The following is a 222500-nucleotide window of genomic DNA, read 5'->3' as shown; positions in this document are numbered from 1 at the left end:
TGATGATGATGATGATAATGATGTTGATGATGTCGTTGATGATGATGATGATGATGATGATGATGATGATGATGATGACGTTGATGCTGATGCTGTTGATGAAGATGTCGATGTTGATGATGATGATGATGATGTTGATGTTGTCGTTTTTGTTGATGATGTTGATGTTGTTGTTCATGATGGTGATGTCGATGATGTTGATGATGATGATTTTGTTGATGATGTTGATGATGATGTTGATGTTGATGATGATGATGATGATGATGATGATGATTTTAATGACGAAGACGACGACGATGATGATGATATTGATGACGATGTCGATGATGATGATGATGTTAATGATGATGTCGATGTTAATGATGATGATGATGATGTCGATGATTATGGTGATGATGATGTTGATGATGAGGTGGTTGATGATGATGTCGATGATGATGATGATGATTATGATGACGAAGAGGCTGATGTCGATTTTATACTTTTGTTGGCAAATCAGTGTGTATATCAGTGTAAAATGAACAAAACTAATCCACATTTGAGAACGTTTCTTAGTAAACTTAAACATAGATACAAAATAGAAGAATATATAGCACAAATAAATTTACGGTATTCTGATTTTCAGAACACATATATACCATATAAACGAATGTTCTTGGAGTAACTGCTTACTTCTAATCGGCTGCCTGACAAAGAATCTTTGTTGCTGATGTATATTTCTATGTGTGTGTATATGCATATGCATGTATATGTTAGCGGTGGTTGATATATAACTTTATTACACAGTCCTTACAAAGTGTTTGTGTATAGGAAGAAAAGGGAAAGAAAGGAAGGAAAAGGGCGATAAATCGAATGCGGTATTCGCAGTGAGAACGCTGCTGAAATCATATTATTCTGGTGTATCTTGGGCATTCAAAAAATCTTTAAGGGCAATTAAAAATTCTTTTTAAGTCCGCGGTAAAGGAGACGTTGCTATCGCCGCAATCACACTGCAACACTTAGCCGTTTTCTCTGGATCTAGATAGATGTACAAGTTTAGTTACACCCAGTTGACACGGTCCATTCAATTTCTCTTTTATGTTCATTCTAGTTTTATAGTTTTAAAATTGATATGAAAATTAAGTATTTTGTTAAACAAATAACATGTAGATCCAAGTACAAGTACTTTTAAACGTCGTATGAAATGAAAAGGACTTCATTTTGAGAAAAATCAAGACTGGAAATTTTTACGTTTCATCAATTCAAGGGTATTAACTCTCATAGTTTATTATTTTTAACTGTGAATTCCGACTGATTCTGTGGATATTTTTACGGCAGTTTGGGGCATAATCCAGTAAGTGACAAATCTTTCTCTGAATAAATACTTAACGGTCTCCTTCTCCAACTTTCTATCACACGTTGTCGTGTATTGTTGATTGAATATTGGACTGAACGGGCAGATCAACAACTTGAAACAAAATGGCGTCATTCGCGTTCGCGAAGAATATGAGCACGCGCTTTGAATATGTATAAATATGTGTACGCAATTGATTTTTGCCCATGACCTCCAGGGCTCAGCCACTAGATCAATAAAGTCCACTCGTCGTATTGATTTTAGTATTTACCGAAAATGACCACTTGGGCGAATGAACATAGTGAAAGCCCTGTACACTGATAGTAAAACACACAAGCTTTTTATGTATTGAGTATAATTTCAAAAGGTAATGTTTAAGATGAAAAAGGTCAGTTTAAAGCAAATTAAAACCCCCAGCATTAATTACAGATTAATTTCCCTTTTTTTATTATCTGCACCAAAGACATGCACCAGAAATATAAATTCCATGCTTAGCAAAAGAAGTTCCTGTTTGAACAAAAAAGGATAAAAATGACTGCTTTTGTTGTTGTGTCAGAATATCATATCAAAGTGCCAAGTTTAGAGAACAAAAAAATATAGATATAACAGTAAATTCAGTTTGCATATAATTTGGCTTCTTTTTTATTTTTATTTTTTTGTTGTGGCCATCCCAGAGGTGCAATATTGTTTTAAACAAGATGACTGGAAAGAACTGAATTTTTCCTATTTTTATGCCAAATTTGGTGTCAACTGACAAAGTATTTGCAGAGAAAATGGCAATGTTAAAGTTTACCACACACACACACACACACACACACACACACACACACACACACACACACACACACACACACACAGACCAATTCTGAGTTTAGCTCTCAGACTATTATCAAATTCATTACGGACCAAATATTGTTCTAATGTCAAGTGCATATGCTTTAGTAACCTGACAATTGAGCATATAATTTTTCACTGTAGATTGATGAAGCCTTTTGTACACGAAAGTGTGTCTTCACAAGTGACTGAGAATGTTGATGTTTTTGACTTTTTGCATTCATTATCAGTTGTTTCGCTTGTCAGTTTAACGACTTCTCTTTTACAAAGTCCTTTAAGTAATTTCCTGTAACCGTATTTAGAGTTGTTTTTCTGTTTTTTGTTTTTTCCAAATTTCACCCACATTTTTACCCTCATTTGCCCAGTTTCTCCCAACCCTCCATTCATCCACATCTCCCACCCCTTCTAACTGATAATACTCAGATGTATTCATAAATACTTTAACAAAATGTCTTCAATCACCGATATGTGTGACGGGACATTAAACAAAATTCCTCCACACACACAGACACAGACAACCGAACACCAGGTTAAAACATAGACTCACTTTGTTTACACAAGTGAGTCAAAAAGTGGCACCAGTATGTATATGTCGATCAACTCCAAGGATAACAAGGCTTTTTGTCAACTGCATATTGTGAACATTCATACATTTTTCATTCACCACTGCGATAAAATCATGCCAGAGTTTTTGGATTTCTGGACAGTTCCAAAACATGTGATCAATGCTGTCTTTTGCAGAGCGGCAAAAATTACAGTTGTCATTACCTAATAAACCCATTTGTTTCAAAATCGCATTTGCCCCTATACACCTATGGACAATTCTCATTTGAAACCTTTGCAAAGGTTCTTCATCTATAATCAACTGCATTGAAAACACTGGAGAAATGCTCATACCATCGTTAAGATGTAATTTCATTATAGATTATTGCTTTTTCTATTGACAGATCTGAGTGTAGATCAAAATCGTTTAGGATTATCAACTGAAGCTTCTAGTTCATCTAACCTGTTTTGATCAACCCCCCCCCCCTCCACCTCCCATTTTCAAACCATTCATTCACTTTTTTCTTCCTCTTCCCCACAGTTCTCAACATACAGGCTGCAGCACTACATAAAGCATTTGTAAATATTTCCACACACAAGTACTGACATTAATATCTAAGAAGTGTATTGCTCTATCTATGCATTGTTTAAATTCATTACAGTTGTCACGGACAAGGAGGGTTGTGCGTGCGTGTGTGTGAACGCTGCCACTTTTGGTTGACCCCTCTCCTTGTAGCTCTTCCGCGTGCTCCATGTAGCCAAGGAAGTGTATGGAATGCACGTGTTGCACTAGAAAACATGACGTGCATATTTCTAATTTGTGAGTTATAGAAAGTTTTCTCCTTTTGGAAAACCAGCACCATTAGTCAGTGGAGCAGGACACTCGGCCAGGTCAAGTGTAGGGTCCAATGGAGAGAGACGCTCAGCCGGTATTTTGGCCGGAGATCAGAAACCGTTGAGGTATTCATTCATTTATCTTGGTCGTTGCATTGATAAAATGATCTTACAGTTTGTAGTATTTGTTGTACAGCCGTCCGAAAATATACGTATCTGTGTTATTAGTCACTTCTGCTCTTCATGTGTTTGTTACCTGAAATTTTACGGTCTGACGTTACATGTTCTTAATCTCTCATTTTCGTCGTAGAGTTATTTCCTAGTCTGGAACGTTACCAGTTTGCTTGAAACTGACACGTGGTTTTTTGCTTGAGTGTTTATTCTCTAATTCGGTATTACTTTCACCGTATTAGTTTCAAATTACCTCATGTATTCTGTTTAATGTGCTAGAATTACTATTTCTCCCAGTTCTGAATGTGGAAACAGTGAAGTAAAGTCTAGCCTACATTTGTTTGTGAGATTATTTTCCGTGGATTTGTAAACTACTTCGGGAATTAATATTTCGTAGAAAGACTGGAAGACCATTCAGTTTGTTCAGATTGCTTTGCCAGTAAACCATATTTAAGGGGAGTGAATGAGTCACTGTCCATAATGTAACGTAGTGCTATTGTGATTCCCCTTCCGCCCCGAGATGGTGGGCGGCGGCGGAATCCTACCAAAATCGTGGATAATTCACTAGAACTTAGCCGCAGATTCTAGGTTTTTGTCTAGGGAACTCCATTCTTCCTGTGTGGAGACTCAACTTCATCCCCCGCTGTTTGAGTGGCCGTCTTCCGCCTGGGGAGCTCGAGCGTCGCTGGTGGACGTGTTTCCCCAAGCCAACACCAGAGTCCACCTTCCAGGACAACGAACTGCAAACTGTGTGGTGCCAGTTTCTATCCACCCCCCCCCCCCCCCAAGCTCAGTATTACTGGAAAAAAGACAAACTGTCACAGAAGAGGGTGACGAAGGGAAAATTGTGGGTGTTCCTCATGTGAAAGAGGAAAACGAACAGACTTTTTTCTTTGTGGTGTCTAATTAAGTATTGTATCGTGTCTGTGATTTTTTGTTAAAGTATTTGGAGTAAATGTTTTGTATCTGTTTATTCGAGGCTTTTGTTTGGATAAAGGTGAGAGAGCGTGAGAGAGTTGGCCATAACTTTAGTTTGAAAAGTTGCACGCGACAATTGGCGAGCCTGCCAGGATCCTTTCTTGGATAGTAGTATCTGAATTCATTTTTGTCACTGGCCACTCTCCTCGTTCACTACTCACCCCCATCTCCCAATCTTAATTACATTATCGTAATGAATTGACAGGTAGCTGTAGGTGTTTGGAGTGGACTTGGATCTGTAAGTTACCAGTTAGTTTACATTTGTACATTACTTCATTCTTTTGTGTATGATACTGGTCATTCATTGATTGCATGGAACTTCGTTCTGGCTGCAAGCTTAGCGTCATGGCAGAAAGTAGGCAGGATCGCATTTCACGGTGGCGCAGTTTCGCTGCCGAGTTAGAGGTTCCCAGGGAGCAAGTTGCTGAGTTTGTTGCTAGTCAAATGCTTAAGGAGGATGAGGCTGCAGAGAAAAGGGAGTTAGAGGAAAGAGCTCATCAGAGACAGCTGGAATGGGAAGAAGAGCAGCGGCGGAAACAGTTTGAATGGGAAGAAGAGCAGCGGCGGAAACAGTTTGAATGGGAAGAAGAGCAGCGGCGGAAACAGTTTGAATGGGAGGAGGAGCAACACCAACAACAGCGTGAAGAGCATTCCCTCCGGCTTGAGGTTCTGCAGAGGGAGAAGAAAGGGAAGAATTATGGCAACAGTATGGTTATGGATCAGGTAGAGGGAGAGTCTGACACTGACGACGACCGTGGATTTCGCCCCAGCCTTCCAAAGTTCGATGACAGTAAGGGTGACATTTCGTCTTGGTTGAAGAGGTTTGAGCGTGTCGCTACTCTGTACGGATGGAAGAAGAGCACCTGGGCGACTCGAGTTTCTACTCGTCTCACTGGTAAGGCCGAGGACGTCTACAACAACCTGAGCGACGCTGACGCGGGTGACTACAATAAGCTGAAGGAGCAACTTTTAGCTCGTTACCAATTGAATGCAGAGACGTATCGTCGTCGTTTCAGGAACTGTAAAAGAAAAGACAATGAAACTTTTGTGCAGTTTAGTGCCAGGTTGCAGGACAACTTAAAGCAGTGGCATGAGCAATCTAAGATTCCTGATCTGAAACAATTGATTCTCCTTGAGCAGTTCTTACAATCTTTGCAGGCTGACATGGCCGCCTACGTGATGGAGAAGCAGCCACAGTCTCTGGAAGAAGCTGTCGCATCAGCTGAAGTTTACTTCATGGCTCATAGGGGTGGGAGGAAGTTTCTTCAGCCGGTAGGTCTTAGTGGTAATGCTTCAGCGGGGCAGGATAAGTCCAAGGTGGGTGGAACTAAGAGCGAGTCTGGGAATTCCTCTGTTAAGACTTGTTTCATCTGTCAGTCACCTAAGCACTTGGCTAGAGACTGTCCCAGGAAAGGGAAATCGGCGGGCGCAGTACAGCATCAAGGGACAGAGGTCAGGCAAACAGTTCAGGTGCCTACTCTCTGCACGCCATGTAGAGAGCAGGAATACGATCCACACTGTCTGGTCGTGGTCGAAGGCAAAGCAGTACCAGGACTGCGTGATACAGGGTCTCATGTCTGTGTCGTGAAGAAGTCCCTCATATCTGATTGTCATCTTACCGGCAGGCAACTTGAGGTTTCAATGGCCGAGAAAGACATCAAGCGGCACTATCCTATTGCTGTGGTTAGGATAGAGAGTCCGTTTTTCACAGGTCAGGTTGAAGCTGTAGTTATGGAGACTCCAGTGGTTGATTTCATAGTTGGGAATCATGCTCGGTTGGAAGACCGAAAAGTTCTGCCAGTGTATGGTACACCCAAGGAAATCTCTGTAGTCACTCGTGCTCAGGCAGCAGAGAAGAAGCAACCTTCTACTTTGCGGGTGGCATCTCCAGGTCTCGAGACCGTGACGCCAGAGCAGTTGAAGGAACTACAGAAAGGTGATCCCGGATTGAAGTCTTTGCGGGAGGCAGCCGATCGTAGAGACGTTAGGGTTTCTGGTCGTACAGGCGAGGTGTCCTTCAGGTGGAGGAAGGGTATTCTGTACCGTGAGTACCGTCAGGCGAAGACTGAGTACAGTCAAGTTGTGGTCCCCGCACAGCTTAGACACGGAGTAATGAAACTGGCTCATGAACCACCTATGGGGGTTCATCAAGGAGGAAAGAAGACTCTGGACAGGATTTGGAAACAGTTTTTCTGGCCTGGCATGTGTGCAGACGTTCGCCGATTTGTTTCGTCCTGTGACCAATGCCAGAAAGTCTCTCCAAAACCTCAGAGAGTACCTCTAGGGAAGATGCCTCTGATCGACACTCCTTTTGAGCGGGTAGCAGTTGACCTTGTTGGGCCGATTACTCCTGCGTCAGGGTCAGGGAACCGCTATATCTTGGTGGTTGTGGATTACGCCACCCGGTACCCTGAGGCCGTTCCTCTTAAGACCGTTGAAGCTACCACGGTTGCTGAAGCACTGTGGGAGGTCTGGACTCGAGTTGGTGTGCCATCTGAGATTCTAACTGATCGCGGAACCCAGTTCATGAGCGATGTAATGAAGCAGATGGAGAGATTGTTGTCCATCCGTGGGTTGGCAACAACTCCTTACCATGCTCAAGGAAATGGGCTAGTAGAGCGGTACAACGGCGTTCTGAAGACTGCGTTGCGGAAGCTTACTCAGGAGAAACCAAAGCAATGGGATCGGTATATCCCTGCACTGCTCTTTGCTTACAGAGAAGCGACTCAGGAGAGTTTGGGGTTCTCACCATTTGAGCTCCTGTACGGAAGAACAGTACGAGGGCCTTTGTCTGTCTTGCGCCAGCTGTGGACAGATGAACATACTTCTGAAGAAGTTCGCACTACTGCAGAGTACGTAGTAGACTTGAGGAACCGTATCGAGGAAACCTGTGAGTTGGCACGCAGGAATTTGGCTGCAGCTTCTCGGAGACATGCTGAGGTTTTTAACAGGAAGTCTCAGAATCGTGTGTTCTCCCCTGGTGACAAGGTACTGCTGCTTTTGCCCCAGAGACATAACAAATTACAGCTGTGCTGGCAGGGTCCCTTTGAGGTATTGGAGAGGAAGGGAGAAGCTGACTATAAGATTCGCATGGGAGGACAGGACAAATTGTACCATGCGAATCTGTTGAAGAGGTATGTGGAAAGACAGGCGGACTCTGTTTCTTGTGAAGTTCCGATGGTGGCTGTTGCTGTCATAGAGGAGACTGAACCAACTTCTGTCGCTGACAGGGAGTTGCCTGTGCCCAGTCTGGTGGCTGAGGAAACAATAGCTGACTTGAACTTTGGACCAGGTCTGAATGACAAACAGAAAGAGGAAGTTTTGACAATTGCTCGTCGGCATGAGAAGGTCATCACGGATGTACCGTTGAAGACGAACTTGGCAGAGTTTGACATGACCGTAGACACAGCAAAGCCGGTGCGAGTAAAACAGTACCCTTTGCCCCACGCCAAAGTGGAGATCGTCAAGCAAGAGGTAGAGACCATGAAGACGCTTGGGGTGATAGAGCCTGCTGCATCTCCCTATAATGCGCCGGTAGTTCTGGTTCGCAAGAAAGACGGAAAGATCCGGTTCTGCGTTGACTATCGACGTTTGAATAACGTCACCGTCTTTGATGCGGAACCTCTACCTGACGTAGAGCATCTTTTCTCTTCTCTGGGTAAAGCCCGGTACTTCAGCAAGTGGGACCTCAGCAAAGGTTACTGGCAAATTCCGGTCAGAGAAGACATCCGGCCTATGACCGCTTTCACTACCCCCAGTGGACAGTTCCAGTTCACTGTGATGCCCTTCGGCTTGAAGAATGCAGCAGCAGTTTTCTCAAGGATGATGAGAGCTTTGCTAGATCCCATAGGCATGAAAGATGTACATAACTTCATGGACGACATCATGATTGCGTCCGAAACATGGGAAGAACATCTCTCTGCTATAGAGGCAGTTTTCCAGCGATTGGAGGAAGCAAATTTGTCAGTCCGTCCAAAGAAGTGCTACATTGGGTTCGAGGAACTGAGTTTTCTGGGACATGTCGTACGGCACGGTCAAATCCTGCCGGAAATGGACAAGGTGGAGAAAGTTATGAAAGCACCAGTTCCTGAGACTAAGACGCAAGTGCGAGCCTTCTTGGGCCTGGTAGGCTACTACCGTAAGTTTATCCCTAATTTCTCTGCCATAGCACTTCCCCTGACGGACCTCACCAGGAAAGGTGCTCCCAACAACGTCGTTTGGACTCCTGAGTGCGATCGGGCCTTCAAAACTTTGAAGGGTCGTCTGGTTTCTAGGCCAGTGTTGCAACTGCCAGATCTGTCCTGCCAGTTCGTCTTACGAACTGACGCCTCAGACCGTGGTCTGGGGGCGGTGCTCCTACAGGAGAAGGAAGGTGTACTACACCCTGTCGCGTTTGCCAGCAGGAAATTGTCTGGAACTGAAAGTCACTACTCTACGATTGAGAAGGAGTGCTTAGCAGTAGTGTGGGCTACAGACAAATTCCAGCAGTTTTTGTATGGTCAGCAGTTTGTGCTCGAGACTGATCATCAACCTCTGCGGTACTTGCAGACAGCAAAAGTTGCGAACCAAAGGCTGCTGAGGTGGAGTTTGCTCTTACAGTCTTACTCCTTCACAGTTCGAGTGATCCCTGGCAGACTGAATGTTGGTGCCGACTATTTGAGTCGGGCATCTGTGGAATAATTGTTTCCCCTTTGTAGCCGTGCAGACAGATGTCTGTGCTCAATCAGGGGGGTGTTGTCACGGACAAGGAGGGTTGTGCGTGCGTGTGTGTGAACGCTGCCACTTTTGGTTGACCCCTCTCCTTGTAGCTCTTCCGCGTGCTCCATGTAGCCAAGGAAGTGTATGGAATGCACGTGTTGCACTAGAAAACATGACGTGCATATTTCTAATTTGTGAGTTATAGAAAGTTTTCTCCTTTTGGAAAACCAGCACCATTAGTCAGTGGAGCAGGACACTCGGCCAGGTCAAGTGTAGGGTCCAATGGAGAGAGACGCTCAGCCGGTATTTTGGCCGGAGATCAGAAACCGTTGAGGTATTCATTCATTTATCTTGGTCGTTGCATTGATAAAATGATCTTACAGTTTGTAGTATTTGTTGTACAGCCGTCCGAAAATATACGTATCTGTGTTATTAGTCACTTCTGCTCTTCATGTGTTTGTTACCTGAAATTTTACGGTCTGACGTTACATGTTCTTAATCTCTCATTTTCGTCGTAGAGTTATTTCCTAGTCTGGAACGTTACCAGTTTGCTTGAAACTGACACGTGGTTTTTTGCTTGAGTGTTTATTCTCTAATTCGGTATTACTTTCACCGTATTAGTTTCAAATTACCTCATGTATTCTGTTTAATGTGCTAGAATTACTATTTCTCCCAGTTCTGAATGTGGAAACAGTGAAGTAAAGTCTAGCCTACATTTGTTTGTGAGATTATTTTCCGTGGATTTGTAAACTACTTCGGGAATTAATATTTCGTAGAAAGACTGGAAGACCATTCAGTTTGTTCAGATTGCTTTGCCAGTAAACCATATTTAAGGGGAGTGAATGAGTCACTGTCCATAATGTAACGTAGTGCTATTGTGATTCCCCTTCCGCCCCGAGATGGTGGGCGGCGGCGGAATCCTACCAAAATCGTGGATAATTCACTAGAACTTAGCCGCAGATTCTAGGTTTTTGTCTAGGGAACTCCATTCTTCCTGTGTGGAGACTCAACTTCATCCCCCGCTGTTTGAGTGGCCGTCTTCCGCCTGGGGAGCTCGAGCGTCGCTGGTGGACGTGTTTCCCCAAGCCAACACCAGAGTCCACCTTCCAGGACAACGAACTGCAAACTGTGTGGTGCCAGTTTCTATCCACCCCCCCCCCCCCCCCCCAAGCTCAGTATTACTGGAAAAAAGACAAACTGTCACAGAAGAGGGTGACGAAGGGAAAATTGTGGGTGTTCCTCATGTCAAAGAGGAAAACGAACATACTTTTTTCTTTGTGGTGTCTAATTAAGTATTGTATCGTGTCTGTGATTTTTTGTTAAAGTATTTGGAGTAAATGTTTTGTATCTGTTTATTCGAGGCTTTTGTTTGGATAAAGGTGAGAGAGCGTGAGAGAGTTGGCCATAACTTTAGTTTGAAAAGTTGCACGCGACAACAGTCAAGCTCATTTTTTGTAAACCTGTGCATTTTCTTCAGACCATACAATTCGTTCTTCTCCCTGAATCGGCAAAGATTCTTTTTTCTTCACATTACACATCATCCATTTCATCTCCACGGGTAAGTGCCATGAGAGCAATTCATCACCAATTTTCAGTCCGAAATTTAGAAACAATCCTTGTGTAATAATAAAGTAATCTACAACACTGCTACCACTTGGTGACACGAACGTGAACTTCCCTTTGAAACTGTCCATACATGTTCCATTCAAAATGCTAACTTCAAATAACCCCCACCCCCACCCCCCCCACAAATCCAATAAAGACTTGCCAAAACTATTGACCACTTAGTCTTTTGAGCAGAGCACTGGATTATCTTTTTCTATGACATCCTCATCATCAGCAATACCATTAACATCAACATAATTATCACTGTCATCATTATAATAATTATCATGATCATAATCACCATCAGCATAACCATCATCATTTTCACTGTCAACCTCATTACTATCCTCATGATCTACAGGAGAGAAGTCATTGTTTCAGGTTTGGGATGCTGATGACCTGTTTTTGCATTTAGGTCACACAAATGAAAACAACATCATTCTTATCAAATAATTCTAACAAAGTATCTTCCAGAATCAAATCCCATCTTTTAAAATTGAATGGTTATAAACAGGTCCTCCTTGTGATAATACATAACACGCCACCAACAGTATATCTTTCTTTACATTGAAAAAATTTTGTCAACATTTAATACTACTACATTGTCACACTGTACATTAATCTGTCCTTACAAAGTTACCAAAACCCTTTTTATTATTATTATTATTTATTTATTTATTTATTTATTTATTTTTTTTAAATGTCAAAAGCAAAACCCCACCAGAGTTTCAACCCTGATTAGACAGCTTCTTTGCTGGGGTATGAAATTTTTATGAAATCATGAAACACACCAATGAAATCAAATTTTCTGTGAACAAATGTTTTTGTGAGACAAACAAAATCAAAGCCACTAACATAATTAATACGAGCAACATCATTACGTTTTGCATACAAGTTTTCAATATTGTAATTCAAGAATGCAAGCTGTGTTGCCAGATGGTCTGGCCTGTCCTATTTGGAAGTGCTTTTCGATCTCAAAGACCTGTCACTGCCATTTCTTGTCAGGAAAAAAGGCATCCCCGACAGTCATTGTGTTCGCCCGACCGCGCTGACAGCGAGGCTCGGAATCCCCTCCTCTGACGTCACGGTGCACATCTGGGGAAGTCCTCCGACTGCCAGGTGAAAGGTCACGACTGCTGCTGCCGCCGCTTTGCCACGCGCTCGCTCCAGGAGTTCCGCCTCTGCCAGGTGACAGGTGACGATTGCTGCCGCTGCTCTGCACTCCCACCAGAGGAGTCCCGCCTCTGCCAGGTGACAGGTGACGACTGCAGCCGCTGCTCTGCACTCCCACCAGAGGAGTCCCGTCTCTGCCAGGTGACAGGTGACGACTGCTGCCGCTGCTCTGCCCAGACGTCATGGGAGTCCCGCTGCCGGCGGGGGGAAATGTCAAGCGCCTTGCTGACGTCACAGTGACGTAGCAGTGAATCCCCGCTGTCACTGCCACATGCCAGCTGCTGATCGTTTGACTTTCTGATCGAACCAGCACTTCGAGTCCTCAATGTATTGTCCTTTTCCGTCCTCACTTCTGTCCCCGACGATGTCTTCGGGTCTGGTCTTTGGGGGTCAGCCTGTTAATTTGCCCGTCACAAAGTACGCAGCTTTACCCTCTTGCTTTGCTGTTGAAACTATCGCTGCCTGTCTTTTTGTCAAATCAATGAGAGACAGACAGAGGGACAGAGAGAGACAAAGACAGAAAAAGAGAAATAGAAGAGAGTCAAACAAATGAACAGAGAAGAGAGAAAGAGAGAGAGACAGGGAGACAAAGAGAGGGAGAAAGGAGAGAAAGACATAAACACGGACACAGGGACAGACAGACACACAGAGAGAAAGAGAGGGAGAGAGCGAGAGAGAGAGAGAGAGAGTTCATGGCCGAACACAAGAGAAAAGCACATCTGTGTTTTGTTCTATATAGTTAATTTTTACCTGAAACATCAAATGACAAAATCATGATCAAACATAACTGTATACCTAAGTAAAAATGACATAGCGTATTTAATTGGAGAGAGAGAGAACTCAGAACTGTTACAATGTAAAACCACCGACCTGTATACATACGTTGTACATGTTGTACGAAACCAAACCTTGAGTTGGTACGAACAAAAAAGAAGAAGAAGAAAATGATAATGTAACCAAACTAAATAATAAGCTAAGGGTAATTTCGAAACATGTCTTTTATCTAAGACAGAGACCTTTCCGCTCTCCGTTGTAACGCATAAAAAAAATAAACATTGCTACATCTCTTGCCATTATGCTGTTGACATTTTGAAGCAAGTGGGCCAATATGGGAATCCTTAACTGAATTGTGCACATACTTCGATACGTATTTCTTTCTCAGAATATGAGAGAGAGAAGTCAAAGTCAAAGTCAAAAAATGTTTTAATTGTCAGGCCTCTGGCCCATAACAACAGGAGTCACAGCAAAATGTAGCATGCAACATGTGTTCATTTACATATCATTAAGGCATTTTTTCTTCAAAGTTAGTGCTTTATAGATATACATTGACAGTTTCCAGATTGTTTCAGAATTTTCGCTAGCTAAGATAGAAGAGAGTCTGGACAATGATGGGCTTCTGAAGTATTTAAGCGGTATTGATTCGTGTCTCAATTCCGTATATTTAGGACATACAAACAGAAAGTGTATTTCATTTCCAATCGTGTTGGAGCAAAAAAGACAGCAACTATCAGCATTATTCAAATTTGGCTTGTACTATAAATAACTATGTTTAATTGGAGACATACCCATTCTAAACTTAGCAAGGCAATTTCGAAAGTTAACATTCCTGAGCTGATATATATAAGCTTTAGGAGTTATAGGAGTTATATGCTAATCAATATGAGAGAGAGAGAGACAGAGAAAGAGAGAGACAGAGACACAGACAGAGACTCAGAGAAACAGAGAGAGACAGAAACAGAGAGAAATAGAGAGAGACATAGAGTTCATGTCTGAACACAGGAGAAAAGCACAGCTGTGTTTCGTGTTATATATAGTTAATCTTGACCTGAAATATCAAATGACGAAGTCATGACCAAGCATGATTATATACCTGAGTAAAAAATGACATGGCACATTTAATTAATTGGGGAGAGAGAGAGAGAGGGAGAGAGAGAGAGAGAGAGAGAGAGAGAGAGAGAGAGAGAGAGAGAACACTGAAATGTTTAATGTCATTAGCTGTAAAGCTCTAGTGACATAGTAGGTACAAATCAGAACAAAAATGGTGCAAAACAAATAAAATGGAACAGAAAGGAAAAACATAATCAAAGTAAACTAAACGACTAAGTGATGAGCGGCAATTTGGTACTTTGTCATTCGCTTAAAAAGTCCATGTGGCAGGCGGGTTCTGTGCCTTTTTTTCCCAGTCGTTCGTCTCCAAGGTTTGAACAGTACACAGGAAACAAAGTACATCTAATCCGTATAATAATTGTTTAAGCATGTGACATTGACGCACATCATATCAGTACGAACACATAACAAAGTACATATAAAACATATGATTATTTAAGCATGTAACACCGAAAAACGTCATATCAATACAAGCACATAAAAAAATACATTGTCGAAATTGACCATCCAAATGTAACCCTTCCTTTTCGTCTGTGCTTTTTTTCCCCCTCATAGAACCCATACTAAGTTTTTAATTGATTCATGAGTATTTGGACCGATAGTAGACGTTTTACGTATATTTACTGCTTCCGATACATATTTTGCTAGTGAGAGTATCATAATTATCTTCATTTTCTGTCATCATTATGCCGAACAAATCCTTTCTCTGCACTGGAGCTGTATTGAAAAGGGTACAGTTTTTTCGCAGTTCGAGATGGTTTTCATCTTCTGGGCTTTCGCCACACATTGGGCAGGGGATGTTGCTACGTCTGAATCGGACCATCTTCTGTTGGCATTCAATCCAAATACTCTCAATCTGAGCCTCGCAAAACAGATTCTATGCCACTTGTTTGTTACGATCTTGATATATTTCTCTGTTTGAAAAAATGATTTAAATAAATAGAACCATTTATACCTATCGTTGCTGTCTATTTCTCCGTGCCAGTTTTGTTTGTAACATGCTATAAGTCTATCTTTAAATTCAGATACAAAGCCGCTCTCGTGCCCTGTTCCTTGGCACATCCAGACCAGACCGAATCCATGTTTGGTTGGTGTTTTCTTGATGTGGAATATCCAGTTCTGTTTGTCCTTCTCCTCTTGCAGCAGCAGCATTTCGTAAACTTGCCTACATAATCGTGATGTTGGCAGTCTAGTAAGTTTGAGCCAATATTTCACGCATTTTACAATTGATTTAATATGCAGTGGGTACCTCCCAGTTTTGCCATACATTAAAGTGTTTGATGAGTGTAATGGGACACCAAGAAAGCGCTTCATTGCAAAAGTATGTACTCTTTCCATTCGAATATTTGTCATGACTTGACTTACTTTTGACTTATTCCTCTTGATTCCTTGGGGAACATAGGGCCGCAACAACACTCCTCCAACGCACCCGGCTCTGGCTGGTCTTCTTCAGTTCAGCCCACGTCATTCCGGCCGCCCTTGTCTCTGCCTCAATGCTTCTCCGCCAGGTCTGCTTCGGACGGCCAACTTTCCTTTTCCCCTGTGGGTTCCAATCAATATTTGTCATGAGTCCCCATATATCCGCTCCATAGTTCGAGACTGGTTCAATTTGTGTGTCAAAAAGTTTCCAGAAAAGCTGTGCATCAGTCGACCGTAGTCTCCTGAGTGATTTTATAATTTGGATAACACCTTTTTTTCCCTATTCTATTTCCTTCATCCCACGCACACGTCAAACTCAGTTGTGAATAACATTCCTAACTATTTATATGAATTGGTTACTTTTATTTCTCTATCTCTACTCTTTTTATTTCTACTCTTCTAAAATCCTTGCATGCACCACAGCCAAACATCTTTTCAAAGCTACGAACAATCTACTAGGTAAAATGAAAAACACTCCTCTCCCTACACCATTTTCTGTGCAGGAACTCCCTCAAACGTTTTGTGACTTCTTCACCGGCAAAATATGCATTCGTGAGAAGCTTGACTCTGTTGTGTCTCCTCCTTCACCCGTTCAAGAACGCGTGTACAGTGGTCCTGTTTCATATTGTTTCCAACCGGTTACTGAAGATTTTGTGAAGAAAGTGTGTATGAGCGCTTGTCTGAAAACCTGTGAGCTTGACCCTGTCCCGTCTTCTTTGTTGGTTGAATGTATTGATGATCTACTGCCACATATTACTCATGTCATCAATTCTTCCTTACTGTCTGGTTGTTTCCCTGGAAGCTTCAAATCTGCTGTTGTACGTCCACTCATCAAGAAACCATCTTTGGATCATAATTGTTTGAAAAATTATCGACCTGTCTCTAATCTGTTATTTTTTTAATCAAAACTGCTAGAAAGGATCATATTGTCTCAGCTCTTAGATCATCTGGAACAAAATGGTTTACTTAATTCCCACCAGTCAGCTTATAGCCGTGGTCATTGTTGCAAAACGGCCCTTCTTAGAATAGTGAATGATTTGCTTTCGGAATTTGATGAGGATAAGATATCCGTTCTCGCTCTCTTAGACTTGTCAGCAGCTTTTGACACTATCGACCACATAAAACTTCCTTTGGTATTCGTGACACTGCACTAGCATGGATCACGTCTTACCTGTCAGATCGTACACAGAAAGTGTGTGTAAGTGGTAGATACTCTAGAGTACTCTACTGCCAATTCATTGATGAAAAAAGAAAACAGCTGTGGGCTTAGCATACAGCCTTGTTTAACCCCTCGTGGACACTGAAAAAAGTCGGAACAAATACCTTTGTCACGAACACATACAAGTACAGAATCGTAGATGCTTTTAACGGCCATGTAAAACTTTCCATGTACCCCGCTTTTTCTTAGTGTACTCCACATGATGTTCACAGAATCAAATGCTATTTTGAATTCTACGAATGCTACGTATAGCTTAGTCTTGCGTAAAAGACGATTTTGGACTAGAGCGTATAAAGTGAATATATGGTCAACAGTACTATAACCTGTTCTAAAGCCCGCCTGTTCCTCTATGGTTTTTTTCTTCTATTTCTGCCCATTTTCTTAATCTGCGATTTAAAGTGTGTGTAGTATACACTCTACAAATTGCACTCGTCAAGGCTACTCCCCTGTACTTGTCCGGGTTGTTTGTGTCTCCCTTTTTGACTCACTTGTGTAAACAGAGTGAGTCTGTGTTTTAACTCGGTGTTCGGTTGTCTGTGTGTATGTATGTGTGTGTGTGTGTGGTAAACTTTAACACTGCCATTTTCGCTGCAAATACTTTGTCAGTTGACACCAGATTTGGCATAAAAATAGGAAAAATTCAGTTCTTTCCAGTCATCTTGTTCAAAACAATGTTGCCCCTCTGGGATGGCCACAATAAAATTTAAAAAAGAAGCCAAATTATATACAAACTGAATTTACTGTGTTATATATATATATATATATATATATTTATTCTCTAAACTTGGCACTTTGATATGATATTCTGACACAGCAACAAGAGCAGTTATTTTTATCATTTTTTGTTCAAACAGGGACTTCTTTTGCTAAGCATGGAAGTTATATTTATTTTGCATGTCTTTGGTGCAGATAGTAAAAAAGGGAGATTAATCTGTAATTAATGCTACGAGGGTTAATTTGTTTTAAACTGATCTTTCTCATCTTAAACATTACATTTTGAAATTATACTCAATACATAAAAAGCTTGTGTGTTTTACTCTGTGTACAAGGCTTTCACTATGTTCATTCGCCTAAGTGGTCTTTTTTTCGGAAAATACTAAAATCAATACTATACATGGACTTTATAGATCATTTGACTGAGCCCTGAAGGTCATGGGCAAAAATAAATTGCGTATACATATTTATACATATTCAAAGCGCGTACTCGCAACTTCAAAGGGCGACATTTTGTTTCAAGTAGTTGACCTGCCCATTCAGTCCAATGTTCAATCGACAATACACGATAACATGTGATGGAAATTTGGAGAAGGAGACCGTTAAATATTTATTCAGAGAAAGATTTGTGAACGCCTCATCACTTACTGGATTATGCCCCAAACTGCCATAAAAATATCAACAAAATCAGTCGGAATTCACAGTTAAAAATAAACCATGAGTTACCCTTGACGAAACGTAAAAATTTCGTCTTGACTTTTCTCAAAATGAAGTCCTTTTCACTTCATACAACATTTAGAAGTACTCGTACTTGGCTCTACATGTTATGAGTTTAACAAAATACTTAATTTTCATATCAACTTTTAAACTATAAAATTAGATGGTAAAATGGGGCGTCATTTACCCCGAGACTGATGTCAGTCATGCTTGTAGCAGACGATGCTTGTTACAGCGGCAGACTACCCCGGGCCTGCACTACGAAAACGACACCAGGCTAGACAACACCGTGTCACACGCCTTTGAAACACAGCCATCCTGAACAACAGATCCTGTCAACTTGATATCATCTTTATAATCAAGATCAGAACATGTGTGGGTTGAATCAATATTATTCATATCATACAATTTAATATAGATCTGAATACTATGACATGTCTTGTGAATTTGAACTTTGATATTGAATTTCTTCAAACTCGCTCACACACACACACACACACACACACACACACACACACATCACAGAGAGAGAGAGAGAGAGAGAGAAAAAAAGTCTTCATACATGTTTTGTTTATTTGTTTTTCCTTCCGCTTGTACCGGTGGGCTTCGTGGGGAGATACAGATGTCTGTCTGCAGCAAGGCGAGTGGCCTGGGCTCTGAGGGTGTCTGCCACTGAGTCCCTCCAGTGCCGTCTTGGTCTTCCTCTGGCTCTCCAGCCAGAGTATTTGGTGTTGCATGCCCGAAGAGCTGGTTGGTTCTGAGGCATACGTGTGAGGTGTCCAAACCACTTGATCCTCTGTTGTTCTATGTGTTGTAGTACTGGTTTTGTTCCTACCATGTCTCGTATCACCTCATTCCTGATCTTGTCTCTCCTAGTCTTGTTCACTGCTTTTCTCAAGCATTTCATTTCACAGGTGACCAGTTTTCTCTCGAGGGCCTTTGTTAAGGACCATGTCTGGCACTGGTATGTGAGCGTTGGTAGGTAAATGGAGTTGATGAGTTTCGCCTTGGTGCTCATGGGGATGCTGGGATGAATCAAGAGAGGGGCGAGTTGGTAGCTGACTGCGTTGGCTTTCTGGCATCTGGTCTCTATTTCTCTGTCTAATTTGCCGCTTTCAATGAAGATGCTGCCCAGGTACTTGAATTCGCTTGCTTGCTTCAACTGGGTTCCATTGATGCTGGTCCAATTTTTCTGGTCTCCTGCTGACGGTCATGACCTCGGTCTTACTGACGCTGATCTTCATGTTGTAGTTCCTGCAGTTTGTGTTGAGCTGGTCTGTGTGCTCTTGTAGCTGTGTCTTGTCGTTGTTCATCATTGCCTGGTCGTCGGCAAACATGAGTTCATTGAGTGCCTCAGGGTCTGGGTTGGCCTCCTTTGTAATCTGGTCCATGTAGATCACGAAGAGCAGAGGGGAGAGACTGCAGCCCTGCCTAACCCCCGATGTTACTGGAAACCAGTCAGATGTTCCACTGGCGGTGCGGACTGCGCTCCTGCTGAAGGCGTATATGGCTCGGATGTTGTCTAGTTGTGCCCCTTGACGTCGTACTGCTCGAGGACCTTCCACAGCTTGTCTCTGTTGACTCGATCGAAGGCTTTTTCCTGATCCACGAATACGAGATGGAGATCTTGGTCGTATTCCATCGCCTTCTCACACAGTTGTCGGAGTGCAAAGATCGCATCGGTGCACCCTCTTCATTTTCTGAAGCCGAACTGGGCGTCACTGAGGAGATGTTCTGTTTTCGCTCGAGTGTGCTGCTCCAGGATCTTTGCATACATTTTCCCTACGTGGCTGAGTAGTGATATGCTTCTGTAGGTGCTGCAGTCTTTCTTGCTGCCCTTCTTCTTCCATATTGGCACCACTATTGCATTTTGCCAGTCTTCTGGTACTTTTCTCTCCTCCCAAGCTTTCTGAAAGATGGTAGTGAGCCACTGTATTCCGGTTTCACCGCAGGCAAGGATGGTTTCAGTTGTAATGCTATTGTCTCCTGCTGCCTTGCCTTTTGGACTGGTCCTCACTGCTTTTCTCACTTCACTCTCCAGGATGGTAGGTTCCGAGTGGTCTGGGTGGCTGGGGGTGAACCGGGACTGTGTGTCTTTTGCCTGTACTCCTGGTGGGTTCAGTAGGTCTTTGAAATAGTCTTCCCATCTCTTCATTATCTTTTCTTCTTCATGCAAAGCTTCTCCGTTTGCATCATTGATGACAGTGGTTGGGTCGAAAGGTTCGTCTCTCACTCTCATCGCCTTTACACTCTTGTAGAACTCTCTTGGGGAGGTCTTGCACGTTTCACTTAGCTTTACCCCATACTGGGTCCATGCCTTTTCCTTTGCTGTTTTCACAACTTTCTTGCTGTGTCTTCTTGCAAGTCTGTACTTGATGTAGTCCTCTTCATCCTTTGACTTGACCCAGATCTTGTAAAGTCTCTTTTTTTCCTTGATGGCTTCCCTCACTTCTTCATTCCACCAAGCTGTTGCCTTTCTGTTTCTTCCTCCTGCCTTTTTGGTACCACAGACTTCTTTCATTGTGTCCAGGAGGGCTGTCTTGAAGGTGTCCCAAGCTTCCTCTACGTTTAGTGATGTGGAGTCATGAGAGTCCAATTTCTCACTAATAGTGCACCTGAACTGAGTCTGCACCTCTTCATCTTGGAGTTTGTGCATGTTAAGTCTTTCCGGCTGTTTCTTCTTGTAGGTAGACTTCCTTTTCTTCTGGGTGATCAATGTTGTGATGACTGGCCTGTGGTCTGTATCCAGGCCTGCGTTGGGGTTGGCTCTTGAGTCTGTGATTTCTCTCCGCATTCCAGATCTTGCTAACATGAAGTCGATTTGAGATGAGACGTTGATGTCATTCCATTTGTACCAGGTGTAGATCTGAGTGGCTCGATGTTGGAAGAATGTGTTGGTGACGATAAGGTCGTGCTCTGCACACAGTTCCAGTATATGGTTGCCGTTATAGTTGCATGGTGTTCTATGGTCACTGTGTGGACCAAGATGTTTTGTCCACGGTGTTCTTCTCTCGCCGACACTGCCATTGAAGTCTCCCATTACAAACAGGTCTTCTTTGTCTGGGATGCTGTTGATGACTTCCGAGAGTTTTTCGAAGAAAGAGTCTTTTTCCTCGTCCGAGCAGGAGTCATTACATGGTGCATACACTTGAATGTTGTTGATGATCTCGTTGCACTCTCTAATACCGATCTTGACGAGTCTCTCTGACATGAACTCCGTACTCACTAGGTCTTTTGCCTTGTCAGGGTGTACGATGAAACCCGCCCCATGTGAAGCTCTCTGCTCCTTGCCTACACCGCTCCAAATGAGAACAAAAGTTGGAGTCAATTTCCTTTCTTCCTGTTCCCTTCTTTCTGGTGTCTGAGATGCGCAGGATGGAGATCTTGGGCTTGGCCATGAACTCTACTATCTCAGGTTCTTTGTTCGTCAAGCCGCGAATGTTCCAAGTCCCAATCTTTTCATTGTTCCTTAATCGTTGTCCGTTTTCCTTGCCGGATCGTTTCCCGCTTTGATCAGTCCGTTTGTATCTCCTTTTATTGTCTCGAGCAATTTTTATCCACTGTCGGCCTGCTAAGCCAGTCACAGCTTCACCAGTGCCCCGTTGGCCAGCATTACCTGTCGTGCTCACATGTGTGTGTGTGTGTGTGTGTGTGTGTGTGTGTGTGTGTGTGTGTGTGTGTTCGTTCGTTTATTTATTTATATTCTGTTCATCTAAGATGGTGATATTAGACTGAAAATAAATGATATTATTATCATTATTTGGATTATTATAATTCCTATCATAATGATGATTGTTAGTATTAATTAGATATCGACATTTCTGTATATTCGAATGAAACGGGGGGCGATTGAGGTGGAGAGGAGGGGCGGGGGCAAGGGGAAGGGGACTAAGAAAGGAAGAGAGAGAGACACAGACAGACAGAGAGTGAGAGAGAGAGAGAGAGAGAACAGAATGTGGAAAAGATAGAGCACAAAATCTAAAATGGAGAGGATGAGTGTCAGTGTTTGGAGAAAGAAAAAACATAATATTGGAAGGGTGTGTGTGAGAGGCGGGACGGGGGAAGCGGGATTAGGAAAAAAAAAAAAAAAAAAAATCAGTAATCAAATATTGTCTGCACTACTTCTGAAGATTATAATTTGTCCCTTGCAAATGCATTAAATATTTTCACAATATTTTTTGTATGGGGCATTTAGCAATAACCTAAATGCCATGCTCTTAACAGACCTGTCAGTTCTTTCAGCATTTAATAAGGCAGAAGTGTTAACTTCTAAAAATAGAAAGGAATTTTGCATATTTCTTTCAACAATATTACACGTTTCCGATGATGATAAACGATGAGGAAGTTCAATTGCATTTAAAGCGTTTATAGCTCCAAGCTTTGCAAGATGATCTGCACGTTCATTAGAGAAAAGCCCACAGTGTGGGGGAATCCAGCACATTTCAATATTAGTTCCTCTCATTTGAATACAATGAATCAAAAATCTTATTTGAAAAATGATGTTATAATTAATGTTCGTACAACCTGATTTGATAGACTGCAGAACTGATTTTGAATCGACACAAAATAAAACATTGATCAAGTTTAGGGGCAGATCAATTAGACATGTTAATGCCATAAGGATGGCAATCAGTTCAGCTGTAAAAATTGAGAAGCCCTTTCCAATATGATATGACTTTTCAATTTTCAAAGCAGGAATTGCATATCCAGAACCAGCATACTGATTTTCTAGTACAGAACCGTCTGTATATATTGTTAAGTGGTGGGGGTATGTTTCAGACAAGTGTGATTTGACTCGTGAAGCTAGTATATTGGGATTTTCATCTTTCTTAATGTCACAATATTGAATGTCAAAAGCTGCTCCCGTTAATTCCCATAATGGAACTGGTGAAGTGCTCATAATTGGATCAACATTTTGTGGATCAACATTTGATTGATTAATAGTATCTGACACGTATGTAGAAATAGTTTCTATATATTATGTATTTGTGTACACATGTTTTGAGCACAAAATAGATTCAAATGTGGAATGAATTTACTGAATTTGAGGTGCATGAGAGAGAGAGAGAGAGAGAGAGAGAGAGAGAGAGAGAGAGAGAGAGAGAGACTGACACATTTTATTGTCCGTTTAGCATTAAAGTCCTCTATACAAGGTAGAATGACATTTGTTTTCATGAAATCAAAATACCATTCTAATGATATCACACACACACACACACACACACACACACACACACACACACGCACGCACGCACGCACGCACACACACGCACACACACCAATGTCGTCTATCGGATCATCTTGAAATTGGTAGTTGGTTAATGATCTTTTTTCTCGTATTCATTGCTTCTGCAATGAATTTTGCAACACTTTTATTACAACTTCGCTGTTGCTGGATAGCAGATTTACAATATTGTTATCGCTTGGGCTGTCTTTAAGTATGTTTATTGCATTACAGTTTTTACGTTTGTCTGCATAGGCAGTGCACTGAAATAAAAAAAATGCAAATCATTTCCTTGATCATTTCCACATGATGGACAAATCAAATCGTTTGAAGAATTTCCGCTTGAGTACCATCGCTCACAATTCTTCAGTCCGCTTACTGAGAGAGAGAGAGAGAGAGAGAGAGAGAGAGAGAGAGAGAGAGAGAGAGAGAGAGAGATTAAAAGAAAAAAACCCATTAAACATGAGGATACACTGATATTTATTAAATGAAAGAGTTGTTTGTTGTGTTCACATGTGTGTATCTGTGTGTGTGTGTGTGTGTGTGTGTGTGTGTGTGAAGTTCTGTAACAATAATATAGTATGACTGATAGCAGTTTCCATAACTGATTTCAGACTGCTGGGAAGCAGACCCTGGCCTGACTGATCCATTCCGGGGGGTTGAACCATGCATCTTGTGTATGGAATGTAACTTAACTTTATTTCTTATATGAAGTTGAATCCTTTTTCACTTAAACAAAAAGCAAATTTGAGTTTGAACAATCATTTGAAACAAATAGCCATGCACATTTTTAATATCTATATTTATTTTTAAAGCAATTTGAGTTTGAACAATCATTTGAAATACATAGGCATGCACATTGTTAATATCTGTATTTATTTTTTCACACTGTATTGCACTTTTTCTCAACAATTATAAGCTTATAATTATGTAATTAACAGTTTTTGTTTTTCATACATAGTAAAAAGCTCACTGTTCATTTACATCTTACGTATTTATATAAATACATGTATAAAATGTAACTGACCTATATTTATCATTTGAATTTTGATTTTCATGTGTGAGCATGTAATGCAGCTGCATACTCAAATAGTTGTATTTGTGACTTTGAAGTTTACACCAGACAAAGAGTGACTGTTTTAAAAAATGGTCTAGATTATGAAGTAATTTTTTTTTTTCTAATACGAATTGTAATCATAAAGCAGACAGGCACATTGTTAATACCCATATTGAGTTTTTTCACATTGTATTAATTGTTTTCTCTATGATTAAGCTTACAATGCATTACGTAATAGTTTAACAAAAAGTTCAGTTACATCTTATATATTTATACATGTATAAAATGTAACTTTATTACCTATCTTGTTTGTATCTGTATGTTGGTCAGACTTAGGTGCATTCCCTCATTCATTTAAACAAAAGCAAGTGTAAGTTTGAAATGATTTTTTTTCCTTTGTGACTTTAATTTTGAAAAAAAAGTGAAAAAAACAAACAAACAAACAAAGAAAACAAAATACAATGTGAAATCCAACACAACTTTGTGTGGTCTATATTTCTATCTTGGGAGGTGCACATGACTTTTGTTTTGCAATTGATTTTTTGTGTGTTTTGATTAAACTGTTGTAGTAAGTGCATGTCATAAGTGAGTCTTGAAGGCCTTGCCTCTCTTGTTATGTATAGGCACAATAATGGATTTTGCCCGTCTAACGGAAATGTTCCACTTTCAAATAAAAACCCACAATAAAAAGGAATTCAACGAACGAAGAAATGACTCGCAATCCAAAACAAAAGAAAATTTATTCTCACTGCGCGAAACAGCAAAAATCCACATGTATCATATTTCATGCCTAGACCGTTTGCTGCAGAGCGAGTTATAATCCGTATTTCTCTTGTACACGTTTCAAAATTATATACGGAGGAAGGTGGCAGAATGGTTAAGACGCTCAGCTGCCAATACAGAGAGTCCGTGAGGGTGTGGGTTCGAATCCCGCTCTCGCCCTTTCTCCCAAGTTTGACTGGAAAATCAAACTGAGCGTCTAGTCTTTCGGATGAGACGATAAACCGAGGTCCCGTGTGCAGCACGCACTTGGCGCACTGAAAAAGAACCCATGGCAACGAGAGTGTTGTCCTCTGGCGAAATTACGTAAAATGAAATCCCCTTTCATAGGTACACAAATATGTAAGCATGCACTCAAGGCCTGACTAAGCGCGTTGGGTTATGCTGCTGGTCAGGCATCTGCTCAACAGATGTGGTGTAGCGTGTATGGATTTGTCCGAACGCAGTGACGCCTCCTTGAGAAAGTGAAACTGAAACTCAAAATTATTTGAAAGTAAAATTTTCTTTTCTGTCGTTCTTTCTGGCTTTTTCTTTGAGTTGTGCATGGCACATCTTTATTACATCGAGACTGGGTTTTTTTGGTTGTCATCTTATTCGACAATGACGTTTTCAAAAACGACAACAAACAACAAACAACAAATACAAAAACACGCAACAGACATAAAAAATCTGTCTGAGTCAGTGCCAGTGGATGAACGTGAGAATTGTTGAGCGGGATTGGGGGGAAGGGGCTCTCGTGCGCTTTCTTTTTAAGAGGGGTGTTTCTTCTCCTGCTGCCTCTCTCACGGCCCGTTATCACGCCTTTCTTTATAAGAGGGGTGTTTCTTCTCCTGCTGCCTCTCTCACGGCCCGTTCTCACGCCTTTCTTTTTAAGAGGGGTGTTTCTTCCCCAGCTGCCTCTCTCACGGCCCGTTCTCACGCCTTTCTTTTTAAGAGGGGGTGTTTCTTCCCCAGCTGCCTCTCTCACGGCCCGTTCTCACGCCTTTCTTTTTAAGAGGGGTGTTTCTTCCCCAGCTGCCTCTCTCACGGCTCGTTCTCACGCCTTTCTTCGACTGTCTGTTTTCATTTGGATGGGCACTGTTTTTGCACTGTCTTTCACAAATGTGTTTGTGTATGCCTGGGTTTGTTAATGCTCTAGTGTGAGCTGTGTAATGTATATGCATCTCTCATTCACTCATTCTTCTTCCATTTTACGCGGCTCGTTTGTGTTCTTTTTTCTTTTTTTTCAAGGAAGATAGTTTTCATATAATGCCATTAAACATTCCCCAAATCAGCTTTACTCTGTAAGGCTTCTGATACCAAGCTTCTCAAAAATAAGCTGAAGGGGTGAAGATGATTTTGTTTTTGTTTTCTTTGTTTTGATTTTAAGCTGACACACATTTTCACCAATTAATGTAAGATGAATTATATACTGATAAAGTTGACTGAAAATACAGGGGTTACATATGACAATTGAAATATTTATGTTAGAAAATTTCATCTTTACGTTTGTTTCTGGGAATATTTTCTTCTCAACAAACTTCCTTTGAAGACAGTCAGACGCTCACGGAAGAAGTGCCCAATAAAATCAAGTGTCATGACAGTATGATCATTTGTTAGTTTCAGTTTCTTCTACTTTCATTGTATTCAACATGATGTCAGTGGGATAATATTATGTCATATTTTCCAATGTAATACTCCCAGCCTTGTTTCTTTAGCGTTGTCCTTTGTTCTGCACCAGGTTGGTTTGTCAATATCAAAGCCAAATGTTCTAAATTTTGTAGGCTGGGATGGTAATTGTTTGTGCATGCATGTAGGAGTTCCCTTAATTACTTTGGTTTCTGTTAAATAGGTTGGTTTCACAAGACCGCGTGTGTGCTTCTATTTTACCTGCATGGGTCCACTCGAGTTATCCAAAAAAGCAGCACACTGGAACAACATATTATAACAAATGATAAGCATGATATTAGCATCGACATAGAATTGTTGACGTTTGCTTACTTAATGTGTCAAGCAACACGATGAAAAAAGGACATCAGTAAACCATATGATTTCCATAAACACATGGGACCTCATATGTATCAACGCATTACCTCTAATTAGTGATATAATTAAGGCGTGATACAGTCAGAACAGTTCAGCTTAGTTCAGTTACTCAAGAAGGCGTCACAGCGTTCAGACAACCAGATATATGCTAAGCAGATGCTGAGCAGCAGCTACCCAACGCGCGTAGTCAGGCCTTGAGGGGGAAAAGAAGGATACATAATTAAATAAAAGGATAAGTCATCCAATCAATAAATGAAAATAGGTAAATACACACACACACACACACACACACACACACACACATATATATATATATATATATATATATATATATATATAAATGAATATACAAAATAAGAGAAAAATAGATAAGAAAATATTATATAGAAATATAATGAAAAATGCAACAAAAGAATAACAGTGACAATGGTAACAAATAAATAAGTAAATGACTGTAAATGAACACGCAGACACGCACGCACACACACACACACACACACACACACACACACACATTTCCCATCTCCCACATTTGCTCCCCCTACACACACACACTCACACACACACATATATATATATGACGCACCCATATTTCTATATTCCGTAGCTCCCACAATACCCACAACAGACATGGACACACCCCCAACCCCAACACACACTCACACACACACACACACACACTGATTCGGAACAGGAAAAACAAAACTGCACGCAGGAAAAACAAAAAATGGGTGGCGCTTTTAGCGTAGCGACGCGCTGTCCCTGAGGAGAGCAATCCGAATTTCATACAGAGAAATCAGTTGTGACAAAAAACAACAACAAAAAACAAAACGAATACGAGTACCAATACACACACACACACACACACACAGACACACACACACACAACACACACACACACACACACACACACACACACACACACGCGCGCGCGCGCGCGCGCGCGCACATAAACCTTTCATTTACGATTTTCATGACAAAGAAATATGATTCGGATTTGCACACGCGCGCGCGGGCGCGCGCGCGCACTAGTACACGCACAAAGCTTTCATGACGACATATTTTGTTAGGAGAAAAGCACTAATGTTTAAGATGAAAAAGATCAGTTTAAAGCAAACTGAGTCCCCTAGCATTAATTACAGAGTAATTTCCCTTTTTAACTTACTGCACCAAAACGTTTGCAAAATAAATAAAACTTCCATGCTTAGCAAAAGAAGTTCCTGTTTGAACAAAAAATGATAATAATGACTGCTCTTGTTGTTGGGTCAGAATATCAGATCAAAGTGCCAAGTTTAGAGAATACAAAAAATACAAATATAACAGTAAATGCAGTTTGCATATAATTAGGCTTCATTTTTAAAAATATTTTTTGTGCCCATCCCAGAGGTGCAATATTGTTTTAAACAAGATGACTGGAAAGAACTGAATTTTTCCTATTTTTATGCCTAATTTGGTGTCAACTGACAAAGATTTGCAGAGAAAATGTCAATGTTAAAGTTTACAACACACACACACACACACACACACACAACCGAACACCGGGTTAAAACATAGACTCACTTTGTTTACACAAGTGAGTCAATAAAGGACATATCATTCAACTTGTAATACAAATTCTCAACGATATACACGAGAAAACTCAACTCCCCAAGATGACCAGACCTGTCCAACCGCACACTGGTCCGTGAAGATCGTCTGGGGCGTGTGTCGTTGGCCTGAGTCTTGTTGACAGGTGGGGAACCCTGACTGGACCAGAACCGGTGTAATCCAGCACTGCTCTGTCCACCTCTCGCCACGCCCCCTCTATCGCCACGCTGAACTCGTGCACCACGTGCACCACGTTCACTGTCACTGCCCTGGCTGACACATCGAGGGGAAGTCCCGTCCGCTCTTCCGCATTCTTCTAGTTGACCTTTGCCTTCTGTACCGCTGGCGGCTGGCTGCTTGGGTGTCGTGCTGGTGTCAGCGGCTGGCACTCTGGAATCGCCGCTGGCTTCGTCGTCGGTGGTGGCTGCAACCTCGCCGTAAGTCCTGGGGTCGGGTCGTCTGGGTTCCACCGTCAACTTGCCTCTCTTGAAATAGGCCACATTGCCCTCCTTTCTGGCCTCAGCTACCACACTGGCCTGCTTCCTGGTAAGATCATTGGCCACAGTCACTCCCTTCTCTTTCAGTTTCTCTCTGTACTGGCGATTTGTGATCAAAGCCATTTTGTCCTTCCAACGATTAAACTTTACAATCATTGGTTTAGGTCTGCCATCCCACTCTGTGCGCTCGCGTGATGTCATCAGTGGTCCATTGTTTTGGTCCGTCCATGCTGTTGAGTGTGTCAGTCACCAATCTCGCGCACGGCATTTTCATGCTGTTCTGATTGTGACACACCGTACATTCTCAGATTGTCTCTGCGGGAAGTCTTCAAGTTTCTCACAAGTTTCTTGCAGTGTTTCAACTTCACGTTTCATTTTGTTTACACTCGTGGATAACTTCTGAAGTTCAGCTTCATTTCTGTCACATGAACTGAATAATGTGGCGACATCCTCTTTTGTTTCTTTCAGTGATGAGGTAAGTGCCTGAGTGTCTTTTTCTAGACTGTCACATTTTCTGTCTATTTCATCACATTTTGCTCTGACCAGTCCAACGTCCGTCTTGATATCACTTAAATCATTCCTCATTGACGATAGACCCGTTTCAATTGACAAGAATCTCTCACCTTGGATTCTGAGCGTCTCTAAGATCTGTGAAGCCACGTCCATGGTAAGCCCTGTACCAGATGTACACTTGGAAGGGAGACAGGTGGAAATGTTATTCCTGTTGCCTGCACTCGTACCCGTTGTCATAACTGGTTCGTTGTCTCCAATGTCTTTTTCGGATTCACATATCTTGCTGTCTGAAGAACCAGGATTTAATTCCACGTCACCACAACACAGGAGATGTGCGGCCACAAACACAAAAAGCAAAACTTCAGACGCTAGACGCTGCTCGGAAACTAAAGAGGTGGATTTTGTGCTCGGCTGAGCAGCCGTGTTCCAGTCTGTTCCGTAGGCCTACTGTCACAAGTCTCGTGCGCATTTTCAAAACAAGCGTAACGCGCTTGGCCATGAAGTTGTGGTAAGTGGCGAGAAACAGTCCACACCGAGCACGAAAGCACTCACTGTCTACAGGCATGGTTATCTACAATCACAAAAATTACATCACTGTGATCAGAACACTATCCTGCATTGCATCACATAGAAATCCACATGTGGAACGCCTTACTTAAGCAGTTAATTGAACTTGAGGGATAATTTTCCAGGAGCGTTAAAAAAATGCGTGCTGTCGACTTGATGAAACCAACTCAACTAAACTAAAGAACGAACGAACATACATACATCCATGTGTATGTGTCAGATCATCAACCAGTGATATATCTTATAACGGTTGTTCATTTCTGGGATTGTAAAATAACAGCCACAGTGAAATTTTGTACGGTTTTTGTTTCATTGTTTGGGCATCCGAACTACTGAGAGAGAGAGAGAGAGAGAGAGAGAGAGAGAGAAAATAGCTCCCCCTGTCCCACCCTCAACCCCCACTCCGGCCGACCCGCTGTCGTGAAAAATAAGGAAGAAGAAAAAGAAAGAAAAGGAACACACACACACACACACACACACACACACACACACACACACACACAAAGACTCTACACACACACACGCAAAATGTCAGTCACATCCGCTCGCTCGTGATAAGTATAAATAACACACACACCACGTGGCGGTTGCCAAACGCGCGGCGCGCGAAGGAGTGTTTTCATTGGCTGAACTGTGACGTGTGTTTGTGCAACCTACCAAATTGTGACCTGCACTCACGTGAAGTGGTTCAGATGGCTCAGATCATTTACATAGTCCAGGGTAAACCGGTTACACAAGAAAACAAGGAGTACTTCGTTGAGAACTTTAAAAAATGGCCGACAGCTTCAACTGCTAGGAAAAAAAACCCATGTCCTGTCACTGTTGTGTGGCAACCGTGTCGGTAAATCACACTGACGCATTGTGTTACAGGTAAACTGCGAGCGGCTTGGTTGGAGATAGGAGAGTCGTGACGAAACTTCGGCATTTCTATGTGAGAGACAAACACTGAGTATCATTGTGTTGAGACAATTTTGGCAGTGGGAAAGTTGTTGAAAAGCGGGGAGGATGTCCAGTCCTTCGGATTGTTCCATGGGGGCCCGGATAGTGTTTGCTGTGGTGGGGGTTGTGCTGGGGGTGTGTGTGGCTGGGGTGTTTGGAGGGGTCTATCATAACTTCAATGCAGCTGCATGGGGCTTCGTGTCTGGTGAGTAGGTTGTGTGTATGTGATGTGATGTGATGTGTATGTACGCGCGCGCGTGTGTGCATGTGTGTATGTGCCAGGAGTCTGTCATGAAGCGCCCGCGCGCGTGTTCAAGTTGTGTATGTCTGTTTTACTATAAGTGAGTGTGTATTCGGATAGGTAGCCTGTGGTAGAATATGTATACACTGGATGCAGACAGTCAGGTGGGTGGATACATCGGTACAAAGTAATACATTGTTGCCCAGTTAACACAAACGTGGCGGACAACCGGAGAACACGGGGAACTTTTTTTTATGTCTGTGAGAGCAAAGCTGGCAAAGCGAGCTGAATGGAAAAGGCTGGAAATAACAGTGCAACATGCACTGGCAGCCACACGGTGATGCTGGATATTGTCTGCAATGATTCAAACAAGCCCCGAAGTTTTTCATGCTGGTAATTCATTTTCTTTCTCATATTTGTTACGTCGTATATGTGTAACAATGAGATAATTTTGCGATGAGATAGAGGATGATTCAGCCACACTCGCGTCCAGCATGAAGACACGGCTTCAATATCTGCTGAAAGTCCAGATGTGACAGAGTGGTCCAACAAGGCTGGTGATGATTATCTGGACACTGCTACATCTCTCCTGGAAAAGCTGGAAAGTTCTACACCCAACAGCTCGGGTTGCAGCAAACGGTCCTGTCATTTCTAATGTTGTAAGTAAACTGGATAAATCCAAGGATTGGTTGTCTGCAAACGGAAATAGTGACTGGTTTCAGTTTCTTGAGATGATCAATATCTTTAACATGTCAAAGCCAAGAAAACCGGCAGTCCAGCCTACATCTCCAGTTGATGAGATGCGGTTATTATCAAGTTGTTGCAGTGTGCAAAATTAGCCACGTGCTACGTGATGCAAAAACCAGAATTGGACACTCATCCCAGTGTCAGCTGCAGTTTTGAAGCAGGCAACATTGTGCTCAGAAAGAGTGATCAGTTCTGGCCAAGACTGTTGAAAGATTTTGTTACTGAACAGGTCCTGATGAAAGCAATGAAGACCAATGGTAGGTGAAGTAGAGATAAGGACTTGAAAAAAAGGCAGCGGACAGTATGGCTGATGTCCACGTCTGCTCATGGTCAGGTCAATGCAGACATGCAGTCACTGACTGCTTTGTCATTCTCAATCAGTGACTAGAACGAGGAGTCCATGACTTCATCAGAGGCACAAACCTCCTCATGTCCTACTTGCTGGATAAGAACCACTCCAGCATTGACACCATTTTGCTGAACATAGCAAACGGAAGAACTGCAGCACCAGAAGTGAATGCTGATTCTGCCAATTGATCACAACTAGATTGATGAATGATACTAACTGTATGAAATCAAATTACGGTGAGTCGTTTGCAAGAAAAGTGCTTTCACATCAGTCGTTAACACGCATGCTTAACTCTGATCCAGACTGATGAAAGATAAAGCATGTAAACAGAAAGCAAGAGTAACTGTAGACAAGAAAAGGGAGGAGGGGGAGTGGGTATTTTGGAAAGAGCTGAGTTTTAAGGCCAGACGTGAAAGAGCTGAGTTTAAAAAAAAATGATGAAAGAGGAAGGTCCAGAGACGAAGAAAGAATGGCGACCTATCATTGAGTGCTTGCATGTGGGAACGTGAAAACAAATTAGGTCTTTAGCTGATCGCTTAGAGTGTTGAGATCAAGGCTGTCACAGAGATAGGAAGGGGCAGGTTTGTTTATGCGTATGTTTCTTTATGTTTATCAGAGTCCTGATCTTGTAGTATATTCTGTGTGAGACAGGGAGCCAGTCGACAGATCTGAGATGTGCTCAGACCTTTTCTTTCTGCGAGTCGAGCGTTAGAGTTTTGTAATGGATGAAGCAGGCAAACCAAATAAGAAAGTTGCAGTTTAGTTGTAGTTGTAGTTGCCAAAGCGAGATGGAATGAAAGAAGCGACGAGTTCAGATATTCCGTCGGTGGACTGGTATTTTCGAACAGAACTGATGTGCCATAAATGAGGGTAGCAAAATTGCCATCTGACTTTTTCTTCTTCGTTTTTTGCGTGGACACTTTGTGTTGTCAATAACACCACCAGAATTATTGATTCACCTGGGAAGAGGGATGAATGTCTTCACGAGTTTGAGTCATTTGTGATAAAAAAAAAAAAGAAAAAGAAAAAAAAAGTTTTATTCCTGTAAGATATGATTCAATTTTTCTTATTTTTAATTGTGATTTATTTTTTGTTATCCAGTTCTGAATGTCAGGAAGCAGTTGGACGTTTTTGCCAAGAGAGCAGATTTAATTTTCAGGGATGTCGGTTTTCTGAAGGAGAGTGTCATCTGCGTTACACTGATAATTGAGGTAGTGGTGGTTAGTATTTTTAAGGGGGCAATATATACTGTAAAAAAAGAACGGTGCCTAAAATATACCCCAGTGGGACTCCAACTTGAACAAGTTCAGAATTGCAGTTAACTGTTGCTGGTAGGAATCGATCGGTGAGATATGACTTTAACTTGCTGTGAGCGGTACTATTTAGATATTGTTGAAGCAAAGGTGGTTATTGGGCTGCTTCAGGGTGGCTTTTTCTAGAAGATAGGACAGGCTGGTCGATAGTTTTGAAAACGTTCGGGGCAAAGTTGAGTTTCTTCAGATGAGGTCAGAAGACTATAGTGTTGAAAGTGTATGGACAAGATCCAGGAAGAAGAGGTGGACTGATGATGGTGATTGTGGGTAACAGCCGTTGGACACACTGGGAACAGATAGAAGCTGTTATGGGATCAAGCTCACAGGATTTTATTGTCATTTCTTTCAGATTGGTAAAGACTGCTGTCTCAGAGAAAGGATTGAAGAAAACGAGAGGTGTGTTGTTGAAATGGGATCAGGAGTAGGTAGGAAATGCATTGGTTCAAGTTTATTGTAATGTTTTGACGTACAGGCAGAAGGGAGGGGAGTCGTTTTATTTTCAGTGATAAGACTTGACACAGTGGAATAAAGACGTTTGTAGATGTGGCCCTGAGTGGAGAAACTGATTGTCTTTGTTGACAGATTTTTTTTTTGGGGGGGGGGGAGGGGGGGAGGGGGGGCATGGGAGGGGGAAGATTTCATTGTAATCTCAGATTTTTGTTGCTGGCCACCGCCATTCCTACTGAAGACACTTGTGGTTTGCATTCCGGATGTCATGTGTGTACCATGTGGTGGAATGCAGCAGGGAGATAGTGGATGGTGAATGTTCAGCCAGCAGTTGACAGAGGACATTGTTGTAATGTGAAGAGGCGTCGGTGAGGGAGGACATTTGGGAAAGACGTTCAGCAGCTTGTGAAGAGAAGGTGTTGAGTGTTGATAGATTTCAGGTTACGACAGTGCAGGATCTCATGGCTCTGGCAGAAGACTACCACATTGATCGGAGGAAAGGTCGTCGGTTACCGCCACTGAATGCAGCCATGTCATTAGAATCACGGTTGGCGAGTCAGTCCAAAGTATGGCCGGATCTGTGTGCTGATTTCACGACGAGCTGAGAAAGAGAATGATTGGACAGAGAAAGGCAATGGCTTTTGGTATCAGGAATAGTCTGGTTGTCGAAATAAAAGTTGACATTTCCATCTACAATTGACTTGCCAGAGCGAAGGTTGTAGTAATCGAGTGACCAAGAGCATTGACATCGACTTCGAGCGCTTCAAAGGAATCGTGTGGAGAGTTGAGGTTGCTGGAGAAGGAAAGGAAGGTTCCAAGAAGTCTCTATAGATAATGGCGATGCCACTTCCACAAGACTTAGTTCTGAAGCCAGGATATGTCGATCTGCAGGACATGATGGGCACGGCTGCACTGGAGGCAACAATGAAGGATCAGGTGATCGCTCTCGCTGCAGAAAGCACTGTGAAGGTCCGCCAATAGCCTGTCAACGTCAACCCTTACCTCTTCATTGGTTACCAATTTCTGCCCGCATTTAGTATACAGTCACAACTCTTACCTTCAACTCCATTTCGTGTGCTGCCCCTCAGTATTTGAGATAAGTCATTCAAACCTACACACCCCAATAATTCAGATCATCTTCTGATTCACGGCGGCTACTTGCACCCCGTGTTAAAACCCAGTCCTTCGGTGATTTTTCCTTTTCTCATTCAGGTCCATCTGTCAGGAATAGTTTATCTCACGATCATCGCCTCTCTCTCTCATTTCAATCTTTTAAAACTGGTCTGAAAACGCATCTTTTTGAAAACGCCTATACGTTGAACTTCCATTCCTTTCCACTGACATTCAGTTATAACCCATGCAGACTTGAGTTGTTTTTTTTTACTCCTTGCGCGCGCGCGCGCGTATGTGTGTGTGTGTGTTTGTGTGTGTGTGTGTGTGTGTGTGTGTGTGTGTGTGTGTGTGTGTGTGTGTGTAAAAGTAATGTAATAGGCGCAGTCTTTGAATCTGTCTTATGCTCGTGTGCGTCAAATCATTATTTATTCTTTTTTCTATTGTAAGTTATCGCGCGCGCGTGTTTTGATGTTTATTGTTAAGCGCTTTGAACTCCCTTTCAGGGAGGAAAGCGCTCAGCAACTATCCATTATTGTTATTATTATTATCATCATTCTTATTATTCGAGCAGCTAGTGACTTGCACAGATCACACTGGAAATCTTGCCACCGGTGTTTCAATACGATGTGCCAACATCTTTTTTTCTTTTTGTTGTTGCTGCCCCATCATCTTCGCCGTTTCAGTGGCATAACTCTCACGCCGCTCATTCCGAGTCCCCCATACACGGCCACACCCGGGTTCGTGTTGCCGCAGTCCTAGTACCGGCAGACCACAGGGAACCATCGATGTTAGGTCGCCAAGAGGCCACACACCAGAGGAGACTATGCACTGCTGCTGAGTCACTTTGGTAGTGTTTGGTAGTGCCTGTTCTGATTTAATGTACTTAGGACACCATCTACTAAGCCCCATACTGATGACAGTAATTGCTTTGTCGCGGAGCCAGACTAAGCGAGCGTCTTTCCCAGATTGGAGACCGCCACCAGTTCCTCCAAATCAAATTCAAATTATGGTGCTTAGAGCCTCGCCGACCACTAAGGCCATCTCAAAGCTATCGCCACGTTTGCATCTACTTTTAAGTCAAGCGTAAAAAAAATACACGCACAATAAAAACCAGTCACCGCCTCAAGCTCTCCATTCAAAGTTTAAAAACCTCCCAGTTTAAAACCTTCAAATCTGATTAAAAATGTTCACTTCTTTCAAGAAGTCCATCAGCGTCCACGGAGGGACATAAAAAAAACAAGTTCCTCCAACGGCAGTTCACCATGAATCCGCCGACACCGAAGACTTTGACAAGTCACCCCAAGCGCGGAAGTAGAGGGGTATCGAAACTGAGGTCACCATGAGAGCAGGGCATGAAAGGCCACATAATTTGGGGCTTTTTTATTTGTCATAGGTTTCTTTGTGTGAAATTCGGGCTGCTCTCCTCAGGGAGAACGCGTCGCTACACTGACAGCGCCACACATTTTTTTGTATTTTTTTCCTGCCTGCAATTTTGTTTTGCTATCGAAGTGGATTTTTCTCCAGAATTTTGCCAGGGACAGCCCTTTTGTTACCGTGGGTTCTTTTACATGCACTAAATGCATGCTGCACACGGGACCTCGGTTTATCGTCTCATCCGAATGACTAGCGTCCAGACCATCACTCAAGGTCTAGTGGAGGGGGAGAAAATATCGGCGATTACCAGTGGGATTCGAACCAGTACGCTCATTTTCTCGCTTCCTAGGCGGACGCGCTACCTCTAGGCGAACACTCCACACATGATGATGAAGGAGGATGACGATGATGATGATGATGACGATGCTGCTATGGAGGTCCATTTTGGTTTGGGACTACGTGACTTCGTGACAAGGCTGTACTCAACGCTTCCTTTCATAATGATATCCCGGCGTCAACCAGGCCTGAGAGATATAGACACTTGCAGTATGATACAGACACCTGCAGTGTTGGTCAGGAAATTAGAGCAAAACACCCAAAGATGCATCCTTGAAGTGGATGATACTCGACTGTGTGGTCCCAGTCTTCCCATTTAAGCTCATAGCACACTCAATTCTGGATAGGAGTCGGCCGCGGGCCGAAAAACCCACCTCCACTGGGATTCGAACACGCGTCCTCCCAGCCGTCAGTCCGTGACGCTAACCACTTCGCCACGGCGGTTTGTATGTGCCAACATCTTTGTTCGATTCATCAGGATAGGTGCAAAAAAGTAATCTCATGCGGATAACATGCTTACAGTTGATCAGCAGGTTGCAGCCGCCTCACGCAGCAGTTACATTTGATATAAATGGTGGTTCTCTGTTCACTGGGATCACTGGCTGCATGGCTCCACCTGTGATCAACTGACCCCGCTATGTACGGAATTTGTCACCCGCAAATACAGGAAGGCCTTCATCATTTTTTGACGGTTATGACAGCAGTTCCAGCAACAAAGATACTGCATATCTACAATGAAATCTTCACGAGAAATAATTCCGATTCAAAGGAAACATATCAGTCCAACGTGCACAGCAGTCAACGCTTCCTCAACATGTTGAGCCCAGCACTGCACACTAATGTGTATTTGAAATGATCCATACCCAGGACAGCGCTGGTTGCCTCATTATCAAGGAGTCCCTGCAGGCTGCCAGACAAGAGACCGTTATAGGAGCGGACACAGAACCTGTTTTGATACCGTACCACATAAAAAAAGTTTTCCACTCTAAGATACGTAGAAGAATCTAGGCTAGAATTTTCCAGATGTCAAGAACAGACGGTTTAACAGGTACAAATCAGTTAAGTTTGCTTTTATGGCAGTTTGGTCCAAGTCACCGTTTCAATTATTTGAAACATTCTACAGCGAACTCCATAGCTCTTCTCTGCCTCTGAACACTGACATTAATTTTTGTTCGTTTGTCACCAGTTCCCATGCTCGTGATACCAAAAACTGGCAATGTTGAGATGTATAGGACATTTTGTACTGTGCATGAAATGAAACCGAAATTTGCAAATGAGCTTAGACACATACATTTTAAACTCACAATGGCAAGACTTAGATTATATATATATATATAAAAGAAATTGTTCAACATTACAGTCGCGGTAGGAAGATACTGAGGTAGAGTTTTTATTCTTGTCCTTTGTGTAGAAGTGGGGTTGAAGATGAGTTGTATTTCATGTTGTGTCTGCTTTTGGAACAGTATATTCCGGGAATATACTATAAATTTCAAAACAGTTCCGGCTGAGTCTGTTGATGGCATCTGATTAAGAAAACATGATAGAGAATTGGTCAGTTTTCTCACATAAAGCATTTAAGATACGATCAGTTGTGTTAATTCGTTTGATGAATGTTTCAGCATGCACACTCGTATGTAATGACAGTGTTGCACACTTCATCCCTTCATGAGGGGCAATGGCCGATATGAATAAATCATCCGAATCTCTCTCTCTCTCTCTCTCTCTCTCTCTCTCTCTCTCTCTCTTGTCAGATAATGTAAAGATAATTCGGTCACTTGCTAAATTTATCGCCCTTGCTTGGCACACTCGTAGCAAGAATTGCTCTAACTTGTAAAGGCATACACAACAAAAGAATTGCAGTTTCGAAAGTTAAGAAATAATCACACTAAAGTTTTAACTGTCATAGCGTTTAGGTTGGATGGTCGACTCAAAGAAGCCGACATTTGTATTGTTTTCTAATATGCACGGAGAAAGTGCAAATTAACTGAATATATATAGGTTTACTTTTCTTTTTTCATATTTTTCTTTTCGGTTGAGCACGCCGTGAGTTTGTCGAGCGTGGGTAAAGCCGTTTTCGACATAAGTGTTTTTTTTTATTATTGTGTTTCAACAGACCTTGTAATTTTCTTTGCAGGGTTGTTGCTGCGACTTCGATGCATATATTAATGCTGTTTTTGTTTTGTTTGTTTTTATGTTGTTAAACGATTATTCTGATGTGTCCCATGCCAATATGACTGTAATGTCAATGGCATAAAAACAATTTTCAGTTTCAGTTTCTCTCTCTCTATCTCTCTCCCCGCCTTCCCTCCCTCTCTCTCTCCCTCCCTCCCTCCCTCCCCACTTCCTCTCCTATCTCCGTCTCTCTTCCCTATCTACCCCTCTATCTCCTCTTCTCCCTCTCACTACATATCAATCTCTCTCTTAGTGGGTGACTGGTAACTGTCGTTGTTTCAAGCAGATCATTTGGATCTTAATCAATCTAATCAGCATGTCCTTGTGCTGAGGCAAGATCAAAGTTCAACAGCTAACTGTAAGCTGATACCGCAAACCTTTCATTTTTGATATTCGTAACTTTTTTCTGTATGTCCCCACTTCCCATTCTGTGTGTGTGTGTGTGTGTGTGTGTGTGTGTGTGTGTGTGTGTGTGTGTGTGTGTGTGACAGAGATAGATAGAGAGATGGAGAGAAAGAGAGAGAGAGAGAGAGGGTGAGAGAGAATGTTTGTGCGTAAATGTGTGTGCACACGTGCGTTTGTTTATGTTATATGTATGTGCGCATATAGGAATCAGACTCATAATAACTATCAACTCAGCAACAGAAATTTGGTGTGTTGAAGTTTGTGATACATACAGATTACAGGCATGACAGTGAAATTTGGCATACAACATATAGCACACACAAAGGTCATAGCAACTGTATGTATGTGAGCGCACGCTCGCGCACACTCTATTTTCTTTCCATTCCCAGTTACGTCACTTACACTGCACTTCTCAGTATCACCGTCCACATCCATCCACACCTTGGTTTGAGTAAGTAGTTGTTTTTTTCCGTCAGCGTATGTCTGTTTGCCGCCACGAGCCATCTTCCAGAGGAGAACCTGCAGTCCCCTCAAGTATGTCAGTATGATTGAGAACCTGCCAGATACCTACCTCACCCGTCTTATCTGCACACCGTCACAGATTTCAAAGTGTTAGATGTTGGGCTTGGATGTAATGGTCTGGGGGGCCAGTTAAAGGGTATTGACATCAGCAGTTCAGAATGAACAAAACCAACATTGACATTGCGGTGTTTGTTGCGACAAGGCAGCACAGCATGAACATCACTGTTGAGGTGGCGATCCACCATGGATACGGTCATAAGACTGTGCAGTGCGATTCAGTGCTCAGCACAGGTGTTTGGCACGTGTTTGCGGTCCACGTTCAGTCAGGTGTTTGACACGTGTTGGTGGTCCACATTTAGTTCGGGTGTTTGACATGTGCTGGTGGTCCACATTCAGTTCGGGTGTTTGACACGTGTTGGTGGTCCACATTCAGTTCGGGTGTTTGACACGTGTTGGTGGTCCACATTCAGTTCGGGTGTTTGACATGTGCTGGTGGTCCACATTCAGTTCGGGTGTTTGACACGTGTTGGTGGTCCACGTTCAGCACAGGTGTTTGACACGTGTTGGTGGTCCACATTCAGTTCAGGTGTTTGACACGTGTTGGTGGTCCACATTCAGTTCAGGTGTTTGACACGTGTTGGTGGTCCACATTCAGTTCAGGTGTTTGACACGTGTTGGTGGTCCACGTTCAGCACAGGTGTTTGACACGTGTTGGTGGTCCACATTCAGGTCAGGTGTTTGACACGTGTTGGTGGTCCACATTCAGTTCAGGTGTTTGACACGTGTTGGTGGTCCACGTTCAGTTCAGGTGTATGACAGGCGTTGGCGGTCCACGTTCAGTGCCTGTTGTAGGTGTTTGACAAGTGTTGGTGGTCCACGTTCAGCACAGGTGTTTGACACGAGTTGGTGGTCCACGTTCAGCACAGATGTTTGACACGTGTTGGTGGTCCACATTCAGTTCAGGTGTTTGACACGTGTTGATGGTCCACGTTCAGTTCAGGTGTTTGACAGGTGTTGGCGGTCTACGTGGAGGAAGAATTTTGTTTAATGTCCCGTCACACATATCGGTGATTGAAGACAATTTGTTAAAGTATTTATGAATACATCTGAGTATTATCGTTTAGAAGGGGTGGGAGATGTGGATAATGGAGGGTTGGGAGAAAATGGGCAAATGAGGGTAAAAATGTGAGTGAAATTTGGAAGAAAAAACAACAGCAACAACAACAAAACAACTCTAAATACAGTTACAGGAAATTACTTAACTTGAAGCACTTCGTAAAAGAGAAGTCGTTAAACTGACAAGCGAAACAACTGATAATGAATGCAAAAAGTCAAAAACATCAACGTTCTCAGTCACTTGTGAAGACACACTTTCGTATACAAAAGGCTTCATCAAACTACAGTGAAAAATTATATGCTCAATTGTCAGGTTACTAAAGCATATGCACTTGACAGTAGAACAATACTTGGTCCGTAATGAATTTGATAATAGTCTGAGAGCTAAACTCAGAATTGGTCTGCGAATCGGACCAAAGTCTGAGAGAGTCAGCTGACGAGGTTTTAGACTTGAATTCAAGCACCTATAAAAGTCCCTTTCTAGTTTATTGCTTATTTCCTTGTATGACAATGGGCAATATACTTCTATACTATCTATATGATTTTTTGCTCCCCTTTTTGCTGCCCTATCTGCTTGGTCATTATAACGGAATCCAGTGTGGGATGGTATCCAACAAAAATCAACATTTGTACCCTTCACAAATAGGGAGTGCAATAAATACCTAATTTCAAACAATAAATCTTCTCTTTGATTATTCTCAAAATGGAGCAAACTTTTTAAGACAGATTGAGAATCAACACAAAATAGGATATTACTTACTATGATTGGTATATCAACAAGATGATTTAAAGCCATAAGGATGGCCATCAATTCAGCTGTAAAAATTGAATGTCCCTTACCTAAATAATATGATTTTTCTGTTTTTAGGTCAGGAATGACAAAAGCAGATCCTGCACTGCTATCATCCAGGACCGAGCCATCAGTGTAAACTTTTAAATGATAATCAAAATTTTCTTCTAATTCAATTCTGACAGATGCTGCGGTCTACGTTCAGTACCTGTTGTATGTGTTTGACAGGTGTTGGTGGTCCACATTCAGTTCAGGTGTTTGACACGTGTTAGCAGTCCACAAACAGTACCTGTTGTAGGTGTTTGACAGGTGTTGGTAGTCCACGTTCAGTTCAGGTCTTTGACAGGTGTTTATGGTCCATGTTCAGTTCAGGTGTTTGACAGGTGTTTATGGTCCACATTCAGTTCAGGTGTTTGGCAGGTATTATGGTCCACGTTCAGTTCAGGTGTTTGACAGGTGTTTATAGACCACGTTCAGTTCAGGTGTTTGACAGGTGTTTATGGTCCATGTTCAGTCCAGGTGTTTATGGTCCACGTTCAGTTCAGGTGTTTGGCAAGTGTTTATGGTCCACGTTCAGTTCAGGTGTTTGGCAGGTGTTATGGTTCATATTCAGTTCAGGTGTTTGGCAGGTGTTTAAGGTCCACGTTCAGTACAGGTATTTGACAGGCGTTGGTGGTTCACGTTCAGTACAGCAGGTATTTGACCGGTGTTTATGGTCCATGGTCAGTTCATGAGTTTGACAGGTGTTTATGGTCCACGTTTAGAAAGCGCCAGACCGTCACTTCCTCTGTTCCCCAGTGCATAACACACGGTGGATTACGTGACCTGTGTCATGATACGCGCAGTTGGGTTGGCCTCTGTCGGATGACAATACAGAGCAGCTTGGATCCCTGTGACTCATCATACAGTGAGTCTCGGAAAGGAAGACTACACAACAGTTTTCGTCGTTGGAATACACTATGCCACCTAGCTGAGGATAGTGCCCAAAAGCGCCCCCCTCGGACCCTCTCTTAGTGTGAATGTGTTATATTTTATAATTAATTAAATAATTAATTAATTAATTAATCAATTAATTAATCATTTGCAGTAAATTTACGTTGTTGTAGAGTGCCTCATCCTACGTTCTGACGAACCTTAATTGAAATAGGTCCAGCAATTAGCAAGAAGATTAAACCTGTCCATAGACGTACACACACATACTCAAAATTATAGGCCTTGATCTCATTTGGAAAAACCAATTCCCATTCAGCGTACATAGACTGAAATACGTGGTATATCAAAAATTAGAAAATGAATATATCAAACACTGGAAAGATAAAAGAATAAAAGAGAAAAAACATTAAAGTTAAAATTTTACAATACGATTGTAGCAGAGTACAAAACTGAAACCTGTCTTTTAAATTATCAGATACAAAACACAGACAAGCTTTAACAAAACTCAGAATAAGCGCGCATGACCTAAAGATTGAGAAAGGTAGATATTTGAATATTCCACAAGAAGACAGATTGTGCAGCAAGTGTAACATACTGGAAGACAAAATCCATCTTCTTGATCAGTGTATTAAATATAAAACCTTAAGGGAACAATTTTTAAAAGATATTCAAAATCCGAATAACACAGGAAATATTCCCAGTTAGATGATGCTAACAGATGATGAATATATACAAACAAGATTAGGAAGATTTGTTTATGAATGCTGTTGCAATTTATTGCATTAATTGATTAATTAATGGTGTATTTTTTTCATTCATTCATTCATTTGCTATTGTACTTGTATCTTATAAACCTTAAGGTTTCATGACAATAAAATCTATTCTATTCTATTCCACACACACACACACACACACACACACACATGCGCGCGCAGGGATGGAGATGGGGGGCGTTTGCAGAACAAAATTTTGCGAACTTCTCTGTGTTGACTGGAAACATGTGTGAAAAAGTCTTTCAAGTCTGTACTTCCACAGCGAAGAAAAATGTTATGTCTGACATGAAAACTTCATGTTCAAAGGATTTCTCCTAATGACGTATATGGTGGTGTGAAATTGCGAATAATAGTTCTGTCAGCATCAGCACATTACGAGGTGGGTGGGGATGGGCGGGGAAAAACAACAGATGTATGCTGACTTGATTTGTGTCCTGCAGGTGTGGTGGCGGCCTTGACCCTGTATGTGCACGTGCAGTACGTGAAGGGGAAGTACAGGGCAGACCCCCGGGCACTGCGTGTATGGCTGTACTGTGGTTGTTGGTGGCAGCTGGTGGGGCTGGTCAGCCTGGTGGTCTACATCGTGCTGGCCATCAGGGATCGTCAGGGTCAGTCCGTGCACAGCACACACTTGTCGTGTGTCGTGTGTGTGTGAATCTGAATCAGATTCAGAATCAGAATCGTATTTATTTGTCATGAAAACCGTAACTGAAAGGTTTATAGACACAACAATAAGGGTAAAAGAAAAAGAAAAAAGAAAGAAAGAAAAAAAAGAAAGAAAAGAACTAAACTAAATGTAAGGTGTTCTAATCAAAACGTGACGTGTTCTTTGAAATATTCATATATGAATTTTGCTGGTCGGGGTTGCCAGCCCTGACATGGCCTTAGTGGTCGGCTTGGCTATAAACAGTATGATTTGAGTCGGGGTTGTACGAGGTCGTAATTATACCATTGTGTCTACCATATCAGTATCATCAAAATTTGTAAAATTCAGACTTTATATCTGTTAACAAAACTTCTCGTAAGTGTTCATATCTAATACTTTTGTCTAGAAAAATGATACTCATCTTCTAATACACTACAGGTTTTGAATTTTCTTGCATGTTTTTCTGTACCTGTGTATCTGCCTCTTTCTATTTGGAGATCATGTGCGCTTATGCAAAGTCTGCACATGGCAGTTCCATGCTCAGTTTTATCTTGAGTAGATCAGATATAGTTCAAGTCTGTATTCTTTAGAAACATTATTGTAGAATGTTAACTTAGATTTATTTTCGTTTTTCTGCTTTCTCCCAGAAATAATTATATGTACCGACTCTCAAGTTTCTTTAAGAGTGTAAACTTTAATCTGTCGACATTCAGTATACCCTGGTTCAGCCATATGTGATCAAATCCAAGCAAGAAACAGATTTAACAAAGTGAATCCACTTGTTATCTTCAGTGTTTTGCTTTTTAGTCATATTATAACAGTGTTTTACATACGAATTCTCTTGTGATTGTTAGATGTATCCAAAAGGAAATAATATGACAGACAATTTTCATGCTCGCAGGAAATCGTCCCAGTTCACCTAGTACCGGAAGATTTGGTGCTTTATTGTGTACACCCAGCAGTCGGTTTGCCCTGATGTGAAGATTTTCATGAGGAAATGTCAACCAGTTTTCTAAAAGCTCATCTAGTGAGAACGGAGTGTTTGTGTCTCTTTGTTTTACGGTATAGGGAAACCACAACTCGGCTCCGTATGACATGATAGGGGTTATCAAAGAGTCCAACAAGTTCAGCATTGTTTTTACGTTTATGTTTTTGCCTCGAATTGAGCTCCTTAGAAAGAAAATGGACCACTTTTGTGACTTGTTTAGTAAGATGATCTTGGGCAAATTCAAAACTTCCACTTTTGTGGAAGATTATTCCAAGATATTTCCATCGATCGATTGTGATTATGATATTTTCTCCAATCTTGAAAAAGTGCGGAAGCACAGGATCATGTTTGGAGAATATGACGACCTTTGTTTTGTCCCTGTTTACTTTTAATCCCCATTGATTGCAGGAGTCGTTTAGTCTGTTTAATTTTGTTTGTAATCCATCTTAGTTGCTGTCAGAATAACAATATCATCAGCGTAGAGTAAGCATGGTACTTGAGATGGGCTTGACTCGTCCATTTTTGGAGAGTCTGGATCTTCTTGAGAGTTAATGATATCATTAATAAAAAATATTGAAAAGTGTATGACTGAGTGTATTACCTTGTAGGACTCCTCTTTTAACAGGGATTTCTCGAGAAAACCCATGATTTGATGGGGTACAGATCGTAGCGTTATGGTAAATAGCATTTATGATATTAAAACAAGGTACTGTTATTCCAATTGTGTGTAATTTTAACAGTAATCCAGCATGCTACACAGTATCAAAGGCTTTTCGGAAGTCAATGAAGCAACTGTATAATCTTCCAGTGTGTGTGTGTGTGTGTGTGTGTGTGTGTGTGTGTGTGATGTAAATGCGCGTGCTTGTGTGTGATATCGGAATCAGAATCAATTCCAATAGTCAATTATGAAACTAACAAGCTCTGTAAGACAAACACGCACCCAAAAACGCGTGTGCGCTCGTGTGTGTGTGTGTGTGTGTGTGTGTGTGTGTTCGTACGTCTCAAATTGTCTGTTAATGAATCTCCAATTAAAAAAAAGGGGGTTGGGGGGTGGGTCACAGCTTTTGTCAATGCATGTCGACGGTTTTTATTTTTTTATTTTTAGTCCCTGTACTAGATGAGCGATGGTATCATATTGTCCAAGTGGTCCCATGGTCCCCTAAGAACAGAGTTCACTTCTTATATGTGACACCATAGAAACGTACCCTCACAGTGAAACATTTGTATTTGAGTGTTACTCCCCTCCCCCCCCCCCCCCTTCACCCCCACCCCGAATCCCCTCCTCTCGCCCCCTCCCCCATACACTTTCCCTCTTCACCCACGCCCCCTGTCTCTCTTCCCCCTCGCCCCCCCCCCCCACCCACCCCCACGCCCCCATCCCCTTCCACAACCCCTTTTCCCGTCAGATTATCTTGTGCTTTTACAGTTTATGGTGAGAGTGGTAAAGACAGATTGGATGGCGTATGTTTTTGTCGCACTAAATTTCTGTCGGAGAGCGCGTCACAAAAAAAATAAAAGAAAAGTACATCGTCACCGTTTTTGTTTTTTCTTTTCTTTTCTTTTCTGTCTGTTATGATATTATTTGAGTGGAATTTTCTGTCTGTTTTGATATTATCAGAGATTTTCTGCAGACGTTTGCCGAGAGTCAACTCTTTGTGTGCGTTGTGTCGTGCGCTGTGTTCTTTCAAGTGCGCTGAATACATGCAGCAGACGAAACATCAGTTTATTGTCTCATCCGAAAGGCTAATGCAACCGAGGCCACGAGTGAAGGTCTGGTAGTGAGAGAGGAGGAGGGAAGTGATCAAGGGGTGATGGCTCGTGTAGAAATCCCCAAGCCCAAGCTCAGTGTTGTCTCTATGCCTGAATTTTGTCTTCACTCTCTCCCTCTCTTTCTTTTCCCCCTTCCTTTTTCTTCCCTCCCCTTCCCCCCTCCTTGCTCACTCATCTTTCTTGCTAGAAAGACAAAAAATGCAGAAAAAAGCAAAACAAAACAATCTACTATGTCTGCTCGCTCCAACCAGTCATCCCTGGCCTATTTCAAAATCTGTTTGGAAGGAGGACCCTCCAACCCTCCCATTTTCTCTGAGGGAAGTCCACACTGAGCTCTTTCAAGTCGGGGGATGGGGTGGGATGGAAAGACAGGTGATCAGTCTCCCAGTCTGCACTGTTTAGGCCCGTCGCCCACGGGGCGTCAGCGCCGCCGCGCATCAGTTTTTGATGCCTCGCTACGTTGTCGCGCCGACGCCTGAAACTTGTAGCGAGGCGTGTCGCTCGCACACGCGCGACAAACCTCCCCAGGCATCACGCATCACGCTCCATATTTGGAAAGTCACGTGCTGTCAGTGTCGCCCTGACGATAATTTATTGTTGATACTGAAGAGGAAATTATGGTTGACTGTTGCCATGAAAATACCCCCCACTGTTTTTGATGATGATGTTGTTATTTTTTTTTTTTATTATTTTTTTTTTTTTACATTTGAAATGGGGCAACATTTAGATATAACATGTTTTTGTTGCTTTATACTGTTTGTTTCTTTATTTTCTTTTGACGTTTTTTCAAACACATCACCACGTTTCCTTGAATTTATTCATCGAACACCCTGTCCAGTTTATCTGTTTATTAGTTATTATTCAGTCACTTTTCCATGCATGATATTGATATTCATTGCAAAATCAATCATTTGATCAATCATTCAGTCACTCACCAGTCACTATATTAATTGTTACATCAATCAAATGATCTCTCATCTGTTAACTGTCTCAAACAATGTAATGAAATAAAATCTGTGTTGTTTAGCATGCCATTTTGCTTGTCTATTCATTCATGCAATTAGATAAACTGGATAAATTTATCATAATTCATACTTATATATTCATTTATATGTATTCGCTGATTTCATTTTATTCACTTCATGTATAAGTCATCAACATTTTATTTAAAAACATGAAACTGCATTTATTCATTATTTCATTTTATTCGTTTACTATTAAATTGTTGACCTGTTTTAATTTTATCACTATTTTGCTTCTTTGCCATCCAGTTTTTACTGACCCTTTCCTTAGTGAATATATTCTGCATTGTATTTGTTTATCTAATATTGTACTATTCATTATACAGGTCTATCTGTCCAACTGTCTGTCTGGCCTTAATAATTTGTTTAATGATTCATGCGTTTACTTCTTAATTTACTTGTACTTAATCATTCATTGCAAATATTTGACATGACAAGATGAACTATAACAATTTATACTCTTGACTGATTGTTCATTTATTTCATCTTTCTTTTTTAAACTCGTTTATTTATTTTAAGATTCTTTTCCTATCACACTAGAAATAACAAAAACATTACATGGTATGCAAAAGACACTTGGCTACAGTATTTTTCTGTCTTGGTGACTAGACACAGCCATAGTGTGCAGAATCACAAATAAACAAATCTAGTTTTAAACACACACACACACACACACACACACACACACACACACATATATATATATATATATATATATATATATAGATATATATATATATAGAGAGAGAGAGAGAGAGAGAGAGATAGAGAGAGAGACAGACAGACAGACAGACAGACAGACAGAGAGACACAGAGAGAGTTGGTGGACTGATCTTTTGACTGGAGAGTGTGAGAGAGAATATGTGTGAGTATATATATATATATATATATATATATATATATGTGTGTGTGTGTGTGTGTGTGTGTGTGTGTGTGTGTGTGTGTGTGTCCTCTATGTGTTGATGTTTACAATCAGATACAAAAAGTGTATATATACTATATATAAGAAAATGTAATAATTTATTTAAGAAGAATTTTACATTGGAACCAAACCTGGTTGTTGCATCTGTCATTTACATTAGTGTTTATGTGTGAGAATCCTGTACATGCAATTGTGACAATTCTTTTCTTCTCCATATCAGTTGCACAGCTTCATAAAATAAACTGTGCCTGTTATAACTGCAGATACAATCAGATTCCAACATTTTACAGTTCCAAACAAAATGGTTTGAAAAGAAAGGTTAGAAATTACAATTGCAATCAGACCATGAAGGATAAATCAATTATGTAAGCATGTATTTGTGTTGAACCAACAGTTCTCCTATAGGAAGTAACACAAATTACAATTGAAAACATCAAAACTCACTGATATTATACAATGGTGTGTAAGTTAGCAAACAGTGTTATTAAAACACTGATATACATAATTACAAGTCATTTGGCAAACTCTGTAAGAACAAACTGCTGGGAAATGTTTATTTCAGCTGAAGCTGAAATAAGACAGATAAGTATGATAGGTAGGGAAGTTAAAATGCTATCTGAAATCAGTTGCTTTCCAAACACCAATCATACTGTTAATATTTGTGATTTGGATGAGAAAATAGTCACACTTATCTTCAGTCTGCATTAATCCCATGACATTTGTATACAGTGAGCATGTGGATAAAGGAGAACATGAAGGAATGAATGAATGAATGTGTGTGTGTGTGTGTGTGTGTGTGTGTGTGTGTTCAGTAGTGTGTGTTCAGTAGTGTTTGTGTGAATGTTCAGTAGTGCTTTTGTGTGCGATGTGGTGTGTGTGTGTGTGGTATGTGTGTGTGTGTGTGTGTGTGTGTGTGTGTGTGTGTGTGTGTGTGTTCAGTAGTGTTTGTGTGAGTGTTCAGTAGTATTTTTGTGTGGTGTGGTGTGGTGTTGTGTGTGTGTGTGTGTGTGTGCTTGCACATAATGTGTGGGTGAAAATAAAGTAGAAATGTGTATTGCTCTAAAAGATATTTGGAAATCCAGTCATCCTTACAATTTCAGGTTGCTGCATCTTTCATTTACATTAGTGTTGATGTGTGAGAATCCTGTACATGCAATTGTGACAGTTCTTTTCTTCTCCACATCAGTGGCACAGCTTCATACTAATAAACTGTGCCTGATATAACTGCAGATGCATCAGATTCCAACATTTTTCAGTTCCAAACTATGATTTGAAAAGGAAGAAAAGAAATTACAACTGCATTCAGACCATAAAGGAGAAATCAATTATGTAAGCATATATTCGTGTTGAACTGACAGTTCTCCAATATGAAATAACACAGGTTACAACTAAACTGAAAACATCAAAACACACTGATACTAATCAACGGCGTTTAAGTTATCAAACAGTGTTATAAAAAAAACCACACTGATATACATAATGACAAGTCATTTGGCAAACACTGTAAGAACAAACTGCTGAACTGCTGGCTAATGTTTATTTCAGGTGAAGGTAGGGGGCTGAAGGTGAAATCAGGCAGGTAAGTCTTTGATTGCACTCAGACCTATGATGGATGATAAGCTATGTCAAAAGACAATCAAATTAGAACTATGACAAGAAGTGAAGTTAAAATGCTATCTGAAATCAGTTGTTTACCAAACACTAATCATACTGTCAATATTTGTTATTTGTATGAGAAAATAGTCACACTTAGCTACAGTCAGCATAAATCCCATAATATTTATAGTCTGTCCATTACATTTTATTTAGGTTGCTGCCAACATTTGTAAATAGTATATGTTAAGCTGAGTAAAACAAAGTGTGAGATATATACATGTGGTAAACTGACTGCAGGTTTGTGTGATTTTCAATTTATTTCCCACCAAGTGAAACAAATACTGAATGCAGCATTATTTATTATGTGGAGCTTTTCTCGATACAATTTACAAATGTTGGCAGGAACCTAAATAAAATGTTTGTAATACAAATATTATGGGATTTGTGCTGACTATAGCTAAGTGTGATGACTCTATTTTCTCAAACAAATAACAAATATTAACAGTATGATTAGTGTTTGGTAAGCAACAGATTTCAGATAGCATTTTAACTTCCCTTCCTGTCATAGTTCTGATTTGATTGTCTTTTGACATAGCTTATCATCCATCACAGGTCCATCATAGGTCTCAGTGCAATCAAAGACATATCTGCCTGATTTCACCTCCAGCCCCCTACCTTCACCTGAAATAAACAGCACACACACACACACACACACACACACACACAGAGTCATTCTTTCATTTTCTACTTCATCCACATGCTCACTGTATACAAATATCATGTGATTAATGCAGACTGAAGATAAGTGTGACTATTTTCTCATCCAAATCACAAATATTAACAGTATGATTGGTGTTTGGTAAGCAGCTGATTTCAGATAGCATTTTAACTTCCCTACCTATCATACTTATCTACCTTTTTTCAGCTTCAGCTGAAATAAACATTTCCCAGCAGTTTGTTCTTACAGAGTTTGCCAAATAACTTGTAATTATGTATATCAGTGTTTTAATAACACTGTTTGCTAACTTACACACCATTGTATAATATCAGTGTGTTTGGATGTTTTCAATTGTAACTTGTGTTACTTCCTATTGGAGAACTGTTGGTCCACCACAAATACATGCTTACATAATTGATTTCTCTTTCATGGTCTGATTGCAATTGTAATTTCTTATCTTTCTTTTCAAAGCATATAGTTTGGAACTGTAAAATGTTGGAATCTGATTGTATCTGCAGTTATAACAGGCACAGTTTATTTTATGAAGCTGTGCAACTGATGTGGAGAAGAAAAGAACTGTCACAGTTGCATGTACAGGATTCTCACACATCAACACTAATGTAAATGACAGATGCAACAACCAGGTTTGGTTCCAATGTAAAATTCTTCTTAAACAAATTATTACATTTTCTTATATATAGTATATGTACACTTTTTGTATCTGATTGTAAACATCAACACACACACACACACACACACACACACACACACACACACACACACACACATATATATATATATATATATATATGTATGTATGTATATAAATAGATAGATAAATAGATATACTCACACATATTCTCTCTCTCATTCACTCTCCAGTCAAAAGATCAGTCCACCAACTCTCTCTCTCTTTATAAGAAAATAAAGAAACAAACAGTATAAAACAACAAAAGTATGTTATATCTTTCTGTTGCCCCATTTCAAATGTAAAAAAAAACCCCAACAACAAAAAATAACATCACCAAAAACAACAACAAAATTCGGTTTTTGTTTTCTTCCTCGGAAAAAGTGGGGCGTATTTTCATTGCAAATGTCAGCCATAATTTCCTCTTCAGTATCAATAATAAATTATCGTCGGGGCGACACTGACAGCACGTGACTTTCCAAATATGGAGCGTGATGCGTGATGACTGGGGAGGTTTGTCGCGCATGTGCGAGCGACATGCCTCGCGACAGGTTTCAAGCGTCCGCGCGACAATGAAGCGAGGCATCAAAAACTGATGCGCGACCGACGCTGACGCCCCTGGGCGACGGGCCTAACAACAGTGGGACATCAACGACGCGCCCGATCCGCCATTTATGATTTTGCCGATAGAACTGGACTGACTGGCTGCGTCATTACCGTGTTATATTTTATTTTATTTTATTTATTATTCTTTTTTTTTTTTAATGGTATATCGAAGCTGGAAAGTCGTGTTGAAGACCGTGAAAAGTTTGAAACTCAGAACGACCCTTATTTTGATTGTAAAATAATGAAATGCAGATCGCTTTGTGTCGTGCTAGAGAGAGAATAGTTCACGTTTGACGGGCGCTGAATGGTTAAAGCGCTGGACTTTCAATCTGAGGGTCCCGGGTTCGATTCTCGGTGACGGCGCCTGGAGCGTACACGTAAAATATAACATGTCTGTCAGAGTGTGTAAGTGTGCGTTCGTGAAATCTGATTGAAAAACACAGGAAGTATCTGTATCAGTAGCTCAAGGAGGCGTCACTGCGTTCGGACAAATCCATATGCGCTACACACATCTGCTAAGCAGATGCCTGACCAGCAGCGTAACCCAACGCGCTCAGTCAGACCTTCAGACACACGGGGAAACGAATGATAAGCACCCAGTCGGCTCTTCCCAAGTAGAGCAAATGTTGTGCAACTGACCCCGTGTTTGAAAAGCGCTCAGTGCTTGGTCTCCGACCGAGGATGGGCGCTTTTTTTGAAGCCGTACCATCCATCATCATTCAAACGGTGCTCGACAAACACTCGTTTCTGACCATGAGCAGAACTATGTTTGGGATATTTATGTATGTGCTGGTAACGCCCCCCCTGAAGGCTTTTCCTCCTGTCATTACTTTAAATTCTTGTCAGTTGTGTGCGTGTATGTGCGTGAGAATGATTAATATGTATAGCGCTTTGATTTGTGTGTGTGCGTGTACGTGTGCGTGCGTGTGTGTGTGTGTGTGTGTGAAACAGATCGTTAGTGTATTATAAATAGCCTACTTTTGTTATTATTGCTATTATAAATAGCCTACTTTTGTTATTATTGCTACTGTTGTTGTTGTTAAGCTGTACCACCGTCAGTCAGACCGTGTGGAACGCCTTGCATTACAGGGCTGGTGATATACGGGGAAGGGTTCTACGTGGCTTCCGTGTGGAGCTTCATGACGCTCAAGTGGGGTTTCCAGCTCCTCTTCTTCTCCCGCACCTATTGGAGACGGATCGTCAATGACCTCCAGCTTTTGCCTCACCCGGAAAAAGCCTCCCCGGAGGAAAACTGCGGAAGTCAGGACGATTCAGGATGGGGGGTGTAGGGGAGCGGGGTTACGGTGTGTGACGGGCTCGACTAAAGCATCATCGTGGTGCGCGTGCGTATGTGTGTGTGTGTGCGCGCGCGCGCGCACGTGTGTGTGTGTGTGCCCGCGCGCGCACGCGCACGTTTCTGTGTGTGTGTGTGGGTGTGTGTGTATTCCTAGGCGCATTATTTTTCATTTGCATATTAGTGGTTTTGGACATGATTTGCCTAATTGGTATGTCCGCGATGATGATTTTGTTTCTAATAAGATCGTATTGTAAACTATCTTTTAAAATGATCATATAAATCGTATATACGCTGTTTTGCCAGAAACCACCCTTTAATCTGTTTAAAGTCTAATCCTTTCAGTATGTGTGAAATTGATTATGACACTGATTTACTTCAAGAGATTGTTTGGGTTGTAGGTATTTATTCTTCAGTCTTCTTTGTGTGTGTGTGTGTGTGTGTGTGTGTGTGTGTGTGTGTGTGTGTGTGTGTGTGTGAAAGAGAGAGAGAGAGAGAGAGAGAGAGAGAGAGAGAGAGAGAGAGAGAGGTTTGGTACTGGAATGGTTTATTCACAATCAGGCCACAGCATCGAGTAAAGTGGTATACGCAAACATGATACAACTCAATGAACTAGAACGTTTGACAGAAGACGGAACTATAACGTTGACAGGAGACAGAACTATAACGTTGACAGAAGACAGATTTATAACGTTGACAACAGACAGAACTATAACACTGACAGGACACAGAACTATAACGTTGACAGGAGACAGAACTATAACGTTGACAACAGAACTATAACGTTGACAACAGACAGAACTATAAGGTTTAACAGGAGACAGAACTATAACGTTGACAACAGAACTATAACGTTGACAGGAGTCAGAACTATAACGTTGTCAGCAAACAGAACTGTAACGTTTGACAGCAGACATGACTATAACGTTGACAGCAGACAGAACTATAACGTTGACAGGAGACAGAACTATAATGTTTGACAGGAGACAGAACTATAACGTTTACAGCAGAACTATAACGTTGACATGAGACAGCAGTATAACGTTGACAATAGACAGAAGTATAACGTTGACAGCAGATCTATAACGTTGACAACAGAACTATAACGTTGACAGCAGACATAACTATAACGTTGACAGGAGACCGAACTATAACGTTGACAGCAGACAGATTTATAACGTTGACAACAGACAGAACTATAACGTTGACAATAGACAGAGCTATAACGTTGACAGCAGACAGACAGAACTATACCGTCGACAGCAGACAGACAGAACTATAACACTGACAGCAGACATAACTATAACATTGACAACAGACGGAGCTATAACATTGACAGCAGACAGAACTATATCGTTGACAACAGACAGAACTATAACTTTGAGAACAGACAGAACTATAACGTTGACAACAGACCGAACTATAACTTTGACAATAGACAGAACTATGATATTGACAGTAGACAGAACTATAACGTTGACAACAGACAGAACTACAACATTGACAGGAGTCAGAACTATAGCGTTGATAGGAGACAGAACTGTAACGTTTGACAATAGACAGAGCCATAACGCTGACAGCAGACAGAACTATAATGTTGATAGGAGATAGAACTATAACGTTGACAAGGGACAGAACTATAATATTGACAGCAGAACTGTAACGTTGACAGGAGACAGAACTATAACGTTGACAATAGACTATAACGTTGACAGCAGACAGAACTATAACGTTGACAACAGACAGAACTATGATATTGGCAGCAGACAGAACTATAACGTTGACAGCAGACGGAAATATAACGTTGACAACAGATAGAACTATAACGTTGACAGGAGACGGAACTAGAACGTTTGACAGAAGACAGAACATTTACGTTGAAAACAGACAGAACTATAACGTTTCACAGGAAAAAGAACTATTGACAGTAGACAGAACTATAACATTGACAGCAAACAGAGCTATAACGTTGACAACAGACAGAACAATGACATTGACAGGAAACAGAACTATAACGTTGACAGGAGACAGAACTTTTATGTTTGACAGGAGACAGAACTATAACGTTGACAACAGAACTATAACGTTGACAACAGACAGAACTACAACGTTGTCAGCAGACAGAACTGTAACGTTTGACAGCAGACAGGACTATAACGTTGACAGCAGACAGAACTATAACGTTGTCAGCAGACAGAACTGTAACGTTTGACAGCAGACAGGACTATAACGTTGACAGCAGACAGAACTATAACGTTGACAGGAGACAGAACTATAATGTTTGCCAGGAGACAGAACTATAACGTTTACAGCAGAACTGTAACGTTGACAGGAGACAGAAGTATAACGTTGACAATAGACAGAACTATAACGTTGACAGCAGATCTATAACGTTGACAGCAGACATAACTATAAGGTTGACAACAGAACTATAGCGTTGACAGCAGACATAACTATAACGTTGACAGGAGACAGGACTATAATGTTGACAGCAGATAGATTTATAACGTTGACAACAGACAGAACTATACCGTTGACAGCAGACAGACAGAACTATAACAATGACAGCAGACATAACTATAACATTGACAACAGACAGAGCTATAACATTGACAGCAGACAGAACTATAACGCTGACAACATACCGAACTATAACTTTGACAATAGACAGAACTATGATATTGACAGTAGACAGAACTACAACATTGACAGGAGTCAGAACTATAACGTTGATAGGAAACAGAACTGTAACGTTTGACAATAGACAAAGCCATAACGCTGACAGCAGACAGAACTATAATGTTGATTGATAGGAGATAGAACTATAACGTTGACAAGGGACAGAACTATAATATTGACAGCAGAACTGTAACGTTGACAGGAGACAGAGCTATAACGTTGACAGCAGACAGAACTATAACGTTGACAACAGACAGAACTATGATATTGGCAGCAGACAGAACTATAACGTTGACAGCAGACGGAAATATAACGTTGACAACAGATAGAACTATAACGTTTGACAGAAGACAGAACTTTTACGTTGAAAACAGACAGAACTATAACGTTTCACAGGAAAAAGAACTATTGACAGTAGACAGAACTATAACATTGACAGCAAACAGAGCTATAACGTTGACAACAGACAGAACAATGACATTGACAGGAAACAGAACTATAACGTTGACAGGAGACAGAACTTTTATGTTTGACAGGAGACAGAACTATAACGTTGACAACAGAACTATAACGTTGACAACAGACAGAACTACAACGTTGTCAGCAGACAGAACTGTAACGTTTGACAGCAGACAGGACTATAACGTTGTCAACAGACAGAACTACAACGTTGTCAGCAGACAGAACTGTAACGTTTGACAGCAGACAGAACTATAACGTTGTCAGCAGACAGAACTGTAACGTTTGACAGCAGACAGGACTATAACGTTGACAGCAGACAGAACTATAACGTTGTCAGCAGACAGAACTGTAACGTTTGACAGCAGACAGGACTATAACGTTGACAGCAGACAGAACTATAACGTTGACAGGAGACAGAACTATAATGTTTGCCAGGAGACAGAACTATAACGTTTACAGCAGAATTGCAACGTTGACAGGAGACAGAAGTATAACGTTGACAATAGACAGAACTATAACGTTGACAGCAGATCTATAACGTTGACAGCAGACATAACTATAAGGTTGACAACAGAACTATAGCGTTGACAGCAGACATAACTATAACGTTGACAGGAGACAGGACTATAATGTTGACAGCAGATAGATTTATAACGTTGACAACAGACAGAACTATACCGTTGACAGCAGACAGACAGAACTATAACAATGACAGCAGACATAACTATAACATTGACAACAGACAGAGCTATAACATTGACAGCAGACAGAACTATAACGCTGACAACATACCGAACTATAACTTTGACAATAGACAGAACTATGATATTGACAGTAGACAGAACTATAACGTTGACAACAGACAGAACTACAACATTGACAGGAGTCAGAACTATAACGTTGATAGGAGACAGAACTGTAACGTTTGACAATAGACAAAGCCATAACGCTGACAGCAGACATAACTATAATGTTGATTGATAGGAGATAGAACTATAACGTTGACAAGGGACAGAACTATAATATTGACAGCATAACTGTAACGTTGAAAGTAGACAGAACTATAACGTTGACAGGAGACAGAACTATAACAATGACAATAGACAGAGCTATAACGTTGACAGCAGACAGACAGAACTATAACGTTGACAACAGACAAACTATGATATTGGCAGCAGACAGAACTATAACGTTGACAGCAGACGGAACTATAACGTTGACAACAGATATAACTATAACGTTCACAGCAGACAGAACTATAACGTTGACAGGAGACAGAACTATAACGTTGACAATAGACAGAACTATAACGTTGACAGCAGACAGAACTATAACGTTGACAGGAGACAGAACTATAACGTTGACAATAGACAGAACTATAACGTTGACAAGGGACGGAACTATAATATTGACAGAACTATAGCGTTGAAAGTAGACAGAACTATAACGTTGACAGGAGACAAAACTATAACGTTGACAATAGACAGATCAGAGCTATCACGTTGACAGCAGACAGGACTATAACGTTGACAGCAGACAGAACTATAGCATTTGACAGCAGACAGAACTATAACGTTGACAAGGGACAGAACTATAACGTTGATAGGAGACAGAACTATAACATTGACAAGAGACAGAACTATAATATTGATAGCAGAACTATAGCGTTGACAGTAGACAGAGCTGACATGAGTCAGAACTATAACGTTCAGAACAGACAAAACTATAACACTGACAGCAGACAGAACTATAACATGGACAACAGAACTATAACGTTGATAGGAGACAGAACTATAACGTTGACAGCAGACATAACTATAATATTGACAGCAGACATAACTATAACATTGAGAACAGAAGTATAAGGTTGATAGCAGACAGAACTATAACTTTGACAACAGAACTATAAGGTTGACAGCAGACATAACTATGAACAGAAAACAGAACCATTACGTTGACAACAAAACTATAACTTTGACAGCAGACAGACACAACTGTAACACTGACAGCAGACAGAGCGATAACGTTGACAACAGACAGAACTATAACGTTGACAGCAGACAGAACTATAACACTGACAGCAGACAGAGCGATAACGTTGACAACAGACAGAACTATAACGTTGACAGCAGACAGAACTATAACACTGACAGCAGACATAACTATAACATTGACAACAGACAGAGCTATAACGTTGACAACAGAGAGAACTATAACGCTGAAAACAGAAAGAGCTATAACGTTGATAGCAGACAGAGCTATAACGTTGATAGCAGACAGAATGATAACGTTGACTGTAGACAGAACTATAACAGTAGACAGAACTATAACGTTGACAACAGAACTATAACGTTGACGACAGAACTATAACATTGACAGCAGACAGAACTATAACTTTGACAACAGACAGAACTATAACGTTGACAACAGACAGAACTATAACGTTGACAACATAACTATAACTTTGAAATTAGAGCTTTGACAACAGAAATGTAACGTTGACAGGAGAACTATAACTTTGACAGCGGATAGAACTATAACATTGACAGTAGACAGAACTATAATGTTGACAACAGAACTATTACGTTGACAACAAAACTATACCTTTGACAGAAGGCAGAACTATACCTTTGACAACAGAACTATAACGTTGAGAACAGACATAGAACATTGACTGCAGACAGAACTATAACTTTGACAACAGAACTATAACTTTAAGAGCAGACAGAACTATAGCTTTTAGAACAGATATAACTATAACGTTGACAACAGACAGAACTATAACGTTGACAACAGAAGTATAACATTGACAACGGAGAGAGCTATAACGTTGACAACAGAACTATAACGCTGACAACAGACATAGCTATAACATTGACAACAAGCAGAACTATAACGTTGACAACAGACAGAATTATAACATTGACACCAAAACTATAACGTTGACGACAGGCAGAACTACAACATTGAAAACAGAGAAGTATAACATTGACAACAGATATAACTGTAACATTGACAACAGACATAACTGTAACGTTGACAACAGAGAGGTATAACGTTGACAACAGACAGAACTATAACGTTATAACGTTGACAACAGAGAGCTATAACGTTGACAACAGACAGAAATGATGATGATGATGGAGTCTCTCGTCCGTCCGACGGATGAGTAGGCAGGCAGGCTTATCTGTCGGTGTGTCCTCATATGGGAGAAGAGGCCGATTCTGGATGCGCAGCACTTCCCACAGGTGTTGCAAGGGAAAACATCTCCAGAAGTTGAGCCCTGCTTCCTTCGCTGACATACGTTTCTCCTTAATGGCCAGCGTTCTCTTGTTTTCAAACGTCTTCATGTCACTAGAGCACCCGGCAGCATCCTCCAGCGAAAGCGATCAAGCGCATCAGTTTCCCAGGAAGCGATGTCTATGTCACAGGCTTTGAGGTTTGTCTTCAAGGTGTCCTTGAAGCGCTTGCAGGGTCTTCCAAGTTCACGGTGGCCTTCCTTTAGCTGCCCATACAAAAGCATCTTCGGGATCCTGCTGTCTGTTATGTCTGTCATGCGGACACTGTGTCCTGTCCAGCTTAGCTGGCACTGGATCAGCAGGCTTTCGATGCTGGGCAGGCCGCTCCTCTCAAGAACCTGGAGGTTGGAGACCCTGTCTTGCCACTTTATGCCGAGGATCTTTCGTAGGCATCTCTGATGAAACTGCTCAAGTTGTTGAATGTGACGGCGATAATTCGTCCATGCATGTTTCACAGCAGTACAACAAGGTGGTCAGCACAACAGCTCTGTAGGTTTTCATCTTGGTGCTGAGCCTAATGCCTTTGTTGTTCCACAGCCTGTCGTTGAGTCTGCCAAAGGCGGAGCTGGCCTTGGCGATGCGCAGCGTCACTTCTGCATCAAGGGCTCCGTTGCTGCATGGGGTGTTGCCCAGGTAGCAAAACTTGTCGACTGACTTGATCTCTGTGTCATCGATCTTGATTGCAGGTAGGGGGGAGGCACTGGCGTTCTGTGAGCTAGCTGGTTGGTACATGGACTCGGTCTTGCTGAGGCTGATGGTGAGTCCAAAGCGCCTGCAGGAGGTTGAGAAACTGTCCATAATGAACTGCATGTCCTCATGGGTGTGTGCAGCAAGCGCGCAGTCATCAGCGAAGAGGAACTCTCTCAACAGTGCCTTAAACACCCTGAACTATAACGTTGACAACAGAACTATAACGTTTACAGCAGACAGATCACAACACACCAAGTCCTTTGGTCCCAGAGCCGCTCAACCTCAAGCCGTTCACTTTCACACATTTGTCACTTCTCCAACATCACTCTCACCATCTGCACGTGTAGCCCAAGCATCACACATCAGGCAATTTTGAGAGAAATCGTCGGATTGCGTGGTCGTTCCCTTCCCACGTGACGTGACGTTTTCTCTCACTGCGAATTCTTACAATGTGTGTGAAATTGTGGGAAGTCCCTTTTATTTTTATCAAAAATATTTCCTCTGTCAGCGGAGTTGGTTTCTTGTCTTTTACCAATGCAAATCTGAGAGAAAAATGAGAGAGAAAAAGGAAAGAGAAAAGGGGGCGACGACAACTACGATCAGGAAAATGACAGTGGCGTTTGCGAAGACATGAACAGTAATGACAATGAAACACAACTAGACCTTCAGGTGACTATAACCCCCATTAACCCGGCGGTGGGCGGGTGGGGAGATTTTTCATTATGATTTCCTGAAAGTTTGATCAATTTGCCATTCAAATTTACCTGTCTACCAAAAATGAATTACGGTATGAATATATCAGGGTATTGCTAAAAAAGGCACTTTTTTGTATTGTTGCGAAAGTGTGTGATCAACAAAAATGGTATGTTGTTATTTGTGATTAGTGAAGTGTCAAATCTGACTACGATTGGGTTTGCAGAGTTTCATTTTATATCACTCAGCCTTCTACTATCAAGAATGACCTGCTAAAATGTACCTGAGCGTCACAGACGTTCTGTTACTGACCCAAACTCCACAACTGCAAGTATCGCGTCACCGCAATTTACAACGTTTTATTTGGTAAACAATACGACATCATTAATGGTTTATGCGTCCATACACCCCACTTACATCAGCAGGGCGATTTTTCACAATATCTGTTTTCTAGTTTGGTCAGTTTTCTGTTTACAAGTACCTGTCCATAACTACCCGTGTCACATAACGTCAGTTGCGGTTTTAAGAATCCAGGCAATGGAAGAAAAAAACAACAACAACCAGTAACCAACTATTCCCTTCTTGGTAGTTCTTTGGCGAAAGATGTGGCCAATACAAATAACAGACTGTTTTGAGTTCATTTCAAAACTAACTAACTTCAAATTACAGAAAACATCACTGAGTTTGTTCATGTGCACTACCAAACTGTGCCGTCTTTCATTTCTTGCCACAAGAACCTCTTTCTTGTACCTTGCATATATCAATGGTATACTTTTGGGTTTTTTTTTTCTCCATTTGGCGGGACTTAAGAAGTCCTTTTTCCGTCCTCGGAGAGTTCCTTTGCACTTGGTGAGTCTTTGAGAAACTGTCCCAGATGAAGTATCCCCTGAGCTTCCAACACTGAGGTGGGCCATGGGCTCTGATGGCATGGTCATTGTGATTACCGGCTTCAAAGGCTTCAGTGGAGCCCCTAGTGCAGATGCCCAACTGAAAGATGATGTCTCTTAAGCCTGCTCTTCTCATGAGTTTTCCCAAAGAACCAAGAAAATAAGTGAAATGCACAAAGACATACTGCATTCTTCTGGGACTGTTCATTTTGCCAAATGGCCATCAGTGCTTTCTTTGCAACTGCAAGTCAAACGTGACAAAGGCACACTCCTGACCCAGTTGTCTTGTAGCGTTCAATAACACCTGCAGAACGCGTTGCACTGTTATACTGTCGATGACAGGATGAAGAACAGGTTGCACACAGTCAAGTGATGACTGTTCCTGCACATTGACCAGATCGTTCCAGTGAGAGACACCCGACCTGGCAATCTGTAATGGGGTGCTCTTGGAAGACGTGTTTCTGGTCAGAATCTGCATGAATCTGGACATAAATGAACCAACTGTAGTGAATTGAATGGAGACATGAGTGTCAACTAATTTGAGTATGGGCTCTACCTTATTGTTTGTGAAACATGGCTAAAGCTTTGGGGGCTAATACTGAAGGGTAGGTGGGTGTGTCGATGATCTCAGTGATCTCAGTGATCTCAGATGATCTCAGCCTTGGTCAGATCGACATAGGTGGCGTTCTGTTCCTGACACTTCTCCTGGAGCTGCCTGGCAGCAAACACCATGTCGATAGTCCCGCGTTCTTTCTGGAAGCCACACTGGCTCTCTGGTAGGAGACCTTGCTCAAGGTGCGCTATGAGACGGTTGAGTAACACTCTGGCCAGAGTCTTGCCTGCGACGGACAGCAGGGATATTCCTACGATGGTTGTCACAGGCCTGACGATTTCCTTTGCGCTTGTACAGGTGTATGATGGAAGCGTCTTTGAAGTCCTGTGGAACTGCCTCATGCTGCCAGATGAGCTGGAATAGCTGATGAAGCTTCTCAGTCAGCGCCATACCACCTTCTTTGTAGACCTCAGCTGGAATGGAGTCTGAGCCAGGGGCTTTGCCATTGGATAGCAGACGGATAGCTTTCTGGGTCTCCTCCAAAGTTGGAATGGCATCCAACGACTCACTGACTGGCACCTGGGGGAGTCGGTCGATGGCTTCATCATTGATGGTGGAAGGGCGGTTCAGTACGCTGTCAAAGTGTTCAGCCCATCTCTCAAGGATCCCGTCCTTGTCAGTGATCAGGGTAGAACCATCAGCACTGAGGAGTGGAGCAGATCCGGAGGTGGTGGGACCGTAGACTTCTTTCAGGCCGTTATAGAAGTTCTTCATGTCGTTCCTGTCTGCAAAGCCCTGGATCTCATCAGCTTTGTTGCTCAACCAGGAATCCTGCATCTGCCGCAGCTTCAGCTGGATGGTGCTGCGTGCGCTCTTCAGTATGTCTTTCTTTGACCTGTGACTTGGGATCTTCACTGTGGGCTCTGTAGGCTTGGCGTTTGTCTTCTAGCAGCTGCTTGATCTCAGTGCAGTTCTCATCAAACCAGTCTTTGTGCTTCCTGACAGAAGGTCCCAGGCACTCCATGGCAGTGTTGTACACCGTCTCATGCAGTGCGCCCCATGCTGCCTCCACATTCTGGTTGTCCAGCACGTTGGACTCAAGGCGTTCCTCCAGGGTGTCAGCAAAGCTCTGCTTGATGTTGCCTAGCTCCAGCTTGTTGACATTCAGGCGTTTGAGTGCTTTCATGCCCTGAGGCCGTCTCTTGGGCTGGATGCGAAGGTTGAGCTTGGAGACGATAAGGCGGTGGTCTGTCCAGCACTCGGCGCCGCACATGGCCCTCGTGACTCGTACGTCCTGCCTGTCCCTCTTCCTGACGATGACAAAGTCGATGAGATGCCAATGCCCAGAGCGAGGATGCATCCATGACGTCCTGTTACGGGTAGGGAGGCAGAAGATGGTGTTTGTGATAAGAAGGTCGTGCTCGGCACATGTCTGGAGAAGTAGTTGGCCATTGCTGTTACAGTTAACAACCCCATGCTTCCCAATCACGCCTTCCCAGGAGGTGCTGTCACAGCCAACTCTCGCGTTAAAGTCACCAAGAATGATGAGCTTGTCTGGGTTGGGAACAGTGGTGATGACAGCGTTCAGGTCCTCGTAAAACTTGTCCTTGATCTCATCTGGGTTGGTCATGGTGGGCACGTCGGCGCTGACAATGGTGGTAAACTTCTTCCCGTCGCATATAGGGAGTTTCATCGTCATCAGGCGATCGTTTACTCCTTTCGGGGGGCCAGCCAGCTTGCCAACGAGGGTTGTCTTCACTGCAAAGCCAACTCCAGCCTCACGTCTCTCCTCAGGTCCACGACCACTCCAAAAGAAGGTGTAGCCTGCGCCACGCTCACAGGGTTCGCCTTCTTCTGCCAGTCTGGTCTCACTTAAGGCAGCGATGTCGATGTTGTACCTGGCTAATTCACTCGCAATGAGTGCTGTGCGTTTCTGTGGTCTGGCTGAGTCGCCTCTGCCCAGAAGCGTACGCACGTTCCATGTGGCAATGGTCAATGGGGTGCTCCTTGTTTTCTTCTTTCTTTCCTTTGTGTGTCGACCGCTTGAGTAGGGTCACTTATGGGTCCTAGAGCTGGGTGCCGGTGGGGACCAACAGAGGACGAACCACTCCCGGAAGAGCGTGACAAGCCCCCCCCTCTAGAGGCACTACCCCTCCCGTGCACCCCCTTACTCCCATGTTTTACGTATAACACAAAGAAAATGAATCATGTTCATTATTCTGGTACAGTGGCATTGCAACCAGGTATACTCCAAACTTCATCTATATGGTTTTAAGAAGGAAAAACGACCTATATATATATATATATATATATATATATATATATATATATATGCACTCCCTGCATTTAAACCACAAATGAACCCCTGTAAGACTGACACAGTGTAATTTATTTCATATATATACACTGGGGATAGAAAAGAAAAAAAACACCCCGCCTGATTTACATTATGGCTCTTGCAGTCGGCTGGGACATAAACCATATAAATTAGACTGATTAAATGCAATACTACATATCATAACACGAATGTATTTTAATACAATGCCTAATTATGCCAACAGTTACCTCACGATGATAAAGAAACCCTTCAGCCAGTAATCAGGTTGCTGGCATTTGAGCATTTTCAGTACACAGGAAGTATTTGATCACGTGACAAGCTATTACGGCACAAATCCCATTTTGATTTATTCATGGAATAGCTCATTCTATTTTCTTTTTGTAGACATAAAAAAATTAACAGTGTGATGCCCCCAAAAGTTATTTATAGGGCCCAAAGAAGGAAAAATAGTCTATATTTATCCTCCCCCTGTATTTATACCGTAATTTAAACTTGACAGACAGGTAAATTATGATTTCTGACATAAAAACACACAAGAAAATCACTATGAAAAATCGCCCCCCGCCCCCCGTCCCCCTCCCCCCGCGGGCTAAGGGTTACCATTTGCTACCCGACAAACTAAACTTTTTATTGTATTCCACATAAGATGGATCACTGCAGTGCATCGACCTCAAATTAAAATCGGAATCAATAGCAAACAACGAAATCTAGGCAATGTGTATAACTCAAATAGAAATATAATATAATATGTATAATATAATATAATAAATATAATATGTCTTGAATCGAACCTTTCCTGGATGTTTGGAATAACATCGAAATGATTCAACTTTCTACATAAATGTGACAGCAAAAAAGATGTTTCACAATGCTTTACCCTCACATATGGCGCGTGAAAACTGGACCAAATACTTTTGATGTTTGTTGTGATGCAACCTTTTCGGTTACATTTATTTAGAATGTTCTTCATTTCATTCTTGCTCATTTGTTCATCTGTTTGTGCCAGCATCCTTTCGCATGCAAGATTGCACTGAAAATAGATTCTCAGTTTCATAGAAGGCACTTAGAAAATGAAAATATTTTAAAGCAGAGTGATAGAAGACCAAATCAACCAGGCAACTAAACACACCTAAGGAAATACGAGTACACACACACACACACACACACACACACGCACGCACGCACGCACGCACTCACGCACACACACACACACACGCAAACACACGCACACACACACACACACACACACACATATATATATATATATATATATACACATACATACATACACGCACACACACACAAATATATATATATATATATATATATATATATATATATATATATACATACAAATAACCCCCTCATATAAAATGGATTGTGACCCATGGCCAGACAGCTACATACCTAGATGTGTCACTCCAACTTAAAGACGGAAAAAGTACCACTGATGTTTCCAGCAAACACAACCATCCTACCTCCCACCTAATAGCTGCCACTCACCAGCAGTCTTTAAAGGTTTTGTTCAAGGTATAGGTACAAGACTGCGCATGATCTGTAGTGATGACAATGACTTGGAAAACAGGATTGAAGAATACTCCCAGTATCTCACCCTGTCTGGATAGCCATACATGATAGCTAAGGCTAGATTATTAGAAGGAGCAAATAAAAACAGAAACGACCTACTGGAAAAAAACAAGAAGAAGAAATGACAAAAAAAAAAAAAGAAAGAAAAAAAAAGCGTGGGTGACCAAGTATGACCCCAGAGTTTCATCAAAAGCTTCCATTATAAAAAAGCTTTTACACCTCCTACATTCAAACGAAGAAAATAGACGAATTTTCCCTGAAAGATACATCATCTCGGCTGAGCGTGAGGCCTAATTTGCCAGATATACAAAACCCACAGTACACAAACGGCATATTCCTTATGGACCAGCCAACAAACCAGGTTTTTACCTCTGTAACAGAAAATGTGATACTTGTCGCCACTCAGCTGAAACCCAAGTTTTAGTTTCTCCCTGGGACGGTAGGAAATGGAATATCAGACAACATATTACATGTGATATCCCGAATTAGTGTATGTGGTGATTTGTACAACTCGCAATAAGTGGTGTGTGGGTTCTACAAAGAACATTAAAGCGCGCTGGAGAAACCACAAATCGGATGTGAAACTGAAGAAAGCGAGAAAGTGTGGTGTTGCTGCCTATGTGTTTGACTGTGATCACCCTGAGTATCCAGAACTCTCTTTTCTGAAAATAACCCCAGTTGAGAGTGTGAACAGGGATGAGAGACTTCTCCATCGTGAAAACTACTGGATGTGCTATCTTGGAACTATTTTCAATGGACTTAATTCAAGAAAAGATCTACAAACTATGGGATTTGTGTGTGTGTTATGCGTTGCGTGTGTGTGTGCGTGTGTGTGTGTATGTGTGTGTGTGTGTGTTTGTGTGTGTTGTGTAGGTGTGTGTGTGTGAGTGTGTTTGTGTGTGTCTGAGTGTATGCATACAATTGCGTATGTGTGTGACCAATGTTGTGTGTTGTTAGAGTATACCTGACTCTATGTGAGGAGAGGTATAAGTGTTGGAAAGAAATAGCATGATGTTTTGGGTGGTTTCATCAGTTATTTTTAATATGCACTAGATTTTACACCCCAGAATAAAACATGTTTTATATTTGAAAAGTATCTAGAGTGTGATGCTTTTATCTGACAATTGTCTTTCTTGCCGAGAATAATTTGTATCCATGTGTATGCCGACGTTAGTTTTACCGCTGTTCTGCCGCCCATCTCTTCCCCCACTCCACTTCGCCACTCCCTCCCCCCACCTTACCTACTCCCCCACCTTTCCTCTCCCCCTCCCTCCCCTATCTGCCCCGTCTTCCCCTCCCCATTCACTTTAATATATTTCCCCATCCGCCCCAGCCTCCCTCCCACCACCACCCACCCCCTTTTCTCCTTTGCACCCCCTTACCCCCCACCCCGCCCCTCCGCCTTCCCCCCTCCAACTCCATAAAATTAGTAACTTTTTGGACATTATTGCAAAAACTGTGTTCGAAAGGGTGGTGGATCGATTCTATTCCAAAAGAGAAGGGAGCAGACAGGGGGATATAGGATCGACTAATGATGCACTCACTCACTCTCTCCTCACATCAATAGCAGAGCCACATGGAGTGGTTTTTATAATGTTTACAGTACAGCACACACACTAAGCAGTTCACCCTACTTAGCAAAAGCAACACACACTAAGGCAGCACACACTGCCTACTTCAAGTACTTCCTACAAGCAGCACACAGTAAAAAGTTCACCCTGCACCTAAAGCAGCACCTACAAGCAGCATCTACAAGCAGCACACCTGGACCACAAACACACAACCAAAAACCAGGTCAGATAAAATCTCAAGTATCTGGACATCACTGACATAAAAGGCCTATATCCTCTCAGCACCTTTCATCACATGTCCACCAGTATGCACTCCTCTCACACGTAGATCTATGTGAGGTAATACAAGCTTCATCAAGCTTACCTGCCACCAACAGTGACATACCATACTGTGTACAAAACATATCACTGACCAATACACCCCTGTGTTCAACACGTTACCCATCATTCAATTAAACTGTGTGTTACCATCACCAAATAAATCTCCTCTTTGCCTTCATAAAGTGTCCCACTGACACAAGTACATGTGTGGAAATCATTACTTCCAACATATCTCTGGTAAACAGCCACGTGCAACAACATAGCACTGACCCTTCAATGGGGGGTACCCGTTATGCCGCCGTCCCGCTATGCCGCCGTCGCGTTATGCCGCCGACCCGCTATGCCGCTATCCCGCTTTATTCCCTTTCGCTTTTCATCACATGCGCGTGAAAAGTGATATATGACAGTAGCAGTTTTCACAAATGACGTATATTATGATGTAAACACTGAATGACACTAAAACTCGTCATTTAGAGGCGGGCTCGTGCAAATGCAAACTAAATGATAAAAAATATGTATTCAGGACAAATGTAATACTTTCAATTTTCTACATTTTTAATGAGAAACAAAACCAATAACAAGCAAAAAGAAAAAAGTGTGCTAGAAACGAATTTCTCCACTAGTATCTATAGCCCCAAACAAGGAAATGGCGGAAAAAATCTTCCAATGTACTGCAAATGTAAAATGCCCTGGTACCGAAAGGGAATAAAATCATATTACCGCAGACCCATTGTCAAACAATCTCTCTCTCTCTCTCTCTCTCTCTCTCTCTCTCACACACACACACACACAGACACATACCCAATCACACTCAAAAAGAAATAAAAGATCATAACAACCAATGTTTGTCCCAAACAAACTTTTTTGTGACAAAAGACAATCCGTAAACGGGTCGGCACAACGGGTCGGCGGCACAACGATACGCTCCCCCCTCAGTGCTCTCGTAGTTTGCCAACTCATTAATCTCATTACAATGTTCCTTCCCATTTTGTCTGAACAAAGTAAACCACTGACGCATAGCACAACTCCTACACATGTTACCACAATTACCAACCAATCAAACATGTGTTCCACAACACTTGCTGGTACCCCCATGTGCACACACACATGAAAAACCCTCAACACACACTGACAATGTGTTAGCCTATAGATCTGTTCATTTCACATTTAACCGACACCACCTACAATATACAAAACAACAGTAATACATCAAAAATACAGAACAAGATATCTTTAACAAAACAGAAGAGGGGGGGGGGGGACTCAGAAGATATAGGCCAGTACTTCCCTCCACACATTAACCCCTTTTCTTTCCACCAGCCACAAGATCAACTTAAACTGGCTGTTCACTGACACAAAACATTGTTCCCAACAAAACCAAGTTATCAATATAGTATAAAACCATTACAAGTCATGTACTCACAGCCCAACAGGGATTTCCTTGCTCCTCACATCACTGATCAGTCAGTCAGCCTGTGTCAGTCAGTTTTTCTGGGAGACAGCTGAGAACTGGCTGTGCTGACTGGTTTTATCCCTTCCCACAACATACTGTGCATACTAATGCAAGCTACAACACTCACTCCCCCAACTAGTTGAACTGAAATAACCGATCTTTGCTTGTCCTAGTGACGCTATGTGAATGACTGACAGATTCACTGATTAATCCCAATTCATCCAATTCAACAGATTGATCTCATTTGCTACAATTCAGCCCACTTGTTTCTACACACATCTTGTGACAAGTTTACGTCACAAAGAGACTGGGGAGACAGGACAATACAACTCTGGGCATGTTAGCCGGCATGATCAAAGTTCATATTAGCATAAATTCTTCCTAGTTTACGTTCCGAAGTCCCGCCATCTACCTCAGCTGTATTTGTGAAAGGGGAGATGCTAGGCCAGGGAACTGAGATTAAAATTTGCGTTAGGTCAAAATGTCTGCAACAAAACCGTTCTTTTTATGATAAAATAGAACATTGGACAGATGAGAAGATCCCGACAGCACGCTACACAGAATCGACTACCACGTTCGTCAAACATGAACACTGCTACAAGTCAAAGATACAATTAAGGGCGTTATATGATAATTCTGTCTACTTTGACGTCAGGGAAGATGGTTGTGGCTGTCATGCAGTGGACCAACACTGGAGAAAAAACTGGTACAACAATGACAGGCCAAGAAGCAACTATTACATCTACTGATGAAGTGCTGACATTGTAGATCTTGCAGGCAATATTGTAAGAGTTAACGCGCATTAACTGCATTATATATATATATATATATATATTTTTTTTTTTTTTTTTTTTTTTTTTTTTTCCCCTCCCTCCGCTGCCCCATCATCTGCACCTTTTCAGTAGCATTACTCCCATGCCGCTCATTTAGATTCCCCCCATACACGACCACACCCGGGTTCGTCCTTCGCAGTTCCAGCGTCGGCAGTCCACAGGGAATCATCGATGTTAGGTCGCCAGGAGGCCACACACCAGAGGAGACCCTGCACTGCTGCTGAGTCACTTCGATGGTGTTCAGTGGTGCCTGTTCTGTTTTAACGTACTTAGGACACCACCTACTAAGCCCCCTACTAACGACAATAATGGCTTAGTCGCGGAGCCAGACTGAATGAGCGTCCCTCCCAGAGTGGAGACCGCCACCACGTCCTTCAAACAATAGACCCCCATGAATCTGCCGACACTGACGACATTGATAGGCCTCATCCCAAGCAAGGAAGTGGAGGAGTATCGAAACTGAGGTCACCATGAGAGCAGGGCATGAAAGGCCACAGACTTTGAGACTATTTTTGTTTATATTGGTGACGATGAAGGAGGAGGAGGATGACGATGATGATGACGATGTTGCTGTGGAGGTCCATTTTGGTTTGGGACTGCGTGACTAGGCTGTACTCTTCGCTTCCTGTCATAATGATATCCCGGCGTTAACCAGGCCCGAGAGATACAGACACTTGCAGTGTTGGTCAGGTAATTAGAGCAACACACCCAAAGACGCATCCTTGAAGTGGATGACACTCGACTGTGTGGTCCCAGTCTCCCCATTTAAGCCCACAGCACGCTCAACTCTGGGTAGGAGCCGGCCACAGGCCGAAAAACCCACCTCCGCTGGGATTCGAACCCGCGTCCTCCCAGCCGTCAGTCCGCGGCGCTAACCACTTTGCCACGGCGGCTGGTTTTTGGGTTATTTTCTTTCTCTTTTTCTTTTTTTCATTGTCTAATGCCAAAAACAACTTTAAAGATATTAGCATGGAACCTTAAGGGTTATAAAGAGACAACTGACGGACTTAAGATAAATAAATTAGTTGACCCCGATGTTTCACGGGATTTCAAAGAACATGACATACTTTTTTTTCAAGAAACGCACCTGAATAAAGAAAGTGCACATAATATATATCTTCCAGAATTCTCACCAGGAATTCACTATGTACGACAAAAACGGAGAAAAGCAGCAAGTTCATCTGGTGGTATATCGGTATATATCAAAGAAAATATCCGAAGATACGTCAAAATTCTACCATATAGCAACAGTGATCTAGTATGGTTAATGATACCTGGGACCAACAATAACAATGATATTTACATTGGATGTGTATATATCCCACCACAAACATCGTCATTTGGTCGGTACAACACCGCGAGCATATGGGACAAGACAGAGGACAGCGTGTAACAGTTAACACTAAAAGGAAATGTTATATTGTGTGGTGATTTTAATGCACGAACTGCGCAAGTTACTGATTACATTAAGATGGATTCTGATAACAATGTATATAATTTACCACATACTTATTCATTTGACACAGAACGTGATAGAAATTCCATGGACTCTTTGATACAAAGAACTGGCAGAAGATTGATATCAATGTGCATTGACAATGATCTGTGCATCCTTAATGGAAGAACACTGGGCGATCTTCATGGGCGTTTCACATGCTATAATCAGCATGGCAGCAGTGTTGTAGATTATTTTATTTGCTCTAAGGCAATTTGTCAGGAAATATTACACATGACTAGACTATGGAGACAAAAACAAAATATAGTAGATAAATCTCATGATAGAAGTTTACTTAAAAATACATTTAAACAAAACTATATTGATAAAAAATACATTTGGGATCAAAATTCATCAGCAGCATATGTCAAAGCTTTAGGTTTACCATGGATACAGGAACAAATACATAATATATATAACAAACTGAGCAGTCAAACTGTTAATCAATCTATCGTTAATGATATGAAGTGAATGACGTTGTTAATGAATTCACACAAATAATGACGTCAGCTGCAAATGTTAGTCTAAGAACAGAATGTAGATTTCATAAGCAAAAACGCCGAAGAAATAAAAAATGATTTGACAGAGACTGTTATCAACATAGGAGAGACATTAAATCAATTTTGAATGTGTTAAATAGGCAGCCATACAATTAGTTTTTACGTCAAAAATATTTTGCTAAACTCAAAATATACAACAGACTGGTAAAACAAAAGAAACATTCATATAAAAATCTCTTAGTGAAAGAATTAACTTTCTCCATACGAACGGCAAAAGAGGACGACGTTAACAGCGTTTCACCCGAATTACCATCATCAAAATATTGCAAGCGGAACGCTCTTGTACTGAAGAGGTGAATGTTGACAAAGAATACCACAGTTCTGACGACGGAAGCTAAAGGTTGGGTCATTCAGACACCCACTGGACATCCGAGGAGTCTGTGTAGAGGAGAAGAGAGGACTGGCCGTACTGAGTGAGTTAAACGAGGCGCTCAATAAAGATCCAAAGTCAGCATGGAAAACAATTAAAACTTTACAGACAATGGGAGAACAGAACGAATGTAAACATCAATTAAATGTTTCAAAATTGATTTACCATTTAGAAAATTTAATTGGAAAAGACGTGGAAATAAATGACGACCAAAAAACAAAAGTTCAAGATGAACTTGAAAACACTGAAATGTTAGATGATGGTAATACATTAAGTTTCAATAAAGAAATTACTGAAGAAGAAATACGAAAGGCATGCCTAAGTCAAAAAAACAAAAAATCGCCAGGAAGGGATGCAATAACAAATGAGATGATCAAAAGCAGTCTTCCGGTTCTGTTACCTGTCATGCAAAAAGCTATATAATATAATATATACAACAGGTATGTATCCAGACAATTGGAAAACTGGTATCAGTATCCCTTTATATAAAATCGGCAACCCAATGAACCCAAATAACTATCGGGGGATTACACTGACTAATACATTAGGTAAAGTATTCTGCATAATCCTGAATACAAGAATTAATGAATATCTGGAGACTAACGACGTTTTGATCAAAGAACAAGCCGGATTTCGAAAAATACTATAGAACCACTGATCAAATCTTTGTTTTAAAAAAGCTAGTAGATGAGATAATAAAAAGAAAAAACAGTCGACTATATTGTTGTTTTGTAGATTTTCAAAAAGCGTTCGACAGTGTTTGGCATGATGCAATGATGCTGAAGCTACACCAGATATGAATAAAAGGTAAACGTTTTAATATAAAAAAAAATATGTATACGAACGCTAAAATCTACACAAAATCAGATCATTTCAGCAGAGAATTTATTATTCGAAAAGGGGTACATCAGGGAAATACACTCAGCCCAACTCTATTCAATATTTTCATAAATGATATCACCACAGATATGACAGATATGAACTCCCCAACAATTCACGACACTTCATCTACTAGTATCCCATATCTTTTATATGCAGATGATTTAGTTATTTTATCATTATCTAAAGGCGGCTTGCAACAAAAGCTTAACATTTTACACTCTTAGTGCAGTCAATGGGGCTTACGTTTGAATAGAGAAAAGACAAAAGTAATCGTTTTTTCAAAAACTGTCCCTAAAATACCCCTACATTTTAAATGTGGAGAGGACATAATTGAAACAACAGAAGAATATAAATATTTAGGGGTTATATTTCATAGAAATGGCAACCGTCGAGCACAAGGTCATCTTAAAAATCAAGCAAATAAGGCTCTACATGTGCTACTCAGAACATTTCGTAATACAAATATGAATATAGATATCATGTGTCAGTTATATGATACTTTGATAACGCCTATTTCAACATATGGAGCAGAAGTTTGGTTTCCATATGGTGTTGCAAGAGATTTATCGTTTAATTTATTCGATTTATTCAGTAATTGTGTTTTCAACAAATTTCCACATGAAAGACTTCATGTCAAGTTTTGTAAGCAGTTACTTGGTGTACATAAAAGAGCAATGGTTCTCCCCGTTTTAGGAGAATTAGGAAGATTTCCTATTAGCCTAAAAATAATATGTCAAGTTATTGGCTATTGGATACACATATTAGAGCTTCCTCAAAATTCACTTGTATACACAACATATAACTGCATGTATCGTCGAACAAATGAAAATGTTCAGTGGCTACTTTTCATAAGAAATGTATTAACTAGCACTGGATTAGATCATGTTTGGAAAAATCAGTTCACTTTTAGTGTTAAAAGATTAAAGTATGCTGTATCCAAGAAGCTTGAAAATGAATATATAAAATTTTGGAAACAGAAACATGACAGTTCATCAAAATTAGCATTTTGCAAGAACGCTGTGACAAATTATAAAATTGAACCATATTTAAAGAATACAGCAAATACACAACACAGGAAAGCACTGACCATGTTACGAAAAAGCGCCCATGACTTGCAAATCGAACAGGGAAGATATAAAAATACACCGAAAGAACAAAGACTGTGTGATACTCGTAACAGTTTAGAAGATGAGATTCACCTTTTAGACAATTGTGTAAAGTACAATACTCACAGACACAGATTCCTAATCGATATATGTCGTCCAAATGCAAAGCCTAGTGAATTGATCCTTCTAACAGAAATACAGCCAAGGCTGGCGAAATTTGTTCATGAATGTTTCTCTTCTTAATATGCTCATGTTTATGTTTCATTGTGTCTTATAAACTTTAAGGTTTTATGACAATAAAAAGTATTCTATTCTATTCTATTCTCACTATGCTATCAACACTCATGCAGCATGCATGACATTGGCCGTCATGACGACCGTTCCTTCCGACGCTGGGTTTCTGTTGTTTTAATTTTCACAATACGGGCGAACAAATTCATCTGTTCTTTTGTTTCTTCGTTTGTTTTGACATTGTATCGTACCCTACAGCACTGCACTGCATTGCATTGTAATGTATTGCAGATAGAAAAAGAAGCTGTGCTTTTCCCAAGACTGGCTGCTGAGCAGAGGGCTGTCATCATATTGTGTGCTTTTACTGCTGTTGATATCAATTCATCAAATGCCTGCATTCATTTCTTTCAAGTCTGGCCTTATAACCCGACTCTTTCCGAAATAGCTGTCCCATCCCCCTCTCCTTTCCGTTCCCAATTCTCTACCCTTCAATCTTCATGTATCTATAAGTTTTTGTCTATTGTATCGTTGTTTCAGAGTTATGTGTGTGTGTGAAAATTGGATGTGAAAGTGCTTTGATTTGTCATCGCATCAGAATCGGTGTCAAATAAATACATTTCAATATATATATATATATATATATATATATATATATATATATATATATATACATATATATATATAAACCCAGCAAATATAGTAGCAGTTATAGTAGTATTGTAGCCAAGCGCTTAACTGGCTACGAATAACCTTAGTATTTAATTGGCTACAAATAACCTTTGTTCACTTCACAGATTTTTTTTTTTAATATCATAATTATTATTTATTTATTTATTTATGTAAGCTTATATATATATATATATATATTTTTTTTTTTTTTTTTTTTTTCTCAAGGACTGACTAAGCGCGTTGGGTTACGCTGCTGGTCAGGCATCTGCTTGGCAGATGTGGTGTAGCGTATATGGATTTGTCCGAACGCAGTGACGCCTCCTTGAGCTACTGAAACTGAAACTCACTTCACAGAGCAAGCCCAAAGCTGAGCTGTAGCAGACGCCATTTTTGTAGTCGCAGCGTACCTGCTGTCTTTCAATGACTCGGGCATAAAGCACGATGCCATTCCAAATTTGAATAACCCATGCCCATTCTAAACTGCTCCGAACATGTATTAATTTTAGTGTAGGTATCGTTTACTGTAATGTTATATTTGTTGTGCTTACACACACCCTTAAAGCAGTTAGAAGCGTGTTTGATTTCAGTTAATCGTTCGTCAGTCTAAAGATTTCAGCTGACGCTAAGCTTACGTCATTCTGTCCTTCTCGCCACACACTCGCTGTTCGACCAGTGTCACGGTACGCTGTTGGCTGAGCTGGAATCTGTGTTTCTGCACCACGGTATTTAATTAATATCTCTTTTGTCGGATCAGTAAACTACAAGTATTATATACTGGCAGAATCGTCGCGATTCCATCTTTAAGTCTATTCCACTTGTGTTTGCCTACGTTAAACTGATTTAACGCAGTTTGTAATTTTCAGCGACGAGCTCATTAAAACTGACCCTGCTCAGGTGACTTAAATTAAGATTATAAATTTATCTTAAATAACCAACACTTCAATTTATACTCATTATAAAGTAGGTGTTGAGCTCTTTCTTTTTCAACTCATCCGACGTAAATCGGTTCAGGAATCATTTAGAAATCTGTCACTGAACACCTTGTAAAAAACACAGTTGTCATCGGATTTGGCCTGATCAATGACGATCTGCTCGCAGCACACGTGACGGTCTTTTCAGTCCGCTTAACTTGCATAAATTGGTATAGTGAGTGATGAGTGGTCATTTTCATACTTGGTCAGAGCTGCTGTCTGTCTCTCTTGCTGCGTCGCAGTGTGAGTGTGTGTCATGTGTGTTCTTACAATGGCTAACACCTCGCTACGTATTGCTGCACTGTCTTCTCTTAGTTCTTCTCTTCTTTGTCTTCTTCTCCTAGTTGTCTTCTCCATTACTTTTTCTCTTCTTCTTAGCTTTTCTTATGTTCTCATAACTATTGTGTGCACGGAATTCTGGTCTATCCTTTCATCCTTCTAATCATCATTTAGTTAGTCCTTTTGTACCGTCCGTACCCTATTAGAACCACTCGGTACACGGCTACAGTATGTTATTGCATCCCACTGAAGTGAGTTCTACATTGACGTCTCATCATAGCAACAAGCCAAAATGCCACACACACACACGCGCGCACGCACGCACATGTGCACGCACAGACGCACACACACACACTAGCACAAACATATAAGCAGAAAGACACCCACACATACACACTCAACACACACACACACACAAGAAGGTTATTCTCTGCTGGAGAAAACTTGCCAGAACCATGTCAATAAACTGACATTGGAGTCTGGCCCTGTCAGAGAAAACGCCAGCTATACAACTCACGCAAACCTGATCATGTGTTTTCTTTGAAAACAAAAGGACATTACAGCAGCAGAAGGCAAAACATACTTCTAAAGTGACATGCATTTGTGGTTATGAAATTCCCCGCGTGTATATCAGTGAATGTGAACAGTTAAAAACATATTTACCTCTTTCATTTACAAGATCTGCAGTTCCATCTGGTTTCCTTGGGAACGTTTCATATGACTATCAACTTATGTTTGAAATAGTTCATAGTTTAATTAGGAGCCCTATTGGCTATGTGTTGTAATTTTACTGGTTGACTAGTTAGTTTCGAGGCATGGGTGGGGTGGGGAAGGTGATGGATTTTCGTCTAAAATCACAATTGTGGATAGACGTTAAACAAGAGAACGAACACACACACACACACACACACACACACACACACACACACACACACGCACGCACACACACACAGACACACACACAGACACACACACACATACACACACACACACGCACGCACGCACGCACGCACGCACACACACACACACACACACACACAGACACACACGCACGCACGCATGCACGCACATGTGCACGCACAGACGCACACACACACACTAGCACAGACATATAAGCAGACAGACAGCCACACATACACACTCAACACACACACACACACACACACACACACACACACACACACACACACACACACACAAGAAGGTTATTCTCTGCTGGAGAAATTGGAATTCGAAATAATAGTTATTGGAGGGGACGGAACCTAGTTTTGACCCACCATTAGATTACAGTAATTACAACATGTATGATAGTCCTAAAGTACAAAGAAAAGTTATAGAATTGACATGTGAACTAGAATTGGTAGATATATGGCGTGAAATAAATCCAGAAACACTGAGATTTACATGGCAAATATCAAATCAACTGTAGCAAGCCAGATATAACTTTTTCTTCTTTTTAAAAAAAATAATTCCTTATAAAACGTAAAAGATGCAGACATTTTGATTATTTATAGAAGCGATCACTCTTACATTTCAATAATTTTGAGTTAAGAAGAGATACTAAATCAAGGAATTTTTGGAAATTCAACTTATCACGTTTAGAAGATAAAGAATATATAAATACCATAAATGATACAATCATTAGAATACAAAAACAATACGCTGCACTGGTACACAACAAAATATGTAACGTTCCCACAGAAAATTCATAAAGGACTATAACGGACCAGTTATCCTTAGACATCCTGATAAAGGGAATAAGAAAAAAAATCAATGGAATATAGTTCTAGAGAGAAGAAAAAGGACACAAGAAGGAAAACAACTTGAAGAAGAAATTACACGATAGGAGAGTAAACGTTGCAAACCAGAGGACGATTTACAGCAAATACAAGGGAATAATGACAGTTTAATACACTTAAAAACAAGAGAGGCAAGGCCTTCAAGACTCACTTGTGATACACTTAAAAAAAAATCTAATTGTTAAAATGTGTTCTGTATTTGTTATTAAAAAGCTTCGCATTTAAAAAAAAAGAAAAAAAGTCCTAACCAGATTCGAACCCCGCGTGTTCGGGTGAGATGAAACTGCCTTATCCATTACACTATCGTGGCTCCTTAACTGACGTTCTAAAATTTAATATTTGAACATACTTTTTTAAAGGGCGATAAATCAATTGCGGTATTCGCAGTGAGAACGCTGTTTAAATCATATTATTCTGGTGTATCTTGGGCATTCAAAAAATCTTTAAGGGCAATAAAAATTCTTCTTAATGGCTATCGCCGCAATCACACTGCAACATTTAGCCGTTTTCACTAGATCTAGATAGATGTACAAGTTTAGTTACACCCGCCGGGAATGTAGTACAACACGGTTGATTCAATTTCTCTTTTATGTTCATTCTAGTTTTATAGTTTTAAAGTTGATATGAAAATTTAGTATTTTGTTAAACTAATAACATGTGGAGCCAAGTACAAGTACTTCTAAACGTTGTAAGAAGTGAAAAGGACTTCAATTTGAGAAAAGTGAAGACTGGAAATTTTTTCGTTTCATCGTGATCAGTTCAAGGGTATTAACTCGCATGGTTTACAGTTTTTAACTGTGAATTCTGACTGATTCTGTGGATATTTTTATGGCAGTTTGGGGCATAATCCAGTAAGTGATGAGGCGTTCACAAATGTTTCTCTGAATAAATATTTAACGGTCTCCTTCTCCAACTTTCCATCACATGTTATCGTGTATTGTCCATAGAATATAGGATTGAAGGGGCAAGTCAACAACTTGAAACAAAATGGCGTCTTTCGCGTTCGCGAAGAATATGAGCACGTGCTTTGAATGTGTATAAATATGTGTACGCAATTGATTTTTGCCCATGACCTTCAGGGCTCAGCCAGCAGATCTGTAAAGTCCACTTGTTGAATTGATTTTAGTATTTTCCGAACATAGTGAAAGCCCTGTACACTGAGAGCAAAACACACAAGCTTTTTATGTATTGAGTATAATTTCAAAATGTAATGTTTAAGATGAGAAAGATCAGTTTAAAGCAAATTAATTCCCCTAGCATTAATTACAGAGTAATTTCCCTTTTGTACTATCTGCACCAAAACGTTTGCAAAATAAATAAAACTTCCATGCTTAGCAAAAGAAGTTTGAACAAAAAATGATAATAATGACTGCTCTTGTTGTTGTGTCAGAATATCAGATCAAAGTGCCAAGTTTAGAGAACAAAAAAATATAAATATAACAGTAAATGCAGTTTGCATATAATTAGGCTTCATTTTTTGTGTGTGTGTGCCCATCCCAGAGGTGCAATATTGTTTTAAACAAGATGACTGGAAAGAACTGAATTTTTCCTATTTTTATGCCTAATTTGGTGTCAACTGACAAAGTAATTGCAGAGAAAATGGCAATATTAAAGTTTACCACACACACACACACACACACACACACACACAGACAACCGAACACCGGGTTAAAACGTAGACTCACTTTGTTTACACAAGTGAGTCAAAAAACTAAAATACAAGGAATATTGATAGGAAGTAAAGCTAGATGGGCAGCAGAAGGAGAAAGGTATCAAATTATTTTTGCAGCTTTGAAAGGATGCATTGTGTTTGCAAACAAATTGTCAAACTTGTATCTAAGAATGGTAGAAATTTAGATAAGATAGATGACAAGCTTCAAGAAACGAAAGATTATTTTAATAACTTAATGGGGAGCGAGAAGTGAAAAGCGAGAAAGTACGTTGATTTCTTTCTTTTGCGTTCGACAGCTACGCGAGTCAGGGTCGAAGTCCAAGGGATGCCACAAACTTGGACGTCCGTCTACCGTCCCCCAGAGCTTGGTGTTGAGGTCAGCACCTCCAGGCCAGGACTGCTGCCGCATCTTCTCATTCAGGGGGCAGTCTTGGAGAATATGGGATGGGGTCTGTTCAGCCTGGCTGCAATCACATATGGATGTGGCTGCCACTCCAATCCTCTTCAGGTGTGCTCGGAGGCCGCAGTGTCCTGTGCGAAGGCGATAGATGGTAGTCTGGTGTCTCCTCTCCAGTGTCCTGATGGGATCCTGGTGTGCCTGGTAGCCTCCGTTCAGAGTGACCCAGCCTCTTCGGAATTTGGTACGTTTATAATTTGCCTAAACTAACAGAAACAGAAGACAGAATTTGTAAGACATTTAAAAGAAAAGTGTTTACATTGTGACATAATTACTCTTAATGATGCACTGGTGCTTTTTGGACCTAATAAATTAAAGCCTGATGGATGTTTCTCATGATATATTTTATTGACAGCTTAACTCTATGAATACAAATGTAGAATCAACAAAGTAAAACCAACATTACAAATACTCTTTTAAGATCTCAAGTAGGTATATGAAGTGGACAAGTATGCTTTAAACTTAACTATGGTTCAATAGCTTTATGAAAAAAATGGAACTATATACAAAACTTGTTCAAAATTAAGCTATACAATGTTACCATGGAGTTATGCTCTCGAATATGTGTTGTTGTGGACTTATCAGTATTTAGAACATCATTGTGTCTGTAACATCATTTTTGTCTGTAAACTTTCGTTGGCAACAAAATGATGAAAATATGATCAGCCTGCCCTAAATTCGCCTTGCTCTTCAACAATTCGTTGTCCCCCCCTCCCCCTCCTCCCCCATCACCCTCTGGCTGGTGCCAGCGGTTACATCATTACCTGACAGCCAGCCAGCTTCGGGAAACAGGACTGAACAGACAATCCACTACCTCTTTTAATCATAGTGTTGAAAGGTTATCTAATAAGTTAAAATGATGTTGACTTTATTAGTTATAAAACATAGTGTGTTTGACGGAAACGTTTTTGACTGCCTGTTTGATTATAGTGGCATTTCCCTGTAGTTTGTGAATTTCAGTGTTCCATCAAAAAAAGTCATCCAGGGAAGAAACTTGGGCTGCTGACTAATAAAAGATATATCAGTTTAATAAAAGAAGTAACGAACGAAAATGCTGACACTGTTAAAGTGTATTTTATATAAACAAAGTTGTGTTGTTCCTTGCGTATTACATTCCCCCCGAAGGAAACCCAGTGAATAACAACAGTCACATCAAAGACGTCCTGGTCGTACTGGAAGAAAACCTGTCAGAGACAAATGGAGAAAGTTTATAAAAATTGAAAGTTGTAAAATAGGACTCTCTTTTGATAAAGGCGTCCAACGTTTCAGACTATAAGTCTGTCTCTGGGACTGTCTCGTTGGAAATGACGGTGAAGGTAAAAACAAATCTTTAGAAAAGTTATCAGTATCAATCAGTAAAGGAAGGTTAGGATGAACAGAGAAGTGAGCAGACATCAAGCGACGGACATAAAGAGTCACAGGAGGTGGGAGAAGAAGGTTCAGAATGAGAAGGAATGTCGGGTGGAGGGAAAATGGAGTGGGTTGGGAAAAAGGTGAAGTGGTTGGGGCGGAGGGGCAGGGAGGGAGGGGGTGATGTCGCGGGGGGTTAGAGGAGGGAGGAAAGGAAAGGGAGAGTGGTTAGAAAGGGGAGGGTGGGGCTGGTGATGGCACTGGTCACTCTCGTGGGTGGAATGTGCCGAGGCGGGCATTCCATGTGTTTTCTGTAGATTGGTTCTGCCACACGGATGTGATGCCAGCACGGGTGAGACTGGTGGGGGCTGTTGAAGTGCTGACCGATGGGAGTCCTTGTGGTTAAGCCTTACTAATTGCATATGTTCCATAAGGTGGTCTTTTAGGTGCGGCCAGTTTCGCCCCTAAATGATTTACCACACAGGGTGCAGGTCAGGATGTACTATATAGGTTGATCTTCAGTTGAGTGAAGACCTCACAGAAAACGTGCCCACTGGACCGGTATATGTTTTGGAAGATTTGATGAAAGGACATGTTTTACATTTGATGTTGTTACAGGGATGACAGCCTTGGGGTGTGAGGATATGAGTGCTGGGCAGGGATGATGGAACCAGTATGTTCCTAAGGTTCTGATCCTCCTTGAAGGCGATGAGGGATACCGAGTTAAGTGTCGTGATGTAGGAGGTGGAGTTCCTCGGGAGGACATTCAGTACAGCTAGTTGTGGGGGTGAGAGGGAAGGACTGCCATTGGACAGTCGTCAGTCTACTGTCGCCTTGTGAGTCAGGGTCTGTCTGCGAGGAACCGTGCAGGTGCGTTCCAGAGATTGTGTTAGGATAGAACTAGGGTATTGTCGGTTAGCAAAGAAGGAATACATCTTTTCACCATGGGTCTCAAAGCGTCTGTTGTCACCGCATATGCGCCTCCGTCTCAGGAGTTGTGAGTAAGGGATGCTGTTCTTGGTGGTCTGTGGATGGCTGGATGCGTAAAGCAGGTGTGAGTGCGAATCTGGTTTGCCCATATTTGTGCCCATGGAAACCCCTCGGGCCTGTTGGTAGTGCTGATCACCGAATGCAAAACAATTCAGCGTTAGCACTAACTCCAGTAGTTAAAGGATGGTTGGGATGTGTAGTTTATATTTGTTGTTTGGCCGGAAGTGTTTAAGGGCAGACAAACTGTCATTGTGGGGAAAGTTCGTATATAAAGATACAATATCCATAGTGAAGACATGTTTTTCATGATCTGCAAAGAACTCACCCAGAAGTTGCAGGAGTGGTTGGAGTCTTTGAGGAAGGTGGGGAGGGCTACCACAAGGTGTTAGAAAACAGAATGAATGAAGCCTGAGGTGAGGACTGTGGGGCACACACAGGCTGAGACAATGGGGCATTCTAGTGTGTTGGTCTTGTGCACTTTCCCACGTCCTATCTTCCTTCCCATTCTAACCCTTCTGTTCCCACTTCCTGTGACTCTTTGTGTCCATAGGCTGATATGTATTCACTTCTCTGTCCATCTTTGCCTTCCTTAACTGATCAATATTCATAACATTTTTTTAAGCTTTGCTTTTACCTCCACTGTCATTTCCAACTAACACAGTCCCTGGACAGACCTATGGTCTGAAACATTGGACGCCTCTTGTCATACGTTGGTCTTGTTTTACAGCCAACAGTCATTATAAACTTTCTCTGTTTGTAGTTTTTGTAGACTCCGCAGTCATCTTTCATTTTCATTTTATCGACGTACCTGTCAGAGACAATCTAGAAAGACGATACCTGCGTTGTCATGTGTGGGGACTTGAATGCCAGGACAGGCGATGGACAGACAGCAGCACCAATAATAATGATAACAGAAATCTATATAGCGCCTTCACACACACACACACACACACACACACACACACACACACACACACACACACACACACACACGTGCGGGCGCGCGCGCTGAGATTCTTTATTCCCTTGTTTTGCCAGGTGTTTTGTACCTTTTCAATATTGCCTGATTTATGGAATATTATTTCTACATTTAACTGTTCAGTTGTTTCTATGGCTTTGTTTCACATCTTAAAAAAATATATATATAAAAAGAGGAAGAACAAGAAGAAGAAAAGCTCGTGGTTCTGATTTCGAAAATATGACTACTTTTGTTTTGTCTGTATTGATTTGAATACCCCATTGTTTCCAATAAGTGTAACTGATTTAGTTTTAGCTGTAGGCCATGTTCAGTTTTTGAAAGTAGTACTAACATATAAAATACTATCAAATAATTTTGATATTATATGGGAGACAAAACTATTGGTGAATCGGCATCTGGGAAGCAATCAACAATATCATTTATAAATGTATTGAATAATATAGGGCTTGGTGTATTTCCTTGTAGAACCCCTCTTCGAACATATTTTGTAGGGAAATCCATTTTCATAACGGGTGCAGATTTGTGTGTGTGTGTGTGTGTGTGTGTGTGTGTGTGTGTGTGTGTGTGTGTGTGTGTGTGTGTGTGCGCGCGCGCGCGCGAGTGTATATATAGTAAAGATTGATCTATTTGTTTATTTATTTGTTTATAATCAAATTGAAGCACCTACCTCGGATACCTACTTTTGTAGCTGTGTGAACATAACTGCATGTTAAATCTTATCAAAAGTTTTTTTGGAAGTCTACGAAATTTGCATATAATCTGTCCTTTCGATTTTTATGGTACAGTGAACTAAATGGGTCCGTAGTTTTAAAACTTTTCTTTCTAAAAAAGGTTGCGTGCGTGCGTGCAGAAAACACTCTGTGTGTGTGTGTGTGTGTGTGTGTGTGTGTGTGTGTGTGTGCGTAGATACGTAGGTACGTACACACACACGTATGTATGTGCGCATGTTTGTTGAATACATAACCTGTTGGCTGTCTTCATCGTATGTGTGTATGTAGGCATGTGTGTGCACTGTTTGTTCATTCTGACAGGATAATAAATCGTCACTGAATAAAATGTCACTGAGCACACATCACACTGCATGGACAACTGTCATGATCACTGGGGTTTTCAATCAGTTTCTTTAGCCGAGACTGTAGTTTAAATTACAGAGCAGAAAAATACAGAATGATGCTATCCAAAAACAAGTAAATAAAATTGAAACAAATACAGCCAAAAAAACAGATGGGAGATAAATTCATATATCAATGATCGCTAATGACATTCTGAAATGTTTCGGTGCTGGTAATTGTCTCCCTTCTCCTTTTCCGTCCTCGTTGAGTTGTCTATTTATTTAGCTGTTTACTGTGCTGTCTGTTTATTTTATTTGGCTGTTTACAGAGTTGTCTGTTTATTTTGCGGTTTACTGTGCTTTTTTAGCTGTTTACAGAGTTGTCTCTTTATTTAGCTGTTCACTGTGCTGTCTGTTTATCTAGCTGTTCACTGTGCTGTCTGTTTATTTACCTGTTTACAGAGTTGTCTGTTTATCTAGCTGTTTACAGAGTTGTATGTTTATTTAGCTGTTTACTGTGCTGTCTGTTTATCTAGCTGTTTACTATGTTGTCTGTTTATTTAGCTGTTTGCTGTGCTGTCTGTTTATTTAGCTGTTTACAGAGTTGTCTGTTTATTTAGCTGTTTACTGTGCTTTTTTTAAAATTTTTATAGCTGTTTACAGAGTTGTCTCTGTATCTAGCTGTTCACTATCCTGTCCGTTTACTTAGCTGTTTACTGCGCTGTCTGTTTATCTAGCTGTTTTCTGTGCTGTCTGTTTATTTACCTGTTTACAGAGTTGTATGTTTATTTAACTGTTTACTGTGTTGTCTGATTATTTAGCTGTTTACAGAGTTGTCTGTGTATCTAGCTGTTTACTGTGCTTTTTTTTTTTTTTTTGCTGTTTACAGAGTTATCTGTTTATTTAGCCGTTTATTGTCTTATTTGTTTATTTAGCTGTTTACAGAGTTGTCTGATTATTGAGATGTTTACTGTGCTGTCTGTTTATCTAGCTGTTTACTGTGCTGTCTGTTTATCTAGCTGTTTATTGTGTTGTCTGTTTATTTACCTGTTTACAGAGTTGTATGTTTATCTAGTTGTTTACAGAGTTGTATGTTTATTTAGCTTTTTACTGTGCTGTCTGTTTATTTAGCTGTTTACAGAGTTGTCTGTTTATTTAGCTGTTTACTGTGCCTTTTAAAATTTTTTTTATAAAAAAGCTGTTTACAGAGTTGTCTCTTTATTTAGCTGTTTACTGTGCTGTCTGTTTATTTACCTGTTTACAGAGTTGTCTGTTTACTTAGCTGTTTATGTGCTGTCTGTTTAGCTGTTTACTGTGCTGTTTATTTACCTGTTTACAGAGTTATATGTTTATTTAGCAGTTTACAGAGATGTCTGTTTATCTAGCTGTTTACTGAGCTGTTTACAGAGTCGTATGTTTATTTAGCTGTTTGCTGTGCTGTCTGTTTATTTACCTGTTTACAGAGTTGTCTGTTTATTTACCTGTTTACTGTACTTTTTTTTTTTAAGCTGTTTACAGAGTTGTCTCTTTATTTAGCTGTTTAATGTGCTGTCTGTTTATTTACCTGTTTACAGGTTGTCTGTTTAGGTAGCTGTTTACTGTGCTGTCTGTTTATCTAGCTGTTTGCTGTGCTGTTAACTGTGCTGTCTAGTTATCTAGCTGTTTACTGTGTTGTCTGTTTATCTAGCCGTTTACTGTGCTGTATGTTTATTTACCTGTTTACAGAGTTGTAATTTTATTTAGCTGTTTACTGTGTTGTCTGTGTATTTAGCTGTTTACAGAGTTGTCTGTGTATCTAGCTGTTTACTATGCTTTTTTTTTATACAGCTGTTTACAGAGTTGTATGTATATTTAGCCGTTCATTGTCTTAATTGTTTATTTAGCTGTTTACAGAGTTGTCTGATTATTTAGCTGTTTACTGTGGTTTTTTGTTTTTTTTTGATAGCTGTTTACAGAGTTGTATGTTTATTTAGCTCTTTACTGCGCTGTTTATTTAGCTGTTTAGTGTGCTGTTTATTTAGCTGTTTATGGAGTTGTCTATTTATCTAGCTGTTTATTGTGTTGTTTATTTATCTGTTTACTGTGCTGTTTATTTACCTGTTTACAGAGTTTTATGTTTATTCAGTTGTTTACTGTGCTGTCTGTTCATTTAGCTGTTTACAGTTGTATGTTTATTTGGCTGTTTACTGTGTTATCTGTTTATTTAGCTGTTTACAGTATTGTTTGTCTGTCTGTTAATTCACTTTTTACTGTGCTGTTTTCTGTGTTGTCTATATGTTTATTTAGCTTTTTACTGTGTTGTCTGTTTGTTTAGCAGTTTACGGTGTTGTCTGTTTATTTTATTCACCTGTTTACTGTGTTGTCTGTTTATTTAACTGTTTACTGTGTTGTCTGTCTGTCTATTTTGCTGTTTGTTCTGTCACTGTTTATTTTTCAGTTTACAGTGTTTCTCTCTGCTCATACACACACACACACACACACACACACACACAGAGTATTTTCTGCTCGTCTTTCGTTGTTTGCTTCAGCTCTAAAAATTTTTTTTTACTCCAGTGGTAAACTATGTAAGTTCACACCAGATGTACTCTGTACTTGATATCAACAGTGACGAAAAATGGCTGCAAAACTCTAGTGCAGTCTGTCAGTACAATGATCAGAAGACTATGGCGGGTGACGTGAAGATATGGATTAACTGTCATTTTGTCCGTTATCACAAGGGATGAAATTATATAGGTGTACCTGTGATCATTCATTTTATTTGTATTTCTCTTTTTTGTCACAACAGATTTCTCTGTATGAAATTCGGGCTGCTCTCCCCAGGGAGAGTGCATCGCTACACTGAGAGCGCCACCCAATTTTTTTGTATTTTTTTGCCTGCGTGCAGTTTTATTTGTTTTTCCTAACGAAGTGAATTTGTTTCTACAGAATTTTGCCGGGGACAGCCCTTTTGTTGCCGTGGGTTCTTTTGTGTGCGCTTAGTGCACGGGACCTCGGTTTATCGTCTCATCCGAATGACTAGCGTCCAGACCACCACTCAAGGTCTAGTGGAGGGGGTGAAAATACCGGCGACTGAGCCGTGATTCGAACAAGTGCGCTCAGATTCTCTCACTTCCTAGGCGGACGCGTTACCTCTCGGCCACTACTCCATTCCATTCTTTTAGTAATATCTTTAAAAAGAAACTTCTGAAGAACATCATGACATAATTTATGAAAACAAATGGAGGACAGAGATTGAGAAAGGCCACCCAGACAGCAGAACCAAATGGGCCCCACATGGGTCCCACATGGTTAACCAGATGGGCCTCACTTGGGCTAACCATGTGGGCCCCACTAAGATTCGCAAGGAGGTTTCCAAGTGGGACCCACATGGGTTTCTCCTGGGATCCCAGTGGGCAATCCCATATCTGTGATGGGCAGCCCATCAAAATACCACCTCAGAAGGGCTTACCACATGAAAACCATATGGCGTCTGGTGGCATTTTGATGGGCTGTCCCATGTCCCATGTGGTATTTTAATGGGCTGTCCCATGTCCTAAGTGGTATTTTGATGGGCTGTCCCATGTTCCTGTGGTATTTTGATGGAATGTCCCATGTCCCCAGTGGTATTTTTGTGGGCTTTCCAATGTCCCTGTGGTATTTTGGTATTGATTATGATCACACACACACACATGCACGCACATGCATACACACACACACATTTTTGAAAAAACAACAACAGGAGTTTTATTTGAATAAGATTACATCATATGGTGGAAAACCATTTTCACAAATACAAGGTCATTGACATTTTTACAATTTCACTCCATGACATTTTACATAATTTATATCTGCTTCATCAGCAACATCAAATGTAGTTCAAACACCTCAAATGCCAAATCATAAAGCTAACCTTTAGGAAAACATCCCAATGTGGCATTCATAAGAAAAAGTATTTCTTTATAAACAGAAGTACAGTTAAGGCAGCCAAGAATACTCAGTTTTTTTAAAAGAAAATGCTCATCTTGAAATACATATTGCTATACAATACGGAAAATACTGTTCTCAAATGCAAAAAGGGCCTTTCAGTCTTAAAAGCAATGGCAACCAAAGGAATTGAACAACGCCACCTCTTCCTGCTATACCAATCACTCGTCCTCAGTGTGATCGACTACGGACTTGGGCTAACAACACCGTCTCAAAGCAACCTCCTAAAATTAGAAAGAGTCCAAAATGAAGCTATGAGGCTGATCCTTGGAACAACAAAAGACACGCCCACAGAAACCATGCGATACCTGCTTGACCTTCCTTCAGTGCAGGCCAGAAACAAGTTAGAACAGGTCAAGACCTACTTCAAAGCATTAGAAAACCCTCAAAACCCACTGCATGACGCAGTCAAAGAACCAAAAGGCAGCCGTCTAGGACGAGGAAGATCATGGATGGGGCAAGCAGAAGACACAATCCAGCTAGTATGCCGACTACAAGACCTGAAAGAAACAAAAGAATGGGAGAAAAACCCCGAAAACCTCAACCATCTATTCAACACAGTCATTTCACCCACTCTAGGAAGACATTGTTGGGAATGGCCAGAGGGCAAAACTGATGCGGAAGTGAAGCTGCTTATAGAAGAAAACAGTAAAGAAGAGGACATCATCATATACACAGATGGCTCAGTCACCAAAGACCAGTCTGGCTGGGGATTCACTGCGAAACAAAATGGAAAAACAATTTGGGAAGAGAATGCTGCCTACAAAGTCACAACCTCCAGCCTAACGATGGAAGTTGAAGCTGTGACACATGCCCTCCAGTGGCTATCGTCCATCCATACGCCCGGAAACCAACATGCCATGATTCTAACCGACTCAATGAACCTCATACAGAAAATTGAAAACGGAATGGGAAAGCCCAGAGTGGCATAAGGCAATGCGCAACTTTCAGATTAAAAAACTCACATGGTCATACTGCCCGGGACATGCAGGTGTTAAGGGAAATGAGAGAGCTGACAGACTTGCTGGTAACGCAACACCAACGAGCGGCCTACATCTAGGAAAATCGGAAATCCTCAGAAAAGTCAAAGAATACCAAAAAGAACAGGTACAAGGCCATCACACCATCGATCGCCTCAAAGAAATAGAAGCAGAGAGAGGGAGCGGCCGCAAGTCTAACATGAAAGGTAGAGCACGATGCTTTGCAAATCAAACAAATATCGGCATCATTTCCAAACCAACATTGCGCAAATTTCTTCAAAACGGAACAGAGTCTCTGTGGGCCTTTCCAAATACAATAGACCGAGCAACACACTAGACGCCACGTTCTTGGCATCAGAGATCTTTTCCCATCCCTCTTGCGGCCAGTCAGTGGCGGCTGTGTGTGTTTGTGTGTATGTGTGGGTCTGTGCTTTTGAGTGCGTTTGTGAATGCGCGAGAGTGAAAGTGTACACAAGTGTCAGGAGAGATATGTGTACGTGTGTGTGTGTGTGTGTGTGTGTGTGAGGGGAGGTGGGAGTGCGGGGGGAGGTGGGGTAGAGGATGAGGTATGTGAGTGTATGCATGCCTACACTGTGGGAGCAACAGGATATTGGAACGTATATATATATATATATATATATATATATATATATATATATGTATATATATATGTATATATATATATATATATATATATATCTTTGTATGTACGTGTGTGGGGTTGGGGGTGGGAGATATGGGCGTATGTGTGTGTGCTTGTACAAGTAAGTGTTCATCTCTGTGAGTGTGTGTTTGTGTGTGTGTGTGTGTGTGCCGTGGAAGCTGCGATACGTAGACTAGAAATGAGTGTGTGGAGGAGGGGGTAGAGGAGGTGCAAGGTAATGTGTGTGTGTGTGTTGGAGCTCATGTATGTTTATATGGATTTGACTGTGCTTTCATAGGTGCTTGTACAAGTAAGTGTTCATCTCTGTGAGTGTGTGTTTGTGTGTGTGTGTGTGTGTGTGTGCCGTGGAAGCTGCGATACTTAGACTAGAAATGAGTGTGTGGAGGAGGGGGGTAGAGGAGGTGCACGGTAATGCGTGTGTGTGTGTGTGTGTGTGTGTGTGTGTTGGAGCTCATGTACGTTTATATGTGTCTGACTGTGCTTTCATATATGTGAAACTGCATGTTTGGTGCATTTCTGTTATGCATGTGTGGGTGTATGTGTGAATGTGTGTCTTCATATTTTACATTTATTCGCTTATTTATCACCATTGTTGTCTTATTTATTTATTTATTTATGTTTTATTATTATCATTTTATTAGTATTACTAATATTATTACTACTACCTTTTTCTATATTATAATTATTATTTATTTATTTATGCAAGCTTATCTATTATTTATTCCCCCGTTTTTTTTTTGTTTTTTTGTGTTTTTTTTGTGTTTTTTTTGTTTTGTTTTTGTTTTTGTTTTTTTTCTCAAGGCCTGACTAAGCGCGTTGGGTTACGCTGCTGGTCAGGCATCTGCTTGGCAGATGTGGTGTAGCGTATATGGCTTTGTCCGAACGCAGTGACGCCTCCTTGAGCTACTGAAACTGAAACTGAAACTATACAACATCAGAGCACTGCACATTGTGAATCAAGCATTGTCATACAAAATTAACAAAAAAAATCAATAGGTCGCAAGCATTGATTGCAACTCTGTCACATGGGGGAAATGCTTGAGACAAAAAACAACAAAAAAAGCATGCATAAAGATATGGGTGACTACAAGAAAAGCAAACTTTCACTTTCTGAATAAAAGAAAAACAAACAAATCACCTGAAACATAACAGATGTCATAAATAAAAGTCACAATCAATCTTCTCAAAGACGCAACTGAACAGAAGGCTGAAAAGGAAAGCATCTTCCATACATGCAGCCTGTGAAGCAAGCAGCTATATATATTTTTTTTCATTTCTTTTCTTTTTTAAATTTCATCTCTGTCAACTGATAGTTGGGATGTGCCAGAGTGTGAAATTCATTCAATATGAAATAGTGTAAAAATTATTTTGGTGACATGGTATAAATAACATTTACATTTCCCAGTGCAGTTCTGCTCTAATGAGTTAATTAGGTGAAATATCAGTTGAACCAACAATTAAAAGGGTGCTCATTTTCACAGATGTCAAGTGGAAAATCAGTTGTGCTATATCTTGACTGTCTATTGGTCTTGTGAATTTTGTCACACTGCAACTGTCCTGGATTTCTCACTTAGTACATTACATCTTAACATTACATACATACATATCTACATATCTACCTGTCTGCCCAAGCTTCCCTGTACAGAGTTCTTTATATTGTTCATATATATATATATATATATATATATATATATATATATAGATATATATATATAAACATTATTCAAGTGATAACAATAAAGTCATTGAAGTGAAATGCATTTCTCTTTAACCTTGAAAGACTATATTGTAAACAACTGTTTCACTGCGGAAAAAAAAAGTGTGAAAAGCTTGTGAAATTAAGTTGATAAATATGGTGACATATTAAAATACACAAGATGAACACATGTTGAAGAAAATCTGATAATTTCTCTTCTGAGATAATAAAGTTGTTCTGATCATGATTCTGATATATATCAGAGAAAAAAAATCACAAAAAATAATGTACTAATTCATGTACAATGGTTCTAGTAACTCACATTCTTTTTCAATCATTACAGTTCTTACATGCATTCATGAGCATGAGACATTTGAGTGAACAAACAATACTGTGTACAAGATCTGTTTATTTCCCAAACTTTTGAAAATTGGCTCTTCACTTTTTTGGTTTCCTGGGTGTTGTTTCCTCACGAATTCATAAGTCTGTGTCCATTTCCATCTGTTCAGGTTCTGAAACAAAAAGAATAAAGGTCTAAATGAAATATAGGAACACACACACACACACACACACACACACACACACACACACACTCACACCTTCTGTCTTAATTTGGCCTTACATACATGCCAACACCAAATGCAGAACACATATACTAATTGACTGACACTCACTAAATGACTAACACCACTGCCCTATCTAACCCATCTTACTCAAACACACACACACACACACACACACACACACACAGAGACACACACACACTCACTCACACACATCTTTGCATTCACACACACACACATGCGCGCTCACACACATACGCTGTGACAAATTATAAAATTGAACCGTATTTAAAGAATACAGCAAATACACAACACAGGAAAGCACTGACCATGTTACGAATCAGCGCCCATGACTTACAAATCGAACAGGGAAGATATAAAAATACACCGAAAGAACAGAGACTGTGTGATACTTGTAACAGTTTAGAAGATGAGATTCACCTTTTAGACAATTGTGTAAAGTACAATACTTACAGACACAGATTCCTAATCGATATATGTCGTCCAAATGCAAAGCCTAGTGAATTGATCCTTCTAACAGAAATACAGCCAAGGCTGGCGAAATTTGTTCATGAATGTTTCTCTTCTTAATATGCTCATGTTTATGTTTCATTGTGTCTTATAAACTTTAAGGTTTTATGACAATAAAAAGTATTCTATTCTATTCTACACACCTTTTGTCTTAATTTTTTTTTTTTTTTTTTTTTTTTTATTATAGGAAATTTTCTATCTAAAATTACGTTTAAATAACACACTTACCGTGACCCAACTAGTGCAGACTCCGGCAGGGGTCTGACATTCCTGCCTGTGCAAACTACTATCCGCCTATGCGGAGAAAATGAAACTACGGCCGATAACCTCCCGGAAGTAGGTAACCTCCCCTTTGTCCCGCTGGCTAACGCCCTCTTTTGACGGCAATATGCCATCACCAGCGCAGCGAGCAGGGAGAACAGGAAGCGGGGAGGACGGGAGGGTCTTAAATTTGGGTCACGGTAAGTATGTTATTTAAACGCAATTTTAGATAGAAAATTTCCTTTTAATTACACATACTCAACCGCGATCCAACTAGTGCAGAATAGCGCGACAAGGTGGAGGGCTCGCCTGTTCTACCGTCTGTTTGCTGTGATGGCCTGTTGTGCAACTACCACAGAAGCGATGCCTCTTAAGCCATCATCCCGTAGTTGTGCGACGTCTCTCTGGTAGAAGTCGATGAGCCATCATCCCTAAAGCGACAGATGTCCCTCAAGTAGAATTCGATGAAGTGGAGTGTACTGTGCCACCTAAGGATATTGGTGCGGGCAAAGAAGACCGAAGTCCGCAGTCGTATTGTGGGGGAGGTCTGTGGACCACAGCTGTGCTGATAAACGTAGGGCAAAGAAAATCGGGTCGGTGGGTTGAATCCACACTTTACTGAGAGCCCTTTGAATCAAAGGAAGGGAAGGAAACATGTACCCTTATAGGGTTGTCTCATTTGAGCGTGGTTGAGCGTCAATGCAAGGAGATGTACATGTGGTTTGATCTGATGATTCCACATCGGATGTGGGCCGATAGTGGAAGTGATTTTTGGTTTTGAGGGAAACTGTGGCACAAGACAGAGGTAGGTTGCCATGTTGGGCTTGCCTTAGGCATGACAGCCAGATCTGTAGAGCTCCTCCATGCGAGCTGACAGGCAATGGGCGCTCCCCCCACCACTTTTTTTGTCATTGCCAAAAAATGACAGCACTGGTATGTTGCCTATGCACAGAATGGCAGGCATTTGGCAACAAAAGACGATGTCCCTGGTGCCTCTGGGACAGGGTTGTGTAATTGCCCAGGTAGGTATCATCACGAAGGGGCTTACGGAAGGCTTGGTGGCTTCTCTACCTGAGTGTGGCATGTTGGAGCCACCTGCAGATAGTTGTCGGTGGTCAATGGCTGGGTTGGATCAGGCTGTGGAAGTGCGTTTCATGCGCCCACATGTCACTCAGTCTCATTCTGTGGTGGAATACCAAATGGAAGAGGGTTTCCATGGGGAAAAGTTTTTGCTGAAGGTTCTGTAGTGAGAAAGGGGACCAGATCCATGACAGGCCTCTGGCTGTGTATGGTGCGCACTGAGTCTGGAATGGAGCTGGGCGGGGGCAGGGAGGTAAGTGGCTCAAGATGTGTTGTACTGGCTATTTACATCAAAGCACTGATCTGACATATGTTTCCAATATGGCCAACTGCAAAGTGAGAGCTGTATTATCAGTGGTTTCTGAATTGCAAAGGGAAATCATTTGCAGCTTAGCCTTTCATGAATGACTGTGTCTCTCAGACTGGAAGTCAAATTGTACTGGGACTTAGTGCTGTAGCCTTGGGCCTAACTAGCCATTGGGATCCCTCCTAAGGCCCTCTTGATCGAGGGACCAGGGATGCAACTTAGGCAAAACACTCTCTACTGGAAATTGTATAATCGAATTCCAGCCCAAATAGTTGGGACAGCAGTTGCCTCCTCTGCTGTTCCGATGGTGACTGTCGTACACGACTGATTATCATATATTGTTCCTAGGAGGGCACCAATCAGCATGGGTAAATCAGGAAACAGTTGCTGTGTGCTTGAGGGATGAAGGTGTCCACCATGCAGGTTATATTGCAATGTAAGGGAGCCGGAAAGAGTTGACGGGGTCTTGTGGTGCAACCATGTGTCTGAAAGGCATGGTGCTTGCTTCCGAAGTGACAACCAAGTCATCCTCTGACAGGCCCTTGACTGAAGGCTGGGGCTCCATGATGGGATAGCCTGCCTAGGCTAGAAAACCCCTGGAAGTGTCTCATTGGAAAGACAGAGCTTGAGAAGGAGTGGCCATCTGTAACCACAGCAGTGGTTGTGTGTTGAGGCTGAAGGGATCGGGCAGGAAAGACCAAGTGCAGAAAGTGCTTTCAAACGCCAACTGTTTGAGACGTTGATGCTGGATCTCTGTTCAAGCAAGGTGATGGGACGAACTAATGTGCTTGAATGCGGCATCTGCCGTGCTGGTATGAGTGGGCAGAAAGGTACACCCCTGTGGCTAATGGACGGTTCGTTGTGCTCTGTGAGACGCATCCGTCCTCGTCAATAAGCCTTTCTCCCAAATGTAGAGGAAAACAATTATGACCCAGGCCTTCTGCTACTAGAGAGGAGTGGAAGAGATGGGCTTAGGGTGATTGTCTTCTGCCCAGTGGGCAGTTCTGGGTCCGCAAAAATTCTGGGAATCAAAGATTGACACCCCTTCGTGGGAAGGCTGGCTAGGATGTAGGGCCCGTGTGGAGCTGTTGTCACAACCACAGTGGTGCAACAAAAGGTTGTTGTTGGCAAGGGGGGGAAGAAGGGATGCCTTACAAACTGGGGAGGAATGAAGGGCATGTGTCCGGAGTGGCACTTCTAAGTTGGACTGCCTCATCCCTCCTTGTGCCAAGTTAGGGCATCTCCAGCCCTATGGTTGATTGTTGTAGGCAAATGAGTTGGGTTGCCTTGTCCCTCCTTGCGCCAAGCGAGGGCATTCTTAGCCCTGTGGGTGGGAAGGGGGTGTGTGGGTCCCTAAGGACCAGCCACTACTAAAATGTGAAGGAGCATACATTCAGGTGTGAATGAGGCAGTTTTGTCTGTGAGTGCAGTCGTCCTCCGAAAGCGAGGTAGGGATGAATTTATGAAAATGAATACATACATGTGCAAAGGGAATATAAACTTCCATCAACTCAAGTATTGATGTCAGAAATATGCCAGTGACAAGGGATCGAAACACAAGAAATAAGCGGCTGTATAAGCATACGTGTAGCGTGTACAGATATAGCCAAGTAAATGGGTAAGTGTGCATAATCAGTAATGGAAAGGACTCTGTGTATGCACCTAAATATGAGACGTACATACACATATGAATAAAGTGCAAATACGTAGGTGCAGAGAGTTCAGAGCATTGTGGACAGAAGGCCGCAAATGCAAGTGCGCCTATATTGCTATGTAGGGAATCTCAATGAATAGATGTCAATGAATAGAGATAGAAATATAATTGTACATGTTAATAAGAAGGTTGTCTGAACCTATCCCATAAGCGCACACGCATGTGTATTCTGAGGGATAAGTATACATCTATAAGTGAAAAAATGTAGCAAGATATCTCATAGATATATATGTGTATATGTGTGTGTATATATATACGTATATACATACACACACACATATACATACACACACACACATATATATATATACATACATACATACAATGATACATACATCTATATATACATATATATAGCTATATATATATATATATTTCGTGATTGTTGATTGTGATAAAAATCAAAAGGACAGAAGGGGAAATATTGTGATTTATTTCCTGTTATTGTGTATCACAAGAAGAGAATGGTTATAGGACTGGTTGCCTGCAGAGGGCTGTGTGTGTGTGTGTGTGGGGGGGGGGATGAAGAACCCCAAAGTTCAGTCGCCAATAGCCTGAGAAACAGCAAGAAAGGTGTAGTTGCTGTGCAAAGATGTGTAAAGTCCATGAAAGGGCATGAGGACCCAATGAGAATTCGAGGAAACATCGTAGGTGGACAGCACGGGGGGCAGGAGTGACGTGCTGTGTCGGTTACAAATGCGGAGTTGTCTCCCTTGGCGCCGATATTCGGCGAAAAGGATGGTGTCTTTAGAGCACATATCCCCCGGTGTGACGTTTCCTCGATGTAGAGGGAGGAGCGTCATGCTGCATGCGAGAGTCCGTGGTTCTATGCCACCTTAACCGATAATAATAATGTCCCTTAGTGCCGTGGGCATCCCGAACCGAATCGGTCGCCATCGGACGCGAGACGGTGGGGACATGTGGCATGATGGCGCCATAACCAGACAAGATCGGCCCGAGCACTGCCGAAAGGCAGAATCGAGTTATCAAGAGGCACTCCGACGTGGAATTGCCGATATTAGTCTGGATAACAGTGGAGATATGCAGTGGGGCAGAAACAACTGTCACTGCCGAAGTTCAATGGGCTGTGCACGCATCTGCTCTGAGCGCAAGGGGTGCAGCAGGCGCTAGGTGTGGCACCAGTGCATAATTGCCGCAGCAAGTTCCCAATGGGTTGCTGGTTGTTTGGTTGAGCAGCTTGCTGAGACGCCATTAGTGGATGGGAAACAGCAGCAACCGGCGGTGTGGCAAATGGGGTAATCACCGCAAAGCTTGAAGGGACCGAGCACGCACCTGCACTGTTGGCGAGGAGCCGTGCCGGTAAGGGGAAGTAACTGCGGCGGTCACCGGCAAGGGTGCCGAAGCAGGAGTTGTCTCCCTTGGATCCGAAAATCGGACAAGAAGAGGGTGCACATGCATGGGCAAGCGTGTCCCCTAATGGTCCACCTTCCTCCCTACCCCTGGGGAGGGCATCCCTAAGCGCCTCGGTCGCCATAGGATCCGAGACGGAAGAGGCATGCCGCGTGGGAGGCGCGTGAGCCAATGTCACGGCCGCCACAACGGACGCATCGCACATAGGGCCCAGTCTAGCGTGTGGATCCGAAGCCAGTGTATGGTATTGTTTTCCAAAGGGGTTATGGCACATTCCCAGTATGTGTAATTAAAGGGGTTATGGCACATTCATTGTTGACATGGGAAAAGTGATAGAGATCGACTCGGGTGTCCTACCGACTGGCAGGGCCGAGAAACGCGGATCGCGTCGACTTCGTTCGCGAATTGAAAAGGAAAGCATCAATGGCACCACTGACCTGAGTATGGGGTAACGTACCCCTAGAAGTCGCCGGAGAGGGTGCAGGAGGTGGTGGAGGTCTGGAGTCGACCGGAGGAAGCGAAGGAAGTGGGGGAGGCGTCGGGTTGGCGTTGTTGAGAGGGCCAGAAATAGAGGGCCCAGAGTGTCCGCGAATCGATATCGATCGCGCCTTAATTTTAGCCCGATATCCCAATCGAACCATATAATTATGTGACCTGGTTCGAGACAAAATTTGACAAAAAACAAGAACGCCAGAGAATCGACAGACAGACAGAAAATACGAAAAAACTTAGCCGTATGGAGAGCACAGGACAGGAGTCATAATGACTGCCGGAAAAAGAGGGCGTTAGCCAGCGGGACAAAGGGGAGGTTACCTACTTCCGGGAGGTTATCGGCCGTAGTTTCATTTTCTCCGCATAGGCGGATAGTAGTTTGCACAGGCAGGAATGTCAGACCCCTGCCGGAGTCTGCACTAGTTGGGTCACGGTTAAGTATGTGCAATTAATTATTATTTTTGTGTGTGTGTGTGTGTTATTTTTTTACTTTATTTTATTTCATTTCATTTTATTTTTATTTATTTTATTTTATTTCATTTTATTTTTTTTATTTTTTTTTCTCAAGGCCTAACTAAGCACGTAGGGTTATACTGCTGGTCAGGCATCTGCTTGGCAGACGTGGTGTAGCGTATATGGATTTGACCGAACACAGTGACGCCTCCTTGAGCTACTGATACTGATACTTGTCTTAATTTGGCCTCATATTCACATCAATCCAAGACCAAATTCACAAACACAGACTAAGTGACTAACACACAAACATACAACCACAACTTATAACCATTCATTATATATATATATATATATATATATATATATATATATATATATATATATATATTACTGTCAGATTATCAATGTGTTATTTTCTTTGTACAGGTCGATTATTTTCACTTTTCAGTTGACAGTGTGATATAATTACAAGGTCATTTCTTTGTACTATGCTTTATTTCCACTGGCCCTGAGTATTTTCAGTAGAGTGATCTACTTAGCTAGCTAAAGCATGTAAAAGAATCCATAGCAAGAAAAAGTCCCCTATGGCAAATTTCTACCAGAAAAATCTCTCTCTCATAATTGACGCATCACTTACCACTGCTGCTGACTGGAGGAAACAGCAGAAGAGTTCTCCAATGGCAGGTTATCTGTGTCCTGCTCCTTCCCATTTTCATGGTCTGTCTTCTGGGTATCATTCTGATGACTGTGCAGCTGAAGGTTTTGTTTCCCGGGTGTTGTTTCCTCATGAATTGATAAGTCTGTGTCCATTTCCCTCTGTTCAGGTTCTGAAACACATAGAATAAAGGTTTAACTGAAATATAGCAAGCATAAAATGACATTTATTTATTCATTCATTATCACGTATTTTAGACTTGAACAGATAACACACTCTCACAAGCGTGTTCTTCACCACCACCCTATCTAATCCACCTTACACACACACACACACACGCACACACACACATACACACACACATACACACACACATACACACACACACATCTTTGCATTCAGACACACACATGCATGCACGCACACAAACATACACACCTTTTGTCTTAATTTGGCCTCATATCCGTGTCAATCCAAGACCAAATGCACAAACAGAGACTGACCAACACACAAACACAACTTAAAACCATTCAGTTCACACAAACACACACACAAACACACACAGATATATATATATATATATATATATATATATATATATATATATATATATATATATATATATATAAGCAATTAGGTTTCTGTTAGTATGTTGCACATGTGTGTGGACGTTAATAACTTGATTACTGGTGTCATTACTGTCGATTATCAGTGCATTAGTTTCTTTGTACTGGTCGATTATTTTAACTTTTCAGTTGACTGTGTGATATAATTACATGGTAATTTCTTTGACATAGTAATGCTTTCTTTACACTGGCCCTGAGTATTTTCAGTAGACTAATAGTGTAATACAATTACACTAACACCAATCACTTACCACTGCTGCTGACTGGAGGAAACAGCAGGAGAGTTCTCCACTGACATGTTCATATGTCTCCTGCTCCTTCCCATTTTCATGGTCTGATGTCTTCTCAGTTCTTGGTATCATTCTGATGACTGTGCATCTGAAGTTTAATGGAAACAGAAACATAAAGGCCAAAATTTTCTTCAGAGGTACAAAATGTGGAAAGACGTATTTCAGCTTTCCTTCATGTAAAATGATCCAAAGGCATGTCAGTTTACTGGATATTGGCTTTTTAGTTCCTCCTGTTATAACCTAATGTTACACCATCAACATTTATTAAATATAATTATATATGCATGCACAGTACAGTAGTATATTGCTTTGGCTGAATGCACATATATGTCCCCGAATCATAAACAAATCTTTCAAAAGTATCAGCAGCAGAATTTCCAGCGCCATGTAAACTAACTGTTCAGTTACATAAGATTCAAGACTCAAGACTGATTTATAGTTGAAACGCATGTACTGATTATCACTTTTCAAAATGTGCAAACATTATTTCATTAACTGAATAAAACAAAATGTCATTAATAAGTTAATGCTAAGTTACAAGTAAGTTAAGAAAGTAAGTACATTGAAATATAATCATACACAGGCAGACACTGAGACAGACAAACACAGACAGACAGACAAACACTGACAGACAGACACATTATTCTCATCCCATCTCATCAATGCCATCCACCCCACCCCTCGCACCCCCCAACGCCACTCTCAAAACCCTCTCTCCATTCTGACTGAGCCTCCTAAGTGTCACATGATATATACTTTTCTGTTCAATTCCTAAAGATTCAGGCATCACACTTATTCCCTGACAATTTTCCTCAAAAGCACATTCACTATATTTGGTCACACTCACAGACTTTGCATAAACGAAACTGGTACAGGTACAGTCATTAGAACGTAAACTTCCAGGCATTGGCTCTAATCAGTATTATTGCTTAAACTTCCAGGCATTGTCTCTAAATCAGTATTATTGCTTAATCATATTTAGTCGCTGTTCAAGTGTTTCCGAATGTTTGCCCTGCTGAAATGAGTGTGTGGAAGAGGGGGGTAGAGGAGGTGCAGGGTAATGTGTGTGGTGTGTGTTGGAGCTCATGTACGTTTATATGTATTCGACTGTGCTTTCATATCTGTGAAACTACATGTTCGGTGCATATCTGTTATGCATGTGTGGGTGTATATGTGAATGTGTGTCTTCATGTTTTACATGTTTGCTTTTTTCTTTTCTTTTTTTTTTTTTTTACATTATAGTTATTATTTATTATTTATTTATTTATTTGTGTAAGCTTATCTATCATTTATTCACCTTTTTTTTTTTTTTTTTTTTTTTCAAGGCCTGACTAGGCGCGTTGGGTTGCGCTGCTGGTCGGGCATCTGCTTGGCGGGTGTGGTGTGGCGTGTGTGGGTTTGTCCGGGCGCAGTGGCGCCTCCTTGAGCTACTGAAACTGAATTCTCCCGGCATAACCACTCAGCTTCACGACTTCAGTTTCCGTCAGGGTGGCGACACTGTGGTCGGGCGGATCTATGTGCTCTGCGCCGCATCTGCTAGGCGGATGCCTGACGGCAGCATGGCCAGGCGCGCTTGTCAGGCCTTGAGTGCATGCTTATATATTTGTGTACCTATCCTCTTGAGAATGATCTGAGAATTGTGTGGGTGTATGTAAGAATGTGTGTCTTCATGTTTTACATTAATTTGCTTATTTATCATCTTTGTTTTATTATCTATTTGTTTATCTATTTTTATTATTATTATTATTATTATTATTATTTTATTATCATTACTACTACCTTTTTTTTTGTATCATAATTTTTTTTTTCTCAAGGCCTGACTAAGCGCGTTGGGTTACGCTGCTGGTCAGGCATCTGCTTGGCAGATGTAGTGTAGCGTATATGGATTTGTCCGAACGCAGTGACGCCTCCTTGAGCTACTGAAACTGAAACTGAAACTGCCCTGCTGTATTTTTTCTCTTCTCCAGTCTTACATATTTTCTAATTCATTTTCATCCATTGCAAAAACAAACAAATGAACAAGAAATCTTACCTTTTACTCCCCTCAGCAACAAAGTGTCAACAAGATGACAGCTCCACTTCGAGCTCTCTTTGTTAACTGGCCGAAGACAACACGACACACACCAGCTGACCTAATTGTCACGGTTCAGTGCATGTTCAAACAGCCAACATTCCACAGGCTGGGAACACAAAAGTTGGACCCTTAGCGTAGAGATAATTATGGGTGTGGGGATGGGGGCACACTGCCGTGGCTGGCTTTACTTGGGCGAGGGAAGGGGTTGGAATTACATAATGACTGCGAGAGGTTGGATGGGGAGCTGGAGAATGGGGGAGGGGGGCCGGGGGGGGGGGGAGAGAGGCGGGCTGTGTGTGTGTGTGTGTGTGAGAGAGAGGGACAGAAAGGGGAAGGTTTGCTGTTCAGACACAGATTTGAACGGAATGGTGTTACAACAAAATGAGTGAGTGAGTGAGTGTGTGTGTGTGTGTAAGGGGGGGGCGGAGGGGGGGGGGGGGGGGGGGGGGGGGAGGAGAGTGAGAGAGACAAAGAGCACACCTAAGTAAGTGAGAGGCACAATTTACAAGCCTACGTACATGTAAGAAAAACAAGAATATTACTTTAATTATCATTTTGTGATTGAAATGGCGCATTCACATCCATGCACACACAACCCTGAAGTGTCTAATATCGAAAACAACGTTTAAATAAACCCCACAATATGAAAATGAAGAAACTCTAATCATCCAACATAAAACCACTGGTATCACTTGGGCTTCACTACACCAGGACAGATACAAAAATGGTCAAAATGTCTGCAACAAAACCGTTCTTTTCACGATAAAATAGAATAAATCATACTGATCACGCTGATATAAACTTGACCGCTGTAGGTGGGCGGGAACATGATTAGATTTTGATTTTTAATAATTATTTCTCGCACATTTGGCCATGAGAGAGCGCCTTACAAAGATCCGCAAGGCATGAGCAAGCGAGGGTTACGCAAGCGCGGTATAAGGTGTCGCCAGAGGAATGCGTTTAGCGCAGTACAGTACTTGTGGCTGACAGCTGCCGCGCTGATGCTGTCCTATACCTCCGTTAGTAGGTCACTGCGGCAGATGACAGATACCGTACAGAAAGTAAGAGAACTCTTTGGGGTCAAAAGAAAACAAAATTTTTAATTTCATCTATTACATACTAAATTGGTAGAAAACGCAAGTTTGCTTTTATGAATGTTTTACAGTTTCTTAACAGTCCTGACACTTCATAAAGAATGAAATCGGTATTATACCGACTGCAAAGGTGAATTTACGAAGGCAGCACGGGATGATTTAGTTCGCAGGAACAATTATGTTGACATTTTACGCAATGCACAACTTGGAAATACTTCATGCTCTGCTTATTAACGTGTAGTATATGAATATCTCAATACCTGTTAACTAGGTTTGTTTCAATGAACATTGTCGGAGCACTGTCCAGACAATTAATTCAGAAAGCATGGAAGGCAGATGATGGCAAAATCGACCAACATCATGTCTTGATGTAAAAAGAACGGTAGGAAATATATATTTTTCTTTGGAAATGAAGCGGTATTTGCAAATGTGGCTCACTAACCCTGCCGCAGTAGACACGTTGGTTTAGCATGGGAAAGAAAATGTATCTGGCTGGAGTATGAAGGTGGCAAAATGAAGTGCATCAGATAGTCATGAAGAGCAAAGACTGGCTGGAAAATGAAAATGGGTCAGTCTCCAGAACTTTGTTGGAAATGGGGGTCTCTCAGTCTGATTCAGTATAAACATGTGTTTAGAATGGTTATTCAAATGTTTCACATGTTATCAGGATTGCAATTCATTAGAGAAATGTCTGCAACAATTTTGTGAGAATATGGTTTGTTCTTGTGTCTTAAATGTGTTGAAAATTATTAAAAACATCCAAAATTTCGGCGCCATTTTGTGACATGGCAATGTGTCTAAACATGAAGTGGTCTGAAACAAATAAGTACAAACCTGATTAAAATCCAGTACATACAGACCTGATCTATATTCATTCGTTGTGATAATAAAACATTGATCATCAGTAAAAATGGTACATTAAGTTTGAAATATTACGCAAAAATACCCGCGTGACAGACGTAAACAACCCATTCCTCTTGACGTATTTTTATTTATTCAAAGGCAAGCACATTCATGATTACACTACACGTTCTTTACTTGCAACAGGTGGTCAACATATCTATCTTCTGCAGCACATACACTCATTTTCTGAAAAAAAAAGACTGTTCAACTATTTAAATGCGATCGACGTCGCATATTAATTTTCAGTTCCGCTTTTCTGTGTTACTTCAGTGCATGTGAACGACCCAATAAAAATATACATGTAAACAAATTTAGAACTGTTTCCACATAAATCATGCGGATTCATCGCGGGAAAGCGTAAATCGGTTTGACAAACACCCTTCAATCGTGTGTGTTTGAACACAGATTCAGAGAATGTGTTGTTTCCGACAGCGTGTGAGATGTACATATGTTACACGGAAATCTCCGATATGTTCATTCGCACCCCGTGGTTGCTATATTTAAAAAACAACAACAAAACTGTGTATGTTAATTTCGTCGTTGTTATGGTTTGTTTGTACTTTATCTCTGATCCGATTAAGTTTAGACACAATCACTGTTTTTGACACATGGCGAGATGCGGTAATATACGGATACTGGCGTAAGATTTCGAACCAAGTAAACGCATGTAGTTCAGTAAGACTGTTTTCAGTTGAAGACTTGTTGCATCAAAAGTTCCAAACAAGAAAGTTCAAAGCAGAAAATCACCCCCTTAAATTACCTTGATTTTGGTTTTTGCTGTCTGGTGAAGTTTTATCACGAAATGATGTAAACTAGTTTATCAGTTCACAAGACACACGAAGTGTGGAACGAAACACTGGGGAGAACTGATGTGAAAATGGAGTGCCTGCAGTGTTTCTGAAAAATAAAATCATCCAGGGTGGGGAGTTAGTTTAGGTATTTTGGGTTCCATGTTACATATGTCATAAGGTTTTAGGTAATCATTAATAAAATACATAATTTTGCACAGGCTTTGTTTGAATGCATTGCATTGGCTAAGGATCGCGTGATAGATTCCTTACTATCATTATAAATCCAGTAATTCAAACATCTGCGTCGGGAAAGTTAGTTTAGGTAACTTGGATTCAATGTTACACGTGTTACAAGAAAGTTTTACATAATCATTAATAAAATTTATGATCCATTGTTATCATTATGATTATTATTTATATCCCACGCTAAATCAACGTCTACTGCGCCAGGGTTCGTGAGTCACATTTGCAAATACCCCTTCATTTCCAAAGAAAAATATGTATTTCATACCGTACTTTTCACATCAAGACATGATGTTCAATTTTGCCATCATCTGCCCTCCATATTTTCCCAGTTTACTGTCTGGACATAGCGCCGATAATGTTCACTGAAATCGAAACAGGTTAACACATATTTAGATATTCATATTCTACACGTTAATAAGCGGAGCATGGAGTATATCCAAGTTGTGCATTGCGTAAAATATCAACAAAATTGTACTTACGAACTAAATGATCCCGTGTTGCCTTTGTAAATTCACCTTTGCAGTCGGTATAATACTGATTTCATTCTTTATGATATGTCATGAATGGTAGGAAACTAGAAAACAATCATAAAAGCGGATTTGCGTCTTCTACCACTTTAAAATACATGAAATTGAAAATGTTTGTTTCCTTTTGACCCGAAAGAGCTCTGTTCCTAGCTTATTGTTCAGATTCAGTTACCTGCTCACAGATCGGCATCAGTTTCAGTTTCAGTAGCTCAAGGAGGTGTCACTGCGTTCGGACAAATCCATATACGCTACACCACATCTGCCAAGCAGATGCCTGACCAGCAGCATAACCCAACGCGCTTAGTCAGGCCTTGAGGATAAAAAAGGTGAATAAATAATAGATAAACTTACACAAATAAATAAATAAATAAATAATAATTATAAAGTAAAAAAAAAAAAAAGAAAAAAAAGAAAAAGGTGAATAAATAATAGATAAGCTTACACAAATAGATAAATAATTAAATAAATAATAATTATTTTAAAAAAAGGTAGTAGTAATAATAATAATAATCAAATAATAACAATAATAAATAAATAAATAAATAAGATAACAATGATGATAAATAAGCAAATAGATGTAAAACATGAAGACACACATTCACATATACACCCACACATGCATAACAGATATGCACCAAACATGCAGTTTCACAGATATGAAAGCACAGTTAAATACATATAAACGTACATGAGCTCCAACACACACACACACATTACCCTGCACCTCCTCTACCCCCCTCCTCCACACACTCATTTCTAGTCTACGTATCGCAGCTTCCACGGCACACATACACACACACACACACACATACACACAGATGAACACTTACTTGTACAAGCACACACACATATGCCCATATCTCCCACCCCCAACCCCTCCACATATATACAAAGATATATATATATACGTTCCAATATCCTGTTGTTCCCACAGTGTAGGCATGCATACACTCACATACCTCATCCTCTACCCCACTTCCCCCCGTACCCCCACCTCCCCCTCACACACACACACACACACACACACACACACCACGCACGTGCACAGAACTCTACTGACACTTGTGTACACTTACACTCTTGCGCATGCACAAACGCACTCAAAAATACAGACCCACACATGCACACAAACACACACACGAACAGAGGCTGCCACTGATTGGCCGCAAGAGGGATGGGAAAAGATCTCTGATGCCAAGAACGTGGCGTCTAGTGTGTTGCTCAGTCTATTGTATTTGGAAAAGCCCACAGAGACTCTGTTCCGTTTTGAAGAAATTTGCGCAATGTTGGTTTGGAATGATCATCGCCGAAGAGCAGGCCGGCTTCAGAGCAGGGAGAAGCACAACAGAACAAATCTTCAACCTGCGCTTGCTGTGCGAGAAATATCTCCAGCACCAAAGAGACCTCTACCACGTCTTCATTGACTTCAAGAAGGCGTTCGACAGGGTATGGCACGCTGCCTTATGGGCCACCATGCACAAATTCAACATCAGTGAAGACATCATCCAAGCCATACAGAACCTATACGAAAGAGCAACCAGTGCAGTCCTCTTCAATGGTAACACGGGTAACTGGTTTAGAACCACGGTCGGAGTCAGACAGGGCTGTCTACTCTCTCCTACTCTCTTCAACCTCTTTCTTGAAAGGATCATGACTGACGCCCTGGATCATGTGGGAACTGTCAGCATTGGAGGCAGAGTCATCACCAACCTGTGCTTTGCCGATGACATTGATGGCCTGGCAGGAGAAGAGAAAGAACTCGAAGAACTCGTGCACAAACTTGACAAGACATCATCAGCCTACGGCATGGAGATCAGTGCCGAGAAGACCAAGGTTATGACCAACAACAGCCAAGGCGTAACGTCCAACTTGCACGTAAACGGTGAAAAACTGGAAGAAGTCTCCTCCTTCAAATACTTGGGTGCCATTGTGTCAGACGAGGGTTCGAAACCAGAGGTCCTGTCCAGAATCGCGCAGACTACTGCCGCACTGAGTCGATTGAAGACTATATGGAAGGACAAAAAGATCTCCCTCTCGTCCAAAATCAGACTAATGCGCTCCCTCATCTTCTCAATATTTCTATACGCTTGCGAATCCTGGACCCTCACTGCAGAACTCCAGAGAAGAATCCAGGCCCTGGAAATGAGATGCTTCCGCAAGATCCTGAACATTACATACAAAGACCACATCACAAATGAGGAAGTGAAAAGAAGAGTCCAAAACGCCATTGGCCCATTCAAAGACCTGCTAACCACAGTGAAGGAACGCAAGCTCCGCTGGTATGGACACGTCACACGATCAGACGGCCTAGCCAAGACCATCCTGCAGGGTACCGTACAAGGAAGGAGGAAGAGAGGCAGACAGAGAAAGCGGTGGGAGGACAACATCAAAGAGTGGACGGGCCTGCCATTTGCCACAACTCAAAGGGCCGCTGAGGACCGAGGCAGGTGGCGCGAGCTGACCAGGCAGTCATCCATGGTGCCCCAACGACCCACCCACGGGTCAAGGGATAGATGAGATGATGAGATGAGATGGTTTGGAAATGATGCCGATATTTGTTTGATTTGCAAAGCATCGTGCTCTGCCTTTCATGTTAGACTTATGGCCGCTCCCTCTCTCTGCTTTTATTTCTTTGAGGCGATCGATGGTGTGATGGCCTTGTACCTGTTCTTTTTGATATTCTTTGACTTTTCTGAGGATTTCCGATTTTCCTAGATGTAGGCCGCTCGTTGGTGTTGCGTTACCAGCAAGTCTGTCAGCTCTCTCATTTCCCTTAACACCTGCATGTCCCGGGCAGTATGACCATGTGAGTTTTTTAATCTGAAAGTTGCGCATTGCCTTATGCCACTCTGGGCTTCCCATTCCGTTTTCACTTTTCTGTATGAGTTTCATTGAGTCGGTTAGAGTCATGGCATGTTGGTTTCCGGGCGTATGGATGGACGATAGCCACTGGAGGGCATGTGTCACAGCTTCAACTTCCATCGTTAGGCTGGAGGTTGTGACTTTGTAGGCAGCATTCTCTTCCCTAACTGTTTTTCCATTTTGTTTCGCAGTGAATCCCCGAACCAGATTGGTCTTTGGTGACTGAGCCATCTGTGTATATGATGATGTCCTCTTCTTTACTGTTTTCTTCTATAAGCAGCTTCACTTCCGCATCAGTTTTGCCCTCTGGCCATTCCCAACAATGTCTTCCTAGAGTGGGTGAAATGGCTGTGTTGAATAGATGGTTGAGGTTTTCGGGGTTTTTCTCCCATTCTTTTGTTTCTTTCAGGTCTTGTAGTCGGCATACTAGCTGGATTGTGTCTTCTGCTTGCCCCATCCATGATCTTCCTTGTCCTAGGCGGCTGCCTTTTGGTTCTTTGACTGCATCATGCAGTTGGTTTTGAGGGTTTTCTAATGCTTTGAAGTAGGTCTTGACCTGTTCTAACTTGTTTCTGGCCTGCACTGAAGGAAGGTCAAGCAGGTATCGCATGGTTTCTGTGGGCGTGTCTTTTGTTGTTCCAAGGATCAGCCTCATAGCTTATTTTTGAACTCTTTCTAATTTTAGGAGGTTGCTTTGAGATGGTGTTGTTAGCCCAAGTCCGTAGTCGATCACATTGAGGACGAGTGATTGGTATAGCAGGAAGAGGTGGCGTTGTTCAATACCTTTGGTTGCCATTGCTTTTAAGATTGAAAGGCCCTTTTTGCATTTGAGAACAGTATTTTACGTATGTTTTCTGAAGGTCAGCATCCTGTCGAAGTGTATTCCTAGGTAGCGTAGGCATTCAGTTTTCTCGATCTGAATCCCATCGAGTGACACAGAAGGTGGTGATTTGCTCGCGGTTTTGTTGTTGAGGGTGCACAGCAACGTTTGGGCTTTTGCTGGATTGATGGAAGATCCTGTGTCTTTGCACCATTGAGCAATATTGTTTAGTTGTTTCTGGACGGCTTTAGTTCTTTCCTGAGCATCTTTCGAAGTTTTGAAGACCAGGCCATCATCCGCAAGAGTAAGCACCCGAGCTATTCCATTGTTGTTTAAGTCTGCAAGGCTCTTCGTGTAGACATTGTAGAGGACAGGAGAAAGCGGAGACCCTTGTGGCAGTCCCATGGATAGTTTAGAAGGTGCAGACATCCAATCTCCGAGGCGTAGGACGACGGTTCTTTCCTGAAGCGCTGCTGCTATCCATCTTGTCAGTGTCAAACTTACTCCATACCTTACTAAGCGCGTTGGGTTACGCTGCTGGTCAGGCATCTGCTTGGCAGATGTGGTGTAGCGTATATGGATTTGTCCGAACGCAGTGACGCCTCCTTGAGCTACTGAAACTGAAACTGAAACCATACCTTAGTAGCAGCTCCATGAGGTGCGCAAACTGGACTTTATTGTAGGCATTTTCAAGATCGATTGCTACTGCTAGTGTTTCTTCTTTTTTTTGAAATCCTTCATACACCTCATATGCAAAAGCAGCTGCGTTTTCCCATGTGGACTTGCCTGTTCTGTAACCACCTTGATTTGAAGGGAGAATGTGCTTGTGTTCAAGATCCCTTGCAAGTTTCCTGGCTATCATGCGTTCCATAAGCTTTCCGGCAATGTTTTGCATGGTTAGGATCCGGTAGCAGCTTACCTGATGATGGTCCTTTCCTGGTTTTGGTATGGGTTTTAAGAAGCTGTGTGTCCAGTCCTCCGGCACATGTCCATTGTGGAAAATGTTTTGATATAGATTGAAAAGGTTGCTTCTGTCTTCTTCCGATAGTTCCTTGATGTCCGAGTAGCGAACTTTGTCTGCGCCAGGAGCCGATTCTTTCTTGCATTTAGCTATTGCTTCGTTTAGATCATCTATTGTCAAGTCATCATCAGGTCCAGTCTGCATAAGGGTTTGGTTTAACTCCTCAACATATTTCTTTTTCTCATCTAAGTTTCTTTGATCGCTCTGTTGTATGAAACGTTTGAGCAGGGTGGATCCTTTTTCTTTGTTTGTCTTAAGCTTGGTTCCGTCAGTGTCTACCATGTCTGGGGTTGTTGTGCACGTTTTCCCTTCCATGCGACGATAAAATTGCCAGAACTCTGTCAATGTTGAGTCATAACTGAGTGCCTTGCAAAACTGTTTCCACTTGCAATTTTTGGCCTCTTGAGCAATGATTTCAAACTGTTTAGTTTTTTCTTTCATTTTTGTTTCAATATCTTTGTCTGGAGATGGTTTTGTTCTTTCTTTTTGCCAAAGTTTGACAGCCACATGTTTTTCTATCCAGGCTCTCTCTGTGTCGGTATTCCACCATGGGGGCTGAATAGTTTGCATCCTGTTCGGTGCCGTTCTTTTGTTTCTTCTGCGTCTTAATTTTTCGATGACGGTTGTCTCTTTGGTTTCATACTGAAATGGATCACGCGGTTTCATACAGGGTTTATCTGACAGTTTCTGTAGACAGAACACTACCGGGAGGTGGTCACTGCCTTGGTGTGGAAGCGTCTCTGCATTCATTTCTGCTCTGAATTTTGGAGATGTTAGGGCGATGTCGATCACACTGTCACTGTCCCCTTGTCTTGTTCCAAGGCGAGTTGGGGATGTGGTTGTTAATGGGCTAAGAAGAATTTCCCCTATCATTCCTTCAAGTGCGAGTCCTTGTGGGTTGGTGTTCCGCTGGTCCCATAGCTTCGATCTTGCATTGAGGTCTCCACAGATAATGACTGAGTCTCCAAGTTCGTTCTCTATTTCCTCTAAAAAGGCCCAATCCTCTTTTGTTGTGCAGGTTCCTGGGTGAACATAGGCATTGATGAGCACGATGCTTTTGTGAATTCCGTCAGGCTTTTCGAGACGCACCCCCACTAGTTCACATGAGTTGCTACACCATTTCTCTAGATTTATGGTGGAAACTTTGTTTTTTAGGTTTTTGTTCAGTATGATTGCTACTCTTCCTTCATTCCTTTGAAAGACTGTGAAATTCTCAAAATGTATTGGTCTGTCTGCACTTGTCCTAGTCTCTTGGAGACATAAAATGTCAAAATCATATGCCAATTTCTCAATTGTTGAGATTCTCATTCTCGCGCTGGAACAATTCCAGCTGCCGATTCTAAAGAATTTCTTTGACAGCCGCTCTGCTTTTGTCATTCTGCTACCTAAGCAGAGTCTTTTCCCACCTCTTTTGCCACGCCTGTTTTGGGGTTTTGGGGATGTGAATTTATGTCTCGTGCTATGCAGCTGATCCCCGAGGTGCACGCGAGACAGGGTTTTGTTAGTATAACAGCATCAGCGCGGCAGCAGTCAGTCACATGTACTGTACCGCGCTGAACGCTTTCCTCTGGCGACCCCTTTTACCGCGCTTGAGTAACCTTCGCCTATGCTTGCCTTGCGACTCTTTGTAAGGCGATCTCGCACAGGCAGAAGTTATAAAAATATTCGATTCTGGTCATTAAAAATCAAAATCTACCTATGTTCCCGCCCCCCTATAGTGGCCAACTTTATATCAGTGTGATCAGGATGATTTATTCTATTTTATCGTAAAAAGAACGGTTTTGTTGCAGACATTTTGACTTAACGCAAATTTTAATCTAAATTTCCTGGCCTATGGGCTTTACCAAGTAAGACAAGGGCCAGTGTGTTGCGTAAGTGGCCACCTATCTTTTGTCAAGTGTGGAACGGGTCAGACTCAGGTGGGTAGCCCACCCAGGAAGGGTTGCCTCTGTCCCCAAGTAACTTGGGCAAAACCAAGTGGGCCCCGGGTCGGATTCGGGTGGGCAGCCCAGCACGGAAGAGTTGCATTCCCTGTTCCCAAGTACCTTGGGCAAACCCATGTGGTTCCCAGCTTCTAGATGGGTTGATGCTGTCTGGGCAGAGAGCAGCTAATGTGAAATGAGATTCAGACGCTGACATTGTCATGAGAACACCAATTTACTCTGATAAAATAAAAACACGAAAACCCAATCAATCAATAAAATAAAATAATGTACGTTTGAACAAAAACAAATAACATTAAATAATAAAACCAATCAATAAATAAAATTAAATAAAAGAAACGTTTCACCAGTACATTTCTGTAGGCATACACTTTCACATTCTTTTACATGTGTGCATAGTTCGTTTCGGGATATTTCACATTAGACATCAGTTAGACATTTTGAATTTAAACACAATATCCAAGTTGTCATTGACAAATGCTGCGATACCTACACTAGCAGATAGTTGTCAACAAGCATGTTACTTGAATACTGTCAGGACTACCACAGCAGTTTACTGACCTCCTAGCTTGGCTGGGCAACTAGACTGAACACCTTTTCACTGACATATTATTTCCTTGTCAGTTTGTCAGCAGTGTCACTAGCAGTGGTTGTGCCAGCAGATTACAGTCCCGTGTGGAGAAGGAATGGCGAACAGCAGCAGCAGTGGAGAAAAGGTGAGCGTGTGGGGGGAGAAGTTGCTAAATTTCAGCTCAGCTGTCAGTTTCTTGCACTGCAATGTTTGTTACGTTCCGTCGTTTGTAGTATACCTGCCTACCTGCTCGTTTCAAAATAACCACCGTACACGTTACGAAAACGAAACAACATGATATTTCATGACTGTTGTGGTGAACATCATTCATGATGTTGGAAAACTGGCTTTTGCATAACAAGGGCAGTTGTGTCCCCTTGTGAGGTGTTCTTTATAAGAGTAATAGTTGGTTCTGTCCCCTTATGATGTGTTGTCTTTGAGAGTAATAATCTGAATCACTTGTATTACCTCGGTAGTCGTGTTCGTTCTTGGAATAATATTCTGCTCCGCTTGCCTCACCTTGAATTCTTCAAACCTTTCTTATCACGTCTTGCAAAGAAATGTTTCTTGTGCGTTAGTAATGACTACCTCTGACATTTTCCAAGACGAACAGGTTTCTTGAAGAGAACGGTGTTTTAACAGTCAAGTTCCGGAGCCTCTGACTTCTTGGTGTCGGTGGAGATATCCACAGTGCAACATGGAATGCCGAGAAGAAAGAACAATTGTACATCACATAATTTCTTACTCACTTGTGCAAGCAAAGTTCTGTGTAATAACCCAGTGTTCAGTTGTCTTTGTGTCCGTGGTGAACTTCTACTAATCATTTTCTGTGGAAATATTTTGTCTGTCAATACTACATTTGGAATAAACAGGAGGAGTTTGTATTATACTCCATGTTTGGTGATACATATACTTACCATGTCAAACTGATGCAAACTAGGCCTATTGGTTTGCTCTGCTTGGCCAAATTTCGCGCGGCTAACAGTGAAAAGACGCCCCTCTTTGCCTGGCCCGCTTTTAGCCAATCAAACGCCTCTAAAAGCTATAAGCGCTGAATCATTCCGTGGCCGTGAAAGAAAATGCCCCATGAGAACCACGGCGGAGACGCGGGGACGGACGGGCGGGCATTCGAGTTTGACATGGTAAGTATATGTATCACCAAACATGGAGTATAATACAAACTCCTCATTTTGGTATCATATACTGTACCATGTTAAACTGATGCAGAATTTAAAGCAAATGGAGGAGGGCAACGCCTACTGGTTCGTATGGGGAGCCCTTGTAGCCGAGACGGCAGTGTTAGCCGCGACAAAGGAAATCTCTTTGGAACCGTCAGCCCTGGTCATACGGAAATCCCGGAGATAGAAGTTGATGAAGAGATTCTCAGACCGCCAGAAGGCTGCCTCCAAGACATGCTGCAGTGGCACCGAGTGCTGGAAAGCAGCCGAAGTAGCTATGGCCCGCACTTCGTGTGTTCTGGGATTAAGACAACTGATATCCTTGTGTGCATGAAAGTAGGCTGTACGAATGACTTGGGAAACCCAGCGGGAAATGGTGCCTGCAGCAATGTCTTTCTTGTAATTCTCATTGAGGGAGATGAGAAGGCGCCTCTGAGAAGAACGCCTATGGCGAGACCTATCCCAATAGTATTTGAGACACCGAACGGGGCAGAGATGCCTATCCTCATCATCTTGGGTAAGAATATCAGACAAAGGTCTGACCCTGAGAGAGGGGGAAGGGACATCGGGGTCTTGGTTCTTAGCCAGAAGCACTGGAAGGAAACGAAGAGTGATGGAACCATCTCTGTGGAATGCTAGATCTTGTGGCATTCCACTAAGACCATGAATCTCGCTTCTACAACGGCCAGTGGCCAGCAACAGAAGGAAAGTGGTCTTGAGAGTGAGCAGGTCAAAAGGAATAGTCCCCAATGGCTCAAAGGGCTGTTTTCGAATGAAATCCAGCACCAGGAACAAGTCCCAGAGGGGTACTCTTCTGGGATTCCTAGCTTCCTTCAGAGAGGCGCCCCTAGCCACCTCTCTGAGCAGGAAATCAGCTTCAAAAGCGGGACCACCTAGCTGTTTGATAGTGGTACAGATGGCAGACCTGTACCCTCGCACAGAACTAGCAGACAGGTTGAGAACCGAGGAGCAGTGAGCCAGAAAGTTGGCCAGCTGCATGCTCGTAGGGTTAGTAGGGGGAATGTTCTGAGCTGCACACCAACGCAACCATTTCTTCCAGCGAAAGTCATACAAAGTCTCTGTTCCCTCCCTCCTGGCTTTGGAGACTATGGAGAGGAGGTCGGAGGAGGCACCCCCCTGGGTCAGCGCGGCCGACACAGAGGCTGACCGAGGGGTGGAAGACTTCAATGGTGATGCTGACAGTTCCGACCGCACAGCAGCCACGCGTGCAGGTGGAGCAGTTGAGGATTGGAGTGAGGAATGCCCGAACGAGGCTGCCTCAGCAGATGAGGTTTGGTTTCCAGTTCCAGGGGTGGAACATGTGTCAGGGACTGAAGGACCGGAAACCAGGGCTGGGCTGGCCATTTCGGCGTAATGAGGATCAGCTGCGGGCGTTCCAACCTGGCTTTGCGTATCACCTTGGACAGGATTGGAAAGGGAGGAAATGTGTAGGCAATCAGACTGCTCCAGTCTAGAGAGAGAGCATCCACTGCCCACGCTTCTGGGTCGGCGACCAGAGAGACATAAGCGGGAAGTCTCTTGTTGAACTTTGTGGCAAAAAGGTCCACCATCGGCCGGAACCACTGTTCCCACACCCCCTGCAGGGTGTCCTTGTCCAGGGTCCACTCTGTGTGTATGACACTCTTGGACCTGCTGAGAGCATCTGCCAAGATGTTGTCTTTTCCTGCTATGTGTCTCGCTGAAAGTGCAAAGCCCTTGCTGTGGCACCAACGGAGGACAGCCTCGGTCCGCAGAGAGAGGTCTGCCGAGTGCGCTCCCCCCCTTTGTTCACGTAACATGCGACCGTCGTATTGTCCGTGAACAAGCGGATGGTCTTGCCAGTGGCCTCCCCCATGAAGTGCAGGAGAGCCCTGCGAACTGCCTCCAGTTCCAGAACATTGATGTGGCATAGGCGCTCCTCCGGGGACCAAGTCCCTGCTGCATGGAGTGAGTCCATGTGGGCTCCCCCGCCCAGGGAGGAGGCGTCTGTGAATAGTGCCACCTGAAGATTAGGCGGGGCTATGGGCACCCCCTGTGTCAGAAGAGGGGTGGTTAACCACTCTGATGTCACCTCGAGGAACCACTCGCCCAGACATAGGGTATCCCATGGCTGAGTGCTCTGGGACCGGCGTAACCTCAGTGCCCTCTGGAGAGGGCGCTTGAGAACCCTGTCCAGGGGAATGAGAGGTGCCGTGGACTCCATCATGCCCAGGAGGGAAGAAAGTGTCCGCGCTGTTGTTTGGGAGGAATGGCGCAAGTGGTTGAGGAGGCCTGCCAGACGGTCCCACCGATCTGGCGTCGGAGAGACTATCATAGACTGCGTGTCGAAGCTCATCCCTAAGAAGTCGAAGGACTGACTCGGGGACAGATCGCATTTCTCCTGGTTCGTGATGAAGCCCAGTTGGGAGCAAAGGTCTAGAAGTCTGGCTGTATGACTCTGGCACAGGGCCTGTGACTGGGCCAGAATAAGCCAGTCGTCCAGGTACACACAGAGCCGAATGGACTCCGACCGGACGATGGACACCAATTCCCGCACCACCTTGGTAAACAGGAAAGGGGCAAGGGACAGACCAAATGGGAGGGCCGAGAACTGGAACACCTTGTCCCTCCACACGAACCTCAGGTACCGACGGGATGCCGGGTGGATGAGGATATGAAAGTAAGCATCTTTCAGATCGAAGGAGGTAGCCCAATCGCCCCGTTGCATGGTCTCCCGAATCTGTGCCTGTGTGTCCATCTTGAATTTGATTTTGGGGAGGAATCTGTTGAGGGGGGACAAGTCCAAAACTGGTCTCCACCCTCCTGAGACCTTTGGAATCACGAACAACCGGCCGTAAAAACCGGGGCCCGGGTCCGAGAGTTGAGATATCGCCCCTAAGACGCTCTCCTGCTCCATCGAGCTGGGCACATAAGGAGGAGGAGTGGATCTTAGAGGGGGGCGGTCCCCCACCCAAGGGAGCATGTACCCTGACTCCAGCACCGATACAATCCAGTCGTTGAGTCCCAGAGCACGCCACTGATGAGCATGCCGGGACAAGTTTCTGAATCGGGGCCCAGTCATTGGGGGTGCTGCCTTCTGGCCTTGGGCATGGCCGGTCGGCTTGGACGGACATGAGGTGGTTTGTTCCTCTGCCGCTGATTCTGCGCACGCCGCTTTGACTTAGGAGGCGTGGTATATGGAGGGGCCCTGGTGGCGGGTCTCTTCAATGGCATAGAACCCTGGCGCCCCTGGGAGGAGTGGGCTAAATATGAGGCCACCTCCCTGTTTGTCTCTGCCCTGTGGCTGACAAAATGCGGCGCATACTGGCCAAAGAGGGAGTGCTGCTGTGCTGGGATGGACTGCAGGGCAGCCCTCTCCTCTACTGGAATGTTAGAGAGGCGGAGAACGGCATCACGCCGCGCTAGCACAGTATTGAAGTGAAGGCTTGTAGCTGTGTCTGCAGCTGCCGTGAGACCAGACGCTACCCGACTGCCAAAAGTGTTTAACCTCGAGTCTGAGAAGAGGCCAGGCGGGACAGAGGAAGGAGACTCCGTGTCCTGATTAACCGGACGTTGTTCCCACAGCTCATTGGCCCTGTGGAGGAACGCGTCAAAGAAGGTATAAGCCGTGGAAACCTCGAGGAGGCAGCAGCGGGCCAGTTTGTCCCACTCTGCTAATGTTTTAAAGGAAAGAGTAGCTGAGGTGGGGAAGGTGGTGCGCTGTGAGACCAACATCCTGTCCTGTGCGGAGGGCTCTGCTTCCCTGTAGGCAGGGTGGTCCTGTGTGTACCAGGACCACACTCCTCCCTTGGAGGAATCTTTAAGGAACTTGCCTGGGGAAAAAGCGCCCGGGGCAGAGAGGGACTCCCTGCCTGGAGGAGGGACGGAAGCAGCACCCCTGACGGTGCGGGCTGGCTTATTAAGCCATTCTTGAGCCATTTCTGGCTTGTGGTTCTGGAGTTAGAGTCACATGGTCGAAGGAGGGTTAAGGGTGACAAAGTTGCCGGAGGGACTGATTCGGCATGCGTGACCCTATTGGGGAGGGTCAGTTCGAGCTCGGCAAAGTCCGAGTTTGGTTCAGGCTGGTCCCTAGGGAGGCGTGGGCTCAATCTGTCCCCCTGGGATGGGGGCGAAGAGTGCTCATCTGCTTGTTCGTCCTCATCCGAAGACAGGGGCTCCCCCTCTTGTTCACAGTCCATCCCCTGTTGGGTGCCATCCCAAGTGGATGTACCCACGGGGGCGTCCTGTGGGCTGTGGTCAGCCCAGCGGGATGAGCTGGGACGATCCCGAGCAGGGACCCTGGCCGCCGCTGTTATGTCCTTGACACCTGAAGAGGGTGGGGAGCGTGTGGACCGTAGGTCCAACCATGCTTGGGATGGTGGGTACCACACCTTCTCAGAGAGGGCGTCCCTGGACGCCAGAGGGACCCACGAGTGCTGAGAGGGGACAAACACCCACTCTTCTCCCTTTAGGACCGAAGGCTGGGTGGGTGGGAACGGTAGGCTCCCACTGGCTGAGCGGGGCCCCTCGGCCGCCGTCGGTCCTGAAAAGGAAGCCATTGTGACCGTGGAGGTCACCTTTGTGTTGACAGAGGACCAATTTGAGGCTGTAGTGGTAATATTGGTCGAGGAGCTCGACCTGCCCGACGAGAAGTCAATCCCTCTTGTCGGGGCTGTGTGTGTCACCCTGTAATCTGTGCTGGGTTGGGTCCGGTGGGGAGCGGACAAGGGGTTGGTCCGTGGTCCTCCCGGCAACCCATCATGCACCATAGGTGCGCCCCAGTACGGGTAGAATGGGAGATACCACGCGTGGGCACCAGCCATCCCGTGACCCCAACCCCATGGGTCACTGGCGCCTTGACCTCGCTGAAGGGAAAAACCTGGCCAAGTCGGAGGGAGGTCAGGTCCGACTATGGTGTCAGACACGCCGAAAGACGAGCGGTCTGACTGCCCGGAACCGCCTGACACGCGCGGGCCTCCCCCAGCAGGGGAGACCGGCCGGATAGCGGGAAGACCTGCAGAGCAGGTTGCCACGCGCCCCGAATCCCCTCCCGTGGGGAGACTGGGGTGGCTTGGCCCGGGGTGGGCAAAGTGGAGGTCCCACCCCTGGAACCAAATGTTTTTCTCCCCCAGAAGGAGGTGGGGGAGGGGGGTCGACCGAGAAGGGAGGAGGGGGAAACAGCACTGGGGCCCCTGAGGGCCGTCTCCGTGTGGGGACCCGGGAAACGGCGGGGGGCGGCCTCCCCTTGGGAGTTCGCACCCAGCGCGAGTCCCACCACCAAGAGGGGACGTGCTACTTCCCCCTCTACCTGCCTTGCGCTGGGACACCTCGGGAGGCGACGCTCGTATCCCTTTCACCCCGGTCCCCTTCATGACCGTTTTACTGGAATGAGCGTCCCCTCCGCGATCAGCGTCTGAAGACGCATCGCCGCGGTCCCTATCGGGAGGAATCATGAGCTCCGGGCCTGGGAGAGTCTCTTGCTGAGTATCCCTCCCAGCATCATGATCCCTGCCTTCGTAGGATGGCATACGAGGCATGGTACCGCGCGTAGGCACCCAGCGAAAATTCGATCCCCAACAGAGAAAGGAAAGACAGGATCGACTCAGAGGTAGAAAAATACGAACGAATCGAGGGGGCCGAGTCGAAACGAGTACACAGAATGTAAGAAAAATATACAGACAAGCCGCATACAACAAAATAAGGCCAAATGAACACGCTTAATAGCCAAAAAAAGCGTAAGACGAGACAGAGCGAAAACTTTCACCACTCACACCAATGATAAGTTGTATGTCTTCCAGATTCAGTCGTATTTTCTTATCATGAACGATGAGGTTCCGAATCCAGAAAATATATTGGGCTCTTTCCAGTTAGTTGCCTGAACGTTTGCTTGGGTTTAAAGACAGCGTGACATCGTTATTCTTTTTCGCAATTAAAAGAAAGGAAATACTATTTGTGAACAGAACACTTAGAATGACACTAACTAAATCATCGACGAGTTTACTGCAGACAAGTGTTCTAAAGTGGATACTGAATCAACTAGAATGACCCTAAAAAAACTCGAATCAACGGCATCCCCAAGGCAGAGCTTTCTCAGTTTCGGTAGGCCTTGCGTACGCCAGTCTGCGCAGATCTGGAAAAAAACGACATGTTGCAGTGTGCCTGAGACGATGGAAGCGTCTCCTTTACCGTGAAGTTTAAAAAAAAATCTGATATAACCGAGATTTCTAAACAAAACAAAACAAAACAAACAAAAAACAAAACCAAACAAAAAACAAACAAACAACACCATCCAACCAACCAAAATTTAAACGGTATCATCACCTTGGAACAGAGTTAGGAATATATTGCGCTAAAAACATAACATTGAATATTAATGTCGCATAACAGCCGTCAGATGCTCTTTGTTCTTGTGGTAAATCTTATTCACAGTAGCCTGCATGGTTTGCTACTGATCCAGCTCATTTTTTCCTCAGCTTCATAATACTTAATAAAGAACACATTTCTAAATGATTTTGGTCTATCTTTTTTTTCTTCTCGCGATTCTTTTATTGGATAAAGTGTGTGTCACAAGTGAGTCTTGAAGGCTTTGCCTCTCTTGTTCTTCAAGTGTTACAAATGTTCCTCAGTGGGATCGACACGAGGTACAGCTTTCACGGGTGGGCGAAGAACGCCTTTCAAACATTTTCCTCTGAGAATCAGCCATGTCCAGCGTCAAGGAAAGGTCAGCGTTTTGGACTGCTTGAAGGAAGTTGGAGGCAGACTGTATATAAGATGTCTGATGAATGTTCCATACACTTATTTCTCGGAGTATCCTTGAATTCTTTGGGTCAGTGGGTTTGTGGATTTGTGGGTCCAGCAAGGAAAGAAGGATGTGATGAGGAAAAGATCGTATTCATTTACAGTGAGAAAAGTCTTGGGGACAAGCTGGGCATGATGAGGTGGAGAAGAGAAACAAGCAATAAAAGGATAGTCATCACAGCTACGTGCAGCTCTTGGTGAATTGTAGATGGAATGAAAAGAAGTCAAAACTCGCTCCTGGTGGGTCAGAGGAAGGAGGGTGGTAGTGGGGGATGGGTGTGTGCAACAGATGTCACAGGGAGGAGTGGGGCCGAGGAAAAGAGCTGTAAAGAACGTTGGGAAGTTTCCTAACTCCTGATGCTGGGGTGAATCCGGCACACACCAGATTATACGTAACTGGCAAAGAAGGGTGGACAAGAATACTAGGACATGTCGTACTTCTTGAAATGTTCCTTGAGAGCAGAGTGGAACTCTTGGCTGGGGGCCTGACCCATAGACACTGGCCGCTTCTTGCTGCGCTGCTTAGTGCTGCGCCGTTTGAAGACGTTCTTCAGGCTCTGGAAGGGGCTGGAATCGGAAGGGGCGCCAGCGGCATTGGAGCACGTCAGCGGGTCGGGGTGTCCCGGGGGCACCAGGGTGGTGGGACTCGGGTTCATGGACACGCCGCTGACCCCAGCAGCCTCCATGCTGAGCGGGTCCTCGTGCAGACCAAGTTCCTCCCAGGGCAGGGAGCGGGGGCGTGGCGTCTGACTGCTGCCCTCCACGGCGCTCACCTCCGACCCCAAGGTTAAGGTCAGGGGCATGGAACTGGCTTTGGCCAGTTCTCCGTACTGTCTATCGTTGTGGGAAAGATGGGCAGTCTCTTCGTCGTCACTGTTCAAGCTGTCCTGACTGTGTGGGTTGGGAGCGGGGCAGGGGGAGTGGTCCCTCTTTGGGCGGCTGGGGGAATGGGTCCTGCCGGAGCGGAAGAGGGGGACAGAGAGCGAAAAGCCGTCCCGCTCCCTCTCTCTGTCACTGGGCACCTCGGGCAGCCCCAGAAGCCGAGAGGACTGCTCCACCAGACTCTGGCACTTCTCCTGGCGATCCTTCTGTCGGGACTTCTTCCCTTTCTCTCTTTTGGAACCCTCGCGACCTTTAGAACCTTCCTGAACTTTGGAGCTTCCTTGACCTTTTGCAGCCTCACTAGGCTTTTCTCCCTGGTCACCTTTAGAGTCGTTGTGAGCGTTGTCACTGTCATGGCGCTTCCTGTTTGTGGAGGAGGGCAGCAGGCCGCCGTCAGACAGGTATTCCTGGCTGTTGCAGTGACGGGCGTCCAGCAGGGTTTCCATGGAGCGGGGCCTGTGCAGCTCTTGGCTGCTCTTGTGTCGCTTCAGCGTGTCCTTAAGGGATGACCGGAAGTGAACCTTGTGGCGGGAGTCCTTGTCCTTGTGCCGCATCACCACCTGGGGCTCTCTCTCCTCCAGCCCCACTTCTCCATCCCCCATCTGGGCCAAGTCAGCGCGCAAGGAGTAGCCGGGCACCTGGGTCAGCAAGGCCATGAGCTTGTCGTTCTGGGCGCCCAGGTCTGTCAGTGCCGCCTTCTGCCGCTGGATGACGTCATCCTTGTCGTGCAGCAGCTGCAGGACTTGTCGCTGCTCTTGCCGGATACGTCCCTCCAGCAACAATAGCTGGGACAGTGTGTCGGCCAGACGTTGCTGGTTCTGGCGCTGCAAGTGGCGGTGACGTCGGCACGAGCGGGACAGGTGTGAGCGGAGGGCCAGGAGGGCGGTGTTGGAGCGGACCTTCTGGTCAAACAGGGCCTGCTGCAGACGGTGCACGCTGCTCGTCTGGCTCCGGACCTCCTCCCTCAAGAACTGCAGCTCTTCCTCCATCTGTGGGGCGACACACAGGTATACAGCATCCTCAGGTACACTTTTTGAAGACACAGAGGTATGCAACATCGTCAGGTCAGGAATAATTTATGAAGACACACAGGTATACAACATCGTCAGGTCAGGGATACTTTATGAAGACACACAGGTATACAGCATCCTCAGGGACACTTTATGAAGACACACAGGTATACAGCATCCTCAGGGACACTTTATGAAGACACACAGGTATACAGCATCCTCGGGGACAATTTATGAAGACACACAGGTAAACAGCATCCTCGGGGACACTTTATGAAGACACACAGGTATACAGCATCCTCATGGACACTTTATGAAGACACAAAGGTATACAACATCGTCAGGTCAGGGACACTTTATGAAGACACACAGATATACAACACCGTCAGGGACACTTTATGAAGATACACAGGTATACAACATCCTCAGAGACACTTTATGAAGACACACAGATATACAACACCGTCAGGGACACTTTATGAAGATACACAGGTATACAACATCGTCAGGGACACTTTATGAAGACACACAGGTATACAGGATAACCATGGCCACTTTATGAAGACATACAGTACAGGTATACTGAATCGTTAGGGACATTTTGTGGAGACAAACAGGTATATAGAATACTTATGGATACTTTATAAAGACTTATAATTATCCGGGATAATTATGGGTACTTTATGAAGACATACATGTATACAGGATAATTATGAACACTTTATGAAAACACATGTATACGGATTTATTGTCAACAGTTTGTTTATGTACCGTCCCTTCAAATGTTCCTTGTGACCCTGGTACGTCTGGTAGCAAATACATGTTGTACTGTATCCTGTTTTGTTGTGTCATCAGAATAATTACCACATTTATCGTGTCATCAGTCATCACCATCACATTTATCGTGTCATCAGTCATCACCATCAGGGTAATCATCACAATCAGTGTTATTATGACTACAGTCAAGAATGTTACTATGATTATCAGAGTCACCAAAGTCATCGTCAGTGTCGTTTTCCACAATGCTATGAACATAATTTTCATTCAAAACTGCGGGTCTGATGGCATCTTGGGACAGGGAAGACAAAGCTGCGGCACCTCTTCACCATCAGCTGATATCATCATCATCACCTGCAGCTATTGCAGTAGCAGAGGCAATGGTGGAAAAATAAGAACAGGAAACTGTAGCAGTAGTAGCAGTAGTAGTAGTAGTAGTAGTAGGAGGAGGAGGAGGAGGAGGAGGAGAAGCAGCAGCAGCAGCAGTAGTATTAGTAGTGGTGGTAAATCGTCGCCAGTCAGGGCATGATCAGATTCGGGTCCACATAAACCACATGTCCCCCAAAGCAGCAGAAACTCTATGTTTATCATCATATTCGTACTCACACTGAGACACAGACACAGACAGACACAGACACAGCCACAGACACACACTTACACGCGTTTGCGCTTGCGCGCGCGAAAGTGTGTAAGTTTGTGTGTGTTTGTGAGTTTATTTATCTCTCCATTTATTTACTTACTTATTGATTTTTTTCACGTGTATTGTCTCTCCTACATAAGATTTACCCATTTCTATCTATTTATATCGCTGATTTGCTTGCTTATATCTACTTATTTCGACCATCATCTGTTCTATTCGCATTTCAATAAAAACAATAGTGATAATGATAATGATGATGATGATATCAATGATGTTGACAACAACAGCAACAACAAGAGGCGACATCTACACGGCGCACGTGTAATTCCGCCAGAACGAAACCGAAAAAGCGGCCGGTGGGGAGTTTTGGAGGGAGGGGGAGGGCTACCAGAATTTACATGATATATAGTTCGTGTCTTTAGTCAAAATTATGATCGGCGGATCTCCCATATTGTCAAATATCTAGATCAAAGTTTCTTTTCATCACGCTTTTCGGGCTTCGAAAGATCGTAAGAAACAACAAAAAAAACCGAGTTTCGGTGATCTCGTATTTCAAAATTATTTTCTTTTGTACTGATAACTAGTCAGACAATCCACCACTGCGTAAGTTGATCCAACACATATTTTCATACTCACGGTCAAAATATGATTTTTTGCAGATGTGTTGAAACGTTGTGCTGTGTTTTGTGCCACGCACATGCTACACCGTATCCGCATTTCACTCTCCAGACAACTCATGGGTATACCCATGTTTCTGTCGAACAGTTCACTCTCCAAACTCCTGGGCATACCCATGTTTCTGCCGAACATTTCACACACACCCGTCTTGTCCACGACTTACCGTTTTCAGATCCCTCTTCACGACAGATCTAAGTGTCTGATGTATACAGAAGTGACGGATTATTACAAGCAAAATGACTGCAGTCAAACTGATTTTTCAGTATGTTTATTCTAATCATTTCAATACCCTATCAATTACCCGTATGCAGTAAACACGTCGATGGTGTAGTCAGTGTGTATTCTGTCCAAACTTTCTTTTTCTCAGAAACCGAATGTCATGCCGTCTTAAAACCCGAAAGTACTGTTCCTCCAATGAACTGGGAATGACCCAATAAAATCTTGTGGAACCAGAGACCATCGGAATAAACCGTTCACGATCCGGAAATGTGGTTCAATCCAGAATGCTTACAACCTTTGATTGGTATGAAGGGAAAAAAAAATTTCAATTCTCTATGCTTAGGCCAAATGTCGTACTGACAAAGTATTTGCAGAGAAAATGAATTTGTTGAAGTTGACAACACACACACACACACACACACACACACACACACACAACCAAAACATAAGGTTATTACATAGACTCACGTGGTATGTAAACACGCAAATGAGCCAGTAATAATTATGATGATGATAACAAGAAGGATCACCTGTAAAATGCAAGTAATGCTTACAATGATGATAGTAATAAACTACACATGTGAAATGCCAGTAATACTGTGATGATAATAATAAACAACATCTGTAAAATACCAGTAAGTACTATAATGATGATAATAAACTACACCTGTAAAATGCCAGTAATGACTTTAATGATGATAATAAACAACTACACCTGTAAAATGCCAGTAATAACTGTAATGATGATAATAAACTAGACCTGTAAAATACGAGTAATTACTATAATGATGATAATATCAAACTAAACATGTCAAATGCCAGTTACAATAATAATAATGATGTAAAATACTAGTAATTACTATGATGATGATGATGGTAACAATGAACAACACCTGTAAAATGTCAGTGATGACCAAGATGATGATAACAGTGAACAACACCTGTAAAATGTCAGTGATGACCAAGATGATGATAACAGTGAACAACACCTGTAAAATGCCAGTGATGACTAAGATGATGATAACAGTGAACAACACCTGTAAAATGTCAGTGATGACCAAGATGATGATAACAGTGAACAACACCTGTAAAATATCAGTGATGACCAAGATGATGATAACAGTGAACAACACCTGTAAAATATCAGTGATGACCAAGATGATGATAACAGTGAGCAACACCTGTAAAATATCAGTGATGACCAAGATGATGATAACAGTGAACAACACCTGTAAAATGTCAGTGATGACCAAGATGATGATAACAGTGAACAACACCTGTAAAATGCCAGTGATGACCAAGATGATGATAACAGTGAGCAACACCTGTAAAATGTCAGTGATGACCAAGATGATTATAACAGTGAACAACACCTGTAAAATGCCTGTGATGACCAAGATGATGATAACAATGAAGAACACCTGTAAAATGTCAGAACAAGGAGCAGAACACTACCCCAGGACATCTTCTTCGTTTGTGGGCTGCAACTCCCACGTTCACCCGAATGTACACGAGTGGGCTTTTACGTATATGACCGTTTTAACCCCGCCATGTAGGCAGCCATACCCCGTTTTGGGGATAATCCCCAGGACAAATTCAGCCATCTTGTTTCCAGTATTAAGTGCGATGATATTACAAGTGGAATGGAAAACTCCCTTGATGCAATATCGGAATATATTTAATGTACATTATAGATGAATCAATCAGTCACATCACAAATGAATAAATCAGTCAACCTATCACACTCAATCCATCAACAGATCATTGGTTAAACAAAGCTTGAAAATGAACAATCTCTCTGCCCACGTACGTTCGCGCATATTCAACGTAACCGATGGCACACACACACACACACACACACACACACACGCACACACACACACGCGCGCGCGCGCGATCCCACTACCACTACCATACCACACACACACACACACACACCACAACAGATGGCAGAGAAAAGATGGGGGGGGGGGGGGGGGGGGTAATTATCACAGAAACACTTTCAACCCTAACCCTCGTTGACGTCAGAGCTCAATCATACGTCATAATGCCGTCATCAGCCACTCCCAGTCCACGTCCACTTGAAGGGATCCCCGCGCCCTCCCTCTTCCCCAACATATCCCTCCAACCGCCATTGGCTATTTTCAGCTTTAGCCGCTGGGAGGCAATAGGATTGTCATCATATTGATTGGTTCCGAGAGACTTGGAAGATTGTCCAGTGCGAGTGTGGGGATGGGGGACATGGGGAGGAGTGGAGAGGAAGACAAGGCTGAGGAAATCTGGTTGGCTGGTTTGTCGACTTGAAGGGAGAGGGAGGTCTTTATTGCCACTGCACCGCTTCTGATTCACGAGTCTGTCCATGTATTGATTAGAGTGTGGAGAGAGAGAGAGAGAGAGAGAGAGAGGTGGGGGGGTTGGGGTGGGTGGGGGAGGAGGCAGAAAGGGGCAAGGTGTGACATTGGGATGGTGACATCAAGTAGCTGGTTGTAGGTTCGTTAGCTAGTTGGCTGGCTGGCCTCTTGAATAGACTTCTTCAGAGACAGTGCAGCTTCGGTGAGTTGAGACAGTCTGGTTGTTAGTGTGCTGATCTGACTTAGGGGCGAGGAGGAGGAGGGGGAGGGGGAGGTGCATGGGCAGTGTTGCGACGATCTGATCAGCGAGACATTTGATTGGTTACAGACTGGAGTGATCAGATGGTTTTCTTTCTTTCTTTTTCTTCTTTCTTTTACTGCCTTCAATAACTTACTTTGTACCATGCACACTTAACAGAACGCTCAGGTACCGGACAGTGTACAGCTACAACTGCAGCAACTGCAGCAGTAATAATGAAAAGAGTAGTAGCAGCAGCAGCAGCAGCAGCAGCAGCAGTAGTAGTAGTAGCAAAAAGAAAAGAAAAAAAGAAAAGAAAAAGAAAATTTGCAGTAGTTCCAGTGGTGGTAGCAGCGGTAGCCTAATGTTAAAACTACAGTGGAAAAAGTGGAAATGACATAAGCAGCAGCAGCAGCAATAATTGTGACACATATGTTTCCAGCACCTTCTTAAGGACGCACACAGAACAATAAACTGTGACGCACCATGACGCACACAAAACACTGCACTGTGACGCACCATGACGCACACAAAACACTGCACTGTGACGCACACAGAACAATGCACTGTGACGCACACAGAACACTGCACTGTGACGCACACTGCACTGTGACGCACACAGAACACTGCACTGTGACGCACCATGACGCACACAGAACACTGCACTGTGACGCACACTGCACTGTGACGCACACAGAACACTGCACTGTGACGCACCATGACGCACACAAAACACTGCACTGTGACGCACACAGAACAATGCACTGTGACGCACACAGAACACTGCACTGTGACGCACACTGCACTGTGACGCACACAGAACACTGCACTGTGACGCACCATGACGCACACAGAACACTGCACTGTGACGCACCATGACGCACACAGAACAATGCTATGTGACACACCATGACGCACACAGAATTGTGACGCACCATGACGAGCTCCAGAAGACACCACATCACACCGCGGACACCACATCAACACGGCCTTCAGCACATCCATGCCGGACAGGAAAAACTGTTCATCAAATATTCGCCATACTATCATCACACACACACACACACACACACACACACCGCACATACATACATACAAAGAAATACTTTAATATATAATCCATAAAACAAAAATGCAAACAGACATGGCACAGTGGTCGTGTCATCATGATGTCTATGCACAGTGAAAACATTGCAAGTCTGTTTACGTGAACACAAAATATTTCATTTTTCACTGTCAAGATTTGATCACATCATGAATATTCAGCACACCCATTTTACCTTTTGCCGATAGCATGCGCAGAAACACAACTCTTTCCAGCTACGTTATTTCTCTCCGGCACCCCGCTGTTTTACACCTGCATCGACGCTGTTTCAACGCTACATGCATTTGTCGCAACATGAGGCACACACTTATTTCACCAGTATATATATAGCTATGGGTATAACGCACTGGACAAAACACTAGCTGCGGTAAAGTCACCACTCCATTTCAAACACAGCTACACTGGTAAGAAACACAAAGACGCTAAGAATGAAACGACACGAGACGCAGTGTAGCGCACTGGAAGCCCATGACTAACTTAAACAGAGCTGACACACCTTCAGTATGACACACCAGTGGTTTCATCAAATGACCCCTGCCAAATGCACCAGACTGGCCAGAGCAAAACCCGCCCCTCTCTTCAAATGTTCGGAGGGACACACGAACTAAGTCTGTCCTGACATCAATAACGCCTGGACGAACAGTATCTGTATTTCAGTTGTGTATTTCTGGAGAAAGGACAGTACCGTACAATGAAATAGGACGTTATAATGTCATCTGTTACTCTTTTGCGGCATTGCCACTGTGTGGTTGTTGTTGTTTTTTTCCTTTACTCTGTCTGTGTGAATATGATATAATAGAATGAAACAGAATAAATATTACCTGCGTGTGTGTTGTATGTATGTGCTTGTGCAAGCGCGTGTGTGGGTGGTGCGTGCGTGCGTGTGTAAGAGAGAGAGAGAGAGAGAGAGAGAGAGAGAGAGTGTGTGTGTGTGTGTGTGAGTGTGTGTGTGTGAACTTCCCTATTAATACATGGAAAACACGTTTTTTGTTGTTGTTGTTACTGTTAACATTTTCTTTGTTATGAGTGCGTGCGTGCGTGCGCGCGCGCGCGCGCGCGCGTGTGTGAGTGTGTGTGTGTGAACTTCCCTATTAATACATGGAAAACACGTTTTTTGTTGTTGTTGTTACTGTTAACATTTTCTTTGTTAGTTAGGACGTCTTCCATGTCAGAAAATAAAAACGACTAATCTGTAGAATGTTAAAAAAGAAAAAAAGAAAAAAAAGAGAAAGGCTTTCCATAATTTCGGACGTTTTGCTTTTTATTTTTCGTTCCCATCAACTGCAGTAAGAACTCGATACCTCAACAGTGATGTACAGTTTAATATTTTCCCATTAAACAATGGACACGGTTTTTTTGATTTTTTGTTTTTGTTTTTGTTTTTTTCTTTTTTTTCAGATTCAGAATTTCCCATACTGGACAGAGGAAAGTTCTAATTCCCAATGGATGGGGCACAGGACAGGTTATATTCTCCGAAGGGGGTCTGGGCGTGTGGGGTGGTGGTGATGGAGGTAAGCTTATCCTAAACCGACTTGGCACAAAGACGATAAAGTGTATTGCCGTACAGGGCAGGTTTAAGTCAGTTCCCGGTGGGCGTGGAGCTGTGTGTGTACAGCACAAGGCGACACGTCTCCTGGCTGAACTGACACGTGGTCTGAGCGTTGACGGGGCTAGGGAGGGCTTCACTGAAGGTGACATTCTCTGCTCTGGGCTGGAGGAATTACTGACTATTTGGGGAAAATGACGACATACACCATGAGCTGGTTTGCTGGAGAATGCGTCTTCTGCACCTGAAGAACTCTAGTATCCCTCCCCCCTCCCCAACCCACTCTGTCTCTCTTAGAGTGCCAGGGATTTGGCCAGCAGACCTTCTTTCTCTGCGTACGAGTACGCGCTAATTTTGCCACATATCCAACAGTGATGGTGGTAGTAGCAGTGATTGTGGTGGTGGTATATGCGCGCACGCGCACGAAAAAAGACAGGCAAATCGATGGAACGACTAAAAAAAAAAAACAACAACAGAAAAAACACCTCACCCCACATGTCCCTCACCCTTCCCCCATATGTCCCTCACCCTTCCCCCACCCCGATATGTCCCTCACCCTTCTCCCACCCCGATATGTCCCTCACCCTTCCCCCTCCCCCACATGCCCCTACACCCTTTCCCCTCCCCCACATGTCCCTCACCCTTCCCCCATATGTCCCTCACCCTTCCCCCTCCCCCACATGCCCCTCACCCTTTCCCCTCCCCCACATATCCCTCACCCTTCCCCCACATGTCCCTCACCCTTCCCCCTCCCCCCACATGCCCCTCACCCCTCCCCCATATGTCCCTCACCCTTCCCCCTCCCCCACATGTCCCTCACCCCTCCCCCATATGTCCCTCACCCCTCCCCCATATGTCCCTCACCCTTCCCCCTCCCCCACATGTCCCTCACCCCTCCCCCATATGTCCCTCACCCCTCCCCCACATGTCCCTCACCCTTCCCCCACCCCGATATGTCCCTCACCCTTCCCCCACATGTCCCTCACCCTTCCCCCACCCCGATATGTCCCTCCCCCCTCCCCCATATGTTCCTCACCCTTCCCCCACCCCGATATGTCCCTCACCCTTCCCCCACATGTCCCTCACCCTTCCCCCACCTCCACATGTCCCTCACCCTTCCCCCACATATCCCTCACCCTTCCCCCACCCCCATATGTCCCTCACCCTTCCCCCACATGTCCCTCATCCTTCCCCCACCCCCATATGTCCCTCACCCTTCCCCACCCCCACATGTCCCTCACCCTTCCCCCACACCCACATGTCCCTCACCCTAGCCCCACACCCATATGTCCCTCACCCTTCCCACACCCCCATATGCCCCTCACCCTTCCCCCACATGTCCCTCACCCTTCCCCCACCTCCATATGTTCCTCACCCTTCCCACATCCCCATATGCCCCTCACCCTTCCCCCACATGTCCCTCATCCTTCCCCCACCTCCACATGTCCCTCACCCTTCCCCCACCCCCACATGTCCCTCCCCCCCCCCACCTCCACATGTGTCCCTCAGCCTTCCCCCACCTCCAAATGTCCCTCACCCTTCCCCCACCCCAACATGTCCTTCCCCGTCCCCCCACCTCCACATGTCCCTCACCCTTCCCCCTCATGCCCCTCACCCTTCCCCCTCATGCCCCTCACCCTTCCCCCACATGTCCCTCACCCTTCCCCCACCTCCATATGTCCCTCACCCTTCCGCACCCCCACTTATCCCTCACCCTTCCCCCACATGTCCCTCACCCTTCCACGGTCCACTGGTTGGCAAGAGCGGACAGACCGAGCAGCGTTCTGTCAGCCGTGTGGCTGTGTGCAGTCATGCGGCGCTACACCGTGCACCTCACTTCACCGTGCACCTCACTTCACCTCTGCTGGGAAGGGGGACAAGGGGAGGGGAGGGGGAGAGAGGTAGAAAGGTGATGTCAGGAGGGAGGGGACAATTTCAGTCTTGTGTGGAGTGGTGTGGTGTTGTGTGGTGTGGCGTGGCGTGGTGTGACGTGGTATGGTATGGTATGGTGTGGTGTGGTAAGGTGTGGTGTGGTAAGGTGTGGTGTGGCGTGGCGTGGCGTGGCGTGGTGTGGTGTCGTATGGTGTGGTGTGGTATGGTGTGATGTGGTATGGTGCGACGTGTCGTAGTGTGGTGTGGTATGGTGTGGTGTGGCGTGGTTTGGTATGGTGTGGAGTGCTGTGGTGTGGTATGGTGGGCGTGGCGTGGTATGGTGCGCCGTGGTGTGGTGTAGTGTGGTATGGTGTTGCAGGGCGTGGCGTAGTGTGCTGTGGTATGGTGTGGCGTGGCGTGGAATGGTATGGTGTGGTGTGGTGTGGAGTGGTATGGTGTGGTGTGATGTGGTGTAGTGTGGTATGGTGTGCCGTGGTGTGGTGTAGTGTGGTATGGTGTGGCGTGGCGTGGCATGGTGTACTGTCGTATGGTGTGGCGTGGCATGGTATGGTATGGTGTGGTGTGGTGTGCTATGGCGTGGTGTGGCGTGGCGTGATATGGTGTGGTGTGGTGTGCTGTGGTGTGGAGTGGAATGTTGTGGCGTGGCTCGGCGTGGCGTGGTGTGGTGTGGTGTGGTGTGGAGTGGTGTGGTTGTGTGGTGGTGTGGTGTGATGTGGTATGGTGTGGCGTGGGGTGCCGTGGTGTGGTGTGGTATGTAATGGTGTGGTGTGGTGTGGTGTGGTGTGGAGTGGTATGGTGTGGAGAGGTATGGCGCAGTGTGGAGCGGTGTGGTGTGGTATGGCGTGGTGTGGTGTGGTGTGTTCTGGAGTGGTGTGCTGTGGTATGGACTGGCGTGGCGTGGTGTGGTGTGGTGTGGCGTGGAGTGGTGTGGAGTGGCGTGGTGTGGTGTGGTATGGAGTGGTATGGCGTGGCGTAGTGTGGTGTAGTGTGGTATGGTGTGGTGTTGCATTTTATGGTGTGGTGTGGCGTGGTGTGGTGTGGTGTGTTCTGGGTGGTGTGCTGTGCTATGGAGTGGCATGGTGTGGTGTGGTATGGTGTGGTATGGCTTGCCGTGCTGTGCTGTGGTGTGGTATGGTGTGGCGTGGCGTGGTATGGTGTATTGTGGTGTGGAGTGGTGTGGTGTGAAATGTGGTGGTGTGGTGTGGTGTGGAATGGTGAGGTGTGGTGTGGTGTGGAATGGGTTGGTGTGGTGTCGTGTGGTGTGGTGTGGAGTGGTATGGTGTGGTGTGGTGTGGTGTGGTGTGGAATGGAATGGTGTGGTGTGGTGTGGAATGGAATTGTGTGGTGTGGTGTGGAGTGGTGTGGTGTGATGTGGTGTTGTTTGGTGTGGAATGGGATGGTGTGGTGTGGTGTGATGTGGTGTGGAATGGTGTGCTGTGGTGTGAAATGGAGTGGTGTGGTGTGGTGTGTAGTGGTGTGGTGTGGTGTGTAGTGGTGTGGTGTGGTGTGTAGTGGTGTGGTGTGGTATGGAGTGATGTAGTTTGTCTGGATGCCGTTGTCTTATTCTAATTTTCATTGATCGGGTTGCTTTGCAAACTTATAGCATTGTTGTACCACATTGCTTTGTGTTCCACGATATGGCACTGGCGGAGTCACAGTGGTTCAAAATTACGTTTTGAAATGAACGGAAATGTATGACGTTGAGTTTCTTTGTAAACGTGTCTTTTATGGTACTTATTGTGGTGATGTCTATTGTCACATGCTTTATAAGCAGTATGCACATATTTATATAATTCATGTGTGTACCAAAGTGAAGAAAAAGGAATGAACTACCTACCTACCTACCTACCTACCTATCTACCTACCTTTTTTTCTCTCTTTTTTTAACATTGAAAAAGACAAATTCTCTTTTTCATTATTTGTACATTCATTCGAAGCTTAGATGTAGTTTTACCTGTTTGGTTATTTGTTGTTGCTGTTGTTGTTGTTTTTTTGTTGTTGTTTTTTTGGAGGGGGTGGGGTGGGGTGGTGGGGGATTCATTATTCGTGATGCAAAACTTAACAGTAACATCACAATGCGTATATACAACAAAAAAGCAAATTTTCTACCTTTAGTGTCAAAATCACCAAATCCAATGTATAAACAGACTATTAATAAAGTAACCAGCGATCTCTCTCTCTCTCTCTCTCTCTCTCTCTCTCTCTCTCTCTCTCTCTCTCTTTCGTAACCCCTATCTGTCGCTGTCTCTCTCTTTCTCCTTTTCTCCAACAACCACCCGTCTCTCTCTCTGTCTGTCTCCGTCTCCCTCTCTCTTTTGTTGTTGAAAAAAGTCAGCACATCACAAGCTTTATGACCTACCTCCCTACCTACCTAAATGCATGTAAGTATAACTATGATGATGGAGTCTCCCGTCGGTCCAACGGATGAGTGGGCAGGCAGGCTTATCTGTCGGTGTGTGTCCTCATATGGGAGAAGAGGCCGATTCTGGATGCGCAGCACTTCCCACAGGTGCTGCAAGGGAAAACGTCTCCAGAAGTCGAGCCCTGCTTCCTTCGCTCACGCTTCTCCTTAATGGCCAGCGTTCTCTTGTTTTCAAACGTCTTTATGCCACTAGAGCACAGCATCCTCCAGCGAGAGCGGTCAAGGGCATCAGTTACCCAGGAAGCGATGTCTATGTCACAGGCTTTGAGGTTTGTCTTCAAGGTGTCCTTGAAGCGCTTGCAGGGTCTTCCAAGTTCACGGTGGCCTTCCTTCAGCTGGCCATGCAAAAGCATCTTCGGGATACTGCTGTCTGTCATGCGGACAACGTGTCCTGTCTAGCATAGCTGGCACTGGATCAGCAGGCTTTCGATTCTGGGCAGGCCGCTCCTCTCTAGGACCTGGAGGTTGAAGACCCTGTCTTGCCGCTTTTTGCCGAGGATCTTTCGTAGGCATCTCTGGTGAAACTGCTCAAGTTGTTGAATGGGACGGCGATACGTCGTCCATGTTTCACAGCAGTACAACAAGGTGATCAGCACAACAGCTCTGTAGGTTTTCATCTTGGTGATGATGCCTTTGTTGTTCCACAGCCTGTTGTTGAGTCTGTCAAAGGCCTGACTAAGCGCGTTGGGTTACGCTGCTGGTCAGATATCTGCTTGGCAGATGTGGTGTAGCGTGTATGGATTTGTCCGAACGCAGTGACGCCTCCTTGAGCTACTGATACTAATACTGCATCAAGGGCTCGTTGCTGCATAGGGTGCTGCCCAGGTAGCAAAACTTGTCGACTGACTTAATCTCTGTGTCATTGATCTTGATTGCAGGTTGGGGGGAGGCACTGGCGTTCTGTGAGCTAGCTGGTTGGTACATGGACTCGGTCTTGCTGAGACTGATGGTGAGTCCAAAGCGCCTGCAGGAGGTTGAGAACCTGTCCATAATGAACTGCATGTCCTCATGGGTGTGTGCAGCAAGCGCACAGTCATCAGCGAAGAGGTACTCTCTCAACAGTGCCTCAAACACCCTGGACCTAGTGTGGAGTCGCCGCAAGTTGAAAAGTTTGCGATCTGTGCGAAACTGAATGTAGATGCCCCGGTCACAGTCTTGGAAGGCGTCAATCAGCATGGCAGAGAAGAGAATGGAGAACAGTGTGGGTGCCAGGGCGCAGCCCTGCTTCACTCCACTTACCACAGGGAACGGATCCGACATGTTAGCATTTTCCTGTACTCTCGCCTGCATGCCATCGTAGAAAGACGCAATCAGCTGGATTAGGCTCTCTGGGCAGCCGAACTTTAGGAGGATCTTTCACAGACCATGGCGGTTCACTGTGTCGAAGGCCTTAGTCAGGTCTACAAAGACCATGTGGAGCTCCTTGTTCTGCTCACGGCACTTCTCTTGCATCTGGCGTACGGCAAACACCATGTCACATGTTCCCCTGCCTGAGCTGAAGCCACACTGTGCTTCAGGGATGACTGTGTTTCAGACATGGTCAACCAGTCTGCTCAGTATGATGCGGGCGAAGATCTTGCTGGTTATGCAGAGGAGAGAGATTCCACGGTGGTTTTAGCAGGATGTTTTGTCTCCCTTCCGTTTGTAAACGTGGACAATAGAAGCATCCTTGAAATCCTGGGGGACCTCCCCTCTCTCCCAGACAGACTGGAACAGGGCGGTCAGCTTGCCTGTCAGCACCTCGCCTCCATACTTGTAGATGTCAGCATGGATTCCATCTGCTCCTGGTGCTTTTCCAGACGTTGTCAGCTTCAGGGCCTTCTGGGTCTCGACCTTGGTGGGAGGGGAAGCTAGCGAGTCATTGACTGGTAGCTGTGGGAGGGCTGCAATTGCCTCGTCAGATACGGACGAGTCCCTGTTGAAGAAGGTGTTGAAGTGCTCTGCCCAGCAGGCAAGGATGTCTTTCTTGTCTGTCAGGAGGGTGGTCTGGTCCAAGGCTTGGACAGGGGTTGATCCTCTGACTCTCGGCCCATACACAGCTCGGAGACCATCATGGAAGGTCTTCATGTCGTGAGCATCAGCAGCGGACTGAAGCTCTTCGGACTTTCTCTCCCACCAGGTGTTCTTCATCTCATGCAGCCTCTTCTGTATGAGTTGATTGGTTTGCAAGAACTGGTTCTCCTTCCTCTGGCAGTCTTTATCGGAAATGTGATCCTGATGCCTTATATGCAGTGTGTTCAGGAGCTTGGATATTCCAGAGTCGTTCTCGTCAAACCAGTCTTTGTGGATCCTCTGTACAAAGCCGAGTGTGTCTGCTGCTGCTGTGTACACAGCATCTCTAAAGGTGCTCCATACCTCTTCTACATCAGTCGATGGAGGAATTTCTTGGAGAGCTATTTGGATTTGCTGCTGCAGCACGTCCTTGGTGATAGGGAGGCGGTGGATGTTCAGCTTCCTAGGGGGTTTCTGCCTGGCTGGTTGGAGCTTGCGTGCAAGTCTGATGTTCATCTTGCTGCGTACCAGGCGATGGTCCGACCAACAGACTGCTCCTCTCATGCAGCGTGTAATGGAAACATCACCTCTGTCCCTCTGCCAGACAATCAAATAGTCCAGCATGTGCCATTACTTGGAGCGGGGGTGCATCCATGTGTTCTTGTACTTGTCCGCTTGTTGGAAAACGGTGTTGGTGATGGTCAGTCCATGCTGCGTGCAGAGCGAGAGCAAAAGCAGTCCGTTGGAGTTGCACTTGCCAGTGCCGTGCTGTCCTAGGACTTTTGGTCATGAGGAAAAGTCCATGCCGACGCGGGCATTGAAATCCCCAAGGATGATCAGCCTGTCCTTTCTGTCTACCGCTGAAATGGTGCGGCTGAGCTCCTCGTAGAAAGCTTCTTTGATGTCATCAGGGTTGGTCATCGTCGGGGCATAGCAGCTGATGACTGTGGCGAAGCAATCCTTGGACATCTTCAGACGCAGGGTCATCAGCCTGTCGTTTATCCCAGTAGACGGCTGTCAAGCTGTTATGCAAGTTTGGTTCGTATGGCAAAGCCCACGCCTGAGGTTCTTGGGGTGCCATCTGGCTTCCCAATGCAGTAGAAGGTGTAGCCCCCTCCAACTTCCTCCAGCTGGGTTTCACCCGCAAACCTGGTTTCGCTTAGGGCTGCTATGTCCACCTGGTAGCGATCAAGCATTCTAGGAATGAGCGCTGCGCGTCTTTCTGGTCTGTCATCTCTGTCGAAGAGGATGCGAACATTCCAGGCACCCAGAGTCAGGGCATGACTCCTGGTTCTTTACTTCTGTTGTTTTCGACCGCTATTGTTGGATGTCCAAGTAGGTGCGTTTTCCTACTAGGTACTAGGTGAGGCAGGCTTTGTTTGGGGTTCCTTTTATCTCCCCTTCCTCATGTGGGGAGAGCAGTGCTGTCCCTAAAAAGGGTTGCTCTGACACTGTGGGAGGATACGGGCGCCGCATCTGCCCCAGTCTATGGTGGACGACCATTACCCCACAGCCGCCTGCGTGCAGAGTCGTGACTATGAACTGCCAGCAGCATCCTCTGCCTGTCCCCGTTATCACTTCTCCATCGCCGCAGGGCTTGGGAAAGCTGGGTGTTGAAGGGCTACCTCGTTGTTCCAACATTAGCCTGGTTGCCTGACCAGCACAGGCGACTTTTTTTTTTTAGTGAGGAGGAGTTGGAGCTCCGTCTCCTAAGGGGACTTCCAGCCAAGGATAAGAGCTCACCCTGCCCTTTTGTCATCCTCTTCCGCCTTTACAGCCGTTGGGAAAGGTTTCCTCCTCCGCCTGGTCCGCATGTGAAGTCTCCAACGAAGCATAACTAACTAACTAACTATACATACATACATACATACATGTGAACTTGTTCCTATCATTCTACATTTTATTGTATTAAAAAAAAAGAGTCCTTCACACACACTCACTGTTTATATATAATATCGAGAGAGAGAGAGAGAGAGAGAGAGAGAGAGATACGAGAATCACGACTCACATTACAAATGACCACACTAGCCAATTCACTGCTCAAACCCCAACAGCCAAGTCGGACTCGCGTCTTATCAGCGGAAAACAGCCCCGCTCAGTTCCAGGCGGACAGCCAGTTTGGGCAGTGTATCACAACAGACCCAGGACATGAGGCGAACGACCGGTTTCCGTTCTGCGGTGTTGACTTACGCTTAATTCCTGTAGTATTTCATGTGTGTAGCGCGGTAAGCAACGAATTTAACGGCCCTAATTGAATGTTGTCCTTATGTGGAAGAAGTACATCTGACTATGGCCCTCGTGACAAGGCCTCGCGAAGGCCGCAGCCTGACACAGGCGAACGAAAAGTCAAGACTACTGACTGAGTAAAACACTGACTAAATTGTGACCTCTTATTCAGTCAAACGCACATAAAAAAAGTGTTGTATTTAAACTCATCAAAATGATGTTAAACGACACACAGTCCATTGTGAATGTGAATGAAATATTAATATTGACTAACATGAAGGGCAGTCCACAATAAAATGTCAAAAACTGAGGCAGTCAATCATGTGATCAGTTAGTTTTCGTTCCAGCTGAGAACTCACAATCAGACTACGCCTAGTTCCACGCAGGAACAACACACGGGTTGTGACAGTCGAACCTTTCCTTGTGGTCAGTGAGCCAGAGAGGGAAAGGTGGGAGGGAAGGGAAGGGATGAGAGAGAGGCAGAGATGGGGAAGGGAGATAAAGGGGGAGTGAAGGAGAGAGATAATACGAATTTCATACGAATTAAGGCCTTTGCCCCTTCCATAGGGGTATTGCACAGACATCTTCAATCTTTTTTCTTCTTTTTTTTTTCCCCCAAGAAATGTTATCGCGATTTATATTACTTAAAACGCTTAATACAAATAAAGACCCAGATTTTGGACAGTGTGAGCATTTATTTTGATTTTGTAGATGACATCAGTAACTTGCCACCTACAATCAATTTGTCGTGCTTTTTTGTTGGTTTGTTTGTTTGTTTGTTTTTTAACATAAAAAAAATCAGTAACAGACCTTGATTGGAGAGAGAGAGAGAGAGGGGTGGGTGGGGGTGTGTGTGTGTGTGAAAAAACACGAAACGGCATCTCTATGTTTCTCTTTTTCTGTCTCTTTGTTCGACTCGCTGTCTCTCCGAGTCTGTGTAAAAAGGAGAGATAAAGGAAATACCAGAGACAAAGAGACGAAGAAAGCAGCGAACAATCACGTGCACGAAAGGGGAAAGCCATCCTTCTGTGCTCACGTTCAGAGCGCGCGCGCCTACTTGCTCCATGTGTGTGTGTGTGTGTGTGTGTGTGTGTGTACGACTCTCTGTGCAACTCTGTGCGTTTGCGTGCGTTCGTTCTTTTGTCTAACGTCTTTTCGTTGCTGCAGGTAGATGCGCACTGATTGTGTTTTCATGTTGTGCCCATTGACAGAATACAGCAACATTTCAGGTCATGTTTTCATGGTGTGCCCATTGACAGAATACAGCAACATTTCAGGTCATGTTTTCATGGTGTGCCCATTGACAGAATACAGCAACATTTCCAGCAAACATTTAATGTGCAGAAGCCACGTCGATAATCAGCTTTCTCAGTCTTCACACTGTAAACCTTTGCTGAACTATGTTCTGGACTTCTTTTGCACTTGCAGGCTCTAAGCTGTTCACGTTCAAGGCACTGTCAAAGTAACTGAAGGATTCAGAAAGGTCATCAGGAATGATATTTTCATCTTCCAGGATGTCTTTGCTCTTCATGACTATCCGATGCACTTCATTTTGAGACCTTCATACTCCAGCCAGCTGCATTCTCTCTCTCTCTCTCTCTCTCTCTCTCTCTCTCTCTCTCTCTCACACACACACACACACACACACACACACACACACACACACACACACACACACATCCCCTGGAAAATTGCCCACTCTGCAATGAATTTGCATATTTCCGGTATTGGGCAATTTCCGCTATTGAGCACCACACACACACACACACACACACACACACATACACACACACACACACACAAGTTTTAATTTTCAACAACACATTTGACATTTTGGGATGCTTCAGACTAGTCACAGTATCTGGTAGAGTATAGTTTAATATCAAATACTGTTCTGCATGTTTAAATAAGAATTGATCAGGAAACTTGCACAGCAAACTTACGCTAACAAACATAGACCTCACGGAGACACGGACAGACAGACAGAGAGATATGCATGCAGATAGCGAGATCATTACTGCAAACACGGGCAGAGAGGAAAACTGACAAGGAAACAGAGAGAGAGGAGGAGGGAGAGAGAATCAGACAAACAGAAAGAGAGACAGAAGCTGACAGAGAGAACACGGCACACAAACAAGACAAAAATCACTTCTCACACTGTCGGACTCTGTCATGGTGGCTGCAAGCAACGAACACCACCTATCACTTCACCATACCAAGGTCATGATGACCCGGAGAAGAAGAAGAAGAAGAAGAAGAAGAAAGAATGAAAAGAAAAGAAAAGAAAGGAGAACGCAAACCCTTCGTGACGACACAAGGTAGCCGCCTTCCTCACCCCATACCACCAATCCACCAGGTAGCTACACGCTGTGTTCACGCAGTGTTGTGCCAAATCACGGTGTAGCTACAGCAACACAAAGGCAATTGGAGATGATGTGTTTATCGTGTCAAGACTTAAAAACAAAACAAAAAAACAACAACACTGCACCACTGTTCGCCTCGAAGACGACACAAACCCACTCATTTTGCCAAAGCAGTGCTAAACATCAAGGCAGCTCGCCAATTTCCTTTTCCTACTGCCATCAAAACTTTTTTCTTGTTTTGCATGACACTCGAAATTCTTCACCTTGAATTCAGTTTTGTCAGGAAAAGTTTCTCCCTGTCGTGCGGTGTCCTATGAAGAAAAGCAAACCCCTTCCCTCCCAGTTTTTGACTCACCGGGCAAGAGCGTATGCTAAAAAGTCACCTTGAGATGTGTAAAGACAATGAAGGCGTGTTCATGTGCGCGCAAATCACTCTCCGCTCCACCCCCTCCTCCATACCCCCTCTTTCTTCAACACCCTCTCCTCCATACCACTTTCTTCCTCAACCCCTCCTCCATACCCCTTCTTTCTCCCCCACCCCCTCCTCCATACCCCTTCTTTCTCCCTCACCCCCTCCTCCATACCTCTTCTTTCCCCCCCACCCCCTCCTCCATACCCCCTCTTTCTCCCCCACCCCCTCCTCCATACCCCCTCTTTCTCCCCCACCCCCTCCTCCATACCCCCTCTTTCTCCCTCACCCCCTTCTCCATACCCCCTCTTTCTCCCTCACCCCCTCCTCCATACCCCCTCTTTCTCCCTCACCCCCTTCTCCATACCCCCTCTTTCTCCCTCACCCCCTCCTCCATACCCCCTCTTTCTCCCTCACCCCTTCCTCCATACCCCCTATACCTCCCCCACCTCCTCCTCCATACCCCCTATACCCCCTCCACCCCCTCCTCCATACCCCCTCTTCCTCACCCCCTAATCAATACCCACCCCCTCCTCCATACCCCCTCTTCCTCACCCCCTACTCAATACCTCCTCTTTCTCCCCCACCCCTTCCTCCATACCCCATCTTTCTTCCTTACCCCCTCCTCCATACCCCCCACCCCCCACCCCCCTCCTGATCTTCTAAAACCCTCCACCGCCTCTTCCTGTGCTCCCGAAAAGCAAAGATGGTCACAACGACTGCGCTCATGAATTGAATAACCAGCGCTGGAGCACTGTTGACATGAAGACTATTCGAGTGGCAGGCAAATCGTGAGATTACATAGAAAATAGGACATTGAGGACCACAAAATTAAAACTATTTTCACTATTTCCCCACGACTGATGATGTCATGGGATCCATTTTACGTTTTACCCACATTTGTTTTCATGTGTCCTTATGTCAGCCAGGCTTGAGAGATACAGATGCCTGTAGCGTTGGTAAAGAAATTTGAGTATCACTTTGAAATACGTCTCTGTGAAGTGTAGATGCATGTTAAACTGACTCTCAAATTACTGGTCACTGTTTCCAAGTCATATACTAAATTACTCTTGTCCCAGCATGAAAATTTGCCAGGGACAACCCTTTTGTTGCTGTGTTGTTGTTGTTTTTTACATGTGCTAAGTGCATTCTGCACACAGGACACCAGCTTATTATCTCATTTGAATGACTAGCATTCATACCACCACTCAAGGTCTGGTGGAGAGGGAGAAAACACTGGCGAGTGTGGGGTTGGAACCAGTGCACTCAGGTTCTCTCACTTCCTAGGCAGACATATTACCACTAGGTCAATATTCCACACTCAATGATCACTGTTTCCAGGTCATGTCTCACCCTTACCCTTAATGATCACTGTTTCCAGGTCATGTCTCACCCCTACCCTCAATGATCACTGTTTCCACGTCATGTCTCACCCCTACCCTCAATGATCACTGTTTCCAGGTCATGTCTCACCCCTACCCTCAATGATCACTGTTTCCAGGTCATGTCTCTCCCCTACCCTCAATGATCACTGTTTCCAGGTCATGTCTCATCCCAACACTCAATGATCACTATTTCCAGGTTATGTCTCATCCCAACACTCAATGATCACTGTTTCCAGGTTATGTCTCATCCCAACACTCAATGATCACTATTTCCAAGTTATGCCTCATCCCAACACTCAATGGTCACTGATTCCAGGTTATGTCTCATCCCAACACTCAATGATCACTATTTCCAGGTTATGTCTCATCCCAACACTCAATGATCACTATATCCAGGTTATGTCTCATCCCAACACTCAATGATCACTATTTCCAGGTTATGCCTAATCCCAACACTCAATGGTCACTGTTTCCAGGTCATGTCTCACCCCAACACTCAATGGTCACCATATATAATTTCAAAAATTTAAGTACTGTGAGCTTAACAGAAATCAGAGCTGTAATTTGTGAGAAATTGTAATAAATTACTAATTCACGAACACAATCACACAGAAGAATATAGAAACACACATATATAGATGCACAAATGCATGTGTATGCCTTTTACACACACACACACACACACACACACACACACACACACACACACACACTTCTTTCTGAATCAGATATTAGGCATTTGTCCATTTCATGTGTACATGTGTACAACACCATATGTAAGTATAATTTATTATATATATATACATTTTTTTTCTCATAGATTTTTTAGCAGTTTGATTTGAAATTGCATGAAATACAACGAACGTTTTTTGTTTGGAATAATTCTTTGATTTCTTTGATTGCACTGGCGTAATAAGTATTATCTGGATTCAAAAAACTAGGTAAATGTGGAACTAATCTACAGCAACAAACAACAACTAAAAAATAAAACAAAAAAACAACAAACAAACAAAAAACAAAACAAACCAACCAACCACACAACAATATGCGAGATGTAACTGTCTACAAACATTGTTGTTGTTGTTTTTTTATGAACAAGGCATACAATCAGGAGTGGCATTCTCATTCTGTTTGATAGTGGCTCACATCCAGAAAGGATGCCAACTTTCAATCTGGGTAATACTCCACTGGAATATAAAAGATAAAATTTTGGGGAGTATTTCTCACAGCAAAACCTTCTTGGAATAAACACACAGGCTATTCACTTCTTTTTTTTACAGCAACAAAAACTTCACACTTTCTATAATCATTGGTAATCAGCCGTGTGGACAAATTTCATCAACGCTTACTCATCTTTTTAAATCTTTACCGAGATCAAAGATCACATATGCACAAGAATTTTTTTTAGTGCACCAAAATATTTGTTGAAGAAACTTGAGTGTAAAATGCAAAGCATTCAAACTAGCATTAGATCTTCCAGCGCATGCTTCATCTACCCACATATATGAAGCACAAATCTTACTCATAGATGACCAAAGGAAAGTTGCCTCCACAAAATTTCTGATAAGAAGCACAATATAATAAAAACGATTTAAAATCTGAAATTAAACTTAGATCAGAATTTGATTTTCCAAAATGATCAAGATCAATTTCATCTCAGATAACAGTGGCAATATATACTTCTAAGATCACGAAGCACTCTTGTATTACTATTGAAAAAGATTTGGTATTTGTCAAACTATCATTCCATTCTTTCCTGCCCCTGTTTGGGAACTACAATGCGCTCAGTTTGATACTGACCATACTGATTTAAAAACTATATGACTATGGAAATATACTAGCCAGTTATGTTAAATCTAATATTCAAAACAAATATCAAAATCAAATGAAAATATACACAGATGTATCAGTAACTCATGAAAGGTAAGTTCTGTGTAATCAATACCTGATCTGAAGATAGAGAAATCGTTTCATATTGGAAACAACAAATCAGTTTTCACAGCTGAAGTCTCTGTCATACTGATGGCCTTAAATTTTCTAATTGATTTTCCACACAATATTTTTAACATTCTTTTCTGTGTTGAATCCAAGTCAGTGTTTCTGGCACTACAACCATTAACATTACAGACAAGATATTCAAGGATACTTGAAATCAGCCACTTAATCAATGCTCTCTGTTTGCGAGACACTGCAATCCCATTCTGCTGGATACCATCTCATTCCTTATTCTATGACGGTAAAGTGTTTCAGAAGAACGTATTGTGCAGTCACTTCAAATGGATATTCCTTTGTCCTTAAAATAATTCTATAGTTTAGTATAATTGTAAGCTTGGAAACAGTTCCAGATATCCTTAATGAAATATGATATAAAGTACATAAAGTTTCCAATTAGCGATGTAAAAAAACAACAACAACCATGGACATAGCAGCCCTGAGCAAAACCAGGTTTGCGGGTAAAACCCAGCTGGAGGAAGTTGGAGGGGGCTACACCTTCTATTGCATTGGGAAGCCAGATGGCACCCCAAGAACCTTAGGCGTGGGCTTTACCAATGAGAACTTGCATGACAGCTTGTCAGCCTTCCACGTGGGATAAACGATAGGCTGATGACCCTGCGTCTGAAGCTGTCCGAGGATCACTTCTCCACAGTCATCAGCTGCTATGCCCCGACGATGATCAACCCTGATGACACCAAAAAAGCTTTCTACGAGGAGCTCAGCAGCACCATTACAACGGTAGACAGAAAGGACAGGCTGATCATTCTTGGGGATTTCAATGCCCGCGTCGGCGTGGACTTCTATTCGTGGCCAAATGTCCTAGGAAGCATGGCACTGGCAAGTGTAACTCCAACGGACTGCTTTTACTCTCGCTCTGTGAGCAGCATGGACTGACCATCACCAACACCGTCTTCCAACAAGCAGACAAGTACAAGAACAAGCAATGACACAGGCTGGACTATGTGACTGTCCGGCAGAGGGACAGAGGTGATGTTTCCATTACACGCATCATTAGAGGAGCAATCTGTTGGTCGGACCATCGCCTGGTGCGCAGCAAGATGAACATCAGACTTGCACGCAAGCTCCAACCAGCCAGGCAGAAACCCGCTAGGAAGCTGAACATCCACCGCCTCCCTATCACCAAGGACGTGCTGCAGCAGCAAATCCAAGCAGTTCTCCAAGAATTTCCTCCATCGACTGATGTAGAAGAGGTATGGAGCACCTTTAGAGATGCTGTGTACACAGCAGCAGCAGACACACTCGGCTTTGTACAGAGGATCCACAAAGACTGGTTTGACGAGAACGACTCTGGAATCTCCAAGTTCCCGAACACACTGCATATAAGGCATCATGATAACATTTCCGATAAAGACTGCCAGAGGAAGAAGGACCAGTTCTTGCAAACCAGGCAACTCGTACAGAAGAGGCTGCGTGAGATGAAGAACACCTGGTGGGAGAGAAAGTCCGAAGAGCTTCAGTCGGCTGCTGATGCTCATGACATGAAGACCTTCCATGATGGTCTCCGAGCTGTGTCTGGGCTGAGTCACAGGATCAACCCCTGTCCGAGCCTTGGACCAGACCACCCTCCTGACAGACAAGAAAGACATCCTTGCCAGCTGGGCAGAGTACTTCAACACCCTCCTCAACAGGGAGGGTGGTGGTGGTGAGATTTTTTCCGACCCACGAAGGTTGCACGAACGTTGTCCGACCGACTGACAAGACAGACCCACAGCGTTTGCTAAAATACCCCATGTTTGGATAAGCAAACCAATTGAGAATAAGTGTTCCGTTGCTCCTCTGTCATCATTCAGCTTATCCGTATTCGGTCGGAATTACAAAATTCGCTCGCGGGCTTCACAACTTGCAAAGATGCCTGATTTTGTCAATCGTCTTCAGTCATTGACAAAATGAGAAAACTCACTAAGGAGGATTTTTGCAGCAGAGATCAATAAAGGAGTGAATAATAAGTGGAACTGGGTCTGGCAAGATGAGATCGTGAAAACAGAAGTGAAGAATAAAAAAAATAACTTCACGGGTAGGCGACGTCATTCACAACATTGACACAAGGCCAAGTGCGATTGGTGGCAGAGTGTATGAGTGCGACTCTTCAGTCTAGGCACGGAAATCTGTTTTCACATTTGCATTAAAAACAGAGCGTCCGTTTTCCAGAAGAAAAAAAAGAAAGAAAGAAAAGCCAATGGGCCGTTCTATATCGTTTACCGATGATCTGCCAAAAATGAAAACGGAAAGCTCTTTCGAACGCCTCGTTTGTTGACCCCTTGAGAGGAGATCCAGTGACTTGTCAGAGCACCAAAATCGAAGTCCGAAAGTTTCCGAATGCACTGTGAAAAGCACGCATTCGCGGACATGCACACACATGCCGTCGATCACACACACACACACACACACACACACACACGTGGCACAGACATGTGAGGCTGACTTTACAGGTTTGGAAGCAAAAACACTTCAGTTTAGGAAGAATTGGACTGATTTTTTGTCTTCTGTGGGTTGGAATATCTCAGCAGCATTGGTGTCCCGCAAGTGCAGATTTTATGGTTTGAAATTGAGATAAACCTTCAGGCCCCCACCTTTCAGACTCAATCACAATTTCCCAATCTCATGCCTGATAAGGTGCACACAAATGTCTGATTAGCTGCATCTGCCTTTAATCCTGAAAAGTGAAAATTCTTCATGCTGTCTGGTGCAGAATGGCTCTGTTGACCCTGTTTTTTGTTTTCTGAGTAAATATGTAATCTTTGGAAAACTGGATTGGACTTGCTTTCGTCTGCTTGTTAAATTTGAATTTGTGAATTTGATTAATTTGAATTTGTGAATTTGATTAATAATTTGTCATCGTGTTATTGTTTCATTTTTTAATTATTAGTAAATTATTGAGAGGGCTCAATGATAGATTGTCCGTCGAATGCACGGAAAAATCACTTATCTTTGTTGTGGACAGAGTGATTTTTCTGTGTAATTGACTGATAATTTGTCATCACGTTATTGTTTAATTATTGAATTATTAGTGAATTACAGAGAGGGCCCAGAATCAGTATAGCACCAGGCAAAACCATGCCAAGATGACCGTTGTGATTATGCAATGCTTAGCGGACCCATCACAACAGAGTGAGGACTGTGTTGGCAGTATTTGAAATTGTGTAGCTGAAACTGTGCATTGGAAAACTGGATGTTAGAACCACCCAGCGAGTCAGTGTAAACGTTTACCAGGTGTTAAAATCACACTGGGCAGTGAAACAAACAGTCTACAAGCTTCAGAACAAAGATAAGTGATTTTTCTGTGAATTTGATTAATAATTTGTCATCGCCTTATTGTTTCATTTTTGAATTATTAGTAAATTATTGAGAGGGCTCAAAGCTAAAAAAAATATTACAGAAGGACCTGTAGTTTTTTGCAAAAAACAATCTGCTACACAACAATACCCAGATGCACCCTTCCACCAGCTAAGAGGAGACAACCTGACAAAAATCCCCAATCCCACAGCTTTCATACAGTACCAATGGGATGAACGGCTGTTGGGTTAAACAGTCACTAACTGTATGCAGTCCAGCCATAGGGCGACACCAGGCTGACGGACTCCACACAGATGGCCATCCATTGCCCTTCCCTGATAAGAGGCTCTGTCAGGGCAATCGAATATTTTCCCTCACCACATAGAACACCCTTCTATGGATACTTACAAAACCCTGTCTTGCGTGCATCTCGGGGATCAGCTGCATAGCATGAGACATAAATTCAGATCCCCAAAACCCCAAAACAGGTGTGTCAAAAGAGGTGGGAAAAGACTGCTTAGGTAGCAGAATGACAAAAGCAGAGCGGCTGTCAAAGAAATTCTTTAGAATCGGCAGTTGGAATTGTTCCAGTGCGAGAATGAGAATCTCAACAATTGAGAAATTGGCATATGATTTTGATATTTTATGTCTCCAAGAGACCAGGACAAGTGCAGACAGACCAATACATTTTGAGAATTTCACAGTCTTTCAAAGGAATGAAGGAAGAGGAGTAGCAATCATACTGAACAAAAACTGAACCTAAAAAACAAAGTTTCCACCATAAATCTAGAGAAATGGTGTAGCAACTCATGTGAACTAGTGGGGGTGCGTCTCGAAAAACCTGACGGAATTCACAAAAGCATCGTGCTCATCAATGCCTATGTTCACCCGGAACCTACACAACGAAAGAGGATTTGGCCTTTTTAGAGGAAATAGAGAATGAACTTGGAGACTCAGTCATTATCTGTGGAGACATCATTGCAAGATCGAAGCTATGGGACCAGCGGAACACCAACCCACAAGGACTCGCACTTGAAGGAATGATAGGGGAAATTCTTCTTAGCCCATTAACAACCACATCCCCAACTCGCCTTGGAACAAGACAAAGGGACAGTGACAGTGTGATCGACATCGCCCTAACATCTCCAAAATTCAGAGCAGAAATGAATGCAGAGAGGCTTCCACACCAAGGCAGTGACCACCTCCCGGTAGAGTTCAGTCTACAGAAACTGTCAGATAAACCCTGTATGAAACCACATGATCCATTTCAGTATGAAACCAAAGAGACAACCGTCATCGAAAAATTAAGACGCAGAAGAAACAAAAGAACGGCACCGAACAGGATGCAAACTATTCAGCCCCCATGGTGGAATACCGATACAGAGAGAGCCTGGATAGAAAAACATGCGGATGTCAAACTTTGGCAAAAAGAAAGAACAGAACCATCTCCGGACAAAGATATTGAAACAAAAATGGAAGAAAAAACTAAACAGTTTGAAATCATTGCTCAAGAGGCCAAAAATGAAAAGTTGAAACAATTTTGCGAGGCACTCAGTTATGACTCAACATTGACAGAGTTCTGGCAATTTTATCGTTGCATGGAAGGGAAAACGTGCACAACAACAACCCCAGACATGGTAGACACTGACGGAACCAAGCTTAAGACAAACGAAGAAAAAGGATCTGCCCTGCTCAAACGTTTCATACAACAGAGCAATCAAAGAAACTTAGATGAGAAAAAGAAATATGTTGAGGAGTTAAACCAAACCCTTATGCAGACTGGACCTGATGATGACTTGACAATAGATGGTCTAAACGAAGCAATAGCTAAATGCAAGAAAGAATTGGCTCCTGGCCCAGACAAAGTTCGCTACTCGGACATCAAGGAACTATCAGAAGAAGACAGAAGCAAACTTTTCAATCAATATCAAAACAGTTTCCACAATGGACATGTGCCGGAGGACTGGACACACAGCTTCTTAAAACCCATGCCGAAACCAGGAAAGGACCATCATCAGGTAAGCGGCTACCGGATCCTAACCATGCAAAACATTGCTGGAAAGCTCATGGAATGCATGATAGCCAGGAAACTTGCAAGGGATCTTGAACACAGGCACATTCTCCCTTCAAATCAAGGTGGTTACAGAACAGGCAAGTCCACATGGGAAAATGCAGCTGCTTTTGCATACGAGGTGTATGAAGGATTTCAAAGAAAAGAAGAAACATTAGCAGTAGCAATCGACCTTGAAGATGCCTACAATAAAGTCCAGTTTGCACACCTCATGGAGCTGCTACTAAGGTATGGAGTAAGTTTGACACTGACAAGATGGATAGCAGCAGCGCTTCAGGAAAGAACCGTCGTTCTACGCCTCAGAGATTGGATGTGTGCACCTTCTAAACTATCCATAGGACTGCCACAAGGGTCTCCGCTCTCTCCTGTCCTCTACAATGTTTACACGAAGGGCCTTGCAGACTTAAACAACAATGGAATAGCTCGGGTGCTTACTCTTGCGGATGATGGCCTGGTCTTCAAAACTTCGAAAGATGCTCAGGAAAGAACTAAAGCCGTCCAGAAACAATTAAACAATATTGCTCAATGGTGCAAAGACACAGGATCTTCCATTAATCCAGCAAAAGCCCAAACGTTGCTGTGCACCCTCAACAACAGAACCGCGAGCAAGTCACCACCACCTGTGTCATTCGACGGGATTCAGATCGAAAAAAACTGAATGCCTACGCTACCTAGGAATACACTTCAACAGGAGGCTGACCTTCAGAAAACATACAGAAAATACTGTTCTCAAATGCAAAAAGGGCCTTTCAGTCTTAAAAGCAATGGCAACCAAAGGTATTGAACAATGCCACCTCTTCCTGCTATACTGATCACTCGTCCTCAGTGTGATCGACTACGGACTTGGGCTAACAACACCATCTCAAAGCAACCTTCTAAAATTAGAAAGAGAAATCGGAAATCCTCAGAAAAGTCAAAGAATATCAGAAAGAACAGGTACAAGGCCATCACACCATCGATCGCCTCAAAGAAATAAAAGTAGAGAGAGAGAGAGGGAGCGGCCGTAAGTCTAACATGAAAGGTAGAGCACGATGCTTTGCAAATCAAACAAATATCGGCATCATTTCCAAACCAACATTGCGCAAATTTCTTCAAAACGGAACAGAGTCTCTGTGGGCTTTTCCAAATGCAATAGACTGAGCAACACACTAGACGCCACGTTCTTGGCATCAGAGATCTTTTCCCATCCCTCTTGCGGCCATTCTGTGGCAGCCTCTGTGCATGTGTGTATGTGTGGGTCTGTGTTTTTGAGTGCGTTTGTGCATGCGCGAGGGTGTAAGTGTACACAAGTGTCAGGAGAGTTCTGTGCACGTGCGCGCGTGTGTGTGTGTGTGTGGGGGGGGGGGGGGGGGGGGGGGGGGGGGGGGGGGGGGGGGGGGGGTCCGGGGTGAGGTGGGGTAGAGGATGAGGTATGTGAGTGTATGCATGCCTACACTGTGGGAGCAACAGGACATTGGAACGTGCGGGTGTGTATATATATATATATCTTTGTATATATGTGTGTGGGGTTGGGGGTGGGGGATATGGGAGTATGTGTGTGTGCTTGTACAAGCAAGTGTTCATCTGTGTGTGTGTGTGTGTGTGTGTGTGTGTGTGTGTGCTGTGGAAGCTGCGATACGTAGCCTAGAAATGAGTGTGTGGATGAGGGGGGTGGAGGAGGTGCAGGGTAATGTGTGTGTGTGTGTGTGTGTGTGTGTGTGTGTGTGTGTTGGGGCTCATGTACGTTTTATGGGTATTTGACTGTGCTTTCATATCTGTGAAACTGCATGTTTGGTGCATATCTGTTATGCATGTGTGGGTGTATGTGTGAATGTGTGTCTTCATGTTTTACATTTATTTGCTTATTTATTATCATTGCTGTCTTATTTATTTATTTATTATTATCATTATTATTATTATTATTATTATTACTACTAGTACTACCTTTTTTCATATAATTATTATTTATTTATTTATTTATTTATGTACACTTATTTATTATTTATTCACCTTTTTTCCCTTTTTTTCCCTCAAGGCCTGACTAAGTGCGTTGGGTTACGCTGCTGGTCAGGCATCTGTTTGGCAGATGTGGTGTAGCGTATATGGATTTGTCCAAACGCAGTGACGCCTCCTTGAGTAACTGAAACTGAAACTGATACAAACGGAAGGGAGACAAAACATCCTGCGATAACCACTGTAGAATCTCTCTTCTCTGCATCGCCGGCAAGATCTTCGCCCGCATCATACAGAACACACTGGTTGACCATGTCTCCAACAAAATCATCCCTGAAGCACAGTGCGGCTTCCGCTCAGGCAGGGGAACATGTGACATGGTGTTTGCCGTACACCAGATGCAAGAGAAGTGCCGTGAGCAGAACAAGGAGCCACATGGTTTTTGTAGACCTAAGGCCTTCGACACTGTGAACCGCCGTGGTCTGTGGAAGATCCTCCTAAAGTTCGGCTGCCCAGAGAGCCTAATCCAGCTGACTGCGTCATTCCGATGGCATGCAGGCGAGAGTACAGGAAAATGCTGACATGTCAGATCTGTTCCCTGTGGTAAATGAAGCAGGGCTGCGTCCTGGCACCCACACTGTTCTCCATTCTCTTCTCTGCCATGCTGATTGACGCCTTCCAAGACTGTGACCAGGGCATCTACATTCAGTTTCGCACAGATGGCAAACTTTTCAACTTGCGGCGACTCCACGCCAGGTCCAGGGTGTTTGATGCACTGTTGAGAGAGTTCCTCTTCGCTGATGACTGTGCGCTTGCTGCACACACCCATGAGGACATGCAGTTCATTATGGACAGGTTCTCAACCTCCTGCAGGCGCTTTGGACTCACCGAGTCCCTGTACCAACCAGCTAGCTCACAGAACGCCAGTGCCTCCCCCCCACCTGCAATCAAGACCGATGACACAGAGATCAAGTCAGTTGACAAGTTTTGCTACCTGGGCAGCACCCTATGCAGCAACGGAGCCCTTGATGCACAATTGACACTGCACATCACCAAGGCCAGCTCCATCTTTGGCAGACTCAACAACAGGCTGTGGAACAACAAACGCATCAGGTTCAGGCTCAGCACCAAAATCAAAACCTACAGAGCTGTTGTGCTGACCACCTTGTTGTACTGCTGTGAATCATGGACGACGTATCGCCGTCACATTCAACAACTTGAGCAATTTCACCAGCCAGAGATGCCTACGAAAGATCCTCGGCATAAAGTGGCAAAACAGGGACTCCAACCCCCAGGTCCTAGAGAGGAGCCGCCTGCCCAGCATCGAAAGCCTGCTGATCCAGTGCCAGCTACACTGGACAGGACACGTTGGCCACATGACAGACAGCAGGATCCCGAAGATGCTTTTGTATGGCCAGCTGAAGGAAGGCCGCCGCGAACTTGGAAGACCCTGCAAGCACTTCAGGGACACCTTGAAGACAAACCTCAAAGCCTGTGACATAGGCATTGCTTCCTGTGAAACTGATGCCCTTGACCGCTCTCGCTGGAGGATGCTGTGCTCTAGTGGCATAAAGACGTTTGAAAACAGGAGAACGCTGGCCATTAAGGAGAAGCGTGAGCGAAGGACGCATGGCTCAACTTCTGGAGACGTTTTCCCTTGCAACACCTGTGGGAAGTGCTTCACATCAAGAATCGGCCTCTTCTCCCATATGAGGACACACACAGACAGATAAGCCTGCCTGCCTACTCATCCGTCGGTCCGACGGGAGACTCCACCATCAAGTATTTTGGGGTTTTTTTCGGATGGGGACTCATGCGGTTAAATTCAGACCATTCAGTCAATTGGTCAATGCTTTCATGAAGAGAGTACACATTAGATGATTTAGAATTAGTGACATGTACAATGGTATCATCAGCAAACAATTCACAAGATGTCTGTAAAATAAGTGTAAATCGTTTATATTATACAGAAAATAAAATCGGTCCCCAAACAGAACCTTGGGGTACACCGTAATTAATTGATAATAATGCAGATTCGGATCTGTAAGTCAATACAACTTGTTTTCTGTCAAAGAGAAATGATGAAATGAGTTCTAAAGAGAGATAAACCATACACATTTAATTTACGTAAAAGCAGAGAAAAATCAATTACATCCAAAGCCTTAGCAAACAAAAGAGCTCCAGTAAATTATTGTTATTTATGTTGGTAAGCCACTGATATACTAAATTTGTTAATGTTGTGTGACAAGAGTGATAAGCTCTAAATCCAGACTGGTTTGGATGAAACAGTTTAAAATAATCAAAATGATGTAGAATATGTTTATCAATGTGGTATTCCAAAGGCTTAGATAGAACTGACAAAATAGAGATTGATCGATAGTTTGAAGGTTCACAACGATCTCCATTCTTGAAAGTATGAATACCTTTAGCAATTTTAAGCGATTTGGGAATGTGATTTTTTGTAATACATAAATTATATACGTATGTGTGGTTCGTCCTTCGGGATCGACGAGGACCATCTAGTCATCCTGGGGGTGGGTGGGTTGGGCTCTGTGGGTGCGCAGATGAATGGTCAGGCCAGTCTGCGCCCGGAAGGTTCTGATGCAGTGTGGACAAGGGATGGTGGCGGCTGTCGGAGACTTGCTGGCAATACTTTTCCTGGCCTGTCTGCGTTGCTCTGCTGCAGCGATTCTGTTGGCCTCACAGGATTTGGTGCCTTTGTGGACAGCTGAACGCCACTTTGGTCTGTCCATTGCATTCAGCTCCCATGTGTCGTGGCTGATGCTGAAGGCCTTCAGAGAAGCTTTCAGAGTGTGTTTGAAGGGCTTCTTTTGGCCTCCATGGGAACGCTTGCCATGTTCGAGTTCGCCATACAGCAGTTTCTTGGGGAGCCGGTGGTCTGGCATGCGAACTACATGGCCTGCCCAGCACAGCTGGGCCTGCATCAAGATGGTATACATGCTGGGCAAGTTTGCACGAGTGAGCACCTCTGTGTCAGAGATCTTCTCTTGCCACTTTATGCCGAGAAGTTTTCTGAGGCTGGTGGTGTGGAAGTGGTTCAGCTTTTCGGCGTGGCGTTTGTAGACCGTCCATGATTCACATCCATAGAGCAGTGTGGTCAGAACTATGGCCTTGTATACTTTGAGCTTCGTCTCCAGGGTGATGCCTCTCCTGTTCCAAACGTTCTTATGGAGTCTGCCGAAGGCAGCGCTGGCTTTGGCGAGTCTGGCATTCACCTCGTCGTCGATGACAACTGTGCGAGAGAGTGTACTGCCCAGGTATGTGAACTTGTCCACCGCGTTCAGTCGTTGCCCGTTGATGAAGATGTTTGGTTCAACGTAAGGCTTTCCTGGAGCTGGCTGGTGCATCACCTCAGTCTTCTTTGTGCTGATTGTGAGGCCAAAGTTGTCACAGGCAGCAGAGAACTTGTCGACACTGTGTTGCATGTCAGCTTTGGAGGCAGCGTTCAGAGCGCAGTCATCAGCAAACAGGAAGTCGTTGACGGTGTCTGTCCTCACCTTGGTTTTTGCTTGAAGCCTCCTGAGGTTAAAGAGTGAACCATCTGTGCGGTACCTGATGCCAATGCCTACGTCAGCGTCTCTGAAGGCATCTGTCAGCATGGCTGAAAATATGAGACTGAACGGGGTGGAGGCAAGAACACACCCTTGCTTGACTCTGTTGGAGACAGGGAATGGTTCTGAAGTCTCTCCGTTGTCTTGGACTCGGGCCAGCATCCCATCGTGTAGTTGCCGTATGATGGTGATGAACTTTCTGGGACATCCGTACTTCGCCATGATTCTCCAAAGGCCATCTCTGCTAACAGTATCGAAGGCCTTGGTCAGATCGACATAGGTGGAGTAAAGGTTGGCGTTCTCTTCCTGACACTTCTCCTGGAGCTGCCTGGCAACAAACACCATGTCGATAGTCCCGCGTTCTTTCCGGAAGCCACACTGGCTCTCTGGTAGGAGACCTTGCTCAAGGTGTGCTATGAGACGGTTGAGTAGCACTCTGGCCAGAGTCGTGCCTGCGAAGGACAGCAGGGATATTCCACGATGGTTGTCACAGGCCTGACGATTTCCTTTGCATTGCGCTTGTACAGGTGTATGATGGAAGCGTCTTTCAAGTCCTGTGGAACTGCCTAATGCTGCCAGATGAGCTGGAACAGCTGATGAAGCTTCTCAGTCAGCGCCATACCACCTTCTTTGTAGACCTCAGCTGGAATGGAGTCTGAGCCAGGGGCTTTGCCATTGGATAGCAGACGGATAGCTTTCTGGGTCTCATCCAAAGTTGGAATGGCATCCAATGACTCACTGACTGGCACCTGGGGGAGTCGGTCGATGGCTTCATCATTGATGGTGGAGGGGCGGTTCAGTACACTGTCAAAGTGTTCAGCCCATCTCTCAAGGATCCCGTCCTTGTCAGTGATCAGGGTAGAACCATCAGCACTGAGGAGTGGAGCAGATCCGGAGGTGGTGGGACCGTAGACTTCTTTCAGGTCGTTCCTGTCTGCAAAGCCCTGGATCTCATCAGCTTTGTTGCTCAACCAGGAATCCTGCATCTGCCGCAGCTTCAGCTGGATGGTGCTGTGTGCGCTCTTCAGTATGTCTTTCTTTGACTGTGACTTGGGATCTTCAATGTGGGCTCTGTAGGCTTGACGTTTGTCTTCTAGCAGCTGCTTGATCTCAGTGCAGTTCTCGTCAAACCAGTCTTTGTGCTTCTTGACAGAAGGCCCCAGGCACTCCATGGCAGTGTTGTACACCGTCTCATGCAGTGCGCCCCATGCTGCCTCCACATTCTGGTTGTCCAGCACGGTGGACTCAAGGCGTTCCTCCAGGGTGTCAGCAAAGCTCTGCTTGATGTTGCCTAGCTCCAGCTTGTTGACATTCAGGCATTTGAGTGCTTTTATGCCCTGAGGCCGTCTCTTGGGCTGGATGCGGAGGTTGAGCTTGGAGACGATAAGGCGGTGGTCTGTCCAGCACTTGGCGCCGCACATGGCCCTCGTGACTCGTACGTCCTGCCTGTCCCTCTTCCTGACGATGACAAAGTCGATGAGATGCCAATGCCCAGAGCGAGGATGCATCCATGACGTCCTGTTACGGGTAGGGAGGCAGAAGACGGTGTTTGTGATAAGAAGGTCGTGCTCAGCACATGTCTAGAGAAGTAGATCGCCATTGCTGTTACAGTTACCAACCCCATGCTTCCCAATCACTCCTTCCCAGGAGGTGCTGTCACAACCAACTCTCGCGTTAAAGTCACCAAGAATGATGAGCTTGTCTGCGTTGGGAACAGTGGTGATGACAGCGTTCAGGTCCTCGTAGAACTTGTCCTTGATCTCATCTGGGTTGGTCATGGTGGGCGCGTAGGCGCTGACAATGGTGGTTAACTTCTTCCCGTTGCATATAGGGAGTTTCATCGTCATCAGACGATCGTTCACTCCTTTCGGGGGGCCAGCCAGCTTGCCAACGAGGGTTGTCTTCACTGCAAAGCCAACTCCAGCCTCACGTCTCTCTTCAGGTCCACGACCACTCCAAAAGAAGGTGTAGCCTGCGCCTCGCTCACAGAGTTCTCCTTCTTCTGCCAGTCTGGTCTCACTTAAGGCAGCGATGTCGATGTTGTACCTGGCTAATTCACTCGCAATGAGTGCTGTGCGTCTCTGTGGTCTGTCAGAGTCGCCTCTGTCCAGAAGCGTACGCACGTTCCATGTGGCAATGGTCAATGGGGTGCTCCTTGTTTTCTTCTTTCTTTCCTTTGTGTGTCAACCGCTTGAGTAGGGTCCGCGTCAGCCGCGGTATGCTGACTAGGGTGGTGTGGAGCAGGCAATGTTTAGGGCACCTTTTCTAACCCCTTCCTCATGCCATGGAGGTGAGCAGTGCTGTCCTGAAGAGGGCTGCTCAGTCACTCAGGGGGCTGCCGATCTCCACCGCTGCTCCAGTCAGTGAAAAACGACCCTATGGCCTGAGCCGCCTGTGTGCAGGTCCGCGGCTACGACTGCCAGTGTACCCACACCTGTCGTTTCGTTGCTCGCCTGTCGCCACAGGGCTTGGGGAAAATGATGGTATGGGATGAAGGATGACTGATGATTTGCGCGATGACTTTGTTTATAGTGAAGAGGAGTTGCGCACCGTCGACCTCACTCTCTTGTCCGAGACCATCTGTATCCAGTGGCAGGACGAGGTCAAGACGACTGGAGATGGAAACGGATGCAGTGGATGACCAGGATGTCCTATGTGCCTCATCCTGCCCTCAGCACTCCACAGTGCTCTGCTGCAACCGCCTTCCTCTCCGTTGAACCATGAAGATTTCTTCCGCAGAGTCCGCCGGATCCAGTCTTGACATGCTTGGGTAGACAAGTCCTAACTCACCGAGGATTTGAGACCCATCGGCTACTCTCACCTAGTTTAGCCAACCTGTCAAAGCTGTTGCCCAGGGGTTGGGCGCTGCCGCATGCTAGCAGCTTCTAGGACCCATAGGTGAGAGCTGGGTGCCGGTGGGGACCAACAGAGGACGAACCACTCCCGGAAGAGCGTGACAAGCCCCCCCTCTGGAGATACTACCCCTCCCGTGCACCCCCTAACCCCCATACGTATGTAAGGGATTCTGCAATAACAGGGGCTGAAAGAGTTAATATTTTCCCGTCTATACCTTCGATTCCTCTGGTACCCATTTGCTTTAAATTTATTAGAGCATCTCTGAACCTTTTAACTTGTTTACTATATTTCTTTGGTTTTTGGAAATCCTCCCTCGTTCCAGAAATCAAAAGGGAATCTCTGAATTCTATTGCCTTATCTATGTCTTGTCATTCAAGGTCGTTTAGGCATGCTTTTTACACGTTTAGTTTTGAATACAGCATGCTTATTGTAAATATTGAGAAACGTGTGATACCATACAGTCCAAGACCTAGTCACACACACACACACACACACACACACACACACATGAAAAGAAGTGGAGCTGCCACAACTAAACTTACTGCTGGGGGAAGAGATCAGTTTTGAAAGAAGTAAGGGAGCCAGATTGAAAAGAAAATGATCTGTATCCATAGGTCTTGCTTCTGACGTGCTGTATCCTGAGAAGTCGTGTATCAGAGGAGGAACGAAGCTGGCGAGACGGAGTATGGATATGGAGGAATTCAGACAGATACTCTGGTCCTCTTCTTCTTCGTTCGTGGGCTGCAACTCCCACGTTCACTCGTATGTACACGAGCGGGCTTTTACGTACATGACATTTTTTACCACGCCACGTAGGCAGCCATTCTCCGTTTTCGGGGGTGTGCATGCTGAGTATGTTCTTGTTTCCATAACCCACCGAACGCTGACATGGATTACAGGATCTTTAACGTGCGTATTTGATCTTCTGCTTGCGTATACACACGAAGGGGGTTCGGGCACTAGCAGGTCTGCACATATGTTGACCTGGGAGATCGGAAAAATCTCCATCCTTCACCTACCAGATTCGAACCCGGGACCCTCAGATTGAAAGTCTAACGCCTTAACCACTCGGCTATTGACAGCCACAGACCCACTGACAGCAGAAAGATTCAGAGAGTGGATAGCTTATAGTCCATTCGATCAAAAACAGGCAAACAGCGGAGAGACTGAAGAAGTGGTGAAATATTATCAAATTAAGAAGCTCTGCAACTGAGTCTGGCAGCGTTATTCTGAAATCGCTGAAGTTTGTCTATCAGATATTTGGAAAAGCCGGTCAAAAGAGAATTGCAGTAATCCAATCTTGAAAGAACAAAAGCGCATACATGTATTTCGGTTGCACCAGCAGAGAGATAGTGGCAGAAATAACTGACTCTACGCAGTTCCAGATAGTTATTCGAAATGTGCTGTTGGAAGGAAAGAGACTGGTCGAAGATTACATCAAGACTGCGAACAGAAGGAAGCGAAACAGCTGTGTTATGAATCAGAACAGAGTCAGAAAAGGAAGGACGCTGACGAAACTTTTTTGGACAGGCTATCATAAATTCGGTCTTATCGTCATTTAGTTGCAGCTTATTGAGAGTCATCCAGTTCTTTAGGTCTGCAATACACTCCCGTGTCTGAATCACTAGTGCATAAATTTCAGCTATGGAGGCCGACTGATAAAGTTGAGTGTCATCAGCAAAGCTCTCATGCGCCATCGTATGGTGACTGATGACATCCGACAAAGGAGCCACATACAGCACGAAAAGAACGGGACAAAGGACGGACCCCTGTGGGACAACATACAGAATACAGAACACTTTATTATTTCCAATGAGAAATTAACTTGTGGTGTAAAACACATAAACAATATATGAAAATCACAGTAATTCACTGTATAACACAGAAGACATAAAAGCACTAATACTGACTTCAAGTAATTCCCACATACAGTAATTACAGTCACGCACATGCAATAATCACAGTAGGCATACAAAGTATACATAAGTCATAAAAGCTTGAATGTCGACTTAAAGTAAATCACACAATGAACATACAAAATACTTAAGTTAATTTGGAGTAAACACACATTCAATAATCACAGCCATTCACATGGAACAATCACAGCCAAAGGCGTAAACATCATACTATGAATAAACATTATTAAAAAATGTGCTATCAAATAGTATGTTTAAAGTCAAATGTCATATTATGCACACATATACTTTCGCGTGCTTTCTATGGAATCACACACTAGTTATCAATCACTATTGTTTAACATTTGATAAGACCTTGGAATAAAACTGTATCTAATTCTGTTTACTTTGAGTTTAGGGACGATGATGCCTGAAGGACGAAGTTTATAATTATTTGCCAGAGTATGGCTACTGTCGCTTGAAATACACATGGCTTTCTGTCGTACTCTACAATTTATCTAAACTGTTCTCCCTCACACCCACTTGCTGCACACATTCACGATCTCATTCTGCATATTCTTATTCATTACAGCAAGACCCCTATACCAACATATAAAGAAAAATTTAAAACAGATTTTATAAAGCATGTATAGAATCCCTGAAGCACTTCGGAATTAACTGATTTTTCTAGGTTTCTGTAGATAACAGATGCGAGACTGACATTTTATGCGTTTAAAATATGTAAATATATATTTGAATTAAAACCACTGTTCAGTGCCAGAGAATTTTGTATAAAAAAAAGTGCTCTCCCATTGCTAGGGAATTTTGAGGATTCGGGGGTAATAAATCACAAAAAAAATTCTTGCTCAAAAGCCATGGGGGATACAGAAAGAAAGAAAACGTTTTTGTGAAGGAAAATGAGTGTAGATTTTGCTTCTGGGCTTTTATTCCCAATTTGGTTGATTGTAGATAACTGTTCGGGCATGTAAAGTCAAGATAATAATTTTTGTGCAACAGAAAAGTCTGTTTCCACCTCTACATAATGACATCCATAAAGAAAAGAAACAAAATACAGCTAGAAATAGCAAGCCTATTGTCAGATTATACCTGTAGAAGAAATTAAAACAGGCTATAAGTTTATGAAAACAAATCACAGCTCTTGTAGACATGTAAATAAATCACTGTCCCAATAATGACAAAACTGAGTAAAGTCAACATAAAAGGTCAATCACAGTCCCAGAAACTGAACTAGCAACTCTTTGACAGCAAAGAGGGTTTTCAAGTGAGAGGGCGAAATTCTTTGATGACGTTCACTCCTTTCAAGTTGCACGTGGGCCAATTTAATTGTCTGCTGTGCATCCAGCTTGCCACCTCTTCAAACAAGTCATCCCTCTGATTCAGCAAAAACAAAAAAAACAAAAAAGCATTAAAAACAATAAAGCACGTGTTTCACGGCCAGTGCAGGTTCAGCACTGCGTTTCGTGAAAATCGTGGGGCATTGGCGGTTGTCGATTGCCTTCTGTCTGCTTTGAAATGTGAGTACATTCTTCCCAAAAGCCACGCCCCTTTGATGACCTCTGGCTGGTATTCGACCTATCGTCTTACATCACTCCTCTCCCTCTCCTTCCCTTCTTCCAACACAGGCTGCACGAATTCTGTCAGTCATAGTCAGTTGTTTAAAAACGCTGTCTGATTGGGTGGACAGACTGAATTACCATAAAATGGGTTGTTAGTTTCATAACTGTCGTCAATCGCTTTCGTTTTCAAACCAATCATCAGACAAGAGAGATCTTTCTCCATCACGAAAGCTGTCCATAATCACAAGCAGAGCTTTGAGAATTGTGTAAATCTGCTGTCTGTGACTATTTACTTTACTGCACACAGTTTTCAATGCATTTGTTTGCACATGATGCAACCCCCTTTTCCACGCTCGTATCACGTGGTCAATTAGCAAATTGTTATTGAGTAGAAAGAGGTCTTCTACCTGATGTAAGCTAATTTAATTAGTATTTTTATAATCCAGACACATCAAACTAACTGTTCATTGTCTGTTTATGTGAATTGAACTAAACTCCAATGAAGGCAAAACCGGACAACATGCAGGACGTCAGTGGACGTCTTATAGGCACTATGGCAATACTTTTTGTAGGACGTCAGCTGACGTCTTATAGGCAGTCTACTGGTTAAAGTCAAGTCCCTAAGCATTTATATTCAATCATTCTTTCAACCTTTATAACATTGATAAACAGGTCAGAAATGGAAAAGACGTTTTTTTCTGAAATCAACATCCTTTTTTTGTTGTTGCTTTCTGGACATTTAGATGAAGTAATATTCTTTGCACCAGGAGGAAAATTGTTGGACTCACTCAAAGTACACAGCATCAAGATTTCAAGGTTGACAAATCTATTAAGGCTGAGTGATCAGAATACTTAACGGAGTTTTGGCTGAGCCAGCGCAGTCATTAATTTTGTATATAGTGTGAACAGTACGGGTGATGGGACTGTACCGTGGAGAGCACCAGTGGAAGTTGTCTTCACAGAAGACAGAGCTTGCTCAAAAAGGACCAACTGACTTCTGTGAACGAGAAAACTGTTTACGCATTGATGAGCCTTGGGCTGATGCTAAATAAAAGCAGATTACGTGCCAAGGGCCGTGGCTGATTGGTGTTAAATACGGATGAAAAGTCAATAGAATAAAATGCGAACAAATGAATTGGGTTTCTCCAGCTGAGTGTATGCACACTGCAAGAGGTTAAGTGTGACATCAGCTGTACGAAGATTAGACTTATATGCTAACTGGCATTGATCATGGTAGGATGTTGTGTATGATAAAATGTGTTTCAGGATGATCCGTTCTAGACATTTCATGATAATGAGAGTCAGGGCAATGAGATGGTAGTCATGTAGAGACACAGGGTTTTTGCTCTTTGGGAATGGGCTGATCACTGAATGCTTCCACAAAGCAGGTATACGACAATCCTTCAGAGACTATGTGAACATGCCACAAAACACACGACACAGCTGTGAGGCACATGTCTTCAGGAGTCGTCCACTGTTCCCATCAGGCCCTACTGCCGTTTTTGACAGGAAATGCCCAGAAAGTAAATTCAACAGTGCAAGGGTCAATGAATAAAACATGGTCATCGTTTAAAACACTTTCTTTAAAGACAGTTATTTTTCCAGTTCATTGTCAAAATCATTTCATTTAAATCGACAACAGAAGTCATTTAATTTTTTTCTGAAAAATCTTTTAGATGCTCTAATGACAAACGTGGCACAGGGACTGGTGTTGTGTGTTGTCCAGAAAGTAGTTACAGCCCTTTCCATGCATTTGCCATATTGCTGCTTTTAAATCTACGTTCAGTCTTTTCTTTATACAGTTTCTTTAATTAATTAACTTCTTTTATCAGTTTCTTTTGTGCAGACGTTCACTGACTTCCATCGCTGTTCTGAAAAGCTATATCTCAAGGCAGATACACCAGAGTATCTACCATTTGCACACACTTTCTATGTGCGATCTCACAGGTAAGACGTGATCCATGCTAGTGCAGTGTCACGAACACCAAAGGAAGTTTTAAGTCTGTTCAAGAAGAGAGAATGGTCGATAGTGTCAAATGCTGCAGTCAAGTCTAAAAGAGCGAGAACAGATATCTTTTCATCATCAAATCTGGTGCTTTTATAGACTCTGCAGTAAGCAGTCTGGTGCTTTTATAGACTGAACAGTCTGGTGATTTTATAGACTGAGCAGTCTGGTGCTTTATAGACTCTGCAGTGAGCAGTCTGGTGCTTTTATAGACTCTGCAGTGAGCAGTCTGGTGCTTTTATAGACTGAGTGGTCTGGTGCTTTATAGACTGAGCAGTCTGGTGCTTTATAGACTCTGCAGTGAGCAGTCTGGTGCTTTTATAGACTGAGCAGTCTGGTGCTTTATAGACTGAGCAGTCTGGTGCTTTATAGACTGAGAAGTCTGGTGCTTTATAGACTCTGCAGTCTGGTGCTGTTATAGACTCTGCAGTGAGCAATCTGGTGCTTTTATAGACTGAGCAGTCTGGTGCTTTATAGACTGAGCAGTCTGGTGCTTTTATAGACTCTGCAATGAGCAGTCTGGTGCTTTATAGAGTAATCTGGTGCTTTATAGACTCTGCAGTGAGCAGTCTGGTGCTTTTATAGACTCTGCAGTGAGCAGTCTGGTGCTTTTATAGACTGAGCAGTCTGGTGCTTTTATAGACTCTGCAGTGAGCAGTCTGGTGCTTTTATAGACTGAGCAGTCTGGTGCTTTTATAGACTGCAGTGAACAGTCTGGTGCTTTTATAGACTGAGCAGTCTGGTGCTTTTATAGACTGAGCAGTCTGGTGCTTTTATAGACTGAGCAGTCTGGTGCTTTATAGACTCTGCAGTCTGGTGCTATTATAGACACTGCAGTGAGCAGTCTGGTGCTTTTATAGACTCTGCAGTGAGCAGTCTGGTGCTTTTATAGACTGAGCAGTCTGGTGTTTTTATAGACTGGGCAGTCTGGTGCTTTATAGACTCAGCAGTCTGGTGCTTTATGGACTCAGCAGTCTGGTGCTTTTATAGACTGAGCAGTCATTCTTCATTTTATCATCAACTGATGAGACAGGTCGATGATTTTTTAAACAAATTGTGTAAACAGATTGTAATATATTGGAAGACGAAATCCATCTTCTTGATCATTGAGTTCAATACAAAGCTTTAAGGGAACAATTAATGAAAGATATTAAAAATTTGAATAACACACGAAATATTCCCAGTCAGTTATTATTAACAGATAATGTATATATATATATATATATATATATATATATATATATATATATATATATATATATATATATATATAAAAGATTAGGACAATTTGTTTATGAATGCTGGTCCAATTCATGACGTTAATTACTATTCATTTACATATGTTCTTGTGTCTATAAACCTTAAGGTTTCGTGACGTTAAAATTAATTCTATTCTATTCTATGCTATTCTATTCTATTCTTCACACACACACACACACACACACACACACGCACACACACACACATACACACACGTTATAATTTGAGTCTGTTGTCTGAGGAGAGGCGGACGCTGCTGTGTGACGTATGTTTCTTGCAGCAGCGAGATGCTGTCGCCGGTCCTCTTCAAAGTGAGCCGTCATTCTCGAAATGAGAGTACTCCATGCTGGTGTTTACTGCGGAGGTTTCGCCAGGCTGTATGCCATTCCACTTGGGGTAACTCTTTAAAGTGTCCTTATACCTCAGTTTGAGTCTTCCCTGTCTGCATGAACCTTCCTTGAGCTGACCATACATCACTTGCCTGGGAATGCGACTGTCGTCCAATCTGATCACATGGCCAGCCCGGCGAAGCTGAGCCTTCAGCAACATTGATTCAGTGATCACTGAGCCACCTCTGTCCAGCACTGCTTGGTTTGTGGCTTTGTCCTGCCAGCAGATGTTCATGGTCATGTGCAGCGATCTCATATGGAACTGTTCCAGCTGCTTGATGTCGGCGATACGGGGGCCATGTTTCACATCCATAGAGCAGTGCAGAAATGACAATAGCTTTGTAGACCTTGATCTTAGTGGACAGTCTGATGTCTTTCTGCTGGAGGGCCTTCAGTCTCAGTCTTTCAAGTTCTTGGTTAGCCTTTAAAATTCTGGATGTGATCTTTTTGTTCAGTGAACCGTCTGCAGAGATTGTGCTGCCAAGGTATTTGAAGTTTTCTACGCATTTTAGCTGGACTCCATCAATGGTCATGTATGGCTGCGGCAGGCTTGCGTTCGGGGCTGCTTGAACCAGGACCCTGTTTTTTCCCGGCTGATTGTCAAGAACGCTCACAGTAAACGCACGGTTACTAAACACATAATTACTCAACACACATTGAACACACTAACATCAAAGAATGACATAAACTTATCTTCCGGAGATCTCTTCGACCAGATGTACTGATACCAATCATGATTTCGTCGGAAACGGACAAAGAGGCTTGTGTCGGACCCCAAACTGGCCACTAAAAGGGCCGACATAGGCAGATACTATCAGACAGACCCTTTAAAAGAAGAACAGTCCAAAGGGTGACATTTATTTCTCTGTCAGACCGAAACCTTAGTTTCAGCAACTGGATCGTGCACTTATGTAAGGCGGCTTGGGGAGGATGAAATAGGTGGATTAAAGGTGCAAACGGGGTAGGTAAGGGGTGGAGAGGGTGAGAGGGGTAGTTACGGGATGGAGAGGGGGTAGTGGGGGGTGGACAGAGGTAGTAGGGGGGGGGGGGGGACAGAGGGAAGGTAGGGGGTGGAGAGGGGATAGTAGGGGGTGGAGAGGGGGTAGGTAGGGGGTGGTGGTGGATAGGGGGTAGGTAGGTGGTGGAGAGGGGGTAGTAGGGGGTGGACAGGGGGTAGGTAGGGGGTTGACAGGGGATAGGTAGGGGGTGGACAGGAGGTAGTAGGGGTGGACAGGGGGTAGTAGGGGGTGGACAGGAGGTAGTAGGGGGTGGACAGGGGGTAATAGGGGGTGGACAGGAGGTAGTAGGGGTGGACAGGGGGTAATAGGGGGTGGACAGGGGGTAATAGGGGGTGGACAGGAGGTAGTGGGGGTGGACAGGAGGTAGTAGGGGGTGAACAGGAGGTAGTGGGGGTGGACAGGGGGTAGTGGGGGTGAACAGGTGGAAGGTAGGGGGTGGACAGGAGGTAGTGGGGGTGGACAGGGGGTAGTAGGGGGTGAACAGGTGGAAGGTAGGGGGTGGACAGGAGGTAGTGGGGGTGGACAGGGGGTAGTAGGGGGTGAACAGGTGGAAGGTAGGGGGTGGACAGGAGGTAGTAGGGGGTGGACAGGGGTAGCAGCAGGTGCAGAGGGTGTAGGTAGGGGGTGGAGACTAGGCGCTCAGTTCGATTTTCCAGTCAAACTTGGGAGAAAGGTCGAGAGCGGGATTTGAACCCAGACCCTCACCGACTGAATATTGGCAGACGAGCGTCTTAACCAGTCTGCCACATTCCTCCAGAGAGAGAGAGAGAGAGAGAGAGAGAGAACTGCATTACATGTGCACTAATTTGGAAACAAAATTTTAAAATGTCATAAAAACGAAGTCTCTCGTATCAGTCTTTTTGATAGCTATGTCTTTTCTGTTATCTTTTTTTTCACAATTATTCGAAGAGCAATCACTCATGATTTAGCCGATCTCTAAAACAGACAGAAAAAGAAAATCATTTTTTCTTTACGTCTGTCTCTCTGTTTTTCTCTTTTTCTCTCTCTCTGCCCCCCCCCCCCCCTCTGTGTGTGTGTGTGTGTGTCACACACACACACACGAACGAACACACGTACACACACAGGATCAGATCACAGCACACGTATTTTCCGTCTAAATTTACTGAAATCATTAACCAACAACACCCCACCCCCCACCCCCCAAACACATACACACACACACACACACATACACACACACAGTGCACCTAAATATCTATTGCAAAAGATTCAAAGTGTAGACTGTAAGGCTATCAAAATTGCCCTCGGAGTGCCCTCTCATGCATCCAACCAGGAAACATACAAATCAGCCGGAATTCTTCCCTTAAATAAACATCGCGAGTTAGCAACAGCAAAATTCGCTGTGAGATACACTTCAGTGACAAAAAATTTCATTGCTAATGAACTGACAGTAAGATCTGACATTGATTTTCCTAAAAGGGCTAAAGCCATTTCATCACAAGAAACAGTTGCAACTTACGATTCAAATTTGTTAAAAGAATCTGATGTTAACATGAAAGAGCTAGCTGGAAAACCACATTACACTCCTATTCCTTTTTTGGAAATGTTGAAAGCAGATTTTGTCAGTTATTCTGAAACAAAAAAGGAAGAAAACATCAATATCCTAAGTACTACCTGAATCCATTTAGCAGAACAATATCAGGATCATCTCCATATATTTACAGATGGACCTGTTCTTGATGACAAAAATGCTGGTGCGGCTTTCTATATTCCTGCCTTTAAAGTTGAAAAAGCTTACTTTATAGAAAAACATCTTTCAATATTCACAGCTGAGCTAATTGCTATTATACAAGCTCTGATCTACTTAGTGAGCCATCAAATAATTTTCTCGAAAATAGCATTCTTTGTTGATTCCAAATCAGTACTTTATGCTCTAGGGTTATTTAGCCTTGAAACAAGACCTGACTTAGTTATCGAGGCAAATCATTTGGTACATTGTTTGAGGATTAAAGGGACTGAGGTAAGTTTTTGTTGGGTGCTTTCTCATGTGGGCATTCATGACAATGAAACTGCTGATAAAGCTGCTAAAAGAGGAGCACAAGATTCAGATAAATCGACAAAAATACATGTCCGTCTTTCCGTAAAAGAGGCATACACTTTGTTAGAAAATCAGCTTGGGGTCGATTTCATAACCGATGGAAGGAAAAAAAAATTTGTAACATAAAGGGACATCATTCCCCGAGAACATACTGAATCCATCAGTTTGCTATGAAAGATTAATAACCTCTACTTTCTTCCGTATAAAATTTGAAGCGCTGAAGACAAAGTATAGTAAAAATGTTACATGCATCTGTGGTAAGCAGTTCAGCTTGCATCATTGTTTGTTTCACTGTCAGCAGTTACGTACCTTCTTGCCCAAGTATTTCAAAGAGAATAACTATTCTGCAGATGATTTTTGGAAACTTATTTCTGACGAGGTTCTTATGGTCGAACTTTCACAGGCATTAGTTCATAGCCCTATTTCTACTTTCCTTTAATGTACTTCGGAATTGCGTTAATGGTTTCTGATTATTATCATCATTATTGAATTGTTACTGTTAAATGTAATTGCATGTTAGTTATGTATTTTTTTGTAGTTTTCTACCTTTTTCTGTTTTCCTCTTCCCTCTATATATATTATGCGCAAACTGATGGTAAAATCCTGTTTGGGCGATGGACCCTCTGTTTACTCTGATGTGTGTGTGTGTGTGTGTGTGTGTGTGTTGGATCGCACACTGCGTGTGAAGACATAACAAATTGACGAGGATGCATCTGTCGCGCCCTCTCCCCTCAGCCTCCCCCCACCACAGGTTCTTTTTCAGTGCGCCAAGCGCGTACTGCATACGGGACATCGGTTTACAGTCTCATCCCAACGACAAGACGTTCGGCTCTATTTTCCAGTCAAACTTCGGAGAAAGGGCATTCTGCCACCTTCCTCCACAGAGACAGAAGAGATAGATAGATAGATAGATAGATAGAGAGAGAGAGAGAGAGAGAGAGAGAGAGAGAACTGCATTATGTGTGAACTAATTTGGTAACAAACTTTCGAAATGTCATGTTTATAAAAACAACGTCTCTCATTTCAGTCTACGCGATTGCTATGGTTTTGTTTTGTTTTGTTTTGTTTCTTTATTGTTGTGTTTTCACAATTATTCGAAGAGCGGTCACTCATAATTTTGCCGACCTCTAAACGAGACAGAAAATGAATATTATTTTTATTTTTCTCTCTCTGTTTTTCTCTCTCTCCTTTTCTTACTCATACACACGCGCGCGCGCGCGCTTGCACGAACGAACACACACACACACACACACACACACTCCCACACAATCAGAGAACAGCACACGCATTTCAGTCTAAAATCACTTAAATTATTAACTAGCAACGCGCAACACACACAGACACACACACACAGACACACACACACACACACCACACCACACTACACCCTCTCCACCGACCCCCCCCCCCCCCCTTCCGGGTCATCCCTGCAAGTTAGCCAGGCAAGTGAATCAAACTAAGAAATAATCACTGAATATTAATACTTTTTAGAATCAATTAAAATAACATGGATCATTATCTATATCTATTCTGACATTTTTGTTTATATACTGGGCACACACTGTTAGTAAAATCAAAGTGGTTGTCTATTGGGCGATGTACCCTCTGTATACTCTGCTCTAGTCTTGTGTGTGTGTGTGTGTATGTGTGTGTGTGTGCGTGTTGGCGCGTACGGGCGCGCGTGTTGACCAGAACAATTTGACGAGGATGCAACCATTCTTTGCGTTCTCTCCCCTCACCTTCCCTTCCCCACCAACACCCCCCTTTAACCGCCCCCCCCCCCCTCTCCCCGCCATCCCCCCCTTCCACCCACTCCCCATTGACACAACCACAAGAGTACACATGAACACACACCAAGATGACTCACCGCAAGCTTGACAGTGTCGTCAGCATCCACATTGATGACGTCAGGATTCGTAGCGGCAACGTCATTATCCATTGGTTCTGATCCCTTTGTTGTCTGTGAGGACAATGTTCCCTCTGTTGTCTGTGAGGACAATGTTCCCTCTGTTGTCTGGGAGGACAATGTGCCCTCTGTTGTCTGGGAGGACAATGTGCCCTCTGTTGTCTCTGTGGGCAATGTTGTCTCTGTTGTCTGTGAGGACAACGTGCCCTCTGTTGCCTCTGTGGGTAATGTTGTCTTTTTTGTCTTTGAGGACAATGTTCCCTCTGTTGTCTGTGAGGGCAATGTTGTCTCTGTTGTCTCTGTGGGCAATGTTCTCTCTGTTGTCTGGGAGGACAATGTTCCCTCTGTTGTCTGTGAGGACAATGTTCCCTCTGCTGTCTGTGAGGACAATGTTCCCTCTGCTGTCTCTATGGGCAATGTTCTCTCTGTTGTCTGTGAGGGCAATGTTCCCTCTGCTGTCTGTGAGGGCAATGTTCCCTCTGTTGTCTGTGAGGACAATGTTCCCTCTGCTGTCTCTATGGGCAATGTTCTCTCTGTTGTCTGTGAGGGCAATGTTCCCTCTGCTGTCTCTATGGGCAATGTTCTCTCTGTTGTCTGTGAGGACAATGTTCCCTCTGCTGTCTCTATGGGCAATGTTCTCTCTGTTGTCTGTGAGGGCAATGTTCCCTCTGCTGTCTCTATGGGCAATGTTCTCTCTGTTGTCTGTGAGGGCAATGTTCCCTCTGCTGTCTCTATGGGCAATGTCCCCTGTGTTGTGGCATAGCCTGTCTGGATTGTCTCTGCTGCACCAGTTGTTTCTGCACCAGTTGTCTCTGAAGTAGTTGTCTCTGCACCAAATGTCTCCACACCAGTTGTCTCTGTTTTCTCTGCAACAGCAGTGTCTGTTTTCTCTGCACCAGTTGTATCTGCACCAGTTGTCTCCAATACCTTGTAATCAACTGTTCCTTTTCCTTCACCACCAGCTGTTTCTGTTGTTCGTTTATTGCCTGTCCGTGTAGTGTCCACACCAAGTGGCTCCGTCGTCAGTGCCTCAGCCGTGCATGTTGCCGACTCAGGGTAAGTTTTCTGTGAAGCGTGTTCCTGTGTCTCTCTGGCCAGAACACTGCTCACTGTCTCTGTTTCAAGGTCACCCTCTGTTTTCTCTCTTTTTTCGGGGTCACTGTCTTCTGTTTCTCTCTCAGTATCAGCTTGCCCTGTGTCACGTGGCTGGGCCCATTCTGAAGTGGTGATCTTTGTGTTTCCTGCATTGCTCGTCTTTCTGTCCCTTTCTTGCGCTGCCTCTGTGTTGGTTGTTCCTGTTGCTTCTTTGGCAGCTGTTGGTGTCTGTCTGTCAGGTGTGACGTTATTTGCTGCCTGTGCTGTCTGTGCCTCGGTTATCCCCTCGTCTTTTCTCTGTATCGTTCCTGTGTCCGTATCTGTTGTCTCTACATTATCGTTTTTCTCTTTATCATCTGTCTTTGCTGAATCTGTATCGTGTCTCAGTGACGTGTCTGTCTCGGCACTGCTGACTGCACTTGCGTCATCGACTGTCTTTGTATCGTCAATGTTTGCGACATTGACTGTCTTTGTATCGTCAATGTTTGCGTTATCGGCTATCTTTGCATCATCAATTGTCTTTCCATTATCAGCTATATTCGTACCTTTTTCAGGAGCTGTATCTGTTGTCCCTGCAGTCTGTGTATAACCTGCCTTTCTGATGGCTGTTGTTAAAGTCACGTGAATCTCCTCGTCACTGGTGACGTCCTGAGCGGAGCACGGACACTCTCCCTGCAGGGAACTCAGGGTGCCGATGTCCTCCTCACCGCCATGGGACGTGATCGCCACGTGCATTGCCTGCACCTCATCCCGGTCCCTGGAGCGTGAGCTGTCCAGGTGTCGCCCCCCTGTTTTAGCAGTGGCCACAGTGGGCACGGCCACAACAGCGCCATGTGCACTGCCCGCTGATACTGTTTCCACCGCTACATCTTCTGTGACCAGACTGTGGGCAAACAGTGAGTGGCAGCTGTCAGTGTTGGTGTCTGTTGACAGTTGGTTGGTGTCTGTAGACACGCTGGCTGTCATGTTGCCCGTGTTGCCAGATGTCTCCCTTTGCCGGGGTTCACTGGGGACAGTTGTTTGCTGACCAGCGTCCTGCTGGACGGCCGTGTCTCTGTGTCCACAGCTGTCATGTCTCCCGTGGGGTTCATCGACTTGCGAGGTGTCACCAGATAGGGTCGTTTTGTCTGCCTCACAGTCACCAGTGTCTGAATCAGCGCCAGTTGACGATTCCTTTTCTGTTTTTGTTGGATTGTCAGAGGTGGCTTTTGGTCCCTTCTCTGTAACGTCAGGGTTATCTGAACATGCACAGCATGTATCTTGCTGACTGTCTGTTGGACTGACATCACTTTGAATGGCTGTGTCGGTTGGGGGAGCTGGAGCATGACCAGCGGCATTGGATCCACCCCGTTCAGCAGAGACAGAAGACTCACCGTTTTCGTCACTGTGGCTTTCAATAGTTTTGCTCACTGTGTTACGTTGCATTGCAGAGTCGCTCTGTGTCCCAGTCTTTTCTACGCCACCGTCACGTGCTGTGTGAGTCTGGGTTCCACTGTTTCTTGCTGAAGGCGTCTGACTTTCGGAGGCTATGTTGGGACTGGACTGTGACAGTGTGTCTTCTGCACTGGGACATTCCTCGTCCTTCGTGGAGGTTTCTGTCTTTTTGGTGAGCAAGGCATTTTCACTGTTGGTATCTACAGTCTTTTCAGCTGATGCAGCATTGACGGTGTAAGAATCAGCATTGTTTTCTTTGGACGAAGAAGAATTACCGCTGTCTGCTTCTCCCTGAGGCGCATAATTAGTCACAGTCTTAGAACTGTTCTTCTCATTAACAGTGGCCTCGTCACACGCGGTCCTGATGACTGCAGCAGTCTTTGTATCTTCTGTGCATGTGACATCGTTGGTGACAGAGCAGCTTTCATCTCTTCCATTGTTTTCATCAAACGTGCTGTCAGTGGGTGAATTGCAAGCATCATTTTCAGGGCACAGAGACCCCATGTCACTAAAAGTCTTGCCAGGCTCAGAATCGCTGTCAAGTGGTATTTGCTGTTCACAAAATGAATGTTTTTCGATAAACTCTTCATTATTCATGAATGTCTCAGCATCATTCGTCAACATATTGCTATAATTCTTGGAACTTGCATTGTCTTTCTGTGGTGTTGTGGGCTGATATTCAGTTTGTTGTGTAGCCAGACCTGCGTTAGTTTGTAATGACGGCTGTGCAGGGATGCTGCTGTCTATAGATAAGGAGCTGTCATGAAGCTCGTCCTTTTCTGCAATGTCAGCGACTTCTGACGATACATTATGTCTGTCAGTTGTAGAGTTGTCAGAAGTCGTGGCATTTTCCATTGTGTCAGACAGCCCGTGTTCAGTGTAGCTATCACTCCTGCTGAACAAAGTGCTGTGCTCATCAGATGCTCTGTTTACACATGTTCCACAGAATTCCGATAAAGCACCGTCTTCGTGAACAATGTCCTTTGTATTGGAAAAAAGACTCTTTTAGCAAAGAATTGTTTTGAACATTCGTAACACTGTTTCCTACAGCAAAGAATTGTTTCCAGCATTGGTTATGCTGTTGTTGTTTTTTTTACACATGACTCATCACCAGAGGAAAACTGTGTTTTCTGCAGATCTGCTATTTTGGTCAGATGATCATGAAGATCTGTTTTCGTGCGTTGTGTCTGACAGTGTTCTGTACCAATCTTTATCTATCGCGTTCGTACCATTTCCAATACAAGACAATGTCACGCCATTTTCGTGTCCAGGCATTGTTTCAGTGCTTCTTTCATCTATTATAGTCTTTTTTTCATTATCTATAGATTGCCTTTTTATCCAGCATTTCCCAGTATGGTTGGTAGCACTGGTTCTGACTAACGAGTCTCTGTCAGCTGACAAACAACTGCTTTGAACATTTATAATCACCAGTGTTGACAGAACATGACCATTTCCAACACAAACGCACCGGTCCATAGCTGAGGTGAACAGACACAAGCTACACTGGTAACTGTCACTATCACAGAGAGGGTCACGGTCAGTGGTGCCTTCATCCACTTTGTTGACACAGGTCCATTTCCATCCATGACGCTTCACAACTCTCTTTCCCTGTGTGGAAAACAACAGAGTGGTCGGCACACCCTCTTCACCTGATGGACATGTTACTGCTTTCAGTTCATCATCAATGTGCTCGTTAAATCCCCTGTGTATGCTTCTGTTGCTCGTCTTTCAGTTTTTGCTCCTGTGACTCAGATTTCCATGCTTCAAGTTGTATCATACAGCTTTAGTCACAAAAATGTAAGAAATCTCTTTGTCTCTTGCTTCTTTCTTGAATTTTTATCATTTTATTATCTTTTTAACAACACTTACATTTGAATCCTTGGACAATGTTTTCATGTGTCAAATAGAGTTCAGTGGAATCCACGGGCAATGTTTTCACACTACAGATGTTCAGTTGAATCCACGGGCAATGTTTTCACATGACAGATATTCAGTTGAATCCATGGGCAATGTTTTCACATGACAGATATTCAGTTGAATCCACGGGCAATGTTTTCACATGACTGACAGAGTTCAGCTCCAGAGCTTTGATCCTCTTGTTCCCCAGTTGATAAGATAACACACTTTGTATCCTGTGTTTCCTGTAGCAGTCTCAAATACGTGCACTCAGAAAACCTGGAATATTTCAACCGATACTGAAACTTGTGTGGCGTCACTTTACTTCATTCACATGGAGACAGGGGAGTTCTGTGTCCATACTACATACCCGCTGTCTGCACGGTTCACACGTTGTGCCACACCCCCTTGTCAGACAGTCTGCACCAAAGTGACTGAACTGTGTCACAACGGATGGAAACGCAGCTTGACGCTCACAACAGCCAAGGGAAAAGTCCTGAGTGTTGTGTGTGTATCTGTTACAAATTGCATCCTGTGTTTTGCTGCGTCAGTCCCACATCGATCCAGGCTTCTCGCCAGCTCAGTGACGGTGTGCCCAGTGTTGGGGATGGTCCCTCACTGTTGGTACAAGGCCAAGCACGGCAACAGGGATCGAGATGCATGTTTACACAGGCACAGTGCAGAAAAGGTCAAACAAACATTGTTTTCACTTGAAAGCTATGTGCGCATAAAATTTGTAGCCAGCCCTTCTAGCTTCATAAGACGACATGGTCTCCACTCAGTGCAACCATCTTTCACATCAGTACACCATGTCTGCCGTCTAGCCTGCTCTCGGAATGTCAACACAGTGCTGTAACCACAATCACACACACTGACAAACGGGATAATTGGACACCACTTCGTGTCTATCAGACCTCTCCAACGAACTGGTGAGAAACAGTCACTGAAAACTGCCCTCTTGTTTCGCACACCTCAAGGAACCAGCTAATTGACTGACGTCTAGTCTTCAACCACAGGGGGGGGGGGGGGGGGGGGGGTAGAGACGTCGCGACAATAAAGATGATTGTTTTCGTGACACACTGAAACTAGTCCACTGAGACGCAGGACTCTAAAAAGCACAAAGCAAACAGGACTTTTTTCAAGCGTTTGGAGAGTTGTGAAACTGGTGAAAGTTGTCTCCCACACTCTCCCTCCTCCCACACATTGAACACGCTGCACAACACACACAACACACAGACCGCTTGTTTTTGATAAATCGTGTTCGATGCTGTGCGTGCCACCCCTAACTCCCAGTCATTCTGCGGAGTGGATGTGGAGAGCGAGGCCAGGGGTGGGTGGTGGTGATGGTGGGGAGGGCAGAGTGGGTGTGGAGGGGGATGTCCCAGCGTGAGACAAGGGGCTTTGGATAGGAGGGGGAAGGGACAGGAATTCTGACAATGCTCTGTGGCCCTGATTGCAGATTGCCAGTGCCTGCCCGGTGTCACGGCTCATGCCTTGCCCCTCCTTACGTTTGTCTCCTGGGGGTAATTGTAGGGTTGTGACCGTCATCAACAGTTTGTCTGCCAGTCTCTGTCTCTCTGTCTGTTTCTCTGTCTCTGTCTGTCTATCTCTCTTTCTCTCTGTGTGTGTGTCTCTGTCTGTCTCTGTGTCTCTCACACCCACTCCCTCTTTCATTGTCTCTCTTTCACATATGATATTCGCATTGACTATTATTTACTTATATTGCTCTCTCTCTCTCTCTCTCTCTCTCTCTCTCTCTCTCTCTCTGTGTGTGTGTGTGTGTGTGTGTGTGTGTGTGTGTGTGTGTGTCGTCCACTTTCGACAACATTTTTATGTACTTATATAAGCATGTTTCGTGCTCCAAACTATCCATTGAAGAAATTTTCCGTATATGGGAACCGAAATTAAACAAAATCAAATGTCCCAATTCCTATAATAGACATATATATTTCTCCAGTCTTGCCTACTCTAGTTCACGACTCTGTTCACGGAAACATCACGACTTTCAGAAAACATTATTTTCCCATCTTTTCCAGTGAAGATGGAGCAATTCCCACTGTTATAAATCACACTCAAAAAGGCTTTCTCTGGTGGGCTTTTTATATTTTTAAAATATTTTTTTTAATTCATCGTGTTTTTTTTGTTTTTGTTTTTTTTAAATAAATAATCAGTTTGTTGTAAGCATTTAATAGTGGTGACATAAATGGACGAGCTCACCGTCTACGCTCTTTCTAAACAATATAACTGGAATTTGCTTCAGCTCCCAACCCTAGAGCCCTTCAGTCACCCCCTCTTTTAACTCTCATATATTTTACTTTACTTGAATCCACAATTATTTCAATGGCGTTACATTTTTACTTCTTTCTTAAAAAAAAAGAATGGATGACTTTCGTTTAACATGTGCATCCCTTAGTTTTTATTGCTTGATGATTATCTTGACATGTATTGATATCTCCCTCTTTCCACCTCTCTCTCTCTGTTGTTCTACCTGCCCTGTTTCACTATCTTCTTGTCTGTCGATCTGTCTCTCCTCACGCACGCACACACACACACACACACACACACACACACACACACACACAAACACACACACACACACACACACACACACACACACACACTCATTCTGGCATGGCATTAGCTTGGGAAGTAACACGACAGGAGAATGAAGCTCTTCTCTCTTCTTTCTCTACATCACTACTTCCATTCCCTCTATCTGTGTGTGTGTGTGTGTGTGTGTGTGTGTGTGTGTGTGTGTGTGTGTGTGTGTGTGTGTGTGAGCACGCGCGGGCCTGTGTATGTATTTGCTTGTCGGTAGGTCTCTGTCTCTTTCTGTCTGTCTGTTTCTCTGTCTCTCTCACTTTCACTCGCTCAGCGAATAAACCCATGCCTATACACACACGCACATGTATACACCATCCCTTTCTCTCAAAGTACACACACACACGCACACACCTTCCATTTCTCTCAAAGTACACACACACACACACACACACACACACACACACACATGCACACACACACGCACGCGCGCGCACGTATACACCTTTTTATCAAAGTTCACACACACATACACACCTTCCCTTTCTCTCAAAGTACACACACACACTCACACACACGCACATGTACAAGTCATTTTGCGGAATGGGATCACTGTATAATTCTCCTATTACATATGAGGAGTTACAAACCGCTATAGCTTCCCTTGGCAATAAAAAAAGTTCAGTTGGAATCGATGCACTATCGAATGTGATGCTAAAACACATCCCAAAAAATTGTATCGTTTTCCTACACAAAATATATCAGAAATGTTGGACATCTGGAACTGTACCACAGATATGGAAAACATCAATAGTTGTACCGGTTTTAAAAGCAGGAAAACCTAAACGTAATAAAAATAGTTACAGGCCTATTGCTTTGACCTCGCATGTCTGTAAATTGATGGAAAAAATAGTCCTGTTTAGAATTATAACTTACTGCGAAAAATACAATATCATTCCAGTGAACCAGGCTGGATTTAGAAAAGGAAGATCAACGGTCGAACACCTAGTAAAGATTACAACTCAAATAAAACATCAGTTTGCCCGCAGAAAAAGTGTCCTCGCAACGTTTTTTGACGTAAAGAAAGCCTACGATCAGGTTTGGCACAAACGTCTTTTATTTAAACTGAAATCAGTTGGAATATCTGGTAATCTCTATGAGTATATTAAAAGTTTTTTTATCTAATAGAATTATTCAAGCAAGGGTGGGAACACATTATTCTTTGCCACATAAACTTGACATGGGAATTCCACAGGGCTCAGTTATAGCCCCTATTCTCTTTAATATTCTTATTCAGGATCTACCAAAGGCATTGTCAAATCGTGTAGTTTTAGTACAGTATGCTGATGATATATGTATGTGGATGGGTGTCAATCTAAAAAAGTCAACCCCACAAAGAGCACAGAATTATATACGTCGTTTGTATCAGTCTGATCTCGATAACATTGGTAACTATATGTTTGAAAATGGTCTAGCTTTGTCGACTGAAAAAACATGTATGATGTTGTTTAATTCAGGTGGTAACCCATCTAGCACACCCATTTTTAAATTACTTGGTGACGTCATTGATTATAAACAGGTAGTGAAGTTTTTAGGCGTTTATCTTACTTCAAAGCTGACATGGAACATTCACTTTGATTACATCTTAACAAAGGCAAGGAAAAGTATCAATCTTATGAAAATTATAAGCCGCTTACCCTGGGGAATGGATACAAAAACATTGATTCATCTTGCCATGGCCCTTGTAAGATCTAAGATAACCTATGCACAAGAAATATTTTTCAGTGCACCTAAATATCTGTTACAAAAGATTCAAAGTGTAGACTGTAAGGCTATCAAAATTGCCCTCGGAGTGCCCTCTCATGCATCCAATCAGGAAACATACAAAACAGCCGGAATTCTTCCCTTAAGTGAACATCGTGAGTTAGCAACAGCAAAATTCGCTGTGAGGTACACTTCAATGACAAAAAATTTCATTGCTGATGAACTGACAGTAAGATCAGACATTGATTTTCCTAAAAGAGCTAAAGCCATCTCATCACAAGAAACAGTTGCAACTTACATTTCAAATCTGTTAAAAGAATCTGAAGTTAACATGAAAGAGTTAGCTGCAAAACCACATCATTCTCCTGTTCCTTTTTGGGAAATGTTGAAAGCGGATTTTGATATCACTTATTCTGAAACAAAAAAGGAAGAAAACATCAATATCACGACAAGTACTGCCAGAATTCATATAACAGAAAAATATCAGAATCATCTCCATGTATTTACAGATGGATCTGTTCTTGATGACAAAAACGCTGGTGCGGCTTTCTATATTCCTGCCTTTAAAGTTGAAAAATCTTACTTTATTGGAAAACACCTTTCCATATTCACAGCTGAGCTAATTGCTATTATACAAGCTCTGAACTACTTAGTGAGCCATCAAATAGTTTTCTCGAAAATAGCATTCTTTGTTGATTCCAAATCAGTACTTTATGCTCTAGAACTATTCAGCCTTGAAACAAGACCTGACTTAGTTATTGAGGCAAATCATTTGGTACATTGTTTAAGGATTAAAGGGACTGAGGTCAGTTTTTGTTGGGTGCCTTCTCATGTGGGCATTCTTGGCAATGAAACTGTTGATAAAGCAGCTAAAAGAGGAGCGCAAGATTCAGAAAAATCGACAAAAATACATGTCCGTCTCTCCGTAAAAGAGGCATACACTTTGTTAGAAAAATCAGCATGGGGTCGATTTCATAACCGATGGAAGTTAAAGTTTTTAAACCATAAAGGAGCATTATTCCCCGAGAATATTATTAAAGAAAAGATACCGAATCCATCAGCTTGCTATACAAGATTAATAACCTCTACTTTCTTCCGTATAAAACTTGATGCGCTGAAGATAAAGTATAGTAAAAATGTTACATGCATCTGTGGTAAGCAGTTCAGCTTGCATCATTGTTTGTTTCACTGCCAGCAGTTACGTACCTTCTTGCCCAAGTATTTCAAAGAGAATAATAATTCTGCAGATGATTTTTGTAAAGTTATTTCTGACGAGGTTCTTATGGTCGAACTTTCACAGGCATTAGTTCATAGCCCTATTTCTACATTCCTTTAATGCACTTCAGAATTGTGTTAATGGTTTCTGATTATTATAATTATTATTATTGAATTGTTACTGTTAAATGTAATAGCATGTTAGTTATACCCCATGCCCCCACGACACCCCACCCCACCCCTTTAATTTTTTTTTTTTTTTTTTTTTTAACGTGATAGTGAAAAGACGTCTGATAGTGAAAAGACGCTAAACAAAAGAACGAACGCACATGTACACACCTTCCCTTTCTCTCAAAGCACACACACACACATACCCACACACCTTCCCTTTTTCTCAAAGTCGGCACACACACATACGCACACGTACGCACCTTTCTATCAAAGTACACACACACACACACACACACACACACGCACACATACGCACGCACACACACGCTTTTGCACGTACTCAAAACTTACGAATACCCATATACGCCCTCCCTATCGATCCATTCCCCACTTTTGACTCACACATTCACACATGCAGAGAGTGGGGAAGCGCGTGTTATGGGAGAGGTTGTTGTGATCAGTCGTCGTTCAACCCAGGAAATATTTATAATGCACGCATAACTGTCATCTGTGTGCTTTCGTGATGTGTGCAAGTGTAGGTATATATGGTGTCTACGTCACTACACCTCAAGTCATCTGGCAAACGGAATATGCTCGAAAGATATTTCGTTGTACAGTTATTTCACGGTCAGACTCATAGAAAAGTTGATTGATAGATCACAGTTTATCATATAACAGTTTATTCACGGTTAAACTTATAGAAGGTGACAGAATGGTTAGGACGCTTATCTACTGATGCAGTGCGCTTGAGGATCTGGGTTCCCTCTCTCGACTGTTTCCTCAAGTTTGACTGGAAAATCATGTCATGGCCAGAGTGTCTGGTGTTCTGTCAGTGACATGTGATGGACATAGTGCCTGGTGTTCTGTCAGTGACATGTCATGGCCACAGTGTCTGGTGTTCTGTCAGTGACATGTCATGGCCACAGTGTCTGGTGTTCTGTCAGTGACATGTGATGGACATAGTGCCTGGTGTTCTGTCAGTGACATGTGATGGACATAGTGCCTGGTGTTCTGTCGGTGACATGTGATGGACATAGTGCCTGGTGTTCTGTCAGTGACATGTGATGGACATAGTGCCTGGTGTTCTGTCAGTGATATGTGATGGACATAGTGCCTGGTGTTCTGTCGGTGACATGTCATGGACATAGTGTCTGGTGTTCTGTCAGTGACATGTCATGGACATAGTGCCTGGTGTTCTGTCAGTGACATGCCAGGTCTATTGTGTCTGGTGCTTTGTCAGTGACATGTCAGGTCTATAGTGTCTGGTGTTCTGTCAGTCACATGTCATGGACATAGTGAATGGTGGTCTGTCAATGACATGTCAGGTCTATAGTGTCTGGTGTTCTGTCAGTGACATGTCAGGGCTGTAGTGTCTGGTGTTCTGTCAGTGACATGCCAGGTCTATAGTATCTGGTGTTCTGTCAGTGACATGCCAGGTCTATTGTGTCTGGTGCTTTGTCAGTGACATGTCAGGGCCATAGTGCCTGGTGTTCTGTCAGTGACATGTCAGGTATATAGTGTCTGGTGTTCTGTCAGTCACATGTCAGGTCTATAGTGCCTGGTGCTGTCAGTGACATGTCAGGTCTATAGTGTCTGGTGTTCTGTCAATGACATGTCAGGGCCATAGTGTCTGGTGTTTTGTCAGTGACATGTCAGGGCCATAGTGCCTGGTGTTCTGTCAGTGACATGTCAGGGCCATAGTGCCTGGTGTTCTGTCAGTGACATGTCAGGGCCATAGTGTCTGGTGTTCTGTCAATGACATGTCAGGGCCATAGTGCCTGGTGTTCTGTCAGTGACATGTCAGGGCCACAGTGCCTGGTGTTCTGTCAATGACATGTCATGGCCATAGTGCCTGGTGTTCTGTCAGTGACATGTCAGGGCCATAGTGTCTGGTGTTCTGTCAGTGACATGTCATGGACATAGTGCCTGGTGTTCTGTCAGTGACATGCCAGGTCTATAGCGTCTGATTTTCTGTCAGTGACATGTCATGGCCATAGTGTCTGCTGTTCTGTCAGTGACATTTCAGGTCTATAGTGTCTGGTATTCTGTCAGTGACATGTCAGGGCCATAGTGTCTGGTGTTCTGTCAGTGACATGTGAGGGCCATAGTGTCTGGTGTTCTGTCAATGACATGTCAGGTCTATAGTGTCTGGTGTTCTGTCAGTGACATGTCAGGTCTATAGTGTCTGGTGTTCTGTCAGTGACATGTCAGGTCTATAGTACCTGGTGTTCTGTTAGTGACATGTCATGGCCATAGTGCCTGGTATTCTGTCAGTGACTTGCCAGGTCTATAGTGTCTGGTGTTCAGTCAGTGACATGTCATGGCCATAGTGCCTGGTGTTCTGTCAGTGACATGTCAGGTCTATAGTGTCTGGTGTTCTGTCAGTGACATGTCAGGTCTATAGTACCTGGTTTTCTGTTAGTGACATGTCATGGCCATAGTGCCTGGTGTTCTGTCAGTGACTTGCCAGGTCTATAGTGTCTGGTGTTCAGTCAGTGACATGCCAGGGCCATAGTGCCTGGTGTTCTGTCAGTGACATGTCAGGTCTATAGTGTCTGGTGTTCTGTCAATGACATGTCATAGGCACAGTCCTGAGAGACAATGGACGTCTTGCCACGGATCGTTTTTGTTCTTGTTGTAGTTGTTGTGGTACTTGTTGCTGTGGTTGTTGTTGTGTTTGGGATCATTTAGTCGTTGTTGTTGTTGTGTGTGTGTTGTGTTGTTGTTGCTGTGGTGGTGGTGGTGGTGGTGGTGGTGTGTGTGTGTGTGTGTGTGTGTGTGTGTGTGATTTGAGACCATTTATAGGCCTTTTGTATGGGGATAGAGAAAACAGTGTGGTAAACATAAATAGACTGAAAAAAGCTAATGAAAACTGTGAAATACACAAAGACAAGATTCAGGTCTGTTTCAGTTACCACCACTGTTCATCGACTACCCTTCTGAACACTATACTGAGAGAAACCAAGAGAAACCTCATTGTGTGTCTCAAAGATAGACAGAGAGAGAGAGAGAGAGAGAGAGAGAGAGAGAGAGAGAGAGAGAGAGAGAGAGAGAAGACAAGACAAGACAAAATCTTTATTAACGAGGGTAATAGATAAGCAAGTAACATGCTTTTTTACATCCAGCCCTCGCCCTAAAGAGGGAATAAAGCTAAAAAAGCGAAAATGAGCACAAAATCAAAACACAATCAAAATATACCATTATTTCACAGTTCAAAGCCATTCCACAAAAGGAAGAAGAAGAGAAGAGAAGAAAAGAAATGAAATACACACACACACACACACACACACACACACAAACGCACACAAATGCACCCACTCAAGAGAGAGTGAGAGGGAACTCACAAATTGTCGAAAGCAATGTTGGATTTCAGGTGACGTCAATTTTTGTGAATAGGTACATTTTTAGATTTTGCTTAAAGTTGTTGTGGTTAGTAATATTTTTTAAACGTGATGGTAAATTATTCCAATACGTTCCTCCGCTGTAAGTTAGGCTGGACTTAAAAAGATCAAGATTTGGACGAGGTATATGCAACTTATGTACATGTCTTATGTTATTAACTGGGAAGTTATTTATAATTGAAGGAGGTGCGTAGAGAGAGAGAGAGCAGTATATTGATAACAAAAACATAATATCAAAACAAGTGAAGGAACAGTAAGGCTAAGAGAGAATTATCGACAAACAATAAAGAGTAGAAACTCTCTTCATACAAAAACACATGTACAAAAAAGCAGAAGCCAGTTCCAGCACTTTCGTTTTGAAAAGATGTTTATTGTAAGCAACTGCCGCAGCAAAAAAAAAAAAAAAAAAAAAAGAAAAAAAAGAGAGACAGAGAGGAGACAGACAGAGACAGACAAAGACAGAGACAGAGAGAGAGAGAGAGAGAGAGAGAGACAGACAGACAGACAGAGATAGGGAAAGAGGCCAGGAAAGAGAAAGGGTGGAAGAAGGAGGAAAAGAATAAAGTAAGAAAGAAATAGAAAGAAAGCAATGAAAAGAAAACTGATACAAACTTCAAATTTCTCCACTGAAATTTATCGAATTCTTACACACACACACACACACACACACACCACACACACACACACACACACACACACAAACATGAGCTAGTATATGTTTGACTTTTTTTTCTGTTTTTACATTGCCCTGTGATGTGTTTGTTATGTACAGTGCTGACAGTAGTGCATGCACTGAGAAATCCCACAAGACAAATATAGCTGTTCACACAACACTGGCATTTTGAGTGACAGTCGTCATGTACACATGGCTTTGGATGGGGTCAGAAGGAATGTGGACTTTTACAAGTAGAGGGCAAGAAGAAATGGGACGCGCATGTTATGTATCAGTGCATGCATATATGATCTTGCAAGAAATGAATCTCTCTCTCTCTCTCTCTCTCTCTCTCTCTATATATATATATATATATATATATTATATATATATATGTATATAGGGGGAAGGGGGGGGGGGGCAAGCTGTCGATGTAAGAGAGACAGAGAGAGCCAGTACAAGCAAGCAGACACGGCAAACGTTAGGTTAACAGAGAGAGAAGTGAACTCTACTGCTAAATAAATCGATAACAACATAATTATCAGCAGAGAATGAACGTATTTAAAATTCATTCATTCATCCACTCCACTGAGAAAAAGAAAAAAAGGAAAAGGCAAACAAAGAAGTACTGTAAGTGTCGCTCTTTTATAAAACAATGGCAGACACGCTGTGCAATAACTGTTACTTCTACAATAAGACACAGGCACACACGTTGTTTGATAACCACTTCCTTTTCGAGTGACACGTTGCTCAACAACTGGTTCTTCTGAAAGATCAAAGGCACACAACTGTGTGTGTGTGTGCCTTTGTCTCACTAGAAGACCAAGAGTTGCTGTACTTGTTTCTTGTTGCACATCCATATCTCCGTGCCAACTTTAAATCTCCTTAAAAAATGAAAATAAATAAAGAAGAGGAGGAAAATACCCAAAGCCAGTCCCCGGACCCCATGTCAGCGGCAGCCTGTCACTTGATGAGACAAGCCAGGATTCGACGGGGCGGAGTGAACGAGCGCCGAGCGTGAAGCACGAGGCGGTTATCCACCAGTATGACGTCACCCTTCTGCCACGTCACGGCCACAGCGACGTCGTTGAACACGGTGTCAAGGTCATTCATGATTTCTGGCGGCATGGAGCTGCCGTCACCCAGGGTAACTGCTTTCTCGGCACAGTTGCGGCTGTCACGCCAACTGTTAACGATAGATACATGAAAGCATACATAGCCTACATAGATACATTCATACATACATACATACATACATATACCTACACACAGACATACATATACATACAAGCATGCATGCATGCATACATGCATACATACATATTGTGCCTCGTGGCTGAAAGATATAGCAAACGTTTATTTTCTTTTCTTTTATTTTTTAATGTGAGTTTTAATGGGTCGGTGGGTCGGGCTTCTATATGCAAGATATACAAGTCAGTGAGACAGACAGACAGACAAGGGTTATTGCTCTGATTTACATTTTGAAGGTATACTGACTGAGTAAGCTAACCCCACACGATATATGTTAGACTAAAAGGACTGAAGCAGGCTTTTTATCACGACCTCTCTGGGCAGCAAAGGCGGACAGTGACTGGATCAGAACATCACTGACCCCAGTCTGTGGTCAGCTAGAACGGAATCCAATCGCTTTTTACACTCACTAACCTGGAGGCAAAGCAATGGCGGAAACGAACCATGTCGTAAGCTCAGTTATCATTTATAAGTATCAATGACTGGAGTGAATCATGTCTTAATCCTTATGACTACTTATATGAGGGAAACGAACCACGTTGTAATCCCAATAACCCCTTGTAAGTATCATTGACAGGATTGAACCAGACCTTAATCCTTGTAAGTATCATTGACAGTATTGAACCAGACCTTAATCCTTGTAAGTATCAGTGACGAGACTGAACTAGATCTTAATCTGTATAACCCATAATAAGTATCAAATACGAGACAACTAGATCTTCATCCCAGTAACCGTTAAGCGTATGAAAGAACGGGGTCACGGCTTCAACCATCTGAGCCTCTGTACTTCTGTGAGCAATGAACACTGTATTGAATCATCTTCTCTCTGTAGTCTCCCTGTAGTCTCTCTCTCTCTCTCTCTCTCTACGCTTGGAACAGTTCCTTCAAATGACGTGTGTGTGTGTGTATGTGTGTGTGTGTGTGCGCGCGCGCTCATGTGAAATAGTGGAAATACGATATTCCTATCGAGCTTGCTTGACTTTGATGTGTATTTCTATGTTGTGTCGTTTACAGTTTTACTTGGATTCTGTAATCACGCACTTCACCGCTCTTCATTTCTGAGAGAAAATAAAGTGATTCTGACACTAATGGCGGAAAGTTTCTTCTTTTTTTCTTAGTGGACTGCAACTCTAACCTTCATCTGTATGTATAAATGGGCTTTTACATGCTTGGCGCTTTTTTTTCATCCCGCCATATAGGCATCCGTACTCGATTTCGGGGGCCACGGTGCGCATGCGGACAATGTTTTTGTTGTCATAATAAACCGAATGCTTATATCGATTGTGGGATCTTTAAAGTGAGCATATGATCTTCTGCATGAACATACACACAAAATATTAATGGGGTTCAGGCAATACCATGTCTGCACATCTGTTGACCTGGAATATCCAACAAATCTCACATCTGTTGACCTGGGAGATGGAACAAATCTCACATCTGTTGACGTAGAATATCGAACAAATCTCACATCTGTTGACCTGGAATATCGAACAAATCTCACATCTGTTGACCTGGGAGATGGAACAAATCTCATCTGTTGACGTAGAATATCGAACAAATCTCACATCTGTTGACCTGGAATATCGAACAAATCTCACATCTGTTGACCTGGGAGATGGAACAAATCTCACATCTGTTGACCTAGAATATCGAACAAATCTCACATCTGTTGACCTGGAATATCGAACAAATCTCACATCTGTTGACCTGGGAGATGGAACAAATCTCACATCTGTTGACCTAGAATATCGAACAAATCTCACATATGTTGACCTGGGAGATCGAACAAATCTCACATATGTTGACCTGGAATATCGAACAAATCTCACATCTGTTGACCTGGGAGATGGAACAAATCTCCACCGTTTACCCACCAGACGCAGTAACCGGGATTCAGACCCAGACCCCTCAGACTGAAAGTCCAACTGTTTAACTGTTGGGCCTGTTCTAGAGGAAGTACAGTGGATGAACCTGACTGACCCTCTGTAAGCGGCGATGACGGAGTTGAACCAGGTCTTCAGCCCCGTCCTCCCCTCCAGGCGCACGGCGGGCAGCGGGGCAGTGACAGTCTTCAGACAGCCGCTGTCCAGCCACGTGACGCTCGTGCCCTGTGACCTGGCCTTGACTTCAGCCTCCGCCCTGTTGCTGGTCTGGAAAGTGGACTGCCAGCCACGTCCGATCGGAGAACTGGGGTCATCGCCGTCTGGCAGGACCCGCGTGTACCTGTGTCCGGTGGTCAGTCCCTCAGTTAGCTCCGTCCATAAATGAATGAACAACGAATCAATCCTATATATACCCATTCGCTTTCATGTAAACATGTGTACATAAGTAGGCACGCATGCATGAATGCACACCACACACATACGCACACGCGCGCATGCAATGGGGGAACTGTAAGCTAATGGTCGGCCGGTAACGAACCTCACTCCGTGTTTCTCCAGCGAGGACATTGTAACGTACCTCAGACACATTGTAACGTACCTCACTCCGTGTTTCTCCAGCGAGGACACATTGTAACGTACCTCAGACACATTGTAACGTACCTCACTCCGTGTTTCTCCAGCGAGGACACATTGTAACGTACCTCACTCCGTGTGTCTCCAACTGGGACACATTGTAACGTACCTCACTCCGTATTTCTCCAGCGAGGACACATTGTAACGTACCTCACTCCGTGTTTCTCCAGCGAGGACACATTGTAACGTACCTCACTCCGTGTGTCTCCAACTGGGACACATTGTAACGTACCTCACTCCGTATTTCTCTAGCGAGGACACATTGTAACGTACCTCACTCCGTGTTTCTCCAGCGAGGATACATTGTAACGTACCTCACTCCGTGTTTCTCCAGCGAGGACATTGTAACGTACCTCATTCCGTGTGTCTCCAGCTGGGACACATTGTAACGTACCTCACTCCGTGTTTCTCCAGCGAGGACACATTGTAACGTACCTCACTCCGTGTTTCTCCAGCGAGGATACATTGTAACGTACCTCACTCCGTGTTTCTCCAGCGAGGACATTGTAACGTACCTCATTCCGTGTGTCTCCAGCTGGGACACATTGTAACGTACCTCACTCCGTGTTTCTCCAGCGAGGACACATTGTAACGTACCTCACTCCGTGTTTCTCCAGCGAGGACACATTGTAACGTACCTCACTCCGTGTTTCTCCAGCGAGGACACATTGTAACGTACCTCACTCCGTGTTTCTCCAGCGAGGACACATTGTAACGTACCTCACTCCGTGTGTCTCCAGCGAGGACACATTGTAACGTACCTCACTCCGTGTTTCTCCAGCGAGGACACATTGTAACGTATCTCACTCCGTGTTTCTCCAGCGAGGATACATTGTAACGTACCTCACTCCGTGTGTCTCCAGCTGGGACACATTGTAACGTACCTCACTCTGTGTGTCTCCAGCTGGGACACATTGTAACGTACCTCACTCCGTGTTTCTCCAGCGAGAACATTGTAACGTACCTCATTCCGTGTGTCTCCAGCTGGAACACATTGTAACGTACCTCACTCCGTGTTTCTCCTGCGAGGATACATTGTAACGTATCTCACTCCGTGTGTCTCCAGCTGGGACACATTGTAACGTACCTCATTCCGTGTTTCTCCAGCGAGGATACATTGTAACGTACCTCATTCCGTGTGTCTCCAGCTGGGACACATTGTAACGTACCTCATTCCGTGTTTCTCCAGCGAGGATACATTGTAACGTACCTCACTCCGTGTTTCTCCAGCGAGCATACATTGTAACGTACCTCACTCCGTGTGTCTCCAGCTGGGACACATTGTAACGTACCTCACTCTGTGTGTCTCCAGCTGGGACACATTGTAACGTACCTCACTCCGTGTTTCTCCAGCGAGGACATTGTAGCGTACCTCATTCCGTGTGTCTCCAGCTGGGACACATTGTAACGTACCTCACTCCGTGTTTCTCCTGCGAGGATACATTGTAACGTACCTCATTCCGTGTGTCTCCAGCTGGGACACATTGTAACGTACCTCATTCCGTGTTTCTCCAGCGAGGATACATTGTAACGTACCTCATTCCGTGTGTCTCCAGCTGGGACACATTGTAACATACCTCATTCCGTGTTTCTCCAGTGAGGATACATTGTAACGTACCTCACTCCGTGTTTCTCCAGCGAGGATACATTGTAACGTACCTCACTCCGTGTTTCTCCAGCTGGGACACATTGTAACGTACCTCACTCCGTGTTTCTCCAGCGAGGACACATTGTAACGTACCTCACTCCGTGTTTCTCCAGCGAGGATACATTGTAACGTACCTCACTCCGTGTTTCTCCAGCGAGGACACATTGTAACGTACCTCACTCCGTGTTTCTCCAGCGAGGACACATTGTAACGTACCTCATTCCGTGTGTCTCCAGCTGGGACACATTGTAACGTACCTCACTCTGTGTGTCTCCAGCTGGGACACATTGTAACGTACCTCACTCCGTGTTTCTCCAGCGAGGATACATTGTAACGTACCTCACTCCGTGTTTCTCCAGCGAGGACACATTGTAACGTACCTCACTCCGTGTTTCTCCAGCGGGGACACATTGTAACGTACCTCATTCCGTGTGTCTCCAGCTGGGACACATTGTAACGTACCTCACTCTGTGTGTCTCCAGCTGGGACACATTGTAACGTACCTCACTCCGTGTTTCTCCAGCGAGGATACATTGTAACGTACCTCACTCCGTGTTTCTCCAGCGAGGACACATTGTAACGTGCCTCACTCCGTGTTTCTCCAGCGGGGACACATTGTAACGTACCTCATTCCGTGTGTCTCCAGCTGGGACACATTGTAACGTACCTCACTCTGTGTGTCTCCAGCTGGGACACATTGTAACGTACCTCACTCCGTGTTTCTCCAGCGAGGATACATTGTAACGTACCTCACTCCGTGTTTCTCCAGCGAGGACACATTGTAACGTACCTCACTCCGTGTGTCTCCAGCTGGGACACATTGTAACATACCTCATTCCGTGTTTCTCCAGTGAGGATACATTGTAACGTACCTCACTCCGTGTTTCTCCAGCGAGGATACATTGTAACGTACCTCACTCCGTGTTTCTCCAGCGAGGACACATTGTAACGTACCTCACTCCGTGTTTCTCCAGCGAGGACACATTGTAACGTACCTCATTCCGTGTGTCTCCAGCTGGGACACATTGTAACGTACCTCACTCTGTGTGTCTCCAGCTGGGACACATTGTAACGTACCTCACTCCGTGTTTCTCCAGCGAGGATACATTGTAACGTACCTCACTCCGTGTTTCTCCAGCGAGGACACATTGTAACGTACCTCACTCCGTGTTTCTCCAGCGGGGACACATTGTAACGTACCTCATTCCGTGTGTCTCCAGCTGGGACACATTGTAACGTACCTCACTCTGTGTGTCTCCAGCTGGGACACATTGTAACGTACCTCACTCCGTGTTTCTCCAGCGAGGATACATTGTAACGTACCTCACTCCGTGTTTCTCCAGCGAGGACACATTGTAACGTGCCTCACTCCGTGTTTCTCCAGCGGGGACACATTGTAACGTACCTCATTCCGTGTGTCTCCAGCTGGGACACATTGTAACGTACCTCACTCTGTGTGTCTCCAGCTGGGACACATTGTAACGTACCTCACTCCGTGTTTCTCCAGCGAGGACACATTGTAACGTACCTCACTCCGTGTTTCTCCAGCGAGGACACATTGTAACGTACCTCACTCCGTGTTTCTCCAGCGAGGACACATTGTAACGTACCTCATTCCGTGTGTCTCCAGCTGGGACACATTGTAACGTACCTCACTCCGTGTTTCTCCTGCGAGGATACATTGTAACGTACCTCATTCCGTGTGTCTCCAGCTGGGACACATTGTAACGTACCTCATTCCGTGTTTCTCCAGCGAGGATACATTGTAACGTACCTCATTCCGTGTGTCTCCAGCTGGGACACATTGTAACATACCTCATTCCGTGTTTCTCCAGTGAGGATACATTGTAACGTACCTCACTCCGTGTTTCTCCAGCGAGGATACATTGTAACGTACCTCACTCCGTGTTTCTCCAGCTGGGACACATTGTAACGTACCTCACTCCGTGTTTCTCCAGCGAGGACACATTGTAACGTACCTCACTCCGTGTTTCTCCAGCGAGGATACATTGTAACGTACCTCACTCCGTGTTTCTCCAGCGAGGACACATTGTAACGTACCTCACTCCGTGTTTCTCCAGCTGGGACACATTGTAACGTACCTCACTCTGTGTGTCTCCAGCTGGGACACATTGTAACGTACCTCACTCCGTGTTTCTCCAGCGAGGATACATTGTAACGTACCTCACTCCGTGTTTCTCCAGCGAGGACACATTGTAACGTACCTCACTCCGTGTTTCTCCAGCGGGGACACATTGTAACGTACCTCATTCCGTGTGTCTCCAGCTGGGACACATTGTAACGTACCTCACTCTGTGTGTCTCCAGCTGGGACACATTGTAACGTACCTCACTCCGTGTTTCTCCAGCGAGGACACATTGTAACGTACCTCATTCCGTGTGTCTCCAGCTGGGACACATTGTAACGTACCTCACTCCGTGTTTCTCCAGCGAGGATACATTGTAACGTACCTCACTCCGTGTTTCTCCAGCAAGGATACATTGTAACGTACCTCACTCCGTGTGTCTCCAGCGAGGACACATTGTAACGTACCTCACTCCGTGTTTCTCCAGCGAGGATACATTGTAACGTACCTCACTCCGTGTTTCTCCAGCTGGGACACATTGTAACGTACCTCACTCCGTGTTTCTCCAGCTGGGACACATTGTAACGTACCTCACTCCGTGTTTCTCCAGCTGGGACACAAAGTAGGGATGCCTTTCCTGCATCTGTCTGTACACCACGTGCGACAGGGCTAGAGGCGTCTGGCCGCCACAGGACGGCTCCACATCACAGTAGAAAAACAAACGTGAGGGAAAGGTAGGCACCTGGAGATAATCAAGATTCAAGATATAATTTCGTTTCACTCTTTTTGTGGTAAACAAAGGAACAAAATAAGAAAACAACAAATAATCGATTTGTGTGATAACAACAATGATGTATTAAATTCAACGTAAAATTATGAAATTGCATACACATGAGCGAAACGTATAAAAATAATAAAAGCATAATATAAATTGACTGGGAACATTACTAAGAAAGTAACGATCAATACCACCTCTTGCATCTGTATCATCTTCGAAAGTGGAACGTGTAAAGCTGGGATTTTGTAATTTCAAACTTATAATCTTTCTGACAGATATTTGCCATCTATATAACTTTTGAAATCGTCAGCAGAAGTTCAGTCGAATTTGAGGACAGGCTACAAAAATTTATAACGTGACCTTGGTCGGACAAAGCACAGAGGGAATCAATTTTTGTCGAAATTATTATACTGAGGAAATGGAATTCATCTCCAGTCACTGACAAGTTGCATTTAGGACATGATCTTTCATCATAATGTATATCATAATGCGTCCAATTTCAGTCGGCAGCTTGTGATTGCTATAATGGAATCTACAAATGCATTAACATAAACAAGATAAATATAAATATTGGTAAACTCTCTCTCTCTCTCTCTCTCTCTTTATATATATATATATATATATATATATATATATATATATATATATATATATATATATATATATGTCGAATATGGCTACATGCTGTATTGGTATTTCAACAAAATTCCTTCTCCCCCACACACAGTCAAATCCACATCGTGCGAGAATTTCTTGAATCCTAATAAATCATGCAGATCAGACGAGACGTTGTTATGTTTATTTATCTATAGTCTGTTCATCCAAGATGATGATATTAGTCTGGTTGGATGAGACCTTTGTCTTGATTTCTCAAGGTTTGGTACACACAGAATGTAACTTTTTAATTGGGGGAATGCGTAAGTTTCATCCCAAACGAACCAATCGAACAAACACATACAAAAAAAGAAACAAAAAGGAAAGGATGTCTTCCTGTTTTGCCATAAACTAAGGAAATCAAACTAATATGTTTAATTTGAAATAAAAAATAATCTAATTCTGTTGAAATTCGTCAAAGAGTCAAGTTTTCGTATTCCCAAATTTCACATCATACAATCTTTTTCTCAAACATATCTAATGCTTCATGAAGAGGTAAATTATCATTATCAATACCATCATCATGATCATCGTCATAATTATCATTCTTATCAAGCCATACATGGCTTTAGTGGCCATATCTCCGATTACCAAATATCACTTTTTTTCTTTCTTTTTTTTTTTTGTTGGGTGTACTGCCAGTTTCCATTTACAATAATAAGGATGTAAATTGTTTATAGCAGTCAACAATCCTTTATTTTTATCTGAAATAATAACTATCATCTACATGATAATGAAATAAAAACATCAAAGGACAGCAGTGTAGTAGTAGTATTAGTGGTAGTAGAGGAGGTTGTGGGTGTGGTGGTAGTAGTAGAATTAGTGGTCGTAATGATGATGATGATGATGATGACCTTGAATTGTACTTTCCAGTTTCGAACCATTTGCTTATATGCTTGAAACACAAACGTAGTACGGATTGTTTGTTATCTGGTTGGTTAGTTGGTAAAATTGTTTAGTCAGAAACTGAAAATAAGAATAACTAATTATTACCTCAAAATGATTTCAAGCTAGACGTGAACAAAGCAACTGAACTGCCATAGCTATGTTGAACGTCAGTCAGGGGCAATCCAGCCACATAGCAATAGGAAGAGAGAAGGGGGTCAGGTATCACACACACACACACACACACACACACACACACACACACACACACACACGTGTATAAACACAGAAAAGACAGTCGCTAAGAATAGCCGGGGATTCCCTCTGCGATGTATAGAAAATATGACCTATCCTACCACCAAACATTGAGAGCAGTAGGTTCATGGATAACAGACCAATGAATGGCCCCTTTTCAGTGACATGGGTCCTCTACCACGCCTGTGCATAAATGCGAGCTTGGCGGTGAAAGGGTTAAGGAAAGAATTCCGGCTGTCTTGTATGTTTCCTGGTTGGTTGCATGAGAGGGCACTCCGAGGGTAATTTTGATAGCCTTACAGTCTACACTTTGAATCTTTCGTAATAGATATTTAGGTGCACTGAGAAATATTTCTTGTGCATAGGCTATCTTAGATCTTACAAGGGCCATGGAAAGATGAATCAATGTTTTTGTATCCATTCTCCATGGTAAGCGGCTTATAATTTTCATAAAATTGATACTTTTTCTTGCCTTTGTTAAAATGTAATCAAAGTGAATGTTCCATGTCAGCTTTGAAGTGAGATAAACACCTAAAAACTTCACCACGTGTTTATAACCAATGACGTCACCAAGTAATTTAAAAATGGGTATGCTAGATGGGTTACCACCTGAATTAAACAACGGCATACGTTTTTTCAGTCGACAAAGATAGGCCATTCTCAAACATATTCATTGTTACCAAGGTTATCAAGATCAGATTGATATAAATGACGTATGTAAATCTGTGCTCTTTGTGGGGCTGACTTTTTTTTTTAGATTGACACCCATCCACATTCATATATCATAAGCATACTGTATTGCTGTACTACTACTACTACTACTACTACTACTACTACTACTCTCTCTGTGTGTGTGTGTGTGTGTGTGTGTGTGTGTGTGTGTGTGTGTGTGTGTGTGTGGTGACTGACCTGGGCCATCTCGTGGTGGGAGAGAGAGAGAGAGTGAGAGAGAGAGAGTGTGTGCGTGTGTGTAGTGACTGTGTGTGTGAGTGTGTGTGTGTGGTGACAATGTGTGGTGACTAACCTGGGCCATCTCGTGGTGGAAGGGTGTGTGTGTGTGTGTGTGTGTGTGTGTGTGTGTGTGTGTGTGTGTGTGTGTGGTGACTCTGTGTGTGTGTGAGTGTGTGTGTGTGGTGACTGACCTGGACCATCTCGTGGTGGGAGAGAGAGAGAGAAAGGGAGAGAGAGAGATAAAGAGAGTGTGTGCGTGTGTGTGAGTGGTGACTGTGTGTGTGAGTGTGTGTGTGGTGACAATGTGTGGTGACTGACATGGGCCATCTCGTGGTGGAAGGATGTGTGTGTATGTGTGTGTGTGTGCTTGTGAGTGTGTGTGTGTGTGTGTGTGTGTGTGTGTGTGTGTGTGTGTGTGTGTGTGGTGACTCTGTGTGTGTGAGTGTGTGTGTGTGGTGACTCTGTGTGTGTGTGTGTGTGGTGACTGTGTGTGTGTGTGTGTGTGTGTGTGTGTGGTGACTGTGTGTGTGTGTGTGTGTGTGTGTGTGTGGTGACTGTGTGTGTGTGTGTGTGTGTGTGTGTGTGTGTGGTGACTGTGTGTGTGTGTGTGTGTGTGTGTGTGTGTGTGTGTGTGTGTGTGGTGACTGTGTGTGTGTGTGTGTGTGTGTGTGTGTGTGGTGACTGTGTGTGTGTGTGTGTGGTGACTCTGTGTGAGTGTCTCTGTGTATGTTTGGTGACTCTGGTGTGTGTGTGTGTGTGTGTGTGTGTGTGTGTAGTGACTCTGTGTGAGTTTGTGTGTGTGTGTGTGTGGTGACTCTGTGTGTGTGTGTGTGTGTGTGGTGACTCTGTGTGTGTGTGTGTGTGTGTGTGTGTGGTGACTGACCTGGGCCATTTCGTGGTGGAAGGGAATCAGCTGGTCGGGGGGGGCCTCGTTGGCTGTGAACACATTGCCAGTCACCACCGTCCTGGGCGCTGCCCCGCCCACATAGTCCAGCGCTTCTCCCCCGAAGGCCTGGTCACGGTATTGTTATGTGAGGAGGAGTTGTAGAGAAGTAGCATTAGTAATAGTGGTAATAGTAGTCGTAGTCATAGTAGTAGTAGTAGTAGTACAAGCAGCAGCAGCAGCAGCAGCAGGACCAGCAATTGTAGTGGTATCAGGAGGAGGAAAAGCTGCAGCAGCAGTAGCAGTAGTATCCTCATCACCATCATTATAAGTTGTTACTGTTGTTGCTATCACTATTGTTATTGTCATTCTTGTTATGACCATTATCTTGTTGTTTTTATAATAACTACGGTCGACTACCGTTATGTTGTTTTTGTTCCTGTTGATATTTTTATGATAACTACGGTCGACTGCCGTTATGTTTTTGTTCCTGTTGATATTGTTGTTAAGTCCGAAAAGACGAAAAACGAAACAATGTGAAATTACACTGTTTTACTTGTGGTCAGGGAAACGGATCACAATTTTCATCTGTGACATGACTGAGTATCTAGTGCTGACACACCCGGGGCTGGCCTTCTTGGTCAACTGGGCTTCAGTGGCGTGACTGAAGATTGTTTCCGTGAATTAAAAAGTCACACACAAGTAGCAGCAGAGATAAAGAGTGCTGTTGTGTTTTAAGGCAACTATATCTAGCATTCCATTATAAAAACTTAAACCCGCTGGTGTAACACAGTGTAGAGCACGGAGGCGGGGAGAAATGTGATCAGAACGTGGGACTCTGAGAGTCAGACGGGCAGCATTGTTTTGAAGTTTTTGAATTTGCTGAAGATTATGTGGTCAGCTAGTGAGAAGAGAATTATAGTAATTGATTCTTGACAGCACAAAAGCAGAAATAAGAGAAATAAGAAATATAAATTATCTGGAGGTTGTTGGGATATATATTCTAATTTTCATAATAGTTAAATACGTACAACTGAAACGTTTACAGAAGCAGGCTGGTGTTTGGTACGAAAATAACATAGAGTAGTAAAATACTGTTAACAAGTTGCTCAAAGAATGAAACACCAGCAACATCAGTTACGTACCTTGACGAAAGCGTCGAAGTCTCGCGGGTCCTTCAGAGGAAATCCACGGAACACAATGGCGCCATACTCCACCAATATCTCTTCAAAGTCATCTGTGTGGCTTTCCACCTTCACAATGAAATAAAATAAATAAATGAGTGTGAATATTCAGTAAAACTAGTTCACAGTCAGATCGAGAGACAATAAGACAAACAGACAAACAGAAAAACAGACAAGCCTAATAGCAATTCCTTCATAGTCCCATTACTGACCTGTAAAATACAAATTAGGGAACTGTTGATAATGCATGGCAGCGTCTCTCTCTCTCTCTCTCTCTCTCTCTCTCTCTCTCTCTCTATATATATATATATATATATATATATATATATAGGCATCCTTCAGTCTCGGAAGACTATGGAGTTGCGCTCTAGGTGTTTATTCTGGTACAGCGTCAGGTGTGGCTGGCCAGTCCGACGCGGGAATGACAGTACCTGTGGCAGAGGGCACAGATGAAGTCTGACGCTGGTCTGTCTGCCTGGGCTGCAGTCTTTCTTCTCATTCTCTTTTCCTCGTGCTGCTGAGCGAGTGTCTCTTCGAACTTGGAAAGACCTTTCTGCACAGTCTGTCTCCAGGCTGACCGTTCGAGGGCTGTTGCTTCCCAGTTGTTCTGGTCGATGTTCAAGGCTTTTAGGTCCCTCTTGCACACGTCTTTGAATCGCAGCTGTGGTCTGCCTGTGGGACTTTTTCCCTGCACAAGTTCTCCGTAGAGGAGGTCTGTAGGGATCCGTCCGTCGTCCATGCGCACGACATGGCCGAGCCAGCGCATACGTCTCTGTTTCAGCAGCGTGTACATGCTGGTGCATCCAGCTCTTTCCAGGACAGTGTTGTTTATGACCTTGTCCTGCCAGGTGATGTTCAGAACGCGTCGGAGGCTACGCATGTGAAAAACATTGAGCTTTCGCTCTTGTCGGGCACGCAAAGTCCAGGACTCGCTGCCATACAGGAGGGTGCTCACGACGCAGGCTCTGTAGATCTGGATCTTTGTGTGCTCAGCCAGCTTGCTGTTGTTCCATGCTTTCTTTGTCAGTCTGGTCATGGTGGTAGCCGCCTTGCCGATGCGCCTGTTGAGCTCTGCGTCAAGTGAGAGGGTGTCTGAGATAGTTGAGCCCAGACAAACGAAGTCGTGGACGACATCCAGTTCATGGTCATTGATGCTGATGGCTCGGGGAGAGTCAACATCTTGTCCCATGACCTGTGTTTTCTTCAAGCTAATGGTAAGCCCGACGTCTTGGCAGGCATCGCTGAAGCGAGTCATGAGCTGCTGTAGGTCCTCGGCTCTTAGTCTGGAGAGGTTGAAGAGCTTTCCATCTGTCCTGGTTCGGAGGTAAATACCTTCAGCTGCAGGACCAAATGCGTGTTTCTGCATCACAGCAAAGAAGATTCCAAACAGGGTGGGAGCCAGGACGCAACCCTGTTTCACTCCACTCCGTATGTTGAAGGCAGCTGATGTTGAGCCGTCAAAGACGACGGTGCCTTTCATGTCTTCATGGAAGGATCTGATGATGCTGAGAAGTTTGGGTGGACATCCGATCTTGGGAAGGATCTTGAAGAGGCCATCCCTACTGACCAGATCGAAAGCCTTTGTGAGGTCTATGAAGGCAACGAAGAGTGGCTGCCTTTGCTCCCTACATTTCTCCTGAAGTTGTTTGAGAGAGAAGATCATGTCTATAGTGGATCTGTTGCACGGAAACTGCACTGCGATTCAGGGTAGACTTGCTCTGCAAGTACTTGGAGCCTCTTCAGTACTACTCGTTCAAAGACTTTCCCAACGATGCTGAGGAGGGATATGCCGCGATAATTATTGCAATCGCTTCTGTCACCTTTGCTTTTGTACAGAGTGACGACGTTAGCATCCCTCATGTCTTGTGGTACTTCGCCTTCACTTCAACAGAGGCAGATGATTTCATACAACTCGTTGATGAGTGTCTCTTTGCAGCACTTCAGTACTTCGGCGGGAATACCGTCTTTTCCTGGTGCTTTGCCAGAGGCAAGAGAGTCCAGGGCTTCCCTGAGTTCATCTATGGTTGGTTCTCTGTCAAGCTCTTCCAGCTCTAGTAAGCACTCTATGGCATTCAGGGCATCTTCTGTGACTACATTTTCCCTTACATATAGCTCAGTGTGGTGTTCTACCCAGCGCTCCATCTGTTGTTCTCTGTCTTGAATCACCTCCCCTGTAGCTGATTTCAAAGGGGCAGTTTTCTTTTGCGTTGGGCCCAATGCCTGCTTGATGCCGTCATACATCGCCTTAATGTTGCCTGTGTTACCTGCGATCTGAATCTTGGAGCAGAGCTGAAGCCAACAGTCGTTGGCACATTGCCTGGCACACTGCTGGACTTTGCTGCAAGCAGCATGGAGAACCTGGAGGCTCTGCTCACTGGGATTGGTTTTGTATGCCGTCAAGGCGTTTCTCTTGGCCTCGATGACTGGTGTCATTTCTTCTGAGTGGGCTTCGAACCAATCAGCTGACTTGCTGGTCTTTTTGCCAAAGGTGGACATGGCGGCGTTACACCAAAGAGAGGTCAGTGTCACAATCGGCGCTCTGGTAGCTGCGAGTGATCTTGATGCTAAAAAGGTTGACACGTCTGGTGAGGATCAGGTCGAGCTGATGCTAGTGTTTGGATCGCGGGTGTCTCCAGGAGACTCGATGCTGAGGCTTCGTGTTGAAGAAGGTGTTACTGATGCACAACCCATGATGACAGCAGAGCTCTTGCAGGCGCTGGCCATTCTCGTTCATTTTCCCAGTGCCGAACTGACCCAAGCAGGTGGGCCAGGAGTTGTGATCGACACCTACTCTGGCGTTGAAATCGCCAGCGATGAACAATAGTTCTCTGTCAGGAATTGACCTTATAGCAGCACTGAGGTCGTCATAAAACTTGTCTTTTGCTTCTGCTGTGGATGCCAAAGTTGGTGCATAGGCACTGATTAGACTGACTGGTCCTGAGGATGTTTGGAGTCGGAGAGACAGGATTCGCTCTGTTCCTTCTGCTGGTGGGGTTATGGACCCCAATAATCTGTTTCTAACTGCGAATCCCACGCCGTGTTCTCTGACCTCGTCTGATGGTTTGCCCTGCCAGAACAGGGTGAAGTCTCTCTCCCTCACAGATCCTGTTTCTGGGAGCCTGGTTTCTTGAAGGGCGACGATGTCCATCTGCAGTCTGCTCAGTTCTCTGTCGATGACGGCTGTCTTGCGAGCATCATTTACTTCCTGCAGGTCGTCAGAAAACCCTGGTGTCATTGTCCTTACTTTCCACGTGCCCAATTTCAGGGCGGGAGTTTTCATTTTTCTGTTGCCTGGTGCACAGTTGTCGATCCGCTTGTCGGTTTTCACCCTAAACCCCACGCTCCCAGTGAGGCTAACGGACCGTGGCGGGGCAACACCTTACTGGCTGGGGACTGCCCAGCTGAAGGCCCAGTGAGATGCGATGACCTCTCCCACCGTCGGAAGCAGCCCCTGGCGTCTGACTCTACGCCAATTGAGTATGCAGACTTATAACCGGTAGACTGCTACTTCCCGTGTTTTGTCGACGCTGCAAAGCGAAGCTGGAGTGACCTCTCCAGAGCGCAAAGCCTGGGTAAGTAAGTATGGAGGGCAAGCTGTTACCCATGCAGCAGACCCCCCCCCCCCCCCCCCCCCGCCCCCCACTCTCCACGTCGCTGGAATGGTCCAGTGGAAAGGCAAGCACCAATACACATGGTTCCAGTGCCGTCGCAGGAGTTGCCAGAACGTTGCTGTATACAGCCTCGGACTGCCTTGGGGACTCCGGCTCCGGAATTTTCCTCAGGGTTGACTCCCGAAGCCTTTCCTATGAGTGGGTATGGCCGCAAGGCAGCGGAGGTTTGAAATCAGTGTTTTCCTTCTCTTAGATGAGCTGTCTTCCCAGACTGATGCACCCCATTTACCCAAAGCACTGGTTTTCAGGCGCCAGGTATATATAAATATAAATATTTTATGTGTGTGTGTGTGTATTTACAAAAACATCAATAAATAAAACATACCCCGGTTATCAAATCAGTTTTCCGGCTCTGGTCACTTATGGCCTGTATGGCGACATGACCACTCAGCACATGATGCCCGCTCAGAAAACAAACTCTGTCTAACATACCCACACTGACGGAGAAGTTGCAGAATGATCATATGGTCCAAACATCATGAACATAAAAAATCGAAATAGGTACAACCTGCTGTGGTATAACACTCGATCGTCAGACCTTGTGTCTAGAAAATAAACGGAATGACTATTGGTTCAATCAAGCTCCTATCTTCTCCAAAACAGATGTCATAATACGTACACATTTATTTAAACAGAAACCGGTTACTGTTTCGTGCATGGCATATACAATCTTCCCCAAACAGAAATAGTGTATGGACACATTGTACTGCTAACAAAAGCTTCACAAACAACGGCCCGCTGCACCAAGCAGGACTGTCCGTACCCACTCCAGTGCCGACGACACGTTTCCCAATCTGCTGGCACCCACAACCAGAGGAAACGGTTTGCCGTGGAATTTCTTCTGCTCGGGTATGCGCAACTCTGACACTTGCTGGTTCGTGATCTTTCCCACAGTTTGGCTTCCTCTGCGGTTTTCTGGCATGATGATAGCACCGTTACCACGTGACGTATTCTGCAAAGAAACCAGGTGAAAGAAACGACCTAATATTGAAAGTCGATAATTTTTTCTTTTGCAACAAATATTTTTTTACACACACACACACACACACACACACACACACACACACAAATACTGCGCGCGCAACGAAAAAATCATGCCATACAAATGGAGCTAGGATCATCTAAGCTATCTGATGCATACATCATGTTGAGTATTCCTACACAGATACATGCATAAAGAGACAGACGGACTCCTCTCTCTCTCTCTCTCACACACACACACACACACACACACACACACACACACACACATATATATATATATATATATATATATATATATACATACATATATATATATAACAAGATAAAACCTGGTCTTGCTGGCACCACACCATGAAAATCATTCGACAGGGGTAGATTCTCGGAACAGAATAAATACATGATATATATATATATATATATATAACCACCCCCAAACCGGTAAATAAACCCCAAAGAAAATAATTGTCCTATTTTTACTTTGAAATTTTCGTCCTTAAGGCTTCATCAGGAGAGCGTCTTGTCTGTGACGCAAAAAAATAGGACACTTATTTTCTGGGGAGCATGCATACAGTCTTGTATTGTTGCATTTCACGCCACACTATCAAATCCCAACACGTTACGTTACGTCAAGTGATGTAACTCAACATAACGTAACGTAACGTAACGCAATAAAAGCAAACGAACGGACGCCTCAGCAATTTCATTCACATCTTGAATCTCTGCCATTTTACTTAAAACGGAAAGATGACTTACCTCACTGGTGATTAAAATGGACAGAAGCAAGAAAAGTACTGTCGATGACAGCAGGTGAACTTTTTTAGGTCAAGTTGTCCCCTTGCCGTGATCCGTGCAGTCACAGGTCAATCAAGTACCGACTTATATAGCAATCTGTTCTCACTCATTTGCATTTGAAGGACTCATCTTATCACTCTCCAGTCTCTTCCTCCATCTCCCCTTTATCTGTCCTCACAGGAACAGCCAATCAAATCCCGGCACACACTGCTACAAGTTTTCATCTCAATGGCGGCAAGCTGTCAACATCGGCCTGCCAGGTCCACTGTGTGCCGTGCTCGCCAAACGTGACTGCAGGAGAGAGAGAGAGAGAGACTCGGCTCTCTCTCTCTCTCTCTCTCCCCCCTCCCCCCCCCCCCCCCCCCCGCCCCCCTCTCTCTGTCTGTTTCTCCCTTCTGAAGAAATATACATATCCATTTCTGTTTAGATTTTGTTTATTGATTACATCGATTGATAAAAAAAAACCCAAACCTATGTGCAGTCTAGCTTTGTATCCATGTATAGCACTTCAACTTCAACTGAAACACTTGTATCCTAATTGCTGTTGTATCTGGTTGTGCTTGGTGTGTTGTAGGCATGTTAAACTCTGTTATCGCCCCCTGTTCATGTGGGGCTATTGCCTTAAATGAATAAATCATCTGAATCTGAGTCTCTCTCTCTCTCTCTCTCTTGTATTGCTGCTGGGAAAAAACAAAGACAGGAAAGTGCCTAACACTGCTGAGGCTCGCCGAGCAGGCATTGAAAAGGTACACCCCACGTTAAATAAGATTTTCGGCAGAGTAGGGACACCGTTTCTGCACAAAGTCACGTGCTGTCTGGAGTGTTTGTTTGACGGTTTTATTCTGCTTGGCTGTTATCCCACTCCCTATCTGCATGGACGTATAGACGAATCCTGGTCCTGACAGCAATACAAACTGAAAGCATGAAATGCACACCGCTATGGACAGACGATTTGTTCAGATATTGGACGAGCTACGACTGCATCCCGCAAGTCTGTGAGAAAATAGAAACCACCTTTGGAAACCTCCAAAGAAGTATAACACAACTGATGTCAGAGGTGCAAAGCTACAAAACGACGTACATAAACACAGCAACGAGATACGTTGTATGCAGGAAGACAAGGTCAGTGTTCATCAACGGCTGGACAGGATGGAACAAGAAATAAACACTCGAGATGAACTCAAGAGAAAACATTCTTTAGCTGATAGGTGTTCGTCAGGCAGATCTGGAAAGCAACAGAAAAAGTGCAGAAACAGCTGTTGACATTTTAAATCGTTTCTCATCCTCTGGCTGTTGGCGTCTGTCAGACATTGAGAAGGTGTATCGCATCGGCAGCTACAGACAGCACTCCTCACAGCCACGATGGACATTCTGGGTGATAACTACTTCAGAAACCTCCTCAGAAGAGAGAACATGTGAATCGCCGCGAACCTGACAACACGTCAGAGACAGGAGCTACGACACCACCATCAGCAGGTAAAGATTCCCTGCTTCAAGAAAGCTAGATTGTATGTCCAAGACAAACACTCACATCCAAATACTGATCACTTTAACGACTGACCCAGACAGCAGAACAGAAACGAAAATGGGGGCACAGACTGATATCGCCTATTCAACTCAAAGTAAACGAATTTTAAGAATCAGCGAACAGCATCTGGTACCAGGTATGATGACCACTGAAGAAACAGGTAGTTGAGTACATCCAGGAAGCAGGAGACTGACAACAGGCAGCAATGCAACTACAGGTTAACAGGGTCAGCAGTGTGATGAATGCTATGGACGTCCAACAGCAGCAAGATGGCCTGGCTGATAACGCGGATAACGAAGAAGGGTTTCCACCCTGCACCCCTGCCACCCTGAGAGATGACGCAACCCATGTGGACCACGGAGACGGCCCTTCAACACAAAGCAGCGTGACCTCCGACACCAATGCCAACACGTTACGTGTGCCTGGGATTCCCCTTCCCTTGGCTGCACGGAGAAATCGCCCCGTGTGACTCCCGTGGAAAACGAACGGCAGAGGCGCCGTGGAAGTGTGGCAGGCGGAAAAAGACTGGTGAACACACGATCACAATCTGTGTCACTTGAAAGACAGTCTTCCCTTCCCAACAGCTGGATAAGAAACAACAAACAGAACAAACGGGCTTGTTCCCGGAAAGTTACCACCTCGAAATTTCTTTGTGGAAAATGATGGTATGGCCCTGATCCAAACACTGGCATTTCAAAAGACTCTCAGTTTTCAATGATTTCACATAACGTGGAAGATATATTGTCTAACTGAAAGATACTAGTTTCTTCTCCTTTATTTCAAAGTTTAACTTCATTTCTCTGTTAGAAACATTCATAGAGTCCTTCACGTATTCTGTATTCACATCACATACATGTTATGTTGCTCCAGCGATAAAGCTCTCACATCGGGGAAGAAGGAGTGGGGGAGTCATTGCACTAGTAAACAATGAGTATGTACCTTTCCTTAAAGATATTTCGAACAAAGTACTATAATACAATTGTTTTTCAAGCAGATAAAGAATTTTTTGGGGGTGGGGGCTGGCTAGTGTTTCTATTCTTAGCATTTACATAAATCCTAGTAACAGTCCATTTTGCAAGACAAGTGAGGCAGACAATGGGATTTCTATACTAGAACAGTGTCTACCTGACATTATTGAAAACAACGAGGATGCTTCCTTTATCTTGTGTGGAGACTGGTAGCCAATTCCAAGTACAGTTTGGTGCTGGTTTTTCCCCAGACGACACACATAATGTTTTTCAATTTGACGATGGCCTCGAATCAATTCCTGAAAGTTGTTCACAAGATACGGTGATAAATGACAATGGCAAGAAGTTACTCTGCTTGCGCTCTAGTTTTGATCTGAATATTTTGAATGGTGTTTGTGACAGAGACTCAAATGGGGTTTTCACTTATACGTATCCCTCTGGCAGCAGTGTCCTCATTATTTTATTTTCTCCACTTCATAAAGCTATTTACCCCACAGAATGCTTGTAGAAGAAAAGATGGATTCGAAACATATGCCTGTAATGTGTTTTGTAAAGTGTAATAAACAGACGTATAAGACATTCATTTCTAGGCTCATTTGGTCTGATGACAAACGTGGTGAATTCGTTAATCGTATCAATTTACCGGAAAATATTGTTGCTCTTGAACAAGCCTAACACCTAATAGATGAGGATAAAAGCCCGCTGCCACTTGCATGATTGTAAAAAGAGGATGCACTAGAGCCATAAAAGGCAATATTTGGTTCGACTCAGAATGTCATGAACGTCGGAAGGACACAAGGAAAGCTCTCCGCGAATTTAGATGCGAACGGAGAGAAGATCCTACTACAGATGGGCATGTGCATATTGAGTCCAGACAGTCTTATAAAAAGCTATTGGCTGACAAAGACAGAGCGTACAAAGGAAAATGTAGAGCTGAACTTGAATGTAGTATCAATGATTCCAAGCAGTTTTGGAAAAACAACATTAAACAATGTTCTAAGAAATGTAAAAAGACTAGAAACATCCCGGATGGAGAATGGTTACAATACCTTAAAGAGGTTTTTGGTGTGGATGATAATGATTCAATGGATGACGATTTCACAGGCTTTGAGCCTGGGAGTGGAACTGAAGAAAGTGACAATGTGGATGATGTCCTGCTAATCAGTGAGAAAACTGAACGAAAATACTTGATTCCATTCGACATCTAAAAAACGACATATTTAAGTATTATATACCCATATAATAATAGTAAAGTATATAACTATTGTAATTATAGTTAATATCCTTCAGTGCAGCCTACATTTTCCTTTTACAATTTACATATCACGATGAGAGGGAATGTTGGATTTTGTGCTAAGCAGCTTGCTGCGAGAACTTTTTACTGCATAAATGTTCTAGCGTACACGAAGACGGCCATTGATTTGACATATGGTGAGCTAAAAGCATAGGATTTACCCAATTTCGCCAATCGATATATTGCATTGGTTGTATAACCAGGCGAGACTCAAGGTTGCGATAAAGCGATCAATGTATAATTTCCTTAGCAAGTACAAATGTTCAACTTAGAGAATAACTGAACACAAGGGTGCGACAAAGATAAACCACTGACACAGAGGTGTTGCAAAAGCACCCGTTCCCAGCATCTTCACCATCCTGATGCAGTCCCAGCTTCGCTGGGCTGGACACGTGGCGCGCATGCCAGACCATCGGCTGCCCAAAAGGCTCTTCTATGGCGAGCTGCAACAAGGGAAGAGATCACACGGAGGTCAGAAGAAGCGCTTCAGAGATACTCTGAAAGTCTCTCTGAAAGCGTTTGATATCAACCCTGACTCCTGGGAGGAATCTGCAGTGGACCGTGACAAATGGCGCGCTGCTGTGCACAAAGGCGCCAGGTTGTGCGAGGCCAACAGGACTGCTGCAGCTGTTCAGAAGAGGCAGGCCAGAAAGTCACGGGCAAACAAGCTCCCTGACAATGATATGCCTGTCTTTGTCTGCCCCAACTGTCAGCGGACATTTCGTGCGCAGATTGGACTATTCAGCCATCTGCGCACTCACAGATAGATTCATGAGCATTCTTCCCCCCACCCCACCACCACCCTCCCCCCATCCCCCATCTGGATGACAACGATGGTCATCATCGATCTCGATGGACACACCACCCAGTTTTCAATGATTTCACATAACGTGGAAGATATATTGTCTAACTGAAAGATACTAGTTTCTTCTCCTTTATTTCAAAGTTTAACTTCATTTCTCTGTTAGAAACATTCATAGAGTCCTTCACGTATTCTGTATTCACATCACATACATGTTATGTTGCTCCAGCGATAAAGCTCTCACATCGGGGAAGAAGGAGTGGGGGAGTCATTGCACTAGTAAACAATGAGTATGTACCTTTCCTTAAAGATATTTCGAACAAAGTACTATAATACAATTGTTTTTCAAGCAGATAAAGAATTTTTTTGGGGGTGGGGGCTGGCTAGTGTTTCTATTCTTAGCATTTACATAAATCCTAGTAACAGTCCATTTTGCAAGACAAGTGAGGCAGACAATGGGATTTCTATACTAGAACAGTGTCTACCTGACATTATTGAAAACAACGAAGATGCTTCCTTTATCTTGTGTGGAGACTGGTAGCCAATTCCAAGTACAGTTTGGTGCTGGTTTTTCCCCAGACGACACACACAATGTTTTTCAATTTGACGATGGCCTCGAATCAATTCCTGAAAGTTGTTCACAAGATACGGTGATAAATGACAATGGCAAGAAGTTACTCTGCTTGTGCTCTAGTTTTGATCTGAATATTTTGAATGGTGTTTGTGACAGAGACTCAAATGGGGTTTTCACTTATACGTATCCCTCTGGCAGCAGTGTCCTGATTATTTTATTTTCTCCACTTCATAAAGCTATTTACCCCACAGAATGCTTGTAGAAGAAAAGATGGATTCGAAACATATGCCTGTAATGTGTTTTGTAAAGTGTAATAAACAGACGTATAAGACATTCATTTCTAGACTCATTTGGTCTGATGACAAACGTGGTGAATTCGTTAATCGTATCAATTTACCGGAAAATATTGTTGCTCTTGAACAAGCCTAACACCTAATAGATGAGGATAAAAGCCCGCTGCCACTTGCATGATTGTAAAAAGAGGATGCACTAGAGCCATAAAAGGCAATATTTGGTTCGACTCAGAATGCCATGAACGTCGGAAGGACACAAGGAAAGCTCTCCGCGAATTTAGATGCGAACGGAGAGAAGATCCTACTACAGATGGGCATGTGCATATTGAGTCCAGACAGTCTTATAAAAAGCTATTGGCTGACAAAGACAGAGCGTACAAAGGAACATGTAGAGCTGAACTTGAATGTAGTATCAATGATTCCAAGCAGTTTTGGAAAAACAACAACATTAAACAATGTTCTAAGAAATGTAAAAAGACTAGAAACATCCCGGATGGAGAATGGTTACAATACCTTAAAGAGGTTTTTGGTGTGGATGATAATGATTCAATGGATGACGATTTCACAGGCTTTGAGCCTGGGAGTGGAACTGAAGAAAGTGACAATGTGGATGATGTCCTGCTAAACAGTGAAAAAACTGAACGAGAAATACTTGATTCCATTCGACATCTAAAAAACGACATATTTAAGTATATATATATATATATATATATATATATATATATATATATATATATATATATATATATTAATACTCCATTCAAGTTCAGCTCTACATTTTCCTTTTTACAATTTACATATTGCACAATATGGAGAGGGAATTTGGGATTTTTCTGGTGCTGCAGCTTGCTGCGAGAATGCTCATTTACTTGCATAGAAATGTTTCTAGGCGTTACCACGAAGACGCCCATTGATTTGATATATGGTGAGACAAATAGATATAGGATTTACCTCAATTCCGCAATACGATATATTAGCTATTGGTTGAATATAACACAGGCGGAAGACTCAAGGTTGCCGGATAAAGCAGATAACAATTCGTATAATTTACACTCTAGTAGCAAGTAAAACTGGGTGTCAAACTTTAGAGTTAAATGAACTCGGGTTTAGTTGCAGCAAGGAGTATGCGACATAAATGGATTTATAAGCACATCTCGAACAAAACTTGTAGTTTGTTGATTGCAAAAAATGGTCATATCATGTTCAAGCTTGCAATCGATTTGACTTTAACAGGCAATATTTCTGTGCATTCTATTACTCCTTATCTATGGATGAAAGCGAATAGGCATTAGGATTAGGATTTGGGATTTCCTTCTTTTTCATTGCCTTCGACATCAATTAATTCCACAATAATATCATGGACACCCTAACTTGATTTCGACTTGCCATGCTTATGTCCTCAACAATCGAAACTATCATTTCCGTTCACTTAAAATACTTAAATAAATCGTTTGAATTCGAAAGTGCCAGCCGCCTTTGACACGATAGACCATTCAATCCTTCTTTCCCGTCTTCATTTTACATTTGGTATCAACGGCACTGTTCTAAACTGGTTCAAATCTTATCTCACTGATCGATTCCAGTCTGTCATTGTTGATCATTTCCAGTCTGAACCCGTTCAAATCGAACATGGAGTCCCACAGGGATCTATTTTAGGCCCAGTGCTCTTCACACTGTACACTGCTCCTCTCGCTGAAATTATCAACCGCCATAATATCAGTCATCATTCTTATGCTGATGACACTCAACTCCAGAAGAGTGTTACCCCTGAAAAATTGTTGTCGCTATTGCAAGAAACATCCAACTGCTTCCTGGACATTTAAAACTGGATGACTCGAAATAAGTTACAATTGAACACGGACAAAACTGAAGCAATGATCATAGGAACTAAAGAAAAACTGTCTTCCATCACAATTAACACAATCAAACTTGGCAGTACATCCATCCCTCTTTCCACGTCAGTCAGGAACCTCGGTGTTGTCCTTGACAATACACTGTCCATGCAAAAATTTATCAGTCTTGCTACTGTCAACTGCGGCGCATCAGTGCCGTCCGGAAATATCTGTCCACTGACGCAACATCTAGACTTGTCGTTTCTCTCATTCTCTCTTGCCTTGACTAGTGTAACTCTATATTGTCTGGTTTGCCTGCTTCATCCATTCAGTCCCTTCAGCGCATACAAAACTCTGCTGCCCGACTCGTCCTCAGAGCACACCACTCCTGTTTTGCAACATCTCCACTGGCTCCATGTCTCACACCAAATAAAGTACAAGATCAGCACTCTATGTTATAGATGCATTCACAGAACTGCCCCTTCCTATCTCTGCGGCTGCCTTCACCTCTACACTCCATCTCGCTCACTACGATCGGCTTCGGATCCACTCTGTTTACGCATACCCAGATTCAAACACTCGACTGTTGGCCGCCGTTCTTTCTCTGTCTCTGGACCTTGCGATTGAAATGAACTTCCTCTTTCGCTTCGTCAAGTCTCCACACTCAGCTCTTTCAAGTCTGGCCTTAAAACCCACCTCTTCCCAAAATAGCCTCCCTTGCCTACCCTTCCTTGTCTTTAGTTTCTACAGTTTTAGAGTTATGCATGCGTGTGAATGACTGGTGCGAAAGCGCTTTGATTTGTCTCTGCACAAGATTCAGCGCTATATAAATACCATTATTATTATTATTATTAGGAAATGTTCACAGTTCAGCATATAATTTTTCATATGCACTTTATCACCTACTTTTATCATTGGTATGACTTAATTGTTTTCTATATTTGCTCACAGTATTCCATGAGGACATGCAGTTCATTATGGACAGGTTCTCAACCTCCTGCAGGCGCTTTGGACTCGCCATCAGCCTAAGCAAGACCGAGTCCATGTACCAACCAGCTAGCTCACAGAACGCCAGTGCTGATCTGCCGTGACGGTGTCCGTAAAGGTCCGAGTTCGATTCCCGGTCTCGCCCAAGTTTAATTGAAAAATCAAATTGTCTTTTATTTGATTGAGACGATTAACCGAGCACACTGAAAATTATTCCATGGCGACTCTGGCAAAATTCGATTATATACATCCGTGTTGGAGAGAGAGACAGAGAGAGAAGTGGAGGGGGCGAGGGAGGGAGATGGGAGAGAGAGAGAGAGAGAGAGAGAGAGTGTGTGTGTGTGTGTGTGTGTGTGTGTGTGTGTGTGTGTGTGTGTGTGTGTGTGTGTGTGTGTGTGTTGTGTTGTGTTGTGTGTTTGCGCTCTTGTGTGTGTGTACGCGCGAGTTCGCTGAACGTGGTTCATCATTGTGATTGTTTTCTTCAGTCATTTCGGTGTTTTTGTTTTGTTTTTTAAGTATATTTCAGCTTGTCAAAAACAAACAAACAAACAAAAGCAACAAAAACAACAACAACAACAACAACAACAACAACAACAACAACAACACACACACACACACACACACACACACACACACACACACACACACAAACACACACACGTCAAAAACTATCAAATTGTATATCATAGAAGCCTTTCGCTTTTTTCAGCACACATGCTGGAAGGGCTAATAAATATTCATGATGTTTTTAATGTCTCAAGGAAACATTTTGATAAAAGCTTGAATGAAACAAAGAAAGAAAAAAGACAATGATAGAAAGAAAGAAAGAAAGAAAGAAAGAAAGAAAGAAGAAAAAAAGGGAGTAGTCAAAGGATAAAGGATGGAAGAAAACCAAAGACAAAAAGAAAGAAAGAAAGAAAGAAAACCAAAACCAGACAAAACGCAAGAAAGAAAGAAAGAAAAGGAGTACTCAGAGAAAAGATACAGACCTCCCCTCTCTGTGACGGTGTATCGCAGTGTGCGCAACATTCGTGCCATAGACAGAGCAGCTTTTCGCGACGACCTGAAATCAGGACTTAGGTGCTTTTAGACTGTACAGCTGACCAGTACAACACTGCCCTTCAGGCAGCACTGGACAAGCACGCCCCTGCCTCTCACTGCAGGGTGTCGTCCAGGAAGGTGTCATGTCCATGGTTTGGGCTTCTCGATGAGGAACTCCTAGCAGCGAAAAGAGAGAGGCGACATGAGAAAGCGCAGTGGAGGGTATCTGGCTTAACTGTCTACAAACAAATCTACCAGAAAGCCAAGAGCTTTGTTACCTTTCTTGTGCACAAAGCCAAGACTGTTTTTTAACACCAAGATCTCTGAAGCCAAATCAAGCGAAGAACTATATCCATTACTAATAAACTTTGTGGCAGAACAAAATCTTCTTTGCTTCCTTCTATCTACCCATTTTCAGTTCTGCCTTGTGTCATCTCAGATTTTTTCTGTTAAAAAATTGTTAACCTCAGGAAAGAACTGGATTCACAGTCAGTTGTGTCACATCCCTTGGGAAAAAAAATTTCAGGGTGTTCCTTTTGTTGCTTTCACACCTGTTTCAGAGAAAGGTGTACTTAGTGTGTTGAAAATGTCTGCTCCAAAAAAACATGTGACCTGGACCCCCTTCCCACACCACTAATGTTTGTGTGTTTGGATGTTGTTTTGCCTGCAGTTACAAAAATTATAAATCATTCTTTAAATCATGGTGTCTTCTCTGATGTATACAAAACTGCACTTGTTAAGCCCATGCTAAAGAAAACCACTCTGGATCATAATGACCACACAAGTTTTCGCCCTGTATCCAACCTTGCTGTTGTGTCCAAAAATTATTGAAAAAATTGTTCTCTCCCAACTTTCAGATTATTTAGCATCAAAGAACCTGTTTTCTTCTTTTCAGTCAGCATACATATCTGCCCATAGCATTGAAACTGCTGTGTTGAAAGTAGTTAATGACCTGTTACTGTCTGTCTGTGTTAACTTTGCTCGATATGTCGGCTGCACCACAGTATACTCTTTTCCAGACTTGGACATGTTTTTGGGATTCATTCAACAGTTCTGAGTTGGCTTTCTTCATACCTATCCAACGGCTTCCAGATTATTTCTGTTAACAACTTAAGTATGATCGAACCCTGATCTTCTATGGTGTGCCACAAGGCTCTGTCCTGGGCCCCGTTCTGTTCGTTCTGTACACTGCTCCTCTTTCTGATGTCCGTTCTGTACACTGCTCCTCTTTCTGATGTCATTTCTGGTCATTCTGTTCTTCACCACTCTTTTGGTGATGATACTCAGCTACAAAAGTCTGCAGAATCAAACTAAGTACACAGTCTGATTCCGTAAATGCAGGATTGTATTAAATCCTGGATGACATTCAACAAATTAAAGTTAAATGATGACGAAACTGAAACTGATTATTTCCTTCGTAAGCGTGTCCACATCCACTTCTTTTCCTGCCTCTATTGTGGTTGGTCAGGGGCATAGCCATTGCTACTAGTACCATGTAACCCAGTACTACCTGCCGCATGTGAAGTCTCCCAACGACGGACCAGGCGGAAGAGGATGACCAAAGGGCGGGGGGAGCTCTTATCCTTGGCTGAAAGTCCTCCTAGGAGACGGAACTCTGAAGAAAAAACCTGCACCTGCCGAGACCGTTCTACACGTGGCAGTATCTGCACCTGTGGGACTCTGAGCGTCGGTAGGCGGGAGAGTGGGGAAGGGACTGCACAATTCCTCTTCACAAAAAAAAGTCACCTGTGCTGGTCAGGCAACCAGGCTAATGTCGGAACGACGAGCTAACCCTTCAACACCCAGCTTTCCCAAGCCCTGTGGCGATGGAGAAGTGGTAACGGGGACAGGTAGAGGATGCTGCGGGCAGTTCCTAGTCAAGACTCTGCACGCAGGCGGCTGTGGCGTGATGGTCGTCCACCATAGACTGGGGCAGATGCGGCGCCCGTATCCTCCCACAGCGTCAGAGCAGCCCTTTTTTTGGGGACAGCACTGCTCTCCCCACACGGGGAAGGGGAGATAAAAGGATCCCTAAACAAAGCCTGCCTCACCTAGTACCTAGTAGGAAACAGCACCTACTTGGACATCCAACACTAGCGGCCGAAAACAACAGAAGATCTGAACCAGGAGTCATGTCCTGACTCTGGGTGCCTGGAATGTTCGCACCCTTTTGAACAGAGACGACACACCAGAAAGGCACACAGCGCTCATTGCTAGAATGCTTGATTGCTACCAGGTGGACATAGCAGCCCTGAGCGAAACCAGGTTTGCCGGTGAAACCCAGCTGGAGGAAGTTGGAAGGGGCTACACCGTCTACTGCATTGGGAAGCCAGAAGGCACCTCAAGAACCTCAGGCATGGGCTTTGCCATACAAACCAAACTTGCACGACAGCTTGACAGCCTCCCACGTGGGATAAACGATAGGCTGATGACCCTGCGTCTGAAGCTGTCCGAGGGTCGCTTCGCCACAGTCATCAGCTGCTATGCCCCGACGATGACCAACCCTGATGACATCAAAGAAGCCTTCTACGATGAGCTCAGCCCCACCGTTTCAGCGGTAGACAGAAAGGACAGGCTGTATTCCACCTTGTTTCTTGATATCAAAAATGTTTAAACCAAAGGACAGGCTGATAATCCTTGGGGATTTCAATGCCCGCGTCGGCGTGGACTTCTCCTCGTGGCCAAAAGTCTTAGGAGAGCACAGCACTGGCAAGTGCAACTCCAACGGACTGCTTTTGCTCTCGCTCTGCGTGCAGCATGGGCTGACCATCACCAACACCCTCTTCCAACAAGCGGACAAGTACAAGAACACATGGATGCACCCCCGCTCCAAGCAGTGGCATATGCTGGGCTATGTGATTGTCCGGCAGAGGGACAGAGGTGATGTTTCCATTACACGCTGCATGAGAGGAGGAGTGTGTTGGTCGGACCATCGCCTGGTACGCAGCAAGATGAACATCAGACATGCACGCAAGCTCCAACCAGCCAGGCAGGAATGCCATAGGAAGCTGAACATCCACCGCCTCCCTATCACCAAGGACGTGCTGCAGCAGCAAATCCAAGTAGCTCTCCAAGAAATTCCTGCATCGACTGATGTAGAAGAGATATGGAGCACCTTTAGAGATGCTGGGTACACAACAGCAGCTGACACACTCAGCTTTGTACAGAGGAGCCACAAAGACTGGTTTGACGAGAACGACTCTGGAATATCCAAGCTCCTGAACACACTGCATATAAGGCATCAGGATCACATTTCCAATAATGACTGCCAGAGGAAGGAGAACCAGTTCTTGCAAACCAAGCAACTCGTACGGAAGAGGCTGCGTGAGATGAAGAACACCTGGTGGGAGAGAAAGTCCGAAGAGCTTCAGTCCGCTGCTGATGCTCATGACACGAAGATCTTCCATGATGGTCTCCGAGCTGTGTATGGGCCGAGAGTCACAGGATCAACCCCTGTCCGAGCCTCGGACCAGACCACCCTCCTAACAGACAAGAAAGACATCCTTGCCCACTGGGCAGAGCACCTCAACACCCTCCTCAACAGGGGCTCGTCCGTACCTGACGAGGCAATTGCAGCCCTCCCAGAGCTACCAGTCAGTGACACACTAGCTGCCCCTCCCACCAAGACCGAGACCCGGAAAGCCCTGAAGCTGACAACGTCAGGAAAAGCACCAGGAGCGGATGGAATCCAGACCAACATCTACAAGTACGGAGGCGAGGTGCTGACAGACAAGCGGACCGTCCTGTTCCAGTCTATCTGGGAGAGAGGGGAGGTCCCCCAGGATTTCAAGGATGCTTCAATTGTCTGCATTTCCAATCGGAAGGGAGACAAAACATCCTGCGATGACCACCGCGGAATCTCTCTCCTCTGCATCGCCGGCAAGATCTTCGCCTGCATCATACTGAACAGACTGGTTGACCATGTCTCCAACACAGTCATCCCTGAAGCACAGTGCGGCTTCCACTCAGGCAGGGGAACATGTGACATGATGTTTGCCGTACGCCAGATGCAAGAGAAGTGCCGTGAGCAGAAGGAGCTCCACATGGTCTTTGTAGACCTGACTAAGGCCTTCGACATGGTGAACCGCCGTGGTCTGTGGAAGATCCTCCTAAAGTTCGGCTGCCCAGAGAGCCTAATCCAGCTGATTGCCTTTGGCCGACTCAAAAACAGGCTGTGGAACAACAAAGGCATCAGGCTCAGTGATGATGATGATGGAGTCTCCCGTTAGTCCGACGGATGAGAAGGCAGGCAGGCTTACCTGTAGGTGTGTGTCCTCATATGGGAGAAGAGGCCGAACCTGGATGCGCAGCACTTCCCAATGTTCGACGATGACTTGATGACATCAAAGAAGCTTTCTACGAGCTCAGCCGCACCATTTCAGCGGTAGAGAGAAAGGACAGGCTGATCATCCTTGGGGATTTCAATGCCCGCGTCGGCGTGGACTTCTCCTCGTGGCCAAAAGTCCTGGGACAGCACGGCACTGGCAAGTGCAACTCCAACGGACTGTTTTTGCTCTCGCTCTGTGTGCAGCATGGACTGACCATCACCAACACCCTCTTCCAACAAGCGGACAAGTATAAGAACACATGGATGCACACCCGCTCCAAGCAATGGCACATGGTGGACTATGTGATTGTCTGGCAGAGGGACAGTGGTGATGTTTCCATTACACGCTGCATGAGAGGAGCAGTCTGTTGGTCGGACCATCGCCTGGTATGCAGCAAGATGAACATCAGACTTGCATGCAAGCTTCAACCAGCCAGACAGAAACACCAAAGGAAGCTGAACATCCACTGCCTCCCAATCACCAAGGACACACTCAGCTTTGTACAGTGGAGCGTCAAAGACTGGTTTGACGAGAACGACTCTGGAATCTCCAAGTTCCTGAACACACTGCATATACGGCCTCAGGATCACATTTCCAATAAAGACTGCCAGAGCTAGAGGAAGGAGAACCAGTTCTTGCAAACCAAGCAACTCGTACGGAAGAGGCTGCGTGAGATGAAGAACACCTGGTGGGATAGAAAGTCCGAAGAGCTTCAGTCCGCTGCTTATGCTCACGACATGAAGACCTTCCATGATGGTCTCCGACCTGAGTATGGGCCGAGAGTCACAGGATCAACCCCTGTCCGAGCCTCGGACCAGACCACCCTCCTGACAGACAAGAAAGACATCCTTGCCCACTGGGCAGAGCACTTCAACACCCTCCTCAACAGGGACTCGTCCGTACCTGACGAGGCAATTACAGCCCTCCAACAGCTACCAGTCAATGACTCGCTAGCTGCCCTTCCCACCAAGGTCGAGACCCAGAAGGCCCTGAAGCTGACATCATCAGGAAAAGCACCAGGAGCGGATGGAATCCAGACCCACATCTACAAGTATGCAGGCGAGGTGCTGAAGACAAGCTGACCGCCCTGATCCAGTCTATCTGGGAGAGAGGGGAGGTCCCCCAGGATTTCAAGGATGCTTCTATTGTCCGATCCAGCCTAATCCAGCTGATTGCGTCTTTTTCACGATGGCATGCAGGCGAGAGTACAGGAAAATACTGACATGTCAGATCCGTTCCCTGTGGTAAATGGAGTGAGGCATAGCTGCGTCTTGGCACCCACACTGTTCTCCATTCTCTTCTCTGCCATGCTGATTGATGCCTTCCAAGACTGTGACCGGGGCATCTACATTCAGTTTCGCACAGATGGCAAACTTTTCAACTTGCGGTGACCCCATACCAGGTCCAGGGTGTTTGAGGCACTGATGACTGCATGCTTACTGCACACACCCATGAGTATATGCAGTTCATTATGGACAGGTTCTCAACCTCCTGCAGGCGCTTTGGACTCACCATCAGCCTCAGCAAGACCTAGTCCATGTCCCAACCGGCTAGCTCACAGAACGCTAGTGCCTCCCCCCCCCCCCCCCCCCCCCCCCCCCCCTGCAATCAAGATCAATGACACAGAGATCAAGTCAGTCGACAAGTTTTGCTACCTGGGCAGAACCCCATGCAGCAACGGAGCCCTTGATGCAGAAGTGACTCTGCGCATCGCCAAGGCAGACTCAACAACAGGCTGTGGAACAACAAAGGCATCAGGCTCAGCACCAAATTCAAAACCTACAGAGCTGTTGTGCTGACCACATTGTTGTACTGCTGTGAAACATGGACGACGTATCGCCGTCACATTCAACAACTTGAGCAGTTTCACCAGAGATGCCTACGAAAGATCTTCGGCATAAAGTGGCAAGACAGGGTCTCCAACCTCCAGGTCCTAGAGAGGAGCGGCCTGCCCAGCATCGAAAGCCTGCTGATCCAGTGCCAGCTACACTGGACAGGACACGTTGTCCGCATGACAGACAGCAGGATCCCGAAGATGCTTTTGTATGGCCAGCTGAAGGAAGGCCACCGTGAACTTGGAAGACCCTGCAAGCGCTTCAAGGACACCTTGAAGACAAACCTCAAAGCCCGTGACATAGACATCGCTTCCTGGGAAACTGATGCCCTTGACCGCTGTCGCTGGAGGATGCTGTGCTCTAGTGGCATAAAGACGTTTGAAAACAAGAGAACGCTGGCCATTAAGGAGAAGCATGAGTGAAGGAAGCAGGGCTCAACTTCTGGAGACGTTTTCCCTTGCAACACCTGTGGGGAATGCTGCGCATCCAGAATCCGCTTCTCCCATAATTATGAGGACACCCACCCACAGATAAGCCTGCCTGCCTACTCATCCGTCAGTCCGACGGGAGACTCCATCACTGTGGTTGGTGATGCCACAGTTCAGTTTTCTAAATCAGCAAGGAAGGTTGGAGTCATTCTTGACTCAAACCTCAGCATGCACGCTCAGGTAGTAAATCTGATATGCATTGTCAATTGTGAACCTCGTCGCATCAACTCTATCCGTCAGTACCTTTGTTGAAACTACAAAAACTATTATTTCTGCTTTTGTGTTGTCATGGATCGACTACTGTAATTCTCTTCTCACAGGCTGTCCACATAATCTTCTTCAGCGAATTCAAAAACTTCAAAGCAATGCTGTCCGTCTGACTCTCGAGTCCCACGTACTGATCACATTTCTGCTCACCTCCGCACTCTACACTGGCTCCCCATTGAAGCGAGAATTAAATACAAAGTTGCGTGTCTCTGCTATTCTGCTTTCCACTTCGCAGAACCTGCGTATCTTTCTGACCCTACCAGTGTTTACACTCCCTCAAGAAATTTCCGCTCTTCCTCTGACTGTCACCTTTTGAAACTTTCTCGTGTCAGTACAAGAATTTACGGTGAACGTTCTTTCTTCTTTGCTGATCCTCATATCTGGAACAACCTTCCTCGTCATATCCGTGCATCAGGTTCTATCTCTGCTTTTCCATAAGCACTCTCAGCTTTCCTTTTCTCCAGCATCATCCATGTCAGCTCACTTTGGATGCATGAAGAGTGGGAGAAAGAGTGTGGGGGTGGTGGTGGGGGTGGGAGAAATTTGAGTAAGAGTGGTCATGAATGATTTATGTAATTTGTAAGTTTCTTTCATGTAAAGCGCCCTAAGCTCTTCGAGAGAAAGGGCGCAATACAAATGTACATTATTATTATTATTATTATTATTATTATTATTATTATTATTATTATTACCAAAGAATAAAGAATGAAAG

At 43.7% G+C, this 222500-nt stretch overlaps 4 protein-coding genes across 6 annotated transcripts; 2 read left to right on the top strand and 2 right to left on the bottom strand.

The window, feature by feature from the left end:
- The first annotated feature begins 5038 nt into the window (after positions 1-5038).
- LOC143289431 (uncharacterized) lies at positions 5039-9373 on the top strand. The gene has a single exon (XM_076598396.1). It carries the CDS (start codon positions 5039-5041, stop codon positions 9371-9373), a length of 4335 nt encoding a protein of 1444 aa, XP_076454511.1.
- A 21676-nt stretch (positions 9374-31049) lies between these two features.
- Positions 31050-83238, top strand: LOC143289814 (heme transporter hrg1-A-like). Of its 2 annotated transcripts, XM_076598978.1 has the most exons (3): positions 31050-31519; positions 44386-44553; positions 53991-57502. In XM_076598978.1, exons 1-3 carry the CDS (start codon positions 31381-31383, stop codon positions 54188-54190), a joined length of 507 nt encoding a protein of 168 aa, XP_076455093.1. In that variant the 5' UTR covers positions 31050-31380; the 3' UTR covers positions 54191-57502. The 2 variants fall into 2 exon arrangements, with proteins under 2 accessions (XP_076455093.1, XP_076455092.1); XM_076598977.1 differs by lacking the exons at positions 44386-44553; positions 53991-57502 and adding an exon at positions 81892-83238.
- Positions 83239-92555: 9317 nt separating this feature from the next.
- Positions 92556-178161, bottom strand: LOC143289813 (uncharacterized). 2 transcript variants are annotated; one of them, XM_076598974.1, is made up of 5 exons: positions 172806-178161; positions 123317-124749; positions 102033-102159; positions 101138-101327; positions 92556-94237 (listed from the first exon to the last, which is right to left on the bottom strand). In XM_076598974.1, the coding sequence occupies exons 1-5, from the start codon at positions 176226-176228 to the stop codon at positions 94203-94205; spliced, it is 5208 nt and encodes a 1735-aa protein (XP_076455089.1). In that variant the 5' UTR covers positions 176229-178161; the 3' UTR covers positions 92556-94202. The 2 variants fall into 2 exon arrangements, with proteins under 2 accessions (XP_076455089.1, XP_076455090.1); XM_076598975.1 differs by lacking the exon at positions 172806-178161 and adding an exon at positions 130609-131597.
- A 9811-nt stretch (positions 178162-187972) lies between these two features.
- On the bottom strand, positions 187973-205592 carry LOC143289486 (uncharacterized). The gene is made up of 7 exons (XM_076598470.1): positions 205513-205592; positions 204539-204727; positions 200066-200173; positions 198921-199049; positions 195105-195256; positions 190245-190487; positions 187973-188199 (listed from the first exon to the last, which is right to left on the bottom strand). The coding sequence occupies exons 2-7, from the start codon at positions 204695-204697 to the stop codon at positions 187977-187979; spliced, it is 1014 nt and encodes a 337-aa protein (XP_076454585.1). The 5' UTR covers positions 204698-204727; positions 205513-205592; the 3' UTR covers positions 187973-187976.
- Between the last annotated feature and the right edge of the window lie 16908 nt (positions 205593-222500).

The sequence above is a fragment of the Babylonia areolata genome, chromosome 14 (genome assembly GCF_041734735.1).
Source record: "Babylonia areolata isolate BAREFJ2019XMU chromosome 14, ASM4173473v1, whole genome shotgun sequence".
Taxonomy (NCBI): Eukaryota; Metazoa; Mollusca; class Gastropoda; order Neogastropoda; family Buccinidae; genus Babylonia; species Babylonia areolata.
This window is presented reverse-complemented; position numbering and strand designations above follow the sequence as displayed.

Bases quoted from the DNA above. Each gene is read 5' to 3' on its own strand.
- LOC143289431 (XM_076598396.1), top strand. From the start codon at position 5,039: ATGGCAGAAAGTAGGCAGGATCGCATTTCACGGTGGCGCAGTTTCGCT.
- LOC143289814 (XM_076598977.1), top strand. From the start codon at position 31,381: ATGTCCAGTCCTTCGGATTGTTCCATGGGGGCCCGGATAGTGTTTGCT. The intron at 31,520-81,891 runs GTGAGTAGGTTG...TGCGTTCGACAG, and splicing joins TGCATGGGGCTTCGTGTCTG to CTACGCGAGTCAGGGTCGAA.
- LOC143289486 (XM_076598470.1), bottom strand. From the start codon at position 204,697: ATGCCAGAAAACCGCAGAGGAAGCCAAACTGTGGGAAAGATCACGAAC. The intron at 200,174-204,538 runs GTACGGACAGTC...TTCATTGTGAAG, and splicing joins TGTCGTCGGCACTGGAGTGG to GTGGAAAGCCACACAGATGA. The intron at 190,488-195,104 runs GTACGTTACAAT...CACCGGACACAG, and splicing joins CTGGAGAAACACGGAGTGAG to GTACACGCGGGTCCTGCCAG.
- LOC143289813 (XM_076598974.1), bottom strand. From the start codon at position 176,228: ATGGAAAATGCCACGACTTCTGACAACTCTACAACTGACAGACATAAT. The intron at 102,160-123,316 runs GTACGACATGTC...ATTAAACTTCAG, and splicing joins CTCAAGGAACATTTCAAGAA to ATGCACAGTCATCAGAATGA. The intron at 94,238-101,137 runs GTAAGTGATGCG...TTTTTGTTTCAG, and splicing joins TCCTCCAGTCAGCAGCAGTG to AACCTGAACAGATGGAAATG.